The sequence below is a fragment of the Prionailurus bengalensis genome, chromosome B1 (assembly GCF_016509475.1).
Source record: "Prionailurus bengalensis isolate Pbe53 chromosome B1, Fcat_Pben_1.1_paternal_pri, whole genome shotgun sequence".
Classification (NCBI taxonomy): Eukaryota; Metazoa; Chordata; class Mammalia; order Carnivora; family Felidae; genus Prionailurus; species Prionailurus bengalensis.
Genome location: NC_057344.1, coordinates 160,239,244 through 160,527,601, shown reverse-complemented (window position 1 = coordinate 160,527,601; position 288,358 = coordinate 160,239,244). Strand labels below are relative to the sequence as shown.

The following is a 288,358-nucleotide window of genomic DNA, read 5'->3' as shown; positions in this document are numbered from 1 at the left end:
ATGCTCACTAATCCTAAACTATTATATTATAAATTCTGCTTATTCCCAACCAGTTTCCTGCCCTCCCAGACCTGTTTAAGTCATCCAACCTGGGCCTAAAACCCTAGAAATATCCTCCTCTGACTACTAAGATTCTGTCAGGGTACTGTTCCCTCTCTCTGTAGTATTCTAATAAATTTAGCTTTGCTTGACCAACAAGTTTTTCTGGTGGTCTTTTGGGAGGTTAATGATTGACAGCAATAATCTATATCACAGGACTATCATGAACAGTGAATGAAAACAAGTATCTGAAAGCATGTCTAAACAATAATGCACTTTCCTGTGCGTGGCACACAGACTCTAAGATGGCCCTAATTATCACTTCCCTCTTCTTCCCTTTTCTGGAAACAAGAAGATCTAATATGACCCGAGAAACTTGGAACAGAAAGGCAATGAACTGACATTTACTGAACACTCAATATGTGTCAGGCACTTCTGAGATTTCACTTTGTCCTCACATGAGTCCTGCCAAAATGGCATTATTATTCTGATTGTCCAGACTAAGTGAGGCAGGCTGAGAGAGTTTAAAGGATTTGCTAGAGGTCTGACTCTAAATGGCAAAGCCAGGATTCCACCCATGTCTGTCTGACTCAGCTTGTACTTTCCCTCCTGTTATGGCTTTACTTCCCAGACTTGTATTGTTTTTACTGCAATTATAGAAGGTGAGGCTAAGATTTCAGAGCAGGAGACTGTTCAGCTCCTTTACAGAACCCCACAGGGGAAAATAACATTCTAGAGCAGCACTGATGAAATAGAAATATAATGCAAACCACCTATGTAATTAAAAGTTTTCTAGTAGCTGCCACCGAAAATACTAGAAAGAAAGAATTGAAATTAATTCTTTATTCATTTAAAAATAATTACAGATTCACAGGAAGTTCCAAAAATAGTACAGAGGGGTCCTGTGTTCTCTTTCTTCTACTCTCCTCTAATGAGAACATCTTAGATAATTATAAAAATCAAAACAAGGAAATTGACATTGGTACAATCTACAGACCTTAGTCTGTAGAAATCTTAGTCAGAGTTCATCAGATTTACATGCAGACAGAAGTGTTCCATCTCCATAAAGATCTCCTTTGTGGTATCCCTTTATACTCAGCAAGCCACCATCCCATATCCCATTCTTTTTTTTTTTTTTTAATATTTACTTATTTATTTTTGAAAGAGAGAGCACAAGTGGGAGAGAGGCAGAGAGCCACAGGGAGACACAGAATCCAAAGCAGGCTCTAGGCTTTGCGCTGTCAGCACAGAGCCCGACATGGGGCTTGAACCTCTGAACCGTGAGATCATGACCTGAGCGGAATTCAGATGCTTAACTGACTGAGCCACCCAGGTGCCCCCCCGACATCCCATTCTTAACACTTGGCCACATCTAATCTATTCTCCATGTCTGTAATTTTGTTACTTTGAGATGTTACATAGATGGAATCATGCAGCATAGTAGTTTCCCAGGGCTGCTAAAACAAATGGCTGCAAACTGAGCTGTTTAAAACAAGAGAAACTTATTCTCTCACAGTTCTGGAGGCTAGAGGTCCAAAATCAAGGTGTCAGCAGGGCCATGCTGGCTCAGAAAGGCCTCTAAGGAAAGATCCAGTCCAGATCTCTTTTAGCCTCGCGGTCGGTCGCCAGCTTCTTTGGCTTGCGGCCACATCACTCCAATCTCTGCCTCAGTCTTCACATTACTTTCCCCTCTGTCTGTGTTCTCCTCTGTGTGTCTTATATAAGGATTTATGTCAATGACTTTAGGACACACCTAGGTAATCTAGGATAATCTCCTCATTTCAAGATCCTCAATTTAATTACATCTGCAAAGGCCCTGAGAAAGGAGTATGCCTGCCATGGGTGGCTGGAGCTCAGTGAGTGAGGGCTAGAAAAGGAGGAGATGTAGTAGGAAATGTTAGAGGAGGATAGTAGGAGAAAATGCAAAAATTAGAATGCCAGTTAATAATAACTTAGCTGCCATACACACGCGCGCACACACACACACACACACACACACACTTTGGAGTCAAAGTATGGGGTGTATATTATTAGTATTGTTTTGTGAATATGGACTCAATGTCAGGAGAGATTAAATGATTTGACATCTATTCTAAGCCATGGAAAATCCAAGTAAACTGTCCTTTGTCCTAAACCTAGCATATATGTTTCTAACAGCCACATTCAATGTCTCAATCCTCCCTGGACAGTGTTAGGTAAACAGTGCCAACTTTTCCCCCTTCGTTTTCCTCCTTTCTAGATTATATGCAGACTAGTTTCTTATGGCAACACATTCTTTCTTCTGAGTACACTACAGGAACTTACATTTTATCTTCATCCAGATCAATATACTTGATGTTGCTAAGGTTTGATTGTGTGACGGTCACAATTATTATTAGATTGTAGTGCTGATTTTGTTTTTGTTTGTTTGTTTTTCTGAGTGAATTCATCACTACTTATTTAAGACATTGTTGGTAGAAAGCCAAGCCCATACTTGAAAGAGTGTCAGTCCTAAATTGATGTCATGTACTTCACTTTCAGTTGTGTTTTGCTCCAACCCCAGCTGGTTTACTATTCTGGTTTACCTGATTTTTTTTTTTTAACATTTATTCATTTTTGAGAGACAGAGAGAGACAGAGCATGAGTGAGGGAGGGCAGAAAGAGAGGGAGACACAGAATCCAAAGCAGGCTCTAGGCTCCAAGCTGTCAGCACAGAGCCCGACATGGGTCTTGAACCCATGAACCGTGAGATCATGACCTGAGCCGAAGTTGGACACTTAACTCACTGAGCCAGCCAGGCACCACTGGTTTACCTCACTTTCTTTCCCACAACTCTGCTCCTGCCTCTTCATCTTTCAGCAGAGACCCAGACTCTCCTCCTCCTGGAATGATACATTAAGAATGACCTTAAGGTAACCAATCTCTAGACTTTGGACTAGAGGCAGTCCACGGACTGCTTAGTTTCCTATAAGACACACTCTACTGCATTGTTGAAGCTTTGCCTAGCTGGAAGCAATTTCTCTTCCAAACTTGAAAAGCTCTTACTGTCTGTTCTTTTACTAAAGCAGGGTTTTATTTCCCCAGCTAAACTGTAAGCTGGTGAAGGTCAAAACCTAGTTTATATTTCTTTACCTGCCTCCCACCCTGCAACCCCATCCATGTGCCCTAAACAGAGGGAGGTGCTTGGTAAATACCTGTGAAATAAAATAACTTTAGGGATAAGAAGTGACTTTTTTTTTCATTTGACAGAGAGAGCATGCATGCATGAGCCAGGGAGAGGGGCAGAGGGAAAGAGAGAATCTTAAGTAGGATCCGCTCTCAGTGCAGAGGCCAATGCAGAGCTCTGTCCCATCACCATGAGATGATGACCTGAGCTGAAATCAAGAGTTGGATGCTTAACTGATGGAGCCACCCAGGCACCCCAAGAAGTGACTTTTTAGTATAAATTGGTGAGACTCTATTAGGAGAAAAATCATCATTCTCAGATGTAACATATTGTGAAAGAATTTCAAACACTTTCCAAAATAACTCAAACATCCAGACAAAGAAAAAACTCATGTCTATTCTCTACGGCTATGTTTTTATTTTTACTATTCTTATTTTTTTTAATTTTGTAATGTTCATTTAATTTTGAGAGAGAGACAGAGACAGAGTGTGGGTGGGGGAGGGGCAGAGCGAGGGAGACACAGAATCCAAAGCAGGCTCCAGGCTCTGAGCTGTCAGTACAGAGCCTGACGCGGGTTTCGAACTCACAAACCATGAGATCGTGACCTGAGCTGAAGTAGGACGCTTCACTGACTGATCCACTCAGGAGCCCCTACTACTATTATTTTTTAAAGATTTATTTATTTTTGAGAGAGAGAGAGAGCACAAGTGGGGAAGGGGCAAGGAGAGAGTGGGGACAGAAGGTCTGAAGCAAGCTCTACGCTGACAGCTGCGAGCCCAATGCAGGGCTCAAACTCACAGCCATGAGATCATGACCTGAGCTGAAGTCAGAGGTTCAACCAACTGAGTCACCCAGGAACCCCTCTACAGCCATATTTGTTAAAAGTCAGGCTTATTAAAATTATGTAAAATTTTCCCTTTTAAAAGTTGTTCATTTCTGTGAATTTTGGGAGGTTTATACTGTAGTGTAGCCATCACAGTAGCCAAGATATAGATCACTGACATTACCTCCAAAATTCCCTTATACCTGTTTATAGTCAATCCCCTTCCCTAACCACTGGCCCCCGGCAAACACTGATCTGATTTGTGTCTCTATTGACTCGCCTTTCCCAGAATGGCAATGGAACCATAAGGTAAGTGGCCTTTTGTATCTGGCTTCTTTCACTTAGCATAATGCTCTTGACATTCATCTATGCAGCTGCCTCATAGCTAGTTCCTTTTTATTGCTATTGGATGGGTCCAGAATATGCCTCTCACTGTGGCATAAAAATTTTTAGAAGGCATTTGAGTTCCTGAAACCTCTCACCTTCCTAAAAGCAGAGCCTCTCAAGAGTAGTTTTAAAAAACTTCAATTGTCATAACCCCTTCCCTGGGATCAACTAGGAACATAGACTCTTATCACTTATCCCAGAAGATGAGAGGTCTCCATACCGTATCACACATTGTCACAAAACAATCATATCTCTCGTCTCTTCTGAGGCCCATTTATCTTTCTAAAAACTCATTTGGTTTTCCCTTAAGTGCCCTTTCTTCCCCCACCTGCCCTTATTAAGAAGTCATTACTTTTCCCCTAAGTGTCCTTCTCCTCCTCCCCTGCCCCTATTAGGATGGTATATAAGCCCCAGATTCTCACAGCCCCTTTGTGTTATATTTTACTGTGTACCCTTTTACATACCTTAACGAAAAGGATGATTGAATTTTATCTTTTGCTAATCTGTCTTTGGCAGTCTAATTCACAGGGCCCTGATCACTTAAAGTAAGAGAGTACAGGGAAAATTTTTAGTTCCCTGACACTATTATTCCATTGTATGGGTGTATTAAAATTTGTTTATCCACTAACCAATTGGACTTATTTGGGTTGTTCCTAGTTTTTGGACACTTTCCTACAGGGTCTTTGCATGGCAAATATTTTCAATTCCCTTGAGTTAAGACTGTTAAAAAACAAAAATTGAACCAAGTAAATTTGAAAATCCAATTGACTTTATTAATCAGTTCATGAAGTGGGCAGCCTCCCCTCTAGCAGGTAGAGCGGAACTCTGAGGAGTTGTACAAAATGGAATGTTTTATAAGGGGGGGGAGGGGCAAGGAAGTTATTAGCAAAGGGGAGAAAAGATGGTTTCAGACAAAGTCACCTTTCCTTAATGGGAAGGGCAGGGATATTATCATGCAGATTACCTCATCTTTTTGGGGGGGGGGTGGTGGGGGATGAAGAGGGCCCATGTGACAAATTACCTCATTGATGCTGATCAGAAAATTCCTAACTGATCAGTTAAGACTACATTTATGGAGGAGGTGGAAACTTGGCTTAAGTGACACCATTTTGGACCCGTGGTTCTTTTTAATAAGAACAACAGGATGCCTGAATTAAATGCTGTGTGTCTCTGTAAGAAACTACACAGACCAATTCCAACATTTCCATCAGTAATATATGAGAGTTCCAGTTGCTTAGTGTTCTTTTTTTTTTTAATAAAGTTTCAAAATTTTATTTCTAAGAGACAGAACAAACAGAGGAGGGGAAGAGAAAGAGGGGGAACAGAGGATCCAAAGCAGGCCCCGTGCTGACCGCAGACAGCCCAATGTGGGGTTCAAACACATGAACCCTGAGACCATGACCTGAGCTGAAGTTGGGTGCTTAACCAACTGAGCCACCCAAGTGCCCTGCTGAGCATTTTTTTTTTTTAAACGTTTATTTATTTTTGAGACAGAGAGAGACAGAGCATGAGCGGGGGAGGGGCAGAGAAAGAGGGAGACACAGAATCCGAAGCAGGCTCCAGGCTCTGAGCCATCAGCCCAGAGCCCGACGCGGGGCTCGAACTCACGGACCGTGAGATCGTGACCTGAGCTGAAGTTGGACGCTCAACCAACTGAGACACCCAGGCGCCCCTGAGCATTCTTTTCAATACTTCATATTGCCACCTCTTTTATTTTTAGCCATTCTAGTAAGTTAAATGATTATTTGAAGACAAATAAGGAAAAGGTGAGGTTTTACTCATCTAAGAAACATTTACTGACAAAACCAGTGTCTGGTTTTAACTTTGGGTGGGTTGATATACTTTGTCAGATGTTTGATTTTCTTGACTATGGAAGGAATATTATCATATTGAGAACACACAAACAGTTTCTTATCTCCAGGCTCTCTCGGTCAGGTGAGAAAGACACGAGAAAGAAAATATGTATGAGTATACTTTGGGAGCACAGACTGGGAGCTTTTTGCTTCTCTATGGAAGAAAGGAAAAGACTGACAGAAGTTGTCTTTTAAGTTAAGTCCCATTTCCCCTAAATTGATGTTGAGTTTTGTAGGTTAAAATGTTGATGCTGGGTCTTTAGTATTTTAAACGCAATAGAGGACAATTAGGCTTTCCCTAGCCAAAAAGTAATTAATCTTAATATGAAAATAGGCTTGGGTGCCTGGCTGGTTCAGTCAGTATATAGCATGTGACTCTTGATCTCAGAGTTGTGAGTTGGAGCCCCACGTTGGGTATAGAGATTGCTTAAATAAACAAATACATCTTTAAAAAATACATATATGAAGATAGGCTTAAAAGTTAGGGACATATAGGGATGCTTGGGTGGCTTAGTCTGTTAAGCGTCTGACTTCAGCTCAGGTCATGATCTCATGGTTTGTGGGTTCGAGCCCCATGTCAAGCTCTGTGCTGCCACCTCAGAGCCTGGAGCCTGCTTCAGATTCTGTGTCTTCCTCTCTCTCTCTCTGCCCCTCCTCCCCCCTCTCTCTCAAAAACAAAATAAACATAAAAAAAAAAAAGTTAGGGAACTATAGATCTGAAAAGACTTCTTACCTTAGATATACCTTGTCTGTGCAACCATTGAACAAAGTGGCTTATCAGGTCCAGAGGAGTAAGATGTTTTTGGGAAGGGGGCCACTGGGGCCAGGGAAAAATAGAGGGAAGACTGGAGATTTTGAGAAATGTGGAAAGAGCATCTGTCTGGCTGGAAATCTGAGCCCCTGAATCCTAGTTCCAGCCATACCCTAACTTGAGTGCAAACCTGCATAAGCCAAATGCTTTGCAAGTCTATCTTTCATCTATAAAATAAGCACTTGGACGCCTAAGATCTTTTTCAATTGTGAGATTTTGTGGTCTGCATATTATATGGGGGGAGAATTCTGGGAGGAAGGACAATGACAAAGGCCAAAGTAAATGGGCACCTGGGTGGCTCAGTTGGCTAAGCATCTGACTTCAGCTTAGGTCACGATCTCACGGTTCATGAGTTCCAGCCTTGCATTGGGCTCTCTGCTGTCAGCACAGAGCCTGCTTCGGATCCTCTGTCCCCCTCACCCTCTGCTCCTCCCCCACTTATGCTTGCTCTCTTTCTCTCTCTCTCTCCCTCAAAAATAAATAAACATAAAAAAAAAAAAAGGCCAAAGTAAAGAGAATGCAGGGGAGGGGCAGGGCAATACAGATGCAGCTCTCCATGGAGGGGGTGTGGCTTACATTTAAACACTGGCAAATAGAGGGGCACCAGAGGCTCAACAGACTGTTAGGGGCACCAAGGAAAATCCAACTAGAGATTGGTGTGTGAAACTAAGGCTATGCTAGGAATACAATATGCAGAAGGGCAGAAGGGAGATTTCCAACAGGAAGGTAGACCACAGGAACCAGGGGTCCAGGAGCATTGTTTTATTCATTCAACAAATAGTTATTGAAAAGGGGCTATTTTAGGGGAGATTCAAAGAGGCAGGCTAGCATGTAGCATGAGGGAAGTCTGTAATAGGTACTGAACTGAGGGTACTGATATGAGTACAAGATGTCTCCACTTTGAGAAACTGCAAAAACCAAGGTACTATCCCCTAACCATTCATTTCACAAACTCTTACCATGTTATAGGCACAGAAAATACCAATTTCATTGTCATTGTCCTTCTAGTGAGGAAAGAAAATAAATAAGATAAATAAAATACATAGCATGTTAGTTAGTGATAACTGCTAATAAAAAGGACAACAGGGATGCCTGGGTGGCTCAGTCAGGTAAGCACCCAATTCTTGATTTGGCTAAGGTCATGATCTCAGGGTGTGTTTGAGCCCTGAATTTGGGATTCTCTCTCTTTCCCTCTCTCTCCCTGCCCCTCCATGGCTCTCTCTCTCTCTCTCTCTCAAAATAAATAAAATTTAAAAAGAAAGGACAACATGATTAGATGCAAAAGGGAGGAGGTTGTAATTCTGAAATCGTGGCATCTGAATCAAGGAGAGGTGGGAATGAGCAGCATGGATAGAGGGTACTGGACAGTCTTTCAGAAGAGGAACAGCAAACAGAACAGGTAACCAAAAGGGGGAGAGTAGCCAGGGTTCAAGGAGGCCAGTGAGGCTGAAAGGAAGAGGAACAAGGGAAGAGTTGTTCAAAGTGTGGTTGGGGCTCCAGGAGAGGGTAGGATGGAACCCAGCTCATTCTGGAGTTTCCTTGTTCACCTCCCTTCCTTCTCTTAGCACTTAGGGGACATCTCTGTGTCTCAAGCTGCAGATACTATAGTGGATAAGACCCTGTGCTCAATTGTCAGAACCAGAAAAATAGGTCAGGGTCCAAATGGAAGCAAGGATAGATGATCCTGCATTTAGTAGAACTAGACCAGGCCTTAAATCCCTGTCTTCAGACAATGCCAATCTTTTTTTTTTTTTTAAGATTTTATTTATTTTTTTAATGTTTTTTAACTTTATTTTGAATGAGAGTGAGAGAGTGCATGTGTGAGCGGGGGAGAGGGGCAGAGGGAGAGGGAGAGAGAGAATTCCAATGACATGGGACTCTATCTCACAAACCATGAGATCATGACCTGAGCGGAAATCAAGAGTTGGATGCCTAACCCACTGAGCCACTCAGGCGCCCCTTTTAAGATTTTATTTTTAAGTAATCTCCACACCCAATGTGGGGCTCAAACTTACAACCCTGAGATCAAGAGTTGAATGCTCTACTGACTGAGCCAGCCAGGGGTTCCACAGACAACACGTGTCTTGAGGCCAGTTATGTTTCAAGGCTACTGGTATGTCTCCACAGGGGCAAAAGAGAGCCATAGAGAAGAAACTAGGGATGTCACGTATATTGAACTTAAAAATATATAATTGTGGGCACCTGGATGGTGCAGTCGGTTAAGTGCCTGACTCTTGATCTTGGCTTAGGTTATGATCTCACAGTTTGTGAATTTGAGCCCTGAACTGGGCTCTGTGTTGACAGCTTGGAGGCTGCTTGGGATTCTGTCTCTCCCTCTCTCTGTCTCTCCCTATTCCTGTACTGCACGTGCTCTCTCTCTCCCCAAAATAAATACACTTTAAAAAATTAAAAATATATGTATATAACTGTACTAGGAAAAACTACACATGATTTGAAATTTCAAACAGAATAAAAAGTATCCTAGATTTCCAAGCTGCTGACAATTTTAGACATCACTAGTCCAACCTCTTCATTTTACAGGCAAAATTCAAGAGAAGTGATTTCTCAAAGCAACAGAGGGAAGGAGAAACAATTCTCTAGCCTACCTGCCCTATGCTTGCTGTTCTTTCTCCCTCCCCCCTCCTTCTTTCTTTCTTTTCCCTCTCTCTTTCTTTCTTCCCCCCTTTTCCTTCCTTCTTTCCTTCCTTTCTCTTTCTGTTCTTTTTCTTTTTTTTTTTCCTTTGTAAACTTGCTGAAACAAGGACTCAAAAAATTGGCTTAAGACTCAAAGTTGTTCCTTTCCACGAAAATCTTCAGTAAAAGGTAAAAGATTTGTATGAATTGAAGAGAAACCAGAGTATCCAGTGCACTTTCCATCCCAATTTTTTTTTACCTTCACTAAAAGTTTCAGAATAAGGTTATAGAGAAAGCAAAGCACTATTTTTTAAGTTGTCTTTTAAGTTCACTGTGAACTAAATGAGGAATAGAAATTGTGCTTACTCACAGAGCACAAACTTCAGAACCAGAGTTCAATTCCTGAAGGATCAGTTGGGGAGGAGATTCCTGGAGGGGTGAGCAGTGACAGGTACCACTAAAAATGCAAAGAGAGTGGCGGGAAAGGCCTGAAACATTGGTCCTTGACACACAAATGTCTTCCCTTTGGCTGGTGACAGGAAGAGTGGAAGTGAAATCTTTTAACATCAGAATGGAGATGTTGTATCCCAATTTTTATTCACAAACTTGAGTCATGTAATATGTAAAACAGGTATTTGAATTTCAGTGTAACATTAATGTGGGTTCAGTCAAACTAAGCTCTTTTCTAGAGAAAAAAATGAAACACAGTTGGGAATAAAAAGCACGTAGAAGCACAAACACATTTTACCAAAATTTTGAAATAAATCTCCAGAGGAAATGTTATTAAAAACATATGATAACATTTTAGTTTAGTAAAAAATTGACGAATTAAATACGTAGGAAAGACCCCATATTCTCAAAATAAGAAAACCAGAACTCATTCATGTGTCAAAGTCTTTATCTTGCAGAAGATCTTAAATTTTGGATGCAGCAAAGTAAAATACAGCCTCTTGAGAAACAATTAAGAATTCAAGTTCATAGCACCAGCTCTCCCAAAGGAAATTTTCTATTGATTTGTAACTTGGCCTTGAATTTGACCTGTGGCCTTCATGTCATGATAATTTGGGTCACTCTGAATATGCCATCTCTTGAACAAGGGCCTCTGCTAATTTTAAATGAATGCAGCTGCCAATTTGCCATTCTTCTTTTTGCATCACAATATGTGGGAATAACTTCGCAATTAATAAAACATCTCCAGCAAGCAGTCAGACTGAGGAAATGAAGGACATTTATCAAGTAAATTTAAAAAGAGATGTCTCATTTTTGCCTTTTTGGACTTAAAAAAAAGGGAAAGAAAACAGTTTATGCCTTTGAGGGCTTTGATAGAGGCCAGAATTGTTCCCTGGGTTATAGCATCTAAAAAAGCCGTGCAGCTCAAACCAGATTTTAGTTAAAAAGAAAAAAAGAAATTAAAAAAAAAAAGTAGAGATAAGTTTGTAGCAGACCTAACTTCTTTCTTCCTTTCCTTTCCTCCCTCCCTTCCTTCTCCCTTCCCTCTTTTCTTTCCCTCCCTCCCTTCCTCTCTCTTTCCTTTCTGCATTTCTTTCCTCTCTTTGGTTCAATGAGAATGAATACTTCCCAAGTTTGAATCACAGGAAGTGCTTGCATTTGATATGAAGTAACCAAACCTTTAGTGGTTAAGCCCCTAAGGCCTTTATTCCATCTTGCATCTAAAGCTGCACTAATTAATAATGTACTGTCCTGGGGCACCTGGTGAGCTTAGTCCTAGGAGCATGAGACTCCTGATCTCTGGGTTGTGAGTTCAAGCCCCAGGTTGGGTGTGAAGATTCCTTAAATAAATACAAAACTTAAAAATAAAAAAATACTGTGCTAGTATAGGGAGACAAGGGTCCTACTGAGGTGTAGACCAGGAAAGTGAGGAGTATGGAAGTTGTGTCATAAGAGAAGCAAGTGAAGGAACTTGAAAAAGAAGGGGAGCTGGAACAGGAGTTAGGCAAGGCTCAAGTGATGGGTTTTTGAGCTGGCTGTTTGCACTGTGTAGAATGTTCCTTCCCCTACTTTCCACCTATTGAAATTCTCCCAATAATGTAAGGCCAGATTGGATCATCATCTACTTTGAGAAGTTTCTAGATCCTCTTAGCTAGGGACCATCTCCCTACTTTGAACCCCCATAGCATTTGCTGCTACTTCTTTTTTAATAGTAATGGTAGTCCAACATGTCCAGATCAGGTTAGTCAGGGCCTTGAATGCTACACGGAGAGGTGTAAGGAAGCCTTTAAATTTCTGAGGATGGGCATGATCCAAGGTATCAAAGGCAGACTAAGAAGGCGTTTCTGGTGTAAACAGAAGGCAAGGGGTACATGAGACTACATTCTCTCTTTTTTTTAAAGCATATTATCATGCTCCAGGTATTATGCATGGTTACCCCACTTTATAAACATGGAAGCCAGGTTACTCTCCGACACATGGTCGCCAGGCAGCCTCCTTGTCCTGGGCACCTGCTTTACCCTCTGTAATCTGAGGATAATTGCTCCACTAAAATCGTGTTTTGAAGGCTCAGGAATGACCTGCTTCGTGCCACGTCTATGGACTTGTCCCCTCAGTTCTGAGTCCGTGATCTTCCCGAGACATTTGTTTTTTCACAATTCACGAACGAATTGCTTTTCCTCGCTTATAGTTTAAATTTGGGATGCACTTTTACCGAGTGAGTATAACGAAGCTTAATTAGTTAAGGGTGGCTATGGGTGGAGATTTCAAGAGATTCTAAAGGGTATTTCCGAGCCCTTTAGACTTGAAAGGCGGGTGACAATAGTTCTAAAGAGAACGGTCAAAGCCTGCAGATTTTTTCTTTTAACAGCTCTATTCTCATCCAGGCGCGGCAAGGCTGGGGGGCTACTTCTCTGTTGTTTGTTTACAAAAGAAATCAAGAAAGGGAGCGGGGCTCGCCTCTTTTTTGACCTAAGGACAAGAGTGAGGGGTCGGGAGGATTAGGTGCGGCTCCCCCTAGGCGCGCCCACAGCCCAGCCACGGCCCAGGGCAACCCCCTTCGCCAAGGGGCGGGGCGCGCCGGGCGGCCACGCGCGCGGGCGGCGGGGTGGGCGTGTCCCGCGGGCGCGCGCGGGCGGTGGAGGGGGCGTGTCTCGCGGGCGGCGGCGGCGGCGGCGCGGGCTGGGTGCGCGGCGCAGCCTCCTGTGCTGGAATGTGCGGCTCCCGCGAGCTCGCGGTGCAGCAGAAGAGCAAGCGCCGCCGAGGCCCCGGGCCACAGACCCCGGCGGCGGCGGCGGCGGCAGCGCCTGGGACGGCGTGGCGAGAGCCGGCGGCTTGAGCACTCTCTGTAGTCCCTCTCTTGGGCCTTGCGGGCCTCGACGTCCCCAGCGCCCAACTTTTCCATCCTCCCACTCCCCTCCCCCCGAAACTCCAGCAACAAAGAAAAGTAGTCGGAGAAGGAGCGGCGACTCCGGGTCGCCGGCCCCTCCTCCCCTAGGACGGCCGGTAAGCGCGGCGGAGGGCTGGGGGCTCAGTCGCAGTGGGGGAGGGCCGGCCGGGCGGCGGCGGCGGCGGCGGCGGCGGCGGCGGCAGCGGCAGGGGGAGGGCGCGGAAGGACGCGGAGCGAGGCGCTGTCCAGGGCTGATTTGCAGATACTGCGGCTCCGGCGGCGGCCGCCGCGCCGGGCGGGGGCGGGCGGCCGAGCGGGATCGGGTTACACCGGCGCGGCCTCGGGGCTGGGCCGGGGGCGTCCATGGGGAGCGGCGCGGAGCCAGAACCCCCTCCCCAATCGAGGCCAGGCCGCCGCCTCCGCGCGGGCCCGGGCGCCCCTCGAGTCGAGTCCTGAGGCCAAGGAGCGGAGCTGCTTGAGGCCCTGGTCCTGAAACTTCCTCCCCGTCCTCCTGCTCCCAGGTCCCGCCGCAGCCCCTCGTCGGCCCGCGGCCCTCCCGTCCCCCTCCCTCTCTGGCCTCTCCCTTTCGCCGGAAGGCGCCGTTGAGTGCGGCCGGGCGGGTTGAGTCAGCCCCGCGGCCCGGGCGGTTCCGCCAATGGGGCTGGACAGCGATTTCTGCTCTCGGGCCGCCCCGCCGCCGCGGCCCTCCGCACCCGGCCACCTAGGCGCGCGAGCTGGCGGGGTTGGGGCGCGCGTCCCGCGGGGCGCTGTGGCGGAGTGAGTTCGCAAACTTCCGGGGCGCGGGGGAGGCGGCCAGCGCGCGTGGGGCCCCCCTCCGGCGCTTGGGGCCCGACGCCTCCGGAGGGCGCCCGCGGAGCCTCCCGGGCCCTCGGCGGAGGGCGAGTCCAGGGGCCGTGAGAGGAGCCGGGACGCCGGCAACGCGGTAACTTTCTTCCCTCTACCCAAGACTCGGGGCCCGCAGGCCGGGGAGGGGACAATCCCGAATGGGGAAGATTTGGTCTGGCCCAGCGGCGCCCCGAGTTTGACCACCTTGCCTTTCTTAGTGTTGGGGAGCTCAGGAAAAGCTTCAGGACGAGTGTTGGGGCAACTCCCGCGAGTTGGTGTGTAAATGTGTGCAGTGAGCGGGCCCAGCCGAGAGGAAGCGAGAGCGCCCGAGTTTGCAAAGAGCTGCTTTGTGTTTGGTATTTTGAGAAAATGGCCGAATGCCTATTTCAGTCAGGAATGCCGCCGCCGAGGCAGGCGCTGGTGGCAGCCACACATAGGAATTCGTGCAACACGTTGGGTTTTCGGGCTGTGCTTAGACGGCCTTCCTGACGAACGTTAAAATTCCTTTAGGGGTGGTAGTTAGGGTTCAGGGGGGTATTAGAAAACTCGATTTTGGGTAAATTGCCAAGTAGCCTAGGCTGTTAAGCCCTGGGGCAGCTTTTGCCCTCAGTTTGCTTTCTGTGATGGCATTTGATTCCAACTTTTGGTACGTTGGTTTGTGTTTATGCACCTGGATGAAACGGATTACTTTTTGTATTGGGGTTTGGTTTTATTTTTTGAGTGCTTGTCACTTTACTTTTTTTAATTTGCAAGGCAGCACTCAATTTGAGAATACCACGTTTTAGATTGGAAAGTAATGTGGTTAAGGCGATTTTAAAAGCCCAACATGTTTTCAAGAAGGTGATCTTGTAATGGCTTCCACTAAGCAAGTAGGCCAAGTCAAGCACAATGCGAGAAAGTCGCTGATTGTCCGGTTGAGTTGTACGATTATTAGCGGGGCCTTAAGTTTCTTTATTTTCATTTGTGAAGTTTTGAATACAGGGAGCTTCCTTTTTTCATAGGAGAAAAGGTCTGTAGTTGTTTTTGTTTTTGTTTTTGTTGTTTTTCCCTTTTAAACAGATCTAGTCATTAAAAATAAACTAAGTGTTACTTTTTTACAGTAGTTTATTCTTCTGGAGTTAGTTAAGTTCATCTGAAAGTCAATTCAGTTGACCAATTACTATAGGCTTCTACTTTCCAGACACGTTTGTACTTAATAAATGCATAGTATGGCTTTTTGATTTCTCCCTTTTCTGATTTAGACAAGTAAACCGTTGAAGGGGAAATTGGGAGGACAGCAATTAACTATTCATGTATTAAATTTAAATATAATTTTAGTTAATGTTAAAGATGAAGTTATTTTTTTTCACCAGAAAAATGAAAAGCACTTGAGGGAAGGCATGCCACTGGGTAGGCCAAGTTGATGGATGAGTTATGTCAAACAATTGATAGAATTTTTTGCAGGGATAAGAGAAATTTTTTTGATGACTGCAATAAAATTTGGAATTACAAAAATATTTTAAAGCCTTAATTTTAGCAATTAATGAACCTCATTGAATTTAAAGGTTATATTTGAGAAAATTTTTTTAAGACATGAATGATGTCTTGGATGTTGTGTTTAAACTGGTACTTTGTGGTTTTTGTTTTATTTTGAATTCAGAATACAGTCATGGCCACCCAGGTAATGGGGCAGTCTTCTGGAGGAGGAGGGCTGTTCACCAGCAGTGGCAACATTGGCATGGCTTTGCCTAACGACATGTATGACTTGCATGACCTCTCCAAAGCTGAACTGGCTGCGCCTCAGCTTATCATGTTGGCAAATGTGGCCTTAACTGGGGAAGTAAATGGCAGCTGCTGTGATTACCTGGTTGGTGAAGAAAGACAGATGGCAGAATTGATGCCTGTTGGAGATAACAATTTTTCAGATAGTGATGGAGAAGGACTTGAGGAGTCTGCTGAAATAAAAGGTGAACCCAGTGGACTGGAAAACATGGAACTGGAAAGTTTGGAACTGAGTGTTGTAGAACCACAGCCTGTGTTTGAGGTATCAGCTGCCCCAGAAATTTATAGCTCAAATAAAGATCTTCCTCCTGAAACATCAGGAGCAGAGGACAAATGCAAGAACTTGAAGAGCAAACCCTTTCGCTGTAAACCATGCCAGTATGAAGCAGAATCTGAAGAACAGTTTGTGCATCACATCAGAGTTCATAGTGCCAAGAAATTTTTTGTGGAAGAAAGTGCAGAGAAGCAAGCAAAAGCCAGAGAATCTGGGTCTTCTACCACAGAAGAGGGAGATTTCTCCAAGGGCCCCATTCGCTGTGACCGCTGTGGCTACAATACCAATCGATATGATCACTATACTGCTCACCTGAAACACCACACCAGAGCTGGGGATAATGAGCGAGTTTACAAGTGCATCATTTGCACATACACCACAGTAAGCGAATATCACTGGAGGAAACACTTGAGAAACCATTTTCCAAGGAAAGTATACACATGTGGAAAATGCAACTATTTTTCAGACAGAAAAAATAATTATGTTCAACATGTTCGAACTCATACAGGTAAGAGTACCTTTGTAGTCCATAAGTTCAACTCACTTCTGATAGTCAATTCAGTAAATAGTTAAAAGTAGTACTGCAGAAGGGGGGTCTGTTTTCAAGTCCTGGTTCAGTTATTTGCTATCTTTTTGACCTTGGATAAGTCACTTAACCTTTTTGTGCTTCAGTTACTCTCTCCATGGGGGTAACTATATGGGACTGGAAGACAAGTGAAGAAACACTTATTTGAAAGAATGGGCAAGATAACTATTATCAGTGTTACTGCTAAAATTCGTATTCTAACAACTTGGGATTGATCATTTAGCTAAATTAGACTACTATTTTTTTAGAAGATGTGTTTAGTTGATAGTGAATACATCTAAGATGCAGTATAGTTTCCCGAAGGAATTGAGGACTTAGACAAAAAGGAAAACTCAATGATTAACCCTTGCATAGATCCGTTTAACAGAAACAAGCTTTTTATTTGTTTATTTTTTTAATATTTATTTTTGAGAGAGACAGAGACAGCATGAGCTAGGGAGAGGCAGAGAGAGAGGGAGACACAGAATCCAAAGCAGGCTCCAGGTTCTGAGCTGTTAGCATAGAGCCCAACGTGGGGCCCAACACAGGGCTCAAACCCACAAACTGCGAAATCATGACCTAGGTTGAAGTAGGACGCTTAACCGACTGAGCCAGCCAGGTGCCCTAGCCTTCAGCTTTTTTAAAAAATTTGTTTTGTGGTATTCAGTTCCTACATAGAACAACTTAACTTGTCCCCAAAACATAGGAATGTGAGAAGTTAGTTTTTGAAAGATTGGTGGGATTACCACACTTGAATTCATTAGAAGAAAGCAAACACACATGTGGAAAATGCAGCTATTTTTCAGACAAAAAATAATACTATTCAGCATGTTTGAACTCATACAGGTAAGAGGACCTTTCTAGTTTGTAAGTGTACTCTATCAAAAAAAAATGGAACAATCTTAAAAATACGAAAATTTTCAAATATCCCAAAGAGAATATGAACTTATACCCATTATTATCTGTATTCAACAGTTACCAGTATTTTATCACAGTTGGCAGTTTTTTTTTTAATATCAGCTTTATTGAGATATAGTTCACTACAATGGAATTATCTGTTTAAAGTTACAATTCATTGGTTTTAGTATATTCACAAAAGCTGTGTAACTATCACCACAGTTTTTAGGACATCTTCACCCCAAAAAGAAACCCTATTAGTGGTTGCTCCCCATTTCTCCCCAACACCCCTTAATCATTCACTTTTGAATTGATTTCTAAATCTGTGTAAAGGGTCTTTCTCTCTCTCTCTCTCTCTCTCTCTCTCTCTTTTTTTTTTTAAAGTAAGTTGTAGGCCCAGTGTGGATCCTGAAATCAAGAATTGCATGCCTCCCCAAGTGAGCCAGCTAGGCGCCCTAAGGGGTGTGTCTCTCTCTCTTTTTTAAAAAAATATTTTAGAGAGAGAGGATGTGTGAGTGGGGGGGGGGGGAGAGAGGCAGAAAGAAAGAGAAGAATCTTAGGCAGATTCCATGCTGAGCCCAACGTGAGCTATGTCCCATGACCCTGGGATCATAACCTAAGCTGAAATCAAGAGTAGGTTGCCGAACTGACTGAGGCACCCAGGCTCTCTGAAGTCTCGTTTTTTCAACGTTTATTTATTTTTGGGACAGAGAGAGACAGAGCATGAACGGGGGAGGGGCAGAGAGAGAGGGAGACACAGAATCCGAAACAGGCTCCAGGCTCTGAGCCATCAGCCCAGAGCCTGATGCGGGGCTCGAACTCCCGGACCGCGAGATCGTGACCTGGCTGAAGTCGGACGCTTAACCAACTGCGCCACCCAGGCGCCCCTGAAGTCTCATTTTTTAAGAAAATGTTTGTAAATTATTGGGACTTAATTTTCTCATGTTACATTTTTTGCTAAGAATTGGTACCTTTGAGGACTGATTAGTGGTCTGAACAAAATGGATGGGATAATCTAATATGGTACTCTGGATCACAAATGAAAAGGGGTTGGTGGGATGCTGTTTGCATCAGGTCCCTTTTGCAAGAGTTATCACTCTGCAGGACTGAATCCCACAGGTAGAGCAGGGCACACAGTAGGGAGAAGGAATCGATAGTGCTTTACTGAAGTGGTAGACTTAAAACTTGCAGGTGAAATTCTATTACAAGAAGGATGTCTGCAGCAAGATTTCTAAGCCCCAGGAGATAGCTACTGAATTTAAAGCTTTAAAATCTAGTCAAATAAGAGAATTTGTAGATCTTTTGGAATTTGTTGTAACCTTTGACTATCTCCATACTTTGAAACCATTTTAATTTCAGAATTGAAAAAGTTCAAACATTATAAAATAACGTGGCATAGGAAATGAAAATTACTTGGAACTTCTACCCCATTAAGTACTTAATAGTTTGAATTAAACAGACTAGCCTCATCTACAATGTCTTAAATTCCAGCTAGCATATATACTTCAGCCATAAGTACTTGATATTCATTTAATAATATTTTGAGAACCTTAGGGCTTAATTTAGATTGGCTGTGATCTGTAGAGCTTTCAGGTAGTAACCATGGCATGACTTTAATCTGTATACTTTGATGAACTGTTTTAATTGAGGTATAACTGATGATGAACTTTTACAAATATGTGCACTCCTGATCGCCATATCAGCACCCCAGTGCTTTTGTCTTGATACACTGGGATTTTTTTTGGTCAGTTGTATTTTGCTAATTCATATATTTCCTAAAAAGCTAAAAATGTACGGGGCGCCTGGGTGGCGCAGTCGGTTAAGCGTCCGACTTCAGCCAGGTCACGATCTCGCGGTCCGGGAGTTCGAGCCCCGCGTCAGGCTCTGGGCTGATGGCTCAGAGCCTGGAGCCTGTTTCCGATTCTGTCTCCCCCTCTCTCTCTGCTCCTCTCCCGTTCATGCTCTGTCTCTCTCTGTCCCAAAAATAAAAAAAAAATTAAAAAAAAATAATAAAAAACGTTGAAAAAAATTTAAAAAAAAACTAAAAATGTTTTCAACAATAAATTTAAATTTAAATTTGTCAATTTAAGAATATTTTTAGAACCAAAAAGAAAATGGAGAAAACTGGAAAAGTGTTTCAGTATTTTGTGTGTATTTCCAATTTTTTTGTAAAGTGTTTTAAAAAAATTTTTTTTTTTAACATTTATTTATTGTTGAGAGACAGAGAGAGACAGAGCATGAGCAGGGGAGGGGAAGAGACTGGAGGAGATACAAAATCTGAAGCAGGCTCCAGGCTCTGAGCTGTCAGCACAGAGCCCTATGCTGGGCTTGAACTCACAAACCATGAGATCATGACCTGAGCCCAAGTTGGACGCTTAACCCTACTGAACCACCCAGGTGCCCCCATGTAAAGTGTTTTTTTTAAACAACTCTTTGCCATTTCTTAATTTTTTTGTGTAGTGTTTTATTTTAATCTAATTGCAGTCTAGGTGACTAATTTTTTTTTTAATGTTTATTTATTTTGAGAGCGAGTGCGTGCATGTGTGTGTGTCAGTGGCAGAGAGAATCCCAAGCAGGCTCTGTGCTGGCAGAGGTCATGACCTAAGCTGAAATCAAGAATCGGAGGCTTAACCAACCGAGTGGCCTAGCTGCTCCTTTTTTAAGGGTATATTTTGTATACTGAAGTGTACCACCCACACCTTTTTTTCCACATTAATTTAAGGTTGATTATTTTCACAGAAGGCTAACATTGGTTGTATGTATCTCTCATTTCACATTTTAGTGTTAAACTTGTGTGGTCTCAATGCTTTTTGAAAAGATTCTTTTCTCCTTAATGTCACCTTATTTGTGATTTTTTTAAAAGCATTTTAAAACAGTTTGGTAGTGTATACATTGGAGGATAATATTTTGATTAAAGTCTGAGTATCTGGTGTTAAATGCATGGTTCTGAAGATTTGTATGTATTTATGGAAAAATAAATTCATTTAGTGCTGAAGAGTTAAAAAACGATAGAATCACTTCTCACTTAAGTAGTCTAGTTTTCAGATTCACTTAATAGGTTTCTTCTGTTCTTTATTGAGTGCCCAGTATTAGGTACTTATGCTAATCTTCAGAACAGTCTATTGAGGAATACAAGATAAGTTATAATAGTCCATGTTTACTGAGAGGTAACTGTGAAGTAATGTGCCCAAGGTTAGATACAACTAAGAATCAAAGTTTGATTCTCTTTTTATGGTTAATTATCATGGTGGTGGGCTGAGGATTATTTTTATTTGGGTCTTCAATCAGAAGATTTTTAATTTTGTGTGTTTGATATTTAACCAGTTCACAAATTTTACTTTAAAAGATGACATTTTAACCTTTATTTGTGACTGAAAAATCACTAAGTTTTCTAGAGTAGTTATGTGTATTTTGTAGAATTGAGCAGATAGAAGCAATCTATTCTGTTATAAGGAATTTAAAATAAATTATTCTTAATTGATCCTTTATGTTAATCTATAATGGTATTTAATTTTTCTTCCATTAACTTTTTTTGGTAATAGCTTGATGGAGATACATTTTACATTACCATACAGCTAACTATGGATTGGCCCATTCTGGATGGTTCACATAAATAGAATCATACAGTTAGTATATGGTCCTTTCACTTAGCATAATGTTTTCAAGGTCCATCCATGTTGTATACACAGTACTTGTTTTCCTTCTTTGCCAAATAATATTCTCTTGGAGGGATATACAACATTTAGTTTATCCATTCATCAGTTAGAATATTTGGATTGTTGGGGCACCTGGGTGGCTCAGTCAGTTAAGTGTACAACTTAGGCTCAGGTCATGATATCATGGCTTGTGGTATCACATCGGGCTCTGTACTGACAGCTCAGAGACTGGAGCCTGTATCGGATTCTGTGTCTCCCTCTCTCTCTGCCCCTCCCCCACCCATGCAGTGTCTCTCTGTCTCAAAAATAAACATAAAAAAAAATTAAAAAAAAAAAGAATATTTGGATTGTTTGTTTTTTTGCTTTTGTGAATAATTCTATGAGCATTCATTTGCAAGTTTTTGTGGACATAAGTTTTTATTTCTCTTGGGTATGTACAGTTAACCCTTGAACAATGCAGGGATTAGGGGCACCAACCCCGACGTAGTCAAAAATCTGCATATACCTTTTGACTCCCCCAAAACTTAACCACTAGTAGCCTACTGTTGACCAGACTCCTTGCCAATAACATAAACAGTCGATTAACACGTATTTTGTGTATGTGTTACATACTGTATTATAATAAGCTAGAGAAAACATGTTAAGAAAATCCATGAGGAGGAGAAAATAAATTTACACTACTGTACTGTATTTATTGGGGAAAAAAAAGCACATATAAGCGGACCTGCACAATTCAAGCCCATGTTGTTCAAGGGTCATCTGTGTATACCTGGTAGTGGAGTTGCTAGGCCATATGGTTTTGAGGAGCTGCCAAACTGTTTTCCAAAGTGGCTGCACTATTTTACAATCTCACCAGCAGTGTATGAGTATTCCAATTTTTCCATATCCTAACCAATACTTGATAACATCTGTCATTTTGATTATAGCCATCCTGGTGGGTATGAAATCTTCCATCTCATTGTGGTTTTGATTTGCATTTCTGTCATTGGTAAAGATAGTGTGCATCTTTTCATATACTTGTCATTTATGTATCTTTACAGGAATACGCTCAACATTTTTTTAAAGGTTTTTTTTGGTTTTTTTTGTTTTTTTTTAGTTTATTTATTTTGAGAGAGAGTGTGAACAGGGGAGGGGCAGAGAAGGGATCAAAGGATCTGAAGTGGGCTCTGTGCTGACAGCAGAGAGACTGATGTGGGGCTCAAACTCAGGAACTGTGAGATGTCTGAAGTCGGACACTTACTGAGCCACTCAGGCGCCCTTCAGTTTCTTCATGTGTGTAACGGGGAGTACCTACATCATAAGGTTGTTGCAGAGAGAAAAAGTGTTTAGAATATGCCTGGTACATAGTAAGTGCTCAACAAAGGTTACTTTCATTATCTTTTTTCACGGAGCTGGTTTAAGAAAGAAAATAAAGAGACTTATAAATACAAGGTATTAAGTGTCATGATCGAAGCATGCATTGGGATTATGGAGCCCAGTGCAGAGCCTGCTTAGGATTCATCCCCACCCCCCTCAATAAATAAACTTTAAAAAAAAAAAAGCTCAGTACTGTATGTATATTGTCTATATTGTTAGAATTGTATTTGCCTTATTTACCGTATTTAACCCTAATTATTATATTCTTGCAGGAGAACGCCCATATAAATGTGAACTTTGTCCTTACTCAAGTTCTCAGAAGACTCATCTAACTAGACATATGCGTACTCATTCAGGTTGGTGAGAAATGGGAACTCTTCTATGATTTTTAGTAAACAATTTGTCATGATAAGGAAGTTCTAGACCTGGAACTGGGTCATTATTTATGATTGATTTATTTTTAAAAGCAGTTTATGATTTCTTTTTAATAATTAGAATTAGAGTGAAAAATTGGTGTTGTATTCATATGGAGCTGTATTTATTTTTTTTTTATTTATTTAAAAAAAAATTTTTTTTTTCAACGTTTATTTATTTTTGGGACAGAGAGAGACAGAGCATGAACGGGGGAGGGGCAGAGAGAGAGGGAGACACAGAATCGGAAACAGGCTCCAGGCTCTGAGCCATCAGCCCAGAGTCCGATGCGGGGCTCGAACTCACGGACCGCGAGATCATGACCTGGCTGAAGTCGGATGCTTAACCGACTGCGCCACCCAGGCGCCCCTGGAGCTGTATTTAAATGTAGATTCTTAATAAGGAATCCATAGGTGGAACTCTTGAAACTGGATGTAAATGCACGCATGCACCTTTTCTGGGCAGAGGGTCCTTAATATTCACCAGATCTTCAACTTAATATGACTAATAAAACTTGAACTACTAGCATAGACTAAGGCTATGATACAACCCCTACCTTCTAACCCTCTCCCACCCCAACACAATATAACACCAAATTTCACAGTGTGTGGTTTTCAGGTTACAAGGATTCCTTCTTAACTTCAGTCCTGAACTGTGGGTTTGTCCTCTTTTGAGAGCTGATAGGGCTTCTGTGGGCTGATTTACAAAAGCCAAACTTTAAAGAATAATGGATAATCCAGGATCTCAATTAATTAATTTATAATAGATAAAATGCAGGACTAAAATAGATAATCCAGGTTCTCAGTTTATTAATCTGTAATAGATAAAATGCAGGACTATAAATGCAGTAGATTCGTCCACTCTGGTGACTGAGATAATCATGATCACCAACCAGAATTGGTCTCCATTATCAAGATAGGTAGATGGCAAAATTAAAAAGTAAATGTTAGCTTAGGTAGTCTTGAATGGTTAATTCATTTTGGCTACAGTTGATCCTTGGTGAACTACCACATCTGATCAGAATACCCTACTTCCAAATTTAGAATATATACCCCTGTGGGGAAACTATGCTAAAATCTTCCTGTTAACAAAAGTATACATAGGCCCATCTCCCTTTAATAATTAATTGCCTTAAATTTGTGCTGTCTGGATAGCCACCAGCCTTATGTGGTTGTTGAGCTTGTGAAATGTAGCTAGTTTGAATTGAAATGTATACAATACATAGATGAATTCAAACTGAATAAAAGCATGTAAAATATCTATTTTGGGGTGCCTGTCTGGCTCAGTTAGAAGAGCGTGTGACTCTTGATCTTGGAGTCTTGAGTTTGAGCCCCATGTTGGGTTTAGAGATTACTTAAATAAATAAAACTTTAAAAAATTTTAAATACTGATTACATGTTGACATGACATTGGTTATATTGGGTTAATTTTATCTGTTTTTTACTTTTGTAATGTGACTACTATAAAATTTAAAATTACATATATTGCTTGCATTTTATTTCTCTTGGATATCACTATTTTAAGTCAGTGAGTAACACTTGATTACAGATTCTGACTTGAGCAGCTGCAAAGGGGTCACATAATATACGTGCTAGCTTTTCTTCATCCTACAGGTTTGTCATGTTAATATACTTTGAATGTTCCTTTTAAATCTCCTAAGCTATTAGTTGAGTCACTTAACCAGAAACCTGATTTTATTGCTTTGGGGTACGCCCTGGTTTCATTTTCTAAGGGTAGGTTTGGATGCTCTCTCAGGCTTTGTTGAGGGTAGGCATCATGTTCTTTTGATAGGTGTGATCTAGCCTTTAAATAAAACATTTAAGAATTTTGTATGAGTTAACTCATTTTAGTCTTTTTTAAAAAAACATTTATTTTGAGAGAGACAGCAAGTAGGGGAGGGGCAGAGAGAGGGAGAGAGAATCCCAAGATCGATGCAAGGCTTGATCTCATAAACGGTGAGAGAGAAATCGAGTCAGACACTGAGCCACCTAGCACCCCTCATTTTAGTCTTTATAACTGTACTATCCTGTATAAGTTCTATTACTGTCCCTGTTTTACCAATGGGGAAACTAAACTAACGCTTTGAGGGAATATGGCCATTTTTCCTGTAGAATGACCCCCTTTCTGGATTTGTCTTATTTGCTTTCTCATGGTGTCATATAGTTTTTTCTTTGACCCTGTGCCTTGTATTAATTGTACACTGGAAATTAAATCTGAATGCTTGAATTCTACTTAATGTGTCTCATTTGAAGTCCTATCTGGTTGACCCATTATTAGTGTTGCTGGGTCACTGGATTACAATGATGACAAACTTGTATCTTTTTCATTGAGTCAATAATACTTGTGTCACTGTCTCAGTGTCTGGTGTTTTACACTAGTCAGTAACTTTTGTGTGAGTAATTTTTGTGTTTGTTAGCTGTTGTCTTTTGAATCTCTTCACTATGTTAAAAAAGATGATACTCCTTAGTCGCTGTTATAGTACAGCAAGTATTTTAAAAGTCTCTTAATGAGTCGTAGCTACTATTTTTTTTAATGTTTAAGAGAGAGAGGGAGAGAGAATGCCTTGTGGTTGGCACATAGCCCCATGAGGGCTAGATCCCATGAACTTGTGAGATCACGACCTGAGCTGAAATCAAGTCATGTGCTTACCTGATAAATCCACCCAGGTGTCCCACTACTATTATTATTTTTTAAGATTTTATTTTTCTAAGTAATCTTTACATCCAATGTGGGGCTCAAACTCACAACCCCGAGTTCGAGAGCCGCATGCTCTGCTGGCTGAGGTAGCCAGGCATCCCAGTAGTAGCTATTATTTATTATATGCATGCCAGGCACTGAAAAATTAATCTTAGTACTCCTAAAATACTTAATCCCAGTTTATGGTTTAGGACACAGGTGTAAGATAAATGCTTTATCTAAGGTTGTCATTCCTTTAAATCAGAAGAAGAGCTAAGATTTCGCCTTAAACTGCCTACCCTCCGTTTTCAGTTATCAGCAGTGTTAGAAATTATGGCTCAGAAAATGGCTCAAGAAGCTATAGCATAATGAAATTGAAACCACAGTGTATAGAGAGAGCAGATATTGTCTTTTATTGGATGCCAATGGTTTGAGACTCAAATAGGAAATAGTTTGTTTGTGTATGAGTGTGCAGTTATTTCCAGCAGATCCTATATTTTAATGCTTTTAATAGAAGTTGCCAGTAGCGCTTGTAAGTAAAGTAAGGCTATGTTAGATCAAATTGGGTTGGTAGTTTTTTCTTTTTAATGGATTGCATGGAGTGAATATCTTGGGTGCCTCATCTGTGGCCTGGAGTCTGAACTTTAAGGTCCCCATGGGCATGTTTGTTCCTTGTTCATGTGAGTGTATTTTAGGGAAGAAAACTGTGCTCAGTCTCTTATTTTTGGAAGAGATTAGGCTCTATGGAGTTGGTACATTTTAGCTTCATCTATAGGGTTTGTCTTTTTAGGGCAAAGTAAGAAAGGATCAAAATGTTGATTAGGTGAAAAATTGTTATACTAAATTAATCTAACCTTATCTGGTGTTATTCTCCATTTTATTGGTGTTTCTCCCCAATGGTATTAAAGTGTCATTCACTTGGCTAGTCTTAATTACACTGACATTATATGTTCTCCCTTTCTTATTCTCAGAAATGGTACCATTTCATCCTGGATGAGATACTTCATTCTGGATGAAATACATCTAGTTTGTTTTGTATATGCTGTTACAATATTTGGCTAGTACCCCGTCTTGCTAGCATAGGAGTTCATCTTGAATATTTTTCCATAATGAGTATAATAGATGTTTGTTAAAGGAGATTAACAATTTACCAAGTTCCACTTCCATGTATTACTCTTTTTAAGGTGGAAAAATATTTTATTCAGCAATAAATTTATTTTCCTTTCACCAAGTATTTGATAATTATTATGGAGGCAGTATTTTAATAGCTGGACTTATTTGAAAGATATTGTGGTTTGACAGTCTTCATGAATTCTAGAATAAGCTTTTTCCCTGTTTGCTATTTTATTTTTCCCCTCATTAAAAAAAATATTTATTTAAATTCAAGTTAGTTAACATACAGTGTAGTACTGGTTTCAGAAGTAGAACTCAGTGATTCATCACTTACATACAACACCCAGTGCTTATCCCAAGTGCCCTCCTTGATGCCCATCACCTATCTAGCCCATCATCCCCCACCCACCTCCCCACCAGCAATCCTCAGTTTGTTGTCTGTATTTAAGAGTCTTAGGGTTTGCCTCCCTCTCTGCTTTTTATCTTATTTTTCTTTCCCTTCCCCTGTGTTCTTCTGTTGTATTTCTTAAATTCCACATATGAGTGAAATCATATGATATTTGTCTTTTTTCTCATTTTAACATGTCATGTCAAATTCAACTTACTATGCAGTTTGGGGTTTTGTTGTCAGTAAACATTTTTTATTGAAATATAGTTGATATATAATGTTATGTTAATTTCAGGTGTATAGAATAAATTTTTAAACAGTATTATATTGAGGTTCAATTTACACATGTGAAAATGCATACATGTATCTGAAGTGTACAGGTCAGTGACTTCACATGGTTTCTCCTGTTTGACTGCCACCTGGAGGAAGAACTGAAACATTTCTACACCCTCAGAAAAGTTTTCCCCTTACCCTTTCCAGTCAGTACTCCCTCATAGTCTATCTACCCCCAACTGATACTCTGACTTCTATCAAAAAGATTACTGTAATATTTTTCTATAAAATGTTTTTGACATTCATCCCATGCTGCTTTATCAGAACTTTGTTTTTATTGCTGGGTAGTAATCAATTGTGTACCTCAGTACTCTCTAATTAAAAGTCCCTTGTGGGGTGCCTGGGTGAGGTTAAGCATCTGACTTCGGCTCAGGTCATGAACTAGTGGTTTGTGGGTTCAAGCCCTACATTGGGCTCTGTGCTGACAGCTCAGAGCCTGGAGCCTGCTTCAGATTCTGTGTCTCCCTCTCTCTCTGTTCCTTTCCCGCTCTTACTCTGTCTCTGTCAAAAATAAATAAAGGTTATAAAGTATAAAGGTCCCTTGCTATTCTTTCCAGATTCTTGATAAAAACGTGTAAAGCATATAAAAAAACTTTCCCCTTTTGAATTTGCTGTATACCTTTAAGTTAATTTGGGAAGAATAAAATAGGCATCTGATACATATATAAAGATGAAAAACAGATAAATATTATTAGAATTGGAAAGGAATTAAGTTAAAATCATTGATACAAGGCAAAAATTTTTATTTACCTAGGTACTAATAAACTATAAAGTTTTGATGACTAAATCTTCTAATACAAGCAAGATTTAATGTCAAGAAAATAAAACTGAGGGGAAGGAATGGAGCAAGTAAACTTTGCCATCAAAATTTAAACAGATTTTTATGAACTCCCTTTCTCTGACCATTTCATATGTAGAGGCTAGCACTTTGATGCTTGCTATGTAAATACCCTTATTAGTTAGGAGTTATACAATGGCGATATTTCTATTAGCACAAATGTTTTCATAAAAAGATAAACTTCATTCATCAGCTATTAGAAGTAGGGTTTAAATGGAAAAGAAGATAGAGGTGTCTGGGTGACTCAGTTAAGCGTCTGACTCTTGATTTTGGCTCAGGTCAATCTCCTGGTCGTGAGATTGAACCTCAAGTTGGGCTCTGCACTCACAGCGCAGGGCCTGCTTGGGATTCTCTCTCTCTCTCTCTCTCTCTCTCTCTCTCTCTCTCTCTCTCTTTTTCTTTTTTTCACTCTCTCACTCTCCCTCTCTTTCTCTCTCAAAATAAATAAATAAACTTAAAAAAATGGAAAGGTAGGATAAACACATGAATCTTGCCTTTTGTTTATCCATACTAAATTACCAGTTCTGAAAGCGATGATTTATAGGTAATGTATTTGGACTGCTTGACTCTTTGCTCCAGACTAAGTGCTTTATATAGATTAAATTATTTATAGCTCACAGCACTTAAAGTATTTTACAGATAAGGACATTGAACCTTACAGTTTTCAGTACATTGCTTAATATCTCAGTGAGTTGGAAAAGAGCCCATATTTATTTGATCTCCCAGATAGTCTCATTCTAGAAAAAGTTCTTTTTTTTTTAATAGTTTATATATTTATTTTGAGAGAGTATGAGTGGGGAAGGGGCAGAGAGAGAGGGAGAAAGAGAATCCCAAGCAGGCTCCACACTGTCAATGCGGTGCCCAGTGTGGGGCATCATCCCATGAACTGTGAGATCATGACCTGAGAAGAAGTCAAAAGTGGACTCTTAACCAACTGAATGACCCAGGTGCCCTTCTAGAAGAAATCCTTAACCATTATGTCACCTGTCTTTCCCTATTCTGTGTCTATATATGTTAAGCAAATGTTTATCTCCACTGAGGTCATTTATGGAGAGGACAAGAAAGGGCCAAGTAATGCAGCATGTTGTAGAAACCTCTATTTATGAATCTCTTAGTGGACTAATGTGGAAAATGAGTTGTCCAATTAGCTATATAGCCAATCTGATATACCTGGATAAGTTTTTGTTTTTGTGATTATTTTTATCATCAGACATTTTTTTAATCATGTAAAGCTTACCATGGTTTTACTTAATGTCTGAGAAATTTGCTTTATGAAAAAATTAGATTTGCTATGAATTTGATAATGTTTGAGAGATGAATTTTCATAAATGTCAATTTCCATTTTTCTACTATGCATTCCATTGGACCAGTGGGGTATGGATACCATTTGGTAATATTTACTAGAGTGTGATCTAGATGGGTATGTATTCAGGTAGAATGTGTTAATCTTACACCTTTAATTTGGGGGTGGGGGTGGTTTTGGTTTTGTATGTACCTGTGATCTGTGATCATGACTTTCTTCAATTATTTTACATACCATATCTATTTGTATGCCCTTTCTCATTTATGTAGTTTCTTTGCTCGTTTGTTAGAAGAAGGTAGGGAAAAATTAAGAAAAGGTTTCTGGCTTTACTATATTTTTGCTTTAAAATAACACTTCTGGCTGGAAGAATTTGCTGAGTGAAACTTTACTTTTGCAGGGATGGACAAAAGAGTTAAATTTAAAGAAAAGGCCTTTTGCTCCCTGAGGCCAAAACTTTTGTTTTACAACTTCTACATGGAAGATCTGGGAATATAGCCTGGAGTGTAAGATCTTTCTTCTGAAGTCTCAAGATTTATCTTCAGAATGGATGGGAATTTTATATTCTGCTCCATTATACATTTGTTTTAACTGAACATAAAACATTTAAAATTATCTTTTCTCTTTGAGTGCCCTTGTCCCAAAATTCACATCCAGAACCCAACTAACTTGCCAATAATTGTTGTGTACTTCTTGATGAATTGCTGTTCTCGTATAGTGTTTGAGAGCTCTAGCTTCATGAACTTTTTAGAAGATGATGCTTAAATGAGATCATTGTTCCTGCATTTGGTGTGAGAATTAATGTCAAGGGGTAGAGAAAAGATCTACAAATAAATATGGTAAATGTAAAGTGCATGATACAGTCTTTTCAATGAATAGTTTTTGTGTGTGTTTTTTAAACATATATCCAATTCCCTATATTTTAATAAAAACTTGAATTCATTTCTTAATCTCTGTCCTCTCTAACATCTCTTGTTTACCTTTAGGTGAGAAGCCATTTAAATGTGATCAGTGCAGTTATGTGGCCTCTAATCAACATGAAGTAACCCGCCATGCAAGACAGGTTCATAATGGGCCTAAACCTCTTAACTGTCCACATTGTGACTACAAAACAGCAGATAGAAGTAACTTCAAAAAACATGTAGAGCTACATGTGAATCCACGGCAGTTCAATTGTCCTGTATGCGACTATGCAGCTTCTAAGAAGTGTAATCTGCAGTATCATTTCAAATCTAAGCATCCTACTTGTCCTAATAAAACAATGGATGTCTCAAAAGTGAAACTAAAGAAAACCAAAAAGCGAGAGGCTGACTTGCCTGATAACAACATTACCAATGAAAAAACAGAAATAGAACAGACAAAAATAAAGGGGGATGTGGCTGGAAAGAAGAATGAAAAGTCTGTAAAAGTGGAGAAAAAAGATAATGTTTCAAAAGAGAAAAAGTCTTGTAGTAATGCTTCAATCCAAGTGACTACCAGAACTCGCAAATCAGCAATGGAAACTAAAGAAATGGATGTGCACACAGGAAATAATTCAGAAGCAACCTGTAAAACCAAGAAAGGCAAAAGGAAGATGGAAGCTGAAGCCCATCCCTTACAAGATCCTGTTAACGAGGAGGAACCTGTGACAAAAAAGAAAAAGAAGGCAGAAAGCAAATCCAAAAATAATCAGGAAGTGCCAAAAGGTGACAACAAAGTAGAGGAGAATAAAAAGCAAAATACCTGCATGAAAAAAAGTACAAAGAAGAAAACTCTGAAAAATAAGTCAAGTAAAAAAAGCAGCAAGCCTGCTCAGAAGGAGGTTGCTCAGAAAGGGCCTGCTCAGACGGAGCCTTCTCCCAGGGGGCCTGCGCAGACGGAGCCTTCTCCCAGGGGGCCTGCACAGACAGAGCCTTCTCCCAGGGGGTCTGCTCAGACAGAGCCTTCTCCCAGGGGGCCTGTGCAGATGGAGCCTTCTCCCAGGGGGCCTGCTCAGACGGAGCCTTCTCCCAGGGGGCCTGCTCAGACGGAGCCTTCTCCCAGGGGGCCTGCACAGACAGAGCCTTCTCCCAGGGGGCCTGCTCAGACGGAGCCTTCTCCAAGGGGGCCTGGGCAGACGGAGCCATCTCCTGTCCCAGAGCCTGCTCAGACGGATATGGGTCAGAGAGAGCTGCCTCCTGCCACAGAGCCTGCTCCGACAGAGTCCCCTCCTTCTGTGGGGTCTGCTCAGATGGAGGTAGTTCAGACGGAGCCTCCTCCCACAGAGCCTCCTCTTCACATGGAACCAATTCCCAAAAAGTCTCCTCGAAAAGATAATAAAAAGGAAAAGTCCCACACACAGAGTGAAATGGCACAGAAGGAGCAAGTCCTTATTGAAGTTGGCTTAGTGCCTGTTAAAGATAGCCAGCTTCTAAAGGAAAGTGTGGGTGCGAGAGATCTCTTACCACCATCAACACCACTGCCAAAGGAAAACTTAACAGAAGAGGAGTCAAAAGACCAAAAATTATTCACCGAAGACGAAGGAAATAAAGAAGCCCCTCTTCAAAAAGAAGTAAAAGAGGCAGATAAAAGTCTAGCTGGTGTTGCTGCTATTATCAATGAATCTGCTAATATTTCATCCTCTGAACAAAACTTGAATATGCCAGAGGGTGAAACTTTAGATGGTAAGTGTCAGGCTGGCGCAATGCTTTGTGAAATGGAAATGGACACTGATGAGAACAAAACAGAGAATCCCCCTGGCAAAGACTCAGCAGTTGAAGAACAAATGTCACCACTGCTGCTTCCCCTAGCAATAGAAAACCATGAAGCAGTGTCCAAAACTACTGCGACATCACCTCCTGTCACCACGGCAGTAAATGAGTCTCAGGAAATGGATGAAGACGAAGGCATCCATAGTCATGATGGAAGTGATCTAAGTGACAACATGTCAGAGGGTAGTGATGATTCTGGATTGAATGGGGCCCGGCCAGTTCCACAAGAAACCAGCAGGAAAAATGCTAAGGAGACCTTGGCAGGCAAAGTGGCTGAGGGAGATTTTGTTTGTATCTTCTGTGATCGTTCTTTTCGAAAGGAAAAAGATTATAGCAAGCACCTCAATCGCCATTTGGTTAATGTATACTTCCTTGAAAAAGCAGCTAAAGGGCAGGAGTAATTAAACGTAGGATAAGGCTTCAGTTCTTAGTTTATAAGATCTATTACATTTAATATTCATTTATAGTTATAGACAACGTTTTATTTTTTAAATTGCTTTAATTAGTGTCCAATGTTGATTTTTAAGTGGCACTCTTTTCCTTAGGACTCTGTACACCTATTGATGGGTAAATTTTAGCATATCCAAGGAAGTTAGTGTACTAAACCAGCAGACTCCTAAATCTGTTAGTTTATACATTTAATTGAAATGAGAAGGCCAAGGTGGTATTGTAGCATTCCGTTGCTTTGTCTGGCTGTAATTTGTCACTTTTCTCGCCATGTCTGTCTTCTTGTTTCACTTTAGTGTTTTCTTAGTTCCTGGTTTAGCGCTATAAAAATTGGCATACGTAAATAGCAAATTACTTGAAAAATTTGCCTGCTTTATATAAAGTTAGCACTTTAAAATTTTTTTAGAGATGAGAAGAGACAGTTAAATTGAAGAAAAATTCTCCCAACAGTGGACATTGTATCAGTCCAGGTATTTACTTCCTGAATTTTGATCAATATTTCTTATTTGTGTGTGTTAATTGTCATAAAAACAATGATTTTGGTGTGTGTGGTTTTTTGGGTTTTTTGTTTTTGTTTTTGGTTTGTTTTTTTTTTTTTTTGGTGCTTTAATGGCTTAAGATGTTGCACATTGTTGTTTTTTTTTAACCTATGCAGTTCAATTTTTTTCTAGAAATAGCATTTGTGTTGAACAGTAACACTTTATACATATATATGCATGTTTATTTTGTCCTCTTTGGAGGGATGCTTTTAGTCTTGTTTGCAAAAGGGCAGTTTTCCTTTTCCTTTGCTGCAATTGTCTTTTTTGCAGAATATGTGTGCAAATTTGTGAGCAAATGAAACATGCAGGTTCAATCCATTGATTTTGAATTTCACATCTTATATCTATGCCAGAATCTGTATTTCACATAAGTTATTTATTTTAAATGGATGTAGTGAATTCACAGCTCTCATTTTGACCTGTACAAGAAACAAACCACTAGGCTCTATATTGAACAGATTTTTATCTCAGAAACCAACCATAAGTGAAAATTTTTGGCTTGTTTTAGTATAGCTACTTCCTAAATGTTCAGTGTTAAGTCATATCTTTGAGGAAAACCTTTTTACATAGATGGTTGGTGTCCATATGGCTACTTGGCTGAATAAAGAACTGAAAGTGATATTTGGAAACTGCAAACCTGGAATTAGGAGACATAATTACTCTTTCAAGTTATACAGAATATCAGTTGTGAGAGTCCAAAGCCATAGCAATTACACAGGAAACCTAGGTGGAGAGAAGTAGTATGAGTGCTGGGAGACCAGCTGCTACTTACTTCCTATGAATACAGTGCAAAAGGCAGGTGAAACTTAAGTACAGTCCAGATTTTAAAAATCACACTTTCTCAGGGATCTCCACAAACTAGTGGGTGTCCTGGCTGTCTCTGACAGCCTCTTTCTACAGGTGAGGCCTCAAATGAATTGCAGCTATCCTGGTGTTCCCATGGGGGCACTTTGTATGAAGAAAGAGTGTACTCCCAAACTTTTTTGGTAGGTTCTTTGGCCAGTTGCCAAAGAATATGAAAGAATCCAACATTGGATTTTTCTTGCTGATAGCAATTATTCATTACAGTAAAAGTGTGATCCCAATAGGGAATCTTGAACAGTGCTGATCCTCCCATGTTCTGTTCTGAAATAACCACTTTCTATGTCATTTATTTTCTTTTATCTGATGATCTCTTTGAGGCAGGTTTCAGAGTTTGGCAATGCAACATGAAAGATTAGGAAAAGCATTGATGAAGTGTGGGTGGAAAACTTGTTAAAAATCTGAGAGTGAAGTTTGAGTTAAAAGACATTTGAACTCGGAATTGACTGGGAGGCCAAAGATTTAAAGAAGAGAAGATTCTCTCAAGACATGAGGAGTAAGTTGTGTGTTAATGGTGTGTGTTTTGTGTGCATGAATGGGAATTTGTAAATGATGTTGAATTCTAGGTGAATTCATGGCTCCGACAATCATTGTCAACAGAAGATCAAGCTGCAAATATTTATGTTTTAAAACTTAAATTATAAAGCTAGTTAAATCTTTCTAACAACTAGTTTTAATGTTCATGGGTACATTTTATGTAAGTTACCTTTTACATTATATATGAAAAGACTCATGTTAAGTACAGATTGGAGATTGGGAATCAGTTTGGGGAAAGTTTTGTGGATTCTTTCATGCTACAAAAGAAAACAATTAGACTTCTAGGGAATTGGACAAATTTTCTTACCTAGTTTTTAAGACTAGAATGGTAAAAACAAAAATATGAAGGAAATTAAAACCCCTTATTATTAAATTGATCTGTGAAAACATTGTTACTGGAAATTGAGTGGGACTTGAGGCCTTTCTTCCAGAAAACAAGGACTTGATTGTCAGGCCTATATTAGGTTCTGAACTTTAATGCCATGTATTTGTACTTGTTAAAAATTGTTTCAATGAAAAATATATTAGTAATATGAACTTCTGGTCTAGTTGGGAGTTCTTCCATTTGAAAAATGTGATATTTGCATGGAACTGTTTGAATCTTTGTTTTCTCAGTTTCCCCTCCACTGGATAGAATTGAAACTAGAATTTTCCCTTTTGTTAAAGGAATAAAAAGTGAACATGTTATTTGTAAATTGATGTTTAGTAACTATAGAGATAAACTTGAAATGCTAGAATACATTATAAGCCTAATCCTAGGTAGTCTTATGAAAATGTATCTCTTTTATCTATCTTTTGAACCTATATTCACATTGGTCTTCAAGATATCTTAAGTTATATTTTTTCCTCTTTTCAGAGCTGCTTCTTTGGGGCTACTTTTTTAAATTGAGGTGTAATTCATAAGGGGCTACCTTTCTGATAAGGTTTCTTATAACTATGGTTGGATGTTTTGCTCTAGTCTTCCAAGAAGGGCCATTTTATTTTTTAGAGTTGCTTCTACGGTCATGTGGTCTTTAACTTTGGGGACTATTTTGAATATAAGTGCTAATGCAGGTAAATTTAAACCCAAGTAGACCTCATCACATGTCACCCCATGAATGTTGACAATGGAAGGAATACCTTGCCTGTAGTATAATATCAGTTCTGGACTGAAAAGCTGGGGAAGAAACTTAATTTTCTTTTTTGCATAAATCAGAAAAACAGCTAGTGTGCAGTTTCCTTGTTGACCTCAGCAGATGAACTGAGCTGATAGTGTTAATTCAGATTGAAGAAATTATCTGAATCTTGGTTTGTGTAGACTTACAATCTACATGCAATATTAACTAAATCAGATAGCTTTTACATTTTCACGTGTGTGCATAGGCTCTCCCCACCCTTTTCAACATCCACTAGTTAATTGATCGTTTTAAACTGGCATTGAAACATTACAACAATGTTTTGTTGCACCAATTTTATAAACTTTTACAGTGCAATACGTGTTATTTTTCCGAGACAAACCAAAGGTTAATTTCTCAAGGTTCTTGCTGCCTGCTTTAGCAGCATTTGATGGGAGGATCTTTTATATACATTTATGATAGATGAAAAATAAACCAGATTGCAAATCTTTTTTTTTTTTTTTTTTAAATGCTTAAACCATGTACCAAGTTTTTGGTCCAAATTGTGTAGGATAAGTTAAACTTAAATTGCATTCTATTAACCAATATGAGTGTATTTCTGTAAGCATAGTTATGTTGAAATAAAGTTTTAAAAAGCATCTTATGCCTTTGTTTATTATTGGTACATCAAGTATTGAAGAACCAAATTTGTTTTGCTGTAATTGCAAGTATATTAATTCCAAAACTATTACGTCTGATAGCCCGTGGTAGGTAGAAAGGTCATGGCAGTCTGTTTGGGGTAACAATCCAGTGGGTAGTAGTCCAAAGCATATCTTTCCTAAATGGTGCTTTCTCAGAGATGGTCATCAGGAAGTAACAACCTAAAGACAATTCATAGTAGGTTTTACATAGTAATTACTTCCCAACCCTTAACAGTTTTATCCTTTCTCAGTAGTAGCAGGCCTGGTGTTAGTATATTTTGACTCATAATTAAAAAGATGCATTGAAGGGAAAATAAGTTGAATTACACTGAGTGTTGACAGCCAGGGTACCATTTTAAGAATTTTACTGTGTTTAGCGGAGCCCTGAGAAGAAAATGAAACTCAAGGGAAAGTGATAAGCCATGTTCTTAATAAGAGTCTGCTTTTTTTGTTAATGGAAAAACATGTGCTTTTAATGTGTTTTTGTTGAGGTGGAAAAAAAGGGGGAGAGGGTGATGGAGAAAACTGTGCAGAACATCAAAACAACTGGATTGCATTCTGTCCTGATACGGCAAGTGACCCGGAATGTATTGAGTCCTAAAGAATGGGACGTTTCATACTGATGAGAGATTCACCTTCTGACTTCTTTTGCAAGACTCCTATCAGCAAAAAAGCAAAATGAATTTGCAAGGTTTATTTTATTGGCATGGTAGAATCAAGAACAAGGAGCATGAAAGTTTGCCCGACCCAAGGATATGTGGGGAATTTATCTTTGAATATAAATGCTATTGATGTCTGACTTGGTTTGTTATCTTTAATGAGTGAAAGAGTGGTTACAAGTGTCTTTCTCCAGTCCCTTTCTACCTCTTTTCCAGAGGCTTACCCTTGTTAGGATGTCTACATATGTGCTACATTTACACTTAACCAGTTGGCCATCTTTTTTTCTCCCCAAGTTCTCAGGGCTTGACTCATTTGTAGGTAGTTACAGTGTAGAAGTATGAGCTTCCAGCCAGGGTACTTCACAGCACTCTCCTCAGCTCCATAAAGGCAGATTGGTGAAGGTGCTAAGAACAATGTGCTAGTGTTTGGTAATAAGGGAAAGTTTCAGTGTTAAGAAATTGCCTTTTCAAAGGATTTTGATGCTCACTGTATCAAGTACTCTGTCAGCCTTTGAGATAGAGCTGGGTTCACAATGGGCCTCTCTTCCTAAGCACTATTAATGGGCAAACCATTTTAACTTTACTGACCTTATTTCTTCATCTATAAAAGGGGATATATGGAATTACTATCCAAAGAGTGGCTTTGAGTGTTAAATGCTTATGAAGCGTTTACGCTGGTGCTTTTATTAGGGCCTCTTTTAGCTACATGAAAAGCCAAGTAAGTATCCTTAAATATATAAAGTCCTTCCTCTATTTGGGCATGATTAAGTTGTACAGGTCACCTGCTTGTCTTGCAAAACTGAGCTTTTTTTAAAAAAAAATTTTTTTTTCAACGTTTATTTATTTTTGGGACAGAGAGAGACAGAGCATGAACAGGCAAGGGGCAGAGAGAGAGGGAGACACAGAATCGGAAACAGGCTCCAGGCTCTGAGCCATCAGCCCAGAGCCTGACGCGGGGCTCGAACTCACAGACCTGCGAGATCGTGACCTGGCTGAAGTCGGACGCTTAACCGACTGCGCCACCCAGGCGCCCCGCAAAACTGAGCTTTTAATGTTAAAGTAGTACGTGGGCTTTTGTATTAAACTATATTGTAATATCTTAAGAGTCAGAATGCTTTTATTTTTTTTCCAAATGCTTTTATATTCATTGCTTTATTTAAGCGGCTAAAATAGGTCCTGGTCCTTAGTAGGATAAATGGTTGCCCAGGCCGAGAATTGTGTGTGGTGAGTGTTTTTCCTTGATTTCAGCTAATTGATATACGATGGTAGTTTTACTGTAATTTTAAAATTCTGATAATGCAGAAATCTCTTCATTTATAGGCAAAGGTATTTTTCTGGATGCAAAGAGAGTCAATCCAAGTAGCAGGAAATAGCAAATCTTGAGAAAGAGTTTTTATTAAGAAACTTGATTTTAAGAAAGGTTCAAACTTACAGAGAAGTTGCCAAAAATGTTACCTTGAAATTTTGTGTACCTTTCATGTGGATTCACTCACATTTGCTTTCTGTATATTATGTATGTATGATTTGCTGAACCACCAGAAATTAAGTGGCATACCCCCTTTATCTCTGAAAATTCATTTTGTGTCTCCTAGGGATAGGGCATTCTCTTGCACAACCACATTATATAGTTATCAAATTTAAAACTTTTAAGATTGGTATAGTATTTATATTACAATCTATATTCAAATTGTGCCAAATGTCTTAACTAGTAACCTTTAACAACCCCCCTGTTCCTATCACCCATTGCATTTGTTGTCTCATTTCTTCAGTTTCCTCTTAATTTGGAACAGTCCTCTAGCCTGTTCTTCACAACAGTAAGAGTTTGAAAAGTTCATGCCAGCTGTTTAAAAAATGTTAATTTACATTATTCTAGTTGTTTCCTCATGCCTCAATTCAGGTTATGCATTTTGGAAGGAATACTAAATACTGGTGCCTTGTACCAGAAGGCACACATCATGTCGTTTAACCCATTATTGGTGTTCACTCTTAGTTAAGGTGTTGTCCACCAGATTTCTCCATTGTAAAGTTATTTTTTCCCTTTATAATATTCTGTGGGAGGATATATTGAAACTATCTGAACTTTCAACAAACCCAATGATTTTAGCATATAATTAATATTTTTTTACAGTTTATTTTTGAGAGAGAGCATGAGCGGTGGAGGGGCAAAGAGAGAGGGAAAGAGAATCCCAAACAGGCCCCACCTCACAAACCATGAGATCATAACCTGAGCCAATATCAAGAGTGGAACGCTTAACCAGCTGAGAACTGAACCACCCAGGTGCCCCTAGCGTATAATTATTTTTGCTTGAATCAATTATACCTCCTGTTTGCTGGTACAGGGTCTGTCAAGAGGGGCTTTTTCTTCCCATAGACTCCAGTTCTTGTTTCATGCATTTTACCTCAATTCAGCCAGTGGGGGGGTTGCCCTTTCTGACTCCTTTAATAAGGCTAAGTTACATTCTGTTAATACCTTGAGGATTCTTATTTATGACCAAATACTTTGAAACATACCAGATTTCTCTCTGCATAAGTCCTAACAGTATTGTAAAATTATGAAAGCTTGCTGGGATGTCTTAAGGGATAAACTGCAGGTGGAAATTTACCTGTGGTCAAGATTCTGTCACCAGAAGGGGCAATTTCAGAGAATCATGTCCTAATTCTACACTGATTTTTGAAATGCTACATACACCTTTTATTTCTTCATGTGTGTGCCCTAATTGCTTTTTTAAAATCACATAATGCAGGGGACCCTGGGTGGCTCAGTTGGTTAAGCACCTAACTTCAGCTTATGTCGTGATCTCACAGTTCGTGAGTTCAAGCCCTGCATTGCACTCTCTGCTGTCAGCACAGAGCCCACTTCAGATCCTCTGTCCCCTTCTTTTTCTGCCCCTTCCCTGCTTGCACTCTCTATGGCTCTCTCAAAAGAAACAAATAAAAAAAAAAAAAAATCACATAATGCAGGGGCGCCTGGGTGGTTCAGTCAGTTAAATGTCTGACTCTTAATTTCAGCTCAGGTCATGATCTCACGGTTCATGGGATCAAGCCCCACGTTGGGCTTTGTGCTGACAGCACAGCCTGCTTGGGATTCTCTCTCCCTCTCCTCTCCCCTACTTGTGCGCTCGCTCTCTCTCTCTCTCTCTCTCTCTCAAACATTGAAAATAAATTCTGAAGCACAGAAAGATAAAATTTCTTTAAAAACCACAATACGTATGTAAATTCTCAAAATTCAAATAAGTGAATCCATCTTGAATAGCTCTCTTCTTATAAACGCTTACTCTTTCTAGAGTGAACTGTCAATGGTTTACTGTTAACTTTTTACCTCTATCTGTATACATATTAAAATGTTTTGTTTCTATGCTTTGACATAAATTGAATTGTTGATTTTGCAATTTGCAGAATTTGGAGATCTTTGTCAGTAGTTAAGCATCTTCCTCATTAACTATTGCATAATGTTCCAAAGGGTGGATGTGTCAGGTTTTTATCACTTTAATGCCTATTCTCTGGCCTCCTTATTGCCAAAATTGGTTTACAATATGGAGGTATTCTGAGAGTGGAAACCATATAAAGTGAGGTTCAGAGAACTCATAATTTCTTACAGTCTTAAAAATTACATTGGTTTATGCTTGTGTTCTTTAAAAAAATTTTCTTTAACATTTATTCATTTTTGAGAGACAGTGAGTTAGTTGGGGGGAGGGGCAGAGAGCGGGAGACACAGAATCTGAAGCAGGCTCCAGGCTCTGAGCTGTCAGCACAGAGCCTGACTTGGGACTTGAACTCACCGCAAGATCATGCCCTGAGCTGGTGGTATGCTTAACCAACTGAGCCACCCAGGTGCCCCTATGCTTGTGTTCTTAAGATAGAACTTCTTTCACGTTTTCTAATACCAATCAAGTCTTGCACTTTTTATGTTAAAGGTTTTTTGTTTGTTTTTTTTTTACACAGAGGATGTATATATTTGGAATGTTTATTTTCGTGTTGCTTAAAATAACAGAATGATGAATAACATGTCCAATATTTAATGTTCAGCATAGATGTGGGTAAGTAATAGTACCTCACACTCAGCTAACATGACTGGGATGAATGAATTATCCACATAATGATATAGTAAGGTATTACAATAATTTAAAGAGGTCCCTATTTGAGCATAGATCTAACTAGCTAGGTCATGTCTACTACACCAGTGTGGGGAGAATCTTACTGGCTTGAAACAAAGATTTTTCTGATGAGTTGCTGTTGTGCCCTGTGCACAGAAATATGAAATTCCATTAAAGGAAGCTGTTGTTAGAAATAAAATGGCTGATTTTGTGTAAAAGTAGATATGACCCATGATCCATGTGAGACAACCTTGGAGACACTCATGCCGTTGGGAAACTGCGCAGGCTGGAGATCCTGCATTAGCATCTAGGAGTAGAAGTACTTGTAAGTACCAAGCAGTATTCTAAGCACATCACATTAACTGAATCCCCTCATCATCACTGAGAAGTAGGTGGTTAATTCCCACATTGCATCCTACAGACAAGTGAATTGCTTGATGTCACAGTAGGAAGTGGCAGGTCTGTGCCACATTGCCTTTATTAAATGAAGAATATTATGTGGGGAAAATGGATGTTATAAAAGGAGAAATTAGGAATGGGGATCAAAAGGATTTCCATCTAATCTGAATGTCCTCAATTATAATGTTCTATTAACATGATAAAAAGGGCACTTTATTTTGAAGTATGCTTCATGCCCAGTGTGGAGCCCAGTGTGAGGCCTGGACTCAGAGCCCTGAGATCAAGACCAGAGCTGAGATCAAGAGTCGGATGCTCAACTGACAGAGCCACCCAGGTGCCCCAAAAGGACACTCTTTAAATAGGCTTTCCTCTATCATAACTTCTAACCAGTTTATATTCACTAAAGACCATATGAGAAGCTTACCAGCAGTAGTCAGATTAATTTCACCTTTTCGAAATCAGGATAAAACCATTTTGCCCTGATCCTACTTAAGCCTAGTTCTGAGAGCAGAAGCTGGCATTTTTGCTATGTTTTTATATTTAAGCTGGCATTTTTAGATAAGCCACTGTATTCATTATGTGCATAGCTATTTGAAAGTATAAGAATGTCATAATTTAACGTGGAAAGAGCTGGATTTATTTGAAAATGCCCTTGGTTCTTGGGCTCTGTGAGCCTGCTGTATTATAGGCCCTGATTCTTTGTCCCATCTGATCCATTGATTAAAACCACAATTTGAAGACTTGGCAGGAGGTGCATGTCTCCTAGTCTCCCAGAATTGATTGGGAGTGGTGGAGACAGTCATAGGCTATCCACCCTACACAACAGGGAGGAAGGAGAGTGAGTGACAGATGTCCCTGACATGGGTTTCTATGTTTTCACTTAGTCTTTTAAATAAAAAAAAAAAAAAAAAAAAAAAAGCTTCTCTTTCTGCTGTCCTCCCACGTCTCATTTCTTGTTGAACAGTCACAGAAATAATACTGATAGCAGTAGTAGTAATAGGCATTTCTCTCCTCGTCTTCTGCCTTTTTGGTGTTTTTCAGTGTGAGCACGCACATACGTAAATGCACGCAAAGACTGCTGAATTCTGCACAAACACTGGCTGGAGTACTGTCTGTGATCAGCAGTTGGCTTACTGGCAAGCAGGCCCAGGTCAGTCCACCCCATGCAGCTTAAGACAGGGGGTGCTATTTCAGGGCCTTTGTTTCAAGTCCATGAACTCCAGAGGAAAGGACCCTTGAGATCCCCTGGGCTGTGCTCACACACATGGGAAATGTGCTCCGTAGCAGAGCCTGAAAAGCTGTAGATGATCTGTCTTGAGACCTTTGCAGATCCCCAATCCTGCCAGAAAATTTGATCACTTTGAGTAAATATCAATTAAGTGTCCTCTTCAGACTGTTTACAATTCTGTAAATACACAATACAGCTTTAAGAATCTTGGGGCGCCTGGGTGGCTCAGTTGTTGAGCATCAGACTCTTGGATTCTGCCCAGGTCATGATCTCACAGTTTGTGAGTTTGAGCCCTGCATTGGGCTGATGGTGTGGGGCCAGCTTGGAATTCTCTCTCCTCTCTCTTAAAGAATCTTTAATGGTACAACTTCTTACCTAATTTTTTTTTTAATGTTTATTTTTGAGAGAGAGAGAACAAACGTGAGCAGGGGATGGGCAGAGACACACACGCACATAGAATCCAAAGCAGCTCCAGGCTCCCAGCTGTCAGCACAGAGCCTGATGTGGGGCTTGACCCATGAACCCAGAGATCACGACCCGAGCCAAAGTCGGATGCTTAACAACTGAGCCACATAAGCACCCCTCTTACCTAATTTTTTCACTTTGATGATCATTTTCACATTAACTGGTGGGATAGCTCAAACTGTTTCTTTTGGGTGACAACCATTTTTAACCTGTGCTGCTTTTTGTTGAACGTAATCCCATTGTACTTCCTTCCACCACCCTCCAAGGCTGAGACGTGTAGTGGGGTCTGCCTCCTTTTCCCCTTGGAGAACACTGGATATTTAGAAGAGAGGTGCCTTTTTTGTTTGTTTTTTGCACATCTGGTTAGAGTTTTCAAGTTGAGAGGTTTTACGGTTTGATGGGATTGAAGCCCAAATTCTGCCCTGGCAATTACTCTACCTCAAGAGTTCCTGGGTAGGGTGGGGGGCTCTAGTGGGATAGAAATTAAACTAATACTTTTATCAAATTTCTAGATACCCTAGTATACATTTCTAGTAAAACATTGATTCAAAGACTGTTTTAGGAGCAAGTGGGACCACCTATATGATTCCTTGTGCTTCCCATTCCCTGCTCCAGTCTAAGCCAGGGCCCAGTGTGTTCCCCCAGGACTGTAAAGGGGAGGGGCAGAGATGGAGAAATGCTGGTAGGTGGCCAGGGGTAAAAAAGAGGTTCCAACCCCATGTCACTCCACCCCTCACCCTGGTTGTGGAGCCAGGAAAAGAAGCTAGGGTCTCAGGACCCTCAGCTTGGATTCTGCCTGAAACCTCTTTTTTCCTTCCTGGGGAGCAGCAGGATACTGTTTTGAGATCTAAAGGTCCTTCACTTCTGTATTCTCATTGCCTTTCCCACCACAGAGACTTTGTAAATAGCTGACTTCCTGAGATAGCTTTCTGGTATGGTAAGTGCTCCATGGGGGTGGAGATAGGCTAGATTTGAATCTGAATGGATTTTTTTTTTCACTTTAAATTTATGAAAGTAACACATGCACAGTTAAAAACACTATTGCTAAAAGATTTATGATGAAATCTACATTCCATAGCCTTTTCCTCTCTCCTTTCCTCAGTCACATAGCTGCTATATGTATCTGACTCCTGAAGTAAATTTAAATTAGTATGAAATTTCTTATTTTGCAGATTTACAGTGGATTCTCTTCATCAGGTCGTTAGATAGCATGTCACACTGCATTTTCCTCAAGGTGGTCAACATGATGAATATTTGTGGTGAATAAAAATTGAGGCGCCTGGGTGGCTCAGTTGGTTAATTGTCCGACTTCGGCTCAGGTCACGATCTCACAGCTGGTGGGTTCGAACCCCACATCGGGCTCTGTGCTGACAGCTCAGAGCCTGGAGCCTGCTTCAGATTCTGTGTCTCCCTCTCTCTCTGCTCCTCCCCGCCCCCCCTGCTCTTTTTCTCTCTCTCTCTCTCTCAAAAATAAGTAAACATTAAAAAAAAATGGCCACAGCCTTTTTTTTTTTTTTAAGCTTTATTTTGAGAGAGACTGTGAGTGGGGGAGGAGCAGAGAGAGGGAGAGAGAGAGAATCCCAAGCAGGCTCCATGCTGTCAGTGCACAGCTTGGCTGGGGGGCTCCATCCCAAGACTGTGAGATGAGTACCTGAGTCAAAATCAAAGATTTGGATACTTAACCGACTGAGCCACCCAGGCGTCCTAGGCCACAGATTCTTTGTAGCCCTTCTGATCAGCTTGACTCTGTGCTGCCATTGTGACTTGCTTTCACCAATAGAATTGCAGCAGAGTGACATTGTGTAACTTATGAGCTTCAGCCTCTGGAGGCCTTGCAGCTTCTTTTGTGCTTTCTAAACATGGTCACTTTGTGAACAAGCTTGAACCAGCCTACTTGAGGATGAGACGCTAGGTAGAGAGAGTGACCACTGGAAAAAGGCCCAGATTTCCCAGCTGTTACAATCATCTCAGCTGAAGCTGCAGATGTAGAGTGAGTTCTGCAAGCACAGGTTCGTATGGAGCAGAAAAACCACTGAGCTGAGCCTAGATGACACTGCCAAACTAAGGAATGGGAGCAAATAAATGCTTGTGTAAGTCACTGAATTTTGGGTTGTCACTTAGTTTGTTACCCAGCAATAGATATGGATACAAACCTAATAATGCCCTCAATCTAGTTAATAAAAAAGCACTTCCAATGAACAAATGTTCATTGTACCTGGAAGTGACTTAACCCATGCCTAATGGGAGAGTGAATGGGTAGATGGGTCTATTAGGCATTGTTTTCCTTTGTTAAACAGTCTCATCCAAGTTCCCATGCTGAAAATGTTCACATTTCTCATAATTAACTTTATATAATAGCTTTATTTGTCCAGTGAAAAAGAGATTTTTCTTCAGCTAGTGTTCCACTAAAAGACATCTTTTACCTGGCATTTTAGAGACAAGTAGTCCCCATTTCTCTAATTGTCCTTCCTGTTAAGTATTTAACCATGGAATTTAAAGTCAAAGACAAGAAAAAAGGTTTTTTAGGCCAGATGTTAAGTGCTGAGAAAAACAAGAGAATAGAAAGTTTTTAGTTGGGCAACCAGGATCCCAATATAGTGAAAGTAAGATGTAAAAATGAACAGGAAATAGGATGAGTGCTATACAAGTAGAAAAGGCAAGTCCATTTAAACAAGTTCAGGACCAAATCAATTTGGTTTTTGAAGCTGATTTGTGAATACAGAACACCAGTTCTTCTAATTCTATGTTCCTAGTAGAGTCAGAAGTAAAAATCAGTTTCTTTTCTGTGATAGTTTAGTGGTATAATTCTTTGAATGTTTGCATTCCAGATTTCCTGTGTATTTAATGTACTATTTTCTTAATCAGAACTGTAGGTCAGGATCTCCATTCATGCTGTGATCTGTCCGTGGTACTTGGCAAAGCTCACTAGCAATGTGAAAAGATTCCCAGCCAGCCATGAAAGCACAGTTGATTTAAAGCTATCCGAGATGGTAAGAGAGCATGGAGCATGGAAATCACACTGGGACACTTGAGGTTGTTCAGCATTGCTGAAGTAAGACAGCAAGAGTATAGCACATCTCTCTCTCTCTCAATCTCTCTCTCACTCTCACTCTCTCTCACTCACTCACTCACTCACTCACTACCCTAGCCCTGAGAAATAGTTTTTTCTCACAGAACTGTGTATAGCTGGATTCAAAGGATGTTCAAAAGAATTACGTGGCAGTTACAGAGTTTCCACGGAAATTGTTATTACCTTTGGAGGTCTTCAAAGTGGGTTACCTTTCTTTTCTGAGATAACATGTTTCCCACCTGAGGTTGAAAATTCTCTCCTTTAGACTTGTGATGGGTTCCCATATAAAGAGGAAGTATTGTGTAGTGGTTAGAAACCTGGGTGCTATCAGATGGGACTGCTCTGTTTCCTGATTATGGTGGTTGTTACACAAACCTATATGTATATTGAAATCCATACAACTACAATGAACGGGAAAAAAGTAAGTTTTACTGTAAAATTAAACACACCCACAGGGGTGCTGGACATAGACTGCTTGGATTTGTTTGAATCACAGCTCCATCATTCATTAGTTGTGTGACCCTGAGAAGTTACTTATGCCTTAGTTTCCTCATCTGTAAATGTGGGTAAGAATAGTGCCTCCTACATGGGGTTGTTGGAAGGATTCAACAAATGTATCTAAAGCACTTAAAACAGTGCCTGACTTATTATTTTTTATTTTTTTTGTCTTAGTATGAGCAGGGGAGGGCAGAGGGGGAGAGAGAGAGAGAGAGAGAGGGAGAGAGAGGGAGAGAGAGAATATCAATCTTAGGCAGGCTCCACACTTAGCATGGAACCTGATACGGGGCTCAAACCCATGGCCCTGGGATCATGACCTGAGCTGAAATCAAGAGTCACACACTCGGGGCGCCTGGGTGGCGCAGTCGGTTAAGCGTCTGACTTCAGCCAGGTCACGATCTCACGGTCGGTGAGTTCGAGCCCCGCGTTGGGCTCTGGGCTGATGGCTCAGAGCCTGGAGCCTGTTTCCAATTCTGTGTCTCCCTCTCTCTCTGCCCCTCCCCTGTTCATGCTCTGTCTCTCTCTGTCCCAAAAATAAATAAACGTTGAAAAAAAAAAATTAAAAAAAAAAAAAGAGTCGCACACTCAATTGACTGAGCCACTCAGGTGCTCTAGTGCCTGGCTTATTGTATGTGCTATATAAGGGAGAGCTACTATTATTATTATAATGTAAAGGAATAAAAAGATAATATGGGCTCTCATATGACCACTATGAATAGTTTGAAATACAACTGCTATGAGGTGGTGCCCTTATGCAGTAAAAGGAGGAAACCCTAGAAGAATGCAAATGCTATTAAGCAAATTGAAGTCTTCTCTGTTGTTATATTCCAGGGGAGGCAAAAACCAACCAATCAAACAAGAAAATCCCCTCATTCTCCTAATTCATTCAGTTATGCCTGCTATTTTCCAGGGACTTACTGAAAAATTAGAAGGGATCTTGGCAATCTTTCACTTCCCAAATCACCTGATGATATATTCTCTAGCATATGTGGTTCTTTTATTTCTGTGGCCCATTTTTGGCAGATTTACCAAAGCTACTGGCTAGAGGTACTGATAATGTTTGCAATTAAGCATCATAGCTGTTGCATTTACCAATGAGAATATTAAGACCAAAGAAATTCTTCCTCCAGGTTGATTACCTAGAAGATAAATTCTGAGAATTATTTGGGAGGGAAATGGAAGCTTATGAAAAACAGGAACCTGGGGATCTAAGACATGGGTATTTTAAGGATGCTTTAGACAGACTTAGGAATATTCAGATCATGAAAGTCTTAATACTAAATGAAAGAATAACAATCCTCTTTGACATGAAGGAAAAAATGAGGCATCATTCCCATATGATGTTAAAATATTAATTTTGAGCTGCCCCCTCCCACTACAGGATATGAATGGGGCAGATGACACGACACAGAGACATTAAGAGCAGGCGGAGGTGCTATCTATTCGATTCACATGAGTGTGAGGTCTTGTTTTTAATGTTTAAGCATTACTCTTTGACAGTTGAGAAAACAATCCCCCTGGGAGGAGGAAAGCAGCCAAGAAAAAATGGAACAGTCTGAGAAAGAATGGAAATGATTCTATTGCTCCACCAGACAGAGCCAAGTGGGAGGGAAGCCAGGATAAATGATCAGAGGCTGTCTACGAAACAGCTCGCCTCAGCTTGAGCACTGGGTGCCTACTCAGTGAAGCAATCACAGCTCTGCCACGGCTGGCACAGCTGGAGTTCCAAGTTAGTCATCTGCAGGAAACTGGCCTTGATCTCCATTTTGTAAGAAGTGTCTGTATGCTCAAGAAACACAAGTGTACACGATTGCATCTGTGCTCCACTTCTCCTTGGTTGTCATGGGAAGTGAGTGTTGCAAGTAACATAAACAAATTTAGACTCTGGGGAACTACACAGTAAAGTTCTAATTGCCATTTATGGTGATTAAAAATATGAAATGTGTTAAACTATGTTTCAGTAACTTTGAAGAAAATGCTGTTTCAAGGAGGGGAAAAGGAGAGATAAGGTATAACTTAAAAAAAAAAAACTTTGAGTTTAATGTTACAAAGAAGTCAAAAACTTTTTTTTTTTAATGTTTATTATTTTTGAGAGAGAGAGCATGAGCAGGGGAGGGGCAGAGAGAGAGGGAGACACAGAATGTGAAGCAGGCTCCAGGCTCTGAGCTGTCAGCACAGAGCCCCATGCGGGGCTTGAACCCACGAACTGTGGGATCATGACCTGAGCTGAAGTCGGGCTCTCAACTGAACCACCCAGGTGCCCCAGAAGTCAAAAACTTTTTGATGGCACATCTTTTACTTCTTTTAGGTGTCATGAATACAAAAGAGGTGACATGTTAAACACCACAAAGCTGCAGAGCTTGTAAATGATCTAGCATGAACTTGCTCAATTCTTTTCTAGCCACTCAAAACAATCACTGTTCTGTGGAAAAGTGAGCAGGCTGTCCTGACATTTTGCCATTAATTCTCCTCTTTACTTATTCCTGCATGTTGCCATAGTGTAAATGATTAATGATTCAATCAAAGTCTCCATACTCAGATTACTGGATTAACAAGTATCAGTAAACTGACTAAAGCTCAGAAAGCAACAGTGACAGAACTTTAAGTAAAATCTACTGCGGAGCAGTTGAATATACCAGCAATGATCCTGGGCTGCATTAGGTGGCAGAATATGGAGTGAATTAACACAGATCCTAGCAGAAGTCCTCAACTGTCTAGGCATGTGGCATCCTGTTTGTGGTATTGGAACCACTCTTTCCTGGCTTTCCTGCCTGTTTTCGCTGAGAATTATGAAGGGACTGAGAAAAATCCAATGTTTTCCTCTCGTTCTATGGGTGAGAAAATGAAGACCTGAAGAGGTTAACTAATATAACCAGGGAAACTAAACTTGCTTAGTTATTTTTGCTGTTTGAAACTTCTAGCAAGGTACACTGAACATCTGCTTCAGTCAAGCTTTATGCAGCAAAAGCATAGGATTTTAGAGGTAAAGGAGATCTGAGAGTATAAATTATGAACATTTAAAAACTGAATCTCTGTTAATCAAGAGGCCAAAAACCTAGAGACAACAAGGAGGAATGTTTTGCTTTCTAAAATACATATTCAGAAGTTATCAGAGTAATGACAGCATCAGTTCCTAGGTTCTCTATTTCTACACAAATGCCAAATTTTTAGCTTGTAAAATTAATGACATTTCATTTCTCCAAAACAAAAATGAGAAATTGGTTTTCTCAACTGGGAAGCTACCGCCCTCTAGAGGGTGGGCTTGGAAACGTGAGGGGTACTTTCGTTTGTCTCTGACTAACGGGTCAGGGGGAGAGGTTACTGGCATTTATTTATCTGGGGATGAGGGACGCTGGCATTCTGAAATGCAGTCTTACACATTAAAGAACTCTGTTCCCCAAGATGCCAATAGTAGTTACTTTGAAACGTGATGAAAGTGAGATCTATGGTTTTTACAAGTTGAATGTTAAAATGCTAACCATTTATTGTAAGCGGTTTTAGTGAGATGGGGGTTAGGGGATGCTTGTTGACAGAGAACATGGGTATGTCTACTAATTTTATGCTAAACCTTAGCCTACAGGAAGTTCATGGATCGGACTGCATTTCAGGTCAGCCTTTCCCATTAGCATTTCTCTTAACATTGGGATCTGGTACTTGACTTGCCAATTGTTCACTGTACACGGCTATAGCGCTACTTATCGAACTAGGAATAATAAAAGGTAGATTTCTGACTGATGTAATGTTATACAATGTATATAGGCAGATGTTGATAAAATGGTTAAAAGTGCTCTGATAATCACAGAAGAGACTTTGAGTGCCAGAAGGATGTAATCTGAATCTTAAAAGTAAGATTCTCAGATAGGATTATGTAAAGGTGAATGTTTGTTTCTCCAGTGTTTATTCTCCCTTAATAATAATCCAAAATAGTCTCCATCTCCTCCTACATCTCCCAGCTTTCATGTGGGTAGGTAATGACCATATAACTTGATCAATAGACAGTATGAAATGTGTGCAACTTCTAACCTTTCCCCTTTCCTCGAAATAGGGAAATTGTGCTCTTCACTCACTTTTCCTCTTTCCACTTGCTGGGAAGGGATGACAACCTGAGCAACCATCTTAGACCTAGGAATGAAGCCATGGAGCCTTCCACCAGCTGCATACCTGGATGACTATGTGGATCAGAGACACCCATTCATTCCTGTCTTATTTGAGCCCATTTATTTTGGAGAAATCCTCTTTTTGCCATTTTTTCATATGCCAACTGCTTTGTTGCTCTCTCAACTAGACTCCAAGTAAGAAATGACATCTGGTCTTCTTTTTTTTTTTTTAAGTTTATTTTTTTAGTAATCTCTACACCCATGTGGGGTGCTAACTTATGACCCTGAGATCAAGAGTTGCATGCTCCTCTGACTGAGTCAGCCAGGCGCCCTGACATGTGGTCTTAATAAATAGTGAGAGAAACTTGAATGTAGCTGAACTCCTTTTGAGGTATATTTGGATGACAAATACATACATATACACACCCTACAAAAAAAACAACTTGTATTTACAAACTCAATACAGTACAAACAGGCACAGTCCTTGGTGGCTTAAAGGGAGCAAAGAAAGCTTTATTATAGTTATGTTTAATACAATTTAACATATGTAGTTATGTCCAGTATAGTTAATATTTTCAGTGTGAACAGGGTCAACTTCATATTTCTATCTGTTTTTCTTCTTCTGCAGATTGTACACAAGGGAAGGAGGCTTCTTGGTTTTATAGGCCACACTTCTCTTGATGCGCTCGCCTTTGATGTTAACGATATATGGCAAGAGAGGGGGCCGGACCGTCAGAACTGTTCCTTGAGGTGTATAGCCTCGGAGACGCAGTCTGTCCTTAAACTGAGGTGTTACTGCAACCCAACCTATGCAGGCATGTGATAGAACACAAAATGGTGTTAGCAACCATCTTATTAAAAATGTCAACCCCAAGCTCAAAATGGAGCACCAAAGGAGGCTACTGGTCTCTTTCACTTTATTTTTTAAGAAAGCATACAATGCATTTATGAAAAGGTACAAATTTATTTTCAGAGTAGGCTGCATTTAATGAATAAATTAGTATATTTCTTTTCTTCTTTTTTTTTAATGTTTGTTTAAGAGAGAGACACAGCGTGAGTGGAGGAGGGGCAGAGAGAAAGGGAGACACAGAATCCGAAGCAGGCTCCAGGCTCTGAGCTGTCAGTAGAGAGCCCGATGCGGGGCCTGAACCCAGGAGCCGTGAGATCATGACCTGAGTCGAAGATCATGACCTGAGTCGAAGTCAGATGTATAACCGACGGAGCCACTGGTGCCTCTAAATTAGTATATTTCTTAAAATCCTCAGTTTATGTCAGATAAATGCACATTTCTATAAAAATACCAGTAAGGCCACTTAATTCACCTTTTAAGTGTATTTATTTATTTTGAGACAGAGAGCATGAGCAAGGCAGAGAGAGAGAGAGAGAGGGAGAGGGAGAGAGACAATCCCCAGCAGGCTCTGTGCTATCAGTGCAGAGTTCCATGTGGGGATGGATCTTACAAACTGTGAGATCATGACCTGAGCCGGAATCAAGAGTTGGGTGCTTAACTGACTGAGCCACCGAGGTGCCCCTATTCACCTTTTAAAAAGTGCTTGGTGTACAATTACCTGCAGAAGAAAACTTGATGTCAGCCACTGCTTCAGATTCCCCAAGTCCTTCATTTAATGTAATGTCTTCACCAACAAGAGGAGGAAATCCTGCCATTCTTTCTTCTCCACCCATTGGAACCTGCCATTGAAATAAAATGAAGATGTTTGGAAGCTCAAATTAAACTGCCCATAACTCTAATATTAAGTAAAGCACTGATACACTAGTTATGTAGAGGGATCAATAATAATCTCAGCTATTGAAAACCCCAAATCACTTCTAGTTCAAATGAAAAGCATGGGAACCCTGTGACGAGATAAAGCCTACAGATCCCAGGACGTAAGAGCTGCATGTGAGTATGTGTCCAGTGGTAACCTCCTAATAGCAGAATCTTATTTTACTAGTTTACACTGTTTTTATAGCCCTCCATAAAGCTTCACAGAGTAACACTGGGCACTTAAAGTAACATCCTTCAAAATACCTTAGGTCTCATAGGCCTGGCTGGCCTCAAAGATTAATCCCTGCCTCATTACAAGTGAAGGGTACATGTGCAATGGGTAAGGTTTAGCTTCTGTTCATAGATGTGTCCATGAATGGGAAGTAACTGGATAATAACTTATTTATTAATAAATCTTTCTCTGTTTAACACCAGGGACACAAAGATAGATGTTACAATATGGTCCCTGTGCCCAAGGAGATCAGAAGGTGCAAATAACATGTAAACAAATTACAAGGTAAGAAATGTCATGGGAAGCATCTATCAAGTACTACAATTGAGGAGGAAGAAGTAATGAATGTTTTAGTCAAGGAAAACCTTGACGAAGCAGCAATATCTGAGGAGTATCTTGAGATAAAGTTGAAGTTACTCAGTGGAAAAGTATTCCGGGTTAGCATCATGTACACAAACAAGACAAAGGATGATGAATTCAGGGAATTGTAGTTGAACTGTCTAGGGTATGTTAAGTCTGGTGTATATGTGTGTGTCAGTGATGAAGCTGTTGGTTTAGACTTCTCAGTAATGTGGAACTACCAAGGAATTATAAGTAGGAAAAAGAACAGAGATAAGAATAAAAAAGAATACTGTGATCTGCTTTGTATTTTGGAAAGATCTCTGTAGTGCAGGGTTTGTTAACCTTGGCACTACTGACATTTTGGGCTGAATAATGCTTTGATGGGGGCTAGAGGGGAAGGCTGTGAGGCTGCAGAATTGTAGAATTGTAAATGTCCCCTGGGGGCAAAAGTCAATCCTGCATGAGAAGCCACTGCTTTAGTGGCTGTAGAGGTATATTTGGGGTGGGGGTGGGAGGAGGGCAATAAAAGCTGGAAGCTAAGAAAATACTTCAGGATCTCAAAAACAGCCTAATGAAAGATTATAGCTTGAACTGGGAGGCTGTATTCAGTGATAATGAGAAGGGAGGGCTGACTTGGATTTGGGAGGTAAGTAAGAGGCAAGAATGAGTCTCAGAGCACCCCCCAGAACGTTTCCCTTACTGGGAGAGAAGACTGGGATAGTTGCTTTGGAAAGCATCAGTGATGTCCACTCTGAAAACTATACAGATGCACAGGGGCAGAGAACGACAATTCATTTTCAGGAGAGCCATGTTATACAAACTACGAAGTTTCCTTCCCTGGAAATCTCAAGCTGTATTTGAACTCATGTATTATTGTTTTACCTAAAAAGGAAGCAAATTTAACCAGAGAACTAAAGTCTTTTAAATGCAGAAACACCAACAGATCTATATTGCTGATTGCCTTTATATATTCACCCATCCTACAGGTCTCTGGAATATTAACTTTAGGGCAGTTATGTCAATGGAGTTTTTTGGTTTTTTAAAAAATTTTTAATGTTTATTATTATTTTTTTAACGTTTATTTATTTTTGAGACAGAGACAGAGCATGAACGGGGGAGGGTCAGAGAGAGGGGGACACAGAATCTGAAGCAGGCTCCAGGCTCTGAGCTGTCAGCACAGAGCCCGAAGCGGGGCTCGAACTCACGGACCGTGAGATCATGACCTGAGCCAAAGTCGGCCACTTAACCGACTGAGCCACCCAGGCGCCCCTGTTTGTTTATTTTTGAGAGAGAGAAAGAGAGTGTGAGCAGGGGAGGGGCAGAGAGAGAGGGAGACACAATCCAAAGTAGGCTCCATATTCTGAGCTGTCAGGACGGAGCCTGACACAGGGCTCAAACTCACCACCCCTGAGATCATGACCTGAGCCTAAGTCAGACGCTTAACTGACACCACCCAGGTGCCCCTGTCAATGGAGTTTTAATTTCAGTCTGGCTTTCTTAGGAAATACAGATAGAAAGAAACATTTACTTCTCAAGTCAGGTTTATTTTTATCCTCTTTGGAAAGCAGTGTATATTGTGGGTTCTGGCTTACATTTAGTTGCATAAGCACTAATCAATACTAAACCACCTTTGCTGGATGCACCTGGTATTTGTGTAGATGTGTTTCATCATCATCACAAACACTCACGTAGCAGTTACAACAGTGCCCTGGAACTTAGTTCTCGCCACAACCTTGTGATGTAGGTACAACACAGTGTTACACAGCTTTGTCAAGTGGTGGAACAGAGCGAGCATTTAAACCCAGTCTGGCTCCAATAATCTAAATATTATACATTATACATTACCAATGTCTGTGTCAGGTCTTATTATTAAAGAGCTGAAAACAGTTCCCACTCAGTACTTGGTGAACTTTGTAAGAACAATTTCAATGATACAGGAAGGGACAAACGGGGACTGCAGAGGATGGACATGAGGAGCAGGAGCAAGCTTGACAGTAAAAAGAAGGAATAAATAAGTAGGACACTGAGGGATACGGAATTTCTTGTTTTTGTTTTTGTAATTCTTTTTAATGTTTATTTTTGAGAGAGCGTGTGTGTGCAGTGCATGAGTAGGGGAGGGGAAGAGAGAGGGAGACGTAGGATCCGAAGTAGGCTCTGTGCTGACAGCAGAGAGCCTGATGTGTGGCTTAAACTCATAAACTGTGAGATCATGACCTGAGCTGAAGTCAGACGCTTAACTGACTGAGCCAGCCAGGCATCCCAAGTTTTGTTTTCTTTCTTTCTTTCTTTTTTTTTTTTTTAAAGATGAGAGAAACTGGATGCGCCTGGGTGGGTCAGCTGGTTGAGTGTCCGACTCTTGATTTTGGCTCAGGTCATGATCTCATGGTTTGTGGGACTGGGCCCCACACTGGGCTCTGTACTGACAGTTCAGAGCCTGCTTGGTATTCTCTCTCCCCCTCTCTCTGCCCCTCTCTGGCTTGTGCTGTGTCTCTCAAAACAAATAAACTTTAAAAATAAGATGAAAAAAAAAGGTGAGAGAAACTGTAACATACTTACAGGTGGAAGGAAGGAGCTGGTAGGGCAGGAGTAAAGAGGCAGCATAATCTCTAAGTAACTGGGATTAAGAACCTGGGAGGAGAGCTTTTCCACCCAGACCAGGACTTCTCAACCATGCAACTACTGACATTTTGGATCAGAGAATTTTGTTTTGAGCATCTGTTGTGTGCATTGCAGGATGTCCAGCATTATCCTTGGCCTCCACCCACTAGACGCAAGTAGCACCCCCCAGTTGTGAGAACATCTGTAACTTCTCTTCCCTCAGCATTATCCAATAAACTTTCTGTGATGATGTGACTGCTGGGCAGTTGAAAAGTGGCTAGTGCAACTGAAGAACTAAATTTTAAAGTTTATTTACTTTTAATTAATTAATTTAAATTTAAATGGCACTTGTGGCTATTGTATTGGTCAGTGAAGTTTAGAGAAAACACAAGTCTGTAGCTATTCTAGGATCAGTCCAAACAACATCCTTTTCTTCTACAACCCATTTTACTTGCTAGTCAAAATCCTCAACCAGAACAGGTGAGGAGACAGCTAGCTGATTGTATAACAAAGATGGTTATGTCCAAGAAAGGCTTTGTTAGCAGGGCTGTGGGACTGTCACAGTGGAGGTTAACCTAACCGTGCAATCTTCAAAGTGTGTTGCCTCACCTTGAGTAGTGTATGACCGGCATGTTTCTTATACATAGTATCTGCCTTGTCCAAGGAAGTAATGTGCACAGGAAGGAGGCTGGAGGCCACAACTGTAAACCAAGCTGACTGATTTCCCTTAAGAAAGGAAGAAAAGAAGTTATTTTACAGAATGAAAAACTTGCAAAACCAGCACATTACAATGTACAATCAATAAAAAAAAAAAAATCAAGCTCCTTTTATAAGTAAATGGATATGTAAATAAAGTATAAGTAATCTATAAGGAAACATAAGTAAATATAAGTAAATGTTCTAATTGTCCCAGTGTAAAGCTAGGTTTAAAATATTAATGTTCTATGGGTTTTAATGAAACACAAAACCCAAGAAATATGCTATAGCAATAACTTGCAAGTTGCATTTAGTGTTGTTGGATACATCCACATTTCATTTCCCTTTTTCCTCACTTTGGGAAAATACGGAACAGTTCTATAAATACTCTATAATCCCCAGAATAATGCTAAGTAAATGAATACCAAACAAAAAAGTACATACATAAATGTATACATTTCATGGGATATAAAGGAGTGTGATGGGTGCAGGGCTGGCTCAGTTGGTGAAACATGTGACTCTTGATCAGGGCATTGTGAGTTTGAGCCCCACATTTGGTATTAATATTACTTAAAAAGAAAATCTTTATTTTTTTAAAAAGAAAATCTTTAAAGCAAAACAAAAAAAGAAATGTGGGATTTATTTAATGCACATTAACCCTACACCTAAGGTTGGACCTATGATTTCCATGTGAAACAATACCACAGGATAGGTACAGTAACTTTTCTCCATGCCAAGTTGTCTGGGGCATTTAATATCCTAATGAAGATCTAGTTTGAGACCTACTAGTTGTTTTTCCTCCCCATTTCTTTTTCCCAAGTTTTCATTATGGACATTTTCAAACAAACAAAAAGCATACCAACCTCCTCAACAGTCATGATCTAGTTATCAACATTTGCCAGTCTTGTTCACATATTTGTATCCTTAAACTGGTCATTTTTTTGTAAAATTTTTTTTAATGTTTATTTTTGAGATAGAAAGTGCGAGCAGGTGAGAGGCAGAGAAAGAGGGACAGAAAGAGGGAGGGAGAGAATCCAAAGCAGGCTCCGCACTGTCAGCACAAAAAGACCCATGTGGGGCCTGAACCCACAAATCTCGAGATCACAACCTGAGCTGAAGCTGGATGCTCAACTGACTGAGCCACCCAGGGGCCCCAGTAGGTCATTTTTTTAATGGTGCAGACTTTTCTTACCTGCAGAAAATCAATGCGGCCTATGGCACCCAAAAATAGAACCATTCCTGGTTTAAGCACAAAAGTTCTTGGAACAATGGAATGTGTTGGCAAAACAATATTTACTTCTTTTTCTGTTAGAAGGTTTAAAACCTGTAAAGCAAAGGGTAGATTTTTTAGAGAATTATTACTTTTTAAAAAACGTTTATTTATTTTTGAGAGTGCAGACAGGAGAGGGGCAAAGAAGCGGGGCAGAGGATCTGAAGCAGGTTCTGTGCTGATGGCAGCGAGTCCAATGTGGGGCTTGAATTCCTGAATTGGGAGATCATGACCTGAGCCAAAGCTGGAGGCTCATCCAACTGATGTACCCACATGCCCCAAGCATTACTTTTATTGAAGATATGATATATTTTGATTTACCTCTTAGGTAAAAAAATATTTCGGACTTCACAATAAACCAAAACATGTCAGAATTTGCTGCATATAAAATTGCTATATTCATTCTGTCTAAATCAATTTATGGATGGCTCTACTCTTGCTTCACAACTTAATATTGAGTAATGGCAAAACAACTTTATGGGAGTATGAGACTTTCTATGTGAGCAGCATCCCTCAAATGTCAAAACTGATGTGAACTGAAAACAACTGATGAATCAGTTCCAAGATGGCATATATATGCTCTCCATCAAGGCTTCTGGGGGGCAGGGGGTTAGCTAAAGGTAAGGCAAAATACTACTTATATCCCAGTGGCAAGTATGCATGCATTAAATGCAAAATGGTCACCTCATTCTAGGAGCAGGTAAAGAGTTCTGAAGAACCTTTTTCTGCGTTCTAGTCATTTTATTTCCCCCAAATGCTCAGCAAAAAATGAGAAAAAGTTATGAATCCTCTGGCTGCTGCTTCTTCTTTTTAAAATGAATCCTCTGGCTTCTAAGGATGAAGAGTTCCTAAAGAGACTAGAGAAAATGGAAAAGGAAAGCCAAGAAGAACAAGATTTTGGTAAGATTTAAAGAATCAAAATCTGATTAAAAAAGAGCAATATTATGGGGCATCTGGCTGACTCAGTCAATGGAGTCTGTGACTCTTGATCTCAGGGTTGTGAGTTTGAGCCCCATGTTGGGGGCAGCGATTACTTAAAAAAATTTTTTTGACGAGAAATATTAGAGAAGGTAAAAAAAAAAATGGATAAAAAACTTTTGTGAACTTGTTTAAGAAAAATAAGGAAATAAAGAATATGTGAAACCTAGAGAGCCTCACAAGAAAATACATAACAAGGGGCTGCAAGTACTTTTCCTCAGCATTTCTGTTTGAAAAAAGCACACTAAAAGCCACCTGCAGTAAAGAAACCTTTTAACACTTTTTAGCAGAGCCTTTAATACTTTTATTTCAAAACAGAATACCTTGAATCAGTTTGGGAAACACTAGTTTAAGGCATCTAATAAATGTATCAATAAACTGACACAGAAGCAGACTACCAGAGACCTTTTAGTTCTAAAAATTTGAGGGTCTCATTCTGCTGGCTAGAATATTCAGCAAATTCTTGCTTTTCTATTTGACAAGAGGGTATATATGATGGAAATAACTGCTATCCCTGAAGAATACATTGGTGAAGTGAAAGTGCTGGAACATTACCAGTAAGCAATCCAGTTGCTCTGAAGTTCTAGATTGTGAAGAGACAGGTGACAAGCAATTACTATGGGAGTGCAAAAATGTTAAAAAATCTATATGATTCTGTGACATGGGACACGAAATAAGAGTATCATTCTGATAACAAAACTGTTAAGTGATCCACAAAAGGCAAAGAAGGAAAAGAAGCTAAGACACCAACGTTGTTTCACAGGCATATAGACATAATTAGGCGATTCAGGAACTTGGGTCAGTGACCAGATTCAAAGGAAACTGATTAATAGATCTGTTGTAAGGCTATATCCTGGATGCATACCAGTCAATCCAGGACTTGGATGATTATCAAAACTGCAAATGAATAAAAAGTTGTGAGATTTAATGAGTGTGTGGAATATAGGCTAACTTTAATGAGATAAAACAAAGTTGCCCAGGAAATCCTGCAATTGGATTAAAAAGATGTATTAAGGGCAGGCACCTGGGTGGTTCAGTCAGTTGAGTGTCTGGTTGAGTGTCCGACTTCAGCTCAGGTCATGATCTTGCAGTTCATGAGTTCAAGCCCCACATTAGGCTCACTCACCCACATTAGGCTGTCAGTGCAGAGCCTGCTTAAGGTCCTCTGTCGTTCTCTCTGCCCCTCCCCCACCTGCATGCTCTCAAAAATAAAACATTAAAAAAAAGATGTAATAAGGGCAAGAGAGACGATAAGCCTATTCTCTCGGAGAAGAGCTGCAAGAAACAGACAAATTATCTGGATTACGTCAGTGCAGTAAATGTTCAATGTTTTGTTGGATGAACTAATGAAGGTGAACAGTAGAGTGAGGAAGAGACAGGACATTACACATTAAAGTAGTTCAAAGTCTAGCAAGGGTAACAGGCTTTTAGTCCATACAGGTCCATTTGAAGAACAATAGGTACAAGTTACAGGGAGACTGTTCAGCTCAACCCAAAGAGTAGGTCAAGGCCAAATGGGGTTACCTTGGGAGATGAGGGGACACTGCTTCAGCTGGTGGTGAGTCACTCCTTACTTTAGTGTGAGCTGGATGGACAGTTTTAGAGGGAATTCAAGCATAGAATAGGTGGCTAGACTGCAGTGATATTTACGCTTTCTTCCAACCTCAAGATCTAGGATTTTATAAATGTCTCCCTAATAACTAAGGTAACAACAACAATAACACAAATATGTTGGCAGTGAAGCCTACCAAATGGAATACACATCTTGATGGCAGACAGATCACCCTGAACTGCTTCTAGGAAGGAACGAGAAGTGAGTCTGAAGTGAAAGAATACATCCTTTCCTGTGTTCTGACAATTAAGACAATACTTGTGCAATTGAAAGTATTTCTAAAAGACAACAAATACATACACAATTTTCTTTTGTAATTCCAGGGGTGTCATGAAACCAGTGGGCATCTTTCACATCTTGTGGGGTCAATTCTATTCGTTTGGTGGATTTATCTGCAACCATAACAGGTTCATTTCCCATGTCAAAGGCAAGGGAATCAGCATCAAACTGAAAGGCAGCTTCATCCTTCTGTTCTTCTGAATATAGGAATGTTCTTCCAACTCTTCCTAAAACAAGTTATAGTTAAGCTATTAGTCACTCCTTTGAAGGTTTTGACTCCAGACAGATAATTCTTATTCTTCTTACTTGCCTCAAACAAGTTACTTAGACTAAATACGGTGTACAGAAGCAAGACTACAATGATACCCTTGCCCTCTTTTCAAAGGCAGTGGGAGTCAGACTCTTGCAATGGTCAAGTATGTGGCTAGCTGTGTACACCAGGTGGGGGGATGGGTGGAAAGTGCTGCAAATCAACATATTTAAAAGAAAAAAAAATTTTTTTAACGTTTTATTTATTTTTTTTTTTTAAATTTTTTTTTTTCAACGTTTATTTATTTTTGGGACAGAGAGAGACAGAGCATGAACGGGGGAGGGGCAGAGAGAGAGGGAGACACAGAATCGGAAACAGGCTCCAGGCTCTGAGCCATCAGCCCAGAGCCCGACACGGGGCTCGAACTCACGGACCCTGCGAGATGGTGACCTGGCTGAAGTCGGACGCTTAACCGACTGCGCCACCCTGGCGCCCCTTAACGTTTTATTTTTGAGACAGAGACAGAGTATGAACAGGAGAGGGTCAGAGAGAGAGGGAGACACAGAATCTGAAACAGGCTCCAGGCTCTGAGCTGTCAGCACAGAGCCTGATGCGGGGCTCGAACTTACGGACTGTGAGATCATGACCTGAGTTGAAGTCGGACGCTCAACCGATTGAGCCACCCAGGAGCCCCAAATCAAAATACTTTTAGTAAAGGAAGGACAATCTATTTTTTTGTTTATTTTTGAGAGAGACAGAGCATGAGAGGGGGAGGGGCAGACAGAGAGGGAGACACAGAATCTGAAGCAGGCTCCAGGCTCTAGGCTCTGAGCTGTCAGCACACAGCCTGAAGTGGGGCTCGAACTCACAAACTGTGAGATCATGACCTGAGCCGAAATTGGTCCCTTAACCGATTGAGCCACCCAGGGGCCCCAAGGAGGGACAATCTAATTTAAAGCTGCTGCATGCAGTCAACAACCTGTGCTGGTGGTCTGCAAGGAGAGGGTGCTGTTTCTTAATGAAAATGCTTCTACTGCTGACAGTGGTTGGTGGGCAGTTACTGCAAGTTTCCTTCCCTGGATTTCTCCAAGTATCAGCACAGTGAACTCTGGGTTTCCAAATAGTAGCTTTGCCTCTAAAGGGGCCTCTTTGTTCCAGAACTGGGAAAGTAGTCTCTTCCCAGTAGCCACAAAAACTGGCTAGCCCCATACAGCGGTATTCCATGTTGCTCCACAAAAATTTTTAGCATAGCCCCGACAAGAGTTTTCTTTTCTTTTTTCTAATTTTTTTTTTAACGTTTATTTATTTTTGAGACAGAGAGAGACAGAGCATGAACGGGGATGGTCAGAGAGAGGGAGACACAGAATCTGAAACAGGCTCCAGGCTCTGAGCTGTCAGCACAGAGCCCGACGCAGGGCTCGAACTCACAGACCGCGAGATCATGACCTGAGCCGAAGTTGGACGCTTAACCGACCGAGCCACCCAGGCGCCCCCGGCAAGAGTTTTCTAAAGAAGATGCTTACCTACTACATAACCGTGCTTTTTCAAAAGATTAAGTTGATGTTGCTCTTGCTGACTAAGATCTTCTTCAGCTTTAGTTGCATCTTTTTTAAGCCTTTTTTGCCTTTCAAACATCCTGTAAGGTGTTGGGTTGCAAATAGGAAACTTCAAAAGGTTTAATGTAGTACCTGAAATACCAAAGAATAAATACGTTGTTATAAACATTATAAAAGAAGAGAGAATAAGGGGAGAAAAACCTACATTTTTGAGGAGCTACCTTGTCTTGGGTACAGTGATTTACTTCACGGAACCTTTGTGACAACCCTCTACAAAATAATTCTTACTTTTACAGATGAGGAAATAGGCTCAGAGATTGGCTCAAAGGCTCAACCTGGATTTGAATCTCAAATCTGCAGACCTGCTTTTTTTCCCCTTCTTTTCATTTTCACTGTACTATCATCAAATATAAGAGCACTTCTGTGTATAATTTAACTAAAGTCCTGGACAGAGAAATATGGCCCATCAAAGCTAAACACTGGTTTCAAAGGAACAATGAGGCAGTTTTGCCAACTGTTAAATACAAACAGGGTCACAAAAGGACCTGTTTTGCAATTACAGAAGTTTCTTTTTTCCTTTTTAATTTTTTTAAATGTTTATTTATTTTTGAGACAGAGACAGAGCATGAACGGGGGGAGGGTCAGAGAGAGAGAGGGAGACACAGAATGGGAAGCAGGCTCCAGGCTCTGAGCTGTCAGCACAGAGCCCGACGCGGGGCTCGAACTCACCGACCGTGAGATCATGACCTGAGCCGAAGTCGGATGCTTAACCGACTGAGCCACCCAGGCACCCCTACAGAAGTTTCTTAAAACCACAAACTTGAGGGGTGCCTGGCTGGCTCAGTCAGTGGAGCCTGCGACTCTTGATCTCAGGGTTGTGAGTTCAAGTCCCACACTGGTAAAGATTACTTAAAAACCGAAACCACAAAGTTGACTTTTTCTCTCAGAGTCACATCATATAGCATTAGTGAATTATTCAAATGTTAAATGTGTATAGTATACTGATCTTATGAATAAACTTAAGATATGGAGAATAAGATTGAGAGGGTGGAGTGAGCTTTAGAAAGTAAAAGAAGGAAAAAAAAAGTAAACGAAGGACTTTCCAGAGAAACATACAAATAAGTAAAGCTACCGGAGAAACTTCCAAGAGAGCAGGAACTCTTGCTTTGTTCTCCGGTTCATCTACAGTGCCTAGCCCAGTGACTGGAACATAGAAGTGCTCCATGAGAAAATTACTCTAACATATAATTTTCCAAGCACTAGGCTGACACAAAAGAGAGGTGTGACCAAAGTAGGGAGAGAATTTTTAAAGGGAAGACTCCAGACAGCCCTTGGTGGACATTAAGGAAGGATATACTAGGTGGCCGCGATAAGACTCTCAGCATCTCACAAAAGGAAGGGGACGGGCCTCCTAAGGCTCACCAGGCCAAGAAGAGATGGTGGCTCTGTCGATAGCTTCAGCGCCCTTGGCGATGCAGTAATCAGATTCTAGGAGCGTGTTGAAGAGAGTGGACTTCCCAGCGTTGGTGGCGCCAACCAGGTAGACGTCGCCGCGGTAACGCCAGGAACGCTGAAGCACTGAGATCAATTCTTCGATTCCGTAGCCAGTCTTGGCGCTAATTAGCCTCACGTCCTTGAGCACCGTACGGACCCTGGCAGAAGGCTTCGAATTCTCCTTCTCGTCTCGCGGCCCGTCCTCCCCAGCGTGCTGTAGCCCTCGGTGGCTAGACAGCTGAAGGAGCCCTGCGCGGGTACAGTCGTTCCACAGTCGCTCCCGGAGCCGCTGCAGGTAGCCGGGCGCGTCCTGGGGCAGCAGGTCCACCTTGTTCCCCAGCACGATCAGTTGCTTGGGGCCCACCAGCGCGGGCAGCTCCGGCAGCAGGGGGTCAGGCAGATCCAGAAGGTCCACCATGTAAAGCACCAGGGAGGGCCCCGGCCGTCGCAGCGCTGCGCTCACCAGCTCTAAATACTGCTCGCGGTTCATCTGTACGCGCAGAGCGCGCCGGTGGTGCACTAGGAGCCAGCAACGCTGGCACACGGTCCGCGCCAGCCCGCCGTCGGTCTGCGCCGCTGCGCTGAGGAACTTCTCGCTGGGGAGGTAGCCGGGCACGCCGGGATCCTGGCAGTGCAGCTCCGCTCCGCAGCCCGAGCAGTTCAGGCCGCTGGGTGGCACCGTCGGGTCCGGGCGTCCCACGACCGGGTGTTGTCGACTCCTGTCCCGTAGCTTTTGCCGCCGCCGCTCTTCCCGCCGCTGCTGTTTCTGTAGCTCCTCCTCCTCTTGCCGCTGTTGCAGCTCTCGCAGCTGCTCTTCGAGGGTCGGTGCGGGCTCGGGCTCCGAGACGTACTCGGGGAACAAAAAATGCTCCTCCACGTCAGTTCTTCCTTCGTAATCCCTAGTTGCCGTTGAGCCACGAGAAAGCCTACGTCCCAGGTTTGATGGGTGCTGGGAGGAAGAGGCAGCCACACATCTCTCGAGAAGCTGCTCCTGAGTGCCATGGCGCGCTACCGTGGGAGCAGATCCCCGTAAGAAGGGCAACAGCCGCCTGCAAGCCAGGCGAGCAGGCAGCATGGGGAACACCGCCACGGGTAAGGGCGAGGGTGGAGTCACGCGCGCGCAGGCGCACTGAGGTCCGAGGTGCGTGTTAAATTCGAGACGTAAACCCTGGACTAGCTGAGGGCTGTTGTTTGTCCGACATATTTCGTCTCTTCCTTTCGTTTCTATTCCTGTGGGTTCTCGAGATGAAGGATCTGAGGCCTGGAAACCAATTCAAAGCTGCGGCAAAAGCACCGGCGACCTAAACTGAGCTGGGTGGGCAGGAGGCTAGCGAGGGTTTTACTATCGGGCTTATTCTATGCGCCACCGCTGGCGCAACCTTTTAATTAATCACGTTTTTAAAAACTTGTTTTTTGGTCCTTAAAACTGCAAAGAAAAATCGAATGCCGCATACTTATGGTCCCAATTAAAGCCTTTTATCAATACATCTTTTTGTTTCTTTTTTTCCAGGTGTCATCGTGCAAGGATATAGAAAAATAAACTTTAATTGGCATGCGCCGACTGTGAGAGCCTTTCTCGCAAACAGCCAGAGGAGACGATGGCCCACGGTTTGCGCGTGCGCAATTCTAATCCTTAACTAGGCTCGGCCTACCACTTGCGCAGGCGCAGATCTTACGTTGGCTTCTTTGTGGGTGGCTTCTGGCCTGAAAAGGAGAGCATTCTGGGAACGCCGGAGACGGAAATTACTTCGCCTCACGCTCGGGCGCCGGCGGCCGCAGCTCGTTTTTTTCGGATTTCTAGAGTTAGGAACTTGGAAACCCTTTGCCAATATGTATGACGCGGACGAGGGTAGGTATCTACTCGGAACACTCCGAGGCGACCCATCTAAGGAGGGAAAAGTGGGGAGCTGAATTAATTGAGAATTTGCGGCCTCTTCCCAATCGCCGCTTAAGTATTCCCGGTCATGCCCCCCAAAATTCCCCCAGGCCGGGTACAAAGCTGGGATTATGAAAGAGGGTGCAGGGAACGTAGCATTAATGTCCCTGGTCAGGTGAGTCTTGTTTTCTCCGCTTTCTGCTCCTGGGTAAGTCTGATACGCCGCTTTTCCATATTGAAATGGCGCGCAGAACAGTTAAGACAAATTCCGTTGTTTGTACTTTGAAGCAAAGGACTCCGTTTTTGATTTCCCCCAGGGCCACAGTGGATTTATTGAATAGTTGAATTTTTGAGTGTCAGCCTGTGCCAAGTATTGTGCTAGGTCAGGAAATACAGCAGGGTCAAAGAATATAAGCGTGTATGGAGGGTCGGGGAGGTGAGGAGGGGTTGGTCTCTTTTGGAATTCCTTCGTGCTGTCAAATGACTAAGTATATTGTCCTAAAAGATCTTTAAATTTTTTCTTCCCACAGGATGGTAGTTTTCAGGTGTTATGTATTTTACTGAGTGGGATCAGTATGTATTTTTTCTTTTCACATGTAGAATTCTTAGTCAAATCTAGTGTATTTTCATTATGTATTTTTAGTATTGTTATGATTTTAATGTTTGTTTATATTTGAGAGGGGGAGAGAGCACAAGCGCGGGAGGGGCAGAGAGAGGGAGACACAGAATCCCAAGCTAGTTCCAGGCTCTGAGTTGTCAGCACAGAGCCCCACGTGGTGCTGGAATCCACGGACTGGGAGACCATGACCTGCTCGGAGTCCTACGACTAACTGAGCCAGCCACCCAGGTGCCCCTCATTATGTATTTTTAAAGTTCAGTCTTCCATTATTCACAGCTTCTATTTCAGACTTCACTTTTTTTCTGACTCCCAGTCCTGTGGCCACCTCTCATGTTTCTCTTTATTTCCGCAGCCACTTCATGGAGAAAAAGGAGAATAAACTCTACTGTTTAAACTTCTCTGTCTCAGATCTTGAGTCTACAAATTTATAAATATCTTTATTAGATTTCTTAGATTAGAAATTAGATTTTTTCTAGCTCAGAAAAAAATTTGAAGTTTTTTTAGTTTGACATTTTGAGTGCATAATGTATTCTCATCACTCACAAGGTAGAACATATAAAATTATTAAAGGGTAAGGTCTTAACTCTTGTCCACTATCTAATGTGAGTCCCTTCCACAGTAGGTAATCTCTGTTCTTAGATTCTCTCTTCAGAGGGCTTTATGCACACTAAAGCAAATATAAATGGGATTCTGTTGTCTACCCTTTTACAAACAAAAGGTAACACTCATACTTTTCTGCATTTTTTGAGATATATATTTCAATAAATACATATATTTTATATATATGTTTTGTATATATGGGATATTCTCATGAGCACCCTCAGATTTTTTCACACCTTCCTGGTTTGTGTGGGTATACCGTAAGTAGTGTTTTATTGATGGTTATTTGGGTCATATCCGGTCTTTTTCTGGTTCAAGTAGTGCTGTTGTGAATTATCTTGCACTCGTCATTTTGTCCAATGCAAGTATGTCGTTCGGAGAAATTCCTAGATACAGAATTGTCAGCTTGAATAATACACATGTTTAACATTTTGTTAGCTGGTGCCAAGTAACCACTATAGTGATTGTACTAGTTTATATTCTCATTAGCAATGTATAATAATCTTGTGGAAAGAGAGTTAAAGGTATTTCATTTATCAAGTCTGCTCCAGCATTGAGTCTACATCCCATTTCTGCTTGTGCCCTTTGATGTCTTTATTAGATAATGCCTTCATCAGTTTTTAGACACTCCTTTTCACCTGGCTTCTTTTTCTATATGAAATACTAGATCTCTTGATCTCAAGAAAACGTTTGTTTTTCTGTTTGTCCTTAAACTCTTTGTTTACTTCTAATATTTTACCTTTCTCCTTTCATTCACAGCTAGTCATCTTAAAAAAAAAAAAGTTTCCAATTCCCATTTTTCAAATTCTCAACCTGTTATAATCTAATGGTGCTCAAGCCACTACATTAAAACAACTCTTAGTTAGAATGTCAGTGACTTCTCAAGTGATAAATCAGAGGGATTTATTTTTTAAACATTATCCAAACCCAGGGTGCCTGGGTGGTTCAGTTGGTGGAGTGTCCAACTCTTGATTTTGGCTCAGGTCATGATCCCACGGTTGTGGAATTGAGCCTTGCATCGGGCTCTATGCTGAGCGTGAAGCCTGCCTAGGATTTCTGTCTCTCTCAAAAATAAAAATAAAGGGGGCGCCTGGGTGGCTCAGTCGGTTAAGCGTCCGACTTCGGCTCAGGTCATGATCTCATGGTCGGTGAGTTCGAGCCCCGCGTCGGGCTCTATGCTGACAGCTCAGAGCCTGGAGCCCGTTTCAGATTCTGTGTCTCCCTCTCTCTCTGCCCCGTCTCTCTCTGTCTCAAAAATAAATAAACGTTAAAAAATAAAATAAAAATAAAAACATTTTAAACCTTAAACTCTGTTGTGGTATTTAACATTGTTGACATCCTCCTGGAAACTCACTCCTTCCTTCTGCCACATAACTCTCTATTCTTCCTACCTATCTGACTTTCCTTCTCATTCTCTTATACTATTCATATTCTCTCTGGAGGATTTCATCTATTTTCCATGGCTTCAGTTACCATTTATTTGTGGATGACTTTGAATTTATATTTCCAGTCCATATGTTTTGGATATCTAATGCCAGTGGACAAATTCACTTGAATGTGCCCCAGGCTCCTCAAATTTGTCACTGCCCAAACATCTATTTTCTTTATCTGTCTTCCTAATCTGCTTTGTCCTGTGTTCTCCATTTCCGTGAGTGGTATTACCCTCTTCTGTTGTTGAAGCCAGAAGCCTGGGCATCATTCTGGATTCCTCTCTTCTGTCTCTATTATCTAATGAGCCACCAAGCCCTGAGAGTTCTGCCTCCTAAATATGTCAAATCTGGCCATTTCTCTGTTCACTCTGCCACAATGTCTAGTTCAGGCCACCACCATCTCTTGCCTAGATTACTTCTCCAGATTCTCAAATGGTTTTGGTGCTCCAGTTTTCTTGCCTTTCCAATTCACTCTCCATACTGTGGCCATAGTGATCTTTCAGAAATGAAATCTGATCTAGCCACACCTTTGTTAAAATGGTAGAATGGTTCTATTGGTAAAAAACAGTCTCTTTTACCACTCCAACTTCACACTCCATCCTTCAGCTACATTGGCCTTTCATTCCTTGAATATCTTTCATTTTGGAGTCTTTCACGAAAATTGTTTTCTGTTTGAAATATTACTATCTCTATGCCTCCTGTCTCACCCCTTTGCTTTTGCCTGGTTTACTCCTGTTTATTCTTATGTGAGATTGCTGCTCAGCTCAGCTTTTGGGAAGTCTACCCTAACCTCAGGTCTTGGTTAGGACTGTCCATATCACTTTTTTCTTCCTGTTAATTGAGTTCATCTTGTTTGTATCCCCCACAGTAGGTGATAATCTGAGGATACAGCTGAAGATTTACTATATCTCTGGGATACAGTAAATACATTCAGTAAATATTTGATGAGCAGGTGAATGAGTAAATGAGTCTCATTCATGGATTCATTTCTTTTCACATGACTCTAATAGGGGTATTCCTTAATTTCCCCCCTTCAGTCTTCTCTACATAAGCTTTCCATATTCTACCGGAATAATTATCACATGTTTGTAATATTAATACAATTATCACCTTATTATTATCACTTATTAATAATTATCACCTATTTGTAATTTAGAACTCTTATTTGAGCTTTATATTTATATCCAGTTGTTTACTACAAGTATTTAAAGGGATAAATGATCTACAAGTATACCTAAAGCTGACCTCCTTATTTCTCCCCCTTTCCCACCTTTTTATTTGCTTCTCTGTGGCTGTGATGTTAGCCTCTAATCTTTCATCAAAGCTGGGTATCTCTGAGCTATTTTAGATACCTTTGTCTTACCCCTCCCACCATGTGTAGGGGTCAGTCCAGTCCATTGAAGAAGCGTTTATTACATAATTTATTTTGAATATATGTGTTAATTTTATTTTATTTTTTAATTAAAAAAATTTTTAATGTATTTATTTTTGAGACAGAGACAGAGCATGAGCAGGGGAGGGGCAGAGAGAGAAGGATACACAGAATCCGAAGCAGGCTCCAGGCTCTGAGCTGTCAGCACAGAGCCTGATGCAGGGCTTGAACTCATGGACTGTGAGATCATGACCTGAGCTGAAATCAGACACTGAACCAACTGAGCCACCCAGGTGCCCCATGTATGTTAATTTTAAAATAGAAAATTCTTAAGTTTTGCAGACTGCATATATGTCAGAATATAAAAATACAGCATTTTTTTTTTTTTTGAGAGTGGGTGGTGGAGGGGCAGAGGGAGGGAGAGTGAGAGAGAGAGAGCCTAAGCAGGCTGTATGCCCAGTGAGGGGGGGGGGGGTGTGGAGGGGTTGATCTGAGTACCATGAGATCATGACCTGAACTGAAATCAAGAGTCACACTTAACCAGACTGAGCCACCCAGGCGTCCCTCACATACGAATTAAAAAAAATTTTTTTTTAATGTTTTATTTGTTTTTGAAGGAGAGAGAGACAGAGTGTGAGTTGGGGAGGGGCAGAGAGAAAGACACACAGAATCCATCCAAAGCAGGCTCCAGGCTCTGAGCTGTCAGCACAGAACCTGACACAGGCCTCGAACTCAAACTGCAAGATCATGAGCTGAGCTGAAGTTGAACGCTCAACTGACTGAGCCATCCAGGCACCCCCATTTACCTTCTTACATGAGAAGATGAGCTTAATATCAGAGGACCAGTGCACTCTGATTTTTCAAATGTCCTATTGTTCATATTACTATTGCTGCATAACCTAAAATTTGGCTGCTTGAAAACTAATTTAGTGTGTTCATGGATTCAGTGGGTCAGGAATTTGGACAGAGCATAGTAGGAATGACATGTTTGCTCCATGATGTCAGTGGTTCAGTGCAAAGACTTAAAGGCTGAGTGTTGACAGTTGTGGGCTGTATGATCTAGAGTGTTTATTCACGTTTCTAGAAGGACTCAAGGACCAGGATTGCTGACCTAACCATCTATAAGTGTTCTCTCTGTATGGTTTGGGCTTCCTCACATTAAACAAGCCTTAGAGTAGTAGAGCTTAATTAACGGACACTCAAAGCTCCAGAAGCATGTGTTTCAGCAAACAGGGTGGAGCTGTGTTGCCTTTTCTTACATAGCTTTAAAAAAAATTTTTTTTTTTTTTCAACGTTTATTTATTTTTGGGACAGAGAGAGACAGAGCATGAACGGGGGTGGGGCAGAGAGAGAGGGAGACACAGAATCGGAAACAGGCTCCAGGCTCTGAGCCATCAGCCCAGAGCCTGACGCGGGGCTCGAGCTCACGGACTGCGAGATCGTGACCTGGCTGAAGTCGGACGCTTAACCGACTGCGCCACCCAGGCGCCCCTGTAGTGTGGTTTTAGTTGCATTATCTTAGTTTTGGCACTGTCAGAAATCCCTCAGATTTAAGGGGAGTAAACATAGACCCTGTATCTTGATAGGCATATCAAGATGACATTATAAAAGAGCATGTGAAATGGAAGATACAGTTGTGGCCATCTTCAGAAAATACAGTCTGTCACACCTTTACATGTATGAAATGCTGTTGTAATAGACCATTGTACCTTAAGGTATTGCCCAGCTATTGGAACACTTCTCTGGCTTTACTCCCCTACCCTAATCTGTCCCTCCAGTCTCTGAGGAGCTTATTTTTTTTTAATGTTTATTTATTTTGAGAGAGTACCCAAGTGCATGTGAGCAGGGGTGGGGGGTGGGCAGAGAGAGAGGGAAGGAGAATCCCAAGCAGGCTCTGTGCTGTCAGCACTGAGCCCAACTTGGGGATGATCTCATGACCACGAGATCATGCCCTGAGTGGAAATCAAGAGTCAGACGCCTTAACCGACTGAGTCACCCAGGTGCCCTTCTGAGGAGCTTATTGACTAGAGGACTACATGCTTGCTCCTAGTTATTATTACAGTTAGCTATTCATGAGAATTACATGGACTTTCTGGAGAAGATGGAATATTAAACAAATTCACACAACTTACACTGAACCTTTGTAATTGTAGCCTCTGTATATTGGGAGAATACCTATGTGACATAGACCTTTGTATACGTAGATGTATACCTATGTATATTATACGTTAGTAATAACTCGATTAATTGAGATTTTTGAAGAAGGGTAAAAGGATTGTTTTTTATTTAGCAGAGAGTAAATGTGTTTCTGCTACTTCAAACCATAGGAGTGAGATATGCACATGCATACAATATTTTTGGTTTTTGCAGATATGCAATATGATGAGGATGATGATGAAATCACCCCAGACTTGTGGCAAGAAGCATGCTGGATTGTAATCAGGTAACTTTTTAGACTAAACTAAGCCTTAAGAGGCACAATAAACTGTAAAAGGATTTCTTGCTTATTCTGTTCTTGAAAATTAGATGTTTTATATGTATATGCTCCATGAGAGCTGGTTTCTCTATTTATGTATTTAACTTGAACCTTTAAAGTATTTTAAGACTTAAAAAGTTACATGAAGAATTTATGTATACATTTCGCTTAGATTCTCTAGATGTTAACTTTATACAGTTGTTTTGTGTTTTTTTCCCTCTCTCTACATATTTTTTCCCTGAGACATTTGAGAGTCTGTTGCAGACCTAAACATATTCTTTTACGTACTTATAATATAAGTTCTGAAAATCAGGAAATTGATAGTAATACAATAATTTAATCTACAAATCTTATCCAAATTTTGCTGGTTGTCTCACTAATGTTGTTTATAGCAAAATAAATTTTTTTCTGATCCTGGATCCAACCTAGGATTACATATTATGTTTAGCTTTCATGACTTGTTTTTTTGTCTCTTATAATTTAGAACTGTCCATAAGTCTTTCTCTCTCTCTCTTTTTTTTTTTTTTTTAACTTTGGCATTTTGGAATGCCAGTTACTTTTTAGAATGTCCCTCAGTTTGGGTTTGTCTGATGTTTCCTTATAACTAGATTCAGATGATGACATTTGGCAGCAGTGATGTTCTCTTTGCAGTCCATCAGGAGGCATGAGATGCCTATTTTTTCCATTTCTGGTGTTAATTTGATTCCTTAGTTTTCTTATTATTTTAAATGGATAAAGAGTTATGTTAGGTTGTATTTTAACCCAAATTTCCATCGAATTCTAAATGCAATTAAGATGTAATAAAACTCAGAAGCCTTAACAATAGGTAAGAAAAGTAACTTTTCATTTTTTAATGTTTATTCTTTTGTTTATTTATTGAATTTTATTTATTTATTTTGAAAGAGAGTGAGTGAGAGGCAGAAAGAGAGGGAGAGAATCCCAAGCAGGCTCTGCACTGCCAGTGCAGAGCCAATGTGGGGCTTTGAACTATAAACCATGAGATCATGACCTGAGCCAAAACCAAGAGTCAGACATTTAACAGACTGAGCTACCCAGATGCCCCTAGTGTTTGTTTATTTTGGAGAGAGAGACAGGAGAGAGAGAATGAATCAGAGGATCTGAAGTAGCCTCTTTGCTGATAGCAGAAAGCCTGATGCAGGGCTCCAACTCACAACATGACCTGAGCTGAAGTCAGATGCTTAACCAACTGAGCCACCCAGGCACCCCAAGAAAAGTAACTTTTTTTTTTTCTTTTAATATTTATTTTTGAGAGAGAGAGAGAGAGACAGAGTCAGGATGTGAGTGGAGGAGGGGCAGAGAGAGAGGGAGGCACAGAATCTGAAGCAGGCTCCAGGCTCTGAGCTGTCAGCATAGAGTCTGATGCGGGGCTTGAACTCATGAACTGTGAGATCATGACCTGAGCCAAAGTCAGACGCTTAACCAACTGAACCACCCAGGTGCCCTGAACCTTGTTTTATTAAAAATGTATTGAGATTTGGGGATATAAGTGTATATTTTTACAATTAAACATGGCTAGAAAAACTTTGTTTTGAGATATTGGTATCTTCTGTGATATTTGAGTATTAAAACACCAAGAGGCATCTTGCTAAGAAAAAATAACTAGGTAGATACTCTGTGAGTGTGCACAGGGAGAGGGAGAGAATCTTAAGCAGGCTGCTTGTCCAGTGTGGAGCTGGACATAGGGCTTGATCTCACAACTGTGAGATCATGACCTGGGCTGAAATCAAGGGTCAGACACTTAATATTAAGTCACCCAGGTGCCATTTAAAGACATTTATAATTAGGGTCTCCTTATAGTTCTTATTTTTTTTTTTTTTAAATTTCTTTTTTTAACCTTTATTTATTTTTGAGACAGAGAGAGACAGAGCATGAATGGGGGAGGGTCAGAGAGAGGGAGACACAGAATCCGAAACAGGCTCCAGGCTCTGAGCTGTCAGCACAGAGCCCGACGCGGGGCTCGAACTCATGGACCGCGAGATCACGACCTGAGCCGAAGTCGGATGCTTAACCGACTGAGCCACCCAGGCGCCCCTCCTTATAGTTCTTATATTATGGTTTAATTATTTTACCCATAAGTCTTGTTTTCCTAAACTTAATAAGTTCTACAAAGAAAGTGTTCCTAGTCTCATCCCTATTTTGGATACCTCATAGTATCTGGTATAATGATGGACATAAGGTGGTTGGTATTTAATGATTATTTGTTGGATTTAATTATAATGAAAATGAGGAAGTATGCTAGAAAACGTCACTGAGTTATAACTGGTTTTAAACCCAAATATTTTCCCAGTTCCTATTTTGATGAGAAAGGCTTGGTCAGACAGCAGCTGGATTCTTTTGATGAGTTTATTCAGATGTCTGTTCAAAGAATTGTGGAAGATGCCCCACCTATAGACCTACAAGCTGAAGCTCAGCATGCTAGTGGAGAAGTTGAAGAACCGGTAAGATGGTTATTCTAATAAAGTAACATATGTAAAAGAAAAGTATTGATTTGAAATTTCAGTCCTTCTGTCAGCTGGCCTAAAGGTTTAAAAAAAATGGTAGGTGTTTTTAGCAGGGTACTTACAGCATTTTTAAGACGCTCTTGATTTATTCTTCCTAATGGAGAGATGCATTTTGCAAGTAGTCCAAAACTAATCTTTATTCAGATAGTAGAGATTTAATAACTGGGGAGAGGGAACTTAGAAATATAATGAATTACCAAGAGAAACAAGCCACAAATAGTTAAGCCCCCCTTTTTTCTTTTACAGTAAGGAATCATAAAATGTATTTGAAGGACTTTTCCCCTTTTTATTATTATTTTTTAAAGTTTATTTATTTTGAGAGAGTGTGAGAGCACACGAGTGGGGGAGGGGCAGAGAGAGAGAGGGGTAGAGAGAATTCCAAGCATGCTCCGGCTGTCAGCGCTGAGCCTGACTCAGTTCTCGATTTCAGGAACTGTGAGATCATGACCTGAGCCAAAATCAAGAGGCAGACGCTTAATCATCTGTGCCACCTGGCACCCCTCTTTATTTTTTTTTGTAAGAAACACATTATTATAATTATATAAGAGATTATAAAGGGAAATGACCCAAACATACCAGCTGTTTTAGTTTTTCTAAGTTTCCTAGAGTCTTTGTTTACACATATGTGTGTTTTTAGCATTGTTAAAATCATAGGAAGAGTCTGATTTTATAATCTGGTTTTACATGAGTGATTGTGAAGAAGTATGTAGTCCAAAATAATGGCTGTTCCTAGTTTTTGAGAAGAGAGGTAGCATTGTGGGCTTTGAGAACAATGGGGAAATTGAAAAACAAAGTGAGTCAGGGAGAGCCCCAGTTCAGTCCTTCTTTTATATCTAACCAGTTCAGTCTTTCTTTTCTGTAGCTAACTAAGCTTCTTTTTTTTTTTTATGTTTTTTATTTTATTTTTGAGAGAGTGAGACAAAGCACTAGCAGGAGAGGGGCAGAGAGAGAGGGAGACACAGGATCTGAAGCAGGATTCAGTCTCCGAGCTGTCTGAACAGAGCCTGATGCAGGGCTTGAACTCATGGACTGTGAGATCATGACCTGTGTTGAAGTCAGACGTTCAACTGACTGAGCCACCCAGGAACCCCTCTGTAGTTAAGCTTCTGAGGGTTGATCTGTTCTTCTCATTCTAACTGGAGACACTGCATACATAGACTTGCTGTTAAGAACAAAAATAATTGACACTTTTGGCACTGTACTGGAAAAATGGGTATACTTTTTTTTTTTAATACGGCATTTTCTCTTCTTGGCATTTGCAAAACGAGAGATAACAATAAACATAACAGATTCAGAGTGCCAGTACCATTGAGGTCTATTGGAGGAGGAGATTTCTTTTTTTTTTTTTTTTTTTTTTTTAAACATTTATTTATTTTTGAGAGACAGAGAGAGATAGAGCACAAGCAGGGGAGGAGCAGAGAGAGAGGGAGACACAGAATCTGAAGTAGGCTCCAGGCTCTGAGCTGTCAGCACAGAGCCCAATGTGGGGCTCAAACTCACAGACCGTGAGATCATAACCTGAGCTGAAGTCAGCTGCTTAACCAACTGCACCACCTAGGCACCCCTGGAGGAGGAGATTTCTGAAGGGTATCAGAACTCAGTGGAAATTAAGTTGAAATTAAGCTGAAATTAAGCTGACTGTGACGGCAGGGTAGGACTTGTCTTAGTAGAGAAAAAAGATACTTAGGGGCTTCAGCAAGAAAATAAACTTGGTGTTATTTGGCTTTGGGATAGAATGACCACAGCAATCAGTATATGATTTGTCTGAGTATCTTTTTTGATCTATTTTGTTTTAGTGGCTTGATCTGTTTTTGATAGGTGTTAGTAGAAGATAAAATAGAACGAGATTGTCAGGCTTTGGATGTCATTGGAAATTATTGAAAGATTGTCACACTATTTGCATAAAGCATTATTTTAGAAAGGTTACTTTGGAAATGGTGTTTAGTGGTAGTGGGAAGAGGCTGAAGATAGGTAGAAATCTTTGAATAGCGTAGGTTTAAGATAATAATGTTCTAGATTAGGATAATGGTAGAAATAAGGAGCAGAGGGGAGGGTTCTCTCTGGTTCATGATCACCACCAGTTCTCTTTGCCCTTTACTCCAGTTTGGGAATCTTGGGTGTTAATAATTTACCGTTAATGGTCTGCTTAGTCCCACTGTCTACCTTTCTGAGATTTGGTTTGGAGAGAAATCCACACTATTGGTGTATCTCTGGAAAGTTCTTATGGATCTTGTTTTATTGGGGGAGCAAATAGATATTAATTGGAAAGTTTTTTTTTTTTTCCCACAGGTTGGAAGTTATCAGTCCCCCCCCCCCCCCGCTTTTTTAAAAAAATATTTGCTTATTTATTTTTGAGAGAGAGAGAGTGTGTGCAAGCAGGGGAGGGGCAGAGAGAGAGGAAGAGAGAATGTGAAGCAGGCTGCACACTGTCAGCGTAGAGCCTGATGTAGGGCTCGAACTCGTGAACCATGAAATCATGACTTGAGCTGAAGTCAGACCCTTAACCAACTAAGCCACCGAGGTGCCTGGAAGTTGTCAGTCCTTTTTATAGAGTAAGTAGGGGGACACCTGGATGGCTCAGTCGGTTAAGCATCTAACTCTTGATTTTTTCTCAGGTCATGACCTCACGGTTTGTGGGTTTGAGCTCCGCCTTGGGCTCTGCTCCAACATTGCGGAGCCTGCTTGGGATTCTCTCTCTCCCTGTTTCTCTGCCTCTCCCCTGCTCATGCTCTCTCAAAATAAATAAAGAATAATTAGAATTTTTTGTATATTTAATTGAAGTTAGGCTTGTGTGTGTGTGTGTGTGTGTGTGTGTGTGTGTGCGCTTTCGATTACATTAGCGTGGTCCTAATTGTCTGAGTATCTTTTTGTTTTTTGTTTTTTGTTAACTTTGTACTTCTGACCTTAACCAGGGAGAGTGCACATGAAACTACATAGATCATTAACACAAATCCTTCAACTGTTTGATGTAAACACAGAGCACACGAGATATGTGCATAGTCTTTATTTACTTGGGATATTTTAAGTCGCTTTGTCTTTTGCCTTAAGAAAGCAATTAAGTATAAAACTTGACATCTATGGAATGTGGATGTTGGCTTTGGAGAGTCCTCATATCAGTAAAGTGGGTTAATTTCAGCAGTTCCTAGAGCTGTTTCTACTCAAAATGTTAGTGTTGATTAAATTGGAATCATTAAAACTTTAATGGACAAAAATTACCCTTCTTCATGTTTTTTGGTTTCATTTTAGCCAAGATATTTGCTGAAGTTTGAACAAATTTACCTCTCCAAGCCTACCCATTGGGAAAGAGATGGTGCTCCTTCACCAATGATGCCAAACGAGGCCAGATTAAGAAATCTCACGTAAGAATTTTTCCAGTAGCTGATATTGAAATACCATTCAGAAAATGTAATTTTAACCAGCTGAGAGATTTAGTAAACATCTTACTGTTACTTGTGATCTACTTTTGTTTTTAAAGGTATTCTGCTCCCCTTTATGTTGACATAACCAAAACTGTCATTAAAGAAGGTGAAGAACAACTTCAAACTCAGCATCAGAAAACTTTTATAGGAAAAATTCCAATTATGTTGCGTTCAACTTACTGCCTGTTGAATGGCTTAACAGATCGTGATCTTTGTGAGTTAAATGAATGCCCCTTGGATCCAGGTGGATATTTCATTATTAATGGGTCAGAAAAGGTATAGTAAGCATTATTTAAAGAAAGTTATAAAATCATAATAAAGATTTAAATTATGAAAGTTGAAATTAAAAAGTAAGCTTGTATACAGAATAACCTGGAAGTTTAAGATGCAGATTTTTTATTCTTCTTTCTACTTCAAGGACCTGTGGGTTTTATGGTGTAACTTTTTTATTGTCCACAAAGGTTCTGATTGCTCAAGAAAAAATGGCAACAAACACAGTCTATGTGTTTGCCAAAAAGGATTCTAAATATGCCTACACAGGAGAGTGTAGATCATGTCTGGAGAATTCTTCCCGACCCACCAGTACTATTTGGGTTAGCATGCTGGCGAGAGGAGGACAGGTATGGACTGGAATATGATATTGTTTGGGTTTACTTCTTTTTGTCTAGTCTTACAATTTTTTTTAAGTTTGTTTATTTTGAGAGAGAGCATGAAGAGAAGAGGGGCAGAGAGAGAGAGAGAGAGAGAGAGAGAATACCAAGCAGCTTCCATGCTGTCAGCACAGAGCCTGATACAGGACTTGATCTCATGAACTGTGAGATCATGACCTGAGTCGAGATCAAGAGTTGGATGCTTAACCAACTGAGCAACCCAGGCACCCCCTGTTTAGAGTTACAGTTTATCAGGCTGCATTCTTAGAGCTTTTCTGGACTATATTGTCAGTGTTATGTGGTAGGTATTGTATTATTTACTTATTGCTGTGTAGCACGTTCCTCCAATAGCAACATTTATCATCTCACAGATATGTAAGTAGAACCAAATGGCATTTGGAGATATGAGGGCTGAGGGTACAGGAAAAAGGGCAAGATGAAGATTTGGATATCATTTATTTTAAAGTTTATTGAGAGAGAGGGAGGCAGGGAGGGAAGGGGGAGGGGCAGAGAGAGAGAGGGAGAGCAAGAATCCCAAGTGGGCTCCGTGCTGTCAGCAGTGAGCCCAACTCTTGGCTCAAATCCATGAACCGAGAGACCATGACCTGAGCCAAAACCAAGAGTCGGATGCTTAACTGACTGAGCCACCCAGATGCTCCTGGAAATCGTTTGTGAATTGTTACTGAACAGCCATAAGATGGGAGTTAAGGAAGGAGGCCTAAAGTAGGAGGAGAGAGATGACAGAAATTGTTATTAGAAGGACCATGATAATGTAGGGTTATGAGGCGAAGAGAAGAGAGAGCTTAATATTGAAGAAAAAAATATAAAATGGAGAGGTCAGTTGATGGTATGTCATTGTAGGTTAGTAATTTTTTGTATGTGTGTAGAATTAAAGAGAAATTGGAAAAAAGAAACTTGTGTGAAAGAAGCTATTTGTTAATTTTGAAATATTCAAGTGAGATACAGATCAGCTCTGAATTTTTCATTCTCTGCTGTGTTTTTCCCCCATGTTTGTCTCTCTGTGTTTTTTTTTCCCCTTTAGCCCTCATATCTTTCTTTCAGAGAATTTTGTGTGTGTTTTTTTAGTTTGTTTTTGTTTTTGCTTGTTTTCTATGGGGGGAGAGGGTGTGGGATCAGTGTTCATATTCTTTTGTATCCTGATGTAATTTCCAAATACAGTATTGGGTAATTCTGAGAGAATTTTGCCAGGCAGATAGTAGAGGATGGAAGTTCTCTCAGTTCTAAATGATCAACCTGTTCATAAAATTAGTAAACCTGTTCCAGTGGTCTTGGAAAGCATCCATGGGATGTTCCTTAGAGTATGAGATGTATGCGTCTTTTGAAATATATACAATGAACATGTATATGAGTGGTTCTCATGGTGTTTTTATATGGCTGTGATCTCTTTGTATGATACTCTAATGATTTTTATTTTTTCAGGGTGCAAAAAAGAGTGCTATTGGTCAGCGCATTGTGGCAACGCTACCGTACATCAAGCAGGAAGTTCCCATCATTATTGTGTTCAGAGCATTAGGTTTTGTGTCTGACAGAGATATTTTAGAGCATATTATTTATGATTTTGAAGATCCAGAGATGATGGAAATGGTAATGTGAAAGCAAAATGTCTTTGTAGTGTTTTCTAAGAGGTTTGAAGTTACTGACTGTTGCTAATCTTAAAACAGTAGAAAGCTGCTCTGAAGAGTAATTTAGCTGTCAGAAATCCCGTGCCATTTACTATTTAGCAAAAGCCTTCAGCCTGTCTTTCTTGACAATTCTGTGTAAAATAGTCATAAGAACTAGAGGCAGCCAACTAGAGGCAGCCAAAAGTTCACTGACAGCAGCAAGAGGAAACCATAGTAAGGAACATCAAAAAGCATACCAGCTTGGTGCAATTTAAAGAAGGAAAGTGAATAGTTGATACAACTTCTTTTTTAAAACTTTTTATTTTGAAATAATTTCAGATTTGTAGAAAAATTACAACTCTTATATATTCTTCATCCAGATTCACTAGTTTACCTTTGCTACATTGTGACCTTTGCTACATTTGTTTTAGCATTCTCTATCTATATAAACACATTATTTTTTTTCTGGACCATTTGAGAGTAAGTTTTGGGCATCATTTCCCTTTACTCCGAAATACTTCAGTGTGTATTTCCTAAGAACCAGGACATTAATTACATATTCATAATACATTTACCAAAATCAGAACCTTTAACTTAGGTACAGTACTGTTAAGCCATAGATCTTATTCAGGTTTTTGCCACTTGTCCTGATAATGTCCTTAATGCCTTTTTCCCCCCTGGTTCAGAATCCAGCCCAGGATGGTGCATTGCATGTCATTTTTAAGTGTCTTTAACTCTCTTTAAATCTTTCCTTGTCTTTTTCTTCAGTGTTCCATAATATTGAAATTTTGGGGGAGGAGAATAGGCCAGTTATTTTGTAGAATTTCCCTCCATTTGGGCTTCTCTGGTATTTCCTCATGATTAGATTCAATTTATGCTTTTTGGCAGGAAAAATAATAGAAGTAATATTGTGTGCTTCCCAGGGGATTGCATCAGGAGTTTTGTGATGGAATTTTGTCCTGTTATTTGTAAACTCTACAGTGGTGTCTTAGGTTCCTCTACTGTAAAGTTACTAAATTTGTTGGAAGATTCTTTGAGTCTAGATAAAGAACCATTTCCTTGTCATTGTTTTTCATTGATGATTCTTGTTTCAGTAGTAGTCGATATACTTAAAGTTGTCCTGAATTGTCCGGAGTCTTTAAGACTATAGAGAAAAAAGGTTAAATGGAGGCTACATAAGTGTTGGTCACATAGTGAGATGGTGGAGTGAGTACATATTAGTTTTTAGAACATCGATGCAGTTTCATGAGAAAAATGGATTCTGGCTAGATTTTACTTTAAGCTTTTATCAGTAGTCATATTAGTATAAAGTATAAAAGAAAAATACATGATTTTTTGCAAAAGGCATCCCAAGTGATTCAGACTGTATTCAAACTAGAATTTTCTTAGTAAAGTGAAACAGCTGATTGAGATATATATATATAATTTTTTTTTTTTTTTGAAAATTACTCTTTGTTCCTTTAGCTCTTTTGAAGCTTAGGCCAGTTTTTACAGTCTGTGAGTCTAGCATTTACTGTGCAAAAGTGCTTTAATTCTTTATTCTGAAAATGATTGTTACTCCTTTTCCAAATCCAGATTGACCTTTTTTTTTTTTTTAGTGTTTATTTTTGAAGGAAAGAGAGACAGAGCATGAGTGGGGGAGGGGCAGAGAGAGAGAGACAGACAGACAGACAGACAGAATCCAAAGCAGGCTCCAGGCTCCAAGCTGTCAGCACAGAGCCTGATTTGGGGCTCGAACCCAGGAACTGTGAGATCATGACCCCAGCTGAAGTTGGTCACTTAACCGACTCAGCCACCCAGGCACCCCAAATCCAGATTAACCTTAACAATTTCAGAACAAGAATGACAATTTAAAAAGATCACTTTCATTTACCATATGCTGACTGCTTTATGTTACCTTTTTCTGATCTTTGGTTCCATGATTGGAATTTGGATGTTTAAACTTGAGGATCAGTGTTAAATAGACATAGGAAGTCAAAGGCAGGAAAGGCATTTCAGTATATGTGATAGGATTAAAGAGTATTTACAGTGGCCAGAGTTACTCAGTGTTACCCTTCATTCCTCATGCTCATTATTGTGTAAAATTGGAATTTTAGAATGTTAGAACTAGAGTGAAACCTAGAGATTATTTTATCTAGCCACTTTGTAGATGAGCAAACTGATCACATGGCTGCTCAGAGGCCACGGTTTACTTAATCGCAGGTATGAAATGTAGGTCTTTATAAAATATTCTCCTTTACAAAAAAAAAAAACCTGAGTGGTTTTATTTATAGGTTAATAACCTCTTAAACCAAGGCTGAAAATAGCCTGGCACTTTTATGCATTTGTAATTTAGTAAATTTTAATTTTGACTATTAAAAGTTCTCTAATTTGGTATAAGGTGTTTAGAAGGAATTTTTGTTTTGCCATTTGTTAAAATGTAAAAACCAAAAACACAGTACTCTTTTTATAATGGAATTATTTATATTTTTTAAGGAAGTAGAGTTGCTTGTGTTGATGAGATTTTGTCAAGAGATCTCGAGATCTTAAAAGTGTATTCAACTTACAAGATTTTGTGATTCCTTGGTTTTTCAAAAAATATTTGCATATTCTGTTAGTACATAGGGATATTTAACATGTTACAAAGTAAAGTTATAGTTGACTTAAGGTGAAAATGACTCTTACTTGAATTGTCTGATAGGTGAAACCTTCTCTCGATGAAGCTTTTGTCATCCAAGAACAGAATGTTGCACTGAATTTCATTGGCTCAAGAGGGGCAAAGCCTGGTGTCACCAAAGAGAAAAGAATTAAATATGCAAAAGAAGTCTTACAAAAAGAAATGCTCCCTCATGTCGGTGTCAGTGATTTTTGTGAGACCAAAAAAGCTTATTTCTTGGGGTACGTTAAATACCGTTTTAAGTTTTTTGCCAAGATAGTTTTTCTTGAAGTTAAAAATATCAAAGGGGTGCCTAGGTGGCTGAAAGAGCATTAAAAAAATGCCAGAATGGTGTTTTTAAATTTTTTAAAAAGCCAAAAGCCATATGTTTTCTTTTTCACTTCTTTTTTTTAAAGGTACATGGTTCATCGGTTGCTTTTAGCAGCTTTGGGTAGAAGAGAATTAGATGACAGGGATCACTATGGAAACAAAAGATTGGATCTTGCTGGACCACTACTTGCATTCTTATTCAGAGGGTAAGGATTGAGAATGATAACAGTTACAAATAGAGAGATTTCACTTTAGATTTGTCATTGCGCTAGTGGAAGTCCTAAACTGTCTTGGCATCTATATTGGGTATATATGAAGTTGGCTACATTCTGTTTGCTACTTGCCCAGATTTTGTTCTACTTCGTGTCTGTGAATTTCAGGTTTGTAAGGGCAGGTTATTACTTGTATACATTTTCTTTATTTCTCTGGTAGCTTTATAAGTCATTTGCTAAGTACTGATGATATTGGAATTTTTATTAGTCCTGCTTTTGCATTTTATAAAAACCCAAAAGCTGGAGGGAAATCTGTCAAAATATTAGCAGCCGTTGTCTCACAGTATTGATGTAATATGATTTTTATTTTATTCTTCCTATGTTTTTGTATTTTCTATACTTCCTGTAATGAACATATAACACTTTTATATTCAGAAAAGTTATTTTTAAAAGCAAAATCTGTAAACAATACAAAAAAGATAATATTAGCACTATTTCTTTCTTCATGTTCTATTATTTAGTGTGTTGTAGAATAGTGATTTGTCAGCCTACTGTTTCACCCTACTAAGGAGTCTCTGACATTTTTCTCTAGTTGCTCACCTCATGTGTGTTTATGTACTGTGAGTACATTAGTGCTTTTTACATAAAAAGTAGTAACGCTTCCCTCTCCCTACCCGAACTACTCTTCACCCCCTGTGGGCAAAATTGTCCATATTGAGAATGCATGTTGTTGACCTTTACATATTTAAAATACCATTTTATTTGGCAGTATGTTTAAGAATTTGCTTAAAGAGGTGCGGATCTATGCACAGAAGTTTATTGATCGAGGAAAGGATTTTAACTTGGAGTTGGCAATTAAAACAAGGATTATATCTGATGGCCTAAAATATTCGTTAGCTACTGGAAACTGGGGTGACCAAAAGAAAGCTCATCAAGCCAGAGCTGGAGTATCTCAGGTAAGGACATCGACTGTAACTACAGGTTTGATAGGAAAATGTTGTGAGACTAATAGATCCCTTCATTCATTAAATGTAAATTATTTTACTTTTTTTTTTTCTTAGATGTAAAAGCACTGGGGGGTATTGAATTATGAAAATGAAATTTTCCTTAAATTAGCTGTTAGCATTACTTAAGAGATTAAAGTTTTGGCTTGCAGCAAGGTAGTTAATAAGTTAGTGTACCTGCTAAGACATAAGATGGTCCATGTTAGTGAAATTTTTATATCTTAAAACCTCCATATTAGAAGTTAACTAAAGTACAAAGTACAGTACAGTGTTGACCTGTGAACAGTGGGGGGGTTAGGGACAGTAACTCTTGTGGGACTAATATCCTAGTGGTTGGAGGTGATCATATATAAAACATTTATGTGGATATGTTAGAACTGTATATCACATATATGCCATCCCTGCTATGAGGGGCACTTAAGTTATGGGATGAATGATATTATCTAGGGAAGGGATGGAGAAAGGAGGGATAGGGAGAGTTCGAGAGTCAGTTGATTATAGGTTAAAATGTGACTTTGCCTCATTCTAGTATTTGCTAAAAATGCGGTAGCATGAGTAACAGAAATGCCCAAACTACAAAGATTTGATATTGTTTTCTAGGTGTTAAACCGCCTGACATTTGCATCTACTCTTTCTCACCTGCGTCGTTTAAATTCTCCTATTGGTAGAGATGGCAAGCTAGCAAAACCAAGACAATTGCATAATACATTGTGGGGAATGGTGTGTCCTGCTGAGACCCCAGAGGTAATACATTAGAATTTGTGTTCAGGACAAAAAGTCTACCGATAATTATGTAGGGTATGTAATTACTTTTAGAAGTAAGTAATTTGTTGTGCGGTTTTAGAATTAATGTTTTATTTATGATTTTGTTCTTAGAGTAAATCCTGAAATCAAATTGAAGGAAAAGTGTTTATGGAAAGGAATTTTGATAGGTATGTTAAATCCATATGAATAATACTTTGTTTATTCGTAGGGCCATGCTGTAGGACTTGTGAAGAATTTAGCCCTGATGGCTTATATTTCAGTTGGATCTCAGCCTTCTCCAATTCTTGAATTTTTAGAAGAATGGAGTATGGAAAATTTAGAAGAAATATCTCCTGCAGCTATTGCTGAGTGTGTATAGACATGATTTCTTCTTTGAAACTATTGTTAATCTTTGGTTATTGCTTAGTGTAGAGTTACTAACTGCAAAATGCTTTTGGTTTCACATTTTAGTGCAACCAAGATTTTTGTTAATGGCTGCTGGGTTGGAATACATAAAGATCCTGAACAACTTATGAACACCCTGAGGAAGTTGCGGCGACAGATGGACATCATTGTGTCTGAAGTGAGCCTTTAATTAAGAGTAGATGATTCTACAGGATTTCTAAACAAGGCATAAGACTAGTGACAATTTTCTTTACATTGGCATTTCTTTAACTGCTTTCTCTTGAATTATAGAGTACATTGTCAGAAGTCTAGGTGATGCTTTTTTAAAGTTTATTTTGAGAGAGAGAGACAGACAGTGTGAGTGGTAGAGGGGCAGAGAGAGAGAGAGAGAATCCCAAACAGGTCCCACCCTGTCAGCACAGAGCCTGACGTGGGGCTCAAACCCACGGACTGTGAAACCATGACCCAAGCTGAAATCAAGAGTCGTATGCTTAACTGACTGAGCCACCCAGGTACCGCATAACTATGTTCTTTATTGAGAATTTCCCCCCAATTTTTGTTTTTTGGAGAAGGGCAGGTGGGGAGGGGCGGAGACAGGGAGTGAGAGAATCTTAAGCAGTGTGGAGCCCAATGAGAGGCTTGAGATCATGACCTGAGTCAAAATCGAGAGTTGCATGTTCTACTGACTGAGCCAGAAAGTGCCCTGCCTAAAATATCTTTTATAATTTCTGGGAATAGGGGCGCCTGGGTGGCTCAGTCGGTTAAGCATCCAACTTCTGCCCAGGTCATGGTCTCATGGTTCATGAGTTCGAGCCCTACATTGGATATGCTGCTGTGAGCATAGAGCCTGCCTTGGATCCTTTGTCCCCCTCTTTCTGTCCCTCCCCCACTGCACACTGTCTCTCAAAAATAAGTAGACATTTAAAAAAATAAAGTATGTTTTCTGGGAATATATTTTCTAGTGCTGCCCAGTAGAAATATCATGTGAGCTACCCATGGATATAGTAGCCATGTTAAAAAATTAGAAAATGAAAATAATTTTAATAATATATTTTATTTGACCTGTTCTATCCAAAGTACTATAATTTCAACATCTAATTAGTAGTTATGAGAAATTTTGTATCCTTTATTTTTATGTGGTACTTTTTTTTATTGAAGGGTAGTTGATGTACAGTATTGCATTAGTTTCAGGTGTATAACATATTGATTTGACAGTTCTATACATTATGCTGTGCTCACCAGAAATGTAGCTACCATCTGTCATGTATAATAGCAATACATGTTATTATAATGCTATTGACTATGTTCTCTGCACTGTACCACTTATTATCTGTTCATTCTATAACTGGAAGCTTGTACTTCCCCTTTACCCTTTTTGCCCATCCTCCCAACTCCTTCCTGTCTGGTAACTACTAGTTTGTTTTCTGTGTTTATGGGTCTGTTTCTGTTTTGTTTATGTGGTACTCTTTGAAATCCACTGTGTAATTTATACACATTGTACACTGCAGCGTCTCTCAGTTCAGAATGGCCATATTTCAAGTGCTTAATAATGACATGTGGCTAATGTCTGCTGTATTGGACAGGTAAATTATAAGCCATTTGTCTGATTAGGTCAGTGTCAGAAGGTGGGCTTGTTTCCGAGAAAGTATGATAGATGCAAAATGATAATGGCTGGTTACTGAAAGGTTGCAGAGTGAAGTCTATGTAATTATCAGAGACAAAATAAATTGCTGTCTCTAGTGTTTGTGATGACACAAATATATTTTCTTCATTTTGCTTTATCTTGCATGACAGTATTGCCAGATATTCAGCTTTATAATTACCAAGGTTAAATAATTATTCTTTATAAAATTTTAAATTATACTTAGGTTTTTAGTATATCGAACAATGATAAACTAAGATTTGTCCATTTTTTTAAAAGGTTTATTTATTTTGAGAGAGCATGCACATGCATGCAAGCAGGTGAGGAGTAGAGAGAGGGGGAGAGAGGATCCCAAGCAGGCTTAGTGCTGAACAGCGCAGAGCCCGATGTGGGGCTGGAACTCAGGAATCATGAGATCATGACTTGAGCCAAAATTAGGAGTTGGATGCTTAACCGATTGAGCCACCCAGCTGCTGCAAGATTTGTCCATTTAAAAAAAAAAAAAAAAAAGATTTGCCCATTTTATTTGATAATTGTTTGCTCCAGAAATTTACTAGGAACTTTATTATATTTTTAGCTAAGTCTTAATGATACAGAGAAAAAGTTCATGAGACTGTTTTGTCTTTTTACATATAGGTTTCTATGATCAGAGATATTCGAGAGCGGGAGATTCGGATCTATACCGATGCAGGACGTATTTGTAGGCCACTTCTGATTGTAGAAAAACAAAAACTACTTCTAAAGAAGAGACATATTGATCAATTGAAAGAGAGAGAATATAACAACTACAGGTAAGAACATGCATGAGGAAAAAATTGAGATATAATTCGTATGCCATATAGTTCAGTAGTTTTTAGTATATTCCTGATTGTGCAGCTATCACCACTAATTCCAGAATATTTCGTTGCCCCAAAAAGGCACTTTGTACAGTCACGTTTGTTTTTCTTAATTTTTATTATCAAGTAAAGAACTTGTAGCCTTTTGTTAAAGCATTAAAGTCTTTGTGACATGTTGAAGTCTGATAAGAAATATGGCATGTAATATGAATAATATGACAGCAAATAAATTTAATAAAAAGATGAATCTGCTTTAAAATTTATTTTTAAAAATATTTGAATGTATATTTTTTATTGTAAAAAAAGTCAAACAATGTGTATAATAAAAATACATAAAAGCCCCTAATCCATACTCTTCTCTTAAAAAGTAACCCATACCCGTACACCCATGTATTAGAACAAACCAAGACAAACTAATAGTAATATAGGATCATACTTTGTGTGTGTTGTTTATAGTAACTTGCTTTTTTTCACTATTAACAGTAATATACCTATTTTGGAACTCTTTCTGTATCCGTACATGTAGATAAAAGAATACCCTTTTTTTGTTTGTTTGTTTATATTTTAGAGCAGGGCAGTAGCGGGGGGGGGGGGGGGCGGGGTGCGAGGAACAGAGGATCTGAAGCTGGCTCTGTGCTGGTAGTAGAGAGCCCACTGTGGGGCTCCAACTCAAACTGTGAGATCATGACTTGGGCCAAAGTTGGATGCTTAAGTAACTGAGCCACCACCTAGGTGCCCTGATATAGGAATACTCTTTATTAAGCAGGAAGCTTAGTTAAAATACTTCAGTAGATAAGGAAATAAAGTGAATACTTCTTTTTCTTTTAAAGTTTATTTTATTTTTATTTTTTTAGAGAGAGTGCGAGCAGGGTAGAGGGGCAAAGGGAGAGAGAGAATGAATCCTAAGCAGGCTCCACACTTAGCACAGAGCCAGATGCAGGGTTTGATCCCATGACTCTGGGATCATGACCTGAGGTGAAATTGAGTTGGACACTCAACCGACTGAGCCAACCAGGCACTCCAAAGTGAATTCCTCTTTTTTAGTTGGCAGGATCTTGTGGCCAGTGGGGTAGTAGAATATATTGATACTCTGGAAGAAGAAACAGTGATGCTTGCAATGACTCCAGATGATTTACAGGAGAAAGAAGTAGCTTATTGTTCTACATATACACACTGCGAGATTCATCCATCGATGATTCTTGGTGTCTGTGCATCTATTATTCCCTTTCCTGATCATAACCAGGTTGGTAGCAGTTTTTTTAACTTCTGGTTTTTTGAGGTATTGGGGGAAGAAGAATACAACTTAGAGATTAATCTGTAGTTTTTCATAAAGAAAAGTGTTTTGATGAAAAGGCTGTGAACTCATGGAATCAGCATTTAATATGCTTTTTTTTTGTTTGTTTCACTGTTAGGTATAATTATTCCAAATGGTTATGACTTCTCTTTCAGAAAAAAAACATGACCTTTACCAGCCATATTTCTGATTTGTGTAGTACCCTGTAGAATCTGTTGCTTTAGAAGCATTAAATTTTCATTGATTCTGCTTTTCATTTCTACCTTTAGTCCCCTAGAAACACATACCAGTCTGCTATGGGTAAGCAGGCTATGGGAGTTTATATCACCAACTTCCATGTTCGTATGGATACACTGGCCCATGTTCTGTATTATCCTCAAAAACCACTTGTGACTACACGGTCTATGGAATATCTACGATTTAGAGAGCTGCCAGCAGGTATGTTCAGTTTTGTTTTTCAGTTCTATTAAAATTTTTTTTCTCAAAAAAAATTTTTTTAATGTTTATTTTTGAGAGAGAATGAGAGAAAGTGCATGAGGGGGAGGGTCAGGGGCAGAGGCGGGGGGTCAGTCACAGAATCTGAAGCAAGCTCCAGGCTCCGAGAGGTCAGCACAGAGCCTGACGTGGGCTGGAACTTACAAGTCGTATGAGATCATGACCTGAGCCGAAGTAGGATGTGTAACCTACTGAGCCACCTAGGCGCCACTATTCTTTACCTTTTAAGATCCCTGTCATGCTTAAGTACTTTGAGTGCTTGGGAGGGTGAATAAAATAACTTATGACACAACCTCTTTTATCTCAAAATTTATAATGTGGTGGGAAACTTGAACACAAGTAATAAAAGATAGATATGTGGAAAGTGTTATGATGAGGTACAGAATCCTTTGAAAGCACAGAGTGAAGGAAATGATTGATACCTGTTGGAAATCTGGAGCCAGTTTCATGGGGGAGGTGGCATTTTAGACTAGCGTATGGTTTGACAAAAGGGTATTTGAGAGGTGGGTTGAGGAAGGGCTTAGATGCATGAATGTATGAGATACAGCACAGTTAGTAGTCATGGCACTTTAGTATAACTGAAGTGTAAATGTATGGGAGTGAACTTTGGTCTCAGTGTAGAGAGCAGGTTGAATTTTGAGAATGAAGACCCATCCAGCCTTTTGGAACAAGGAGGTAATACAATTTGGGATTTATTTTGAGGGTTGGGGGTGGTGTGCCTGGGTGGCTCAGTTAAGCATCTGATTCTTGATCTCAGCTCAGGTCTTGATCTCAGGGTTGTGAGTTCAGACCCCGCATTGGCTCCACCGTGGGCATGGAGCTTACTTAAAAGGAAAAAAAAAATTTAGGAATGTCATTCTGGCAGTTGATACAGATTACAATTAGATATGGTATTGGAAGAAGATAATTTAGAGGTTTTTGCAGTGGTCTGAGAATTGGTAAGGTCCTTAAGAAATGAAGAAGAGTAGGAGATGAATGCCTCATGGAATACCCTTGATGGGACTTGGAAATATTATTGGACATATTGTTGGTGTTCGTGGCTTGGGTGATAAAGAAGAGAGGAGTACTATTAATAAGATTGGAAGCCCATTAGAAGGAAGATGTTTTAGAGGTAAGATAGGAAGTTCAGTTTTCAGCATGTTGATTTTGAGTTGCTATAACGTGTAAGAAAAGATTTTCCAACAGTGAGTCGCAAATATGATTTGAAAGAAACTCAGATCTGGAGCTGTGAAGTTTTTTATGTATTAGTGGTAATTATGATGAAATTGCTAAAGGGAAATTCAGAGTGAAAATAAAGTCAGAGACAGCTTTAGGCACCAGGAAAAGAATCAGAAGAGATTTGAGATGTAGCTGCTGCTAAGGAGAATCAGGAGTTAGCAGGAGATTTTTTGTTTTGAAGTTTATTAATTTATTTTGAGAGAATGTGAACAGGGTAGGGGCAGAGAGAGAAGGAGAGAGAGAATCCCAAGTAGGCTCTGGTCTGTGAGCATGGAGCCTGACATGGGGCTCGATCCTATAAACTGTGAGATGATGACCTGAGCTGAAATCAAGAGTTGAGCTACCAGGTGCCGCTGCAAGAGGAACGTCCTAAGGAGACTGGACAGCTGGCAAAATGGTGCAGAGAAGTCTAAAGGGCAGAAGAGTGTTGAATATTAAAGGAGACAGCATAATTCTTTGGCATAATTGTTTTCTTACCTTATTAGTAACAGGGTTTTGGCTTTAACTGTAGGTAACGTTATTTAGTGGAGTTTGCTTTGCAAGTAGTGGCCTTAAATTATTAACTGTGCTAGGGGTTTAGCATTTTGATAGCAAATTCTTACAGGTAAGAAAGATTTATTTTCAAAGTCTTCCACAAGGGGTTACTCTTGTCTAGGAAAACAATCCGTTAGGTTGTCTGCAAGTATGCTCGTATCTTTGGGGTATGATTGTAGTGTTGTGCTTTCTTCAACATTTACATGATGATTTCTTTATGGCTAGAGAAGAAAAATAGGTAAAGGATTGGAGTTGAAATGTTCTTTTGGTATTGGTATGAAGTGGTAAAGGCATGGGACTACAAGCCTTTCATTTTTTTTTTTGTTTTCTTTTAATGTTTATTTTTGAGAGAGAGAGAGACAGAGTATGAGCGGGGGAGAGGCAGAGAGAGAAACACAGAGTCCAAAGCAGGCTCCAGGCTCTGAGCTGTCAACACAGAGCCTGATGCAGGGCTTGAGCTCATGAAACACGAGAGCATGACCTAAGCTGAAGTCAGATGGCTAACCGACTGAGCCACCCAGGTGCCCCGGGACTACATGCCTTTCAATTCTGTTATTGCTTCATGCCTTAATCACATCTATTCTAAAAGCTAAATTTCGCCTGATCTCTCAAACTTGCCCATATAGATAAAGGCTGTAGGATGGAGGGAGCTGCCTCTTGGGCTGTAGTTGATACAGTGTATGTGGGTGATCCGGGGATTGTTACAGAGGCAGAAAGTCTCACAAGGACCAAGACAGTTGAGAATCATAGACTATATCACCTGGAAAAAGAAAGGGGCATAGGTGGTGCTCACCAAAATGTGAGGACATGCTGAGGAAGTCTTGCCTATTTCATGTTTCACAGATGTCATATATGTCCTACTACTGGCTTCCTCTGTAGTAGGATCATATCACATCTCCCAAGATCCTGAGATTTCTGCAAATTCTCCAGTTTTCAAACCCTCCTCTGCCTTCAGGAACCTGCATCTTTATGTATTTTCCTTACATTATGCTTCTTGATTATGTTTGAGACTTTGAATTCTTCCAGTTCTCCCAAAGAATCCACACAAAAGGATGGTGACCATGTGGGTGCTACTAAAGATTTCATAGGGGAATCATGTAGATTTCAGGAGGATTATTTGACTTTTCTGAAGACCTTGCCTGCTAATGGGGTTTTATCCACTGTCAACTTCCTTGACACTGCCCTTTCCTTGGAGAATTTCATACTCCTTTCGTCCCAAGCAGAACATTTTAGCTTTTTCTGCTCCAAATTTATTTTTTTATTTTTATTTATATATTTTTAAATGTTTATTATTTTTGAGAGAGAGAGACAAGACAGAGCATGCGCAGGGGAGGGGCAGAGAGAGGGAGACACAGAATCCGAAGCAGGCTCCAGGCTCTGAGCTGTCAGCACAGAGCCTGACATGGGGCTCACACTCACGAACCTCAAACTCACGAACCGTGAGATCAGGACCTTAGCCGGCCAAAATCAACAGATACTTAACTGACTGAGCCCCCCAGGCACTCCTGCTCCAAATTTAAATACACAAACCCGTCAAGGTTCTCAGAAGAACAAATACCTTCTTATTAGAATGATTCTTCTTCCTTAGAGAGCAAAGTTATATTTAGCACAAAGTGTTTAGTGTTAACTTTTAAAAAAATGTTATTTTTAATTTAATTTTTTTGTTTAAGTGTTTATTTATTTTTGAGAGAGTGGGAGACACAGAATCCAAAGCAGGCTCTAAGCTCTGAGCTGTCAGCACAGAGCCCAATTTGGGGCTCGAACTCACAAACTATGAGATCATGATCTGAGCCGAAGTTGGACACCCAAGTGACTCAGCCACCCAGATGCCCCTAAAATTTACTTATTTTTGAGAGAGTGCAAGACAGAACACGAGTGGGGGGGTGGGGGCAGAGAGAGAGGGAGATTGAGAATCACAAGCAGGCTCTTCACCACCAGTACAAAGCCCAACATGGGGCTGGATCTCACAAACCGTGAAATTGTGTGACCTGAGCCAAAATCAACTTAGATGCTTAAGCAACTGAGCCACCTGGCGGCTCCAGTGTTAATCTTTTAAACAGGGCTTTATCTTAAAAAAAAATTTTTTTTTTAGTGTTTTATTTATCTTTGAGACAGAGACAGAGCATGAGCAGGGGAGGGGCAGAGAGAGAGAGAGGGAGACACAGAATCCGAAGCAGGCTCCAGGCTCTGAGCTGTTAGCACAGAGCCCAACGCGGGGCTCGAACTCACAAAATGCAAGATCATGACCTTAGCCGACGTCAGATGCTTAACCAACTGAGCCACCCAGGTGCCCCAGGGCTTTATGTTTTAAACAGGGCTTGCAACCTCAGATTCCTACAGCATTAGGCAGGATTGGTAAGTAAGTTAAAGGTTTGCCTGTCCACTGGGGTTAGCCCGTAGCTTCAGCTGTGGCTGTGATGTATATAAGTGGACCCAGTGGTGCCCGATCTGATATTTCAAAAAACGTTTGAAATCTAAGCTTTTGAATTTACTTTTCTTTTTTTTTTTTTTTTTAAATTTTTTTTTTCAACGTTTATTTATTTTTGGGACAGAGAGAGACAGAGCATGAACGGGGGAGGAGCAGAGAGAGAGGGAGACACAGAATCGGAAACAGGCTCCAGGCTCCGAGCCATCAGCCCAGAGCCTGACGCGGGGCTCGAACTCCGAGACCGCGAGATCGTGACCTGGCTGAAGTCGGACGCTTAACCGACTGCGCCACCCAGGCGCCCCTTGAATTTACTTTTCAAAGCGTTAGGAATGGATTCAAGTTAAAAACAAAACTCCGGAATCTGCTACCTTGGGCGAGGCGTGTTTAAGATAGCCAGCAGAAAGCTTTCTGTGGCATAGAAGCCAGAGCTTTTAAGGGGCAAATGTTGTTATTAGGGAGGAGGGCCTGCCCTTTGCATGCATCTCTCTCTCTAAATCTGTGTGTGCCTTCGGTTGGGAATTACTGGGAATGAGAGACTTGGAGGAGAGGAGTGTGTCTTCAGTGTCCCAGACCCAGACCAGTAGCACCGCCACCTCTTACGCTGCATCCTCCTTGTTAAAACCGCACCCCTGGCTGTATGCATAAAGGAGTAAATGAATGGTGTGCCTTCTCATGAGGGGTGGGTTGCGTTTTGAAAGTTGAATTTATCTTTAGGGAAGCAAATATAAACATTTGATTCAGAATTCAGATAACCAGAACATTCAGTTATCCAGATTTAGTTGCTTTGTATTCTGTAGTCATAGTCTTTTACTCCACATTTGAAATATTTAAATCAAGATATGTTAACTATAGCTTTAGAGTTGAATGTATTTTAATTTTTGGAAAATCTGGTTCACATATATGTGCATTATATTCATTGAAACTCCGCCCACATTCAGCAGTCATTTCTTAGATTTCAGTCCTACTAGTTCATAGGGTGTTTTAAACTTTTGTCTTTTTAAGTACTTGTTATTTTCTTTACAGTCTCAACAAAAGTAGTTTGGGCAGCAGCAACTAAGAATAAGATTGTAGTGTGGAAGGTGGCCCCACGTTTTTGTTAGTATAGGAAAAGCAGAATGGTACTAGGTTCAAACTGCAAATCAGGAGACAAGGAGCTGGGACTTGAGTCTGTTGTTTACTAACTTTGGGAGCATGGATAAGTCATTTAAATAGTTCTTTCTGATAATGATGAGAATAGTAGTACCTCATTTATGGCACAGGGTTGCTGTGAAAATTGTGAAACTTGGTTTAGGGAAGCACTTTGTAAATTAAATAAATTTAATGTTTATTTTTGAGAGCGAGTGTAAGTGGAGGAGGGGCAGAGAGAGGGAGACATAGAATCTGAAGCAGGCTCTAGGCTCTGGGCTGTCAGCACAGAGCCTGACACAGGGCTTGAACCCACGAATGGAGAGATCATGACCTTAGCTGAAGTTTCACACTTAACCGACTGAGCTACTCAGGCTTTCCAGGGATGCACTTTATAAATATGAGGTGACTTGTATGTGTAATCACCAATTATAAGATGGGTACATTGAGAATGACTACCTCTTTTTTTTTTTTTAATTTTTTAATGTTTATTTATTTTTGAGAGAGAGTGCAAGCAGGGGAGGAGCAGAGAGAGAGAGGGAGACACAGAATCTGAAGCAGGCTCCAGGCTCTGAGCTATCAGCACAGAGCCTGATGCGGGGCTCGAACCCACAAACCGTGAGATCATGACCTGAGCCGAAGACAGACGCTTAACTGAATGAGACACCCAGGCGCCCATGACTACCCCTTTTTTAAAGTTTGTTTATTTTGAAAGAGCATGAGCAGGGGAGGGGCACAGAGAGGATTCTAAGGAGTGCTGTCAGCATGGAGCCCAATGTGGGGCTTGAAGCCATGAACTGTGAGAGCATTATTTGAGCCGAAATCAAGAGTCCGATGCCTGACTGAGCCACCCAGATGCCCCAGGTTTTGCTTATTTTATTCATTAAGCCTTCAGAGTAGTTGCCTCATTTATTGCTATCCCAGGGGAAGTAGACTTTGACAGGTACTGCAGTGAAAAACATTTGTGGCAAATATGGTTACATAAAATTGCTTTAAAAGAAAGGGTCAGTGACTAGCCTCATCGCTTCCTTTGGTCCCATATCAAACTTGAGTTGGCAGAGGCAAGTCTGGTTTCAAAATGGTGGTAAAACCCCTGCCTGATTGCCTCCAGCCCCACTCTAGCCATCGCTACCAGGGGGAGGAAGGGCATGATCCACAGGAACCAGAGCAGTTGAGAAAACTGTTTATTGGTGGGTTGAGCTTTGATACTACATATGATTGTTTAAGAGAACATTTTGAAAAATAAAGATTATATGGTTTTGAGGGACTCTGAAACAAAACGTTCCAGGGGTTTTGGTTTTGTGACTTATTTGTTGAAGAGGTGGATGCAGCAATGTGTGCTTGACCACACAAGGTTGATGGGTGTGTAGTGGAATCAAAGAGAGCTGTTTTTACAGAGGATTCTGTAAAGCTTGGTGTATTAAAGAAGATACAGAAGAATAACATGAGAGACTACTTTGAAAAGTAAGATTGGCAAGATTGAAACCACAGAAGTTATGGAAGACGGGCGGAGTGGAAAAAAGGATTTGCTTTTGTAATTTTTGATGATCATGATACAGTTGATAAAATTGTTGTTCAGAAATACTACACTACTAATGGGCATAATTGTGAAGTGGTAAAGGCCCTTTCTAAACTAGAAATACAGTCTGCTAGATTGCAGAGAGGTTGTCGTGGAGGTGGATCTGGCAACTTTTTAGGTGGTGGGGGAAACTTTGGAGCTAGTGGTGACTTTGGCCATGGTGGAAACTTTGGTGGAAGAAGAGGTTCTGGTGGTGGAGATGATGGCAGCAGAGTTAGTTATAAAAGAGGTGAGGGTGACAGCTACGACGGTGGTCCTGGTTATAGTCGTGGAGGAGGTTCTGGTGTTGGTGGACCAGGATATGGAAACCAAGGAGGTGGATGTTGTGGTGGTGGTGGTGTTGATGGTTACGATGAAAGAGGAAATTTCAGAGGTGGTAAATGTGGTGGTGGGAACTATAATGGTTTTAGAAATAGCAGTGGGCCACAGAAGTAAAATTATGGACCCACGAAACGGGGCAGTTTCAGTGGAATAAGCTTGGGCAGTCCCTGTGGTGGTGATTATGGATCTAGTGGTGGAAGTAAATGATGTGGTAGCAGATAGTTATAAAAAAAAAAAAAAAAAAAACAACTCAGAAGAAAAGGGCTACAGTTCGTAGCAGGAGAGAGAGCAAGGAGTTACCAGGAAAGCTACAGGTTACTTTGAGATATTTGTCCCAAATGCATTAGAGGAACTGTAAAAATCTGCCACAGAAGGATCAATGATCCAGAGTGAGAAAAGTTACTACAGTTTAAATGGGAAACTTTTCTTATTTAGGACTGTCCTAGCCACAGTTTGCAAAAAGTGTAGCTATTGCTTAATGCAGGGTAGTGTCAATTAGATGTACATTCCCACCCCGACTCCCTCTATTTTTAAAGATTTTATTTTTAATCTCTACACCCATTGTGGGGCTCGAACTCATGACCCTGAGATCAAGAGTCGCATGCTCTACTGATTGAGCCAGCCAGGCATCCCTGGATGTACATTTCTGAGATCTTTTATCCGTTGTAGCTTTGTCTTTTTTGTTGTTGTTGTTTTCTTTTTTTCTTTACGTCTGGTGTATTGCCCTATAAATTGTGGTAGTGGTACCAGGAATAAAAAATTAAGGAATTTTTAACTTTTAAAAAAAAAATAAAAGGAACAATTTTTCTTGGTTTCCTATATGATACTTAAATGTATGCTTTTACATGCACTACAGGTATCAACTCCATTGTGGCCATTGCATCTTACACTGGATATAATCAAGAAGACTCTGTTATCATGAATCGTTCAGCTGTAGACAGAGGCTTTTTCAGGTCAGCTATTTACAACAGTTGTCAAAACATTAATATTTTAATCAAAAAAAGTTTTTTAAAAACAAGTTTGGCTTATGTATCCAAACTTTTTGGTGGTTTTGAAGATCAGGCTAGAAGAGATTTTGATCTGACTTGACAGCAGAGAAATTTTTCTGTTAAGGTATTTAATCTTTTGCCTCAATTCACGATGCTTTGTGGATATTTGGCAGACACATACTGTTGTGTGGATGCCTATGTAGAGTATAGTGTGAAATCATTGCCTGACTCCAGAAAACAGGAGGCCTGGTTGATGGTCATGAGTGACTTAATATGTTGAGACCCCCACCTCCCACACTCTTTTTTGGTAAGCAAAGACATCTTTGCATTTAGATAATACAGAAACATCTAAAGAAATAAAAATAAACCTGTAATCTTAGGATCCATAAATAACTATTAAAATTATAGTGTTTTTTTTTTCAATCTTTTTTTTTATCATGCTTCAGTTATTTTATTGGCAAATAATCTCAAATGCATGGCATATGAAGATTGGTTGAAAACTGGGAATTTAGAAGATGGATTTTTTTCTGTTTAGTTTTAGAGGATAGCACTAGGATCAGAGGGTAGACGGTAGACATGATAGCCGAATATCATAAACTTCTGACTAGAAATATTGGAGCAGATCCTGTGTGACCATCTCTGAGGGACATTATGGAAGGGATTCTTATTTCAGATAGGAGGTTGGATTTAGTGACCTTTCTCACATATAATCCAGCCATGTTAAGATTATGGGTCAAATGCTACATGTGTGTCCCATGTAACAGCAGTTAGGACTTAACTTTGACCCTTAATACAGTTAACTCTTGTCCTAGATTCATGGTTTAAATTGTCTCCCAAATAACAATTAAGTAAAAATTATTGGTATGTTCTAAGTCCTTTTATAAAAGGAAAGTAGAAATTACCTTTATAACCATGTGTTTTAGGTCTGTTTTCTATCGATCATATAAAGAACAGGAATCTAAAAAAGGATTTGATCAAGAAGAAGTTTTTGAGAAGCCAACCCGTGAAACATGCCAAGGTAAGTGATACTGATGTTTAAATTACGGAATTTTATTTATTTATTTTTAAAATTTTATTGTTTTTTTAATGTTTTTTTTATTTTTGAGAGAGGGAGAGACAGTGGGAGTGGGGGAAGGAACAGAGAGAGGGAGACACAGAATCTGAAGCAGGCTTCAGGGTCTGAGCTGTCAGCACAAAGCCCAGTGTGGGGCTTGAACTCACAAACTGTGAGATGATGACCTGAGCCAAAGTTGGACACTTAACTGACTGAGCCACCCAGGCGCCTCTAAATTATGGAATATAAAGTTAGTTAACTTTGCCATTGCTTTCCTGAATAATTTTTCTTCTCCCTCCCCCCAACCTCCCACCACATGAGAATATGTTTTCATGTTATTCTTAGAACTCTTATATAAGAAAATATGTGTGTTTGCTAAAAGTCTTTGCATGTAAGAGCTGGCTTGTTATAGTTCTTCCATCCTGGTAGATCCTGCAATGAAGAGGGTATTTAGGAGATTAGAGAGGTCATATAATTTCATATAATATGCTACAGCCCCATTCTTAACTTGTACTGTGAACTGTCCGTCAGTTTATGTGTTTGCATGGGAACTCCCTCTCCTCTCCACATTGTAGTGTGACTACATTTGTGTAATCACAATATTTGTGTACATTTAACAGACAAATGAGAGGACACCTAGTACTTTTTTTTGTTTCTTCTAGAAAACTCAAACTTATTTTCTAGTTATTTTCACAGATACTTAAAAACTGTGTATGCAGTGGAATGGATGGGATGTCCCAGGGAAATGGGGCATCTCTGCCACGGTTTTGACTTCTAATGGTATTGTGTGAAGTAAAATGTGTTATATTTTTTAAATCATCTATTCCATTCCTGTGGGTGGTTCTGTGTAGTAATGAATTGATGTCCATCGAAGTTAAGATTTCCACAAGATGAAATTAAAAGTTTCTGTGGGAGGATGTGTGTTAGAGGCATAGTCTTTTCTCCTTGATATTCCTTTTCATGTAAAAAAGAGATCAGAACATGGCAACACCCTTATCCAAAGTCACCCAGCAAATAGTCTGATTTTCCAGTGCTCAGTCCAGTACTTTTTTAAAAAAAATTCATGGTGTTAAAGATTCCTGTGAACTTCCCTCTGACTTGGAAATGATTTATGTATTTGGTTTTTAATCTTTTAGAGGGATTATGTGACATTGTAAATACTTTTCTATATAGTACCATTTCAGAAAATTCCTTGTCTGTTTCTTCATAGGTATGAGGCATGCCATTTATGACAAGCTGGATGATGATGGTTTGATAGCTCCTGGAGTCCGTGTGTCAGGAGATGATGTTATTATAGGCAAAACAGTCACCTTGCCTGAAAATGAAGATGAATTGGAGGGCACTAATCGACGCTATACCAAGAGAGATTGTAGCACATTTCTTAGAACTAGTGAGACGGGAATTGTGGATCAGGTTATGGTAACTCTCAATCAGGAAGGATATAAGTTTTGTAAAATAAGAGTGAGTATAGCTTTGTCATATTTGTATGTTTGTGAAGAGCTGTGTATAAAAAGTGAACCAGTTTGAACTAACCTCTTTTTGTATGAATTCAGGTCCGCTCTGTTAGAATTCCACAGATTGGAGACAAATTTGCTAGTCGACATGGTCAAAAGGGTACTTGTGGTATTCAGTATAGACAAGAGGTGGGTGTCTTTTATCTCCCTCACCCCCACCCAAAGTTCTGTTTAACATTTTATTAAAACTTGCTTTAATTTAAAAGTACAAAGGTGATAAAGGCTTGACTTTTTAGTGTTGAATAAGTATATGAAGATACCATGTTGAGCACAATTGTGGACGTAGAAAACTTCAAGGGTGGGGGCCAGTTCTAGTTTTGTAGCTAAGAGAGTTAAGTTTGTCTCCTTTTAAAAATCCCTTTATAGGATATGCCTTTCACCTGTGAAGGTATCACGCCTGATATCATCATAAATCCCCATGCCATCCCCTCTCGTATGACTATTGGTCACTTGATTGAATGTCTTCAAGGGAAGGTAAGAGATTTTCTTTAAAAATATATACTCCTAACTAATGTTTCTTCCAAAATGATGATATGTGATTTCTGTCATATTTGAGTTTGGGGTTCTTTGTTGGAAAAAGCTAGTATGATACTTATTTTCCTGCTTTTAAATTGGTTATGATTTTTCCCCCCTGGCAAAAATTTGTGAAGTTTTGGTTATGTCAGAATTTTTGTAAAATTTACTACATCCAACCTCTACATACATACATGGTTATCCTTTAGACTGGTTCTATTCTATAGTTGAAGAGTTAATTCATTGGTGGTTAGTTCAGTATGCACTTAATAATTTTATAGCTATATTACTAGCTATAAAGTTTTCTAATTTTAAGTATCTTGTTAAGGTGGAATGGCTAACCCTAACCCTAACATGCGTGACTTGGTTTTAGGGCATTAAAATGTCATTTTCTTGGAGCCATAGGTGGGAGTCTCATTCTTTTTGTGTCTGGTCTCAGGGATAGCTTCCTTTTTTTTTTTTTTAATGTTTGTTTATTTTTGAGACAGACAGAGACCGAATGTGAGTGGGCTAGTGGCAGAGAGAGAGGGAGACACAGAAGCAGAAGCAGGCTCCAGGCTGTGAGCTGTCAGCACAGAGCCCTACGCGGGGCTCGAACTCACAAGCTGTGATATCATGACCTGAGCCGAAGTCGGACGCTCAACTGACTGAGCCACCCAGGCACCCCTGTAGCTTCCTTTTTGAAGGCTTATAATGGAATTAGTTTAATCTTTTTGGTAGATTTGTTTGTTATAAATACTATTTCATGTAAGATATTAATAAAATGAAACTTATAGTATTACAGCTTTATATAACATAGATTTTTAAGTTCAAAATCTTACCTGTATAGAAAGGATTTAAATTGAATATATTTTTATTAATGAAAGTCTCCTTCTAAGAGGAGACTAAAGGATGCAGCCTTTTTTTTTTTTTTTTTTAATTTTTTTTTTTTTCAACGTTTATTTATTTTTGGGACAGAGAGAGACAGAGCATGAACGGGGGAGGGGCAGAGAGAGAGGGAGACACAGAATCAGAAACAGGCTCCAGGCTCTGAGACATCAGCCCAGAGCCCGACGCGGGGCTCGAACTCACGGACCGCGAGATTGTGACCTGGCTGAAGTCGGACGCTTAACTGACTGTGCCACCCAGGCGCCCCAGGATGCAGCCTTTTAAATACTTTTTTTTTTTTAAAGGTATCAGCTAACAAAGGTGAAATTGGTGATGCCACTCCATTTAATGATGCTGTTAATGTGCAGAAGATTTCTAATCTATTATCTGATTATGGCTACCATCTCAGAGGAAATGAGGTACGTTTGCTCTTTAGTAGTTATGTCTGTTCTGTTTTGTATGTGTGTACTTTCATTCTTAAAAAAGATCAACCCTTTTATTGAAGTATGACACATACTTTATATACACAAATCATTAATGTGCAGCTTGATTATTTTACACAAAGTGAACACACCTTGTGTGACTGGCACCCAGATCTCGAAAATTACCAGTACCCTTTTAGTCCTAGATACCCCCTCATGTCTCCTTCCAGTTTCTACTACCTTCCCACCCAACCCCAAGGTAAACATTCTCTTGACTTTTTATTAGTTTTGTCTTTTGATTTTTGTATAAATGAAATCATACAGTATGTGCATGTATATTTAGTATTTTAAGTCTGTACTCCAAAATTTGTTTCAGGTCCTGTACAATGGGTTCACTGGTCGAAAAATCACATCACAAATTTTTATTGGTCCTACATATTACCAGCGTTTGAAGCATATGGTGGATGATAAGATTCATTCTCGTGCCAGGGGACCTATTCAGATCCTTAATAGACAGCCCATGGAGGGTAGATCTCGGTAAGAGAGCTGCATCACCATCATTGTTATTATTTATTTATTAAAAAAAAAATGTTTATTTTTAAGAGTGGGGTTGGGGGGAGAGACACAGAGAGGGGGGTTGGGACAGAGAGAGACACTGTGAACCCCAAGCAGGCCTTGTATGAGGGGCTTGAACTGGTGAATGGTGAGATCGTGACCTGATCCAAAATCAAGAGTCAGATGCTTAACCAACTGAGCCACCCAGGCTCTCCCATCGTTATTATTTTTAAAAAAATTATTTTGAGAGAGACAGAGTGCAAGTTGGGGAGGGGCAGAGAGAGGGAGAATCTCAAGCAGGCTCCGCACTGTCAGGGCAGAGCCCGCACTGTCAACGCAGAGCCAGATGCAGGGCTTGAGTATTAATTAGCCTTTTTAAATGAAAACTGTCACTTAAAAAATAGACACAATGGTATAATGAAACCCCCATGTGCCTGTCTCTCCACTTCCATAATTAACAGTGGGACTTGTTACGTTCATCTCTCCATTCCTACCAACTCCTGATTATTTTTAAGCAAAGTCCAGATACCAATTTTTTCTGTAAATGTAGTTTAGCATAGATTTACAAAAGAGTGGTTCTCAAATTTCTTGGTTCCAGGACCTCAAAGAACTTTTAAGTTGTATTTATTGATGTTAATCATGTTAGAAGTTAAAACTAAGACCTAGAATATTTATTAAAAAATAACACTAATAAGCCCACTACATATTAACAGATAACATTTAAAAATTTTTTAATTTTTTAAGTATTTGAGAGAAAGAGCCATTCACATTTGCACATGTGCATGTAGGGGAAGGGCAGAGAGAGGCAGAGAGAATCCTAAGCAGGTTTCTTTTTTTTTTTTTTTTTTTCAACGTTTATTTATTTTTGGGACAGAGAGAGACAGAGCATGAATGGGGGAGGGGCAGAGAGAGAGGGAGACACAGAATCGGAAACAGGCTCCAGGCTCTGAGCCATCAGCCCAGAGCCTGACGCGGGGCTCGAACTCACGGACCGCGAGATCGTGACCTGAGCGGATATCAAGGGTCAGATGCTCAACCAATTCAGCCGCCCAGGTGCCCCCAACAAATAACGTTTTTAATGGAAAATATATTTTCCAAATAAATTTAGTAATGAGTGACATTGGTTTACCTTTCTGCAAATCTTTTTAATGAGCTGATTTGCTAGAAGACAGCAGGATTCTTCTGTCTGCTTCTGCATTCAGTCCACTGCAGTATTTTATTTTTTATATTTAAGTATACAAGGAAAATCCTACTTCCCATAGATACGTGGTTGGAAAAGGGAGGAATATTTTAATAACATTTTCAGGTGACTTTGGATATTATGTTTTGATGCTACACCAAAATGAAAAGTTGTAGTTTCTTAAAGGCTAGTTGTAATGTAGAAGCCAACTCAGTGAATCTTTTGTATTCATTATATTAAAATCCACTGGCTTGTCTTGCACTTTGAGTGTATCTTTCACACATGTGTAATTTTGTAGCACCATAATCGGCTGTTTGGAAAATACTGGCTCATGTTGACATATTTATCCAAAAATAGTTCACATTTGTAGTGGCTTCACCAGTGTTATCAGAAGTCTTTTATTGGGACACTATTAAAGCCATAATGTTGAATAGAGGTTTTCTAAAATTCTAATTTTTGACTGAAAGATCAAAAGCTTAATCATTTTCAACAGATATTTAAAATTATTTTCCTTTAAGGGAAAGGCATATTACTTTGTTCATTTTCCTAAAAATGTCTGCCAAATAGTTGGTGTTCTCAGTGTTGAATTAATATAATTGCTGTCAGCTCTTTTTTCAAGATATACTCCCTTGGGAAAAGTGATTAGTTCAGAATCGGGCAAGTATTTTTCTTCAAGCATCCTCAGTATAGAAGTGCTTTAGAACTTACCATTAGGTCATAGAATATTAAAAATGTGTACTCTCAAGAGTCAAGGTTTAGTAAAACTCTTTAGTTTCATTAATGACATTCTTAAGTAAAACTGGCTTTTCCCTCCTCCCTTCACAGTGGAGAGCATGACTACTGCTAGTACGTTTGGTTCCACTGCCTGGACTTGTGTTCAGCAGTTTTACTCTGTTTCTTTTGCAGCCATCTCAGTGCAAATGTCAACACAGTGAAAGAAGTAAATATGCTGTATTATAAAAATAGTTTTCACCCTCACTGGGTCCACAGGCCACACCCAGACAACTTCTACTTGAAAAGATTAGAACACTAACCTAATTGCAGTATTTAGTTGACTCTTGAACAACACAGGTTTGAACTGTGCAGGCCTACTTATGCACGGATTTTGATGCAGTACTATAAATACTTTAACATTTTTTTCTTCTAGGTTTATTATAAGAATACATATGTAAAATATGTGCTAATTGTTATTCGTAAGTCTTCCAGTCCGCAGTAGGTTATTAGTAAAGTTTTTGGAGAATCAAAAGTTCTATTTGACTATGATTTTTGACTATGGGGGGAATCAGTGCCCCATACTCAGGTGTTGTTCAAGGGTCACCTCTACCTCAATATTCAGTGTCCAATGTTCAAATTTTCCTGATTGAATAATTTTTAAAAAGGTTTGTTAATTTTAATCAGGAGAGAAGTCCGTGCTTTGCAGTTGATTGATCTAAAAAAAAATTTTTTTTAATGCTTACTTTTGAGAGAGAGAGAGACACAGAATCCTAAGCAGGCTTCAGTGTCCACGCTGTCAGCCCAGAGCCCGATGTGGGACTCGAACCCACAAACTGTGGGATCATTGACCTGAGCCAAAGTCGGTCACTTAACTGACTGAGCCACCCACGTGCCCCTAAAGCTTTTTTTAAGTCTATAGATTGCCTTCCAGCTTTTTTTCCTTGCAGTTTATTTGTTGAAGTAATTGAATTATTTGTCCTGGAGTGTTTTCTCACACGCTGGATTTTGCTGATTCCATTCTTGGGCTGTATATTCCTGTTTTTCTTGTAAACTGCTAATTAGATCTTGAGCTTTGATGATATGAAGGGTTGCATTCTTGTGCAGTAATACTGTATGGGTGGTATTGTAGATTTCTAGTATCTGGTTGTCTCTTAGTGATTTTAGCAGTTATTAATGATTGAAGCCCTTAATTTTATTTTGTCACTTAATAGTTGGAATAGTTCTGTAGAGAGAAATCTTGTTTCAACTGGTTACCTGGTGACATAGTTCCTAAAGGCATGATAAATGCTTCATTCTTTATCAGTTTTCAAAATAATGAGTTGTCTTTCATCCTCCAAAGTTGACCAATAAATTGTTTTTTTGGTAATATTAGAAAATCATTGGTTTTATGTATTTTGTACATTAGGAGTGTTAGGGAAACTGTCACCATCCACTTTTTGGCCATTTGAACAATGTATTTCATTTTACTTCCATATTGGGGAATCCTGTGATCATTCACCTCTTCTTTCCATTAGCTTTGCCCACATACATTTATCATTTCAGGCTTGATTGCCTGGGAGACTCATTCATGGAGAAACGGATTTGGAAAGTCAAGGTGGTGTTAGTAATAGAAAATAAGTACAAAATAATCTGTTGTTTGTTCCTTAACAGTGATGGTGGCCTGCGTTTTGGAGAAATGGAACGAGATTGTCAGATTGCCCATGGAGCAGCCCAGTTTTTAAGGGAAAGATTGTTTGAGGCATCAGATCCTTATCAGGTTCATGTTTGCAATCTTTGTGGAATAATGGCAATTGCTAACACGAGGACCCATACATATGAATGTCGGGGCTGTCGCAATAAAACTCAGGTGTGTAGACCTTACGGGCAGTTGATACTTTGTCTAGGATATAACCATGTTGGTCTAATCATCCAGGCAGGTTCAGTGTGGTGGAACAGATTGACATTTTCACAATTTTGATTAATACTTCCATAAGTTTTAAGTGAGAAAAAGAGAAAAACCAGTATATCATCTTTTGGAAATGACTTGTACAAGGAATTTTAAACATTTTAAATTGAGTTTTTTAAAAAAAAAAACCTTTTGAGAAGGGCGAATATAAATATGTCTGACAGAAAGGCTGAAATACGAAAGCTGCTCAGGAGAAAACCATGAAAAAGCCAAGGCAGCAGGAGGAATGCTACCAGCCTACTCCCTTATTTATCATCTACACTACCAAGTCCTTACAATTTTTTCTGGGGTAGGTAAATGGGGTCACTTCAAATATAGTTTTGCTAATTACCTTGTTTTCTCTCCCCCAGATTTCTTTGGTGCGAATGCCTTATGCGTGCAAACTGCTGTTTCAGGAACTTATGTCTATGAGTATTGCGCCTCGAATGATGAGCGTCTAGCTGTTTTAAAGAAGCCTCAAGATGCTTGTAAAATACTTGTTTTTACAATATGGCTTAAAACAAAAAAACCCAATGTACTGCATTGTGAGAGAAAGCATTTTATTGATTTTAATTACATGCATGCTTTTCTTCTGTAAATAGACAATAAATTTTTGTAGATAGTCTTGATGTGTTACCTTTATTTTGGATTTTCCTCTATGTAAAACCAGTGAATATAACTAAGCGTTAGTGGGTTGGATGAAAAGAAACTGGTTATTAGGCAAGCACTGGTTATTACAGCAAGTATCCAGGACTGCTGTTAGTGATGCAGACTAATATATTCTGCAGGTTTATAGGTCAGCACCTTCACCTATTCGAAAAAAGAAAAAGATGAAAATTAGAAAGTCAACCACATCCATATCTGTAACTAATTTTCAGGTACTTTAGTGTTTTCCATATATGTGAGGATAAAGGATATATAAGTAACTATAAATGATATGCTGGCGTGCTCTCTGGAATTCGGGCTGTGATTTTTGTTGTACCGGTCTATGCATTAGAGATGGGCCTTATTACAGAAGTGGAAGAGTTCGTTTCACATATGAGCAAGTCGAGAGCTAGAGAGGCTTTCATTCAAAATTTCAGTGGAGGATTAGTGGCAGAGCTATCACCTCGCTTTACACATCTTGGCCAAAGAGAATTCTGGCCAAACACATGCTCGCTTGATACTTCCTCCTTCCATACCACAGGTGAGTGATCTGCACGGTGGGACAGATGCTGATAAATTTGTTATTTTTGGTTTAAGAGAAAGCCAGTTTGGACATCAGTCCACTAGAACTATAGAAATGTAAAGTAGCACCACTCTGACGCCACCAGGATATTGATGGGGAAGTGGATAGAGGCAGCTAGAGCTGGGTACTTGTCAGTATACTTCCTCTTCTGGCTTTTTCTTATAAAATCTCAAAGTGAAGAACCAGAGTTGCCCACAATCGTTTACTTTTAAATGGAAGTTTAACGTAATAGTCACAACACCAAGGAAAAAATGCCACGTGGATAGAAAGTTATGGGAAATAGAAGTGATTCCCTTCAAATTTGAGTTTTAACTCTTACATGTAAGATAAGGTGAAGCACCTAAGTCCTAACAGTAGTGTTCCGTAGGCATCCAGATGTTTTACAGCCACGTGCTCTACATTTTGGTAGCATGCTTTTGTGGATAACGAACATACAAATTTCAGTAAGAGCTATGTCTGATGTTTTCATTCTTGGTTCTGTTATTAAAAGCATTAGCCCTTTTTAAAGGGCCTTGGTTCTCTTTTTAAACAAAAGCATGAGTTCTTTTTAAATGGTTGTAAGATTTGTTACTTACCTTTTCTCACTGGTATTTCATGTAAGGCATCAACCACTGTAATTTTTGCCGATGCTGAAGCCTGTCCTTGGGAATTGGATGCATGGCACTCATATTCTCCAGCATCTTCCTTACTGAGAGGAGATACCTGTGAAGGAGAAAGGATGTTTAGTTCCTCTGTGGCAGTCCTCTCTTTTCCCAGTGGCTTCAGCTCATTCTTTCTTAAGATGAATAGTAAAGAGACTGCTAGAAATAGCACCAATACTGTGCTGGGGGACCCAGCTGCTCTTTGTGTTCTGCTAGGAGGATTCACGCTCTGAGGGCACACTATGGACAACTTCTGATCACCCTACAGAGGTAAAGAGCTGTCCAACAGGTACACATACTAGTTTGAGAAAGACCTTGACAGAGTATATAAGTTCTATCTAGCAGTATCACACGTCAAGTAAAGTTAATAATTGATTAATGCTCGGGCCATTTAGTTTCCTGTGAGGATTTTGCTTTGAATTTCTTTCTTTCTTCTTTTTTTTTTAAAGTAAGCTCTAGCCCACCGTGGGGCTTGAATTCACAACCCGGAGATCAAGAGTCACATACTCTACTGACTCAGCCAGTCAGGCGCCCCTGCTTTGAATTCTTAAGAGAAAAAATTAGTTCTCATTTATTTGTTGGTTATTTCCAAAACATTCAAATAACCTCAACTCTTTTTTTTTTTTTTTCTAGTTACCTCTGAAAGAGGAATAGCAGGCTCCTAGTAGGGCCATTGCAAAGACGGTGGCAGGGCAAATTCAGCCCAGGCAGGACATCTGGCACCCTTACCAGGTTTGCAGTGTCTAATCCTAAGAATGAAATCCTTGCCAGTTCTTTGTACTCACCAGCACCCAGCCAGTGACTTCATGCTTTTCTGGGCCACCCCGCGTCTGAATAGCCAGGTTGTCCCGGTCACCAGGCAAGAGTTCTGTCCTTTGAACTCCATAGTTACCCCTTTTTACCTGCAAAAACAAAAGGAAATACTGTTGAGCTTTCTGCATTGATTTATCAGCTTGGAACAACAGACTTTCTAACTGGATTAAACCCAGCAATTTCCATATTACCCTTTCCTTAATACTTAGATATAGATCTTCTTTTATTTCCTCCTGTAAGTTTCCCTCTAAGTTTATATATTTTATTTTTTTTAATTTTTTTTAACATTTATTCATTTTTGAGACACAGAGACAGAGCATGAATGGGGGAAGGTCAGAGAGAGAGAGGGAGACACAGAATCTGAAACAGGCTCCAGGCTCTGAGCTGTCAGCACAGAGCCCGACGCGGGGCTCGAACTCACGGACCGCGAGATCATGACCTGAGCTGAAGTCGGACGCCCAACCGACTGAGCCACCCAGGCGCCCCTATATTTTATTTTTTAATGTTTATTTTTGGGGACAGACAGAGCGTGAGCAGGGGACGGGCAGAGAGAGAGGGAGACATAGAATCTGAAGCAGGCTCCAGACTCTGAGCTGTCAAGACCAGAGCCCGATGTAGGGCTAGAATTTGGGAACAGTGAGATCATGACCTGAGCCAAGATGGCCATTTGAGCCATTTGGTGCCCCTTTGTATTTTAAATTATTTTTCTGCATGCTTGGGGGAATACACACCGTCATACTTTCCTGCCACTGGCTACCATCATTCACTCATGCCCTCGTAAATTCTGTTTTTCTTTGCTGAGTTTTTTCTTGCTTGCCACACCATGTTTGACAAACTGTGTCACCAAGTGCTAGGTCTGATTCTTGGGACCTTATACAAGAGCCCAGGTCCTGCAACCACTACAGAAATGGAAAATCAGTCGAGTCCAAAGCCAATATCATTCCTTTTGTTCTGAGGGCCAAGGGTTCGTCAAATGGTTTACTAAAGACCTGACAAAAGCTGCCTACCCCCGTGTGTGTCATGGTGAGAACAGGGATGGGTTAAGAAGACACGCACCTTGGTTTGAGGGCAATAATGAACACTGTCCTAATTTTCCCCCTCCTGAACTGTGTTCATTATATAAACTCTGGAAAATACATAAAAATATATGGAAAAGTAAAATTTACTTATAACCCTTCTGTGCATATAGATTTAGCATAAATTTGGAGAAGTGGAATTGCTTGAGTCACAGAATACAAATATTTTAAGGTGTATGATGATGGGTTTAAAAAATCACACAGATACATGAAGTAATGTTTGTTTATTCCATCCCAGGCCACCTTTAAGAGCTAGCTTGATGTTACTACCTCTAATTAGAAAAAAGGATCTACAATTTCACAGGTAGCTTTCATTTTTTTCTTTTATAATTAAGCAAATTCTAAGCCAAAATAGACCACCTTACAGTACGAACCCTCCACATTAGTGCCGCTGTTCTCCTGCGTGATCCCACGCTTACCACGTGCTGTCACCCTGGTCTCGATTTCAAGCCTACTCTTTTTCTGTGGTGTGACACCAGGGCCAGGGCTCTGAAAACCACGAGGGACCTAGGCCAACTCCTACTCTAAAAAGTATCTAGCATTACTGATTCGGAATGCCTGGATTTTGCTTGTTTGCTTTTACCCCCCTTGGATTTCCCCATATTGCGACTCTTACAGAAAACCAGGTATCTTAGTGTTTTTCGCATATAAGCGCTAGAAAGACAAAACAGATGAACAGGCATCTTTTTTCCTTCCGTTTCTCAAGTAGCTGGCAAAACAGTTCATGCTAGTGCAGATTTTTTTGTTTTTGTGCAGATTTTGAAATATTTAAAAATGTCTTTAATAATGATGTAAGTATCAATTTGATTTAATGGCCAAAGTAATAGATCTCTGGTCTTTACTGAATTTTAGGATTCTTTAAGAGCTTTGTGTGTGACCAGAGCAAAAAAACACTACTGCCTGAATTACTGAATCTCCACAATTAACCTGTTGGTCCTCAAAGTATGTCACTCTTAGGGAGAGCGTTCTGTGAGGAAACCTGGTTCACTATGTACAGAGAAATTGTTCTTAAGTATTGGATTAGAAAATGAATGTTTAACGGAACTCATATTTTAATATATTGTAAAAAGGTACACACCACATAGAAAACCTGTAGAAATGTCAAGAATTACTACATAGTGAATTTTTTATATGGCATACTCCCCTGCTCCCTTATGTAAGGGGAGTTCACTGATAAATGTGTTCTCTAATTTGGGGGGGAAAAAGTATGCAGGCTGAAAAAAGTGGCTTCTAAAACAATTCTACAGATGTGCAATAGGCTGGAAGTGCTTCAGAGTTTGACCCTTAGAAATCTAGGCAGAAAAAACTGGCTAGCAGTCACTGCTCACCATAAAGGGTCAGCTAGGAGAGAATCAGGAAGACCCAGGAAGTCCTTTCAGCGCTCTCTGCTTGGATTTTAGCTGTAACAACATCTTCCTGAATCCTATTGCATATAAGCAATTAATAAAAAAGTGCCAATGACTTTGGAAGTAGGGTGGATTAGTCGGATTCTTAGAGGTTAATACATTTTGAAGCTTCACTGAATTTCAGGGAACCATTAAAGGACATTTATGCAGTACGGAACATATTTGCTGTGCCTTTTTGGTGAAGTTTCTGAAGAGGTTTATGATGAAATAAATACATGTCTGTTGAAACTTTCAGATCTCCAGCCACTGTAACCCATTGAAGACAAAATGTCTAGGAAAAAAATATTTGTAATATGTGAGAAAGTTGGTCATTATCTCTCATGTACAAAAAGCCACAGACTAATAACAACCCAACAGAAAAATGGGTAAAGGAGTCGGTGGGGGGTGGGGGGGCGCCTGGGTGGCTCAGTTGATTAAGTGATGGACTTCGGCTCAGGTCATGATCTCACGGTTTGTGAGTCTGACTCGCACATCAGGCTCTGTGCTAACAGCATAGAGCATGCTTTGGATCCTCTATCCCCCACTCCCCTGACCCTCCCCCGCTCACGCTCACTCTCTCAAAAATAAAAAACGGGTAAAGGATATTTGAACAGGCAATTCATATAAAACACAAACATGAAAATATTCTCTTCAAAGTATGTAAAGACCTTATATATAAAATATATAAAGACCAAAAAACAATGCAATTAAAACTGGGCAGAAGACATGACCAGACATTTCTCTAAAAAAGACATCCAGATGGACAACAGACACATGAAAATGTGCTCAACATCACTCATAAGGGAAATGCAAATCAAAACCACAATGATAACATTTTACACCTGTCAGAATGGCTAAAATCAAAACAGCAAGAAACAATAAGTGTTGATGAGGATGTGGAGAAAAAGGAATACACATGCACTGTTGGTGGGAACACAAATTGGTGCAGCCACTATGGAAAACAGTATGGAAATTCCTCAAAAAGTTAAAAATAGAACTACCCTATGATCCAGTAATTGCACTGATTATTAACCCAAAAAATACAGAATGCTAATTCAAAAGGATACACGCACCTTTATGTTTACAGCAGCAATATGTGCAACAGCCAAATTATAGAAGCAGCCCAAGTGTCCATTATTAAATGGTTAAAGATGATGGGGTATATATACACAATGGAGTATTATTATTCAGCCATACAAAGAATGCAATCTTGCCATTTGCAACAACAAAGCTAAAGAGTATAATGCTAAGTGAAATAAGTCAGAGAAAGACAAACACCATACAGTTTCACTCATATGTGGAATTTAAGAAACCAAAGGGGGAAAAAAAGACAAATCAACAAACAGACTCTCAACTACAGGGAACAGTTACCAGAGGGGAGGTGGAGGAGGAGATGGTTGAAATAGGTGATGGGGATTAAGGAGTGCATTTGTGAGGAACACTAGGTGACGTGTGGAATTGCTGAATCACTATATTGTGCACCTGAAACTAATAGAACACTGTTAACTATACGGTAATGAAAATAAAACAAATATTTTAAAAAGTTGTAGAACCACAAAAATATTTAAATAATACAATGTGAAAGGGACATCTGGGTGGTTCAGTTGGTTCAGTGTCCAATTCTTGATTTTGGCTCAGGTCATGATCCCAGGGAGTGTCCAGCTCCACACTGAGCATGGAGCCTGTTTGGGATTCTCTCTCTCTCTCTCTCTCTCTCTCTGTCCCTTTCCCCAGCTTGCACTCTCTCTCAAAACAAAAAACAAAGCCCAAAAAACTACAGTGTGGGAAAAAAAAACATATTCTCAATGTAGTCAAGGAAATCAAAGCAATAAGGAAAGGAATTCTTTTACCCATCATTAACAAAAATTAAAAAGTGGGTGCCCGGGTGGCTCGGTTGGGTGAGCGTCCAACTCTTGATTTCAGCTCAGATCATGTCCCACAGTCGTGGGATTGAGCCCCATGTTGGGCTGCGTACCAAGCATGGAGCCTGCTTGGGATTCTCTCCCCCTCTCCCCCTCTTGCACTCTTTCTCTCTAAAATAGAAAATAATAATAAAAAAAAGTAGGGCAATATTCAGTGCTGGTAAGGATGCAGGAAAATGGCACCCATCCCTACTGGGGGAGTGTGAACTACTACAATCTATTTAGAAAGTAATCTGACATTGTCTATTACTAGCATTAAATCTTTTGACATACTTAGGCATGTATCTTTTGGGGGGACTCTATCCTATTGGGGCGGGGGGAAGGACTTACATATAGGATATATATAGACTCATGTTTAAAGTTGAATTATTTAACGTGGTCAAAAATTGGAAACCACAGAAACAATACGGGAATGATATAGTAATTATGGAGATCCATACTTGGAATATCTTGTAGTTGCTGAGAAGCAGACCTAGAGGGATGCCCACAAAGTATTTATTGAGAAAAGCAAATTTCAGAGTAATATGCTCACTATATTCCTACCTCACTCCATATACTGAGGATATGTGGGTGTATGTATGGGCACAAGTGAGAGTATAGAAAGATAAAACCAGGGCAGTTCACACTGGTTATTTTAGGGAGTGGAAGGAAAAAGGGAGATTTTGAACTCTCTTTTTACATCTTTGGAGAGCTTCTCCTTATTACCATTATCACTTATTATTTAAAAAATTTTTTTAATGTTTATTATTGAGAGAGAGAGACAGAGAGAGAGAGAACATGTGCGAGGCAGAGGAGAGGCAAAGAGAGGGAGACAGAGGATCCAAAGCGAGCTCCACACTGACAGCAGAGAATGAACTGTGAGACCATGCATGACCTGAGCCGAAGTCAATTAACTGACTGAGCCACCTAGGCGCCCCCTTACTATTTTTAATTAAAAAAAATATTCTAGGTTTTGCAAGCCCAAATCTGGAGAAATCTCAAGGCAGGAAAAGAAATGAATAGAGAGCCTCAGTCTCAGAAACTCCCAGTGTTTGGAAGGAATTCTAGATGATTTATCTTCTCTGTAAGCACCATCTCTCTGACTTACCTGGGTTAAGGCTATTTCAGCCTGAAATATGGCTATTTCAGTTCATTTCCCCATTTCAAAATATTGCTCCTGGAATGTTTGTAGGCTGGAGGTTTGTGAAAAAGTATGGGGCTTGTTAATATCATATGATAACTACAGGGCAGAAAAGTACAGACTGTTCACTGGGCTGTGGCAGCCACAAGAGGTACTACTTGAGTGTCTGGAGAGCAGCAGGCTTGTTCTGTCAGCTCTGCTCTTGCTGAGAATTCTTGAGCAAGAAAGACATGCTACCTTCTTTGAACTTCAGCTTAACAACTGAGATTCTAATATTCGTTTATAATAAAAAATCACTTCTATGCTTAAATTGAATTTGAACGTGACCTTTTTTGCTTGTATTCTTAACAGTCTGGTTACAGGGAGAGTGGGGAAAAAACGGCCTATTTAATTTTTTGGGTCGGTGACATGGCCCATAGAAGTATATTCTGCGTTGGGATCTGGAATATACAAAAGAAAAGTTGTATGAAATGATACCCCTACTAAATGTGATCGATGTGCCTTAAGATATTTTCTGTTCTTCTTTTTATTTTTAAAGAATCTGGGGCACCTGGGTGTCTTGGCCGAGTGTCTGACTTTGGCTCAGGTCATGATCTCACAGTTCGTGAGTTCGAGCCGTGTATCGGGCTCTGTGCTGACATCTCAGAGTCTGGAGCCTGCTTCAGATTCTGTGTCTTCCTCTCTCTCTGCCCATCCCTTTCTTGTGCTCTCTCTCTCTCAAAAAAAATAAATACACATTAAGAAAAGAAAAGAAAAGAAAAGAAAAGAAAAGAAAAGAAAAGAAAAGAAAAGAAAAGAAAAAAGAAAAGAAAAAAGAGAGCAAGCAAGCAAGCAACCACGCTGAGAGAAAAAAGTTAAAAAAGAATCTGCCGGTTGTGATCCCTAACATTGAACTGAACACTCACTGATGGGTCACGGCCTAAAAAAACATTGCTTTAGGTCATGCATGTGGCAAATTACATTAAGAAGGTACAGAAAATTCAGCAGAGCCTGGCAGCTGGGTTTTTGCTCGTTTCTGGCAAGTCTCCTCTGCCCCCCACCTCCAGCCACAAATCCTCAGGGAAGCCCGTGGGCTCTGCTCCATATTATCCCAAAAGCTTAAAGGAAAAGATTCCAAGGCAGATTTATTCCCCTGGTATGTATGTATGTTAGCTGGGGTGGGGCAGAGCAAGGACTGAGGAAATCATTCTCTGCCAAGATTTGTCAATAAGGACATAGACTCCAGACACTTGGGTCACCCTGGCTTCTTGTTGTATAATCCCTAGAGAACTGCAACAGAGCTTTTTATGGATACTCTTTGGAAAAGTTGTTCCTCCGCTTCTCCACCCTCTGAACAAAGCCTCCGAGGAGCAGCAGCAGCCTTGTCAGGAGGCGCACATTCACTGGCTGCATTTTTGCTCTTCATTGCTCGCTCCTTGCTCCCCTTCCAAAAAGAAATTTATGGAGGTATAATTTTATTATTCTCTTCAACAGAAGTTTCAGCTGTAAAAGTTAGTTGTAATGTAGCTGGTGGTGTCTCTGCCCACCCCCACTCCCACGCACTTTTTGGAATCACCCTTCCCTCCCAACGGGATGGTTCCCTTGTTGGGGGGAGGGGGGGTGATGCACCCCTCTGGCCACCTGGGGGAGCCAGAGGGCAGCAGGTGACGCGACCTGAGTCCTTCAATGGGATTTACAATGCAGCAGGGAGAGGGGGAGCCCTTTCTTTTGTCTGGAGTCTTCAAGCTGTGATAATAACATGAGCTTGGAGCTGCCAGTGACAATGCACCCTAAGGTGTGGAGGAAGCTTCTTGAGGTAAAAGAAAAAAAATGAGACCAATACACTGAGAGCGAAGAGTCCTGACCACTTGCGTACCTGGATCTAGCTGTCCCAGAGGCTGGAATCACCACTCCTCACCCTCCCTTTTTCTTGCCCAAAGTAGTTTGAAGTGAGTTTCTACAACTTGCAACATAAAGAGTTCTGACCACAGGAGCCACAATCCGCCTGGAATTCTAGAAGTTGATTCTCTGGTCAGATACCAGCAAACAAAATAATCAAGAGAGACCACCTTAAAGCTTGCTGGCGAAAAAAACCAGCCAAAAAGGAGTATCTGGTTATACCTTTTTACTTAAACTAGATTTCCTTTTTGTTGGCACAAGTTTGATGATATTTACTCCATAGTGCTGTCGTGAGGCTTAACCGAGGCAAAATGCACAAAAAGGGACATAACGAAAAATAATGTACAGTACAACTGTGAAGTATTATTTGATCTGGCAAATGAGTATTTTCTTTTGCCTTCTACAGACTTGCTGAGAATATGCTGTCCTTCAAATGTGAAGACAGTTACACAAGATAATGCCACTTGAAGAGATATATTTCCAGGAACAGTAGCTACCATCAACTGAATTCTAGCTATGTATCTGATAACAAGCCAAGTAATTTTACCTGCATTACTCTATGCAACCTTTACAGAAATTATATGCTGCCTTCACCAGACAGGAGGAAACTGAGGTTTAAAGCACTCATTCTCATTCTAGGCGATTTTTCCCCCAGGAGACATTTCCCACAACTTCGGGGAGGGTGCTATTGGCATTTGGTAGATAGGGGGTCAGGGATGATGCACAGGGCAGTCCCCACAACAAAGAATCATCTGGTTCAAAATGTTAATACTGCTCAGGCTAAGAAAGCCCAGGCTTAGAACTCCAACAACCTGGTTAAGAGACTCACATCCTTACCCACTATGCTATACTGTCTCCGATGGGAACACACACACTCATGCTCACACTCACACATGCACACACTCAGAGGGTGGGTTAGTGTGTTCAGCATTATAGTCTTCTAGTTCCTAAGGCTCCCTTCTCAGTCAATGATCACAAAAGCAGAGACTATTTTTGAGGTCAGTAAAATTGTTCAACAGAGCCAGGCGAGGTGTCTGCAAGACGGCCACAAGGCTTCACCACATTTGAGGAGCTGCAGGGAATAGAAGAGGCCAAAGGTTTTAGATTACTGCCATCATTGCACAGTGAGAGGGGAGACTGTCAGTCGAGGATGTCTTCCTGAAATCTGTGTCACTGACCTTGTTCCAGATGAGGACAGGGGTTGGGATTCCGATGACCTCACAGCTCAAGTACACCTGGGCGCCAGTGATATTCCAGATGTCCTTGGGAGGTGTCACAATGGAAGGACCTACAAGAGAGGACACAAAGCGAAACCCGTCTTTTTAAACAGTCTTTAACATCAGTCAGCATGCTAGCCAGTAAGTCCTTGATTATGTTTATGAGGCTGTCCCTTCTGTGCATTATCTAGACAAATTTCAAAGATCAGACTGGTTTCCCCCTGCGACCAGCATGATTTTAAGCTCTGCTCTGGAAATGCATACATCTAAATAACAAAAATCATTAGGATGAATGATTGTAAATTTATTATTTACAAAATTTTCTACTCCCTCAAATCATGTTTAATGGTTTAAATTTACCAGTTGTTGATGAATGGATAAAGAAATTGTGGTTTATATACACAATGGAGTACTACGTGCCAATGAGAAAGAATGAAAATGGCCTTTTGTAGCAACGTGGATGGAACTGGAGAGTGTGATGCTAAGTGAAATAAGCCATACAGAGAAAGACAGATACCATATGGTTTCACTCTTATGTGGATCCTGAGAAACTTAACAGAAACCCGTGGGGGAGGGGAAGGAAAAAAAAAAGAGGTTAGAGTGGGAGAGAGCCAAAGCATAAGAGACTCTTAAAAACTGAGAACTGAGGGTTGATGGGGGGTGGGAGGGTGGGGAGGGTAGGTGATGGGCATTGAAGAGGGCATCTTTTGGGATGAGCACTGGGTGTTGTATGGAAACCAATTTGACAATAGATTTTGTATATTTAAAAAAAATAAACACTTTATACTAAAAGATAAAAAAAATAAATTTACCAGTTGTTTTGCATTATCTGGGATATTCCAAAATAATGAAGTTCAGTTCCAAAATGTTTAATGTTTTTCCTTTTTGTTTATCAGAATTTCTATATTTTTTTTGGTGGAGAGGGCAATACCCAACCACTCCTTAGGTAATGAAAGATAAAAATCTAAGAAGATATTTGAAAAGGTGCTGAGCACCCAGAAAAGATGGCAGTCCCTGTTTTAAGAAGCTTAGGGTCTAAGATTGACAAATCAAAGTGATCAGGCAGGAATGGATGACTTTCATCTAAGACAAAAATGTAGAGTGCTGTGTGCCCTGGAGACTGCAAAGGTACTTCTGAACAGAAGCGGCCTGGGTATCCAGGGAGAAGGTAGAAAGGTCTTTCTTCTCAGTTGGGGGTTGCAGTGGATAAAACAGCAGCAGTGACAGGTCTCTTGTGTGTGACCAGGACACCCAAGGAGATAGCTCTTTCCCAGAGTTCTAAGTGTCTAGCTCCTGGGCAAGGGGGCATTGGCAAGTGGGGGGACCTGTCAAGGCACTGCCTAAAAGCCTCAACAGGTATGAGACCGACCACACAGGGAGAGCCTAAGTGATATCTCCCCTTCCCCACCTCCGCCAATTCTGAAACACATCTCTAGGGCTTCTGTATCAGATCTATCCCCTCCGGTAATTACACAGGACCACCAACAATGGTATATACATCCTTTTTGTTCCTAAAGACATCCTTGGGCCAGCAAAAACTATGGCCCATGGGCCAAGCCTGGCCTGCCACTTGATTTTGCACAGGTCCTAAGAGGTCTTTGTGTTTTTAAATGGTTGGTGGGGGGAAAAATTTGTGAAAATTAAAAGAGCTTCACATGTCAGTGTCTATAAATTAAGATTTATTGGAACACAGTCATGCCTAGAGTCTGGCAATTGTGGCCAGGGTTGTATGGCCTAAAACATTGACAATCTGGGCCTTTATGGAAGAAGTGCTGATACCTGCTCCAATCAGCCAAGCAATACCTAAGTAAGATGCCACAGGAAAGTCTCAGGACTCCAATCCTTTACACATCACCTGGACCTGATGCAAGTAACCCCACCTGCTGGTCCAGCTCTGAAATGCAACACTTTTGAAACCAACAGAGAGAGCTGGGCTCGCTTACTGCTCCTTGGGGAGTGGGGGGCAGCTCCCCAGCATCTGCTGTAGAAGAGGCTCGCACACCTGCTTCTTAGTGGGTTGTACTTAATTAATATTTCACTTCTGCTAATTAAGAATGCCAGGCTGTGGGCACAGGGACCTTCAGAGAGATTAGGGTCAGTCCACAGAACAGAGAGGCAGAGCTGGGAGCCTGCCCTCCCTGCCACCTCGGCCCCCTCCCAGGTATGACAGCACACTTCTCAAGAACCAAAGCCGGCCTGTCCTCAATGCTCACTGCCGGTTCTTGAATGAATGAGTTAATCGTCCCCTCTGAATTTCAGCTCTCCACTTCCTTGGGTCCTCCAGCCAAATAAAATGTCTAACTATAGGGTCATCTTGCATCAGTGTCCTGGGAAAGGGACAACTTCCCCTCTAGGCCTGGAAAATTTTCTGGCATAATCAGCATTCAAAGGACACGAAGTCTCCCCTTTTGCAACAGGCTATTTCCAGCACGCTAATAATTTCTTGAAACAGAAAGGAAATGACTCCAGCACAGAAGATTTTTCCCACTCATCTCAAGTATTAGATGCTGATTTTTTTCTAATCCCTTGGGGTATTTTTATTTTTTCCCCTTTGTAAGAATGTGCAAAACAATCAAAGTTTTGAAAGCTCTAAATATATTTTGTGCTTCCTCTCCTCTAAATCTTAGGTCTGAAGAGGAAGCATCTATCGTGGCCTGGGGTCTTGGCTTTTCTGTTGCAAATGTGGATGTGGGGAGCATGGCAGTGTGTGTTTATGTATGTTTCTGGCTCTGTCTCCAATGCTTCCTAGTCTGACTGAACCAACACGGGACCCCGCAAAGGGCTGGGCTGGGCCTGACCCCATCTCAGGCTTCCTCCAGGGGCTTGGAGACCAGAGAACCGGATCTGGCTGGAATGTGAACTACTTTCGCTCACCTCTCTGAGGACTTCCATGTGGCTCTGTCCTCCTTCCCACACACAGACTTGTCAGGATGACCTCAAAGCTCAGGGGATCCCAAGAGATTGTTCTGAAAAGAATACTCCAGTGTTCAGCATTGTGGAGGGGCTTGGGAACAAAGCTGCCTCTCATGTATTAAAACCACACAAGGAACAGAAGACGTTTTTTATTGTGAGGTCTCAGAGCCTCAGCCTTGCAACAAACCACTTATCTTAACTTGCATCCATCTCCTTAAAGTCACAATGAGTAGCAGGGTCCTCCGTCTTTGTCAGGGGGGGCACACTCTGGAATGCCCGTGGAAGAATTCCAGCCTGATTTTCTGTCACAGACCTTGAAGACATGCTCTGAAGTCTTCCTATGGCATAATTTTAAAACTAAGATACTCTTAGTTTTCATATAGTCCAATTTATTACATTTTCTTTTATGATTAGTACTTTATGTGCCATGTTAAAAAGAAATTTTTTCCCAGCCCAAAGTCACAAAGATCTCTCCTGTTTTCCCATTTTCTTCTACAAGCTTTATGATTTTACCTTTCACATTTAGGTCTGTGGTCTATCCTGAATTATTTTTTGTGGATGTTATAACATAGAGGTCAAAGTTCACACCCCCTTACCCTGCAAGGACATCAACTGCTTTGGCATTATTTCTTGAAAAGCCCATCTTGGGGCGCCTGGGTGGCTCAGTCGGTTGGACGTCTGACTTCGGCTCAGGTCATGATCTCGCGGTCCGTGAGTTTGAGCCCCGCGTCGGGCTCTGTGCTGACAGCTCAGAGCCTGGAGCCTGTTTCGGATTCTGTGTCTCCCTCTCTCTCTGCCCCTCCCCTGCTCATGCTCTGTCTCTCTGTGTCTCAAAAATAAATAAATGTTAAAAAAAAAAAAAAAAAGAAAGGGCCATCCTTTTCTTAGTGAATCGTAATGATAAATTCATTCATTGTATATGTGTGGACTACTTCTGGATTCTTTATTCTGTTCCTTTGGTCTATGTGTCTATCCATGCACCAATGACTATGGTATAATTTAGAAAAGTGTTCAAACTATAATACTGAATAGAGGGCAGATCGATTATACCCATCCATCTCTAATCTTCTCCTTATTCCAAAAAGAATAAGGAATTCCACTTCAGGAAGAGCAAGAATTCTTTCCAAATATCTGAAGCCAGGAATACTTTGAATCAGAGCCATTGCTACACAGTTCAAGATTAGGACAAATCATGCTGTGGGTTCCTCTTTCTCTCTCCCAACCCTAAAATACATATTAGGAATGAGGTGAATGGGCTGAGTCAATATTCGGACGGTTCGAAGAACATAAATGATCTCATCAATTCTGCTACCAGGCTATCTCAAGAATCCTACCTATCCTGTATGTATAGAATCCACAAATTCTGTATTACTCACTGAATCTGGCTGAGTTGATGGAGCAGAGGAGCAGAGGGGCCATTAGGACCAGTTTGCTGCAACACATTTACAAAAACCCTTGGCTATTTCATATGTCCTTGAACAAATGACAGATTCAATAACACAATGAAAACTTTAATAAACAATATTTAACCTGGAAAGTGGTGACCTATAGAATGGCCTTTAGAGTTTGATATGTAGTGTCTTGCAAAGCAAAGTCAGATCAATGAACAATTAGACTAATACTCAAGATATCAACCAACCTCCTGGAGTAGGTGGAGGCAGGCTGGCTTCAATCTGACTTCCCGAGTTGGAAGAAGCCATGGTTTCAGATTCTTCCTGTTTACTCTGTTTGGTGCTGATACCCACTGGGTCACCTACTTACTAAACTCCTGGTTCTTTGCCACTCACTGGTCTGGAAATTCCCTCAGAGTATGAAGAGAGAGTGGACAAACTCGTGATGAAGGCAGAATACAGCAGCATTATAGAAAAATGAGTGATGATGATACATTGTGAAAAACAGTAAGAAAGAGACTTAACGGTGACCCATAGGGACACCAAGTGGACAGGTTTTGTACGGAAGTGAAGGGATGGTGAAAACATTTTGGGCTAATACGATGGCAGATCCAACAACACTTTACTCCCCTCCTCCGAACTAAAGAATCATCATTCCATATATTCTACCGATAAGCAATTTCACTGCCAACAATCCTCTTGAATTGCAGGTCTATCATGCAATTCAATTCCTGAAGGTTCTGTTCTACCTCAGGAGAAAGCTCAGTGAAATGACTCTACCAAAGAGCTTCTCTTTCCACTCTGCCTTTTTTCCAAGAGTCCAAAGAAGATCCAGAATTTATTTCTGTTTTTCAGGGTAAAGGAAGTTTTAGTTCACTCTGAGCTTGTTTTCAGGCTTTTGAGCTTTCTGCTCAAAATCAGTTCTCAAGGCTGGGCCAAGGGTAACAACATTACTGTGTAAATCATGCTCAGTGTTTGGATTCCATTTAAAGCAAGTTGCAGAATATTTAAATGTATAGGGACCAACACCAGAATAGGCTCAATTATTTATTTATCCTTGCCTTTGTTCCAGTAAGCACTTCAGGCTGCTCAAACATCTGTCTAGCAAACATCCTGTACCTAGAATTATTGAATGCCCCCACCTGTCTCCTCCCCTTCCCCGCCCTGGCCAACCCCAGGCAGCAGCCAAGCCGCCCAAAGGGCTGCCCAGTGGCTGGCATGAGGAGTCCACCCCAAGGCTTTCTTACCTCAGAGACACATATCTGTCTCAGATGACTGGGCCCAAACCAGGCTACTCCATTTTCCGTTCTTACCTCTCACATCTCAATTATCATCCAAGCTCTCTTTTTTTAAATGTTTATTTATTTTTGAGAGAGAGGGAGATACAGCGTTGAGTGGGAGAGAGGCAGAGAGAAAGGGAGACACAGAATCCAAAGCAGGCTCCAGGCTCTGAGCTGTGAGCACAGAGCCCGACTCTTGCCTAGTAACCTTATGTGGTCTCTTCTCTTTAATCACTCCTTGAAGGGAAAGAGGGAGGAAGTGGAGGAGGAGAAGAAGAGAGAGAAAATGAAGAAAGACAGATCCTAAATGAAATTATAACCAGGAAGAAGAAAGTACTGAGTTTGGAAAAGAACTAAAATTCAGTTTAATGAATCAGTATCACCTTAAAAGTACCTAGAAGGAGTCAGAAGTCTCCCACACAATTTCCACCTAGATTTACATCCTCCTCCTCAGCTTCTTTTAATTTCTAGACAAATTACCCACAAATTATCAGATTATTTTAGGAATACTCAATTATAACCTAGAAAGAGCTGAGTTCTGAGAAATCATGAAAAATACAAAAAAGGAAGAATGGTGGATGGATGGATTTAAATTTGGAATATTTCATTTGAGTCAGAGGAGGCTAAGAATGGCAGTTCTTACCAAACACACAAATGTCCTAAGGAGAAGATCCTGAAACAGAATTTTTAATTTGATCAACAACGCATTTGAGCTGATTTTACATGAAGATGCAGTAGAGAGAAGAGAGTTAAAATTTCTTATCCTATAAAAAGCATGAGGATAATGTAAAAAGTCTGTGAACAATTTCCTAGTCTCTTACAGAGCACAAAACACTCCTCCAACACGACCTGAGATGTCCTTACCATGTTCCTATTAAAAAGACACACACACACACACACACACAAAACAAAGCAATCTTGGGGACAGAACACTTGGCTCTGGAGCTCTCATGCCCTGTGAACCAGTTCAGTGTTCTCCTCCCCTACCTTAATGCAATGTATGTGACTCATAACAAGGTTCATTCTCCCAGTGATGAATAAAATAGAGCTTATAAAGGTATCAGATATTACTTAGCCAGTTTTTTAATCTGAAAGAGCTACATAGAAGATGTTAGGAGAAGTCATGTGTTGAAGCTGAATATATTCCACTGAGTCTGGAAAACAGTCAAAAGTTAAATTCCCCCCAAAGTCAGTTTCTGTCTTCTTTTGTTGATATCACATTCAACCACACATTTTGTTTTTGTTTTTTGCTTCATTGCTTTCTTCATTTCCCTCATCTCTTTTGTTTTCACCCTACAAACATGTTCTTTCTTACTTCTACCCAAACTCAATCTCTGCTCTTAGCAATCATGTTCATCCACCATTACATGCTCATTACCACTTCCAGAAATTATATTTGTGATGATGCGCTAGCCTACTTGGGATGCCCTCCCTATCCTTTATTTGAAGCTCCAAGGCTAAAGTGTGACCCACCTCCCTTTGGCATTTTTGTATGGGTATAGTTCCCACTTATTTTTTCTCTGAAATCTTGTTGGGTTCACAGTGCCTCACAGCTTGGTGCATCATTGTTCTCTAATGCTTTCCCCAGCAGGGCTAATTGAAGATGCCAGTGCCCTGATGGAGTCAGAACTGAGCCAGAAACTCCAGAATCAGGTGTTCTTTGTGTTCACTGGAAGGAGGGACAGCTCGGATTATATGCAGTGGGTAAAGGGCAGCAGTAAATTTAGAACATAATGTGATCAGTCATATGGAATTGAGTAGATGGCCATGGTCTTGAAAACATACCAGTGTACACACTGCCAACACAACCTAACCAAACTGATGCCAGAACCACCTATTATTTACCAGCTTGCAGATTATTTATCAAGATTTTCTTTAATCCTCTACTTGACTTTCTCTTGCCCTAAGCCATGTTTCTTGGCTACTGCCCACTCATTAACCTGTTTGTATATGATCAGGGGATGCAAATTAATTTGTGTATATTAGTCACGCAAATCCAAACAAGGAGAGTAGGTCTGCTGTGAGGGAAAGGATCTGCAATCATCCTCATATGAAAAACAGGGTCTCTGTATCATGTTGGGCTATATGATTATAGCTCTCACTGAGTACTTATCAACATGGCTAAGACAGCTGAGTATAAAGACTTCTCTAAATTATGGTAGATTTGCAAACCACACTCATCTGGACTCTTAAGGATGCTGAGTCTTGGAATAGTTCATACACAGTATGTGCACTTATACCAAAAAAGGAGGGTTTAAGAAAGAACTGTGATACCACATATGGAGATAGAGTTCAGACACCTTGGCAAAATTCCCCAGATGGGATTATGATAACACTCAAAGGGAAAAGCACCAAACAAAAGTACAAACTGGGAAAAGAATAGTAGGAAGGCCCTATGGCCAAGAGGGGGAAGGGGATGAAACACGTGAAAACTTCCTGATATTAAATAAGGGGAAGCAGTAGCTTTATGGCTAATTAAAGAGCAGAGTCATCTGCCAAGGCAAGTCATTTTGGGAACTTCCAGAGGTGGCATGATGTAGCAGCTGAAGCTTGATATGGGAATCTAGCACACAATCTCAAAGGCATCAGAGGAGGACAGCAAGGGCAGGAGGAAAAAGGACTAAATTGCAAACAGCATGAAACAGGTTTAATTTCAGGGTTTTAGTTTAAGGCAAAGTCATCTGGTTATGGTAGCTACTGTTAGTCATTTACTCTTTAGTCTGAATGAAGACCCAATAGTTTATGCTGATGGGGCCCTGTCAAACACTGCCGGGGGCAAAAGTGTAGAAGAATTGCTTCCTTTCCTCCAAACACGATCTATTGGGATACAATGGGGGAAGGTTAACAGTTTAGACTAAGAACAAAATGCTGGAGAGGTAACAGACTTATACAGTGAGTTTGGAGCACAGACCCTGGATGAGCAATTCTACCACTTCTGAGTAATGTGACACTGCACAAGTTACTTAACTTCTCTCAGTTTGTTCATCTGTGAAATGGGGTAATAATATAGAAATCATGAGAGTATCAGAGAGAGCAATCAAGATACAGTAATCAGCACGGTACCTGGGGCATGGGGTAAACAGTACTAACTCTTGTTTTTGTTTCAAAGTAAATTCCTTATGACTGGAGTTGATAAAAATTGTTTATTCAGAGAATGGAGACAACACACTACTTGGACTTGGGGTGGTTAGGGAAAGGAGATGGCGTCTGAGTAGGCCCTGAAGTTCAGAAATAGGCCTTCTGACAAGGAAGTGTTCACCTTTAGGGACTTGCCTGAGCAGAGGTGTGGAGGCAGGAAAACAGTTGCCTGTGGGCAGAACAGCGAGCACACCAGTCTGGCTCCCTGAGAGCATTGCATAAAAGGAGAGGATTGGAGATCAGGGGTGGGGCACAGTGGAAGGTGCAGGAGGTGGGGCTTTATGGCCGAATGTGCCTCCTGAATGCTGGGCAGGCATGATGCAGGTAGCATTTCAGGACATGATTCTGAAGGCCTTTGCAGCAGGAGTAGGGGGCTAAGTCAAGGCTGTAGCAATGAGAACAGATAGGACAGTGGCAGACTGGAGAGAGTATTCAGGAAAACAAATGCCATCCAGTAACCGCCTGGATGTGGGAAGTGGGCGCTGAGTCCAAAGTTGTGGGGCTGGGTAAGAGGAGGCTGCTACATCATGAACAGGAGCAGGATGCCTGAGGAAGGCACTGGATTGGAGAAGGTGCAAAAAATGGATTTGTGTTTAAATTTGCTGAATGTGAGGTACCATCTGGGCACTGAGGTCTGAACCCTATAGGAAAGAGAGGAACAGATACAGACTGCGGGGACCAGTGGTGCCAAGGCAAATATTGTCTAGCTTACATTTTAGCCCTGGGAAGGTTAGCGGGGGGCCCCTCGTATAGAAGGAAGGCAGCTTTGGCTCTCCGGCCCAGGGGCAGCTTCTCTGAGGGATCTCAGCTCACTGACCACCTGACCATTCCCACCCTGGCCAAGGCAGAGCAGGAGACAGCTAAGGTGCTGCTTAGCCAGCCGTGAGCCATTCATTTGTAGGGGCAGTCGTCCGAAAGCAGACTGTCCAATGACAGAACCCTGGTGATGGTGTACTCCAGTCCTGTGAGTTACATTTCCTGACTCCTAGTTACCTCTGGGCTTTAATGAGACACCCCATTTTGACTCCAATATTTGACGCTGAGAATCTTCCTAGAGTGTATTAGTCTATTTTTTCTATTAAAAATAAGTTTTTTAAGTTTATTTATTTTGAGAGAGAGAGAAAGTATGGGCACAAGTGGGGGAGGGGCAGAGACAGAGAATCCGGAGCAGGCTCTGAGCTGTCAGCACAGAGCCCGACTCAGGGCTCAAACCCACAAACCATGAGATCATGACCTGAGCTGAAGCCAAAAGTCAGATGCTTGACCGACTGACCCATCCTCGTCTACTTTTTTTAAAAACTGTAGTAGATATCATAGTATTCACATCTCATGACTGTGAATCTTGCGGCATCTCAAAATTTTTACCGTTAAGTCTGACCATGGAACATAAGCAGAAAGCTTCTTCTTACAATCTGTTGCTTACAAACCAATCTCTTATTTTGACAATATTTTCTTGTTCTTTTCCCCTAACTTGGGTCTAGCATGAGAAGTGGGGTACAGACCAAGAGTCTGACCCCAAGGAGTGACTGCCACCCACAGGTGATTCTGGCACATGTGGTCTGGGGTCACCTTTGAATGAACCCCGCGTTAGGCAAAGTAAATCCATGAAAGGTTCAGATGTGTAAGGTGGAGTGATCCCTGTGGCAGCCACGTGGTAGATGAGCTCACCTGGGTCTGTGTCAGCAACAATGCCAAGGGAGGAGTTCATTTATTCAGCAGGGCTCGCATGGAAGTTGAAATACCTAAACTCCCACCACACTACCAGAATGACTGATGTCCATACAAATTAAATTAGCAGGCTAGATTTTTATTTGGTTTGAGTATATGGAAGAACTGACTTTATATGGGATGCCATTATGAAGGGAAACTCCCTAGTCATGTGGGTGTATCTTTTTATTTTTATTTTTTTTTAACGTTTATTTATTTTTGAGACAGAGAGAGACAGAGCATGAACGGGGGAGGGGCAGAGAGAGAGGGAGACACAGAACCGGAAGCAGGCTCCAGGCTCTGAGCCATCAGCCCAGAGCCCGACGCGGGGCTCGAACTCACGGACCGCGAGATCGTGACCTGAGCAGAAGTCAGACACTCCCAGGTGCCCCCATGTGGGTGTATCTTAACGTACCCTTGGAAATATTTTTTTTTTTTTTCTACATTTCATGGGCCTGTCCTGTCTGGACTATGACTCATCTTAAATCCAACATAGAAAAATTTTGGTTACTTGTTCCTATTCCATAAGCACAGAATTGGGTGGGGAAGTTTCCACAGAAGGGCACTTCTTGCCCCTTGATTCTGGGATTCCTAGAAACCTAGACAGTTCCCCCAAGATGTTTCATCTTTGAGTCCCTGCCCACTCCCCTTTCTCTTCATATGTACTCAGTGCCTGGCATGGTCAGGCATCAGGAAATGTTTCCTGAACCAAGTTGTAAGGGAAAATCTTTCAGAGCCTGGAGGTCACCCACCCTCAAAGCTTCGTCTCTGTCAACAGACCCTGTTTGTTAACAAGGGCTACAGTCTGGTCTGTCCCAAAGACACAGATGCTCTTGAACCCAGACATTAGAGAAGCCCTCAGAGGTTTACACTGTAAAAACCCCAGCAAATCCCTCAGGCCAGGCTGAAAACTCCAGAAGCAGCCTGTGGGAATGGTCAGGCCAGCACAGGGTCAGTCTTTCAGACTAGAGGTTATCAGAAAGTGTAGACTTGGTCAGTCTCCAGAGGTGACACAGGTTGGAAAAGATCTCACAGAGGGGCGTCTACACAAATAAGCAGCAGCCAGACACACAGAGCCAATGGGGTGAGTTCCAGCTGCCCGGAAACCGGCTTCTAAGAAGGATTCCATCTTGCAGCATCTTACCCGGTGGTTGCCAACCCTGGCTGCACACTGCATGCCCCTGGGAACAGTTCATGCCCACGCCTGGGCCTCACTCCCAGAGTTGCTCGTTGGTCTGGGTGTGGGGTCTGGCACTGGTATTTAAAAAAAAACTCTGGGCAGAACCACTCCATTACAACACAGCTTCAGAGGGTGAGACACTCAGATGATAAGGGAGACAGGAAGGCGGGAAGTAGGAGAGGAGGCGGGGAGGACAGATTTGAGGATGAAATGCTTCCAAGCCTCTTCAAGGAGAGGCCAAGGACCCCAGGGAGTTGCAAGTGTTCAAGGAGAAGAGGGAAATCTCTGGGGAGCCGGCTCTGGTGAAGGGCACAGAAACCGGATAGTAGTGACACTGTATTGTTGCTATTACTATTGCTCCAGCCATATGGGTGGGGGTGGGGTGATGCGCAGTGTCTGAAGCTTTAAGCTGTGAGTTGTCCTGAGTCTTAGCAGTTCTCTGTCATTTTCCTAAAATAAAGCAGTTGGTCCTCAGCCCTGCCCTGCACCTCTGCTGCCTCCTAATTAATTCCTACCCTTCCCCGGCAATGCGCAGGCAGGGGGACTCTGTGCCCCAAGTCTGTGCGTCCTACTTAAAAAATCCCAGTAAATCAGGGCCTTTTCTCTTTGCTCATTTCGGGGCAGACTGCCTCTGTTAAGACACATTCACCTTGGTTTGCAGGGGCCAGGAACAGGGTACAGGGACCTGTGAGAAAATGGCCCCTTCAGGCTGCTGAGGAACAGAGCACAGGGCGTGCTGGGCCTGCGTCTGGCATTTTTACTTGGTGAGGTTTTTGCCCTTCGGGCCCCAGCCTGCTTCTCACTTAGAACTCATGGTTACAGTTGCCTCCTTGGCCGACAACCCCAGACGTTAATCAGCCGCCCACAAAAAGAGCTCCCCCTGTTCTTTCTCAGTGTTATTCCCTTTCACTGTGCCCTCTGGTTATTTTCTGTACTCCTCTGTGATGTCCAGAGACTTGAAAGCTCTCAGCTATTTATCCCAAGCCTCAGCCTTTGTTTATATCTGCTTTGCTGAGTGTTCTCAGATTTCCTCCCAGCTTCCTCATAGGATTTAGCCTTTCTTCTCCCAAGTTCTACATTTTCTAGTGCTGTCCCTAAGGCTTAAACTAGAACAGAAACCCCTCTCCTACCCTGTGGGCTAATTCTGATGTGTCCTGGGTACTTGTTAGGTGTGCCACTGTGTACTTGCTTTATAAATCACTGTGAACAGACTGGGTGTTCCAGCACAAGGACAAGACATTCTGAGTGTGGACAGGAAATTCACATCATAGAAGGTGCTAGATGTGGATTGCAGTGGACTATCTGGATGAGCTAGATTGTTCAATGAGGCTCAGAAGTGCCAAACAACACTACTCTGAAAATCAGAGAAATGGGTGTATCTTGCTTATCTTGTGGTAGGAGGACCTATATGGTAGGAGCTGGAGAACTTTGAATAAGGATATTGTATTTTTCATTAGTGAAGCAAATCATGCTTGAGCTTATTGGGTGGAGGACAATCTGGAGCCCATCTGGGTGGCTATGAGCTAAGACATACAGGAAGCAGGTAAAAGCAAAGCTATGCCAGTGCACAGAGGAATAATTGCTCCAGAAGAAGAGATTCACGGGACATGAGAATGCTCTTTGCTGCTCTTACCAGTTGTTATAGGATCAGACATCTTTACTTTAGCACTTTTAGGTAGGGATTATTTTTCTGTAATTAGTGGTGCCATGTTTTGTTTTGTTTTTCATGTTTTATTTTCCCTAAGTTCATTCTTTTTATGATGCAGGAAAAAACAAGGGGAGTTTTCATGGTTTCAATAGTAGGGTGAGTTTTTAAAGTGAGGAGACTGGGAACAACCACATGCAAAGTATCCTAAGGGGAGATGAGCACTGGGGGGAAAGCCTCACCCCCAGAACCATCCTTTTCCTCCCCAGGTGTTCCTTCTAGAGCCACCATCAGCTCCAGCCACGGAGATCTTACTCTTTTGTTTAAGTGAAGGAAAATAATTTCCTCACTGAGCAGCTGGGATCGCAGATCTGGCACCTCTTCAGAGCAACCATACATAAAAGTAGGAAAACTCATTCTTTATAAACTTGGGGAAGAAAATGTCCTCGATCTTCCTGAAATTGACGTAAAAGTTGTAGTTTATGCCCCCTCAGTCCTTGCCTTTTGGATCCATTCTTGGGAAATGTCTCCAGCAAAATGTGTGACCTCTTCAGGAAGCTGGAGTCTTCAAAGATGATGCCTGTTCACAAGGGGGTTCATGCTTGTTCTGCTTGGGAACAACGGGGAGGGGACAGAAAAGTAATCCAGGCTCATCGAGTCCATGGGAAAAGATTATGGTTTTTGAGCCTGTCAGTCAGTGAAACCGATGCTTGAAGAGAAGAAAACTCAAAGTAGACTCAAATAAATAAGAACAAGACCCCTAGGAGAAGTATGATGCTGGCTGAACATGCAACTTGTCTCGATATTTCCACCCACATATCCACCCATGTGAGCTTGGCCTGTGAAAACTGAGGGCCATGATCCCTGGATTGGAGAGAGATTAAATCCACTCAGTTCCAATTTTTTTTCTTTTTTTTTTTTAATGAGCAAGCAGCATTTTAACCTACACACAAATAATAACAAGTCCACAAATATTTTGTAGTGTCAGTACTACATAGCTTTCCCAATGTCATCTAACACACTCAGAAGATGTTTAAAAGAACAGATCTTTCTGGAATACACTGATCATCAGAAGTTAAGATTAGGCTGGCAAGAGGTTTAATTTCTAATAATTAGGTAATATCAAAAGAAAATGTCATCTAATCATCAACTTCAATATCCATCCCTGTAATTAGAACACTAACTTCTATTGCTTAGTTGAATTTATTCAATAAGGGAAAATCCCTATGGAAAATGGCATGAAAGGTGAGAACAATCCACAATGATATTAACTAAATCAAATTTCAGCACTGCATGGCACTAAGCAGGTAAAAACATGGAGTGGATTAATTAATTCAGGCCCTCCACGCACTAAATTTTGTGCTGGTGACGTGAGGGATAGAAAGATGGGTTGGGTTGAACTCCTGCCTGATAGGGGTTTACAATACAGAAAGTGTAGACAAGTAGGCAAGTAGATAAGCAATTACAATATGCTTGTATTGTAATTTATAGCATAGGACTGGTGTAACTGGTCCTATGATCTAGATGTAAATATAAAAGGTATTGTAACTGAATAGGTCAGAACTGAATTCATGGAAGAGGCAAGGGGCTTTCAAAAGTTAAAGGTGGTGGGTGGGGTGGGTGAGGAGATGGCAGGCAAAGGGATTAGCATGCTCAAAGAAATGAAACGTCACTCGGAGGAAAAATAATAATTGATAATGGTATCGGGCTTTATACCACACAAAGTGCTTTTCTATCTATTAACTTCATTTTGATTTTCCCAACAATCTTGTGAGCTAAGTGAGTCATTTCACAGATACAAAAGTTGAGATTCAGTAAAGTTAAGTGGCTTGTGCAAAGTTGCCCAGATTGAGAGTAGTGTGGCCAGGATGTGAATCCAGTTTTTCTGAGTCCAAACCCAGTGGTTTCCCTAGGCTTTTTCCATAATCCACCATGACCGACATGTTCCATCTTGCTTTCTTTTGTTGTGTGTGCATGGTGGGTGTCAAATGTTTGGAGAGAAGGAAAAGAAACCTTGAGAGGTAAAGGCCAGACTAGATTGCAGAGGTTTTCAATGTCAACCAAGGAGATTAGTTATGTCTACAAGTTATCATGACGAAAAGGCAAACAACAGAATACAAACATTAATATATTTTGGAGAAAAGGTCACACAATTGCTAGAATCCTAAAGAGAGGCAATGGCTCACCATTCACACTCTGGCCTGAAATGCTTCAGAGGTGTTATCTGACTGGTTCTGGGTAGTGGACTTACAACCCCAGATAGGTGACAATTATCCTCCTTATGCTGAATGCTGGGCAGATATTAACCCTACCGTGACTATATGATTGGAGTCCTACCCATATCTTGGAGTAAGAGAGTCTGGAAACTCTAGCCATTTTGACTGTATTTTAATGGTTTCAATAAATGTTTAATGTGACAATCAGTATTAGAAAATATACTTCATGTTTTGTCTTACAAATCATTAAGAAGATGCCATATTCTTAGAAAGTACCTTATATATGCAGAAATCCTATGACAACTTTAAAAGTCAATGTTAACACTTAGTAAACATTCCTGAGCAGAGATAAGCAATCCCTGTCTTAGTGAAAATGTTGTCTCTCTGGGATATGTTTTAGATTTACATCTTCATCTTGAGAAAAACTTTTTAACTGCCAGAAGGGGGATAAGGGCCCTAAATGAATACATTTACTAAACTATAAAATCCAGAATAAATCAGATCTGGCCCTGAGTATCTTCCCAGCCTCATTTCTTGCCATATCCCTCTGGAACTCTGAGCTCCAGCCATAAAGAACTTCTTGTGTTCCTCAAATGTCCTGCTCTCTGCTAATCTTTGCACGTCATTCCTTTTTCTGGAACAATCTTCCCTCCCCCAGCCCCTCATTTCCCACTCTTCCCTACGTTTGCTTGGTTAACTCCTAGATATCCTTTGGGTCTCAGATTTTTTTTAAATAATTTTTTTATGTTTAAGAAAGAGAAAGAGAGAGAGAGAGAGAATGAATCCCAAGCAGGCTCTGTGCTGACAGCACAGAGCTTGATCCCATGAACCATGAGATCATGGCCTGAGTCAAAAATCGAGAGTCAGATGCTTAACTGACTCCCACCCAGGCACCACTCAGCTATCTTTCTATTTAACAAATTTTCCTTGACCCTTCCTTTCTCATCTCCCTCAACTCCTCTTCACCCCTCACCCCCTGATTTAGAATGAGGCCTCCTTTCTGGTTCTTACATGGCTCTCTATATTTACCCTTATCCTATCATTTTCATAAGGCATTTTAATTATGTCTGCATAGCCCATCAGATTGTGGGCTCAGTGCTGGTAAGGACCTGCCAATTTACTCTATTTCTTTTCTGTGCCTCACTGTCTAGCACTGAGTAGATGATCAATACACTGCTGAGTAGTTGAGTGAAACAATGCCTCTGCCAAATTACACACCAAGTGTAGTATTTTCATGTGAAGGTTTAAATAGCATGAGTTTAGGGAAAATGGCTTTCTTTGTGCTGTTGAATATTAAAAATATTTGGGGGGGGTTGGCTAGTCAGGTATAACTACTCCTATTCCAGAGTTTGTACAGGGCATGCTTTAGCATTTGAGAAAGGTTAAAATGCAGAGATTTTGTTAAGCGTGGACTACTTAAAAGTTGGTCCTTAACTGTTCATAGGTACAAACAGGTCAATGTTTAGGTATGCCTTTCTTTTGTTCCTGACTGAGCTACCTAACAGAGCAATCAAATGGCCCAAATTGCTGATTCTGTATTTTTACCCTTACACTAACATAGATCATATGTTAAAAATCTATAAAAAAGTAGCAACCTCATTTAAAAGCTTAGATAAAACCCAGAAGTCAGAAGATAAAGGCTGACTCCATAGCAAAATGCTGCCTTATTAGTCAATTTACAAGATTTAAAAATCAGGGGTCACTGGTAAGACTTTTGATGAGAAACTAGAGTGGAAATGGGATAAATACTTCAAAGTGCAAAAGTGCAATTCCAGGTTGACCAATATTGTTCCATTGGAAAAGACGGATTAAAAAAAAAAAAAAAAACAACCAGCAAAGCATAAGCCCCAGTTATCCAAGGATGTTTAAGATATTTATATCAGGTTTGAAGTGAAAAGGTCAACTTAAGAATCTGTTTCCAAACATGGAAGAATTGGTGATTCCACACGAAGAGGAAAAATTCCAGTTGAGAGACACGCCCTTCCCTTTCTAGTGGGATAGGAGTACTAACATTCATCTCTTATAATAAATAAATCCTTTTCTATTAATACTTTCATCCTCTTAAATTATCATATAGGCAGTGGACTGTAGACTTATAAGAGCCCAGATCCATCTTGTCTAGATCCTTATTTATTTAAACGTTTATTTTTGAGAGACAGAGCAAGAGCAGAGGAGGGGCACAGAGGGGGGGGGGGGGGGAGGGAGGGAGACACAGAATCCGAAGCTGGCTCCAGGCTCTGAGCTGTCAGCACAGAGCTCAACACAGGGCTCGAACCCACGAACTCCGAGATCATGACCTGAACCGAAGTCGTACGCCTAACAGACTGAGCCACCCAGACGCCCCTGCCCAGATCCTCATTTTACAGGTAAGGTTGGGGGTGGTGGTGTTAGACATTTGCCTAAACTCATTACTGGAAGCTGGCAGCAACAAAACTAGAACTATAGCTTCTTGCACTTTATTATTCACTGAGAAAAACCAGGATCTGTTCTCCATCAGCTGGCCACCATTAAACAGTGTGAAGCTGAGAGATCAGAAAGGTGGTGAGCAAAGCCATTAAGCATCCACAGCTACATTTCTTAGGCAGATGGGCAGCACAGTTTGGTTGTGGGAATACTTCTAATTTGCATGAGTAGAACATGGAAAAATAAGATAAGCTGGCTTCAGGAAAGTAACCCCCCCAATTCCCCTGAGCCGTGAGTTTGGAAAACCGCAGGCTGCTCTGGAATTTGGGAACATCACAAATGGTACTACTGGGTAGAACTCCCCATGTGGCCGCAGCTCACGCATGGAGGATCGTCAAGGTCCCAGGTGCTGGCTCACCCCCGAGCTATGACTGAGACAGAAAAACAAAGAAAAAAAATCCTCCCTGAGTGCACACATAAACAAAAGCTATCTTCCTGTGTCCTCTGCCAAGAGAGCTGGAGCCAAAGACAGGAGTTCGAAACTGATTCATCCCTCAAGACAAATAAACTCGGTCAATGGAGGTTAGGAAGGCAATTTAGGCAACTTTTATTTTAAGTAAACAAAAGTTAAGTTTTGGAAAGGGGCTTTGGAAAAAACACAGAGACCACCCCAGAATCTAACTCCCAGTGAAAACAGAAAAGAGCTCACTCTTAAGCGCTGATAATGCCAACAGACGGACATGTACAAAGGGGCAATTCCAGAGGCAAAGCCCTTGTCTTAGTTCACAGAACTGTGGAGTCTGGGTTCTGAGCCAGCTCCTTGCCAAGCTGAAGAAACATCTTTAGAGCAGCAGAGGGCCTGAAGGCACTGCACTGTTCAGTTTCAGCAACAGCAAACAAAAGCCTGATTGGAATTAAGTACTTCTTCCTTCCAGGAGTGCCGAGCTCCTGGGCTGGCCCAGATCATCCACCTTTGTTCCCTGGTCAAAGCCACTGCCCTTACCTGTATCACTTCTCTAGTCTGGCTAGTCGGTTGTTCCCCTGGTTCTTTCCGCCCCACACCCACCCCACGTCAACCACAGATGTGAGTTTGTGTCCAATTCTGTCTCTCTGTCTTACAGCATCACTAGAATATCCAGTCCAGGCCCTATTTATCCTTCCTACTGCATGGGTCTTCCCATCTCCGTATCAAATCCTCCCTCCCTTTCTAGGCAGAGCCTAATTCTGCTCCCCTTGACTATGGGCTGGACTTGTAGTAAATACAATGCAGTAGAAGTGACAAAGTGTGACTCCTAAGACTAGGTCATTAAAGGCATAGCAGCTTCCATCATGCTTTTTCTTGGGAGAAGCCAGCTGACATGTTGTTAGGATGCTCAAGCGGTGCAGTGGAGAGGTCCATGTGATAAGGAACCAAGTCCTCGTAACTACAGTCATGAGAATGAGCCAATGTGGAAACACATCCTTCCAACCCTAATCTTCAGATGACTGCAGTGCTCACCTGACCTCTTGACTACAACCTCATGAGAGATCCCAAGCCAGAACTACCTGGATAAAGCCAGTCCCAAATCTGTGACCCACAGAAAATGTGTGAGATAATAAATATTCATTGTTGTTTTAGGCTGCTAAGTTTTGGACCGATTTATTATGTAGCAATTACAAACTAATACAATATCTTTGAACTTTATCATCAACTAGAGTTGTTCCTTAATTAATCATAATCCTTTTTGGAGAATGTGTTTGTTTTGTTTTTGTCATAAAGTCCTCTCACCATGGGCTAGGGGAAAAAAATCCCACCTACAGAGTCCTCATGGATGGACATTTATTGATTTGGGGCCACTACTGCTCAATCCCAAAGATATGACCACAGCGACTATGATATCTATTTCCAAGGACTATTTTTTTTTTTTTTTTGAGAGAGAGGGAGGGAGGGTGGAAGGGAGAGGGCGCACAAGTGGGGAAGGGGAAGAGAGGAGAGACAGAATCCCAAATAGACTCCATACCATTAGCACAAAGCCTGATGTGGATGGGGCTTGAGGTAGATAAATTTATCTATCTATCTATCTATCTATCTATCTATCTATCTATCTATCTATTTATAGCGAGCAGGAGGGGCAGAGGGAGAAAGGGAGAATCCCAAGCAGCCTATGCATGGTCAATGCAGAGCCTGATGTGGGGCTCAAACTCATGAACTGTGAGATCATGACCTGTGCCAAAACCAAGAGTTGGACACTGAACCGACTGAGCCACCCAAGTGCCCCTCCAAGGACTATTTTTTTTTTCAATATATGAAGTTTATTGTCAAATTGGTTTCCATACAACACCCAGTGCTCATCCCAAAAGGTGCCCTCCTCAATACCCATCACCCACCCTCCCCTCCCTCCCACCCCCCATCAACCCTCAGTTTGTTCTCAGTTTTTAAGGTCTCTTATGCTTTGGCTCCCTTCCACTCTAACCTCTTTTTTTTTTCCTTCCCCTCCCCCATGGGTTTCTGTTAAGTTTCTCAGGATCCACATAAGAGTGAAACCATATGGTATCTGTCTTTCTCTGTATGGCTTATTTCACTTAGCATCACACTCTCCATCCATGTTGCTACATGGGTCATATTTCATTCTTTCTCATTGCCATGTAGTACTCCATTGTGTATATAAACCACAATTTCTTTATCCATTCATCAGTTGATGGACATTTAGGCTCTTTACATAATTTGGCTATTGTTGAGAGTGCTGCTATAAACATTGGGGTACAAGTGCCCCTATGCATCAGTACTCCTGTATCCCCAAGGACTATTTTTAACATGTTATTTGTGCCTGCTATCTTAGAATCTTTTATCTTACTTCATCACTACATAATAAAGAATCAGAACTTCTATCACCCCAGGATCTCTAAAACATAAGCCTTAACTGTGAGCATTTGTAACCTTAAACAGCCCATAGAAGATATAAGGGACTTCCCCTCCCCCCCCCCGCCTTAAGAGTCTTGTATTTACACTTTAATAGTGAGTGAAATTAACCTGCTACATACTACAACACGGACGAACCTTGAGGACATTATACTAAGTGAAATCAGCCAGTCACAGTACAAATACTGCATGATTTTGCATACGTGAGGAGTCATACTCACAGAAGCAGAAAGAATGGCAGTTGCCAGGGGCAAGAGGGAAGGGAAAATGCGGAGTATAGAGTTTCAGTCATGCAACACGAAAGTTCTAAAGATTTGCCGTGAAACAATGTGCTTAGAGTTAATACTATTGTACTATACGCTTAAAATACACTTAAAAATTTGTTAACAGAGTAGATTTCATGTTTTCTACCAAAATAAAAATTTAAAAAAAGGGATCATGAGATTAAAATGACCTTATTCCAAGGTTCATCGCAGTGCTTCCTTTTCTGCAATATTCTAGAACTTCTCTAGTGTATGTCATTCTGTCTTAAAACCTCAAAATTTAAAAAAAGTTTTGCTTGGGGCACCTGGGTGGCTCAGTCAGTTAAGCATACGACTCTTGATTTTGGCTCAGGTCTTGATCTCCTGGTCATGAGATCAAACCCACATCAGGCTTGGTGCAGAGCATGGAGTCTGCTTGGGATTCTTTCTCTCCCTTTCTCTCTAACACTCACCTGCCCTGGCTCTCTCTTTCTCAAAATAAATAAATAAAACTTTAAAATATTTTTGCTTGTTTTTACATTAAAAGACACACATGTTGCTCTCTTCTTCTTGGAGGACTGGCAGGGTAGAGAAGGAGGTAGGAGGTCATACAAACCAAAAGGGATAGAACATTACAATTCCAACAGGTTTGGGAATTACTGATCTGGAGATGTGTTGTGGTTTCAAAATAAGTGGGCTTAAAAAAATATCTGAGCATTTGAAAAGCTAAAGTCCAGTCAAAGGACTGATGTCACCAGTTCACTATCTCATTCTCTCTATGCCAAAGAGCTGTAGACATAATATACCCAAGAGGACAGGGAAAACCAGAAGCCAGATAACAAGAAGCTAATGCACAGATAAGAAGAACCAGCTTGGTAATACATCAGTAATGGCAGAGAAAAATAAAGACTGAAATACTTCCTATTCATTAATACATGATTGGGGTACAACATGAAGAACAGATAGGTTCTTTCACATCATTTTCCATAGGAAGAAGAAAATATCAAAAGAGAGGAAATGGCACAAGTAGGGTTGCATTTTCACAAAGTAAATACAAAATCATCATCGCCATGCAGTAAACTGGGAATGGGATTAGTGGAAGGCGTGAAGGGAAGTGAAAGGAAACTTCACGTCCTTCAAGGACAAGGAGAAAGGGACAAATCTGATAATCTCTTAGATATCTGATAATGCTCTAAGAGTTGACTGACAGCCAGGGTGTGCTTTCTCTTCATTCACTCCTCACCTTGCTACTTCTTTTTACATTAAAAACTAATTCTGTGAAGCTTTTCAAGTGCCACTCTTGAGTGCAGAACCCTTCTGAAGGGCACGAGAAAAAAGCCATGGAAGGAAGCCTCTTGGGCCGAGACTAGAGAAACGTTCTGAGCCCCTTGCCCAGACACTGGGGAGGGTCAAGGGTGGGTGACTGAATGATGGGCTGGATCCCCCACGGGGCCCACCTCTAGGTGTGCTCCCAGGAGTTGGGAGGAAGGAGATCGTTACACCCTCCCGTTGTACTGTTTCAAGACAGAACATTACCATCCAGACACACTGACTTGCCAGGAAAGAAACTCAAATTGGTGTGGAAACCCAAATACCCATTTGCATCTCTTGGGCCATTTCAGGCTGGAGGGAGCAGAAGAGAAGAATACATATAGGAAAGAAGGAGAGAGAAACTGGGCTGGAACCACAGGTCAGGATAGCGGAAACTTTGAACTGCTGAGACTTCTCTCTCTCTACTTGTGCATGGCTGGCTCCTCCAATAAAAGACAAATGGAAGTGTTAAGCAGTTAGTTAGGCCTGAGGGATGAAGTTAAAGCAGGTGCTGGCCACACCCTCGGTGCCACCCCTAAGGGTTATCAGCTACACCTTGAGAGCCACCTCTACAGGCTAACAGAATAGCAAAGGCCTCGCCATAGAGCTGCCTCAGAAGACACAAGGGGACTGCCAAGTGCATGTGTTGCATGCACACAAAGGGTGCAACTTGCCATTAAGTACCTTTAAGGTCACAACAAAAGTTCATTAGAGGGGTGCCTGGGGGGCTCAGTCGATTGAGCACGCTTGACTTCAGCTCAGGTCATGATCCCAGGGTTGTGGGATTGAACCCCACGTTGGGCTCCTGTGCTGAGTGTAGAGCCTGCTTGAGAGTCTCAGTACCTCTTTCTCTCTCTCCCTTCCCCGCCCCTCATTCATGCTCTCTTAAAAAAAAAAAAAAAAAAAAAAAGGGTGTTTGCCCCTCACTACCACTTTGCTCTGGCAGTGGCCTGCTTTCATTCTAGAAAATATACTATACTTATCTACTCGATAAACTCTATCTCCCCATTCTGGTCTCGGGTCTCCAATTCTTTGGTGTATCCGGGACAAGAACCAAGTGACCCCATAAGAGAAGTTTCTCCATCAGGAGACCTTCAGCACCAGAGCTCTCTTTACATTTCCTACAGGAATCTTAGGTGAGTCTCTCTTTCTTTCAGAAGTCCTCCCAGAGCGAGACATTTTTCCCCTGAAAATGTTGATTAGACTCCTGTTATAACATCTTAACAAGAAATTAAGTTTATAAAGAGCCTAGTTTAAATGAAAATGAAAACCAAAGAAATACTCCTTTCACATTTGACAGAGGCTTTATCTTTGTTTCCTCTATCCTGCCCTCCTCCCCATCCCCCCACCCCAAAATGTCTGATTGTCTTACTATATTAACCCAGATTCTGTTTATCTATGCATTTCCATTATGGCTAACATCAAAAAAGCACATTTCCTGCTGAAAAATCACATTTAACAAATCCCTTTGGGGACAGAAAAAAGTGCAAACCATTTAAAAAGATTAGTTTGTGGGAAGATGAAGTCAGTCCCAAATCACTCCTCTGCATTATGCTCTAGTTAAATGAGGTGGGTGCCCCAGGACACATTTATAATGATGGAAAGTTCTCAATCTCTTACTGCAGGCCTAAACCTCTCTGAGACCATAACTGTTCTCAAATCAAAACATGCAAACGTTAAAACCAAAAGCTTAAATAAGAACACCTTTGTTTTCTCTTATGGATGCCTGAGACAACTCAGCCCAGCTGATGATTTGGGGGGAGGGTTGAGAAGCAATGAACACTGGTGGGGAGCCTCAGTGCATTTTTCTATTTGATTAAGATTGGTTAATCCTGAAAAACAAATGTGATCAATCTTGTGGACCAAGAACAAATGGTAGAACACACACATTTCAATGTATTAAATAATTTATTGAAATACAACTGCTAATCAAAGAGGCCAATTTATCTGCAGATGGGCTCTCCCGGCATGTGTTCACCTTATAGGACATCCTATTTCTTCTGCTCTGAACACACCTGGCTCACCAGGTTAGCAAAGTCCCTCAGGCTCAGGTGCATATGGTGGTGGCAAAGTCAGGTGGAAGGAAGTTTGTGCATCAGTTCAGGCTGCAGCACAAGGATGTTATAGCCAAGAGTGATGCTCATCAATGCACGACTCTAGGTCCTATGAAAGACAAGTATTCAGGGCTGTGGAACACCACTGGAATTTACAAAGAACGCTCCTCCTGCTGCTACGGCCTTTGGAAAGCCTCTTTTAGTCAAACACTACATTCCATGCTGTCACTGAGCACACACACACGTCTCATCACATCAGGAGAGTTCTGCGTGTGCAGGGAGAAGAGGGTCAGGTGGTAGGAGGCCCATTTGGGACTCTTCTAGCATCTCCTTCCTCTGTCTGTGTTGACTAATGTTTGTTTCTGGACACTGTAAATGTCTGGCACTGACCACTCAGGCTTAGACTAAGCAACCTCAGATTGCTAACACCGGGGAGAGTTCCAGCATACAGGGTAAGACAGCCTCACTTTGTTTTCCCTGTCTGGCCACTGAGTGGGTGGGGGGCCCTTAGGCCCCCAGCCCACAGACCCACTGCTCAACACAGCAGAGGGGATTGGTCTTGGTTAGTATTCTAAGAGGTCAGCCACAAGGGAACCAGACTGGCATTGCGGCATACTTAGCATGACAGATATCAGGGTAATCAGGAAGGCTGGTCCACAAGGGCTTTCAAAACTTAGGGCTTGTTTATTAGGAGGGCTTGTCTTGAATAGCTGTTCTTGGTAGATTAGGAACGCTGGCTGGGGGAAGGGAGGTGGTTGTAAGAATGTTCCAGGAGTGCCCAAGATTACCAGGGTCTCCGGATCATGAGAATCAGACTAGGACGGGCTACAGACTAGGTAGCCCTGTAAATTTCCATGACTATGCAGTAACTGGCCAGGCTCTAAGCCCAGATAGAACACCACAGTCATCACCACTACCTCCAACTTGCCCCACCATCTGTGGAGAACTTTCTAAAGTGTGTTATCATAGTTGACCCTCGGTACAGTCCTGTGGAATGGACTGGAACCACGGTGACCGCTGTTGCACAGAGGGGAGTAAGTTGCCTGAGGCCAGAGCTCACACAGCCACTATTCTGGTTTGAGTACACAGGTCTCTAAATTGCCTCACCTGCTCTCCTCTTTGGAAATTTCATCTCTAACCCAGAACAAAACCATTTTATTGTTTGACTCTCCCTTTCGTCCTCCTGCCTGCCTCCGAAGGTGTTACAAGGTAAAAGGGAGTTGTAACTGGCACCTGGGTTCTGCTTCTCATTCAGGCAGGTATGAAAGTACCTCAGGCTTCACTCACTTATCTCTCACTATGTGGAATGCTCTTATCTCAGGGGCTTATGTCACTCTTGCCACAACTCTTCATTCTTTCTCTTTTATCTCTTGAAGTTCTGTCATAATACCCCTTTGTTTTCTGGCCTATTCATAATATTCTAATAACTGAGGCCTCTTTTTATTTTTTATTAAAAAAAATTTAATGTTTACTTCTTTTTTAGAGAGTACGAGCAGAGGAGGGAGAGAGAGGGAGACAGAATCTGAAGCAGGCTGAGCCTTCTTTTTAAAAAACACCTTTCCAGACAGCTTCCTTCTCTCAAGCCTTTCAATTAAAAGAAAAAAGATACAGCTCCCCCCCACCCCCCAAAAAAAAATTGCCAGCACCCAAGTACTGTCATGCTTCAGGAACTTAAATTGTTTACTTCATTTGGTATAATCTGTGTTAAAACAATATAGCATTATCTACTTTGAGTGTACTAGAAGCCCTCAGGGTAGAGTTGTGTTTTGTGAGAGATATTAAATCTAGTTGGAACTCAACAAGAAGCAGCGTCATGTGGGGCAATCCGTGCCTACTGGACCCCTGACTGATCACATTTCAAAGCCTAGTGCTTTGCTAAAGGGCATCTGACTTTAAGAATAAGCAATCCTATTACTCAGAGCCTTCTCTGCACACCATAGCTTTGAAGGAATTTGAGAGTTTGCAAATTCAAAGTTGAAAATTAAAAACCCACAAATAAGACTTGAATCCATTTATTCATGGTAAGATGAATATAGCTTTGAAAAGTCTACCCTCATTAGGATCATGAGGGAGGCTGCTTAACTAGCTTCTTCTTGCCCATGACAAGAGAACCATTTTCCTAAAACAAACTCTGTCTTCAATAGACTCAGGAGATACCACAGAATAATATTCACTTAAGTACATTTCTTTTTCAATGACGTTTCATTGTTTTCTTAATCACTGTGATTTCTATTTTGCCAGAGTTAGAGTACCTCTTCCTCTACTCCCAAAATGCATTAAAATAAATCCGAGGCCCTGCAGGAGTGATCAAAGCTTTCCTGTTCACGGAGGAATGTCCATTCCTACAAGCTTGGGGAGGTTTCCTAACTAATGAACTAGAACACTGTCAGATGTCTGGTTGCCAAGTAATATATTAAAGTGCTTTTCTAATGAGATTTCTGTAAGGTAACTATAAAACCGTAAAAAGCACACTAAGCTTCAGTGAAGCAAAAACAAACAAACAAAAACCCAACCCGACAATAAATGCCTTTAAGGAAAGAAGAGTTCAACATGGCAACTAAAAAGCTAAAGAGAATTTGGCAAGTAGAAAAATAAAGCTCAATAATTTTCAATCTGAGAAAAAGGGTGGGCATAAAGCAAAGCAGTGTAGTGTTAGGTCATAAAGGAGCCAACTGAGTATCTCTTTTCTTCTTCTTCTTCTTTTTAAGTGAGCTCTATGCCCAGTGTGGGGCTTGAACTCATGACCCCAAGATCAAGAGTCACATGCTCTAGGGGTGCCTGGGTGGCTCAGTCAGTTAAGTGTCTGACCTCAGCTCAGGTCATGATCTCACGGTTCAAGCCCCACGTCAGGCTCTGCACTGACAGCTCAGAGCTTGGAGCCTGCTTGGGATTCTTTGTCTCCCTCTCTCTCTGCCCCTTCCCTGCTTGTATTTTCTCTCTCTTCTTCAAAAATAAACATTTAAAAAATAAATATAAATAAAAACAAACACTAAAAGTCACATGCTCTACTGGCTGAGCCTGTCAGTCACCCCCAAACTGATACTATATATACTACATTTTAGTATCTTAATATCTACATCTTTAAATATCTCCCTTTCTTTATCTATTTGACAAGATCTATTTACACAGATCTCTGATAAACATAGCTACAAATGTCCCCTATCGTTAAAAGAAGAAACATTTTTCCATTGTTAGAACTTGTGCCTCAGAATTTAGAAATAGTCTACAAAAATCTTGAATGCCAAGGATCTCTTTGTGAGAGGCAATATAGTGAGGAATTCTCACCTGAAATACAAACAACAGTAATGGTACCAAGACTACTATGGACCACCCTGAAACAGTTTGGGGAAGCTCTTTCCTTGGCTCCCCTTGCCACTCTCCCTTATTTAACCATGGAGCCCACCATGACATCAATGAGGCTAAGAGGCTAGAGGCCAGCCCTCTTGGTGTGCATTCATGTAAGCCTGTGATTCCAGTGTGTTCTACACTAATCCTTACAGTCCTACATTCCTGGGTCCCATTTAAGAGGTTAAGAGTAGAACAGACCCATCAAAGAATGGTGTGGGGTCTGAAAACCAATACAGAAGGTGATGTGGGTGGCTAGTTTAAAGAGAAGACTAGAGTGGGGAAGTCCCTGGTTAAACATCTTCTAACATCTGAAGGAACGCCATGTCAGGAGATGAGAAGTCTTGATTTTAGTTACCCCAGAAGGAAACACTAAGATCAAAGTCATGTTACATATTTAAGGTCAAGGTAACAATAAAGTGTCAGCAGTTAAAGATGTCCAACAATAAACATGCTTTAAATGTAGTCATGTGGATATGAGTGATGGGCTGAGAGTTATCAGGGATAAAGTCTTCATTTTATTCACAATTTCAACCAAATCCAATCAAATGATGGATTGATTCCAAAGGAATTTTTTAAATTACTTAATGGTATCATTTCTTTTAAACAGCTAACCTTATTAATGCTGGGAAATGATTTATTGAAGATTAATAGAAGTACTTTTCAAAATCTGGTGCTCTGCATTTAATATGGGAAGAAACCAGAATAAGGCATGTACTCATGGATATTAACCATTTGCTTCAGTGGGAACGTAGAACACAATAAACCAGTCTTCCCTATGCAGAAGTTCTTCCAGGTAATCACATAAACAAAGCCAAATAAGTGACAGAACAGTGACCCTGGCACTCCAAACCCAACACAAACACTGGAGTGTAGCTTTCAGTGGATTGCTGTTCTGAAGCTTTAATCTTCAGGAAGGTAATAGAAAATGGAATGCAAAGAGAAAGGAACCGCTCTCTAGTTCACCTCTGGATTCAGACAGACCTAGGTGACGTTGCATAAGATATTTAACATTTTGAGTCTCAGGCTTCTCATCTATAAGATGGGGCTGTAACAGTACCTAGGTCTTTTAGGATTATTGTGATTATTATGCACAGGACCTGCCGTGCTGTCTGGCACACAGTGAGCACTCAATGATCACGGTTATTTGCAATTTCAAAATAATTATTTTAAAATGTAATAGGAATTGTTTTCCATGTTAAAAGGAGGCTGGACTAAATAGTTCTTTTATACTTCCTTATATGTACCATATTATCATCCTATTCCACATGACTTTCCCCTCCTCAACTCACTCCTACCACACACCTCCCCACCAATGGCCATAATAAAACACCAGCAAGACTTATTCATTGACTGCTCACTGTGGGCAGACAGGTAACTACTTTAAACCTCTCAACAACCCTGTGAGGTGGGGGCTGTCTCCCATTTTACAGAAGAGAAAACTGAGGCAAAGAAAGGTTGAATAGTTTGCCCTAAGTCACAAGGCTTATAAGTAGGTGTACTGGGATTCCAAACTGGGTAATTTGGTTCTAGAACCCAGGTTCCCAACCATTATCCATATGGCCTTATACATGACCCAAAAGTCTGCCTCAACAAATCAATGAACAAATGCACAAACTACTTGTTGCGGTGGATGAAAAAGTGGTAAAAGATCCAGTGTTGGCTTTAATCTCCTTTTCTCCATCTTCAACAGTTCCTCTAGATCTAAATTCTGGAGCTTCATTCGTGATTATCAATTTCTTTCCCTCTTCCCACAAAACACTCTTACCCTTGATGGGTCAGGTGGATATAAATATATTTATGTGCATATAAACATGCACTTCCCATTTATCTGTGAGTTTGAGGCTTAAAAAAAAAGGCTCTGCCACATTCCCTTGATCTCTGCCTGTAATACCGGTACAGGGGTATGTGGAAGGCTGGCTAATCCTGAGCTTACCAAGCTGTGAACACAGTCAGGCATTTCAGAAATGCACTCGGATGATGACTAGGAGGTTCCTCTAATAATGGAAAGTTCCCAACAGAACTGTTAGGGCTCAGGAGGACCAGCTCCAACACCCATCCCTGCCAGCCTGGGAGGTGCCACCTGGGCAGATCTGACTCCTGGCCGCAGGGTCGCTAAGTTCCCTGGCTCAACTCCATGCTTCCTGCTGCAGTTGCTCATTTCTTCTTGTCCCACATGTTCTCCAGCCTTGATGAATAATGTCTTCTATGTAGGGTGGGGAAAATGACCCTGCTGTCATATGAGTGGGAAACCTTCATCCCTTCCGTCTATAAGGAAACACATAGCTCCTCAGCTCAACTCAGAGTAATTCCTCTTTGCTGTCTTCTTGCTGAATACCATCACTTCCTCAAGCAAGGTATATATGGTCTTGTAATTTCCTTTTTTCTTAAAATACAAATTGCAAGTGATTCACTGCATTCTGTGTTGCTAAAATTCATATCCCGGTGTAGTTCATTAGTAAAAGCCCTTTTGCTCCCTCTCTTCCCCCCTCCCCCACTGCAACACTGTTTGATGAGATGCAAATAGAACTATTTCGGTTTTCCAGCTGAGCAGCCATGAAAGAGAGAGAGAGAGAGAGAGAGAGAGAGAGCGAGAGCGAGCAGCTCCTTGCTTATCTCTGTGTTACACATTAACACGGTTCTCCCTTGCAGAGGTTCAAGGTAAGCACACTCTAAAAAGTCAAATAATTGACAAAATAATTACCCTGGCACTCCAAGGTCAATGCAAAGGCTGGGCTGTGGTCTTCAGCTTAATACTGTACTAAAGATTCAGTCTTCAGGAACGTGATAGAAAGTGAAATGCAAAGGGAAAAGAATTTCCCAATTTCTCCATGAAGATGTGATTGAAAAATATAATAGAACTCCAGGGAAAGCAAGCTGGCAGGCCAAGTTCTACCCAGAACCTTCCCAGGCAGGCACCTCTTGTCCGGCAGTCTCTCCCCCACTGGCATCTAACAGTGCTTTCCTCTATCACTCTTGTGCTGTTGGTCTCATCAATAATAGTAAAAATTGCCACCAGCCTTCCCGCTACCATTAATCTGCCCCACCACCATTTACTGAGATTACATGCCAGGCATAGCGCAGTCTCTTCTTCTTTCCGGTAGTTCTTGTAAAAATCCAATGAGGGGTTATGCTTTTTAGCCCAATTTTACTGATGAGAAATCAGAGGCTCTGAGAGGTTCAATGACTTGTACAGAGTCATAGAGCTTATCAGTAGCAGGGCCAAGATTTCAGGGTAGGCTTAACTCTGCAACATTCATCCTAACCATGACTCCTAGTTTTCTGAGTATTGACATGGCCCTTTCCCTCCCAACAGAGCCTATCGTAGGTTTTGGTGGACACTTGCATGAATGAATGAATGGACTACATAAATGAACAAATCAACAAACAAGTGAATGTACCTTCCGAAGACCAGCTTTTTTTTTTTTTAATGTTTATTTAGTTTTGAGAGAGAGAGAGAGAGAGCGAGCGAGCACAAGTGGGGAAGGGGCAGAGAGTGAAGCAGACATGGAATCTGAAGCAGGCTCCAGGCCCTGAGTTGTCAACGCAGAACCTGACATGGGGATTGAACTCACTAATGGTGAGATCATGACCTGAACCAAAGTTGGATGCTCAACTGACTGAGCCACCCAGGTGCCCCTGAAGAATAGGTTTTTTAAAGAAAGTACTCACTTTCAGAAAAGCAAGAAATGTCTGAAACTGAGTATGGCAATACTTAGGATTTCAAAATGAAATAATTTCTTCACCCACTTAAAATTCAAAGGAGAGGCTCTGAGAACTGCATTCTACCTACACTGGTCCTGAGTGCTCCTGGCTGTAGGGATAATGGCTAAAATAACTGAAGCTGACATATTCAAAAGAATCTTGATTTCAGATACATGAAGGGTTTTACTAAAGTTAACATCAATGCCTTTTCTTCCAATATTGAATGTCCCCCCTCCCCATTTAGAGGGAGTTTGCTGAATGACATTATTTTTCTTACTTTTTATTTAGAATCAAGCAGAGAAAATGCCATTCTTATTTATTTTTTGAGAGAGGAAGAGAGAAAGAGAGAGTGCGCATGCACGCACAGGGGAGGGGCAGAGAGAGAAACCCAAGCATCCTCCACATACTGTCAGCATGGAGCCCGACTAGGGGCTCAAATTCATGAACCATGAGATCATGACCCTCACTGAAATCAAGAGTTGGCTGTTTAACTGACTGAGCTACCCAGGCACCCCGCCTCCCCCCCTCCCCCCAATGCCATTCATACCCACACCTTCTTCCCCCAACACACACTATCCAGGAAATGTGAGGAGACAAACCAAAGAGGTGATGAGGAGAAAGTGCTCAAAGACATTAGCTGGATCAGCACTACCATCGGAAGTGCTTTGCATCCCAAGAACTGTGCTGTTTTCCTTTCCCCTGCCAGCGAGACAACTACGTTGGCTCTCTCTTCTTCAGTCTCTCCTCCCTGCCCTGGACCAGCATCCCCAGAATTCCCTGGGTGGGCTGAAGATGCTGAGAGGTGCCATGTGGTCCACTTCACCTTTCCTCCCCCAGAAGTCAACACCCATTTCCCCTACAGAGCTTCCCCCTTTTGTCAGCATAGGAAGTGAGGATCCCAACTAGGGAACTTAAAGTGTGCCTTGAGTGGATGCCTTTTGGAGCATTCCCGGACTCAGGGTGGGAACCAGGGAAACCGGCCTCAATATCCAGTTTATTTTTAATCTTGCTTGATAATCACTTTGGAACTGCCCCCTCTTCATAGATCCCATCCCTCTTCTCTTTTGGCCAGCACTCAGCTATTGGTTCTAAGTAGGAAAGCCTGTCAGGGTATTAAAAATGGCTTCAGAATTATGAAAAGAGGAAGCTGATGTTTAGATTTATTCCCTTCTACCCACCCCCACTCACACCATAAACTGCATAGTTTCCCTCCAGAAAGGAAAACATTCTTAAACCCTCTGTCTAAATGTTTATCAGAAGTTGTCTGGACATGCAGAGTCTCTGAAGTCACATTCTTTATTAGTCACATCCTTCTTGGTGTGACCCTCATATCAGGCCAGGAGGAATGCTTGGACCTTGTGCAGAAACCATTTGGTGCTGGAAGCATCTACTACCACTCAGGGATTTTCACTTACCCCAAACATGAGCAGAAGCTGAGCAAAGAACTTGAGCTTCCTGATGGCAGGAGGACTTCAGATATAAACAGATATGAAAAAAAAAATCCTCTTGGTTCCTAATGCTGTGAGGCTTTGACTTCAAAATAAAGCCTCAGTATGGAGCTTGAACCTAGAACCCTACTTCCAGGTGCTCAGCCCAAAATGAGTGGTCAGAGTTTTACCCTTGCTCTGAAACACTCCTACTTTGGTGCAGGATGGCAAATACCAATGTCCATAAATTAGTTTATAGTTCTTTTTTTTCTTTCTTCTAAAGTTAGTTAGCTAGTTTGTTTATTTATTTATTTTGAGAGAGAGACAGGGGGGTTCCAGGGCGGCTCAGTCCATTAAGCACCCGGCTTCAGCTCAGATCATGACCTCAGTGTTGGTGAGTTGAAGGCCCCCATGTGGCTTTGAGCTGACAGCTCAGAGCCTGGAGCCTGCTTCAGATTCTGTGTCTCCCTCTCTCTCTGCCCCTCCCCAGCTAGTGCTCAGTCTTTTAAATAAATAAATAAACATTAAAAAAAAAAAAAAAAACACCTTTATTTTGAGAGAGAGCGAGCGTGGGAGGGGCAGAGAATGAGCAAGGGAGGGGCAGAGAGAGGGAAAGACAGAGAATCCTAAGCAGGCTCCACACTTTCAGTGCAGAGCCCGATGTGGGACTCGGACTCACAAACTGTGATATCATAACATGACCTGAAACCAAGAGTTGGACACCTAACCAACTGAGCCACCCAGGTGCCGTTAGTTTATATGTCAAAAGTTATGTAAATAGTATGTATCTAAAAGACCTTGTATCAATAGGTAAAAGGCACTGTTGTAGAACCAATTAGGTGATGCTGGTGTGTGTCTGAGAGAAAGGTATGACTAGCACAACAGAGAGTGCACTCATCTGGCAAGGAGGATAAGGGGGTTTTGGTACCAGTTCTCACCAGAGGCAGGTTATACATTCTACTTGGTCCTTGGCTCTTTATCATCTCTAAGATGGGAAGGTTGAAGCAATCCTCTAGGAGGTCCTACTGAGGCCCAGAATCATACACACACACACACACACACACACACACACCCCATACATGTATATATATGTATATGTCATGATATCATGTATACACACACACACATATATACACACGTGTATGTGTGTGTGTGTATATATATCTACATATCTATCTATATACATACGTATTTATATATCTGTATATACGCATTCATAAATACACACACACACACTTTTTTTTTTTTTTGAGGGTGGAGGGACAGAGGGAGAAAGGGAGAGAATCCTAAGCAGGCTCCATGCTCAGTGCAGAGCCTGACGCAGGACCCAATCCCATGACTGTGAGATCATGACCTGAGCAGAAACCAAGAGTCAATCAACTGAACCACCCAGGTGCCCCAAGGCCTAGAATCATTTCTGATTCTTTGTTTCTAATATCTGAAGTGGATAAAACAAGTGTAAGCTCCAGCCCAAAGGATATCAGCCACAATAAAAAAGACCTTTCTGACAGTAAACCTGAGGATTTGCAAAGGATACTCTGAAATTTTCCCTTCTAGACCAGTGTGGGTGGCAAACTGTGATCTGAGGGAACTCTTCTAATACTGGTGTCTTTGGCACAGTCCTGTTTGAAATATTCTAGACTGGGATGATATAGGGAAGAGGCAGGGGATGGTTAATGGTAAATGGAAATATCACTTGATAATCATTCTAGATATGAGTCTATACTTTAAATCTATTAAATTTTTTTGTAACTAAAAGAAGGGAGAAAAACACCTCACAATTTGAGTGACTTTTGTTATGTTACATGCGGAATACCAATGCTGTAATGGTACATTTTTTTTTTTAAGTTTATTTATTTACTTTGAGAGAGAGAGTGCAAGTGCACTGGAGGGGGAGGGGGAGGGGGGGAGAGACAGACAGACAGAATCCCAAGCCAACTCCACATTGTCAGCGCAGAGCCTCATGCAGGGCTTGAATCCACAAACCATGACCTGAGCAGAAATCAAGAGTCAGACGCTTAACCAACTGAGTCCCTGAGGTGCCCCATGGCACAGAATTTATAGAAGATATTTTGTTGGTATTTAAAAAATATATTAAAGTACATAGTAATATCAATATAGGATAAAAATTCTCAACAAAGTGGCTATACAATGTACTTCAACATAATAAGGCCTATGTATGACAAGCCTGCAACTGAGAATGTGCTCAACAGTGAAAAGCTACAAGTTTTTCCTTGAAGACCAGGAACAAGACAAGACCATCCAGTCTCACGACTTTTACTCAACATAGTATTGGAAGTTATAGCCAGAACAATTAGGCAAGAAAAAGAAATAAAAGGCACCCAAATTAGAAAGGAAGGAGTAAAACTATCATTATTTACAGATGACATGATATTATATATAGAAAACCCTAATGACTCAGTCAAAAAATGGTAGAACCAATCAACATATTTAGTAAATCTGCAGGACACAAAACCAATATATAAAGATATGTTTCTATACACTAAGAACCATTAGAGAAATTAAGAAAACAATCCCATTTACAACTGCACCAAAAAGAATAAGATACCCAGGAATAAATTTTTAACAAGTAGGTAAAAGACCTGTATAAGAAAAACTGTAAGACACTGATGAAAGAAACTGAAGAAGACACAAAGAAATGGAAATATATTCCATGCTCATGGATTGGGAGAATTAAAAACTTTTAAATGTCCATACTACCCAAAGCAATCTATAGATTCAATGCAATCCCCACTGCAATGGCATTTTTCACAGAAATAAAACCCCTAAAATTTGTATGGAAACACAAAAGACCCCAAATAGCCAAAGCAATCTTGAGAAAGAACAAAGCTAGAAGTAACATGCTCCTTGATTTCAAACTATATTACAAAGCTATAGTGATTAAAACACCTTGGGGGTGCCTGGCTCAGTAGGTTAAGTGTCCGACTCTCGATTTTGGCTCAGGTCATGATCTCATGGTTTGTGACACTGAGCCCTGGGTCAGGCTCTATGCTGACACTGCAGAGCTTGCTTGAGATTCTTTCCCTCCCTCTCTCCCTGCCCCTCCCTGCTCATGTGTGCTCTCCCTCTCAAAATGAACAAATATTGAACAAAAACCCACTATGGTATTGGCATAAAAACACACACAGATCAATGGAACAGAATGCGGGGCCTAGAAATAAATCCATGCATATATTTATGACAAAGGTACCAAGAATACACAATGGAGAAAGGACAATCTCTCCAATAAATGGTGCTGGGAAAATCAGACCACTATTTTACAGTACCCAGAAAATTCAACTTCAAATGGATTAAGGACTCAAATGTAAGACCTGAAACCACAAAATTCCTAGAAGAAAACATAGTTGATAAGCTCCTTGACATTGGTCTTGGCAATAATTTTTTGGATTCAATACCAAAAGCAAAGGCAATGAAAGCAAAAATAAACAAATGACACTACATCAAACTAAAAAGCTTTTGTACAGAAATCATCAACAAAATGAAAAGGCAATGTACCAAATGGGAGAAAATATTTGCAAATCATATATCTGATAAGAGGTTAGTATTCAAAATATATAAAGAACTCTTACAACAGCAAAGAAACAACTAAAAATGGGCAGAGGATCTGAATAGACATTTGTGCAAAAATGACACACAGCTGTCCAAAAGGTACATGAAAAGGTACTTAACATTATTAATCATCAGGGAAATGCAAATCAAAATTACAATGAGATCTCACATCCGATAAGTCAGAATGGCTATTATCAAAAAGACAAGAAATAAGTGTTGGCAAAGATAATGAGAAAAGGGAACTCTTGTGCACTATTTGAATTTAAATTGGTGCAGCCACTATGGAAAACAGTATGGAATTTCCTCAAAAAATTAAAACTGGAACTACCATATGATGCAGCAATTCCACTTCTGGGTATTTATCTGAAGGAAACTAAAATGCTAACTTGAAAAGATAAATGCATCCCCATGTTTACTGCAGCATTATATACAATAGTCAAGACATGGAAGCAACCTTACTGCCCACTGATGGATGAATGGATAAAGAATAGGTAGAATAAAGAAAGAATATGTGGTTTATAAAGAGCAATGGAATATTACTCAGAAATAAAAAAGAAGGAAATCTTGCCATTTGTGACAACATAGATGGACCTTGAGGACATTATGCAAAGTGAAATAAGTCAAAGAAAGGCAAATATTTTATATGTGAATGTAAAACACACAAGACAATGAAACAGCGAACAGACTGCTGATTGCCAGAGCTGGGGGTGGGTAGTGGGTCCAATGGGTGAAGAAGGTCAAAAGGTACAAACTTCCAGTTAGAAAATAAATAAATCATAGGGATGTAATGTACAGCATAGTGACTACAGTTAATAATACTGTGTTGTATACTGGAAAACTGCTAAGGGAGTAGGTCTTATTAACAGTTCTCATCACAAGCAGCACCTAGGTGGTTCAGGTGGTTAAGCATCGACTCTTGGTTTCAGCTCAGGTCATGATCTCATGGTTTGTGGGTTCGAGCCCCATAACAGGGTCTGCGCTGACAGCACGGATCCTGCTTAGGATTCTCTCTTTCTCCCTCTCTCTCTGCCCCTCCCCTGCTCACACATACTCTTTCTCTCAAAATAAATACATAAGCTTAAAAAAATTAAAGAAAAAATTTCTTATCACAAGAAAAAAACATTGTGACTAGGTGTGGTGATGGTGGTTAAGCAGACTTATTGTAAGAATTGTTTCACAATATATACAAACAACAAGTCATGTTGCACACCTAAAACTAATTTTATAATGTCAATTAAAAAAACCTTTAATAACAAAAGATTACAAGTCTTATTGTGTAATATTATTAAACTATTATAAAACCTATCGGGGTTGGAAGGAATCTTAGAGTCATCTAGTCCAACTCCCAAAACCTGATATAAAAGTCTTCTCTCCAATAGCTTATGGTTTTCTGCCTGAATATTTCCAGAGACCCTCAACTTAAGGTTCCCAAATCCACTGCTGAATCACTGTTGTGGCAAAGTTCTTCTTCCGATGAACTAAAATCAGCCTTCTTGCAACTTCCACCACTGTTTACAGCTCCACCCTCCAAAACATCATGGAGTAAGTTAAACTGATTTAGCATATGATGTTAGAAAACAAGAAAGTACATGTTCATTGTAACAGTTCAAACATTATAAAAGTATAATGTATAAAGAGGGAGTAAACTACTTTAATCTCCCAAAAATGCTGAATGTCCAATAACATGTATTAACAGTTTATACAACCATATATTTTTCATTTTTTAAAAATTCCCTATCTATTACCCAATAAATTGCCTTTTGTTATTAAACAATATAACCTATAGTGCTCTTGTTAGGTCAATACAATACACATAAACCAAATTCATTCAACAGCTGCAAAATGTTCCATAACATGGGTAAACTTTTTCAAGAATATTCAGGATGTTTCCATTTTTTTCTACATAAAAAACAAACTAGGATGCAATAAATATTCTTATACATGTCCTTATGCATTAGTGCTTTTATGTCTGTAGGATAAGTTCCAGGAAATGTGCTTTCTGGGTCAAAGGGTATGAGAATGTTTCATTTTAATAGACGCTCCTAGATTACTTTCAAAAAGGTTAGAAATTCTTGGATGTGTGCTCATTTCCTCACACATTTCCCAGCAGTGGGAGTTAGGAATTCACAGAAATTAGGCCAAGCTGAAGGGGAAACACTGTATGCTGTGGCCATTCTAACTGCATTTTCAGAACTACTTTCAGGCCAAGCAACTCTTCACATGTTTATTGGCCATTTGCAGTTGCTTCTCCTTTTAATTCACTACCTATAACTTTTGCTTATTTGTCTACTGGAGTACTTGTTTATTAACTTACATGAGCTCTTGTTATCATATATTTTGCAAATAATCTCTCCAGGTCATCTTTTTTTTGTTTGTTTGTTTTATTTTTAAGGCCATTTATTTATGGTATCAGTTGCCATATAGCATGTAATATAAGCTCTTTGTGAGCAGTGACAGTGGCTGTTTAGGACACCGCCATATCTTCAGTACCAAGAACAGTACCTGGCACATAGTATGTTCTCAGTAAAAACAATGAATGAATAAAATAGAAGCCAGAATTTTTATGTAGCCAAGTCAGTCAATCTTTTCCTGTATGGTTTCTGAGCTATCAGAATAACTCTATTAGTGTTATTTTTTTGCAATTAATCCATCTTGAGTTTGTTTTGAACATGGTATGAAGCAGAGTAAATTGTCTGACCCTCAACTTTGTCTACTACTTTGTATAAAAAGTACTACATAAAATGCAAATTTGGGGCATTTGACTAGGTCAGTTGGTAAAGCATGCAACTCTCGATCTTGGGGTCCTGAGTTTGAGCTCCACACTGGGCACAGGGATTGCCTAAAAAGTAAACTATTTAAAAATGCAAATTCCCTTTATTGTTTTAAAATTTATTTATTTTGAGAGAAAGAATGTGAGTGGGGGAGGGGGCAGAGATAGAGGGAGAGGGAGAGAATCCCAAGCAGGCTCTGCACTGTTAGCACAGAGTCCAGAAAGGGGCTTCATCTCCACTATGACCCAAGCCGAAATCAAGAGTCAGACACTTAACTAAGTCACCCAGGTGCCCCCCACCAAAATGGAAGCTCCTTTTAGATTTTAAGGTATGCTATACATTAAAATATAAATATACCCTACCATCCATTTTATGCGCCATTAAAATAAATTAACCAAAAAATAAGGACGGAGAGTACTGACTGGGTGTCAGCCAATCACAGTGTCGCATTCCCCTTGACAGTTACGGGTTCAGACATGGGTGTATGACCCAATTCTGGCTGATGAGACCTACAGATAAATCTACTGGAGCACTCCCTAGAAAAGTTTTCTCTCATAATAATGATGTGGAATGCAGGAGAAGACAGGACCCTTTTCTTTGTCTCTGGTTGTCGTTGAGTTGCCTTGCAATCACAAGGAGATAAATCCCTCCCCACTTCTACCTGGCCTCTTTCCTTCATTTCTGTTGTCTCTTTCCCGTCCAGTTTTGATCCTTCTTCTAGAAGTTCCTCCTTAGTGCAGAACGCTGTCTTGGAAGGGAGCCCTGGCTGGCCAGTTTTGAGAACTCTACTCCAGCTCCTAGACCCTTCCATGGTCTCTTACACTCACCCACTAATGGACTTAGTACACCACTTTCCAGTGAGTACCCCCTGGGTATGTTGGGATTTGCCAGTAATCAGATCTGTCATCACCTTGTTACTTCCCTTTGCTTTCTACCACAAAGCTGTTGACATCATACAGACCTTGAAGCATAGGTGGTTTAACACACTTGTATTTTGGGATTCTTTTTAGGGGATAGCTTGTCACCTTTTGTGTGGTAAATGTCCATGGGGTTTGGGTTTTGGTATCTAGTGCCTTTATTTTATTTTTTTAATCTATTTATTTAAGAGAGAGCACATTAGTGAGTGGGGGAGGGGCAGAGAGGAGAGGGAGAGAATCCCAAGCAGGCTCTGCACTGTCAGCACAGAGTCTGACACAGGGCTTGAAGCCACGAACAGTGAGATCATGACCTGAGCCAAAATCAAGAGTTGGCCACCCGACTGACTGAGCCACCCAGATGCCCCTCTAGTGCCTTCAATACTAAAAAATTGTGGTAAAACACACATAAAATTTACCATCTTAACTATTTTTAAGTATATAGTTCAGTATTGTCAAGTATATTCACATTGTTGTGCGTTTCCATAACTTTCTTCCTCTTCGAAACTAACACTACTCATTAAACAATTCACCATTCTTCCCTTTCCCAACCTCTGGAAACCATTCTTGTATGAGGTTCTGAAGGGGTTCTATTTTTATGAGGAGACTGAATTTGGGGTACCAACAAAGTCTGCCACCACAGCGCCATTACTAAACTATAACTCCGGGAGACTGGAGTCTATTCTATGCCCACAGCACCAGCACAGCACCCAACACACAGAAAACACTCACATTATTTAACCAGTGAATGAATCACTCTGAATTCCTGCACCTTCTGGCAGGGTGATAGGATGCATTCTTGTACTCATTAAAGTGATTGATGGTTAACATAAAAGTTGCCATCGTTACCTGGACTAATACCTTTCCAGGTCAATATGCAACATGAGCTTCTGGAAAGAACACTGCCAGCTCTTGATTACCTGACTAATGAGGGGCAGGAGAGGAACAGACTATCTCAAATTGATGCTGATTTTAGAGTACTTTATATGTATTTTTTTATGTATGAATTTGTTGTGGCAGATATCCTTACTAATTATGCTTGGTTCAGGCTAACATTGTAACATTAGTAGTCCCTGGGCACTATTTGTGGGTAGTGATTTGAAGGGAAGGAGGTGGTCCAGGTGTACATGGGGCAATTTATTAAAAAGTAAACATCTGACACAGATGTACACAAAATGGTTAACTAAGTGGGCATATTTGAGAGTTGTTGCTATAACAATTGGTGAAACCAAAAGGAATAAGAGGTTGTGTTCATATCAAGCTTTACCATTACAAAGGGCTTTCAAACCCATGACCTCACTTTTTCTCACAACATTAACCCTTTAATACAGGCCCTGCTAGTGCCACTTTACAGGTGAGGAAATGGAGCAGCCCGAGAGACTAAGTAATATGATTGTAACCACACAATGTATAGTCTGGACTGTCTTCTAAGCTTAGTGTTTTTTTGTTTTGTTTTGTTTTTTTTATAACACTATCGTTACACCTGAAGAGCGTGGGCACACAAACTACTCACATCCTATGTTGGAAGAAGGCAGGGTATAAATTATACATATATAAAAACAATGACGTTCTGGACTAGTTTGGACAAGAATAACCCTAGTTTTCTCCCTGCAATCCCTAAAACCACTCCTAGCACTCAGTTTCTGCCTCCATCTTCAATCACCACATCTCTAGGTACCCTTACAGAAAAAGACAGAAAAAGAGGGAAGAACAAGGGTAAAAGTACCATGGCATTACATTTTGGGGCTGTTCCAGAAGCATCAGCACTACTACTAACGATGAAGGCAACAACCAGATTGTGAGCCCCTACTGTGCACCAGGCACTGTGTTTGAAGCCTCAAATCACCAACCCTGCTGGGTAGGCAGTACCATTCAGTTTACAGACAGCTTTTCTGAACCTTGGTTTTGTCAAGTCACTTGCCCAAATCATGCATTTAGCAGGGATTTGAACCTTTTGCTCTCCTAAACAAACACCTCTGCAATATGATTTAAATAAGCATAAAAATAGGGGTGCCTGGGTAGTTGAGTATCCAACTCTTGATTTTAGCTCAGGTCGTGATCCCAGTGTTGTGGGATCAAATCCTGTGTTGGGCATGGAGCCTGCTTAAATTCTCCCTCCCTCCCTCTCCCCACTCCCCGCCCCCCTGCCCCTAGCACATGCTCTCTAATAAAAAATAAAAAAATAAAACATTTAAAAATATAAATAAATAAGCATAAAATCACAACAATTAGGAATTCACCACACCTAGCCTGAAGATGAACTGAAGGTTATCTTTAGACAATTTATGAAAATCCAAGTATGCTTGTTTTCTAACATATTGACACTAAAAAATGACTTTTCTTGTTTACCTTCAATTTATTTATCCCTTTCTACATAATAAAAGCAAATTAGGGAGGGATCCTCAAATCTCTTAGCCCCCCCCCCCTGTAAAGGAAACCATCAAAGAGTGAAATGTCATTTCTTTCAGAATGGTCTTGTGAAGATCTTCAGTACTCTTTTTTTTTTTTTAAATGTTTTATTTGCTTTTAAGAGAGAAAGAGACAGAGGGAGAGCAGGGGAGGAGCAGAGAGGGAGGGAGACACAGAATCTAAAGCAGGCTCCAGGCTCTGAGCTGTCGGCACAGAGCCCGATGCAGATATTGAACCCATGAACTGCGAGATCATGACCTGAGCCAAAGTCGGATGCTTAACCAACTGAGCCACCCTGGTGCCCCAGTACCTTTGCAATAGAACTTCTTCCCATGGAATTTTGGGAATGACCTATTTTGCTACAAAGCTGGTCTCTTTTTTTTTTTTTTTTCCAGACATGATCTATTTTAACATCTGGTTTTCAAAAATGACTGATCACTGTTCAATGAAGTCTGATGGGGTCCGTGAACTCCAAAACACTAAACTTCCAGTCATTCTTTAAATTTGCCTTCACAACGGTTTCTGGAAAGAGAAACTGCTGCCTAGCTCTGGCAGACACTGGAGGTGGACCCTGCCCCACTCTACCCTCTCTGTTCGCAGTCTTTTGCGCTGCTAGGGGTAGCCAAGTGACCTATTTATGGCCAATGAGCTTGGGCAGACATTTGCTGAGAGGAGAGCTTCTGGGAAACTTTGGCTCACCTGATAAAATGGGACATACAACTGGCACCGCTCTTCTCCCTGCTCCTTCTAACCACCCTGAATTAAGACTCAATGGCCAGAGGCATAGTAGCCTTCTTGAAACTATTAAACATGAAGACAAAAGCAAACACAAGGTAAAGGATAATGGAGCAGAAAGAACCTGGGTCCTTCAGTGGCACTGCTGAGCAGTTGAACCCATACCAGAAGCGGTCTACATCTGGACTCCAAGCAAAGAAACCCCATTTTGGGTGAGCCTTGTAGACAGGTCTGTTACCTGCAGCTGGACACATTCCTTACTGATAGACTAGCTGTTGTCCTTTTTGGTGATCAATCTTCTCTTCCTCTTCCCTAAATCCAGACATCCGTTTCTTTTTCTTTTCTTTTTCTTACTGTTTTGTTTATTTTTGAGAGAGAAAGAGTAAACAGGGCAGGGGCAGTGAGAGAGGGAGACACAAAATCTAAAGCAGGCTCCAGGCTCCCAGGTGTCAGCACAGAGCCTGACGTGGGGCTCGAACCCATGAGCCGTGAGATCATGACCTGAGCCGAAGTCAGACACTTAACCCACTGAACCACCCAGCATCCCTTTCTATGCTGAAGGAACTCATACAGAATGGCACCTTCTAATCAGGCACAGACTTACATAACCTAAAAGTATTTACAAACTAAAAAAAAATAATATAAAGTACATACAAACTAAATTACAGGACTAAGAAAACTGCTGAGGAATATTCCTTCACCTCTTTGTCTAAGAACTTCTTGAATCTGAGATACATGTCATACTTCCATGAGAAACTTACTGTTTCCTGCTTTCTTTGGCAGTGTTTTTTAAAAAAATTTTTTTTTTCAACGTTTATTTATTTTTTGGGACAGAGAGAGACAGAGCATGAACAGGGGAGGGGCAGAGAGAGAGGGAGACACAGAATCGGAAACAGGCTCCAGGCTCTGAGCCATCAGCCCAGAGCCCGACGCGGGGCTCGAACTCCCGGACCGCGAGATCGTGACCTGGCTGAAGTCGGACGCTTAACCGACTGCGCCACCCAGGCGCCCCTCTTTGGCAGTGTTTTAAGGTTTGGCTTTCCAGCTGTTATGATACACGCTGTTGGTTTCAAGGACTTTTCAGTGGGTCACATTCTCATTCCATAGAGATGAAACACACACACACACACACACACACACACACACACACACGCAAGCGCACGCGCACACACCCACATGCCAAAAAAAAAAAAAAAAAAGTCTCCCAGGACTCAATTTTATTCAAATTGACTGAAAACTTAATTTGTTCTTCACAAAGTTCTGCTTTTTAGTGATACAGGTTTTATTTTTAGAAACTACATGTGAGCCACGTCTGGGTGGCTCATTTGGTTAAGCATCCAACTCTTGATCTCAGCTCAGGTCATGATCTCACGATCGGTCATGGGACCAACCTGCATTGGGCTCTGCGTGGACAGTGCAGAGCCTGCTTGGGATTCTCAATCTCCCCCTCTCTCTCTGCCCCTCCTCCACTTGCATACGCACTCTCTCAAAATAAATAAACTTTAAAAAGTGTTTATAAAAAGATTATATACAAAGTGTATATGTAAAAATTCTTATAAATTGTGCTATTCTATGTTGACTTAGGGTATTGTTACTATTCCTAACTCCTGGTAAAATATGGAAAAAATTCTGCTGGAACAATGATGTGCAGCCACTCCACTTTATAAGTATATCCTCAGCACTCTTGAGATACTACTGGATTAGCAGGAATAACTGCCTTACAGAGGACTATTGTCCCTCACTGAAGTGAGGGAGATTAAGGATCTGAGGAAAAGGAAACAAGGCCTTGGCAATCTCTAAGGACCTAAGGAAAACTGCAAGGATATGTGCAGTAAAATGTTGAAAGCAGATTCTTTTCCATTTTTTTTTTAAGTTTATTTATTTATTTTGAGAGCGAGTGAGTGCATGCTCGAGTAGGGGAGGAGCAGAGAGAGAGGGAGAGAATCCCAAGCAGGCTCTGTGATGACCACGCAGGGCTCAAACTCACAAACAGTGAGATCATGACCCAACCTGAAGTCAGATGCTTGACAAAGCCACCTAGGTGCCCCTCTTTTCCAGTTTTAATAAGTGGAACAGGCCACAGGCTGTTCCCAAGAGGTGGAGAGTAACAGTACATCTCACACAACCTGATGAAACAGGTGGTCAAGCCACAGGCTCAGTATTATGCACAGAACTCCTATTTAATGAGACACTGAGAATCAACTGTGTTTGATTGTAGTCAAATAGAGTTGTAAAGGCTATTATTTTTCTTCTATGAAAAAACACTAAAGACAAAACCTCCAATTTCACTAAGTGTTTATTGTTTGTATCTCATGCAGGTGGCTACAATAGGCATTTTCAAGCTACTCTAGCAGAGATACACGATTTTAACGAATCCCAGCTCAATGATGCACAAAGGCATATTCTCTCCAGCCACTATTATTTTGAAATGTATGATTGACCAAACTGGACTTTAACAAAAGAAAGGCATTACAGCAAACTCCTGATGGAGGAGATCTAGTTGTTCTCTATCTATTCCCAATGCCTGGCAAGCTTGGATGCAAACTAGATGAATGGCAGGGCTCCTGGGTGTTGGCCAGTCACTACGCATTTCATAAATAGGGACTGGGGTGAGGGTACTACTCTCAATGGTCTCTATGCCATTGGAGAGAGACAGTCACAGTAAAATCCAAGTCTGAAGATAATTCAGCAGTAATTTTGACTGCATATTGAAATGCTTTGCTTTTGGCCTCTTGTTTTTTGGAGAAAATGTGTCCAATTTAGAAGAGGCTAATTTTTAAAATGTAATCATCAATGTCAATATACACTGAAAATTTTTTATTTAAAAAATTTTTTTAACATTTATTTTTTTTTTTGAGAGAAAGAGACACAAGGCATGAGTGGGAGAGGGAGACACAGAATCAGAAGCAGGTTCCAGGCTCTGAGCTATCAGCACAGAGCCTGACACCGGGCTCGAACTCATAAACAGTGAAACCATGACCTGAGCTGAAGTCGGACACTCAACCAACTGAGCCACCCCTCAAAAATTCTTATAAATTGTGTAAAAACCCCTCAAAAATTTTTTAAATGTTCATACCTTTGAATCATAATTCCAATGTGATGTCTACTCTAAAAATGTAATGAAGAAACAAGACCTTTATGTCCAAACATGAGAATTTAAAGGTTATTTTTGACAGAGGAAAACTGAAATGAATTATGATTCATTCTAATGATCATATAGCATTATAAATGACATTTATAACATACTTTAAACACATGGAGGATAGTTATAAATGAAAAACAAGATGTAAAAAAACATGGATAACACTATTTAAATAATTATATATGTCTAGAAAAACACTAGAGAGAAGTACAGTAAAATATGGAATGGGTACAATAAAAAGATTAATAATGATGGTCTTTATTTCAATGAGTTCTATAAGTTTCCATGATGTTTGTTTTTCCTGAGTAACAAAAAAGATCTTAATTGAAAACAAAATTAAATTAGCTCACATTCCCAGAACACACATAAACTTCACAACAGCTGAAATTAATTAACAAGGATAAGTAAAGTCTAGAATTTAAAACCTACTGTAGTTTGTCCAAAAAGCTAGACATCTGACAATGGATCACTAACAGCAAAACAGTATCCTCGTGGTCTCAATGGGTCATTTGCATCTATTTAAAATTTTGCTTTTATACATTTGCCAGGGAACTAGGTAGAACAGAATTTACTAATTTGGTATTTCTCAGTATTTTACCAAGGTAAAATAATCTTTAAGATTCTTTTGGATCAATATTCTATCCTTAACTCAATTCTGAGCAAACAAACATAAAATTCATTTGTCTCCCACTCCAGAATGTCACTTTGGGCAAAGTCATAACTAAGTCATTTATATACTCCACATCTAGCCATAGTTACATTATTTATAAGCTCATGAAGTCTGTAATTAAATTATAATGTATTTGTAGGCTACAAATGTGAATGTACCTTTGTGCATTTTTTCCATTCCAGTAGAAATTGCATTGAAAATATACACTTCTAATTATTAAAAAAAAAAAAAGAGAGAAAGAGAAATGAGGGGTAGGTGTATGTTCTTTGCTCCTATGCATTTTTATTGACCTTTTATTTTAATTTAGTCTAACTGCCTCTTCTGCCTTGCTACACTTCACACACCACCAGACAGACCACAGCTTTGTAGGCTCCTTTGGAAAGGGGCATTATCTTTCTCATCACTGCAAATTTCCTTATCATGGCACTTAGCACACAGCATTTACAAAAAGGTACTTGACATGACTCATAGGGAATCATTACAATATTCTACTTCTAATGACAGTGATGATCCAGGTAACCTTTGCTTCCTGAGTTAAGTGATGGGTGAACCCAGATGAGCCAGGACACAGCCTAATTGCTGAGTGTACATCTAGAGAGGGAGGAGAGGGCTGGTTTGGGGTAAAGTGAAGAATCGTGCCTGCAAGCCTGGCTCTGTGTGAGGGAAAGGTCATGCAGGAGGCTCTAGCTGGGGGGAGGGCTGGAGAGAGGAATGGGAGGGACTTTCCTGCTGTCCCTATAAAAACATAGTAAAATCTATACTTCTTACTAACACCTGTAGAATGGGAATCCTGCTTGCAGATGCACGAAGGGCAAAAACAGAAGCCTGTCATGGGTACAGTTGACAACAGGGATAGCATATGTATTTGTTAAATTGGATGCAGAGTCCAACAATTATCTACTAAGTACCTGCTCTGTGCCCAGAATGGTTATATGCCTTGGGACACACCAAGGAAGAGTGACCCATAGTGTGCTCTGCCTTCAGAAACCTGACAGTTCCCTAATGCTTGTCACTGATCTATTTCCAACAGTTGATCCTTATTATTCATGGATTCCGTATTTGTGAAGCCACCTACTCACTAAAATTTGTAACCCCCAAATCATTCTTGTATGTGCAGACTGGCGAAAAACAAAACAAAACAAAATCTGAGGTCCCAAACTGCTTTGTTTCTACTTTCATACTGTAAAAAAGTATCCCCTTCACAGACTTTTTTTTTTTTTTAATATATTTTTGTGTTTTATGTTGGTGACCTCGCTGTTTAAAATAGTGCCTGAGTTGATCAGTTGGTTGAGTATCTGACTCTTGGTTTCAGCTCAGGTCATGATCTCATGGTTTGTGAGTTAGAGCCCCGCACTGGGCTCTCTGCTGATGGCATGGAGCCTGCTTGGGATTCTGTCTCTCTCTCTGTCTACCACTCCCTGTCTCAAAAATAAACAAACATTTAAAATGGTCCCCAGGTATAGTGTTAAAGTGCTGTCTAGTGTTCTAAGCAAAAAAGGGTTATGTGTCTTACAGAGAAAAATGTGTGTTAGATAAGCTTCATTCAGGCAGGAGTTATAGGTTGTTGGCCGTGAGTTCAATGTGAACAAATCAATATATATTGAGGTGTCTATAAGCAGAAACATAAAGCAAAGCTATGTACTGATTGGTTAACAAAAATGTGATCAGGAACTTAACTGTGTTGCCCCTAAGAGCAATGGTTCAGTACTTAGTACACTAATTCAGCATTTGTAGGACTTTGTAAGAACTACCATTAATAATGAGAATGAACTGAATTTGTGACTTCCTCTATTGCTATTTAACGGAAGGGGAAAGCAGACGAGAAGTAAGCTTTATTAAGGGCCAACTGTGGGCCAAACACTGTGCTAAACATTAACTCATGTAACTCTCATAACCAATTTGTGAGGTAGGTAATATCTTCATTTTACAGATGAGAATACTGATGATCAGAGAGGTTAAGTAAATTTCCCAAGGTCACACAGCCAGTGGTAGAACAGTATTCCCTAATAATGCCTGGGAGATGATTGGGGGAGATGATAAAATTGAAAAATTGGGGCGCCTGGGTGGCGCAGTCGGTTAAGCGTCCGACTTCAGCCAGGTCACGATCTCGCGGTCCGGGAGTTCGAGCCCCGCGTCGGGCTCTGGGCTGATGGCTCAGAGCCTGGAGCCTGTTTCTGATTCTGTGTCTCCCTCTCTCTCTGCCCCTCCCCCATTCATGCTCTGTCTCTCTCTGTCGCAAAAATAAATAAACGTTGAAAAAAAAATTAAAAAAAAAAAGAAAAATTGAACTGAATATTTGTTTTCAGTCTCAGTTTTTGTAATAGTAGGACATAAGTATAAGGGGCAATTTTGGAAGATGACAACGAGGAAGAGTTCAGCCAAGTGACAAAAGATTCTCCTCTAGGTTGGGGGACCTAGAAGCTGGACAGTCACCTCTCCCTGTTAGAGATTCTGAGGGGGGTGAGAGAGGGATGGGCTTCCCCCAGTGTAAAGGTTCTCCTTCCCCACAGGGCACATTATAATCTACTTTTATTCTTTCATTTACACAATAAGTATGTACTGAATACCTACTATCTTATCCCAAGGACTGTTTAGACACTAGAGATTTAACAGTGAACAAACAGATAAAAAGCACCAGGCTCGTGGAACTTATGTTCCAGTGACAATTTTTTCTTTCTTTTTTTTTTTTTTTATTTTGAGAGAGGGAGGAGGGGCAGGAAAAGAGGGAGAGAGAAGCCCAAGGAGGTCCTGAACTGTCAGCATGGAGCCCGACGTAGGGCTTGAACTCACAAACTGTGAGATCATGACCTGAGCTGAAATCAAGAGTCTGACGCTTAACCAACTGGGCCACGCGGGCATCCCTAGTGACAGAATTAAAAGATTGAGTCGTGTGGCTTTAGATTACTATTTTTCTTAAAGTACTGTGGTACTCCAATTTTTATTAATACCAACAAATACTGATAGTTGTAGAAATATTTCCATTCTGTCTGACTCAGATAACAGCACTGAAATGGCCAAGGAGATAAGCAGCAGCCAAACCACCATGCTGCTTGCATTATCCTGAGTGTTCATGCTTTCTAGGGCTTCCATTTCCCACAGTGAACTAGATATTCTGAAAAGTTGTCCTGCTGTGAAACATTACATGCTGGATAAGTGCAGGAAAAATTGGCTCATCATTATTATAATTATCCTAATGAAATGGTGCACACCCAGTCACTTGAAGTCTTTTTAGAACAATGCTTCTGAACCTGGCCTGGACATTAAATCATCTGGGAGCTTTTAAAAGGCCTGCTGCCCAGGTTACACGCAAACCAATTAAATAAGAATCTTGGAGTAGAAGTCAGGCATCAGAATTTTATAAAACTCCCCAGGAGATTCTGATGTCCTGCCAAGGTCAAGAATCACCGCTTTAGAATGGGATCGAGCACACGATGTACATGGAGAGTTGGTGGTCCCAGTGTTTTGTCAACTTTACTCACAATTGCTGAAGCTGGTAGATCTGAAAAGTTATCCAGCGTCTTAAATTTCCTCTCCATACCCTCATCTTCTGCTCTCCACCCTATGCTGGGAGGTGGATGGCATCACTTTTCAGGTAGATGCAAAGAACCAACCTAAGTGGGTACCTTCCTGAGTCTAAGTATTCCCGTTTATAGTTAAGTGTTTTGATTTTTTTTAAACTAGTTCCTGCTGAGGTACATGTAAAAGCCAAAGAAGAGACACATGAATTGCAAGCAAAGAAGAGACACAAATTCCACAAGTCTCCAAAGTCAAGGATAATACCCAATATGTACCTAATAAATATTAATCATACTCTCCCTATGCCAATCTCAGTGATTTTGGTTCATATTCTTTTTTGTAGCCAATTATCTCCGGGTTTTTTGGTTTTTATATGAACCAAACAATAAAACACAAAAACATTTTTGATGTATGCAGGGAAGAAACAGACCAATCATTACTTAAGTGTCCTCTGAATCTAAAATGTCCTCTATACTTGAAAGGTGCTCTTAGGAAAAAAAAAAAAAAAAGGGTGTGACATGAAAGATGGAAATACTCCATGTTGTAAAGCAAAGTGAACCCTCTGGCCAGCACCCTGGGTGGTTACTTGCATTTGACTCTGGGGTCTCAGAGATGGAGCACGGCTCTCTGCCCTGGAATCCTTGAAGAACAATAACAAGAGCTAGATGAAAGTTTCCAGGGATTTGGTTCTAAGAACATTACCCTGACATTTTGCTTGCAGAGTTCTAAACACAGGTTTCAGATCTAACTTGGAGATACACAGGGCGGTATTACATTTGGATTGGTCAAGTAAGACATAATGCATCACAGTCAAGGTGCTTATAAACTAACTCGTACCAGGGCTTATAATGCTAGGAACAACAAAAACTGAAATGAAACAGCATTTAATGAGACTTTTCTATGTGCCAGGTACCGAAGCTTTTTGTGTATTACCTCACTTAAGCTCCCAACAACCCTAAGTGGCAGACATTATTATTACACCAGTTTTGCAAGTAAGAAAACTATGAATCAAGGAGGTTTGGGTCACACAAGTAGTTAAGTGGCAAAGGGGGATTTGACTCATGTGGTCTGATTCCCAAGTTCACATCCTTAACCATTCTACTGTATTTCCTCACTTGTATCAAATTTTGGCTGCTGGGTGACCAGAAATCATAAGAGTTGAAGACAACTGGTAGGGTCAGGCCTGGGATCGGCCTTGGAGACCTATCAAGCCCATGGTTATGGGGTTATGGCTGTCTCCCCTTCCTCCTGGACTGGGCCGGAGAGGGGCTCTACTGGGTTTGGAATAAGTGAGGATCCTAAAGTACCTGAAAAAACTTCAACCCAAAGCAGCATCAAGAAAAGAAGGGACAACCGTCTCCTGGATAACACCGACCTTTCAGAGGTAGCATGCCAACGTTTGGCTTATTTGCTATCTATGGGAGAATGCCACATGTGGTTCCTAAGTCTGGGGATGGAATTGGGGAGGCACACTGAGCAGTGTTCACCATGTATCAAGTTGCTGGCCAAGCTCTGTAACTAACAAAGGGCTGGGACTGGAGAGAAAACCTCATTTCTTTGTGCTCAGGCAGGAGAAAGGGGCAGCATGCAATGATAGGCCAGGGAGGGAGGTGGGGGAAGAGAGGGGGGAGGGGGAGGAGAGAGAGAGAAGAGGGAGAGGAAGAGGGAGAGAGGGAGAGAGAGAAAAGAAAGATGCCTCCAAGGAGGCAGGAGTGAGGGAGGGGCTGCTCACTTTCCCATATCACAACCAGGTCCAAAAGGCCTGCCCCTGCCCCAACAGTTCTCTTCTAGTGAACCAAAGCCTTGGTGGGGCACAAAGAGCTGAGCTGCATCAGCCTCTCCCGCCTGCTCCGCAGCGCTGATCTGAGGCACACCTGTGCACAGTGGGGCCTCTGGCTCCGAAGCTCTGGCCCATCAAAACTTGGCAGCTTCTTGCTCTCCGCCCCAGCCTGCCCTCTCCAGCTGGGCTGGGCATCTCTAATAAGCAGCCTTTCTGCATGGATCGCCTCGCCTCACCTCACCTCCTGTAACTCAGAGCGGCGCTGCTGCCTAAGCATTTCAAGCTCAGTCACATGCTCTACGGCTTCCTGGGGGGGGAAATTCCTTCGGAAGCCAGGGTTGCCGCGTAATTGCTGCAGCTGCTGCTGAAATCCACTTTCGGATTTCTGTTCCCGGAGCAGAAAGTTCTGAAAGCGCCCGTGGAGAAGGAGCAGGCTTTGCATCCCTGCAGGCTCAGGCTACCCAGACAAATTCCTAAAGCCTCATTTCTGTGTGGTCTCTTTCAAAACCTTCTGAATGTTCCCGGAGATCTATTTCTTGATAAATTTTTTCTCCCTTGCTTGGGGTCAGGCCAGAAGAGAGAACAGATGTCAGATCTAAAGCTTTCCCAATTCAACCACTTGACCACTGGCCAGCTAATCTGCCATGATGTAAATGAAATGTCTTTGAGCCTTTCTTGCTGGGGGGGTGGGGTGGGGTGGGGAGACAAGCCTCCAAAAAAGCTGGAGACGTCCCTGTTTCAAGAAAAACAACATGAAAGAACAGGGTGATTGAAGTCAGCTGCATTTCTGCCTGTTAGAATATTTAAGTGCTCTCTTTTTTCCTCTCAAAAAGTCAAAATGGATTATGCCGGAGTTCTCAAACCCCCACAAGGATTTTCCTTCTCTTGCACGTGATCACCTGACAAAATATATGCTTCAGTCTGTAAGGGGAGTAATCCCACAACGAATCCCAGCTCAGATGTGCAGTAAATATTATTATCCCAGCTGAGAAAACTGATGCCAGAGTGGTGCCAGGGTGGGTGTGTGCAGGGCTCAGTCAGCACTCAGAACTAAAATTTCAGGTGAAGGGGAACACTGGAGTGTGTTGACAGTTATCTTAACTGTCTTTTCTCCTTCCTCACCTTACTCGGACTTACCAGAAAGCCTGGCAGATGATCAAACACCATAGAAACAAACGTTATGCTCCCAGAGGTCCTGCTTGGGAAAATATTCATGCTAGCTGCTCCCAGCACACCAGCCCTTCAAAAGCCTCTTGGCTGCAATTGAAGAGACTTTCCAATCTGGCCCTGGAAGGACTGCCACTAGACTGAGCTATCTGTACGCAGCGCCCCTTCGATACATTCTTTTAAGAAATATCATTCTGCGCTGCATGTAATAGGACATTTATTATAAGGTGAACCACAAAAAGCCAAGTAAACTAAGACATTAACTTTGTTATCATAAAGAATTTCTATTTTATGCTAAAAGAAAGAGCTCTTTTAGAGCTATTTATACAGGGATGTATCATATATCCCCGATCAATTCATCAAAAAGAAACTGTAAGATAAATGTATTAAGGTATTCTACAATGCACTATGTAGAGTTCTTGCTCCCAAAGAATTTACAGTCTAGTTAATAAGGACTCTTTACATTTGGTGCTGCACACTTTATAGTGATTTCATATCTGTTTTATACTCTGACATTCACAATAATCCTGTGAAGGAGTACACCAAACTGTGCCTTCATTTATTAAATGCATTACCCTGAAGTTTTGAAGGTGTTGCTTTTTCATAGTAAACTCTATTTTGAACATGTTGGCTTGTCCTTGGCCCTCTTGGTGTAAGTAAGTAACATCATACCACAGGAATGGGGCACTGTCTACACTGGGTTACTAGGTTTGTTTTATCTGGTCTGAACCTACCTACCTACTTTCCTTCCTTCCTTTCTCTCTTTTTTTTTTTTTCCCCGAGAGAGGGCATAAGTAAGCAAGGGGCAGAGAGAGAAACAGAGAAGCAGTGCTCGAGCTCACAAACAATGAGATCATGACCTGAACTGAAGTCAGATGCTTAATGGACTGTGCCACCCAGGCGCCCTGGTCTGAACCTTTCTTTTCAGACACAAAAATGCTCTGCAACCTCAACGTGCTTTTGGACGCAGTCCATTTCTGGTTGGTTCCTCTCTCTGGTAACCCACTGCTTGGTGGAGGCATTGAGAGAGGTGGGGCTATTGCTCAATCCAGCTTTTTCTTTTTTGATTTTGGGGGCTTCAAGCCCAGTGCTGAGCCCAATGTGGGGGTTGAACTCACCACCCTGAGATCAAGGCCTGAGCTGAAGGATGCTTAACAGACTGAGCTGTCCAGGCACCCCTCCAGCTGTTTCTAATAACCTCACCTAGCTTTCTTTTGTAGAACGGTAAAGTCGATTCAACAAATTAGCTTTTTCTAAGGCACCAGATCATTTTGCCACTAATCCAACTTGAGAAAAAAAGAGTTCAATTATTTAACTCATCAATTTTAAGTAAAAATAAATAAATAAACATTTTCCCCCTCCCCCACATGTTATCAACCCTGGCTTTCTTCTACAGACCTCTTCACTTTCTTGTGTAGGCTTTGTGGGGGTAGTGGGGTGCTGGTCTTAACGGACCTGAAAAACCCACCCAGAACAGCCTTGAGAAAGCTTTCCTTAGCTATTTCTAGTCCCTCCCACCCACCCTCCTAAAGAGTAAAGGTCTCCCTGCGAAATCTTTAAAATTGCCTAATATAAGCTAACATTCATTTACACACACGTCTTCTTCCATCTCAAATCTAACAGTGCTGCCCTGGATCTAAATTACAAAAAAAGGTTACATTCATATGGTCCCTAGCTTAAAGTTCTTTTGACGATAGTTCAGGGTTCCTTTTTAGTAAAGCTGCCAAAAACAAGATGTTGTCTTACAATTAAAAACACAGATGAGGTGAGATCATTTGTGGGGTAGCTTGAGGTAAAGGAAGCACTATAATCTTATCCACTGTGGGCAGGAATTTAGAGTGAAGGAAGGCTGGCCAGCCTTGGACTCCATCCAGGAGAGTTTTGTCGCTAAACTACCCAAAGAGAGCCTTATAAGGCAGTCTCTTGTAGAAGGCAAGTCTGCAGTAAACCGGAGAGCAGGCTCGTGGGGAAGGATGGAAATCCTATTTAGCGGTGTCAAATGCCTGATCAGCTCAATCATTCCATCTCACAGGCCCAGGGTATAAAAGATTTTTAAAGTTATAACAACCTCTTCTACATGTTTCATCTCCTCACTGAGGTGATCTCTCAGCTCCCCAAAGAGAATCTTTGAAACTGAATTCTCCAGACTCCCATGTGAGCATGTTATGGTATTCAACAGTTTTTACCAGTAAGTTCTTCCTACTGTGTATTCTAAATGTGCCTCATGGCTACTTAATTCCAGGCCTTTTAATTCCATCTCCTGAGGAACTGTAGAACAGTAGGTCAGGCACCTTCCACTTAATAACTAATTCCCAACCATGAAGAAACATTAACTTGTTCTTTGGATTATTTTCCTCCAAAAGAATCTTAAGTCCTTTAAGACCCCTTTGGCAAGGCTGCCTATTTTCTTTTCTAAAGCTTCTTCAGGTTTTCAAATCCTTACTAAAATGCAATGATTAAAACTAGGTAAACTAAAAATGAACCAGTGATTCACTTAACTTTCTAGAAGTTTCTGTGCTTAAGAAGGGCAAATGAGGCCAGAAAAAATTTTAAAGCATTTCTGTTGGTCTGGGGTGGACTTTTTGGGAGGTGACATTTTCTGTTTCTGATCTGAAAGCAGACGGAGGAATGGGAATTGTGGGCGAGAGAGGAAGAGCTTCCTGAAATGAGCAAGTGGGTTATAATTTGGGAGCAGGGCTAGCTAATGAGCAGAGGATGTGTGGGTACTTTGTAAGGAGTCATTTATAAGAAAAAAGCGCAGTACAATGGGCTTGTCTCTGCCAAGCAACACACAGCTTGCCATGGCAGGTTAAGAGCCCGGATTTGACAATGCTTCTAAGATCTGAGAAACGTAAGGTCTTGTGAAGAAGTCTAGGCAGCTTTTGCTGGGATTATTGTAACAGCCTCCTAATGGCAGTCTCTGACTGCAGTCTTGCCCCTCTTCCAATCCCATTCTAAAAGTGGCCAACACAGATTTTTAAAAAGCATAAATCCAATGTTATCACCGAATAGGTCCCTCAGCTCTGGTGATCACCTCTAAACTTCAATGCATCTAAACTTCTCCATCCTTGGGGTCAAGTGTTCAGCAGTCACCTCTGCTCTCCTGTTCTGTGAGGCAGCCCTATGGAACCATGTGCTATTCCTTCTGCTGCTAATGCTCTTCTTTCCATTCTAAGTCCGTTCCAACCCCCATGCTAGCTCTTCTCCAGCCAATTCCTTTACATCCCCATCTCAGGACCTTACTCTTCCAGGAAGTCATTCCTGGCCCTTTTTCTACAAGTTTGGGTTAAGGATCCCCCTCATCTGGGCTCTGTGGCCATCTTTATGGTATAACTGTTTACAAAGCATTGCATGGACTTCTGTTTCCCCCATCCCTGGAGATAAACCAGACCATTAGTAATCTCATTTAAGTTTCAAATCCCTATTCCAACTTTCAGTAAAGTTCTACAATTCTGGTACCAGTGGCAATGTGTTTTTTTCATGCCACCAAGCAATTCTTTGATAGCAGCTGTGCATCCTACTGTTCAACTCTTTTCTGACACTATCTACCTAGAGATAGTGTTAGGTCACACAGCTCGGTCCCACAAGACTGCACTCCCACTTCAGATGCCTATCCCAAGTCCAGTTGGTCACCTGTGCTTCTGACTGGCCATAAACTGGGTTCCAACGACTCCCTCTCCTTGGTTCAATGGATTGCTAGAATGCTCACAGAATTCAGAGAAACACTTTACTTACAAAATTACCAGTTTATTATAAAAGGATGTAACTCAGGAACAGCCAGACAGGAGAGATATATAGGGCAAGGTATGGGGACAGGGGTATAGAGTTCCCATGCCCTCTCCAGGAGGGCCATTCTTCCAGCATTTCCACATGTACACCAGCACGGAAGTTCTCTGAACCCATCCTTTTGGGTATTTGTGGAGGCTTTGTTACATAAGCATGCCTTAATGATTCGATGACAATCATTGGTGATCTCCAGCCCCTCTTCCCTTCCAGGGGGTGAAGAGTAGGCCTGAAAGTTCCAACCCTTTAGTCATGTGGTTGGTTCAAGTGGCAACCAGCCCCCAACCACAGTCCCAAAGTAACTCATTAACATACAAAAGACACCCCACCACTTTCCATACCTCGGAAATTCCAAGGGTTTTAGGAGCTTTGCTGCAGAAACGGGCAGGAAGATCACATATATATTTATTATTATAAATCACAATATCACAAGTTCATAACTCATTGAAGGACAGTAACAGAACATGGAGATTTGAATGATAGGTTATCAAAATAAAATGAGCCTAAAATGAGCTTCTCAAAGAACAAATGTTTAAAGTCCATCAAATAAAACTAACGTTAAGAGTTCAGGGTAAGAGAGGAAGAGGGGTCAAACGTCAGATGTATTCCCGGGCCTAGACTTCAGAAAGGCAGAATATACAAGAAGAAAAGAGAACAGACAAGCAGGAGAGTCCACAGCCTGCATTTCCAAACAGGAAGGCCCTTTCTTACGTGCATTTCTTTGTTTAATCAACAAATACTTATAAAGCGTCCAATAGCCAGCTACTGTGTTTATAAATAATTATAAGACAGCGTCCCTCTTTTAGGATGCTCCTATGAGGAAAACAGACATCCAAAGAGCCCTTTGGTGGGGGTGGGGGGGGCACCTGGGTAGCTCAGTTGGTTAAGTGTCCAACTTCGGCTCGGGTCATGATCTCATGGCTCATGAGTTTGAGCCCCATATTGGGCTCTGCTGACAGCTCAGACAGAGCCTGATGCCTGCTTTGGATTCTGTATCTCCCTCTTTCTCTCTGCCCTTCCCCTGCTTGTGCTCTCTATCTCTCAAAAATGAATAAACATTAAAAAAAAAAAAAATTAAAAAAAAAAAAGAGTCTCTTTGGTTTGTTCCCCTCCGCCTTTTTTCCCTTCCCATATATTCATCTATTTCACAACACTGAACCTTAACAACAACTCTGAGATAGGTATGATTATAATCCTTATATTAAGGGTGAGGAAACCCAGGCCCAAAGAGGTCAAATAATTTGCTTAAGGATCAGTAAGTGACAGTTACAATTCACACCCAGCGAGTTTGGTTCTAGAGCTCAGTGTCTTAACTATTCTGCTAGAATGCCTCTTGCTTATATACACACAGCATGTGTGCAATAAATATTGTTGAAAAAGGACTGGAAGCCTACAGAGAACTGAAGGACATCATTAAGGGGGTAGAGGGTAGGTGGAGCCAGGGGAGTCAAGGAGCTTCCTGGAGAAAGGGACAGGCCCTGATCTTGAAGGCCTAATGTTCAAAGGGCGGAAAGACAAGTGAGGGCAAGGGGGTGACTGTGAACAACAGCAAATAGCAACACTTACTGCGGCTGGACCATGACTGGGTTGGAGGGAAGAGGCCAAAAGAATACAGTTATGGTAAAGAGCCTCATTCGTCCTGATAAGTGGTTTGAATTTAGTTCTAGAAATGCTAAACACAGAGACTCTTAAAGAATTCTGGGGCACCTGGGTGGCTCAGTCATTAAGCATCTGACTTCAGCTCAGGTCATGATCTGATGGTTCATGAGTTCGTGTCCCACATTGGGTGAGTCCGCTTCTCTCTCTCTCTCTCTCTCTCTCTCTCTCTCTCTCTCTCTCTCTGCCTCTTGCTCACTTGCGCCCTCTCTCTCAAAAAATATAACAAAAAAACAATGAATTCTGATTCCACAATTAAAAACTGTGAGGGAGAAGAAGAGGAGAGGGGACCCAAAGGGACCAATGTGGTTGAAACGGAATTGCCAAGAAGCTCAGATTTAAAGGACCAGGAACAAAAGGTGTTAATCAAGAATTGGAATAAAGGAGCACCATGTTCTCTTCCAACCATGAGATTTTAATACATATATCTCAGCACCTCTATATTAACTTTTTATTTTTTTTTAAGTTTATTTATTTTGAGAGAGGGAGAGAAAGAGAGAGAGCACATGCACAAGTCGGGGAGAGGCAGAGAAAGAGACAGAGAGAGAGGGAGAGAGAATCCCAAGCAGGCTCCACACTGTCAGTGCAGAGCCTGTCATGGGGCTCGAACTCACGAACCTCAAGATCATGACCTGAGCTGAAATCAAGAGTCGGACGCTTAGCCAACTGAGCCACCCAGGTGCTCCTATATTAACCCTTTATTAAACTGCATTGTCACATCCCCTCTTCCAGTTACTCATGACTTCAGGGACTTCAATAATGACACTAAATGCATGATGGTAGTTCCAACCTTTGAGATTATCTTTCAGACATACTTTCAAAAAGGTGGCTTTGCCTCTTATCACAGGTACAGAAAACAAGCAGACTAAGTAAGATCTTTTCCCCAGACAGTGGGTAAGTGGTAATCTCAGAAAAGAAGAGGATGATTGGGAGTGTCTCCAGCCCCCCAAGGAAGGCACACAGGGAGGGGAGACTGCAACCTGTGTGGATACATTAATTAGCAGGACCAGATCTGTTCTGTGCATCCCCAGCTGTAGAACATCTAGCACAGTGCTGACACCAGCTATCTGCTCAATAAATGTTGGTTAGTGAGATCAGCAGGAATGTCCCCTTCCTCTCAACACTTGAGGAAGCATAACTTGAAATTCCTCTCAGGGTAGAAATGGCTGGAGGAACCTAGAAAACACATTTCCTATTCTTTGCAAAGCCCCAGTACTAAATGGCACAGAAATAAATGGCACTCTGTCAGATTTGCCTCTGTAGCTGTCAAAACACATCCACATCAGGAGAAATATATTAGGAGATATGGTTTTAGTCCCATTTGTCTCTGCTGTAGACAAGCACACTGGTAGACCTCACATTCTTTTCTGCTTTCTCTGACATTCTCCTACAAATGGTCCCAGGCACCACACCCCCATCTCTAGATTCAGACTGGGAAGAAAAGGCTAATTTTGTCAAGGTTTCCAGTTTTGGACGCTATTTCACTTAACATCTTCCTAAACAAAAAGAAAAACCAGGTCCACATCTTCAAGGGATTTGCAGTCTGGAAAGATGCTGGGGAACGGGGTGTACATGGTAATGAGGTGATAGGATTAGTTCTCTACAACTATCACTCTCAAGATTTTATAATCCCACTGTGCGTTTAGAGACACAAATATCAAGAGAGAAAAAGGGATAAAACTAGCTACGGGCTAGAACTGACAACAATGCTTAAACAATCCCCAAGCTAACCTTTGGCTGTGATAAGCAAGTCCCAATGATCTGGAAAGACTGTGGGGAAAAATTCCCCTTAGAATGTTTATAAGAAAATCTCAGTATTTGGAAGGAGTTTTTAAACGATGCACATTTCTCTTTTCAAGATATGACTGATAAATGAGATCCAAAAAAACAAATGACTGTTTCTGTTGGAAAAGTATATGAATTATTTTGGGTTGTGATTTTCCAAGTTCAAGGTGATGATGGTAATATAAATAGTCCACAGTAAGTCACATGATTTAAAGCTTTCAATAGTGAACTCTGAAATGAGTGACATACGACCTATTAGAGTATGGGCTTCTGGGAAAAACTCTAAAAAAAGAACTATTTGGAAAGTGTGGAGAAAGTCTGAGCTGTGCTTAAAGAAGCAACTGCTTCTGTCATTTCAGGAGAACTGCCTCCCTCCCTTTGCTGTGTTGGCTGGGGCTAGGAGAGGGACTGCCAAGGTTGGATCTCTCTAACATTTCCCTATGGAAAATGTTATTTCAGACAGAGTTAAAAATCTCCGAGGTTTTTTTCCCCTTACAAGTCCGGGCTCTTATTTATTTTCCCCTTTCATTTATGGCAAGTTTGGATCTGTCTGGAATAAAATAAATGATCAAACATAACCTCAAAGGCATTCCTGCCGAACAGTGCATCCTGGGGACGAATTACACACAAAAAAGGGACAAGAAAGAAAAACAAAATGGTCATAAGGTTCACAGTATAAACTACGTCATAAAAACATTCTTCAAAGACTTTGCACTTTTTGCCCACAAATAATTAGCTAGTTAGATTATTGTTTGAGAATCTTTAATTTCCAGTAAGTGAATTACTTTCTCTAACATTAAGAGACCATGAAATCCAATTTTTAAAATTCTTACAATCTAGCCAGTTAAACGTGGGACAAATAACTTCTCTGACAGTCCTTTACTTTGTATTTCAGCGTCAAACTCTTCCCCCTTCACTCTTGATTTCACTTCTATATCCACACAAGCCAAGAAAGAAGGACGAGAAAATGACATCTCTGGGTTTCCAAAAGAATGGGGGCAGCTTTTGCTTATCGACTTGCCAGCTGTCAGTATGAGCTGGGTCGCGGGAGTCTTGTGGTGCCAGAAAAACTTTTCTATATATACACTCGCCCCGCAAAACCTCACTTCTTGGCGCACGCAACAAGCTTCCAAAATAAAACCCCGAGAGAGAGAGAGAGAGAGAGAGAGAGAGAGAGAGAGAGAGAGAAGAGGGGGCGTTGCCTATGCCTCCTAGCCTGTCAGAGGCGCCCAAATCCTCCCCTCGGATCCGTCTCCCGGATGCCCAGGGAAGTATCCCGGGGCACAACGGCCGAGTACGCCCCGCCGGGTCTGACCCGCGAGGGGGCGCGCGGCCGATGGGGCAGAGTTGGAAGGGAAAGCGTTCGTGCCCACCTTGCTCGCAGGTGCCCTTGCTGACCTGGGTGATAGCCTTCTCCCCGCGGCTCTCGGCCCTCAGGCTGGCGGCGCGCAGCTGGCACCCGCTGGAGTAGGTGATGCCGTCGCTACCGCACACCGGGTAGCGGCTCTTGCACACGCACACGCCGCTCACCCCCGGGCCGCCGGCTGCTGCCCCGGCTTTACCCTTCCGCCTCTTGCGGCTCTTCACGCACTCCATGCCCGGCGCGCAGTGCCCCCTGCCGGCGCCGCCGCCCCCGCACGGCTCGCCCTCGCCGCGGGCGCACACCGGGCAGCAGCCACAGGCGTCGCGGGTCTCGCCCAGAGGGCAGCCCCGCGGGGGCAGGGGCGGGCAGGCGGCCGGCTCGCAGGGGCCGCAGACGTCCGAAGAGGAGGAAGAGGAGAGGGGCAGGAGCAGGAGCAGCAGCCCGGCCGCGCTGAGGAGCAGGGCGCGCAGCGGCGGCCACTCCATGGCTGGGCGCGGAGGCGGCGGGAGCGCGAGTAAGCCTGATCCCGCAGGCTGACGTTTTAAACCCCGCGCCCCGCCCGGCCGGGCCGCGAGAGCCACACCCCAGGGCGGCGAGAGCGCGGCCGCCCCGCCCGTGCCGCGCCTCCCGGGACCGCCGGGCTCCAGCGCGCCCCTGCCGGCGGGGTGGGGCAGGGCATCCGCGCGGGCCCGGGAGGCTGGGTCTCCAGTGCTTCCCGCCCCTTAGCCCAGTGCACCGCTCCCCAGTCCCTCGAGGTCGCCGGCAAGGACGGCGGCTCCCTCAGCTTCTGGTTCCTCGCCCAGACAGTTATACTTCTTAACGACAACAACTTTGCGATTACCCTGTGTTTAATCTATTAAATTCTCCGTGGGCCTGGGAGACCTGAGTCCTAAATTCCTCTGAAGTTTGGAAAGCTTTTTAAAGAACAAAACGCCACAGGGTGAGGGGGCACCTGGATGGGTCAGGAGGTTGTACATCTGGCTGGGTTTTGGCTCAGGTCATGATCTGCTGGTTCTTGGGAACCAGCCCTGCATTGAGCATGGAGCCTGCCTGGGATTCTCTCTCCCTCTCTTTCTATCTCTCTCTCTCTCTGCTCCTCCCCCACACCGACTCAAAATAAATAAACATTAAAACAAACAAACAAACAAAAAACTCCACATGGGGATTTGTGTCCCTGTTGGCCACAGGCCCGGTGTGGCCTTGGGTGCCAGGCTAAGAGGACAAATCATTGCCAACCACTCCTCTTTTGGGAACCTCATTAATTGACTCCTCCTCCAGTGCTTTTCTATGCCAAATCAAGTTTCAAGTGTGAGTACTGAATCCAGGAGAGAGCTGCTTCACCGTTTCATTGTCGTAGGTTCCTACTAAATTGTGTTGGAGCTCCGTCAAACTTCTCCAGACAACAGGACACAGCTGGGTGTGCCACTGAGGCACCTGAAGAAATGGTAAACCCATGAAGTTTTTGATATTAAACACCTGACATTTCCTCCTCAGCCTTTCTGTAAAATGCTCTGCAAACTTAACCTTAAAGCCTCTTTTTCCAAGAGTATGCCCTTCAAATCCCTCCTATCCATTTAAATTCTTTACATTTTTATTGAACATACAACATTGCAATGTGCATGATTCTGCATGTCCTTTTAGTTCTCTTTTTTCTTAGCATAAATTCAAGGATTTGTAGGATTGCTAACTCAAAGTGTGTGATTCATGATGCCACCAGCAATATATGGCTGTCATTCTCACCAGCCTTACTAGCATTATTGTAAACTTTTTTGGAAATTAAATAATCATAAAATTTACTTGGGGAATAAAAAAACAAGCACCTTTCAATCCAGAAAACCTAGCACTGCTTTTTGGCCTCTCCTTAGAAATATTCTGGAAAAGTGGCACTTTTTTTTTTTTTAAGGTCATATGTTGACATGACCATTGTTTTTTTTTTTTTCTTTTTTTTTTCTTTCTTTTTTTTTTGAGAGGGAGAGAGAGAGAGAGAGAGAGAGAGACAGCGTAAGCAGGGGAGTAGCAAAGAGAGAGGGAGACACAGAATCCGAAGCGGGCTTTAGGCTCTGAGCTGTCAGCACAGGGCCCAACTTGGGGCTTGAACTCATGGACAGCGAGATCATGACCTGAGCCAAAGCTGGATGCTTAACCGACTGAGCCACTCAGGCACCCTGACATGACCGTTGTTTATAAAAGGATGAAAAGTCTTTGGAGCAGAGTTTTCCTAAATATTCTTGCCTTTTTCCCACTATAAGAGATATAGTTTACATGACCCAGTGTAAGTCCCAAATTGAAACAAATGTGGAGCTCTGATATTTCCTGTTATGTTGCAACATTACGAACTCACTGGTAAAGGTCCACTAAGTTGATGATGACCCACTATAACTATCTATCATAGATTTAGGTTGCCTAGAAGCGGACCCTGAGAACAAGGATTCCAGTGCATATAGTTTACCTGAGAGGCCACATGAGGAACACCAGTTGCATGGGGTTTGGGGATGGAGGTGTTGGGAGTGGGCAGAAAGGGAAGACAGACAATAAAGGTGCTTATTAAGTTAGCTCCCAGGTAGGCTATGCAGCCAGATGAAGCCTTCAGGCTCTACAAGTTTGTGGGTGGGTGGGAGGGCACAGGGGTATTCACAGCCACTGTATGCTGTGGTGTTTTGAAATCCTGCATTGGAGCCAGCAGTAAGGATGCAAGCATATGGGAACCCTCACTGTCCAGCAAGCAGAAGAGTGAACAGCATTCTTGTCACTGAAGAGGGCACCTGGGTTGTGTGATAGTGCCTATGTGGAGTACCTGAAAATAGGAACAGATGTGGTTATTCAGAGGAAGGAGAAAAGGCAGGAAAATAGAGCCTTTACAAAGAAATTTGACAACTTCTTGCTTCCAAGAAAGAAGATACTGTCACCTATTCAGCTTCAGTTCTAGTGAGATGAAAAGCCTAGGTATGGAGAAAGGATTATATCATTTGCAAATAGAGAGAATTTTATACTTCTTCCTGTTTAATCTTGATGCCCTTTATGATTTTTTTTCTTGCCCAATTGCTCTGGTTAGAACCTCCAGTATAATGTGGAGTCAAAGTGGTGAGAATGAGCATCCTTGTCTTGCTCCTGACCTTAACCTTAGAGGGAAAGCTTTCAGTCTTTCACCATTAAGTACAATGTTACCTGGGAGTTTTTCACAGATGGTCTTATCAGGTTGAGGAAATTCTTTTCCATTCCCATTTTGTTGAGTGCTTTTATCATCAAGAATTAGAATTTTGAATTTTGTCAAATGCCTTTTTTTTTTTTTTGCATCTGTTGAGATGATCAATCAAGATGTATTTTCTTCTCTTGATATGGCATATTACATTAATTGATTTTTTGAATGTTAAACCAAACTTGCATTCCTGGGATAAATCCCCCTTAGTCATGATGTATAATCCTTTTTTATATGCTTCTGGATTTGGTTTGCTAGTATTTTGTTGCAGATTTTGGCACTTATATTCACTATTAGACTGTAGTTTTCTTTGTTGTCTTTGGTTTTGGTATCAGGGTGATAGTGGCCTCAGAATGAGTTAGGAAGTATTCTCGCATCCTCCGTTTTTGTTTTTGTTTTTTTTCCAAGAGTTTCTGAAGAATTTATTTTAATTTTTCTTTAAATGTTTAGATTTCACCAGTGAAGTCATCTGGGAGCAGGCTTTTCTTCATGGACAGTGTTTTGTTATTAATTCAATCTCTTTACTTGTTACAAGTTATTAGTTTGTTAGAGCTGCAATAAATATAAATAAATAAAATAGGATAGATGAGGCAGCTTACACAACAGAAATGTATTTTCTTACAGTTCTGGAGTATGGAAGTCCAAAATCAAGGTGCTGGGAGGGTTGGTTTCCTCTGAGGGCTATAAGGGCAAGATCCTCTCCCTACTTCTGACAAGGTGCCACCCACAAAAGAGTAAGCACCCCCTGCCTCACTAAACAAGACTGTTACTTTAACTAAATAAAAACTTGAAAAAGAAGAAAAAAGATTGCTACTTTAACAATTATTTCTATTACTCGTGTCTGCCCTTCCTACAGATAAGATTTATTGAGATAATCATAGAATTGTTCCATCCAGAGTGAACTCCTGCTTCCTTAGACCTTCCCCAAAATTACCCAAGTCCAAAACCTGTAATAGGTTCTTTTTAACACCTTCTTACTGAGACATCACCCAGTTCCATATGGAGTCCATTCTGTCTTGCTACAATGAGGAATAAAGCCAACTTATTACTTATTTGACTACAGGTGCATTCTTGGTGGCCTTTGGATAAAGGGCCATGAGAGATTTGCCCTCCAACTCCTTCTCTTCTATTCTCCTTCAGTTCAGCATTCCCCCACCCCAACCCATAGCACATTCCAAATCCCTTTGCCACTGGGTTCATGTATCTGGCAAGCACCCTGCTTGGTAGGGCATCTCCAAGACTTCTCAGTCCAGCAAACTTCAATGACATCTGTGGGAAACTCATGGTTCCACGTAGCCTGCCCTGCTGTGTCCCCCTGGGCCCTGCCTCCTCAGCAGATATCTAACTGGAAAATGGAATGTTTGTTTCCCTTTATTGAAAACACCACAGACATGTTGGCTTTACCCCCTCACTTGGCTTCTTTGGGTGGTAGGGGGCAGGCATGGGAAGGGAGGGGAACCCTCCTACATCCTCCACTAGGCTCTCATTCATTCCGAACATGCTTATAGAGAGCAGGGGTTTGTGAGCCAGGTTGGGTTGATTATGGCCATTTAGCACTGAGGAACATTCTGCACCAGTTCTTGGTGGCTCTTTTCTCAAATGTGGGGACACATAGCATCTGTAGTTTTAGGTTGTGGATCCTAGCTCCATTTCCAGGCACAGGAAAAATTGTTCTATTTAACAGTCCGTTACAATAGTTCTTCATCATCTTTAACATCATTTAATTTTCTCCTCCTCTCTCTCTCCCCCTTCATCACCATCAGTAAGTAGATTGTCAGATGGTGGGATGGGGTGTGGATGATTATCCCAGCCCAGATAAACAGCACATGAGAAGGATGAAGCCAGTGGAAATCATTTTGTCACATTCCAACAACTGAAAGAAGTCCAGCATAGCTGAAACAAGGTGTGCATGGAGAGAAATGCAGGAAAATGGGGAGAAAAGGCTCTGGAAAGAGGGCAGATATGAGATGACTGAGGGTTTTGCACATCATGCCCAAGACTTTGAACTGGAGCTTATAGATGGCAGTGAGTTGTTGAAGGAGGCAAGGGAGAGGCAAGATCAGGTTTGCAGTGTAGGAAGGTTAATACAGAAGAGAGGAATGAATTCCAATAGGGACAGACTTGAAGAAGGAGCGAAATTTCCACAAAGTAGGGGCTACCTTTAGCCTTTGTAATGTCCTTAAATAAATTAGAAAAAAAAGCTCCCCTACTGGGCAGATACAGTACAGAGGGTGCATGACTTGGCAAGCAGACTGTGCCTTTGTGCCAAGAGGAAGTCACCTCTTCCTTCTGGGAGGAGGACCTAGCCTGCACCAAAATACATAGCCTAGCAGGTGAAGGGAAGGCTGAATTCCAGCCTTGCTCGCCTCTTGTGTCCACACTGCACAGCCTTACATCGAAGCCCAACCTGGTGCCAACATTGTGTCTGACACAGAATTTGCATTCAGTTAACACTTTGAAAAAGTAAATGAGAGAGAGAAGTAAATGAGAGAGAGAAGACAGTTGGGTAATGACTACTGCCCACGACAACCACCATACGGGCAGGAATCAATGAGGGCTTGAAGTGAGGCATGGTGATGGGAAGGAAGGGAATGGACTGTATCATTTGTTGTCCATCTTGGACACTTTTGTGAGCAAAAGGGAGCACTGTTCATAATTATGCTGCAACAACTGACCTAAATCAGATCGACCTGGACAACGGGGACATGTGGTCACCCTAGATAGAGGGGACGGGGTGGACGAGTGGTCTTTAAGATGTAGAACATTCAGGTTTTGGAAAGTGACCATGACAGGAAGTCAAGAGGACCCTCAAAATTTCTTGCATGGAAAACTTGGTGGAAGCTGGTGCTGAGGCAGGTTTGTATTGATGGAAGATAATGATCTTGATTTTGGACATGCTGATTTTTTTTAAGAGTAGAATTTTTAAAGTTTATTTATTTATTTTGAGAGAGAGAGAGAGCACAGGAGGAGCAGAAAGAGAGGAAGAGATTCTCAAGCAGATGCAGGGCTCAAACTCACGAACCATGAGATCATGAGCTGAGCTGAAACCAAGAGTTGGATACTTAACCAACTGAGCCACCCCTGGATGTGCTGATTCTTTATAAAACCAGGTCTACTCTTTTTCTTTTTAATTTTTCACCTTAAAAAAATTTTTTTTAATGTTTTTATTTATTTTTGAGACAGAGAGAGACACAGCATGAGCAGGGGAGGAGCATAGAGAGAGGGAGACACAGAATCCGAAACAGGCTTCAGGCTCTGAGCTGTCAGCACAGAGCCTGACATGGGTCTCAAACTCACGGACTGTGAGATCATGACCTGAACTGAAGTCGATGCCCAACTGACTGAGCCACCCAGGTGCCCCAAAACCAGGTCTATTCTTCATGGACCGTTCTAGAAAGGGAAGTGGGGGGGAAGCCTCCCTAGTGATCATATCACATTGTCATAGAGACATTGCAAGAAATTTGACTTAGAGCCAGCCCTTGATGTTGGTTCTCTCTGTATATGTGAAGTCCCTCAATGATAAAATCTCATTGTTTAATAAAGTACAGAAACCACTTTCTTATCAGCATTCTATATCTGATCTCTTAAAAGAGCTACAGCTATGCAGGGAAATAGCTAATGATATAATTGAAAAGGCATTAAAAGCCTATAAAATTCAATATTAGAGACACAGAACTTGAAGGACTCTCTAGAGGTCATTTAAAGCTAGGTGATGTCGGAGCATGCCATTAACCCTGACCGTAAGTCATCAGGGGCACAGAGACACCTGAAGGACTTTTAGAGATCATCAAGGAAGATGGTCTCTCTCATATTATGCTGTTATGACAGCCTTTCAGAAGGTCACTACGTAATAAGCTAAGTTCCAAATACACACAGTTGCAAAGAAAATGTAGGTTTATGCTCTAATCCTCACTATACCAGTTATATCGCTGAAGCTGTTAAATCCCTAGGAGCTTCATTTTCTGGCTTAAAATCCATTATTTTACACTTTAACTTTGAATTAACACAGACTTTTACATTTGCATCCCCCTATAAAATAAATTAGAGAAGCATTGCTTCTTGTGACAACAAGTAGAAAGAAATCTCCTTGGGTTATTCCATAATTAGACTCCATCCTTTTTTGTTATGGGGGAAATGATATGATCATTTGGCGGTAAATGATGCAGTGCCCCCATATTAATCTTCCAGTTGCCTGATTCCATAATTCACCTTGGCAAAGTAGAAAAATAAAAAAAAATAAAGAATGTCTCCTCATTGTTGTAAGAGGCCTGGGAGAATATCAAATCAGGATGAATAAAATGTTTTCAGGGAATAAGTGGTCCAGTCAGAAACTTAACTTCGAGGAAAACTTTGTGCTTAGGAGGGGGCCCTATGGGTGCCTGAAAGTTTGTGGGGAAGTGCTTGATCCCTTCCCTTCTGAACAGATCATCAGCTAGGATGTTAAGATGTGGAGTTTAACAGATTTTCTTTCACTGATGCTGCTTTATTCTTTTTTTAAAAGCTTGTTAAGGGAGTAGGATAACAACATTCTTTTCACTTTTTTAAAAGCTGATAACCAAATGACATGATAGTTACTTTATCTACTCCTACAATGCAGCTAGCTGGCTGATGTGTCAGCCTCTTGGGTGGATAACAAGCTAATTCCAGTATTGTCACCATCTATAGCTATCAAGTTTCAGATCCAAATCCCTAAAGCCAGGGCACCTCCCTCATTACTGCCTTCTCATAGCATTCATGTTTTATAAAAATGCTTGCTTTTTAAGAGAAGTGTTGATGTGCCAGAACAGTGGGAAAACTGGAAAAATTTGAGTCCCTCTTCTTGTGATTCTTGTTGAGTGGAATTCTTTTGGGTCTATGCCTTATTGAGAAGTAACATTTTTAGGTTTTCTCCAAGGTTGAGAGGTGAAATTTTTGTTCTCATGTCACTTAATCTTGGGTTCTGGAAGCCCATGAGATGTCCTGGTGGTTGGCTTGACAGTCAAGGCCTTCAGGGGCAGGGGAGTTCCCCCAGCGATTTTCTTACTGCAGCAGAAATGATTTGAGGATGAGATATTTAAGAGAGGGGAGAGGGGAATACAACTCCAAGAGAAAGGAACTAGTGTCTCCTTGGCCTTGGGTGAAATCTCCCATGTTGTGTGTGTGATCCCAGGTCTCAGGCATTCATGGGACAGTCTAGCTCATAGCTGGGGAGTCTCCTGGAGGCTTGAACAGCCCCCAGGATGGGAAGTAGACCCAACTGAGGTATCCTGTTACTACACAATGGGAATATTAGAAGGGGCTTTGACAATGACAATGTGACAATGATGCCTGTCTGGGAAACCTTCCACCTTTTTAGCCATGGCATTGTGGTGATGGATGTTTGTAAGTCCGAGAAATTGGCTTAATGTGGGAAAGCGACACCTTCCAGCTTCATGTGCCTCTCAGAAGACAGCCCAATAAATCTTTTTGGGTTATGTTCTTAATGTAATTCTATACCACAAGCATTTGCAAGCTCACTGGGGACCCAATTAAAGCTATTCTTTGATATAACTGCATCAAACCAATTAGAATATATAACATTTTTAATCTGGGCCTCCTGAGGCAGCTCTGGTCAATCGAAGGTTTATATCTAAATAAATGCTGTTGATTAACCCCCCCCCCCCCAGGTGATAATAAAAATGCCAGACTTCTCACAACATTTTTAATATTTTAAAACGCATCCTCCAGCACATTGCTTGACCCTTGCCCTTTGACCTCGCTGATCTGCCAAACCACAAGACTTCCAGTTCCCTGAATGTGCCATCCTCTCTAGACTTCTCACGTGTTACTTCTTTCTGGAATTCTCTAGAGAAGCTGAGCATTTATCACATTCCCAAGATGCTATACTCTCTCCCTCTGGGACTGAACTCCTCCTCCTTTGCCCAGTACCCTTCTGATGGTGGTGCTTTTGAACCCTAGCCAAGCCCGGACTCCCGCGGTCTGGAGCCAGGTCTGTTTGACTCCCACCTGCGGGTGTAGACCTCTGTGTCATGAGCTGCAGGAGGCTCAGCTCCTTCTTGCCGGGCCTTCCTGGGGTAGCTGCGTGTCAGGACTACTTTCACTCAACCGAATTGTATTCTTCCTGCACATGCCCAATCCAGCTATAGATGCTCCCCCACGGCATATGTAGCTGGATTTGCCCTCAAGAGCTTCCTTCCTTTCAGTAAGGGCATCACATCCAGGCCTCCAGCCTTTCCCGGTCCATCCACCCTGTCCTGTTTTGCCTTTGCCAAGCCCTTTCTTTCTCCCTAGGGGCTTTCTGGATAGGAGGAAATGACTGGGTTCTTTTGGAATTTGGCTGCCATAGTCTCTTCCTCTCTTCTTTTTGGGTCTGTTTTTAAAGCATTTAGCGCTGGAGAGGGGAGGGGGAAGCAAAACCCCTTCTCAAAGGGCTAAGGCACTCATACTTCAGGTCTCAGTTAATACATCGCTTTCTGTGGGAAGAGCCTTCTCTAACCCTCAGGTCTGGCGGTGGGGTCCCTCCTGGGCACATTTTCCATTTTAGTTCTACTGCCCTGGATCTAACCACAGGACTGTGCAATCTCAAGGTTAATAAGTGGCTTTAAAAACTGATTTACTATTGCTGTATCTTTAGCTCTCAGCCCAAAAGATGCGTGCATGCATGCATGCATGAATGAATGAATGAATGATTTTTCTGTACATCTCCCACTGGTTAGTCCTCTGTCATCTAAGACATCTCAGCTCAGGGCACCTGGGTGGCTCAGTTGGTTAAGTGTCTGGCTCTTGACTTTGGCTCAGGTCATGATATCATGGTTGGTGGGTTCAAGCCCCACTTCAGGCTCTGCACTGGCAGCTTGGAGCCTGCTTGGGATTCTCTCTCTCCTTCTCTCTTTGCCCCTTTCCCACTTGTATGTTCTTTCTGTCTCTCTCTCTCAAAAAATAAATAAACTTTAAAAAAAGACATCTCAGCACAAAATATATAATTTTTTTGGGATCGCTTTCTTCTCCTATTCCAATTTCCAGCACTTTCTAGCTCTATGAATTTAAGTAAAGTAACTTAACCTCTCTGTGCCTCAGTTTCTCATCTGTAACACAAGGGTGAAAATCACAAGGTTGTAGGGACATTAAATGAGCTAATACACATAGAGCACTTGGAACAGTGCTTAGGACTTACTTAACCCTCAATAAATTATTTTTCAATTATTTTCTGTGTATTCCTCAGTGTTTTCACAGGATTACTAAACCAGTGAGTTTATCAAAGTTGATGAATAGACTAAAATAGATCATTGTCAGACCTTCCCCTCTCACTAGGTTGGGGGGAACTGCATAAACACAGCTTTATTTTCCTTTTTCTTTACTCCTCTGATTCCTCTCATATTTTTTGGTGGGACTCAGGGTGTGAGGGGGTGGGTGGATAGATCTTTTGGTGTCCCTGAGGGGCTAAATGACTTTGCGGGCCACACTTAGGGTATTAGAGATATCTAGTGTTTGCCTTAAGTCTGAAAATCTTTCAGTCGTTTTACAACCCCCTCCCCCACCTGTTTTAAACAACCCAATGTGAACACTGATGAAGTTAAAATGGTGAGTGGGACAAAATGGAAACTGGTTTATATAGTGCTGGTCTGTCTAGCCAAACTGGCAAGACTTACAAGCTGGATCTCTGAGCCATCTGCTGATGGGACGGTCTATGGGAGAACAGTGCTTAGTTTTGAAAAGAATAGCATCCCCTGCATCTGTGGAGTTCTTCAGTTACATGGTTGCTGCTTTAGGACCTGCAAAGGTTTGGGGATTTTCATTCCACATTCTTTTAAGATAAGCAATAAGGCAGAGGTTCCAAGGCATCAAAGGGTGTTCCATTGCTCTTTCACTCTCTATCTCAAAGAATAGTAAATGACATTTTAATATTCCCCACTCTGGTTTCAGCCCCCTGCTGGTGAGATGTATTTTTTCAAAAGGCTAAGCAGTTCTAGTGCTTCACTTTCAAGGGCAAAGTGGACACAGAACGTTCTGCTCACAAACAGGAGCTGATTCAAAGGGCTTGAGGTGGGACCCTTTTTATTATCTCCCATGTAGCTGAAATGTTAATATCCAACCTGAATTTAATCACCCCATTTAAAGTAGGTTCACAGTTAAGTCTGCCTCTCTCTTAACCTATGGTAGTAACATTGAATGGCAAACCCACACGACTTTTCTGGAGACAGGTGTCTCCCAGGAACCTCAGAAGCATTACAGGTTTTTGGGGCACCTGGGTGACTCAGTTGGTTAAGCGCCCCACTCTTGGTGTTGGTTCAAGTCATGATCTCACTATTTGTGAGCTCAAGTCCCACGTTGGGCTCCTTGGTGTTAGCATGGAGTCTGTTTGGGATTCTCTCTTTCCCTCTCTCTCTGCCCCTCTCCTGCTCATGCTCTCTCTTCCCCCCCTCTCAAAATAAATAAATAAAAAGAAAATAAGCTTAAAAAGAAAAGCATTACACATTTCACCTGCTACAGTATTTGTCTTTTTGGAAAAGGTGCTTGCAGATCTTGGTGTAACTTGCATGATATTTTAAAGATTCTCAGTTCCATCTTTTCTTTTAGACAGAGGATCTATTATTAATTTCATGGTGAGTGTCAAGGGGATCTTAGGAATTTGATCAAGCAGAGTCTGAATAAGAAAAATCGATAGATGCTTTGGAAATGTCCTGTCATTCTGGGCTTAATAACAGAGAGGGTGGTGGTGTTAATTTTCTATTGCTGCTTAACAAATTAACACAGGTTTAGCACCTTGCAGGATTGACTGGGCTGAAATGAGAGTGTGGGATGGATTGGGTTCTTATCTTGAGGGTCTGGGGGAAGACTCCACTTCCAAGACCATTTTCATTGTTGGCAAAATTTAGTTTCTGTAGTTGTAGGGCTGAAGTCCTTCTTTTTTTGCTGGCTATTGTCTGGACAGCTCTCTGGTACTTGTATGTGGCCCCCTCCATCTTCAGAGCAGCAATAGAATTACCGAATCTTTCTAGAACTTCAAATCTCTCTGACTTCCTCTTCTGCCACCAGCCAAAGAGGACTGTCTGCCTTTAGACGGTTCATGTGATTAGACTAGGCTCACCTGAATAATCTCCCTTCTGATTAACTGCTAGTCAGTTGAGCAGTAATAATTTAATTCTACCTGCAAAATCTCTTTTGCCATGTAATGTAACATAATCATGGGCTTGATATCTCATCATATTTAAGGCCCTGGAGATTAGAGGGGGAAATCTTGGGTGGTCAGTTGAGAATTCCGCCTACCAAAATTGGCAAATACTGTTTTCTGGAATGAACTCTTCACTGAAGCCAAGCTCTGTGACTTCCCTTCCTTGCTTTTGGGTGCCTGTGAACCTTGCAGTTGGTTACCTATGCCCTATATCTTATCAGTGGAATTTTTCCTGGTTTTCAAAGAGGGTGCCAATCTCCCAGGCCTCTGATACGTGGGGCTCATCTGTTGGCTTGGACTTCGAGGTTTGGTGTTTCAAGCACCCATCTTTGTTTGGACCACACAGGGAAAGATATGAGAAGCAGAGAGCAGTCAAAGTACCTCGGCTAGCCTCCAAACTCATGTGTTTTAGTGTTATAAGTAAATAAGAAACTGCTGCTGTATTCACAGACCAACAATTATCTCATTAAATAACTCCTTAGACCTTGATTTAGCCATTATGAAAGATGTTTTGGTAAAGAACATCTGGTGGTGTTTTCAATTAAATATTATACCACTAAAGTTTGATTAAAAACTGATTTAAAATTTTAATAGCCCCTTCTTTAGACGATGGCTAAATGCAAAGAAGAAAAATATCACTTATTTAAATTGTTTTTTTCCTCCTTTGTTGCTCTATTTTACCCAGATTCCCATTAATGACTGTTTAAAACCCACACAATTCTGGATGCGGTAAATCTAGATGCATAAATAAGATTACCATACCAATACTGCTGTTCTCACTCTTTTACTATTGATACCTCATTTTATTTTTATGCTTTAATTAAATTGAGTATATTTTATGTTTCAGTTTGCTTTAAAACAACTGCAGTGCATATAATTGACACTATTTCATCCTTGTTAGAAAGTGCTGAGTTGAATTAAACACCCCAGCTCCATTTCCTTTTACGTTTAATCTGTGGAAAAACTAAAACAGAAATAATATGAACTGTATTTCTTGTTCAAGTTTCCCTGATAGGTGAAAATAACTAAGCATCTAGTAATTATTAATAAAGACTGAAATGAAATCTTTACTGTTGGCATAACTCTTATCTATATAAAAATAGATATTTAGTGGTATAAGGTAATTTTACTTAGTAATTTTTCCCAAATGGTATGTAACAAATAATAAACACATTATTGCTATTCCGTGTACTCTTTATAAAGTGTAAATCTTCAAGCATGTATTTTAATATATTTTTACTGAAGCTATCATGGTTAGCCTAAGTATTTTTGGTGGGGAGATGATCTTATTCTGTGTTTTAACAGAGCAGGGTTTGGCAAACTTTTCTGGCAAAGGGTCACATAGGAAATACTTAAAACTTTTTAGGCTATCCAATCTCAAAACTGTACAACTCTGTTATTGTAGCATGAAAACAGCCATAGATGTTACATAGATATGTAAACAAGTGAATGTGGCTGTGTACCAATAAAACTTTATTTTAAAAAACAGGTGGTGTGCTGGGTTTGACCCATGGGCCATAGTTTGTTGACCCACTACTAGATGAAGGAAAACAACAAAGCACTGGCTAATGTTCACAGCTGAGAAAAATCAATAGGTTAATTCAGGATCCTCCTGATCAGGATACTTTTGTTATCATAGGTATTTTTTGTTTGTCTTGCAATCATTTGTCTTAATTTAATCTGTAAATTTCCATGTTGGAATTTCCTACCACATTTTATATTTTATTTATTTTTAATTTGTTTTTAACTTTTTAAATTAATTAATTTATTGAGAGACAGAGAGAGAGCAGGAGCAGGGAAGGGGCAGAGAGAGGAGGAGACACAGAATCCGAAGCAGGCTTCAGGCTCTGAGCTGTCAGCACAGAGCCCGATGCGGGGCTTGAACCCACCAACCGTGAGATCGTGACCTGAGCTGAAGTTGGACACTTAACCAGCTGAGCCACCCAGGTGCCTCCCCCTTATATTTTAAAGTAGGGAAGCTAGGCTCATCAACATTTCCACAATCGAAATTTAGTCAACAAATAACTATCCTGATTACAATGTGCCATATTCTCTTCTCTAATGGTTCAGACTATAACGACATGTTTATCTTACCTACAAACTTGGTCAAGCCAGACTTCATACCATTGCATTATACATTTAGTTCCAGTTTTGGGTGGGAAGGGGGACAAGTACAGGAAAAAGCCAGGAAGAATTTCTTTAATGGAATTTGGGAACTGGATACTATTATTTTGCTAATAAAAAACAGGAAATGTATTTCTCCTTGTTTTTTGTGTATGGTGATGGCTTTTCTCTCATATGTAAATGTGGCTGAACAATGTGAAAGATGCTTGGCTCACATTCATGTGATATTCCCATACTGTCTTTGCTACCCACTGCTTTCTGTAGGCACAGCATTCTTATTCAAGAGCAGTTACTGACTTCTGTGTCAGTTGCTTTGTGACAGAATAGCTGCCTCCTGGTCTGGAGTTGCTGACACAAATGTTACTTATTAAGGGCATAGCGCCTCAATGAAGAGTCAGAGTCTGGATGATGTTACCTCTCAGAGAAGAGTATATCCGGCTGCCAAGCAACTTTCCCACATGACGGCTGAGGGGGTCTATGTAGAAGCAAAGCAACCCTCTTTAAAGCAGTAATATTTTGTTGCGTAGGCAGCACTGCCTTATATATTTAAACCATATAGTGTTAAATATCACTGTGCAGCAGGTTGTTGGGGGTGGGGGGACATTAATAATGGTGGGACATTATACCCACCATTCCATTGAGGGCCCATTATGTTCTAGGAATTTTAAACATGTTTTCTCCATCCTTACAATAATCATATGAGGTAAGAATTACTAGCCGCATTTTACTTGTATGTATGGAAAGGGAGACTCAAGACATTTTAAGTGACTTGCAGAAGATGTGTGAAGATGGTAAAGGATGGGATTGGGATTCATACTCAGTCCACTTTGGAACCAAAGCCCTTGTCTTTCTCTTATGATACGTGTTTTGTTTCAAATGGTTCTCAGTGACCATGCCCCACCTCAGAGCAATTAAGTCACCACCTCTAGAGTGAGGGTCTGGACATGGATATTTTTCAAAAGCACCCCAGGTGACCTTAATACACAGCCAAAGTTGATGCCCATTGGTCTCAGGGGTAAATCTAGAGATAGCTTGCATTGGGTAAAGACTGGGCTTGTCTTTGTTGTTAGATAGGCAAAGTGTAACCTTATCAGCCTTACGACTTTTCTCTATGTCATTTTGTACATTCCACAGTACCCTCCAACAACCTTCTTCAGGAACCTGTGTCCTCTGCATGAACACACTCCTAGCAGTCTCTTGTACCCGGCATGGATGTCACGCTTTACTTCTGTAAATTTACATTTTACTATCTGATTCTTACCTTTGTCTTTGAAAGAAGCCTGGAGTGAGTCCCTAATAGAGGTCACAACAAGGCAGATCCTGAGTTTGGGGAAAGGAGTGGCTAACTGAGAATGGCAGAATCTGAGAGAGGGCTAAAATCTGAGTTGATTTCTGACTTAAGGTTGTAACATCTGTAGACTGATCATGGAGATTGGGCTAGTTGGGGGTGAAGCTTTCTGGCAGGGAGGGAATAGCTTCAGGCAAGATCTGGAAGCAGGGGATACAGGGTGACCTAACATCAAGTTTGAATGTCTAATCAGAGTTAGGCATCTTCTTGAAGACTGACCCACATGCATAGGGTAGCAAATGGATTGTACACACACTTGTGTACATACATGTGTAGTGGGAGGTAATTCTACAAGGTGGCAAGTCCCCTCTGAGACAAGTTTCAGTGTCTTCTTCACCCATAGATCCCTTAGAGACCAAGCATTTTTCAGTCCCTTGTAGAGGGCAGTCTATGACCCCTCCCCTATGACCGAGGACAGATGCCCGAACTAAAGGCACAAGTCCATTTGCTGGCTAGAGAACCAATCAGATGTTCTCTCTTGGGAATCTGAACCAAAAATCACAGAAATTCCATAGCAGGGGGTGTGAAAGATCATGCATTTCATGAGTGCTACCTGCCTCCTGCTATTTTAGGATGGTGGTGATGTACAAGTCAAAGTCCTGCTCTCACTGAGGGTGTGTTAAAGTGGGGAAAAGAATAGCAAATAAAAAATTTTGGGTGGCAGTTGTATTAGTTCAGGCTTCTATAACAAAGTACCATAAGCTGGGTGCTTGATAAACAACAGAAATTTATTCCTCACAGTTCTAGAGGCTGGAAGTCCAAGATCAGGGCACCAGCAGGATCGGGTTCTGGGGAGGTCCTGCTTCCTGGTTTGCAGACAGCCAGCTTTTTGTTATATTCTCACATGGCAGAAAGAGGGCTAGGTAGCCCTTTGGCCTCTTCTTAAGGGCACTAATCCCATTCATGAAGGTTCCACCTAATTATGACCTAATCATGACCTAATTACCTCCCAAAGCCCTCACCTCCAAATAACATCACATTGGGGGGATCAGATTTCAACATATGCATTTTGGAGACCAATATTCTATCTGTTGCAGTGACAAAGGCAATGGAATGATAAAACAGTTATCTGATAGAGAATTGGGAGAGACAGCAGCAAATGGGGGTCAGGGAAGGACTTTCCAAGAAGGTGGCCGAGGCTAGGGGCCATGGAAGCCATGGCAAACAGGAAAACAGTTGGCGAGGGAGGGGTCTGTGATGGACCTAGAGATGGGAGGGGCTACACAGTCCCTGAGACATCTGATTCCTGGTGGATTTCTAGCTCCTTTGAGCCCCAGAGCTATTTCTTCCCTCATGTCCTTACAATACCACCTCTACACACACACACATACCCTCTTCAGCCAGCTTGAGTGGGTCACTCATTTTACAAGCCAAAAAGCTTCAGCTAAAATCAGGGATAAAGCCAGGATGATTCTGAATGGCAGTCTGCAGTTTCAGACTTTGTTCCATCTCAGAAAGGGCTTTTCAGCAGTGCAGACGTGTGTCTTCACGCTCTGGGGTCAGGGAAAACATTCTTTTTCTGAGGATGGAAAGCTACTGATTGTACCGAAGCATGCATTCCTCTGCCAACTTCTGGAACAAGAAAAACAGCCACCACCACCCTGACTGCCAGCAATCTGGCCAGCCACCACCTGTTCTCAATGCCTGTGCATTGTGTTTAGCTTAGCTCGGCAGCTCCAACAGCACCTGGGATGCAAAAACATCCTGAATCTCTCCAAACACCGCAGCAGGGCTGTTTAAACAGCACGATATTCAGGAAATAATCATTATCTCCATACCTCCTGCATCCAGTGGGGGGGATTATTGGATGAGCTTCAGAGGGCAGCTCCACCAAGTGCCAAGTCCTGCCGGCCCTGGTCTCCCATACATGTGGGTACACTGCCAGTGGGGCGATGGAGCTGGGCTGCTCCCCAGGATGTTGGAGAGGAATCTCGGCTTGATTCTCTCACTCCGGGTGGGGTCCTCTCTGGAAATCAAGTGAATTGTCTGTATCAGCACAAAAAATGGGTGCAGATTTGTAAGGGGAAAGGGAAGAGATTGCTGCCATTGAATATATTTTCCACAGGGGACATTGGCCAATTATAGGGGGAAAAGGTGGACATAGGCAGAATAGACTCATCTCTCTTCACTCACCTGGGAAAAAGAGAGGGTACACTGTTAGCCATCACTGGGGGTTGTCTTCTTTTCATTTCCCCTTTCCTTCCCACATCTGGCAGTAGTCAAAGCTAATTACTTCAAAGGTAAAGTGATTGTTACTGTTTGGGCCGGATGAGGTGCTCATCAGGGAAATAGGGCAGTAGTCAATAACCATGTGAGACTTTAAAAATATTCTTCAAGGGAGCCTGGGTTGAACGTCCAACTTCTGCTCAGGTCATGATCTCAGGGTTCCTGAGTTCCAGCCCTGCATCCGGCTCTCTACCGCCCGGAACCTGCTTCCCATCCTCTGTTTCCCTCTCTCTTTGCCCCTCCCTACTCATGCGCTCTCTCTCTCTCTCTCTCTCTCTCTCTCTCTCTCTCAAAAATGAATATACTTTTAAAATCTTAAAAACAAAATAAAAATACTCTTCATTTTACAAGTACCCATTCTAACTCTCTGGTGTACCCTGATGTGCGTGCTTATTCTTTTGTGGTTTTTAAACTTTACTTAAAAAGTCAAACCTATTATTCAAGTGAATTTTGCAGGGCTGGATTAAGAAGCAGGTCAACTGAGCTACCTCCTAGGGAGGCAGCTATACAGGATACTGGAGTACAAGAAATATGGTTCTTTTTAGCTCGGGTTTCAACCTGCCATAATTTGCAAAAGCATTAAAATGCATATTGTTCCTAATCCTAATGAAGTATAAAGGGCCTCATGTGGAAGCAAAAACAAAAAAAAAGCACTCTCTGATGGGGTGGCCAATTCTGTCTGAATGTTTTTATGATTCCAGCATGCGTGAAGTTCAGTCAGCCCCAACCAACCCTAGCCAGCCAGCCGACAGCGGCCTGAAGTTGGCAGCTGCAATCAGCTGAAATTCTGAAATCCAACAATGCGTTACTTAGTCCTGCTTACTGAGAACAAGTGATTTATTTTATCATATAAATTTTAAGCCCTTTAATGTCTCCTAAAATGTATCTGGTTTGCCTACATCTAGATTTACATCCTAAATAAGAGACATTACGTTAAAGTCAGAAAAGGGAATGTTACGTTAACAAGAAAGACAAAGCAAAACAGTATAAAAGCCCATTGAAAAAGCTACGTAAGCTGCTTCTATTCCCAGTGAGTTTGAGGGGCTGGGCATGTGCGCATAGTGCTTTGTAGTTAGGAATAATGAAAAAATCAGTGAAATGAAAACCAATTGCAAGTAAGTTCAAATTATGTTGATGATTAAGTGTATATAATTGTATCTTGTTCTGAACATAAAAGGGTATCTAATTTTTACCAACAGAAGTCAAGTTCTTTCTACTCTCACCTAATACATAAAGAATTGGTCACGGGCCACCTGGGTGCCTTAGTTGGTTAAGTCTCTAAGTCTTGATTTCAGCTCAGGTCATGATCTCATGGTTTGTGGGTTCAAGCCCCACATCAAGCTCCACACTGAGAGCACAGAGCCTGCTTGGGACTCTCTCTCTCCCTCTCTCTCTCTGCCCCTCCCCTGCTCATGCTCTCTCTCTTTCTCAAAGTAAATAAATAAAAATTAAAAAAACAAAAAAGAATTGGTCCGAACTATTAGCCAGCCAGGAGAATCTATGTCTACTCTACTTTTAAAGTTATTAAAATGCTCTCTCTTTCATGAAATGATGTGGTAGCAGATTTAAAAAATAATCCTCTTGGGGGGCAAAATATAAAGTTATTAGCTCTGTGTTAATCTCCAGGATTTAATAAAAATTATAAAATTCTAAAATCCAAGCACCACTGTTTTAAGATACATTAAAAAAATTTTTTAAACATTTGTTCACCTTTGAGAGAGAGACAGAGCACAAGCAGGGGAGGGGAAGAGAGAGAGAGAGAGAGGGAGACACAGAATCCGAAGTAGGTTCCATGCTCTGAGCTGTCAGCACAGAGCCCGAGTTGGGGTTTGAACCTGTGAACTGTGAGATCATGACCTGAGCCAAAGTTGGCCGCTTTAATGGCTGAGCCACCCAGGTGCCCCTTAAAATACATTTTAAAGACACTCTATGTTTTATTGACAAAGGGAAATGTGGCTTTTTTTTTTTTCTGATTACAAAGTTATACACATTCATTAAAAATTTTAGAAATTACAGGGGCGCCTGGGTGGCGCAGTCGGTTAAGCGTCCGACTTCAGCCAGGTCACGATCTCATGGTCTGGGAGTTCGAGCCCCGCGTCAGGCTCTGGGCTGATGGCTCAGAGCCTGGAGCCTGTTTCTGATTCTGTGTCTCCCTCTCTCTCTGCCCCTCCCCCGTTCATGCTCTGTCTCTCTCTGTCCCAAAAATAAATAAACGTTGAAAAAAAATTAAAAGAAAAAAATTTAGAAATTACAGGTTTGATGGAACCAGTGACATTAAAAAGTATTAATATGTAAGTAATCACAGTTTTTCCCATGCCCCTTTGCTAAGGAGGCTAGGATCTAGTGTTTGCTGTGCTAGTTGAGAAACTGTGAGTCTGCAGAGCTGGAAGGAAGAGAGACAAGTCTGACTTGTAGAGGAAAGAGCGCTGAGCTATTGGAAGAACAGAACAGATCTCTGGGCAAGTGATCAGTGTGGAAGGGAGAGGAGGAAGGATGGAGTTTTGCATGGAGCTGCTAAGGAGAAATAGAAAAAAAAAAAAGACCTTAAGAGGCTTTCCCTAGCATCATGCCATCTAATACCCTTTCTTTTTTCTTCAGGAGAATTCTATAAAGATTTACTTTTCAGCATCTTCTTTTGGATTCTTTTGTGTGCAAACTGTATTGAGACTGACCACAAAATACAGTATCTGGTTTTATTTGAGTCACAAGAGAAAAAACAAAGAAGAAAATATTAAAAATTCATATTCCTATCTTCAGAATCTATTGTTTTTAAATTATGGTAAAGATAGTATTTCACATTTATTATCTTTTATTCTTCCAAGGAGAGCAAGCACATCAGAAAATATGTCATGTTCTTTTGAAGCAGGTGAAAACTTGCTAGCCATCGGCTTCTCTTGATAATGGCACTCTAGTGTCATCATTAGCTTTGTCTCTGCTATGAATTCTTTCTGGTAACAGCCTTCTGGCTGTTGGAACGTGTGACCAATGTTTTAGGTGCAATCTCAGAGGCCTTGAGATACTAAAACCTTCCTTTCTTTCTGTGACAGAGAATTCTCTTCCACATGGAGAATTGTTGATCAACCATCTTCTGCTTAATGATTGTGTGGAGCTTCGAGTGCCTAATAATATACGGATTCTCTTCTGCAACCCTCTATATACTCTTTCACCAAAACAAATAAATGGTTAAAATTATGGAGTATAAAATGCTACACAATTTTGAAACATCCAAAGCTAAAACAGGGGCAGAGACTAGCTCAAGGATGCCTTTTCAAAAGGGTTGGAAGAGGGGTGCCTGGGTGGCTCAGTTGGTTGAGTGTTGACCTTTGGCTCAGGTCATGATCTTGCAGTTCGTGAGTTCGAGCCCCGCATTGGATTCTGTGCTGACAGCTCAAAGCCTGGAGCCTGCTTCAGATTTTATGTCTCTCTCTCAGCTCCTCCCCTGTTCACAGTCTGTCTCTCTCTCTCTTTCAAAAATAAATAAACATCAAAAGGGTTGGAAGAAACCTTCCCTAGGGAAACTTACATCCTTCTTCAATCTGGACCTAAGATGCCTTTTAGTTTCTGAATGTGCATGCCTGAATATGTTTCCTAGATGTTCATTCAGATAGTTAATCCTCCCTCCAATTTCTTCCATCTCTTCTCCCTATACCCGACCCAAATAAGTTTAAAATTCTTGCTGATTGACATAAAAAACATTTTATGACTAAAAATGCCCATATCAATATTGTAGAGTCATTCAAAAAGTTCTTAATAGAAATCTCCTTTTTAAAGGAGTACTAGAGAACCAAATGTCAGAGTCCCTTGTTCTGGGAATCTTTAGTTTCTTACTTTTTGTTCTGTGGTGATCATGGCACTCCCTGCCTTGCCCTTTTTCCTCTTGCCCATTTCTGGACAGTTGCTCTTGGATTTCCAGGGATTTCTTGGCACTTCTGAAAATCTTGTATTTGTTTCCTCCCGTATGTCCATGGTGTCTGATATCTGTTATGTTTTCATCTCCATTGCATGTTAGCTCAACAAACATGTGATAAGTGGCTTCTATTTGCCAGGTGTGTCTCTTGAGACTGGAGATCGATGCAATGGTCACTGAGATCGTGGGCCCCACCTTTGAAGGTGGGAGAGGGAAAAACCCCACATTGATTCTTTTTTTTTAAAGGTTTTAAAAATGTTTATTTATTTTTGAGAGAGAGAGAGAGAGGGAGGGAGAACATGAACAGGGAAGGGCTTTTCAAAAGGTTTTTAAAAAATGTTTATTTATTATTTTTGAAGAAGAGAGAGGGAGAGAGAGAATCCAAAGCAGGCTCCCAGCTGTTAGCACAGAGCCTGACTTGGGGCTTGAACTCACAAACTGTGAGATCATGACCTGAGCCAAAATCAAGAGTCAGACACTTAACCGACTGAGCCACCCAGGTGTCCCTCACCTCCAAACATTGATTCTTTATGCACAATCCCACCAAACTGTCAACACCCCACACCATTATTTAGATATGATGGTAGGTGGGCGATCTGCCTGACTCTGAAAATCTGTCTATGTTCTTTCCACGAGGCCACACCACTCTGACTTAGCTGGAAGGCTGAGGAACAAATCCATCACAACTGGGTGAAAAAATAACCACATTTGAGTATCCACGGTGTGACTGCATTTTAGAAATATGGCTTAAGGGACATAAATTTTAGTCATTGAGCCAGTCTTTCACTTTCTACGTGGAGAGAGAATTGAGATTTTTTTTTTTTCCAAGAGAAAGTGAGCCCAAGGCGGGGGGAAGGGCAGAGAGGGAAACAGAGGATCTGAAGGGGGCTCTGTGCTGACAGCAGAGATGTGGGGCTTGAACTCATGAACTGTGAGATCATGTGAGATCATGACCTGAGCAAAGTCAGATGCTTAACCAACTGAGCCACCCAGGCATCCCAAGATGTGCTTTTAATTGGGGGAGCCAGGTGCACATTTAGAGTCTGAGAGTGAGAAGGTGGAAGAAAGTATTATGACAAGGGTAGAGGTAGAAAGTTACTATTTGAAGATACAGTAGGAGGCAAAATGGACAAGACCAATTGAAAGTTGAGGACAAGACCTCAGAAGGGAGGTGGTATAGCGTTTATCCTGAAATGAGTTTGAAGGAGGATGGCAGATAATGAGGTAAGCACATCCAAAGATTGAGAGGAGAGAGTTCAGAGGAGTTATCCCTGGGCAGGTTTCCTCAGAGGCCAGTGAGTTCTGTGATAGTTACATTGGATAATCTCAGATGAGTTTGGCTATCCTAAAATGCAAGAAGTACATTGTTTTAGTTAATATTAGAGATCTGGGTGAAACAGATACACATGAAGTAGGGGGGATGGGAGTGCGAATATGTTCTGTACCACCTCTATAGCAGTCACTTAAAACAAGCCATAAAAGAAAGTTAGTGAATATGGCAGCTCTGGGCAATATTAGGATCCATACAGAGTAGGAGAACTTCAGTCAGCAAAGACTTTCCTGGAAGGAGATGATAAAGAGGCCATGACTACATGTGCAGCCTGTCTCAATTGAGTAGGGGTAACGACTCTGTTCTAACGGAGAGGAAGGAGAAACATGATTAAGTCATTCATTAGAGAGCAAGAGCCGACAACAATGATAAAATATTGGTATACCTAGGGGGATTTTTTTTTGTGCTGCTCTAACTGCAGTATTCTATACTTCTAAAAAGAAGGTTAAGTCAACTAATTTGTCTTGCCGACTATATAAAGCATTACAAACCTTTTTAATGACACTCAATTATATTGAAAGGTATGTTTCTCTTCAAATCCTCCTTGTGCCTGCCCGCTGGTCCTGTTTCCTTCATTAGGCACCTGGGAGAAAGCAATGATGTGAGCTATAGGGCTGGAAAGGCAAGAAAAACTTCTTCTGGGACTCACTGAGCAGGTTCCCAAATGTCCTCTGGAATTTTGCTACTTCTGTCTTCAGAACCTTTCACTGGGACTAATTTCTCTTATAAACTGGACTGGTGTTTTCCTCGAGCTGATCCTGGGTTAAATTGGAACTCGGGGGTGTCTTTCTGGAATTCCTTTCTCTGACTCTCTTGCTGTCCCCAATGTCTTTCCCCATCTGGGTGTTTCATATTCTCATAAAGCCTTTTGCTTGGTGCCTGTCGTCTGAGAAGACATCTCTGCTAAGGTGGAGATAATATGCAATCCTCTTAGTGGTGCTTGAATTTTTATGAGGGCCACTTAGAGACCCTAATTCAATAGAACTCTCATGAAACAGATTTGCAATGGTGAGATTTTAGGTATAGGCTGCTGGGGAAGGGTCCTGGGTTAGGGGAAACTTTTAGGAGCCCTTGAATTCTATCCCATATTTCCAGCTCACTGGCCTCCAGTGTCTTGGGGTTTTATGTAGCATGAAGCTAATGCTCAGACAGACTGTTCTCTCCCTCTGTTGACCAACAATGACCAGCCAACTACCTTCTGAGCATTTTTGGTAGCCAAGTTAGTCAGAAGAGCCTAATGCTTTTTAAGCATCAGAAAGTGATAGATACAAACATCTACTGCTGCATTTGAGCGGCAAGGATGAAGTTTAGTCTGGCTTAGGGAGAGATGATGTTACCTGGTATCTGTGCTGGTTTCTATTTGGTCCCATTCACAGGCCAGGAGAAAGTAGGGTAGATCATGCCACCAGAGATTTAAGTTGTTAAATGGTGGCTGGGCCTGGGAATATGGGGTGATTTTTAAGAACTCAGTTCTGCAAAAGATTTTAAAGAATAGCAGGGCACCTCCATCTTAGTCAAATGCAGGCAATCAATCTGCTCTTTGCATGCAATAAACTGGGACCTTAGAAGTGAAGATCAAATAATCCAGGATGGAAAATTGGCTGGAGAAGGTCCAGCCTGACCTGGATGTAGACATTTCTCCTGCTTTGTCTTGTCTCTTGCTACAAATCATCCTGCAAGGAATAGGCAACAGCAACTTCAATTCCCACACATTTGAAGGATGGTGACTCCCGCATTAAACATGGTGAAACTCACAGCCAACAATCAATATGTATTTTCAGGCAAAGAACCATCATTCATTTCTGTTATCGGACAATCTCAGGCAGAAATCATATCTTTTGTGACTTGAATGTACAGCATTTTCAACTGCTTTATTTCTGTGAATGAGAATAGGGCTTTGCTCTGACTGGCATTTCGCTGCTGAAGCTTTCTGAATTGCCACTTGCATTGGGGTATCCAGGACAAGTGTGAGTTTGGTGGGGGGAAGAGAAGGGGAAGAAAAAGTTGTATGCAGAAAAGAGGTGTTTTTGTTAAGCTTAAAGCAGCTTAATTTGTTATCATTGACACTGAGTATAATGTTGATTTAACTTTTGCTTTGGGATATTGATTTTACAGTGAAAAGCCAGATGCCAGCCATTGTCTAACAATGACCAGCACAGTCAGAATTTCAGACCCAGCATGATGTAGAGGAAGAATGGAAGTCAGAAGATAAAGGATCTTGTCCTGGCTCTTTGAAGAATTAGCTGGGTGACTCTAGCCAAGTCACTTTGCCTCTGTGGACTTAGACTTTGCATCTATCAGGTGACAGATGTCGACAGATGTGCAATACTTGACCTACGTCCCTTCTAGCTCTAAAAGTTTTTGACTCTATGATTGGGGTTGTGCTTTGCTCTTCATCAACATCATAAATGCACAAAACGAGGCAGGTTTCTAAAAAAACATAAAAGCAGGGGTGCCTGGGTGGCTCAGTCTGTTAAGCGTCTGACTTCAGCTCAAGTCATGACCTCACGGTTAGTGGGTTTGAGCCACACATCGGGCTCCGCGCTGGCAGTGCAGGGCCTGCTTGGGATTCTCTCTCTCTGTCCCTCGCTCATGCACGTGTTGTCTCTCTCTCTCTCAAATTAAATAAATAAACTTAAAAAAATATAAATTAACCTCTAATTAAAAAAATAAAAATAGGGGCGCCTGGGTGGCGCAGTCGGTTAAGCGTCCGACTTCAGCCAGGTCACGATCTCGCGGTCCGGGAGTTCGAGCCCCGCGTCGGGCTCTGGGCTGATGGCTCAGAGCCTGGAGCCTGTTTCCGATTCTGTGTTTCCCTCTCTCTCTGCCCCTCCCCCAAAATAAATAAACGTTGAGAAAAAAAAAAATTAAAAAAAAAATAAAAAACATAAACAAAAACATACTTTAATGCACATATTGAAGTGTCTACTTCTCTCCAATCTTTATTTTCAAAATCAGCTATTAAATTGGGAATATGATAGAGCCATTTTTAAGAAGCTAACCAGTTTCCTGAGCACTAATCACCAAGATTCACATAGCACTCTAAAGTTTACAGATGGTTCCATATACACCATCTCATTTGCTTCTTCCTTAATCTGTAATTCTTAGTCTTCTTGTAGTACCACTCAGAGAAGGGAGGTGAAAATACTGTACCTCACATTAAAAATCTTTAAACATGGTTTGTCTAAAGAACGGGTTATTAATTCAACAATATCCATTGAGCCTCTGTTATGTGTCAGACCCTGTGCTAGAGATGGGGCTATAAGGAGAGGCATGGTCCCACTCTTATGGAGTTAACAGCATAGTGGCAAGAGTGAGTAAACACACGATCAGATAGTTAAGAGAGTGTAAATAGTTCATTACTTCATTGAAACTGAGTTGCCTGAGTGGGCCTAGAACGGGGTACTAAAACCTCTCCACTGAATGAATCCAGTGCTCTCTGGAAACCACTGCATACTGTCCCTTCACAGCGGGTGTTTGGTGGCCTCTGAGACATGAGTTGATGGTCTCAGGTAAGTTTTCAGGGGTGCATGAGCCCCGCACATAGGAAGCCCTATGGATTTTGGTTTTTGAGATGTTCTTTGTCTCAAAAACTCATTTGCCTATTTCACAGAGTGAAAGCGAATATTGTTTATGGGGCGGCTGGGGGTCAAGTCTATGACAACTATTGGTTTTCCCAGCAATCTCATCATCATTGCCATGAGCTCTGGGTTTTTTTTTTTTGGGTGAGGGGGAAGCCCTTGAAAAACTAGTTAGATGTAAAATGCAACCAACACATTTCTTGATAGCACTGAATGGTAACTTGGTGGGAATAACTTTACATGCACCAAAACCCATGGCTTTACTTAAAAAAAAAATTTTTTTTACCTAATCTTTATTTATTTTTGAAAGAGAGACAGAGCGTGAGCAGGGAAGTAGCAGAGAGAGAGGGAGACACAGAATCCGAAGCAGGCTCCAGGCCCTTAGCTGTCAGCACAATCCCAACGCAGGGCCTGAACCCAGTAACCGTGAGAAGAAGAGTAACCTGAGCAGAAGGCAGATGCTTAACCCACTGAGCCACCCAGGTACCCACCCATGGCTTTACTTTTAAGAGATGGATTTACTCTGTGATGCATCATGACCAAATCTTCAAAAAAGTAGGTGAGGCACAGTTACTTTATGGCGCAGATATACTCCTTGGTGTTACCTTTACATTGAGGCTCATCTTTGGATATCCAGAGCCTAGCATACAGTAGGCACTGATTGTTTGCTGAAACAAAATATAACTAAATGCATTGCTTTTTAGTGCTTTTCTTTTACTCTTTTTTTGTTTTATTATTTACCAAAGTAGTTTACATTTGAGCTAAACATTTTACAATATAAAATGCTTTAAAATAAATGTCCGCTCATCCCACTCCACAGAAGTAATCATTTGATCCTTGCAGACCTTTTTAATTTCATGTATTCATCCCTACCACCTCCAATATAGTATAAAAATATCACTTGAAACTGTTTATTTTTACTTATCAATAGAAATCTGACTTTCTTTTCCTGTCACTATATTGATCTACCTCATTCATTCTAATGGCATCACAGTATCCCATGATACAGGTGCAACATGATTTATTGGTCCATTCCTCTATCAAATGACACTAGGCTGCTTCCAACTCTTTGCTCGAAAATAATACTTCAATGAACTTCATGAATGTGTGTGTGTGTGTGTGTGTGTGTGTGTGTGTGTATTTCCAAAATTGTGAGAGCATTTCTGAAGACTTTATTTCTGCAAGTAGAATTTCTAGGACAAGAGTTACGCACATGAAAAAATTTTTTATAGATGCTGACAAGTTGCCTACCAAAAGATGTATTAATTTATACTCTGTGCCCATTAAAATGTTTTTAGTGTCAGGGAATAGAAAAGCCAACCCAAAGTGGATAGTGCAAACTTAATGTATCTTGTACCAAAAGGTCCAGAGGGGTGATCGTTTAAGCCATTGTTGGATACAGGCTCAGAAATGATATCTGGCTCCACCTTCACTCTCCTGGCCTCTCAGTTCTACTTGTTCTGGGGCTCCATCTCAGACAGGTTTCCTGTCATGGGATTAAACCATGTGGAATTCTAGGTGTCATCACTTCAGGTTATTGTCCAGTGAGAAATACCACATGTGTATATCCCAGAAGATTTAGTCAACATCTCATTGGCTTTGAGGGCTCATGTTCTTACCTTTGAGTCACATAGGTCATATGCCCAGGGCGAGGAAGGCTTTCACTGGCCAACCCAGGAACTGGGTGTGGAATTACCTGCACCAGAAATTCATGGTCTGAGAGTGGGACAGGGTGGCTCACCAATTAGAGTTGGTAGCTATTTCTGGGTCAATGGATAGAATGTGAAATCAATAATGGTGTGTGGAATACTATTACGGAGACAGATTCTTTCATGTGGATTTAGGAGCTTAGATTGTGTTCCATCTTGAGAGTTGGCCTTTAGAAGAGTTGGCATATAGGATCAATTAAGTGGTATGATTTAAATGACATTCTTTGTTCTGCTGGTTGGGACTGTAATTAGGTACTACTGAAATATTTTTAAGAGCTATCCTTACTTAAGATTGGATTTATAACTGAAAAAGAAACACAGTCCCTTTAAAAGAAGTAGCAGATATATTAAAGAACAAAAGCATCTTAGTGGTTTTGTTAAGGTTGCTATGGAAATCACTGAATGCAAATTTTATTTTAAGTCCTTTGGAGTTAGTAGTCTGTAGAGAGATGTTTGGAGCAGGTTTTTGTTGTTGTTGTTGTTGTTGTTGTTTGTTTGTTTTGTTTTTATGAGAAAGAGGGAGGGAGAGAGAGAGATATCTTAAAGTTGGGGTGAAAAGAGTTTAAAGGTTTCTAATCTGGAAGAGGCCTGTAAGGATCATTTCTGCCAGTGGTTCTCAAATTTGAGTAAGAATCACCTGAAAGTTTACTAAAAGATTTCTGGGCTGCATCCCAGAGATTCTGATTCAGTAGGTCTTGATGAGGCTCATACATTTGCATTTCTACTAAATTCCCAAATGTTGCTGGGCTGCTGGGGTGGGGTGTGGGTTGTAGTGGTGGAGGAGCACCACACCTGGAGAAACACTGATCTAGTGAACTTCCCTTCCTCTCAGTTTATAGATGGGGAAATTGAAACTTAGAGAGATGAGGGGCTGGGTCAAGGTGACTCTGAGAGTGAGCAGAGGACTGAAGTCAGAGTCAATTCTTCTGCTTCCCTTCCTTTCCCTTCCCTTTCCTCTGTAAGGAAGCTGTCCCCAGACTGGATATTGCAAAGACCATAAAACAGAGTTAGGAAAGAACCCAAACCTCCTGACTTCCAGGTGGCACTTTATCCTTATGTCTCAAGCTTTCCTCTTCTAGAGAAAGCCCAGGAGATGGTGAACTTTACCTTTCAGTAGACAGATGATTCAGAAAGTGTTTTCCCTTAAAATAGAGAACAAGGAGAGCCTGCATTGTTAGGTAGAATAAGTCTTGAGCCCAGAGAGAGGGAAGCTCAATAGTACTCAAAAGGGCTCTCTGGCTTGAGTAAAAAGATGCCTATAGCTGATATTGGGAGGGGGGGAGGGGAAAGTTTCCCTACCCTCTTAAGTTCTTTATCTGAGGGTCTGTGAATTAAACTAACAAGAGACAGATTGACAAGAGAAAAGAGCACAACATTTTACCAAATTTTATGAGCACAGAAGTTCACAGAAAAGAAATGAAACTCAAAGAAGTGGTTAGACAACCCTCTTGGCAGCTTCTCTCCCAAGGTGTAATCTGAAACTGGCCCCCATAGAGATGGAAGAAAGCAACAGACCACTCCAGCTTGGTAGGTGGTAGGTTTTAACAAGCAAAGGCTGCTCTTGGGTGGCAGTAAGATGGATAGATCCCCACACCCGCCCACCAAATCTTAAAAGTTATAAAGAGACTGTAAGTGGTTTAGTCATGTATTCTAAAGCAGGTGTTCTCAACACATCACTATCCCAAGGTTGTGTCCTTGGAGCAGCCTCTGGGAGTGGGAAATGCAAGCAGAACCTACATTCCAGGGATAGGGGAGAGGATGAGGAGCTTCCAAGTGCTTGGGTCCAGCTCATGGGTCACCTGGCAGTCACATCTTTTCAATGACCTTCCCCAACAGGTTTCAAGGCATGACGAATTGTGGGGAAGTGGCTAGGAAATATATGGAGGAACTGATGGAACATAAAAATTATTTTAGTAAGATATGTTGATGCAAACTCGTCTCAGTGCGATAAGAATACCCTTCTTAAACATCGTATGTCAACTACACTTCCATAAAAAATAAAGAGAATGCTCTTTTCTTCCTGGTTGGGGTTGGGAGGGGGCGAAGGAAGGGGGTGGTAGATAAGATCACAAGGAGAAATTTTTTCCCTCCTTTTAAGCAGGTAGAGGGAGGGCAGAAAACTATTCTTACATCTTTTGGCTCTCAACTGCCTTTAGCTCAAAATAATCCTGTGCCAAAGTGGCATATTTTGGGGTGGCACATTTTGGACCCTCTCACAGGATAGAGGATCCAGAGACTTGCCAACATGAGGGCTGAAGAAACTCAGATGTGTGATAGAGCAGTGTCAGAGGGTGAAAGAGTCAGAGTGACAGTCCAGGCTGAGGGTAGCTCTGCTTAGATTAAGCATTTATTGAAAGGACTAGTAAGATTGGATTTCAAGTGATTTTATTTATTTTTATTGAAAAGACTTCCCTTAATTGTTGTTATATTTAGTGACTGGTATTTAATGATGTTGCTTAACAAAGAATTCTACTTCAGCTTTTAGAAAATATCTATGTTAACTGTGTCTGTGTAAAAAACAGTTTTTGTTTGTTTGTTTTTTAACCAGTAGATAATTGCTAGAGGACCATTGTCTACCTTATCTCAATTATGGGCAACATAGCCAGGAAGAGATAAACAGCTTTGGGAGTATTGGACTTCCAAACACAAATCTACAAAGTGACAGCAAATGTCATGATCCTCCTGCCTTAAAATATCTTTCCAATCTGGCACCCCATTGCTCAGGTTAAACATTAGCAGCTTCCCGAATTATCTTGCAAAATGTACACACATTGTCATTTGCATGTCACTCTGAAGGAGTGAGTTTATCAGATCGCTTCTCTCATGATGGCAGGGTCTAGGACAACATAGGAACGGGAAGCAAAGCAGAGGATGATAGAAAGGAGCAGAGAGGGGGTGGCAGAGGGGGTGGCGGGGGGGGGGGCTTGCTGACTTAACCGTGTGAATATATTAAGTGGATACAATTCTCTTCTCAGGATTTCTATGTTAATTTTCCTCTCCAATTTTGGAAAGAAAGGGATTGTAGTCAGCACTTGGCCAGGTGGGAGGAATATTTTGGGTGCCGGGTAGATTCCAAAAGTCACTGAAACGTGACTGCAATTTTTCACCCATCTCTGTTCTTTCCTTAAAAGGGCCCACTCTTTCCCTGACCTTCTGGTACACTTCAGGTCATCAGCAATATACTTGGTACTTGGTGGGTCTTTTTTTTTTTTTTAAGTTTATTTATTTTGAGAGGGAGAGAGAGGGGGAGACAGGGAGCACACAGGCAGGGGAGGGGCAGAAAGAAGGAAAGACAGAACCCCAAGCAGGCTCTGCACCATCAGCACAGAGCCTGATGTGGGGCTCGGACTCACAAACTGAGATCACGACCTGAGCTAAGATAAAGAGTCCGAAGCTTAACCCACAGCACCACCCAGGTGCCCCTTGGAAGGTCTTCTGAAACGCCCTTCTGCCACTGCATGAGCCAAGGGTGGGTTACTAAACCTCTCAGAACTTTGGTTTCCTCAGTTGTAAAAGGGCACTGAAACATATACAATATACAATACATACCATATATAATATCGTATATATAGTATGCTATATGTACACTATACTATATATATACTATATACAATATACTGTACACCACACACACACACACACACACACACACACACACTATACAATAGTGCACATAAAGAGGGCCAACGTATGTAAAATATCCAGTATAATCAAATCCAGGCCATTGCAGTTTGGGTTTTTGGAAGCAGATGCTGAGATGGCATTTTATGCGCAAGGCATTTATGAGGGGTCAGCTCCTGTGCATGACAAGAGGAAGAAGCAGGACCAGGCAGAAGCTGAGAGGCAACGCAAGCCCCACAAAGCCTCAGCCAACCCATGAGCGCTGCAGGGAGTACTGCCCATATAAGGTGCCCTACAAGGGGCAATGATGGCAGGCCTTTCATATCCCTGCCTCACTCAGCCACCAGATGTGGCTGACGTGGGAGGGCACACTCTCATGTGAGGGAGCTCCTCCAGCAGAGGCAGGCCCTGCCCTGACATCTGGAGGCTGTCTGCTGGCCATATTCCTGCAGTGAAGCAGCAAGCATGTTCCTGACAGCTGGTTATCTTCAAGTCTTCCACATAGGCATTCAACAAACATGTCTCCTCCCTGCCACCAGAACCATCCTTTTTTTTTTTTTTAAACCTTTTCTCCACTTTCTTTCCATTCCCCATCTGTCTGCTTCTCTTGTACCTGCTTCCTCAGATCCCACCCTCCCCAGCAGTCCTGAGAGCTTGTGGCTACCTAGTAGGGGACCTAGAAATGGTACATACTTCAGCGGCCCTCCTGTATGGCTCCATTTAAACAGGAAGTATCGTAAACATTGTTTTATCTCATTCATATAATTTACCAGTTGCTCATGACTCCTCATTTACTTTGGTAGAGATTAAGAAAACAGTCAGGCTTTATTCTGCAGTATAGAACGACCCAGATGCTGGCAAGTGCACTGTCAGCCTGTGGCCCGCCAGCTGGTACTAACAATAGGGGAGAAGGGATTAGATGCCTCGCTAACAGATTTCCAAGAATGCTATGGACAGCCAAAAAAGCCATTTGGGCCTGTTCCTTGTTCCTCTGTTACCTTTCTAAGAGATAAAGAGCCTGACAGATCATGAATGGGGATATGAATTTGGCAACATTGGGGAGGAGGTTAATGTCAAGGGCTCTAGGAAACCAATGTATAAATTAGAGAATAGGAGACCATTTAGATTCCTAAATGGCTATGACATTTAGAAGCTGCTCTTACAGAAATTTGAAGGTGTGCAGGCAGTGGGAAACCAGACCACAGGCAGAAGATTGGAAGCAGCTGTGAGGGCCCCAGATGAGTCTGGGATGGTCTTCCTAATATGACTGATCCTGGCATCATTCCCTGGAGATGTCAGCATCCTTAAGTGTTCCAGTCCACATGTCTCTGAGCTTCTGGGATGATGCAAAAATGGCAGACAGAGCGAGAGCATGTATATTGCTTGGCCACATTGTAGAGCATGCCTCTGATTCTGTGTTCTGGCAGTTGATTGGCTCTTTGTGAAATCTCCCGCATCTGGACTGGAAAAGACCAGCAGCTCCCTCCCGGGTCTGCAACTCTGAAATTCACTTGACAATGGCCTCTTGTGGGCTAGCTTCCTTCAGGGGCCCCATGAAATCCTAGGGAAGTGGGAACTCCCTTTCAAGATTCAGCCATTTAAGAAAAAAAAACTTATTTTGACGAAAAGTTAAACTTATTCATTAACTGAAACTTTATGCCTGTTGATTAATAATGATCCATTCCCCGCCTCCCCCCCCCCACCCCTTTAGCTCCTGGCAACCACCATTCCAGTCTTGGATTTTATGACTCTGACAATTTTGGGGACTTCATATAAATGGAATCATGCAGTACTTGTCTTTCTGTATCTGGCTTATGTCACTTAGCATAATATCCTTAAGGTCCATCCATATTGTCACATATTGTAAAATTTCCTTCTTTTTTTTTAATGTTTATTTTTGAGAGAGAGAGAGAGAGAGAGAGAGAGAGGGAGAAAACATGGGTGAGGGGCAGAGAGAGAGGGAGCAGAGGATCTGAAGCAGGCTCTGTGCTGATAGCACAGAGCTTGATGTGGGGCTCGAACTCAGGAACCACGAGATTATGACCTGAGCCAAAGTCAGATGCTTAACTGACTGAGCCACCCAAGTGTCCCAAATTTCCTTCTTTTTTAAGGTCAAGCCTCAGCCATTCTGCAGAAGAAGCCAATAGTAGGAGCCCAAACTAGTTCCACATTCAGGGATTTCAGGCTGGAGTCCTGAACATCTTTGTGCAGGGTTCCACAGTCCTCAGACTGGACTCTTCCAGCTGCACTACCTTTCATTTGCCAGGATATTGGCACCCAGAGACATTGAGCGACTTTCCCCGGTTTTACCAATTGTGAACAGTGGGTCCTGAGTCCTGGCCCCATCTGGCTCCATAGACTCTAGGTACATAGTGATCCTTGTTCCAATTTTTCTCAAATCAGAGAAGACATGGGGACGTGGACATTTAATCCCATGGAGACTCACGCCAGGCTCACTGAATAAGCAGGGCTTCAGAGGATGCTACTCATCCTTACTTGAAAGTGGTCAGACATCTCGCTGCTGCCTCTAGACTGCGCTGGCTTGAGCCACCTGTGGCTGCTGAGCCCTGGAAATGTGGCTAGTCCCCACTGAGATGAGCAGTAAGTGTGAGTGTCAAAAGCTTAGTATGAAAGAAGGTAAACCACTACACTCATAATTTTTATATGGATTATATTCTGAAATGATATTTTGCATATGTTGGGTAAAATAATTATATTTAAAAACCATAATTTATATTATTAAAATTAATTTGACCCACTGCTTCTTAATTTTTAAAATTGTTGCTACTAGAACATTAAAAATACCCACGTGGTTCATGTTACATTTCTATTGGATTACTCTAGAGTCACCTGCATCCCTAAATGCCTTTACTCTATTTTCAGCTTCTGCTTCTTCATTTGATAGCACTGTTATGGTGGGGACTGGGCAGGTCATCTGCTTTGGACCTTGACATTTAACAAGTAGTTCACAGCATGAGTGTTATTTCATACTCAGGTAAGCGTGGTCATAATCTAGTGCTCCTAGGGGAGTCAGCAGCTTAATGTCAGTGAAGAAGGTTCCTAGGGTCATGCTTCATTCATTCAACAAACATTTATTGATGACAGACTATTATACCAGGTTCTGACACTGTGTCTGAGAACCGGAAAGAAATAGTCATGATCTCGAAGAACTTACAGTCTGATAGGGGCACTGGACATTTTGATGGTTCATTTTATTTGTCAACTTGATTGGACCACTGGGGTGTCCAGATATTTAGTTTAACATTATTCTGGGTGTGTCTGTGAGGGTACTTTTGGATGAGATCAGCATTTGAATTGGAAGACTGAGTAAAGCAGATTGCCCTTCCCAATGTGGGTGGCCTCATCCAATCCACCGAAGGCCTGAAGGGAACAAAGAGGCTGCATAAGACAGGAGTTCAGGGTTGCCTGGGTGGCTCAGTTAAGTGTCCAACTTTTCATTTCACCTCAGCTCATGATCTCATGGATCCTAAGATCCTGCTTGGGATTTCTCTTCTCCCTCTCTCTCTGCCCCCTCTCCCTCTCAAAAATAAATAAACTTAAAAAAGAAAAGAGAGGAGTTCAGTGACTTGACCTCTTAAAGTGGACATTGGCCTTTACCTGCCTTCAGACGTGTACTGGAACTTACGTCATTAGCTTTCCTGGGTCTCCAGCTTGCCAGCTGCAGATTTTGGGATTTTTCAGCATCCATATGCAATGAGCCAATTCCTTATAATAACTCTCTCTCTCTGGCTATGGAGATACCTATGTATCTATCTATCTTGACAGTTCTATTTCCCTGGAGAACCCTAATACAGACATTAAACAAATGATTTACATACTGAATACTTTATAGAACTGCTTGGGGGTATGGCATGTGGTATGTTAATATGGAAATACCTAGGGGCTAACTCTATTCTAACATCTCAGGGTTATTCTAGATTCTGGCCTTTCCCCAAAGAGTCATGGACCACTGGATCATCTACCACAATTTGGTCATCTCTTTTGTTCACGGTAAGAAATGACCTAGCCAGGTCTATACCCCTAAGTCTGGTCCAAAATGAGAAAAGGCTCTCCCTATCCCTTGACTAGTCTTGATTCCAGGGAGGGGAGGCCAGAAAAATGAGATACCTATTTTTCAGTTCCCCTCATTTCCTTTTTAATACTTAAAATTCTTTTGATAAGATGAATTAAGGAAAACAAACACCTTGAACACCTCTGCCACTTGGTGTTCTGCGTGTTTCATGTAGTTTTGACAATGGAACTAAAAATGTCACCATTCTTTACATACCTCAATACCTTGCTTGTAGTTTTAGGAATAGTCTTGCATTCACAGTGGACAGTTTGGGATGGTGGGAGGGTGGGTGCTACACTGTGGGGGGGCAGCACGTAGGTTTTGGATGTGGTGGAATATAGTCGGATTAGTGTGGATGTCAATCCTGGCTGTTTACTGTCTATGTGACCCTGGGCAAGTCATTCAAATTTGCCTGATCCAAGCTTCCTTACCTGTAAAATGGGGCTCCTACAACAACTTGGGTGGGTTGCCAGGAAGATTAAAGATAAAGCCTGGAAAGTACCTAACACCACTCTAGCATATAGCAGATGCCCAATTAACTATCTCTAGTGACTTTCATAGGAAGACCCCTGTGTTCTTCTTGTTTCTTGGTCCTATGTTGGTCAGGTTCACAGAGCAAGAGAGTCTGAGCAACAGAGTTAAACCATTTTCTGGTTATCTATGACAGCATAACACACTACCCCAAACTTGGTGTAAAACAATAGCCATTTTGTGCACATGGATCACATGGGTCAGAGATTTGGACAGTGCACACAAGACTGACTTGTCTGTGCTCCACCTTGTCTGGGGCCTCAGTGGGAAAACTTGAATGCCTGCGGGCTAGGATCCTAGAGGCTATTTCACAGGCATCTGGTTAGGTGTGAAGTGGTGTCTTATTGTGGTTTTGATTAGCAATTCCCTGAAGGTTAATGATGCTGAAGGTCTTTTAATGTTCTTCTTGGCCATTTGTATATTTTTTTTGGAGAAATGTCTGGGTAAATTCTTTGCCCATTTTCAAATTGGGTTGTCTTTTATATCATTGACTTATACGCATTCTTTATGTATTATAGACACACTTTTTGGATATTTGATTTGCAAATTTTATTTTTCCTATTCTGCAGGGGGTCTTTACACTTTTGTGGGAGTGGCCCTTGAAGTACAAGTCTTAAAATTAAGTCCAGTTTATCTGTTTTTACTTTTGTTGCTTGTGCTTTGATGTCATATTTAAGAAGTCTGATTTACTCCTATATTTTCTTTTATGAGTTTTATAATTTTTGCTGTGATGTTTAAGTGTATAAGCCATATTGGGTTAATTTTTGCATTTAGTGTGACTAAAAGGTCCAACTTTATTCTTTATATTTGGATATTCAGTTTTCCCAGCACCATTTGTTGAAAAGGCTATTTCCCCCCATTAAATTTCTTGGAAATCTGGTCAAAAGTCAATTGACCATAAATGTTAAGGTCTATTTCTTATTCTCAGTTTTATTCTATTTATCTCTATGTCAATCCTTATGCCAGTGCCACACTTATACCATGATTACTGTAGCTTTGCACTAAGTGTTGAAATGAGGAAATGTGAGTCTTCCAACTTCGTTGTTTTCAGTATATGATGTTTTGGCACCAAAAACACATCCTATCATCAAAGCTGAAATTCTGGGTAAAACAGTGAAATAGGCAATTTTGGGCTGACTGCCTCCCTTTTTGTGTTCCTTTTTAAAAAAAAAATTCCTGTGAGTATTCAGACCCTCCACATGCTTTTCTTCCATCTCTTTCTTCATCAAAAGCTTCTCTCTGGGGGAAGAATACAATAAACTTTTCCTTATGCAGGTATAAGTGACTAAAGCTTAAAGTTATTAGCGTTCTCAGGAGAATTTGCTTTTCAAAAAAGGGGAACAAAAATGTCTTAAACCTGAAGAATTATTCTCTAATTGGTAACATTTTCTTTATAAGCAGGTAGAGAAAAGTGCTTGTTATCAGGCAGAGAAGTTCTCACATTGCATCTGAAATGACATTATGGATGTGCTGGTATGCTTCTATGCTCAAGACTGGCTTTACCTAAAGTTTATTGATTTTCTCTCCCCCAATTGTGAGTTTTATTCCCATCACTTACTTGCTCGTTGACTTTGGAAAATTAACCTCTATGAACTTCAGTTTTCTCTTAAGTAATATGGGGAAAATCATCCTTGCTGCAAAAATGTCTAGCATTTGGTCTGTTTTGCTACCCAAAATAAGACTGACACACATGTCAAGTTGACCACCCCCCAAAACAAATGCCCTTGTCATTCTCTCTTCAGGGAGAGGTAAGCTTTTTATTAAAATGATTTAATGTCTTTCTTACAACATCCCTAGTGGTGGTATGGGAGAACCATTTAGGAAAGACAGATTTTATTAAAAACAGTATCTGGGAAGGGGTAGCTCGGTTGAGTGTCTGACTGCTGATTTCGGTTCAGCTCATGATCCCACAATCATGGGATTGAGCCCTGTGTTCCGTGTGGAGCCTGCTTGAGATTCTCTCTTTCCCTCCCCACCTCCCCCTCTGCCCTTCTCCCTTGCTGGTGCGTTCTCTCTAAAAAATAAAATTAAACAACAACAACAACAACAACAACAACAACAGTATCTGGAAAAATGGAATGGAGAATCTTAAATTCTTCCCTCAACACCAACAGCTTCTGAATGTGTGACATTTTGCTCAGTCACCTCTGATAGGGAACAAGAGTTTGCACTTGATCACATTAGCGATAACATGTAGCTTTCCTCAGGGCATTCCTTTGAGGCCATCACTATTGCCATGTCAGTGATGAAGAAACTGAGCTCACAAAAGCTAACAGACTTAAGACCCAAATACTCTTTCCATGCACTCCATGGATCTATAAGGATGAGAATGACCTTGGACTCTAAGACTGCCACCCACACCATTCCAGACCCCAGAGACTGATCTGCTCTTTGTTGTATACACTTCATTGGAGATTTTATTTTGCCAGACCAGTGTTTCTGTTTCTAGCAGCTTCTTTGTTGTTTTATTATTTTTTTTAATTTAATTCCAGTTGGTTAACATACAGTGTTATATTAGTTTTAGGTGTAGGGTATTTCCTTGTTGTTTTAAGATGGAAAATACAAGACGGGTGACCGCAAAACATAAAACACCTGCATATTTTTTTGAGTTGCTGTGTGACCCAGGTGAGTGTCAGTCGCTAAGCCTGAAAACAGATAACAGATCCTGATAACAGATCCTGGTGCTACTATAGAGCAGCTATGCATTTAAGTGCCGGGCCACCACCTGGGCCAGAGCATTCCTGGACCTGCCCGGTAGATGGCAGCATTGTGCAGCCGATGCATTCTCTCCCCGCGAGAGCCCCACTTTTCCCCTCCCCCCATTCCCGGTGCTTGGCTTCGAGGCGTAGGTAGCAGCGCCTCTCTGACTCCCCCGTTGTCTTGTGCTGCACCATCTACAGATGGTCTGCGCCTGGCAGGTCACAACAGGTCCGAATCCACAGCACGCGGCTTACTTAGACTTGGGTATTTTAGTGGCTCCGGGCACAACCGTTGCTCTGGTTAATTAGCCCAGATCGTTATTCCCCAACCCCCCCCCATCTAGGAGAAACATAAGGAAGGCTGATAAATGTCCCCATCTATATGGTTTCCTCCCCCAATCCTTTTGGGTTGTGAGCTTTATCCTTACAGGCCACCGAGTCTTCGACCACCCCTCCACCCCTGCCGACGCTCTCGGCGCTGGGTCGCTGCTTCTCTTCCAAGTTCTTCCGCCAACAGAGGCTCCGTGTACCCATGCGATGCCAATAATGGCCACTAGAGGACACCATAGTCACGCGGTGCGCAGGATCCCGGCTGGGAAGGTGGCGGGCTAGTCCCGTGCTGTCCTAGACTTGACCTTGGAACCCGCAACTGCTGGTGGAGGAGGCATTCCCTCTTCCTGACTGTGTGGAATCCTTCAGGGAGTGCTCTGAATCCCATACCCTCAGAAATGTCATTCTACCCATCCTCCTCCTCCTCGTTTGTTTCTCAACCTTTCAGAATCGATTGGCTCTTTCCCATCAGCTTTTAAACATCTTCAAGTAAACCTTACCTTGGAGGAAAAAAAAATCTCTATGACACTAAGTTCCTCTGTGCGGCCCACCTCTATCTTTCAGGGTATCTTTCAGCTTCTTTCAGAAGCTCATCCTTATCTTATTTGATCTCCCTAGATTTGGCATCCTCTCCCTTCCTCCAAACTCTATCCCACCTTGGCTAGATCTTGGTTTTAAGACTTCCACTGCCCTGGCTGTTCCTTTCTATTCTTCAGGAATTTTCTTCCTTTGCCAACTCTTTCAATGTCCCTGGTCCCAGCATTATGTCTTTGGTCCCTTCTCACTTTCCTCTACCTATGTGAGAACCCGTTTATGTGCACAGACACAAAACTCACCACCACTTTCTCCACTACCACCATTTATTGCTCAGTAATCCTGATGACGACCACATTTTCATCTCCAGCCAAAATTTATCTTTTGAGCTACAGACCCATTTCTTCATTTTGCCAGACTGACAGCGGCTGTTTGGAAATATGCTTAGAAAGCCATCTCTGTGCTATTACACTGAGGATAGTGGGAAAGGATGTCTCCTGTATAGCAATGCTTTGAATAACAATGCTTCACCTCCACACAGCTGGTACTTCTCTTTCACAGCTTGTCTGAGATTGAAAAATGTCCTTACCTAGTGCTTAACTAAAGACACAGTCAGTTAATCTAACCAAACCATCTCCTTGCACCTCCTGTTCAGGGAACCTGGCCACATGATCTGAATCTCTGTCTTAGCCCTGGCTTGTTGGACTGGGACAGGACACCTGACCCAAAGCTACAAAAATAGGAGTGGCTATGTGATGATCAGAGCCTTCTTTTGAGATTTTTGGGACCAGAACACTGAAAGGAATCATCTAGTTAGAATATGGAGAGCTGAGCTGAAAAGTCACATAAATGGGGGTAGGGGACATGTGAAGGATGAGCAAACTGAGGCAGCCAGCTGAGTAGAAGCAGGAAGAAAGAGATGAGGGTTAGAGTCCCACAATGTCTCCATTTCAATTTTTTGATAACCTAGCAGTCTTTTCTGCCTTTGGCTTCTGAAGGTTTTTCTTTTGTTTAAAAAATTTTTTTTAAGTTTAATTATTTGGAGAGACAGAGAAAGAAAACAATCAGGGGAGGGGCAGAGAGAGGTGGAGAGAAAGAATCCCAAGTAGACTCCATGCTGTCAGCACAGAGCCCGATATGGGGCTCGAAATCAAGGTGAGATCATGACCTGAGCTAAAACCAAGAGTCTGACGCTTAACCTACTGAGCCACCCAGGCATCCACTGAAGGTTCTTCTATATTCTTTCAGTAGACTCTTCACCTTGAGCCGGCCCAGAATTATAGCTAATTCATGAAGAGGTAGAGGGCAGAAAAGCAAAGAAAGAAAAGACGGGCAGCAGAAGGGACTAGCAGGATTGAGCAGGCACCCCACTGGACTGACAGAAGTTGCGGAGATTAGTGACTGGCAGTGGTGATGGAGGAAGCAGACTCATGGCCCCCATGTGGAATTTACCACTTCTGTTCCCGAGAATCTCCACATCCCACTACCACTGGATCTCAGCGAGTTGGTCAGCAATGGCTCCAAAAGTCTGTTTTCTGAAAGTGCCACAAGACTCGTGGAATGGGTAATACCAAAAGACATAGCAGCAGGAACATTTATTGCCTATTGTGTGTTTTGGGGGGGGAATAGAGGTGAATGAGATAATGGTCCCTGCCTTCCAGGAGCTGAAAATCCTTCAGAGAATGCAAACATCTAAATATAACAGGTTAAAAACGCTAAAGTAGAATTATGTACAAAATGCTACAAGAATTTAAGAATGGAATCATTAGTTTTGCCTTTGATGGGGGTGGGAAGGAGATAGGGAGAACTTGAAATGGGAGGTGACTTTGACCTGGACCTTGAATGATAAGTAAGTGTTTGTCAGAGTAGAGGGGTTTGCATTCTGGGGACAGAGAGCTAAGGCTCAGAGATAGAGGAACACATCATATATAGGAAGACCTGTGGTATTACACTAGGTGAAGTGGGGGCGTTGGGGTGGTGGTAGAGGCAGCAGAAGATAGGAAAAGGCAGGTGAGGGCCAAAATGTGAAGGGCCTTGAATGTCATGATTAAGAGCTTGGACTTCATCCTGAGGAAACTGTGGACCCAAAAAAGTTTTTAATCAGGGAGTTGTGTAATCAGAGCTGCCTTTGGAAGGTCAACTGGAGGCTGTATAGAGGATGTCTGGAGAGAGGAGAGGAAGTCAATCACAGTATGGCTGGATCTCAGCTGTATTGGACACCCTCTAGCAATATTTTGGGGCTAAGATAGTATGTGGGTAGGTCATAAATTGTAATTGACTTGAGCACTATAATCAAAGAAAGTTGATGGATCCAGGCATGCTACTATCAACACAGAAGGTCAGTGGTTTTATTGCTGTGCCGTGGGGTACTATATTCATTCATTTAGGCATACATTCATTCATTCAGCAAATATTCATTGAATATCACTCCAGACCAAGTACAGCACTAGCTATCATTCTGAGAAAGTAGGTATGGCTGTTGCTGTCATAGAATCTTTTGTTGAATGAGGGAGACAGCTACTAATCAGATAATTTAATGACTGGAATTTCCACTTGGAAGTGCATGAATTTCCACTTGGAAGGAAAAGACTATGGTCTCCTCCCAGACATTAGCCTCTCTTGTATTTAATGCTGTGTCCATTCTCTTGCTGGACAAGAGAGAAATCCACACTGAAAGCCTGCGACAATTTGGCTTTAGTACCAGTGGGGTGAGATGGGCAGCCTTTGTCAAGAAACATATTCCATGACAAAAAAACATTGTTGCCTTATGATGGGTGTCTCTGCCTTACATTTGCAAAACTAAAAGAAACTGCTCATGTGATTGTTTCCAGAACAAAAACGTGTCCCAAGATGACTTGTTAGACATAGAAGTGGCTGGCAACTTTTAACTTGCAGATTTTCTTGCTAACAAAAAATTTTAAATTCTGTCTCATCAGGGATACTGCTGCATATTCATGAAAAGAAATTGACTGGAAAGAGCTATACCACAGTATTAATCGTGCTTACCTCTGGGTGGTGGGATTCCAATGAACTGTTTTCTTTTTAATATATTTTGTTATATTTTCCAGATTTTTGACAATGAATATGTATTACTTTCACAATTAGAGTCATAGATTCTGCCAATACATTTATTAAAAAAAGACAAAAACAAACATAGTCATTTGAATGGATACCAGATGAGGACATCTGTGTGACTTTTTACCCCTGTCCTAGATCCATCCCAGTTATTCCAAAAGACAATCCCATTTTTTGCAGGGATCCTGCTGTCCCCTAGTACCACTGAGAGGTCAGTGGGTCTGTTATATAAAAGTTGTGTATGGCAACAAAGAGGGAGGTTATGAATTAGCCTTTGTGTTGGGCTCTACCTCTGAGTTCTGAGCCCCTTAACCACCCCTCTACATATTCTGCCATTGGGAGGTATGTACGGGGTCCCCAAGACTACTGTCAGGTTTGACAATTTGCTTGCAGGACTCACAGAATTAAGAAAAGCTGTTATACTCACAGGTACAGTTTATTACAATGTAAGGAGACAGATTTTTTTTTAATGATTATTTACTTTTGAGAGAGTGTGCACACATAGGGGAGGGGCAGAGAGAGAGGGGGACAGAGGATCTGAAGTGGGATCCATGATGACAGCAGAGAGCCCTATGTGGGGCTTGAACTCACGAACTGTGCTATAATGACCTCAATTGAAGTTGGCTGCCCAACTGACTGAGCCACCCAGATGCCCCAGGATACAGATTAAAACCAACAAAGGAAAAAGGTGTATAGGGTGGAGTCCAGGAGAAACTAGGCACAAGCTTCCAGCTGTCCTTATCCAGTGGTGTGGCATGGCAACCACTCAATTCCCCCAGCAATGATGCATGACAACACACATGAAGTATTGCTAACTTGAGCCTTGGTGTCCAGGGTTTGAGGGGTCAGTCATGTAGGCATGGAGTGCTCAGGTAACTGACCTTAGCTACTCAGTCTCCAGCATCCCCAGAATAGGGCCCAGGGCTCCAGGCAAACAAAAAGGGGTATTTACCATATATCACATTGTTAACATTAGCTATCTGTCATGGCCCCGGCCCCAGGTATACAAAGATTCTTTTCACACATAGGATAATCCAAGGGCTTACAGGTTACCTCTTAGTAGCTGGTTAAGGGCAAGTCCTTTCTTTGAAATGTTTAGAATTTGAGTAGCCCAATCTTTTACTGCACAGGACACCAGGCTCTACAAGCTTGGGCCTAGCTCTCTTTTGTCTAGATCTCTTGGGTACTTAGAGTTTTCCTCTTTTTCACCCCTTTCTAGATTATGGGGCCTGAGCCAGGTGGGCAAAGGCCTATTTTATTTTCCTCATGGCTTTAAACACTGTTCTCTGAGGACCTGGTGGAGGCAGAATTCTTTGTAGGACCTTGGGCTAGGTTGACATTCTCATGGTCAATATTTTATATCTCTGAAACTGTGTCCCTGCTCCTATCTTCCCACAGGTCTCTGTGAGACCCCTGCAAATGGGCTGCATTGGCTATGTGTCTGCTTGGATTAGGATTTGGACAATTGATAGCCTGTATTGGTGCCACAGCTCTACCCACATAGCCCTGTACCCCTCCCAACCTGGGTCCAGCTCCTTTCTCCTCATGTGCCTTGTGATGAATGCCACTGCCTTGCAAGGTAACTTACTCCCTGATGGGTGCAAATCTATAACATATATGAAAGTGTAAGAGGTCTGTGGTTGATCATAAGCTTTAATGCAAGAACTGAGAGGTAGTCATTTAGAAAGTATTGGGCAGTATAGCATTATGGGAAGAATGACAGTTTTGCAGTCAAACAGGACTGAATTTAAATCTTGCTTAGCCATTTCCTAGTTCTATGAACTTGAGCAAGTTATTTGCTTCCTGAATTTTAGTTTCTTTTCATCTATAAAATGGGAATAGTAACATTGTGGTTCTGATTAAAAATAAAGGATGCTAAGTGGCTAGCCCAGTATCTGGCATATGGAAGGCTACAATGAATAGTAGCTACTACTAATATAATTTGGCTATGTTAACAGAGTGTCTCTAGATCAATGAAAGTAGTTGACACACTGCTCAGTTTCACCTGGGGACACATGTTCAATTTGGGGCACTCCACTCTAAGATCTGTGTGTTGTGTGTATGTGTGTGTGTTCATGTGAGTGTGCATGATTGATTGAACATTTATAGTCTTTCTAAAGATGGTGGTCAGGAAGGCAAAGAGTCTGGAAAACATCATCTGAAGGAGATGGGGATATTTATCTTGGAAAAGAGAAAGCCTAGCTTGCGCTGCCTTTAAATATTTGCTGGTTACCCTTTGAAGCAGAAGTAGTCACATGTGCTGTAGATCCAAAGGATCTGTCCAATGGGTAAACTCTAGGAAGGCCAGACTCTGCAAGAAACAGTGTTAGCTCTCTAATAATTAGAGCTGCCCAATAGCAGAGTAGACCGCCTCTGTGTTGTCCCGGCCCTGGAATTATGCATTGGCAGATGTATGATTTGTGTATACACAGAGATTTCAACTTTGGACAGGAGCCTGGTTGAGAATGAACGCCAAGGCCCCATGTCTTCAGTGGCTGTCTTGCTCATTTTTCTTGTTAAGATCCTGCAGGAGGCACCACTCATAAAAGGCCCCTTGATATTAAATACCATTATAATTTTCAAGGAGCGGCGAATACTCATGGAATGTGAAAAGTGAAGTCTTCCTACCTTACACCTACTTGTCTCCCTAGAATGGAATTTCAACTTGGTTTAGGAGAGAGTGTCCCAGCAAGTGTTTCTTTTCAGAATGATTAAAGTCTCTGGGCCTATCTGGACTCATTCATTTTAACTATTCCATTTCCCAAGAATATCATCTCATTACTTTTTCAATGACCCAATATTTTCTGTACAAGTGAATGAGTCCAGAAAGTCATTTCAGCCATTGATTATTTTTGGTGACCTTCTGATCTGTTCTGAATCCCTTTTCTTTTAATTTCCATTTATGTCCTCCTGTCTTGTCATCTGTTCCGAGCTGAAAATAGTAACTTGGCTTGACCTTATTATCTACCATTTAAGATTTTATAGTCTTTGGTTAAATCTCATCTTAATAAGTACTGCTAGGCTGTAGAGTGTAGATTTTTTTTTTTTTAAGGCTGTTCTTTGCAGCTCATATCTGTTTTCACAGGACCAACTTTATTGTCCTTCTCTAAGTATGCCAAAATTTCACCTCATCTTTTTGGTAAGAGTTGGCTTCAAAGTCAGCCTTAAGAAGATATACTCATTTGGGGTGCCTAGGTGGCTAAGTTGGTTAAATGTCTGACTTTGGCTCAAGTCATGATCTTGTGGTTTGTGAGTTTGAGCCCCACATCAAACTGGAACCTGCTTTGCATTCTATGTCTCACCCTTGCTCTCTGCCCATCCCACGCTTGTGCTCTCTCTTTCCCTTAAAAATAAACCTTAAAAAAGAAGATATACGTATTTGTTAGAAACAAAGAACACTCCTATTTAGCCTTGAACTATCTTGCAATTCTGTTTGTGAAAAAAATGCTACTTATATGAGACTTAAAATGCCACTGCGCAGGGCAGCCTACTAAGTGGTATTAGTTAGGTCTTAATGTGGCTGAATTGTTTAGCTGCTTTGGTAGGAGTAAATTTTGATGTGGGAAAAGAGACAGCGCACTGGGATAACTCTGGGTACATATTTGGCCAAGCAGTATTCTTTTCGGAAACGTTTATGGAATGCCTGTATATGAATTGGCAGTAGGATATGGAAGCACACACCAAAAAGACACACTAGTTGACTTTAGGGACCCCCTTGTGCAGGGATGTGGGCTGTACATTAAGACACATAAGAAAACATAAAGAAGTTTCAGAGCTTAGAAGGCAAACTTCAGGTTTTGAGAAGAATAGGATCTGGGCGGCTAAAGTCGTTTTTATACTCAGAAGTGGGGAAACGAAGACAAAGTGGTAGAAAAGAGTAATTTTATTCCATCTCTCTCAGATGATTTTTTTCATCGAGGAATAACAGTTTCTAGAGAATTTTAATTACCTTTCTATTATGTCCTGTCTGATTGGGCATTACTCAAAACCCATGTAATCGTTTGAGGTTTGGGCAGGACTTCTGATGTCCTTAGGGCCTTTGTTGGCAAATCCAATTTACGAGGAGGCAGCAAATCAGCAGGAAAGGAAAAGACTCCTCTTTCTTCATGGCTAAAGCCCTCCTCCTTCTCTCTGTCACCAAGTCTTTTTCATGTTCCCATGCCCAGTCCACATTCCACCTGCCCTAGCACACCTTCTCTGAACTTCCAGCTGGACGTGAGCTCTGCTCAGCTGCAGTGTGTTCAGCCATCACTCTCCAGAGCTCTGCTGTTGTGCTTGGCACCCACAGGCTGGCATTGCAAGCTGGCCTTTTCTGTTTATGGCAGAGGTTGGCCATGGTCATGTCATCATCATCACTCTCAAGTAGTGGGAGAAAAACTACTGGGTAAAGGTGCTAAGGTTATCATACAGGACAACATTCAGACTGGCCCTCCTTCAAGGGCTTACAATCCAGTACAGTTTCTCTGCAAATGAATTTGGCTGGTATTAACTGAGATCTATGAATTCTATGAGAACTTTAAAAAGTTGTGTTTTTCTTTCAATAATAATAAAGTATTTTTATCATATATGAGGATTGAAATTATATTTTGCATGATAATTTGCTATGATATATATTTTAAAGAATAAGAATGAAGTTTCTTAAGACTATTATTTATTTATTTAAAATGTTTTTAATGTTTATTTTTGAGAGAGAGAGAGAGAGAGAGACAGAGCATGAGTGGGGGAGGGGCAGAGAGCGAGGGAGACACAGAACCCAAAGCAGGCTCCAGGCTCTGAGCTGTCAGCACAGAGCCTGATGCAGGGCTCAAATTCACAGACTGTGAGATCATGAACTGAGCCGAAGTCTGATGCTTAACTGACTGAGCCACCCAGGTGCCCCAAGACTCTATTATTTAAATTGAGGTTTTGTAGATAACATCTTGGGTCAAGAGACTATTATTTCTCCAAAAGAAGTCCTTATATTACTCAAGTTTGAAGGACATTGGTTTAGTTGATTTCATTCATTCATTCATTCATTCATTCATTCAACATTTATTGTATGACTATGTGTTATGTGCCAGGCACTGTGTCAGGCACATAAGCAAGTAGTTGGGACATACTCTAGGCTCCAGAATCCTAAGTGCTGTTACTGACTTATCAAGTAGCACCTTCCACATGGGTCAAGCCAACAGTTTTGCTATGCTTTGCTTTCTCCATCAATAAAACAAAAGTAAGAGTATCTTATCTATTTCTGTCCTCTCAGAGGCACAGAAAAACATCCTGGGATTAAAAAAAAAAACAAAAAATTACTTGTATCCAAATTTGGTGTCTCCAAGTCAGCTGCGAGAGCTAAATCCACATTTCTTCCTACCTCCTGCTAGTCTCAGTGGGAGGGATCTGGGACCCATGGAAGGTCTCAACCAGCTCTAGCAAAAATGGGTTCTACACTGCAGAGCAGATTTTTCACAAGAGCTATTTTCAGATTGTTTATGCTGTCATCGACCTCCAATTTCACATTTCACAAACTCCCAGGGGGCCGAGGAGTTACTCCCTTGGAATCTTCTCTGCCTAGCAGGAACTCAAGGGCAGCATGCTGATGGGTCTGGTGTTTAAAGAACAATCTGTCACAAAGCTAAGGGGCTTATTACTCATTCTAACACTGAACACTAAATAAACAGCAGACTAGATGGAGACATAACCTGGGACCTTTTTACACAGAGCTAATATGAATAGCCATTAAAGTAGCACATTTGCAAACTCACACCCACTGAATCAGTTCTTGTTAAAAATGCCCAACTATCAGCATTCAGTTGCAACACAGTCAGCAAGAACTACAGCATGATGCTTGAACATGTCAGGGTAAATCTCTAACAGGGCCACTACCCTGCTAGTCCACTACTACTAGAACAGTAGTGGGATGAGCTTTGCTGTAAAGGTAATAAATGCCTTTAAAAAAAATTTTTTTTTCAACGTTTATTTTATTTTTGGGACAGAGAGAGACAGAGCATGAACGGGGGAGGGGCAGAGAGAGAGGGAGACACAGAATCGGAAACAGGCTCCAGGCTCTGAGCCATCAGCCCAGAGCCTGACGCGGGGCTCGAACTCACGGACCGTGAGATCGTGACCTGGCTGAAGTCGGACGCTTAACCGACTGCGCCACCCAGGTGCCCCAATAAATGCCTTTTTAAGTATTCTAACCGACAGAGGTAGATATAGGATCATTCAATCCAGTCGTGCAAGTTGTTCTGATCCTGAGAGTCATAACCGGCAGTTTCCAAAGCTTCCACGCCTGGAGCCAGATCTCCATGAGCAACTAAAAGACATCATTTGTGGACACAGTAGGAGGCACTGTGTGGTCCTATCAGTGGCTACTCTCTCTGTGTGGAGCAAGAACTGCCAGGGACTTTAGGGGGTTATGGGGGACACGAACCTTTATTTAGTCAGCCAATATTTACTGAGTGTCTACTTTGTGCCAGACACCACACTATATGCCAGAGATATAGAGGTGGGTAAGACGCAGTCCCTACCTTACACATGCTTCTAGTCCAGGTGGAGGTACTGACAAGCGAAAGAGGCAATTTTAATGCAAAGCAGTCAGAGTGATACAGGTTGCTTGACCCAGTCTTGGAGGGTCTGAAAAGGCTTGTGGGAGCATGGGTGTTCAAACTGAGATCCTGTTTGAAGGAGGATCTTCAACAGGAAGTTAACAGGTCAGGATGTGTAGGAGTTAACAGGTCAACTTGAGGAGATGGTAAAGTGTACAAGTCCCAAGGTGTGGACAGCATGTCAGTGTGGAAACCCATTTTAGATTGGCTGGTCAGAGAGTATGAGGTGGTAGAATAAGAAATGAGACAGCAGAAGTAAAATTCTTGATCACATTGCCTCCTAATTATTTTTCCCTGCATTCCTTCCCCCAAAAAAGAAATGGCAGGTACATCTGTCTGTGTGTATATGTGTACATGTGCGTGCATGTGTGCGTGTGCTCAATAAAAGAAACAAAACAAAACCTCAAGTAACCTTTTCAATTGAAATGTTTAGGGGCGCCTGGGTGGTGCAGTCGGTTAAGCGTCCGACTTCAGCCAGGTCACGATCTCACAGTCTGTGAGTTCGAGCCCCGCGTCAGGCTCTGGGCTGATGGCTCGGAGCCTGGAGCCTGTTTCCGATTCTGTGTCTCCCTCTCTCTCTGCCCTTCCCCTGTTCATGCTCTGTCTCTCTCTGTCCCAAAAATAAATAAAAAAAAGTTGAAAAAAAATTAAAAAAAAAAAAAAGAAATGTTTAGTTTGCTTGGTTAGAGGCTATTTAGAAGTGAGGTGATGGTCTCTCTGCTTGCTCCAAGTCAGGCTGTGGAAAACATCACACGTGAGGCTAGTTATCATAGGATCTGTGACCTGGCATTTGCCAAGCTTCCAAATTCTCAACTGAAAATTCACTTTTTAAGGAAGAAAATTACTAGGGACTGTCTGTATAGAAACAAGGAACTGTGCTGGAGGGATGCTAGGAGCAAGCCTCCTGTGTGGATGCAAGAACGATGGGAGGGATAGTGACAGTACAGATGGGCCTGAGGTCCCCCTGGGACCTGAGGCAGAGTATGGGTATGAATGTGGGTTTGGGGGTCTCTTGGCAAAGAAATGATTAGTGGGGAGGCTTCACTGTACAGATACTATAAATAAAAAAATGACATTCTATTTTCCTTTTCTCTGATTAGAAAAGATACATGTTCAGTATAGATGATTTAGAAAAATGTAAAGGAAACTAAAGGTTACCTGCAACTTTCATCCAGAGGCAACCATGGTTAACAGGAAATGCAATTATGTTTGGTCACACTTATGTGTAGATAGGTTTTACAAACAAAATTGGGAACCATATATGTTACTGTTTTTTGACTTGCTTTTTCACCTAGACTGTATCAGGAGCATTCCACATACATCAGCAGGTTCTTTGATGACATGATATGTAGTGGATATATGGTACTCTGTTATAAATATATAATTTATATTATAATCTATATTATATATATTATAATCTATGTGGTCAATTAATGATTTTTTTGGACTTTCAGGCTATTTGAAAGTTTTTACTCTTATTTATTACCTTGTGATGAATATCCTTTTTATTAATCTTTCTGTGCATTTCTCATCCTTTTTTTAAGACATAGTACTAGGATTAGAGTTACTGGATCAAAGACTGTCATTTTCAAAAAAAATTTTTTAGTGTTTATTTATTTTTGAGAGAAAGAGAGAGAGAGAGAGAGAGAGAGAGAGAGAGAGCGAGCAGGTGTGTGTGTGTGGGGGCAGACAGAGGGGGAAACAGAATATGAAACAAGCTCCAGGCTCCAAGCTGTCAACACAGAGCCCGATGTGGGGCTCGAACTCACGAACTGGGAGATCATAACCTGAGCTGAAGATGGATGCTTAACCAACTGAGCCACACAGGCGCCCCAAACAATGTCATTTTTAAAAACGTTTATTACTTAAGTTATTTTCCAGAAAGTTTATACCACATGGCATATTCAGCCAGGTGTAAGAGAATGCCAATGTCCTTGCATCCTCAGGAACACTGCATATTATTTAAAAAATTTTTAAATGTTTATTTATTTTTGAGAGAGAGAAAGAGAGAGACAGAGCGTGAGCAGGGGAGGGGCAGAGAGAGGGAGACACAGAATCTGAAGCAGGCTCCAGGCTCTGAGCTGCCAGCACAGAGCCGAATGTGGGGCTTAAACCCATGAACTGTGAGATCATGACCTGAGCCGAAGTTCGATGCTCAACTGACTGAACCACCCAGGTGCTCCAAAACTGTATATTATTAAAGTCTGTTTGACCAGTTTGTTTCTGTTAGAGATAACATGCAGGACACCTGGGTGGCTCAGTCCATTAAGTGTCTGACTTCAGCTCAGGTCATGATCTCACGGTTCGTGAGTTCAAGTCCTACGTAGGACTCTGTGCTGACAGCTCAGAGCCTGCAGCCTGCTTCGGATTCTGTGTCTCCCTCTCTCTCTGCCCCACCCCCACTCTCACTGTGTGTCTCTCTCTCTTCAAAGTAAATAAACATTTAAAAAAATTAAAAAAAAAGAAATAACATGCAATGATGGGTCTGTGCACTGGGTATTAGGATCTAGGACTTGAGGTCTAAAGATTCTAGACCCTACTTTTTACAGCACACTCTAAATTAAGTGCTAGATATGAAAGTGCTTTGTTAACTCGACGAGTCATACAAGTATAAAGATGTCACTGTGGTTGTCATGCCCAGCGGAGTTGGGTTGAGCTAGGATTCTGCTGAGACACAGTCTGGTGTAGTAGAAAGAGTGCTGACTTTGTACAAGTCCTTGCTCCAGTATTTACTAGGTGTGTAACTATCTAAGTCGGCTTAAAATGCTATTAAAGACTACGTAGCTTAAACAATAGACATTTATATCTTATAATTCTAGAGGCTGGGCGATCCAAGATCAAGGTATTAGACTGATTTAGTTCCTAGTGAGAGCTCTCTTCTTGTTCTGTAGGGGGCTGCCTTCTTGCTGTGTCCTCACAGCCTCATGTGGCTAAGAGAGATCATCTCTCTCCTATCTCTTCTGGTAAAGGTACCAATTCCCTTCATGAGGGCTCCACCCTCATACTAATTCCCTTCTAAAGACCTCACCTCCTACTATTATCACACTGGGGGTAAAGGGCTTCAACATATGAATTTTGGGAGGACACAAACATTTAATCCACAGTGGTAACCTTGGGCGATTTATTTAACAACCAGAGGCTCAGTTTCTTCATTTTTCAACTGGGAGAATAATGCACAGAGGGGTGTTGTAAAACTCACATTACATAATGTGTGTGCATGGAACAGGTACTCCATCAAAGAGAGTTATTAGCCAGAATTACCAAAAGGTAATCACTTTCTGGATGTTACTCAGAGGGATGATCTATTTAGAATCTAGAGTCCACCTCTGCACAAAGTATTTAAAAATTATTGAGAAATGCACACACACACACTTCATTGATATTAGAACAATAGAGGGAAAAGGGATTTCAGCTTTTGTTGACAGGTGTTCTGTTTTGGGTTCCTGGACCCAATTCCAGTGTGTGTGTGTATGGGGGGAGGGGTGGGAAGGGGGAGGGAAGCCTCCCACCGAACACCAAGAAATTCTCAGACACCCTCCTGGTTTCCTTAATTCTGACACTATCTACCTGGAGATAGCATCAGATTCCACAGGTTAAAGGGTCAGTCATGTACGACTGGCTCTCCCCCTTCTCCCCCTCCCCACGGGGAGACAGGGGTAGGTGTCAGATGACAGACTAGGCACAGGTTGTTACCATTACTTCTGACTGACTGGCTATAAATTTGAGGTTACCATGACCTCCTCTTTGTGTTTGATTAATTTGGTACAGTGGCCCACAGAACTTAGAGAAAGATTTTACTTACTTGATGATTGCTTTTTTTTTTTTTAATTTTTTGATGTTTATTTTATTTCTGAGAGAGAGAGAGACAGAGTGCGAGTAGGGGAGGGCCAGAGACAGGGGGAGACACAGAGTCTGAAGCAGGCTCCAGGCTCCAAGCCTTCAGCACAGAGCCCGATGTGGGGCTCGAACTCATGAACCGTGAGATCATGACCTGAGCTGAAGTTGGATGCTTAACTGACTGAGCCACCCAGGCGCCCCTAGATGGTTGTTTCACTATAACAAGAACTGCTAGATTGGGGCACCTGGGTGGCTCAGTCAGTTGAGCTTGAGCGTCCGAATTTGGCTGACATCATGATCTCACAGTTTGTGGGTTTGAGCCCCGCTTTGGATCCTCTGTGCCCCACTCTGTCTGCCCCTCCCCCCACCCACATGCACTCTCTCTCTCTCTCTCTCTCAAAAATAAAAAAATAAACATAAAAAAAAAATAAAAGGAACTGCCAGAAGGAAGAGATGCAAAGGGCAAGGCATGGGGAAGAGGCCTGGAGCTTCCATGCCCTCTCCAGGGCGTCACTCTTCTGGAATCTCCATGCTTTCACCAACTTGGAAGCTCTCCCAAACCGCATCCTTTTGGATTTTTATGGAGGCTTCATTACACAGGCATGATTGATTAACTCATTGGCCACTGGAGACTGAGCCAAACTCTAGTACCTCTCCTCTCCCTGGGGGTCAGGAGGGTGGGCCTAAAGATACCAATCCTGTAATCACAAGGTTGGTTCCTCTGCCAACCAGGCCCCATCCTTAGGTGACCTAGGGGAAATCCTAAAGTCACCGCATTAACAAAAGAAACCTTGATCATTCTTAGCACTTAAGAAATTCCTAGGGTTTTAGAAGGTCTGTGTGAGAAACAGGAGGAAGACCAAATATGTATTTCTTATTATAAGTCACAATATCACAAGGACCCTGGGGGCATGGCAAAGGTCCAGTGGTTGATTATCATTGTCATTTCTCCAGCGACTCCTGTTTTTGCTTTATTATTAAAGGCAGAAAAGAAACCCAGAACTCTGAGGGTTCAATCCCCATCCTTGACGGACACTGCCCACAGGCACACAAACCCACATGATTTCAATTTCTACATTTGTTTTTGTATTCATTTTAAGTGACCATTATTGAAAAGTTCCTTCCTAGAACTTCATTTGGGCCATACCTCTGACTTAATTCAAAGCTCTTTGTATTGGCTCTCGCCTTCACCCCCCTCCCCTTTTCCCTGTCTACTCATCCTGTTTCTCCTTCCTTTCCAGATTCCTCACCTGCAGCTGACTCCAGAAGCATTTTTCTTCTTTAAGTCTCTGCTCCGCAGGCCACCCTCTTCCCCTCATCATTTCTCATTTCTCACCGCGAAAATCTCTCCTTTCTCTCTTTATGGCTTCCTGAGACCTGAAAAGAGGTAATTTAAATTTGGCAATTATGACGACAATGAAACACCTTTTGTGAAAAGTAGAGTTTAAAATTCAGGAGTTTGCTGGTCTGGAAACATAACTCTCTGTGTCTTCCTTCTGTGGATACCCCTGCAGGGGTGCTTCTAAGGTCACCTCTGACCTCTTTGCTGAACCAGAATGAGCTAAGAACCAGCTATCACGTGCAGGTGGGTGACTTCTCCACTTGGAGGGGTGAGGGTGCAGTGAACCAGAGATACTAGGTTCAGGTTCAGCCTAGCATCTTCTACCTAAAATGAGCTTCCTAACCTTCTTCCCCCCCTTCCCGAGGAATCTTTGCCCTCCCACACTCTGTACTCTGCCCCTGGGCTGTTCCATGCTCCAGTCACATGGTGGCATTAGGTAGCTGGAATCATGGAGTGGGGAGGTTGGGGGTACAATTTCTTCTCTGCCAGTGACTAGATGAGTCACCTCCTGTGGGCTGTTCATGGCAACCTTTTCCTCCATCCTTGGAGCAGGGCCTCCTGAAGATTTCTCCCCCTCTGTTATGAAGTGCCTTGAGCACTCCAAAAGTGAGCAGCAAATGTATTAGTGCATATTAACATCCTCCTTTCCTGGCACGCATCTAGGCTACCACTTAAACAACTGGGCTCCAAACCTGCTAAAATCAGGTTTCAGGAGGAGGACATGGGAAGTATGGAATGTGCAGCCTGTCTCCAGACAGGTGCCATCTGCTCTCATCAGAGAGATCTAGCAGCTCTGGCTTGGGAGGGAGGGGCCTCCAGGTGTTTAGAAGGAAGCCTGCTCCTGCATTAAACTTCCAGAGACTTTGCTCTTTTGTTTTGTTTAGTTGTGTTTTTGTCTGGCAGGCTGAAAGAGAGCCTGTCTTACTTTCCAAGAGAACAATTGTTCCAATGTTGTAAGAAATTAAGTCCCTGGGAAAAAAATCTTGTTTGAGAGGGCTTATAATGGCTCCTTGACCACATGCTGGGCTGCCCAATTTATAAAAGAGAAATATTACAGAAGTTGGGAGCCAAAGTTGGTGTGCACAGCCATTGCTTAAAAAGGAATGGACGTTTCTTGGGGACAGATCCTCCCCCCAGGCCCCCCAGCATTTATTTAGTCTGGAGAGAATCTGTCAGCCAGGCTCCCACTCCTACACCCCAGGAAGAGCTAGGCCCATTCATTGTACTCTGCATTCAGAAATGATAATAATTCCTCTGAGCCTAATGGGGCCCAGGAGAATGGGACTGGAACTGCTTTTTATGTGTCTGTGTGGGGTTTTCCATTTTGCAGGTGTTTTCTATTGCCAGCCTGTGGAGTTGCCCACTGAGTCAAAAATACATTACTGTGAAGATAGGCCTTTTGGAGGTATCTTGTATCACATTTTTTATTTCCCTCCCAATAACAAGAGCATTTAGCCCCAGATTTAAAATGATCCTTTCCTATATTTTATATTAAAGACTTGGCCTGCAAGATTAATCTAAGGACTAAAGCATGACTTTAGGTCTCCTGGATATCTTCCTCCTCTTTGGGGGTCCCCCATCCTGCCTGTCCCCTACACCCTTTACCAAGCTGCTGTTCTGCATCCTATCAAAGTGCTTCGTTTGTGTATCATGTCCTGTCAGCTGATTCCTGTTAAAATGTTAGCCAATATTAGGATACTCTGGGGGGGGGGGAGGGGGGGTATTTGCATTTTAATAGGTAGCTTGAATATGGAAAAGCTTCAGACTGAAGCAGCACATCCTCACTGGGGAAAAGGCAGGCCATCTTGGATGGGCTGAGGGTGTGTGAGATTGGAAACAGTATCAAATCCTACTGTGTATGTTCTAAGATGCATTGGTGTGGCCTCTGAGCAGAGGTCAAAGACTGAATGAAAGGTGCTCCTTTATGTTCCCAACCCTAGGAGAAAATAGGGGCTGCTGTGGGAGCACAGTCAGCAGTGACCATGCTACAGTGTGGTCAGATTTAGCATATAAAAGTACAAGATGCCCAGCATAAGTTTGCATGTCCAATAAACAATGAACACTTTTTAGCATGAATATGTCCCATGTGATATTTGGGACATACTAATACAAAAAAATTCTTGTTTATCTGAATTCATATTTAACTGGGTGTATTGTTGTTAAAAAATAATTTCTTTCTTTGTTAAAAAATGTTTATATATTTGTTGTGAGAGAGAGTGAGCACGTGTGTATGTGTGTGTGCACATGCACAGGAGAGGGGCAGAGAGACAGGGAGAAAGAAAGTCCCAAGCAGGCTCTGTGCTTTCAGTGCAGAGCCCAATGTGGGGCTCCATCTCACAAACTGGGAGATCAGGACCTGAGCAGAAATCAATCTTAACCGACTGAGCCACCCCGGAAAATAATTTCTAAAGAGATAAAATCATAACCCCTATGCAAACATAAACATGTATCAAAGGTTAAACTCCTTGATTAATGAGAGAATAAGTAAGATGTTACAGTTGGTTCAAAAGAGAATTCAGCACACATATAGACACATACATATGTACAATCAGGAAATGCTGAAATCAATTAGCTAATAGAGGCAAAACTAGCCATATTCATAGGGCAATAATCAATTGCATTCCAGTGGGAAAAATTAATTTGCATTTCTCTGGACAAGAGTCATGGGCATTACTCTCAGTTTTCTACAATTTGCAATAGTTATAAAATAGGTCAAAGATAATGAAGGCACAGATAACTAGGACGGGTGTGTTAGAATATCCAGTAATAATTTTTGCCAATTTTTTAAAAGTTTATTTATTTATTTTGAGAGAGAAAGATAGAGAGCATGTGCATGAGTGAAACGGGCTAAGACAGAGGGAGAAAGAGAATCCCAAGCAGGCTCCACACTTTCAGCACACAGCCCAACATGAGGCTCAATTTCAAGAACTGTGAGATCATGACCTGAGCTGAAACCAACGGTTGGACCCTTAACCAACTGAGCCACCCATGCACCCCCAGTTTTGCCTGTTTTAAAGTCTTTTATAAGCTCTCCTAACAATGTCATGGTATTTCCTGTCTCAGGGCCTTGGCAAGTGATGGTTCCCCCACCTCCTTAGTAATCTTGTATTTGTTATTGATATCCCAAAAATCTTTACCTCTGGGAATCCCTCTCTGACCCTCAGTCTGGATTAGATTCATGCTCTACAGCATAGGAACATGTTTCTTTCATTAGAGCATTTATGTCACTTTGTAATTCATGCTTTTTACTGAGGTCTGTAATTTCTTGCAGGATCTAGCCTCTGTTCTCATTAGCTTCCTCTTTAATAATTATACTCTGTTCATACTTTTCTCCTGTCTGTTACTTGACCATAACAAGTTCTTCCCTGCCACAGAGACTTTGCACCTGCTGTTCTCTGTGCCTGGATTTTTTTTCTCTTGGCTTTTGCATGGCATGTTTCTTTTTCATGTCTCAGGTCTCAGTTGAGTACCAGGAAGGCCTATCCTGATCATCTTATCTTAAGATGCTCCCTTCCCCACCCTTACTTTTTATCCCAGTGGAACCTTAGTGCAGATCAGAATCCCCTCATGGGCTTGTTAAAACATAGATTTCTGGGGTCCACGCCCAGAGTTTTTGATTCAGGCATTAGGGAGAGGCATTAGGATCTGTGTTTTAACATGTTCTTGGGTGATGCTGATGATGCTGGCTTGGGCACCACTCCTGGACAAACAATGCTCTGATTATTTTCTTTCAAAACATAACATTATTCCCCTCATCTTTTAATGATTTGCTTTCTGTCTCCTACACAACTGATAGCTCCATATGTGGAGAGACATTGATGACCCTATTCTCTGCTTTATCCACAGTACTGAGGGCAGTGCCTGGTTTTATAAAAGATAATAAATATTTTTTGAATGGATGAACAATTTTCTCTCTTTTGCTCCTGTTCTGTACTATTATAAAGGGTTTGTTCACCAAAGCACTGCTGAATTCAGGTGCTGACACTAAGCCAAAGGGATTGGCTTTCATCACTAAGTTTGTGGAGGAGTGGTCTTGATAAACCACACCAATATCTGATCAGTGTCTGTTGGGACCTGTGCTGTCCCATGAGTGTAACCTCCTCTCTAAGGCCAATGTCATGAACCTGCCGTTTGTTAGATGACATCAGGGCTTTGGGTACTGTTGGCAGGGTCCAGGCTGACCTGGGTTTTATGAAGACTAGTGCTATGATGACCAGTTAGAAGACATGGGCAGGTAAAGGTGGGGAGGGCCTTGTGCACTGGCTTCCTGTGTGCCTTCCCATGAGGCAGCTTGTGGAGAGTAACAGAGAGAGTTGGGAGCAAGGCCATCCCTCCTCTAAGTTTGGCAGTAGGTGATGCTCTTACATCTTTAGTCTTTGTATCTTCTTAAATGTCTTTGGGTCCTTTGCCCTTCTAGTCCTAACTTCTGGGCCTCCTGATGCCAATATTCTATTCCACCTTCTACTGTCTTCTGTATCATTCCTCTAGGCTTTCATCTCACCAAGTTACGTGGTAAACAAATGCATAAACGTGAGAGAGACAATATGACATAGTGCTTACTCCTTGAAAGTATGTGCTTTGAAGTCAGCCACAGATTCTAATCTTATTCATGCTAGATACAGTGTGTCCTTGAGAAAGTCACTTAAGCATTCTGTACTTCAGATTATGGGGATAACAATGGCATTAAATCATAGAGTTGTTGCAGGTATAAAAGAGATGATGCTTGTAAAGAGTTTAGTCTCTGTTCCTTGCAGCTACCAGGATAATGGTGTAATACTCCTTTATGGAAATAGTTTTCCATTTTAGTAATGGACTTTGGGAGACACATGCTTTGACTGCAAGAGTCTTTGCAGGTCAGATATTTGGGGGCCTTCGGATGACAAGACATGAGCAGATGCTCATTCTGTGTGTGGGTTAAAGGAACCCTCTGCAGATCTCTCTGGGAGACAGAGCACTAGGTGACTTGGCCATTGGCTCTGGTCCTAAGGAAGAAGCCCTGGAAATTGAGGATAAGACAATAATAGCAATGTTGTATTCTGGAGCATTGCTTTAAATAATCCTTCTCCTTAATAGCTTTGCCCCTGGCGTGTGACAGGTGTTTACATTATTAAGTAAAAGCGTTTAAACAGCGACCTCCTTGGTATAAGGGTGAAGGAGATTAAAATCCAAGCAGTGCTCCAGCCATTTAAATCAATGAGACTTGTCAGATCTGTAACACATGAGCTACTTAGAGGGCGCAGGCACCTATTGTTTTTGAGGTTCGACTAATATCTCAATATGCTCATTCCTTCAAAGTCTGGCCAGGCCCTGGGTTGCTCATTAAAAGCTGGTTTGGCCACAGCCTCTCTGCCTTTGGAACTGGCATTATTTAATAGTTGCCTATATGTGCACCAAGTAGTTAAGCTATTAGGGAAGATCAGAGCTTGGGTTGATTTCTGCTTAGTAAAATGACCTTTCAAGGAATCCCAATGCACAAGTCCCTTAACTCATCAGAGCAAAGACCATGAATGCTAGCTCCTCCTCCAGTAGGGGGTGCTAAACCAGGTTGCTGGGTTTCACCCAGAGTCTCCCTTTCTTGAGTTGTGTTTCAGAGTTTTGCCATAGCACTGGCAACCTCATGTCCACCAGCAGTATTGAAGAACCGAGTTTTTGAGACCTAAGTTTTATTTGTTTTTGTTTTTAAACTTCATGTTATCGCCATGCCCTGGATTTTGTTTTTCTAAATTAGACTTTATTTCAGTTTCTAAGAAACGTGTACACGTGTGTGTATGACAGGAAGAACATGGTCCAGCCCAGTTCATGGCCACGGGTTTCACCTGATTTTGGCAGACACTAGGTCAATGCAAACAGAGTCAAGTATGGCCCTGGGGCCCCAAATGGGCTGCACAGATGCTATGTCATAAACACATGAACAGGAGTGACTGACCATGCACATGGGGAATGCCTGGGGCCAGCCCAACCTTGGGTCCCTGCCTGTGCCACCCCACAGTGGGCACACAGGTGTTGGCACATGTGCAAACTGGTGGGCCCTGGCAGACACATGCCATCTGTCCATTGAGGGTTGGGGTGATCCCACTAGATGACTCACAACTGAGGCTCGCCACAAAAGGAACTACATGCAGGAAGGGTTACATGGCAGAGTTTACTTTCCTTCTGCTTATGGCCTCATGGGTCAGCCTATCCCTGACCCCTGAGGGACTGCTCAAGCCTCAGCTTCAGTTGTGCAGGTCCAGCAGAAGGTGAGGAATTTCCTTTCTGGGCGGTCTGAAGGGCTTTTTCCCAGGTGATTGACTTGAGGAATGTTCTCTGCTTCAGAGGAAAGCCCTCCTTCTACTCAGAGCAATGATGTAAGGCCATGGCCTCTAGTCTTTACGGAACTTCTTTGTCAAAAGGCGACATCAAGGGCTTCACAGTGGAAACGAGATATGTGCAGATAATACCGGGCCACACGCAGTGTCAGGACCAGCAGTGTGGGCATTGCTGGGAGCTTATTAGAAATGCAGCCTGCTCAAATGCTTTGCGTGCTCTCTTTCTCTTTCAAAAATAAACATAAACAAATCTAAAAAAAAAAAAAAAAAGAAATGCAGCATTTCAGGACCCCAGACCCACTGAAACAGAATCTGCATTTTAACAAGCTCCTTGTGTGTATGCCAAAGCCTGAGAAGCACTGATACACACAAAAAGGGCCATTTCTTTTTGTCCACACCACCCTTTGTCCACACATCTCCCTCCACCACAGGAAACAACTCCATGAAGCCTGGCTCAGGGAAGAAAGTCTTGTGACATCCCTGTGCTCTGGAGCTGAGAAGTCAACATGACCTCTGAGGGGTTTTTCCTGGATTATGGCAGAATGACTGGGACCTTCTGCTCAAGGCGAGGGGATAATGAGACCATGTCATGGGTTAGGGACCATCGCACAGATTAATTTGCCTCTTTCCATAATCATGGTCAGTACTTCTGGTATCACCTTACCAATGGTGTGTAGGCCTCCAGGGGACCCGGAGCAAGACCATCACTGAGGCAGCAGCCTCCTAGGAAAATGCCCTAGTGAAGCACAGGGAAGTCTCCCAGACAATGCAGCACTTATTCGGGTCAATCAGTTCTGTCAAAAGTCCATTCACTGAAAACAATAGCTCGTGGGTTTATGACTGCCTGGTCAGTTCAGTTGCCACAGCAGTTCAGACAACACCGGTGAATGCAGCCTTGGGTGTTAAAAGAATTCAGGTTATTTAAGAGGCGGTAGAAACCCCTATATCCTCCACTTGCTAGCTCTGACTGGAGGCAAGTGATTTAACTTCCCCTACTTTAGTTTCTCGATTTTAATTTTTTTTAATGTTTATTTTATTTTTGAGAGAGAGTGTGTGAGTGAGTGGGGGAGGGGCAGAGAGAGGGAGACAGAATCTTAAGCAGGCTCCAGGCTCTGAGCTGTCAGCACAGAGCCCTATGCAGGGCTCAAACCCATGAACCGTGAGATCATGACTTGAGCTGAAGTCAGATGCTTAATGGACTGAGCCACCCAGGTGCCCCAGTTTCTTGATTTTTAAATTGATTATCAGAATGGTACTGGTCTTGGGGCGCCTGGGTGGCTCAGTCGGTTAAGCGTCTGACTTCAGCTCAGGTCACGGTCTCGCGGTCTGTGAGTTCGAGCCCTGCGTCGGGCTCTGGGCTGATGGCTCAGAGCCTGGAGCCTGCTTCCGGTTCTGTGTCTCCCTCTCTCTCTGCCCCACCCCCGTTCATGCTCTGTCTCTCTCTGTCTCAAAAATAAATAAACGTTAAAAAAAAAATTAAAAAAAAAAAAGAATGGTACTGGTCTTATAGGTGTGTTGTATATAGTAAGCTCAGTATTTACTCTGTAAGACTCTATTACTCAGACTTAAAGTCACATTCACAGGAGGTGAATTATATTTAGAAGTGGAAGGAATCTTGAAATCACCTTATGGAAAGGGGATGAGAAAGGAAAAACCACGAAGAAGAGAAAAAGCCTCTTTTCATTTTGCCAGAGCCCCAGGTTCCTGCTCTAGGTCTGTCACTATGATCCCGAATGAGTATAACTTCCTAGGACGTGTGAAGAACTCTGGACGAAATATGAGTGAGGAGTAGGCATATGATAGTACAAGTCAGCTGGAAGCCATGGAGTTAGTTAACAGAGGAGAGAGATAAACATATTTATTTTGGCAAAATATCAGAAGATCTGAGGTTTCAATAGTGTTGGAAAATAATATGATGGTTGATTCTTGATGATCAGTGTTCCTGGGAAGGAGAACCACACAGCCAAAAACCATGTTGTGGATTATAAACACCATGTTATGGTTTTTAAAGGTGACTCAATCAGATGTACCCACGTGCTCCCATGCACTGCCTGTCTCCTGCTTGACCTCTACCTTTACATCCCATGGCTGGTAGGGTACCACTGGGCAGACGGGGATTTTCAGCAGCTACCAATAAGCTTGCAAAGTACATGTACTTTCTAAGGAATATTCATTTTTGCAGCTAGATTCCTGGGGCTTAAATAGAGCAGTACTTTCTAGTGACAAATGATTTCAGAGTGGGAGATCTTATGACCTTGTAAATATGGCATCATACATTTGAATATTTTATTCTGGAAGCTAACTGCTGAAAGCAGAAGTTAAATTTTTTTTTTTTTTTTTTTTATCTCCCTCTGTTTTATCTCTGGGAGAGGCTAAAAATCCAGAGAGGGGTTTTCATTTGGCAGACTTGAGCTTCCCTTTCTCATTGCTCTCCCTTTGATCTTCTATTCTCTGTGTTCAGGATCCCCTTTGTGCCTACCTGAACCATGTGAAACAAATCATCTTAATTACTTCAGGCCTGGCTTCTTCCTCCAGTTCTCATTTTTTTTTTTTTTTTTTAATTCCTGCAATGGTTACCAAATAAATCTGTGTTGGGCTCCAGCCCTTGGAAAAAGCACGGAGGGACCCGCAGCAGTGAGAGGAATTTCAAAGTTAGTTAAAAGGCACAGGAGGAGTGAGGGAATTGAATGAACCTCTCTGGTTTTCAGCCCGTAGATGTAGTGCTGACTGTACTCCAAGTCCGTGTTCATTGCAGGGCACAGCCCTCGCACCTTTGCTTGTAGAAGAGAGAATAATTAATGCTGTGTCTCCTTGGCTTGGTACCCAGAGCTCTGCTTCTGTCAGCTGTACTCAAATACTGTAGGAACACATACCCTGTGAGAAAGCCCAGGCGGGCAGAAAAAGGGGAAAGAGATGGTGGCATGCTCTCATCTGCTGGGGCTCCCTGGCTTAGCCAGTAGGAGGCCCCAAGCCAGGCAGGGGTAGCAGGAAGGTAGGCAACTCCAGGGGCCTGTCATTGAGTTGGAGACCAGTTGTGTGGGGCTGCATTTTAAGTGGGCCGTTCTGAATGAAGAACCTCTAGCAGAGAGGTGCTGAGGCAGGCCAAGCTGTTGATCCTGTATGCTGGGGGGTCCAAGGGGAGGTAATTAGGAGCAATGAGCTGAAACTGCGGAAAAGGAAATGTAAGCTGTGCAGCATAAAAACCTTCCTGACAGTGATGTCTATTAGCCGATAGCATTGTCTCCTAAGGGAAGTTGAGAAGACCCATTACTGGAGGCATTTAAGGGGGCCCTGGTGATACCGGGGGGTGGAGGGGAGTGGGCTGCTGGGAATTGCATTGCTCCTTCTCAGAGCTGGGGCTCTACCAGAGCTGGCCTAAGGCTAACTGCTTGGACCTCCCCACCCCTTCAGTCCTGTTGGAAGAGCCACTTAATACAAGCCCTTTCAGCAGGATCATTTCACCTTGGAGTGATTTTTGCCTCTGCAAAATGAAGGTGCTGTGTATGCATGTGTATAAATACATGCGGTACACCCCACAGCCCCTCAGGTGTGGGAGGGACTGCTGGGTTAAATCAGAGAAATTTTGAAACAAAATTTTCACTGGTTAGGTGATGGTTTGTCAAATATTTTTTGGGGGGGGGCTTGTTTGAAGTGGATAGATTTATTCTTCTAGCACACTTAATTTTTAAAACATGGTGATGAGACAGCTCTGCGTCCACCAAGTAGAAGGTGTCACTCCTCTACCCCTCTCTCTGATGGCCCCAGTTTCCTGGAGGACTTTGGAGGTCGCCCAAGTGACCAGGAAGTGGCTTCTCCTGAGATAACCATAACCGTTGTCTTTCTTGGTTCTAGTCACAAAACACAGCAGTCTGTTAAGTACCCTAGGTAGACAAAATGATCAGACTTGCCCCTTGCCCCCAGTGATTTACATTCTCTTCCATTATACCCTTCCTTCCCCTTCCTTAGAGGGGCTTCTGGAAGCTCCAGGCCAGGCAGTTATTTAGAATGCAAAGCTGGACTAAGTAAATAGCTGGAACTGGTAGTTGCTTTGGGTACTGGCTCACCGTTGATTTTCCTAGGCCAACAGTCCCATACTCTGTGAATAGCTTTACATGATACTGCTCATATTCACCGTCTCTGTCTTACATTAGATGATTTGAGGGCTCATTCCGGGATAATAGCCATTGTGTGACCTCCCTGTGTTTATACTTGTTCCTTCAAACTTTCCTTCCACCATAGCCTGGTCCATCTCTGGAAACTACCTTCTCATCATGATATTTTTGCAAAACTTTTCAATGGCTCCCCAGGGATTTCAAGGCAGAGTACTGGGGCTAGAATAAACATCCTTTGCTATCTATAAAATTAGTTGGTCCTGGTAATATTTTGAGAAATTCAGACCTATTCATTTCAGGAATTGACTAGGGTTGACATTAAAAGCTGGTTATTTCTTTTTCATGATTCTTTTAAAATATATCTAAACATTGCCATTGACAATCAAGTTATATTCTGAATCCTTTACCTTTTGAAGTGCAGCCTCTTCTAAAAGATGAGTGGTTGTAGTACAACAGTGGTTCTCAGCCCAGGTTGAATGTCAGAATCATTTGGGAACTGTTGCAAATTATGGATGCCTGGGTCAGAATCTTTAGAAGTGGGGTCTGGGTCTCTAATTTTCTAAATATCTCCCCAAGTGATTTAAACATGCAGTCATTGTTGGGAATTATATTAAATTACCTGTTAGACTCCTATAATTTCAGATATTTTTGGTTTCCTAATTATTGAACTCTTCCAGGCCAGCTGACTACTTCCTACTGGCATGAAATTGGATCCTTTTAGCTAAGGTCAGGATAATAGATCCAAATTGACACTAATCTTTTGTGGCCACTATAACTCCAAACAAGATTTTCATTTTCTCTTATTCCAACCCTCCCCCATCTCCCAATTTATCCATGCTACATATGTTTATTGAGCACTGACTATATGCCAGGGGCCATATTCTAGACACTGGGGAAAGATACAATGGTGTCTTCTCCAGGGAAAACAAGGAGCTTGATCTCACAGAACTCATATTCTAGAATCAGGTCCAGATCAATATGAATCTCCTCTTTGTCTTGTATGATTCTTTTTGCTAAGCTTTCATCCATATTCTTCTGGCTACTCATTCTTGTTTCATCCCAGGGCATCAATTAAATTCCACTTTTATACTTGGTTACCTTTCATCTACAGAAAAACACTAAATCAGACAAGAGACAATAATGGTGAAGTACAGCATCTAAAGGGTATTATGGTGTTTTCATAGCAGGTAGGATCAATATTCTTTTATAACTACAAAGGTTAAGGAATCTAACCATTTGGATGCATATTTTTTGCTCTCTGTATTTAAAACTCATTCTTACTTTCTACTGGTAATGAACATCTGTTGTTGCTATCAGCATTCATTTATTCTCTTGTTAAATGTTAGGTGACATTTATTCTCTATTCCTACATTGTGTGTATGAAAGTTTTCAGAATAACAATCTTAACTCCTCTACCCCCTAGCTGCTCTCCCTTCGCCCCAACTGGGGAAGAGTGACTTATTCGATAGGTGAGTTTTGGTGCAGTGGCTGAGCCCTATTTCCTCTTCTGATGTTACCTATCAGTATGCAGAGAACATCCTGGGCTTCTTCATGCCATAAATCTGATAGGGACAGGCCCCTGTGGGAGCCTACATGTCCGTGATGGGGCCAATTCATCTAGTTCAGGAATTAGCAAGCCCTCTTGGTTAATAGACCTAAACTCATATAATAAAGGTAACCTTTTTGTGCCTGTCTGGCTCCTGGGTTTTTCAGCTGGTTCCAATGGTGGGGCATTGAGCCTCCTCAAACAGTAAGCGTACATTTCCCCTGTAAAGATCTACCTTGTCCAACTCATTTTGGATTAAGTGAAACTGATTCCACGCATGACACCACAGTTACTTTTACTGGCTATGATAATTAGCTTAAGGATGAGTGTATGACTCCCAATCAATTCCAATGAGCCACAGTGATGTCTTCCACACTGAGGCACTCTTGATCTTATCTGCTGGACCTAAAGAGGGTGTAAGGGTTAGAACCAGTGTAGCCATTCTGTTCCAACATGAAGCTCAGAGATGGAGAAAAACAGTCCTGATGACATTTGTTGAGCTCAGGATTCAGCCATGGCTGAAGCTAAATATCCCTTTAGACTTTTCATCCTAAGTGAAACAATAAATTCCCTTTTTGCTTAAGCTAGTTCAGACTCAGTTTTATGCTACTTGCAATGGTAAATGAGCCACACTTTGTTTTATTTTCACATTGTTAGTTCTGATTGATTTTAGAAGCTCACAGATCAACTCTATAACTCACTTTAGATCCAGGAGCTAGAGATGACTTTAGAAAGTATTAATTTACTACAGGGAGAGTAGTTAGGTTATAAAGTCACAGTATTAATTATTTTAGGCACTTTTCATTACTTATTTCCTTTGTCTATTTATTTTTTGGAAACATAATTTGACGTGGTACTTGATTCTAGTAAGTCTTTAATCAAAAACTTTCAACATGCAAACAGCTTATATTTTCCTTCTGATTAACTGGAGAAGAACGAATCTTGTTCTTAAAGTTATAATTATCAAATAAATATCTTCAAGGAAACAGACTCTTTTGGGCAAGTTACTTTAGTTACTTGTCAAGATAAAAGACTAGAAATTTTTTTGCTGGGAATTCTAGTGGAGGTAAAATATAACCAGAAGGGGGCTGAGATTTGGATGAGCAATAAGAAGGGAGAAAAGCCTTCTGGTAATTGGGAAGGAAGTTAGCAGAGGAAGAGTGAACCATATTCATAGCTGCTGAGGTGCAGATGTACACAAAAACTTGTGTTCTCCCTTCCATTTTGTAGAATTTGTACAACACCAAAAACCAAATAATCCAATTAAAAATGGCAGAAGATATGAATAGACATTTTTCTAAAGAAGACATACAGATGGCTAACAGATATGATGCTCAACATCACTTATCATCAGGGAAATGCAAATCAAAACCACAGTGAGATATCACCTCACACCTATCAGAATTGCTAAAATAAAAAACACAAGAAACAACAAGTGTTGGTGAGGATGTGGATAAAGGGGAACACTCATGCACTATTGATGGGAATGCAAACTGGTGCAGCCACTGTGGAAAACAGTATAGATATTCCTCAAAAAGTTAAAAATAGAATTACCATATAGTCCAGTAATCATACTATTGGAATACAAAGACACTAATTTGAAGGGATATGTGCACCCCTATGTTCATTGCAGCATTATTTATAATAGCCAAACTATGGAAGCAGCTTGTGTCATTGATAGAGGGAATGGATAAGGAAGAAGTGACATATATAAATAATATGGAATATTACTGAGTCATAAAAAGATGGATCTGGATGGTATAATGCTAAGTGAAATAAGTCTGTAAGACAAAGAAAAATATCACATGATTTCACTCATATGTGGAATTTAAGAAACAAAACAAGCAAATTAAACAAAGAGACAAACCAAAAAATTAGACTCTTAACTATAGAGAACTGGTGGTTGCAAGAGGGGAAGTGGATAGGGGGATGGGTGAAATAGGTGAAGGGGATAAGAATAGATCTACTGTGATGAGTAATGAGTAATTTATAGAATTATTGAATCATTATATTATATATCTGAAAGTAATATAACACTGTTAATTATGCTTGAACTAAAAAAGAAGAAAAAAATGGTCTGATGTCTGGACACCTTTTCTCTCTTCCACCTGTATATGCTCCTAGTGGTTAGTAGAGATTTCAGCTCAAAACATCTTGGGTCCCACACTCACTGAATGAAATAAACTTGCTGTTGATTGTTTTGTGAAAGAAAAATAAACTTCTATGGTATTTGGCCAGTATACATTTACAGATATATTTGACACAGTGCGAAATTGATGATACTCAAAGTATGGATGCCAGACAAAGAGCATCAGCATCATTGGGGCTTGTTAGAAATGTATATTCTGGGACACCTGGGTGCCTCAGTCAGTCAAGCATCTGACTCTTGATCTCAGCAGATTGAGCCCTGCATCAGGCTCTGTGCTGACAGTGTGGAGCCTGCTTGGGATTCTCTCTCTGTCCCTCCCTTGCTTGTGCTCTCTCAAAATAAATAAATAAACTTAAAAAAAAAAAAAAGAAATGCAAATTCCCTAGACCTACTGAATCAGAAACTCAGATCCAGAAATCTGTTTTCACAAGCTCTCCAGGTGATTCTAATGCATATTTAAGTTTGAAGGCCATTGCCTTCTTTATCAACTTCACTGCCACTCTGATCAGCAGACATGAGTTGTTTTTCTCGTCAACGTTGCCTTTTCTTGTTCAAACCCTCAAAGTATCCCTCAAAGTTTCTTAAATTGCTGGCTTTAATTAGGAATGGTGGCAAAAAGTTAAGAATAATGTTAGAAAACCTGGTGCAGTTGTGAAGATGTTTGGTGAGTTTGAATTTCCTTTGAATTTTGAGAAACATCTTTGCTTAGAAACAACTTTCATACATTCTGAATATTTTCATTACAAAAGATTTTTTTAGATTTTTTTAAAGTTCATTTGAGATAGTGGGGGAGGGACAGAGAGAGGGGGAGAGAGAGAGAATCCCCAGCAGGCTCAGCACTGTCAGCATGGAACCCTATGTGGGGCTTGAACTCAGGAACTGTGAGATCATAACCTGAGTTGAGGTCGGATGCTTCACCTATGGAGACACCCACGCGCCCCTGAATATTTTTATTTTTAGAAGAGTATATATCTTCAAACAGGGGTCACAAGCTAAATGCCTATCAGGTAATCTTATCAAAGGAAGAAGTCTGAGTACAGGGCAGCAGCCAGTATTCAGCTACAGCTGATTGTTGAGAATGTGGGCCCAGTGTTTTCAGGTCTAAATATTTTTAAAGACAACTGGAATATTGGATTTCCATGTCAAACCTTCTGGCTTATACATGTTAGCTTACATTTAAAAAAAAAAAAAAGAAAGAAAAAAGAAAAAAGCCCAAACCCCAAAACCTTTGTGTGGTCAAACATGCCTAAGTGTTGGATGTGGCCCCTAGGCTACCAGTTTTATAACCTTTGTCTGGAGGAACCAGGGAACCGGTCAGGCTGGCTGATCTTGTCTTAGTCATTAGGAGGCAAAATAACTTTTACATAAATGATGAGCTTCAGGGGAGGGAGGAATAAGAGCTCTACAAAGTAGTTGCCAAGGTAACATCTTGCTGATCAGAAAGGGAAGGCAATTGGGTTTTATGTAGACGCAGTGGGAGAATGAAACATAATCTTTCTCTGTATTCTTTCTGTTTAAGATCAGTGAGCAAATGGATGTGGATGCAATGCGGCTGCCTGAGATTAGCAGGAAGCAATTCTTTTCCCATTTGGAGAGACCCCAGTGAGACCTGATCACCAACCAGCAACATATGGAAGTCACACCATTAAATCTTCCAATTTGCTAGCAGCAAATCAATGGAATCTGATAGCTGCTGCCCTAAGCTAGCATCCTGGGAACTGTGGACAAGCTATTTGATACCTGAACTTCAGTGAAGGAAAGTTAAAGCTTTTTCTTAAAGCAGGGGGGGGAAGAGATTATATTAAGCAATGAGAGAAGAGAATTGAAGTTTTATGAGAGTTGGTTGTTTTAAATTTATATTTACTTAAATGTGTTGGCAAACTGTTGGTAATTAGTATTTTGTTGTATATTTTAACAAATTAATAAGAAATTATTTTATACTTTATTTCCTTGAATTGAAGTTTAACTTTTTTTTTTTAAATTATGAAAATAAGACATTTAGGGCCTGTCAAACATAGGCATTCTCTTCTCTCTGGGCAAGATCATACTTTGGTATATTTTCAGCACAATGAGATGGAAATTTTAGAACACCAAGAGACAGATACTTGCCTGGAGTTTTATTTTGCCTTTAATCCTTATCAAATAACCAGATATTACCTGTACTGTCTTGGCATGCTGCCTGAAGGTGGGCTTCTTTGATTGTGTAAAGAGTTCTGGGCCATGGGGGTGAACTTGCTTACTTTGTGACAGGGAGAAATAATAGGATATTGTGTGACAGTCAAGCCTCTTTTTCACGTAGCCAATTTTGGACCTTTTTTTGGGAGAGATCCAACTCATGCATTTTTTGTAACTACATAAACTCTTGGACATTTGGAGTTCTCCAAATATTGGTTGTAACTTTTTGTAATTTTGTAACTTTTTGTAATATTGGTTGTAATTTTTTGTAACTACATAGACTCTTGGACATTTGGAGTTCTCCAAATATTGGTTGTCATCTATGGTATATTGTTTTTGTTATGATGATATTGCCATCAATATCCTAGCAAGTCATTTTTGTTTACACCTAATATAGTATTTTTGAAGGATAAATTCTTGCATAAGAAAATGAAGGGTCAAAGTATATATGTATTTAAGATTTCAATGGTTATTACCTAATTGCCCTATACTGAGATTATAATAATTTATACTTCCATCCATAGTTTATGAACCTAGTTTCCTTGATACTTCTGTCATGTAAGGGTTATAAAAATAAATATTCTAAGTATTCACAGTCTTAGCCTAAGGCACCTTGGGAGAATCTAGACAGCAGCTATGCACAGCTATTTGCCCAGTGAAAACTACATGGATCTCAGGCATATAGGATAACCTACAAAGAGGCAACTTGCACATGCAAATCTGTAAAGGAAGACAAAGTCTGAAGACCATCTGGAGACAATTTATTGAGTGCTCAGCACAATGTCATGGGCACAGGTGATGATTCGAGGTGCCTGGGTAAATGTGTGGTGGTGGTGGGGGGGAGTCAGGGCTAGGTCTGAGGTGGGATTAGTAAGAGTAATGTATATGTGGGCAACTCAAGGCTAGAGCTCTCATGGTAGGGTTTCTTTACATTTGTACTCAAGGACATCCATTTTGCCTCACTGCTTCTTGCTGGTGCATGGAGGACGTTTAGTTTCCTGCAGATCCCTTTTGCTGCCAATGCCTTTCCAGGCTAGTGGAGTGCTTGCACTCAGCTTTCCCTCACTTAGAGCCCCAGGCTGGCCTAAACCCTCTGTTAAAGCTAAATAGTAAAGCCACAATCCGGGTTACCCAATTTTCCCCTTTGGTATTTATAAAAAGCAACACTTAAAAACCTTGAAATTTACCTAACCAACAACAAAAGCCATTGCTTTGTTAATTCCTTCCCGGAGATGGTTCTTTCTTCTCAAATAGGCCAATTTTCAGACTGGAAATCACCCCAAATCCTCAAATAGCCTGATGTTTTTCATGTGTGATTCCAGCAAATTGCTGTTTGCCTGATGCCTTGGTGGGGACTCACTTAAGAGCTAGATTTGTTACTGTATTTACTGACATTTTAACATGACGTTTTCAGCTGCTTAAATAATTATAATATTTATCAGAAAAAAGAAATCAAAGTAATAAAAGGTACCTCAAATTATTCATATCTCAACATTACAAGTCTTAATTTCCCGCCTGAAGCATGGTGAATGACTCATTTTTAAAGTCATCTCTAGCTACTGGGAGTCTATGGTGATGTATATAGATGGTGTGTAGATTGGAAAAATCAATGAATATCACATATTGTCAAGACAGGCAGTGTAATTATAGAATAATGAGGTCAGTAAAAACATCAGACTTCAGACATCCACATTGTAATAGAAAATGAGGACTAGCAAGAGGGAAGTATCTTGCTTAAAATCTTGCAGGAGCATCTCCCCCACATGTAAGATCTGCTCATACCCACCCATTGCTCTTTTTGCCCTCACAGAAGGCCTGACTAGGCCAGGAGATAGCTTCGCAGGAGCAGAGGACCATGAACTGGGCTTTGGGGGATGGGCTCTCTGGTTTTACCCTGGCTATACGCACTGAGAGAGGCCTGGGACAGCTATTGTTATTCTTGGTGGCCTAGCACTAGGTTAGCCAACCTGCAGATAGAGTGGGAAGCCCCTATAAATTGAATAAACAGAGAATGCTTACTTGATAAAAAATTACTTATTTCTTCTGATAGAAAGGGCTATTATTAGAGTCACTCCTTAAGGGCTCATTAGTGTAAAAATCCATTCTAATAGTTTAACTATTCCTTTTAACTGGGAAGGATAGTGCACAAATAGGAAAATAAACATGTAAGTGTTATATCCTCCCTTCCTCTGGATCTGGTCTCATAAACCCACGTGCATTTTTATGCCTCTAAGTCTTTGCTTATATTATTCTCCTGACTTGGAGAGATCTTCTCAGACTGGATAAATTTTATGATTTTCCAAGAGTCAGATCAAATATCATTTCTTTCTATGATTTTCTTGATCCTTCCTCCCAAGTAGAACAACACCACATATACGCCTGCACAATTTGTTTGTAATCAACATAAACCTCCTCATTCTATACAGAGTTTGAGAAATCTTACCAACATACCTACAGAAGGATAAAGGAGGATTTGGGATCAAGGGGAAATAAGGGCAGCAAAACAAATGCCTACCACCTGCTCTCGTATGGTTGGTAGAGGAGGACTACACATTTGCTCCTAAGCTTCCAGCAGCTACAGCAAAAATGGAGACACAATGAATTATAAGACTCTGTTGTATCCATAAGACAAAAACAAATGAGCTGTTCTGAGGAGGCTCTTCCTGAATCTGAGATGTGAGAAAAATTCCATAGGGACCTTGGAAAATGAACACAGGGATGTCGGGGAGGAGTCTCTCAACATTCCTACATTGGATACTTATTTAATTTCATTCAGCAGTTTTTAAAATGTTGCTCGATCTAGGCAGATGAGGAGACACCAACGTATAGCTGGGTAAAAGCAGTTCTACTGAGGTATGAAAACAAGGCCATGGATTGTGTTTAGTTTTTTATAGATTTTTTAAAAAATTGAATTATGTTTCTGTGTACATGAAGGTAAAATTTAGGATATCTAAAGTAATAGATGGGCTGTTTGTCTTTTAGGTAAACCTCCATAAATTATTTATTGTAAGTTTATTTGATAAGGATTATATGACTGTGAATTCAAGGTTGCATTTTTTTTTTCCCTAGCAAGAACCAAGGATGCAGATAACCTGAAGCCAATTGAGGACAGATCTGTATGGTTTGTCAATCAATCTGCCAGAATGTACCTGTATTATAGCACTTATCACTTTGTTTTATAGACATCTGTGTCCCTGGAATAACTGCATACTCTCCAAGGGCAGGAACTATTTCTTTTTTGTCTTTGCATCCCTAGCCCCTAGCATAAAGCCTGAAACATAGCATTCGTATAATAGATTTTGTTGAATTGAATAAATCTCAAAGCTTCCCATTATCATCCAGTGCTAATTGATAAAGAAAGAGCCCTGAGGAGACAAAGGAGGGAAACATAGGATAGCTAAGCTCTGAGGAAGGGAAAAGGCAAAGAGACAGGGAAGGGTGGGAACTTGGAGTGCAGTTTGAGAAAGCAAGTCTAGGTGAGAGGTTCCAGTGAAGAGTGGTGAGTGGGGCATCAGCTGATTAAATGAGGGGGACCAGAAGGGATTCTGAAAGAGCAGTTGGGGTGGGAGGTAGTAAATGTTTATTGTTTCATTACATTTTGAGATAATTTGTTATATAATAGCAATAGGTAACTAATACAAGGGCAGATCCATCATTTCCACTACGGGCAGCAACTGTGTACTGGTAAACTGTGGATAGAACCATACTCACCCCTTTGCTCCTCCAGCTATAGGGGCCATGGCAACTTCCTGCAGTTGCTGACCTCTAGATAATGCCTCCTTTCCCTTAGCCAGCATTTGCAACACCTTTGTCACAATTTTCCTATATTAAATCTCTTCTCTCTTAAATATCTGAATGGGGGCTGATACATCCACATAACTATTTTTCCTGAGAAAGACATAAAGGGGAGCATCACATTATTCTAAATGCAGTCATGTTTTTTTAGATGTTAAAAAATGTGATGCAACTTTTGGTTTCTTTTTTTAAAAAGCAAATAGAGGTCTGCTTCTCTGCAGGTCCTGGTTTCTGGGAAGGTCAACTTCAAAAAGTAGAGTCATCTGTACCTCGTTCCTGGGTGTAGCTGGTATATATCCCTGCCCTACAGGAAGCAAAGGCAATGCATGAGGGATTGTGAAGGACACACAGTGGCTTCTTCATTTTCATGTGAGAGTCCATGGAAGTGAATCGCTGTATGCTCCCTGTAACTAGGATAAAATAACATGGTGCGTGTATGAGGGCAAACTCTTAACTCAGCAGGTGAACAACCATATCGACTCCATTTCCCTTGGAGACAGTCAAACTAGAAAGAAACCTGCATATCAGGCCAGAGAAGCCCTTGATGATGCTCAAAAGAGAGGTGGCAAACTCATAACTACACAGCAAAAACCAAGTCAGAGAAAGCAAAAGCTGTAGCTTGAGAACAAAGGGAGAAAAAAGGCTAGTCAAAGAAGCCATATCTAGCCACCCACAGAACACCCAGTGAAGAAAATGAGCTACACTTCTGCCAGTGGAAGGCTTGAGGGGAGGAGACATTCAGGAAAACCACAGGTGCAGAAAATTAGATAGTTTATCTGAAATAGGAAAAATACACTGAAGTGTGCTTTTGATATATGGCTGAAAGTGAGGACAAAGGCAAAACACCAACATATACTTAGCATTGGAAGAATGCCTTTTATCCAAAGATCTTAAAGCAGTTTGAGTCTATTAAATGACTTGTGAGACAGTTAAATTGTTACTTTTGTTTTTATGTTACACTTTATTCTAAAATTTGCTAATTATTTTACAACCCAAGTACGTTGGTTGTACCCCAAACGCTCAGATACATTCGGTGCGGCCATTCCTGTTGGACACATGTGGAAACTGACTCTCAAAGAAGTTGGGTAATGTACTGAGGATCAGGGGAGGGCAGAAGATCAGAAATGAATGTTTAAAGACTGAATAAGGAATGGGGAACTCAGTGGAGACAACTCAGTTGTTTTCTTATTTTTTTTTAAAGTTTATTTATTGAGAGAGAGAGAGAGACAGACAGAGACAGAGACAGAGACAGAGAGAATGTGAGTGGGGGAGGGGCAGAGAGAGAGAGAGAGAAAGAGAATCCCAAACAGGCTCTGTGCTGTCAGCATGGAGCCTGACATGGGGCTCCATTTTATGAACCATGAGATCATGATCTGAGCTGAAACCAAGACTTGGATGCTTGACTGAGCCACCCAGGTACCCCAACTCAGCTTTTTCAATGGCTAGTTCTTCAGGGCATCTGTGTTGGGCAGAATAATGGTCCCCCAAATGTTCATGTTCTAACCCCTGGAAACTGTGAATAAGTTACCATATGTGGCAAGAGAGACTTTGCAGATGATTAAGGATCTTGAGATGGCAAGATTACCCTTATTATCTGGATGGGGCCAATATAATCATAAAGGTCTTTGTAAAGGAAAGAGAAAGGCTGAAGAGTCAAAGAAGAAGATGTGATAATGGAAGCAGAGAGTGGAATGATGGGAGGCCATAAGCCAAGGACTGTGGGCAGCCTATGGAAGCTAGAAAGAGCGAGAAGCACTTTCTCCCTTTGAGTCTCCTGACAGCCCACTTTGGACTTCTTTCAGAACTGTAAGATAATACCTTTGTGTTGTTTTAAGCCTTTAAGTTTGTGGTCATTTGTTACAGCAGCAATGGGAGACTAATACGGTGTCTTTAAGAAATGGAGATCTGGATGATTCCCTGACACTACAGATCTGAAATTTCATTTTCTGAGTTATGAATAACACAAAGAAGTTTTTTTGGGGCAGGAATTTCTTGGATATTTATTCACAACAATAACAGATTTAATGATTTGAAGGAAAAGAATAATGGCAGTAATCACAGTAATAGTAATGGGTAATAGTTCCTGAGGCTTAATATGTGCCACATTCTGGATCAGGCTCTTAATGTGTCTTCTCTTTTGCTTCTTATAACAGCTCTAGGAGCTAACAATTATCCTCATTTTACAGTGGAGGAAGCTGAGTCTCTGAAAGCCATGCAGTTAGGGAGAGAGCTGACATTACACACCAGTTTATCTGACTCCTAACCACTACTTGAAATGGCCGTTTTAGAGACATCCTGATTTATCAAAGGGAAAGAGTGAGTCCCATGTGGAGGCAGGTTATGACAGAAGGTTGACGACAGGCTTCTTTCAGGCATTGAGGAAGTGTGATGACTCTGCCTCAACCAAGGGGGAGGTTAGGGACTCCTCTTTTCCCTCTGCCGTTCTAGCCAACCACGTTACAACATACCCATCATCAGAGGGTGAAACTTTTCCCCCACTTTTTTCTAGCCAAGAGTGATACCCTCTGTTGAAATCAAGCAAGCACACTGCATAACGAATGTCTTTCCCACTAGAAGCAACTACAAGCAGGCAGAAGCTCTGGGGCTTCAGGTTACGTGAGTGGTAGGGGGGCTTCAGTGAGTGGGATCTGGAGGATTTGAGATGAGACAACCACAGTCTTTTTAAAATGTTTATTTATTTTGAGAGAGACAGAGAGAGAGAGAGAAGAGGAGAGGAGAGGTTTAGAGCACGAGCAGGGGAGGGGCAGAGACAGAGAGGGAGAAAGAGAACCCTGAGCAGGCTCCATGCTGTCAGCATAGAGCGTGACATGGGGCTTGAACCCACAAAACAGTGAGACCACGACCTGAGCCAAAACCAAGAGCCGGACACCCAACTGACAGAGCCACCCAGGCACCCTGACAGGACCACAGTCTTAATGAGATGTTGCTGGAACTAGCATAACCAAGTTTGGTATCAGTTAGAACTGAAATAATTCAAAATGTTATAGGCACTATTGTAAAACAGACATTTATAATAATCCCCGATTCATAAGGTAGTTGTGTGAATTGACTTAATAAATGTAAAGTGCTCTGAACAGTGCTATAAAAAAGTGTAACTGTTACTTTGCTGCACCCAGCACTGCAACTACTCCTGCTGCTATGATTATCACCATTGCATTCATTACTACTCCGCCGATGCCCCCACTACTGCTGTTACCACCACCACCACTGCTACCGTCACTACTACAGTATCACTCCTACTGTTGCTGTTACTATCACCACCACTGCTACCATTACTATTAAATCATTGCTCTTACTACTGCTTTATTACTGCAATTACCACTGCCATGATTACTACTATACCACTGCTACTGCCACCACTATGATTACTACTCTTCTGTTGCTATGATTATTACTATCACAGTTACTCTTACTACTATTACTATTGACTACCTCTGATACCATCACTATTATTTCGAATACTCCCATTATTGCTATTACTACTACTGTTACTACAACAATTATAATCACTACCACTACCTTTATAATAAATATGCAACATGGACATATGTACCTTCAAAAAGGCATGGCTAGAGCAAATCTTCAAGTCATTCGGGGTTTTCCTGGCAATACTTCCTCATCTGGTTCTTTTCTTTGGGTTATTGCCATCCTTTGGTTACTGTCAGGCTTGGACAAAGTGGCTGTCATTGCCCTGAGCTCTCTGAGGTAGCAACTCTGCTTGCTTCACTAATCCTTGTCAGTGACAAATACTCCTCAAATCCATTCCCAATGGCCCTCTGAAGTGGACAAACAACTCCACAGCCATGAAATATCATGTTTTATATAGAAGGCACTGTGTCAAATGTCATCAGTAGCTCAGCCATGGGGCTGCTGATCTCAGACTAATTCAGATAGTTTGGGGATAGTAATAAGAACTAACATTTATCTAGTGCTTTTCAAGTGCTTATCAAGTGCTTTTCGAGGCACTAAACACAGATTGACTTATTTAACCATCCACTAATCTTTATGAGGTGGTTCCTATTATTAACCACATTTTACAAATGAGAACTCTGAGGCTTAGAGAAATTAAGACACTTGTTCAAGATAACACAGTAAGTGGGAGAGTTGGGATTTGAACTCAGGCAGTCTGATTCCATGGAAGATGCTGCTAGCCACCACAAACCAACACACTGGCTTCACTGTACACAACATTCTAGTCAAAGGAGATCAAGGCCTAGTGAAGACAGCTGTTCATAGTAGTTGCTTAATAAATGCTAGACCAGCAAATAAATGAATTAACAATGAGTGGAAGAATGAGAATAACCTAACCTGTTTGTGTGAGTAAAGAGAGGAGGCAGCATTTTGAGTGTTCTAAACCAAAGGGACAACTCAGCTATTGGTAAAACAGATTGGCAAGAGAGTTACGGAGGTCAAGAAGAAACTGATGAGGAGGGGCATAAACATACCTGCTTTCCTGGAGATCTACTGAATTTGTCACTAGGTTTTCAAACTGTGAGGATTTTCCTGGGCTTCCTGGGTCTACTGGTGGCTGGGCTAGAGGAAGCTTGAGTGGTGGGAGGCAGGAGGACTTCTGGACGCTTGACTGGTCCTTGGACCTGCATGGAATGATGCATGATGTGGTTCCATCCCCCACAACAAATCAGCACCTTTCTCTGATGTGGAGAATGATTTGTTTGCTTTTCTTATGTATAAAAATTGTAGGCCATAGAATTTTAATGCTGAAAAACTCCTTAAAGCTCAACCCCATTCATTTTACTGATTAGGAAAGTGAGTTACAAGGGGTCATGTAACTTGACAAGGCCACAAAACTAGCGAGGGGCAAATTGCCCTGATTTTCCAGGCGCTAACCACACCTTTAATTATGGTTTGTTAGTCTGCCCCAATCTGGTGACAGTCCCTTTTGTCAACTTAAATGCCTTGGTGTTTCAGAAAAAGGGTTGGCTTGAACCAGGGCCACAGGCATACTTTGCCTTTCATAATACTGGATACAACAAATATCTAATTAGCTAATTAATCTACACTGCATTCCCTCGATACAAGGTCATACAACTTTCATCTTTAAGATGGACAAACTAAGGTAGCTTGCATTTTCCTTCATTTAATATTTAAAACCTCTTTATAAGAGGAAGTGGCCCCAAAGAATTCTATTTGCACTTATATTAATATCATTTAATTAAAAACATTTTTCAGCATTATAACAAATAGAACTACCTTAGCTATAATATATGCTCTTTTAGCAGTGAAATTTTGCCTCTTTACATAGTTAATAAATGTGAGCATCATAAGATTGTAATAAATTATTTAGAGGGTATTTACTTTTAATTATTATTTTCTCAATAAATTCTAAAATTCAATTCCAAAGAAACTAAGATGACTTAGTTACATACAAATGTTTCACACTGGACTCATTTTGGCTTTCTGGAAGTGACTATGTTACTTTACTAAAAATTTCTTTTGCTTTTAATAAGGGAGAAAGCACTGTGTCATTTAATCGCTCACTCTGTCCTGCCTAGCATGTTAACTTCTTCGTAATTATACTTTACCATAGTTCCTCCTCCTGAACAGAAAATATCAAATCTTCTCTCCAAATCTTCACTGTAATTATTACTCCTATCTGACATAAAACAGTGATTAAAGTAACTCATGTCTGGAGCCAATTTGATATATGACAATAAAAATTTGTCAAATTCCAATGTGATCTGGGTGATTTAGGTATATAACTCATCTATTACTTATTTTTCCTACTTTGATAATTCAGCACTACTTGTCTTGGGGTTTTCCTTAGCTCGAAGGGGAAAAAAAATGCCATTTTGTTCTTACTGTCACCAAACATTTTTAAGTGACCATTCTGTACAAGTCATATAAGATTCTATAGTATTATAATCCAGGTAAGCAATCTACTTCTAATAGCTTTGAATTGTGGATGGGCACACACATTTTTGTTGTGGCTTACACAACATTTTTGTGATGGCTTACAATTTAACCTGATCCCAAGACTTTGTCTATTCCCTTTCTCTTATATTTCTCTCTTCCATTATTCTACTATTTGATTCTTGTGGGATTGATAGGAATTAGCACAGAAAATGGAACTCAAGTGTCTGGTTTGAGGCCCCTTTCTTTCTTCATGGAGTTCATAGCAGAGAAAAAGGTAGCTCCAGGATTCCTTTTCTTTGTGACCTCAATAAGGGGCCACTATTATTTTTCCATTTCATAGATGGAGATATGAAGACAGTATCAGCTTGGGGACATGCTTCAGGTTGCACAGTGAATCAAGGCTGCAGTCAAGAGGAGCAAAACATAGGAATGAAAGTTGATTAAATAAATAACCTCATTGCCTCATACACAGCTTTAGCTGAAAATGCTAATAAAACTCAAGGAGGGTTTAAGTAAAGTTGTGCATGACAGAGCATTAGTAGGAATTTAAGGACATTTAGGAGTTGCTTCCAAGCTTGTGAAGCCATGATTATGGAGGAAGTTGCAATTCTTTCCTACAAAATGTCTCTTGGTACTGTTTTCAGACAGTTGGTCTAAGCCAGCATGGCAATTCTTATTTTGTTATGTTTCCCAAAACCCCTTTTGGTGTTTTATCTACTGGAGCGTTCATTTGAGACAAACAGCTTATGTACTCTTTCTGGCCAAGCAGAAACTAGAATGAATGAGAACATTGCCTAAGAAAATCTGTCCTCCTGATTTCCCACATGAAACCGGCTGGAGAGTCACTGTTCCCGTGACAGGGCCTTCTGCAGGCTCCACCAATACTTGTCAACTGCCTGGCCTGTCATGGGGATGGTGGCAGCTGTTGCTTCCACTTCTTCAAAATAAAAACTGAGAATAAGTGTATTTAAAAAGTGTGTCCCTCCTAGTTCATCTTCCCAGCTGTTTTCCTTGTGGAATGAGATTAGTGGTGTAAGTGAGATATTTTCTGAACTTCACTGAAATCCAGACTTGCCTAGTCAGTGGCTTCACCTATTTATTTTTATTTACCTATATTTTTATTTATACATTTTTCTTATTTTTTTGAACATTTACTGTATGCTAAGGACTATGCAAAAAGCTTTATATTTTTTCTTAGTCAATTCAGGTTGCTATAACAAGATAGACTGGGTGGCTTAAATAGAAGTTTATTTTTCATGGTTCTGGAAGCTGGGAGGTTCAAGATCAGGGTGTCAGCAGAGTCTGTGTCTGGTGAGGATCCTCTTCCTGTATCCTCACATGACAGAGAGAGCGAGTTCTAGTCTCTTTCTCTTCTTATAAGTGTCCTCATAACTTTAAAAGGTAATATCATCATGGGGGTTCCACTGTCATGACCTCATCTAAACTTAATTACCTCCCAAAGGCCCCAGATCCTAATGTCACCAAACTGGGAATTAGGATTTCAACATTTGGATTCTTTTGAGACACAAACATGCAGTCCATAACACATGTACTATTTTATCTCAAACATCCCTACAAAGTGGGTGTTATTACCCACAGATGACAATACTAGATTTAAGCGACTTGCAGAGGTCACTCAGCTGGGTGGCATACTCAGGTCTGGCTGATTCCAGGTCCTATGTTCCTAGTCAGGATGCTCCATGCCCCCAGCAGGGGACTTTACTTAATAGTCTATAGTCTTGTAGAGTTGAACCTCTTCAGTGGTCTTTGCAGATGCACCTTGAAAATGAGTTCTTAAAGGGCCATTGGCACTTACAGTTTTTGTATACTTCCTAGAGACTGGTGGTAATGACGTAGGCTTTCTGTCGTAACAAAAGAATAAGGTCTCACACATATGGTGGCAATACTAAAAGTGCAAGAGAAAGTGTTCATTTTCCATATGCCTCTTCACATCAGAGATATGAATAATAAGATATAAAATAGGAACCTTAAATAATAATGAGTTTTTTGGAAAGAATATTTTTTTCTTTTAGGATGTCTCCAATTCTGGGCCTCAGGCTCACATTTAAGGAAATTTCACAATGATGGGTATCAGTTGATGCTTTCGGTTATAAGAAACTGAAAACAACTCTGACTCTAAAGCAAATAAGGGCAGTGGTGGTTGGGAGGTCATGTTTGGAAAATGAACAAGAATGAGAGAGTCAAGAAACAAGAGAATCTGGTCATGCCTCTGTGTGGTCAAACTGCTGCTGTGAGTACATTTAACCAACCCTTTATCTTTGCTTCATTTGCTCAAAATTCAAGTGAGTGAAAGCATCTGACAGGCTGGGCCTTGATTGTGTGCCAGCACTGCCTACTAAGGAATGGGGAGAGAAAGGATTGAGTCTCTGTAGCTTCCTCTGTGGAAGCCTGTGGGAACCCTCTAAGCCTATGCTCAAGGAGGTAGATATTCCTTAAAGCCAGGAAAGGGGTAGGTTGGATGCTAGACTGCCATTAAAAAAACCCCACAAAAAACATTAAGAAGTCAAAGAAGACAAATGACTACAATGGAAAAAAAAAAATCCGATGGCCAGTCCAGTGTATTTTTTCAGTACTGTTTTTTAAAAATATCAATTAGTATTCCTCACAGTGTTCTGAATCTATAGCCCTCCCTTTTGTTCTTTCTTAAACACACACTTTTTAGGTTAGCAATTGCCTTAATATTGCCAACATTTTATACTGAGCCTATACAGTCACTGCTAACGCGTATAGTGAGAATTGGATTCAGAAGATTGATGTCCTCTTCAGGCTGCAGACCATCTGATTACTGGATCTCCTCTGGGCAATGAAGCTGCCTCCTTTTTCTCCTCTCTCGACCGTCAAGCTTGCACCACAGTAATAATATTTAATAAGAACAGCAGTAAAACTATGTCATTGCCTCTCTGATGGTCAGAGTGAACGCAGCTCCAAATAAAACAGGAGTGATTGTCATACAGATAATACAGTTGTTTTAGTTCTTTCACCTTGAGAAAGGATGAGGTAGCCTGAATGTTGATTGATGCTTGTCTCTCACAGCCTACTGGAATAATACATTGGGTGTTTGGGTGAAATTGTGAGGTGCACTTGATCATGTATTAAACATTCGTGAGCTATTTGCTGCTGCACATTCTGAGTGGATCTTGAAAAACAACCCTGAACTAGTAAGTTCAGGATAAAGGAAATAAAGCCTTTGTATTTTTTCCTGTTCTACCTGAATCAGGTGACTCTTTCTGAGGCTATCTAACCACTTTGCCACATTTTCACATGTCATCCCAGAATAAATAATGTAGAATATATTATACAGGGGAACCTCATTTAAAAGAAACTTCTATGCATAGAAATCTGGATTTATGAAACAGAAAAATTGTGGTGAGGTTATTTACATTAGCAAATAACTTTCTTTTTGGTTTTACAAAAGGATTCACATTAGGATTCTTTAAATATCAAAATCCCATACTAGATTAAGATTGTGACTGAAACCCTCTCTCAGAAATACGTCTATTAGGAAAACAAGCCATGTTTTATGTCATCTAATTTTATAACTGAAGAACTGGGAATAACACAGGAAAAAAGCCATAGAAACTTTTTGTAGCTCTAGAGAGAATCCAGGATACCTGATTTTCATTTCCTTACTCTTCTAGAAAGAGAATAGCTTCCATGGAAATAAAAACTGGGACCTTTTTTTTCCAAAAGGCTGGAAGATTCTTGCATTAAGTCATGACATTATCATAAGGTCATTCTACTATTAATGGTGACATTTTCAAACTATGTTGGGAATAACTCATTGATGGTTTGGATTTTCTGGTTTGGAAAAAAGAATTTTAGAAAGTATGATTTCTAAAAATAAAATACATGCCAAGGAAATACTGTCTTAAGATACCATAGTTTGTTATTCAGGGAAAGACATTTCACTGTAATCTTTCTGAACCTTAGTTCCCTTACCAACAAGATAAAATTTTTAAAAATTGAGATATATCTGACATATAACATTACATTAGTTTTCGGTGCACTACATAATGATTTGATATTTGTATATATTGTGAAGTGATCACCACAATAAATCTACTTAACATCCAAAATGAAGGTTTTGAACTAGATAATATGAGGTTTTTTATAGCCTCCAAATTTGCTACTTAGTTCTTTATAAGAGTAACATAAATCCTGATTCCAAGATTCTATCCCCTTTCCTTTGCTTAATTCATATTCTACGTTAAATCACTGATCTATTCTACACTTCATCTTCTAATCTTATAAACATACTTAGTTGGTGTTTTTAAAGTCTGTGTCCAGATTTACAGCTCATTAGAGGTCTGAAGAACTGCAAAAGAATGTTAGGTGTACCCAGATACTGTTCTTCTATTTTAATGAGGAAAAAAATCTTAGATTCTTACACAGCAAAGGTGCAAAAAAAAAAAAAAAAAATTAAGGGAGGAAATCTGAAAGAGCCAATGGGCAGAAATTCCCCTCTGGTAAGGATCTTGCAGCTGTGGTGGTTCATCATTATCATGAATAAGCCCTGAGTCTGGTGTGTTAAAGTAAGATCACCTGGTTATGTGGGACAATGAAACATGGACATGGAAGCAACAGCCCTCAGAGAATTGCTGCTTGTCAAAGCCAATTGATGGTCAGTTCTGAATCCTGAAGATCAATTTCAGTCAAGCAATGATCAATACAGGATTTTCCACACAGCCTTGAGCAATGACTCCTGATGCTAACCACCTAGACTTTGGCCAAACTTCACAGGTTAAGGGCACAGTCCTCCACAAGACCGCAGCCACCACTCAGTCTCAGGGCTTCCCAAGCCATGCTGATTTCTGACCAATTGGCTACAAATTTGGGATACTTTGCTAGAATGACTCAGAACTCAGGAAAGTGGCACACTTACAATTAAAATCATAACATGGCAAATGAAGAGACTCAAAAGCATGAGGTGTCCTTTCCTGGTAGAGTTAAGATGCATCAATCTCAGCTCCTCGATGTGTAACATAAAGATACTGTCTCTGTAGTTTCTACTGGGGCTTCATTAAATATGCATGAAAGACACTTCTATTACTCTGGAAAATCCAAGGATTTAGAGGCTGCCTTCCAGGAACTCAGGACAAAGGCCATCCAAATTTTTGTCGTTAGAACACCTTGCTTTTGTCTGTCATGTAGTCTTTGTAAGGAGTACAAGTTGCTAATTCTATCTCGGACAGGGGCTTGAGGAATGGGTGAGGTCATTAATTGGGTTAGACACCGAGTAGCAGACTGGTTCACAGCACTAGGCTGTTTGCCGTTGCTGCGACCTCAGAGTTCAGCAGAAGTCGATTAGGAGCCCCAGGAACCCCGCTCACAGACCCTGCCTCCTGACCTCCTGCAGGGCTAAACATAGGGCCGCACGTGCGCAGTTCATTGCCCCACGGCGCCTCAGGCGGTCCCGCCCTTGCTCTTCCGGTGGGCCAGAGCACAATGCCCAAACCTAAACGAGTCCCTGTGGTGAACCCTGGCAGCACTGACTGCGACAGGGGTGCGAGGTGCGCGGCCGAGTGGGGAGGTGTCCGTCAGGACTGGGATTTACCTGAAAAGTGGCATGAACCACAATCCACACCAATTCATCTAGAGGAAGTGGCCTCTGGCAACTGGGTGTTTCTCATCCCAGGACGCACGGATAGCCTCGCACAACTCCTGAGATCTCGCGAGATCGACCTGCCTCTGGAGAGAGTAGGCGGTAGTGTCCTGGGACTGCTTGCTCTCGACCTCCTAGACTACCCCGACGGTAATGGTATCGTAACCCAACCAATTTCTGCCTCAGTATCTGGACTCAGCCTTCTGCCCCTTTCCGCACCTAGTTTTAGCCACGAGGTGAACGCCCCAAAGGCTTCAGCCATGTCCTGCTTCCCTTCCTGGGACACCTCGCTAGACGAGGCTTGGGAGCATCCCCCATGGTGTTTGCAAGGGAACATTTCCTTAATCAAGGGGCTTGGGCGAAGAGGCCAGCTGCCCTACTGCAGAGTCCTGGGACTGTGCTGAGTCAGAGCAATGTTCTGAGGCTGTGCTTCGTGGAAAGGCCCCATGGGCAACTTCTGGGCCCCTGGCTGCTGCCAGGCCCTGCCAGGAGGGATAACGGACCCCTAGGGTGATGGAGTGGTGTGTTTTGGTTGCTGCGGCCTGGTACCCTGGCAGACTTCAGATTGGCACCACAGGAGCCCGTGCTCAGATTTCTCTGTTAAACTGCTTGGCTTTATCCTGGTTCCACCAGTTGCTGGCTGATGATCATGGGCAAGTTGCTTAACTTTTTGAAGCTTCAGTTTCTTTGTCAGTAAGGTGATAGTTTACCATGATGAACTGTTAATGCCTATAAGGTGTTGAGCATAGTACCGAGCTCGGAGAAACTCAGGGTTTGTCATTTTTGGACTTTTGAATTACCATTGGATATTACTAAATGTTTACTTGTTAAAGGTGGTGTATTTTAAATATCTCCTTTAGGTGGTATAGTTTAAATTTCTCCAGGTCAGTGGTTTTATCCGTTTAGAAGTTGATGCCTTTGTTAAAAGAAAATCTTTAACAAAATCCTAATCTATAAAGCAGATAAATTCTATGCAGAGCTGGGCTCTTCTAGTTGAAGAGAGTCTTGCTCATCTAGCCACCCTCTTATTTCCAGGATATTGAGCTGTGTTGATGAAGTCGTTTGGAAACTGGTCTAGACCACTTCTAGTCTCCCTCCCTGCCAGTGTCCTCCCAGCCAGCTTCTGTAATAGGGTGAACAGAAGTACTTCTGTACAGTGTCAAAGTCAGGCTCTAATTTTCTTATTTCAGTTTCTCCATAAGCAAAATGGAGAGAATAATGCTGGCTTTGTTGTGACAGTGAATTTTATGTTGTCTGTAAACTATTTTGAGTCTTTATAGATCAGTTTTAAGGACAAAGGTCCTTGCTATCTCTAATTTCTAGTTCACTTAAAAAATCTGGTGTTCTGAACATACTAGTTAAAAATGGGTCAAACCCTTATTCTGTGTAATCTTAAGATAAGGTGGCAGCAATGACTTAATCATCAGGGAAAAAATGTGCTCTACTTAATTGAGAAGAGAGAGTTTTGATTTAGAGTTATTCAGAGAGACTGTACAGAAACAGCAGAGAGAAGGATATGTGTGGCAGCTTCTATACAAAGCTGTTTATGGACCTGGGTTATAACTGGGTCATTCTGGTCCTTCTTGTAATTTAATGTCCTTTGCTGAGGCCTGGGACAGATCCTTACTAGGGTTCCCTGTCCCAGTATGACTAGTTTCATAGCCAGGCCTAATATAATCATTCTGCACTGCAGTAATGGGAGGTGAGAAGGCATGGCTGTTAACAGCATGGGCTCTGCTGTTAGTCTGGAGTTTGGTCCTGTTTCCATCACATTACCAGAGAAAAGTCTGTAATTTATTTGAGCATTGCAAGAATGGAAGTAATAACACCAATTTCAAAGGTTTGCTGTAAAGATTACATGAGATAATATATAGAAAGCACAATTCCTGATACATGGTAAATGATAGCTATTTTAAACATCAGTATTTTTTATTACTTTTAAGCCTTTTTTTGTTGAGGTATAAGTGACATAATCTTAGTTTTACATATACAATGTAATAACTGTATATATTACAAAATGATCACCAAAGTAAGTACAGTTAACATCCATTGTCATGCATAGTTACAAATTTTTTTTTTCTTACAATGAGAATTTTCAGGATCCACTATCCATATTTCATTTCAGATCCATATTTCAAATATGCAGTTTAGTATTATTAACTATAGTCACCATGCTGTATATTACTATTCCCATGGCCACTCATTTTATAACTGGAAATTTGTGCTTTTTAACCCTCTCCCACTTATTCCCCTCACCCCACTCCAGGCAATCATAATCTATTCTCTATATTCATGAACTTGGTTCCACATATAAGTGAGATCATCCCTTTTTCTGTTTGACTTATTTTGCTTAGCATAATACCCTCCAAGTCCATCCATGTTGTCTCAAATGGCAAGATTTCATTCTTTTTAATGGCTGAATAGTATTCCATGTGTATGTGTATTATATATATGTGTATGTGTATTATATATATATAATATAGTATATATACCACACACACACACACACACACACACACACCGTATCCTTCATTTATTCATCCATAGATAGACATTTAGATTGTTTCCATGTCTTGGCTATGGTAAATAATGCTGCAGTGAATGTGGGGGATCTTTATGAGTTTGTGTTTTCGTTTTCTTTGGATAAATACTGAGAAGTGGAATTGCTGGATCATGTGGTAGTTCTATTTGTAATTTTTTGAGGAACCTTCATACTGCTTTCCATAGTGGCTGCATAAATTTACATTCCTACCAACAGTGCACAAAGGTTCCCTTTTCTCCTCATCCTTACCAACACTTGTTATTTCTTGTCTTTTTGATAATAGGCATTCTGACTGGTAGGAAGTGATATCTCATTATGGTTTTGATTTGCATCTCCCCCATGATTAGTGATATTGAGCATCTTTTCATGTGCGTGCTATCTGTATGAATTTTGAAAATAGCTACTCAGATGCTCTGGCCATTTTTTAAAATCAAATTTTTTTTTTTGATATTGAGTTGTATGAATTCTTTATATATATTTTGGGTACTAACCCATTATTAGATATATGATATGTGAATATTTTCTCTAATTTGGTACGTTGCCTTTTCATTTTGTTGATGGTTTTCTTTGCTGTGCAAAAGCTTTTTAGTTTGATGTAGTCCTACCAGTTTATTTTTGTGTTTGTTGCCATTACTTTTGCTATCAGATCCAAAAAAATCATCACTAAGACTGATGTCAGGGGGCTTACTGTCTATGTTTTCTTGTAGGAGTTTTATTGTTTCAAGTCTTACATTCCAGTCTCTAAGCCATTTTGAGTTGATTTTTGTGTATAGTGTGAAATAGTGGTCCAGTTGTATTCTATTGCATGTGGCTGTCCAGTTTTCCCAATACCATTTAATGAAGACATTGTCCTTTCCCATTATATATTCTTGGCTCCTTTATTGTAAATTAATTGGCCATATATGTGTGAGTTTATTTTTGGGCTGTTTTCTGTTCCATTGATCTGTGTGTCTGTTTTTATGCCAACACCATCCTGTTACGATTACTATAGCTTTGGAATATAGTTTGAAATCAAGAAATGTGATACTGATTATTATTAATTTTAATTTTGTTATTATAGGTTATAAATATCTGCCCATCTATATCTTTGACCCTGATCTAAAATTCTAAGTCCTAAAATCATCAACAAGCTAAAACTTGGGAGGTAATGCCTTTTTTGCAATTGGAAAGTCTGAAGTGAGGAGACATTTTGACTTACTCAAAGGTATTCTAGGAGTCCTTATTATTTAAGTCTTCATTATCTGGGCTCTTGCACTTATGAGCTTTCATGTGGGTAACAGAGCTCCTTATGCTCCTCCCAAAATGAAATGACCACTTGCAGTATTAATCCCCCATTTCAATATCTTTGGGAAGGATTAGCTTTTATCTCTGCTCATCTTATCAACATTTTAAAAAACTGGTCTCTTGCTGATTGCCTCATGTTGTTAACTTCAGACAATACAATACAATAAAATGACAAGGAAAACTAGTTGCAGAGTAAAATTGCAAATCATATAAAGGATGTGGGATTTCTTGAAGGTGACTAAATTAATATTGGAGAACTGCTGAATCAGTCATTAATTCAACAAATATTTATTGGGCACCTTCCCTGTAGCAGTACTAGGTAGGTATTGGAGACTAGGCCTGAATAAGACAGATGAAAATCCTAGCCCTCATGGACCTGACACCAAATTTACACAGAACCAATGACAAATGGATCTGGCAGAGTTGAATCAGTCAAAAATCAGAAGAGAAAATCAACAAAGAAGATGACATGATAGACACTTTTGGTAATTTTAAAACATGTCCACAAATTCTTTGATACTTCTCCCATAAAAGGTAGATCTTTATGCCTCTTCTCTTGAAATAGACTGGCTTTAGAGATTTACTTCAAAGGAATAGAACATGGCAGAACAGTGATACTGTGTGACTTTCCAGCTTAGGTTGTAAAAAGTGATGTGGCTTCAGCCTTCTCTCTCAGGGGCCCTGAGGTGCCATGTGTAAAATCCAGTCACCTGAAGCCACTATGTTGGATAGACCATGTGTTGAGACCAGGGAGAGAGAGAGAGAAAGAAGCCTGAGGAGTCTGTGCTGTTTTGGCTTCCAGCTGAGTCTTCCCAGGCCAGGTGCCAAACATATGAATGACAGGCTGGCAGATGATCCTAGCCCCCAGTCTTTGCTCCAGTGGATGACAAGTGGAGTAGTGACAAGCTGTCCCCATTGTGCCCTGCTCAGATTGCTTATTAAGGAGTCCGCCATTTAAGTTTCGTTACTGAGCTGCTTCTGCACTAATATAGTAGCTAGGTAGAGAAGAGAGCATTTTCACAGAATATGGTATTTAGCAGAGGGAGAATGTATTAAGGTAGGTGTTGTTATTTTAAGCCACTAAATTTTGGGGGTAATCTGTTACATAGCTGTAATAACTAGAAGAATGCCTCAAAAGAAACTGATATGAATATCAAAGGAAAATAGAGACCCATGAGAAAACTGAAGGAACCTTTGCATATTTTTTGCAAAAATAACCACCCTCTTTATGATCATTCTGTAGAAGTCAAATGGGAATTTATCAGTCTTAAATTGGGTTGTCATTTAGTTCTTTCGGGGGGAACATAAATGAAAAAACTCCTCCACATCATGATTTAATATTTAAAGATATTTACAACCTACATTCTGTTAAATATAAGGTATAATACACATATTCTCTTAATACATACTTTCATTTTTCTAAATAAAGTCCTTTCAGGCCCTCCCTGCCCACTATGACTTATTTCTCAAATTTGTTCTCTACATTAAGTAGAGTCATGTTAAAGCAGTCTTTTCTCACCTTTTTTTCTCAGGACATCCTACAGCAGTAACAACAAAGGGAGTGGGACTAATGAGGCATTAGATTTATTATGATTGTTACACAGTGGTTTTCCTTCAGTGTTCTCTCAGAAAGTATGGAGCATTTTCTTATATCAACCTGAGACTTAAACCGTGAATCAGTTAAAAGGAGGAAGAGGACATGTAGAGGCATTGTTGTATGTAGTTGTCCTAGAGATGTGATGGTCTTATCAGAGGGTGCTATAAACCTAAACCAATCCTTTCTGAAGGTTCCTGAAACAAAGGGTCTCTGATTGGACTGTCCTTCAATTGGTTACAAAGGCCTTGCCTTACATCAGACTGTAACAACATAATTCACGGTTCATTAGGAAAAGCTTTCACCTTGAAAACCAAGATGCGTGAGTATCTCCAAGAGGGTGCCACACAGAGAATAAGGGGTTAACCATTTAAGTTTTGGTACTGAGCTGCTTAGAGTTTTTGTTTTGCAGTTGGGATCTCTTAGGATGAGCCTGGAATTTTTGTATTGATTGCCTTCTGAACTAATGTAGTTGGGTAGGAGAGAGAATTTTTGCAGAATGTAGAATTTAGCAAAGGGAGAATGTATTATACTGGCTGTGTTTCCTTGCCTCTGGGCATGGTTTGCTCCTTGAAGGTTAGAGCCAAGGGGATTCTTTATCTTCCAACATTTTCATTTAGGGCAATCAAACACCACAATTTGCAGTCTTCAGCTTTAGGGAATCTCAGACTTCAATAAAGAGGATGGTATTTTATTATCTCCTCAGGTTGTTTTCAGAACTTTGAAAAAAATCACACAAACACTTCTGACTGGATGACTATAACAGGGCAGAACAAACCACTCGAGTCTAGTTTCACTTAGGAAAGCAATTTTCATTGTTCAAGACACTTGTAGTAAGGGTACTACTACAAGTAAGATTTTGGATTTCTTAGAAACCTCTTAAGTAGCCAGCACTTCCATTTTATTGAGTGCACAGAGAGGGGAAGGGGCAAGTCAAAGAATTGTTCATAGTATACAAATGGAGGGCTCCATAACTTTGTTTTTCAAGCTGGTATTGGCCAGGAAAAACCTGATCTACCCACTATGAAATTTTTTTCCCTTCAAAAATAAATCTACCTCTGAAATCTTGGGTGAATGTAGGGAGATCTACTGTTGTGCCTAAATGTGGAGTCAAAGGTGTTGGTCCTAGCTGCAGCTCTCTGAATGCTACATGACTGTACTTGAGCCATTCAACCTGTTGAGTCTTAGTTTCCACATCTCTAAAGTAGGGGCAAGTAATAACTTCTTTGCTGCTAGGATCAGAAGTTTCCATGAGGTAGCTTGTGTAGTGGCCTCAGACAGTACCTGGCATATAGGAGATGCTCCATGAGTATTAATTAGCAGCCTACATACTCCTTTGAGACTCACCTTTCTTATCTTTATCATCACTTCAGGAGGCTGTGAGGATCAGATGTGTGTGAAAGGGAAACTGGTGCAAGAGACAAATATAAGGCATGTAACTGTTCATTTCTATCTAGAAAGTAGGAAGGGTGTTAGTAAAGACCATGGAAAGAGTGCCCTAAATGAGCCGTCTTTGAGATGATCTATACAATAGGCACGAGCTAGATCTCTGGAAGAGTCAGTCATCAGGCTATTAGGACTTGGGCTTAAGGGCTTATGTTCTCACCACAAACGTGGGTCTTACTTTTTACCTTTAGAGTAGAAGGGAACAGTACTGTCATTCTACAGAAGTAGGCTTATCATTCTTGGGCCTGTAGCAGGTTGGTAGTCTTCATGTGTACACTGGGCAGAATTTGGGCTCTTGTGCCCAGTTTACCTGGTGCAGTCCAGCCTCATTCAGTGAGCCCCAAGATGGCCAATGCATCTTTGCCCAGAGGCTGATAATAGCAGTGAGGGTGAGATGCAGAGCAGGGAATGCTCCAGGAGACTCAGGTGGGAAAATGCCAAGTCATAAACCAGGAGCAACTGAAATGCTTCTTCATGTGACAATATGGCTTGGCTTTGCTTTCTTGCTTTCTTTCTTTCTTTCTTTCTTTCTTTCTTTCTTTCTTTCTTTCAAGTTTATTTATTTTGAGAGAGAGAGAGAGAGCATGCACATGCATGAGCAGGGGAGGGGCAGAGCGAAAGGGAGAGAGACAATCCCAAGCAAGCCCTGCACTGTCAGTACTCATGAACTGTGAGATCATGACCTGAGCTGAAACCAAGAGTCTGACGCTTAACTGACTGAGCCACCCAGGTGCCCCTGACATTTTAGCTTTTCTAGACAGTACCTACTCCTACTTGTTACATGCTTAAGTGATTGGTTGATGTGGGTTGAGTACTGTGTGGTAGTGGAGGGACAGCTAAAGAGGAGGAAGTTTAAGGTCAACCAGTAGGGGGAAGAAAGAATTTAAGTTATTAAAGTTAGATTTGTGCCCAGTCTTGGAGGCAATTACTTATTACATCTAAGAAATAGACAATGAAACTTTGTCTTAGCTTTGGGTCCTCTGTCTGACTCCTCTCTCTGTCTCTTTGTCTTTGATTCTGTCTCAGTCTATGTTTCTCCCTCCCTGTCTCATTGCCTGTGTCCCATCTCTCTGCTGCCTTTCTCTTTCTCTTTTGTCTCTCATTCTCTCTCTTTTCTTTCTCTCTTTTTTGGGAAGGAAGCTTTCTTTCTTGCTCCTTTTGATTAGACCCAGAAGATAAGTGAATAACAGCAATCCACCTCCATTGCCTAAATAAGAGTCATTGGATCCCAACACTATCTCATCATGCTGGCAGAGAATACAACAGGATATTCATAGTGTTCTCATTTACAGTGGCCTTAGGCAGTCTTCACAGAAACTAGTCCAGGAAAAATGCAGGGCAGGATTATTATCTTCATGTTTTAAATAGGTAGAGAACTTGGAAACTTGCCCAAGGTCACCTGGGCTGTGGGCCCAAGGCAGAGTTGGTCCTGGAGCATAGACTTCCACCAGAAGGACCTCACTCTTCACCACAGGGATGGATTCTGTTCAGGACCAAGATGTTCCAACCTAGGTCTATCTGGTCTGATCTGAAATGTAAGAGTTGAGTCTGCGTTTAGGGTCAGTACTGATGGTGCTGTGTATTCTACCTTTCAGCCATTTTTATTTAGTTGTAAAGTTAACAATAAAGAACACAAAGGGGAAAAGAAGGCTGGGGTGGGGGAAGAGATAAAATCACAAAACGGAAAAATGGAACTTGCAACTTGAGGGGATGTATGGAAAGGTCTGTTTAATTTCATGCAAGCTGGAATCAAATTTCCTGGTTTCAAATCCCAGCTCAGATCACTAACTGTGTGATCTTGGGCAAGTTACTTAGTCCTTCTGAGCTTCCATTTCCTCATTTGTAAAATAAGGATAGTTATGTTATTTACATATTAGAGTCACTTGTAAATATAAAATGAGACAGATATCAAAATATTTCCTACAGTGGCATAAGCACTCAATGAAGGATTTTGAAAACAAGCCCCCATTTTTTTGGTTTTGTTTGAACATAGCTGGGACTGGGGCTACCCCTATAGGCTGCCTCCTGAGTCACTATATTTATTGAGTGCTTATATCAGCTAGGCACAATTCCAAGTGCTGCAGAAACAAAAGTAAACTAAACCTATTTTCTGGTCACAGAGAAATTATTGCCTATTGGGTGAGATACGCCATCACGTTCCTGGACAGTTTCAGGACAGGGTGACTGATGTGTGTTGAGATGAGGTAAACAGGGTAGTATAGGAATCCAGAATGAGGCATCTAGTTGAAGTTCCCTAAATCTGGACCCTGGTGCTACTCCTTTGATTTGCAAACCCCAGGCATACTCTGGACAAGATTTCCATCTCAGCGGGTTTAGCAGAAAGGAATCACTGATGAAAATGGGAAGGTCTCAAAAGTATGGGTCACCCTGTGGGTCAAAAGCCTTGCCTGTGGGACAGACACTGCCACTAGAGTATACGGGATTTCCTGGAATATAGAACATTAATAAAAATGGAGAGTAATCCTTTTGAGCCATTTTGTTTGATCTTTTGTGACTGCCTCTCCACAGTACTCACTGCAGATGGAGATGTTTTAGCAGCGGGGAGAGCAGGCAGTGCTTACACCTTTGAAGGGCCTCCCATCAGCACGGTTAGCAGTGGCAGGCATATTCACATTTTGTGAGTGGCTACAAAACGTATTTTCAACAGGCCAGCATCTCTCAGCTTTATCTCCTTATGGGTCTTTTCGCACAATAGCATTTATAGAAAAAAACAGCAGGGTCTAGAAAAAATAAAATAAAATCACGGCCTGCTCTCCAAAGACAGAGAGGATACTGGAGTGGAACTGCAGTTCTAGTTAGTCGTGGGCGACCTCAACAGTTATGATGGCTGCTACCCATCCAGTAGGAAGCAGAAGGTTTTGCTATTTGGGATGGCAATGACAGGTGTTTGGGATACAGAATGCCCTCTCTCTGCATCTTGTCATAGTCTGCAATATAGCACAGTGCTTCCATTCATATGCTTTCTCTTTCTTGGGAACAAGAAGATTTTCCCCCAGATTAGACCACCAGTTTTAAAAGGAATTGTTGGCATTGAGACATAATGATGATTTGAATACCCTTGTGTGATAAGAGGAGGCTTCGGAAGGAAATTCCTTGCTGCTGCTGATTTCTTTTTCACCGTTATTGATCGTCATGTTCAACATGGCCTCAAAGTATCCTTCTTAGGCAGGAAAGCAGGGTGGTTAAAAACACAGACTCTAAATGCTCTTGCTCAACCACTTAATGTGTGACTCTGTGCCAGGCATATTACCTCTCTGGGTTTCCTCATCTGTAAAATGGGCATAATGTACTCCTTGCCCTAAAGGGATATTGTAAGGATAAGTTAATTATTGAAAACTGTTCCTGGCCCACAGTGAGTTCTATGTAATGATTTGCTATTGTTATTACTATGAATACACAACCAAATTTTTCATGCTAGATATCGCTTGTGGTGAAACTAGACAGATTTCATGCAGCAGCCAGCATGTTAGTACCAGCTCTGGAGTCAGTCAGATGGCTCTGAGCCCTGGTTTAGTAGTTACTAGGTGTGTGACCTTGGCCAAATTACTAACCTCTCTGTGCTTCAGTTTTCTTATATATAAAATGGTAACTCCCTCAGAGCATTGGCCTGAGGATTAAATGAGATAATAGATGAAAGGTGAGTCACTTAAGGTCTCAGTACCTCAGTTCTCTCAAATGTGAAGTAAGAATTATCACGGAACCTGCCTTGTGGGGCTGTTGGAAGGATTAAATGAGGATTAGACATGGGTAAAGTGCTTAGAACAGTGCCAGGAATGTAGTAAGCACATGATACACTTGAGCCATTATTTTTATTAAATGACTTCTTCCCTCCATTACGTCATTATAATATCACTACTACCATTTATTTAATGTGCATTGTATTTAAGACTCTAATATAGTGACCCACATATTCTGACTTGTCTCACTGTGTATTTCCTTGGCAACTGGCAGTTTCATCCCCCCTCCCATTTTGGCCTGTTTATCCACTCTGACTTTTTATTGACTCAATTACTGCTTCCCTGAGTACCATTCACACACACCAAGTTAATGGCATGTTATTTGCTGAGTGAGCCTTTTTCCCCATCTTGCTTCAGTCTGTGAACAGTCTCTTGAGCTCCCTTCTCACATAAAGAGCTCAGGTGTAATGTTATTAAAGTTCCCAATGGACTCCTGGTGTACCTTGGTTTTGTGACTATAACTGCTTTTAAGCAATTTCAGAATGTTATTAGCCTGAGGCCTTTGCTCAGGTAGGAAGAGTTAGCATTAATTAATTAATGCTCCCAATCTTGGGCTATTTGGAATCTTTCTCTGTTTTACCTTCCATGGTAGTTGTCAGAACATATAAACTCTGACTTGTATAATTAATTCCTCAACCTCCTCAAATCCTTTCTGGAAGCAGCAGAATATAAAAAGTGAATAATAATAGCTTAAATCTTCTCTGCATCATTCATTTATTCATTCACTATTTGAAGCGTTTTTTGAGCTTCTACAGAACTGTGTTTATTCCCTGCCCCTGCCTGGCACCCCCACCCCACCATCAATACTGCAAGGAACTTGATTCTACTGCTTTGTCAATTTTTTCAGCCAGAAAAATGTTCTGCCATGTGCCTTTTGTTCTTTTTCTGAGGCGGCTACAAAGTTATAATTTACTGGCATGTAGAGAAAAGTGGATTTTTTTCACTGCAACTCTATTTCTCCCCTCCTTTGGGATTCTTGGGAAAACCTGATTAAAATGTCAGCCAGAAGAATGGCTGGTGATTCTTTAAAAGGACTGATTAAACCAGGATGACCCACAGTACTAACAGGAGAAGAAAACCCTGTGGGGATCTGAGCATATAACTTTTTAGTTATTTGGGTATAGCAAAAAAAGTCAGAAAGAAACAAGAAGCTTTGATAGGAAGGGTGATGATATTAAAATTATTATTATTAACAATGCTAATAATAAATGCCACTTGATAATTTCTGACCTAGGCCCCATCCTAAACCTTCGTCTATATTATTTCCAGCGTCTGTACCCTTGGAGGTGGGTAGGATTGTCCCATTTTCTATATGAATGTAAGTAATGTGCCATGCAGTCATATAGCCAGGACCTGTATGGTCATACTTACATGAGTATAAAGGGTTTTAGTGGGAGGAGACTGTCACTTCCAGGATGGCACTATACCACACTGGAAGACTTCATTCCTTCTGCCTGGGATTTAAGCACTAACTCTTGCCGTGTTTTTCTGGGACCTGGCCCTTTTGCCCTGATCTCATACCTGCTTTCAAAATTTTTTTGCTAGGTGTTTTCTGTTTTAAATTCTCACATTGGAGAAAAGCTGATCATAAATATATGCATAGAATGGTTCTCTGTAGAAAGGGAAGAATTTGTTGGCTTAGTTGCAGTATTTTAATTTTGTGTTTTCTGAGAATTGGTTCTATGTGTTGAATAATCCTAAGGAGGAACATAACGTGGGACCAAAACCTATGGCCTGTTTATAGGTTAATTAGATGATGGAAATTAAGGGGTGCACTTGTGATAAGCACAGGATATGATGTATGGAACTGTTGAATTACTGTATTGTATTATGCAGTAGAATTATACCTGAAACTAATAGAACACTCTATGTATGTATTGTAACTAACTGGAATTAAGATAAAAACTTAAAAAACAAAATTCCATGGCTTGTTTGATCTCTCCCGAGTTTCTTTGTGGCTCCCATTGCCCTATATGGCCACATAGTGGTAGACCAATAGGGACAGGGTGATTGACTTTGGCCAGGCCTATCTAGAGACTGACCTCTATCTTTTCTGTTTTGTTCTCATACCATTCAAGACCTATTCCAGGTTAAAGCACATGGAATCTGGCCTCCTCCAGTGCTAAATATGCTATTGTTTCTGTGGCACGAAGCACCATATTATGTTACCTTTAAATTTATTTTATAATGATATTCTTGTCCATCCAGTGAATTGTGAATTCTTTGTGGGTACAAACAGATCTCTCTTTACTGTGCCTGCCTTTCCTCATTCTCCCTGCCCCCTCAGTCTTCACCTCTTACTGATCACAATGCTAGGCATATAGAAGTCACTCAGAATCTACCCTTGAGTCACTATTAAAGCATTTTTAAGGTGTTAATTTTGATAATAAAACATATGTTCTATACAATGAACTTATCCATTATCAGGAGGGAGTGGGTTGGGGAACATAAAAGAGAAAATGTCAGGAAGAGGAACAGTGACCCTGTAGACCACTGTTCAGCTCAGTGTTGGGGAACACCCTTTAAAAATCCTCTGAGAATAGAAAACATACGGAAATATGTCACATTTCTCTGCACTATTAATGAAGCAGCAGAAAAATAAATCAAGCAATCAACCCCATTTACAATTGCACCAAATATAATAAGATACTTAGGAATCAACCTAACCAAAGAGGTAAAAGATCTGTACTCTGAAAACTATAAAACACTGATGAAAGAAATTGAAGACAACACAAAGAAATGGAAAAGCATTCCATGCTCATGGATTAGAAGAACAAATGTCTTTAACACATTGTTAAAATGTGTATATTACCTAAAGCAATATACACATTTAATGCAATCCCTTTCAAAATACCAACAGCATTTTTTTTCACAGAGCTAGAACAAACAATCCTAAAATGTGCATGGAATCACAAAAGACTCCGAACAGCCAAAGCAATCTTGAAAAAGAAAAGCGAAGCTGAAGGCATCACAATTCCAGACTTAAAGATATATTGCAAAGTTGTAGTGAATAAGACAGTATGGTACTGCACAAAAATGACCAGTAGATCATTAGAACTTAATAGATCAGTAGAACTGAATAGAAAACCCAGAAATGAACCAATAATTATATGGTCAATTAATCTTTGACAAAGCAGGAGAGAAGATCCAATGGAAAAAAAAGAGCGACTTCAACAAATGGTGTTGGGAAAACTTGGCAGCAACATGCAAAAGAATGAAACTGGACCAGTTTCTTACACTGTACACAAAAATAAATTAAAAATGGATGAAACACCTACATGTGAGATAAGAAACCATAAAAATCCAGAGCAGAACACAGGCAGTAACCTCTTTGACATTGGCCCATAGCAGCTTCTTACTAGATATATCTCTGGAGGCAAGGGAAACAAAAGCAAAAATGAATTCCTGGGACTTTATCAAGATCAAAAGATTCTGCACATCAAAGGAAACAACCAACAAAACTAAACGGCCACCTTCAGAATGGGAAAAGATATTTGCAAATGACATATCTGATAAAGGGTTAGTATCCAAAATATGTAGAGAACTTATAAAAGTCAATACCCCAAAAACAAATATTCCAGTTAAAAATGGGCAGAAGACATGAATAGACATTTTTCCAAAGAAGACATACAGATGGGCCACAGACACATTAAAAGATGCTCAACATCACTAATCATCAGGGAAATACAAATCCAAACTACAATGAGATACCACCTCACACCTTTCAGAAGGGCTAAAGTTAGTAACATAGGAAATAATAGGTGCTGGTGAGGATGTGGAGAAAGGGGAACCCTCTTACACTTTTGGTGGGAATGCAAACTGGTGCAGCTACTCTGGAAAACAGTATGGAGTTTCTGCAAAAAGTTAAAAATGGAACTACCCTACAACCCAGCAATTGCACTACTAGGTATTTACCCAAAGGATACAAAAATACTTACTTGAAGGGATACATGTACCCCAGTGTTTATAGCAGCATTATCAACAATTTCCAAATTATGGGAAGAGTCCAAATGTCCATCGACTGATGAATGGATAAAGAAGAGGTGGTATATAAAAATGGAATATTACTCATGATCAAAAAGAATGACATCTTCTCATTTGCAACAACATGGATGGAGCAAGAGACTATCATGCGAAGTGAAATAACTAAGTCAGAGGAAGACAAAAACATGATTTCACTCGTGGAATTTAAGACCAAGAACAGATGAACATAGTGGGGAACAAAAAGAGAGGAAAACCAAGAAACAAACTCTTAACTATAGAGAACAAACTGATGGTTAGCAGAAGGGAGGTGAATGGGGGATGGGCTAAATGCGTGATGGGGATTAAGGAGGGTGCTTGTTGTGATGAGTACCGGGCATTAGGTTTAAGTGTTGAATCACTAAATTCTACACTCTACACCTGTAACTAGTATTTCACTGTATGTTAGCTAACTGGAATTTAAAAAATTGAAAAAAAAATTGTCTGAGATATCCCTGCATTGGCAGGGAATGTGATGAACAAATGGTAATCATTGGCTTCTGTTCTTAGTTGTGGTATACTTGTGGGCTCCTTTCCAGAAATAGACTAAATATTTGCAACAGTGAGAAGAGTGTGCATTGCCTGAAAAATCCCAAGCTCAAGACTCCTTCTTTGTTTAGGAAGAATAGATTTCTATAAAAGTGGAGGGATAAGCCTGCCCCTTTCTTTCTTGAATAAAATAATATGTTGTAAGTGGATATCCTCATAAGTCCCCAATCTCTGTGTTGAGGAAAGTTGTAAACAGGGATGGAACACCTTCTTGGCTCTGAAGAGGTTCCAGGTTGGTTCTAGAATTTTCATGTCCAGGAGCAGAGGACCACTCTTGTTGCTATGATCTAGTTGCTTGTAAGATCCCTGGACTGTTCACACAACTGAAGAATCCCTTCTTCTAGCAGAGGGAAGAGATAATGCCGAAATAACTGGGTCTTACTTTAGCCCACATTTAATCGAGTCTGAAGCAGGGTCTCTGCCTCTTGGGTACTGCAATTTTCTCATCACTAAAAAAAAAATATAATCAAAGTATTTTTTTCCCTGGAGGGTGGTGGCATAACTCATTTGCGTGGACCCTAGAATATTCATTTTCTTCTTTTTTTGTGCTTCCACATATGCTTTCAACCTTCTTATCATATATAAATCAAGAGACTCTATAGAAGAAATCTCAACTATCAGTCATTCTGTTCCTCTTTTTAATCCTTCCATGTTTTTGTTTTAAAATCTATCCCAAAGGGAAGAATTGAACTAATTTTAAACAGACTTTTTAATGCAAAAATATACACAAGGGAGCAAAGGGCAAGAATTTAAATTACGTGCGATGATGAATTTTTTCCAGATAATACAGTTATTTGATAACACTAGCTTGTCCTGAAATTTCTCATTTGCAATTAGATGTATGCTGCTTTTTTTGTATTCAGGAGAAAATGTTACCAAATAGACTCATGGGGTTTAAAAGATTAAAAATGAAACAAAACAAAACAAACTCAAACTGCTGGTACTCAGTTCAATAGATATAGGAGACTGGGAATATGATTCTCGTTTCTTAAGCATTTGCTGACCTCCTGAGGTCCAGTTTTAGGAGTCTGAGCAATTTATTTTAGCATTTTTGTGGTGTTTCACAGAGCTATGGTATGTCAAGGTTGGCAGGAGCTTGGATTAATATCTAGTCCAAATACCCAGTGCTTGAATCTTTCCTTCAATATCTTTACAAAAAGTCAATGGGGAGTTCATTTTCTTATAAGATATTTCATTTCGTTAACGGACGATTCTATAGGAATTTTTTTTATGTTGAACAAAAGTCAATTAAAATATATTTATTGAGTGTGTACCATGTTCCATATACTGTTTAAATTCTGAAGATACAGCAGTGAACAAAACAGACAGAAATCCCTATGCTCTTGAGCTTGCTTTCTACAGGAGGGAGATGGTGAATAAGGCAAGTAAAATGAAGAGCATGACAGGAGATAATTAAGAAAGGAAGAAAGAGAGTGTCAGGAGTGGGAACTTGCAATTTTAACTAGAGTTGGAAGGAAAGCCTTCACTGACAAGTGACTTTCAAGTGGAGTCCTGAATGAGACATATGAATGTCTGGAGGATAAACATTTTAGGTAATGGAAACAGTAAATGCAAAGGCCCTTGGCAGGCATGTACATAGTGTGTTCGTGGAGCACTGGTGAGGCCAGTGTGGTTGGAAAGGGGGTTACCAAGGAGAGAGCAGTGGGATATGAGATTAGAAAGTGAATGGGAGCGAAATCATGAGGACCATTGTAAGGACACTGGATTTTTCTCTGTAAAAGGTGGGGAGTCACTGGAGGGTATTCAGGTAGGGAGTAATGGGATCTGATCTGTGTTTTAAAAGATTTGCTCTGCAAATAAACTATACAGAGAAAAATGTGGCCTTAAGGAGAGTAATTAGAGGCTGTTACTATACTTCAGACCAGAGATGCTGGTATATTGGATGAGAAGAGGTGTCCAAAGTGGTTAGGTTCTGTATATATTTTGCTCTTGGTGCTTTTCAAATTTCACTTGCTGATCCTAGCATTATCATCTGGGGCTTATTTATCACATGTATTTCTCCTTCATTTATTTGGACTAAAAAATAGGATAAATCTTCCCTTTGATTCCCCTCCTCACTCTTTGTAGGCAGCAACCCTAATACATGTGATGTGTATCTTTCTATTTGTATGAATTCTTATAAAACAGGCATTATTCTTTTATCATAGGTTTTTAATTTAAATAGATGGCATTGTGCTACAGGTCATATTTTGTTTCTTCCTGTATTTTAAAGATTTATTTGTGCTGCTGAATGTACCAAGAGTCTGCTGCTTCTGGATGAAGCAACTTCTTCAAATGAGACCACTGAACTATGAAAAGACTATGCTAGCATCTGTTTCCCCTGAGTTTTTTCCTCTCCAGTCCAAACCTACCCACTTCTTCCAAGTGTCCCCAGATAACATGGCTTTGAGCCTTTTCCTGGCCTGGCCACTCTCCTCTGAGCCTTCCATCGTCTATCTCTGCTTACAGACCTGGACTTCTGAGAGCAGTACCTATGCCTGGAAACCCCTTGCCATTTGTCAGACATGGAAACAAGGTTTAGTGGCTGAGAAATGTCTGGAGGGACTCTGGGGGCTAGAAAACAGAAGCCAAAGGACAAAGTGGGCTCCATCTTTCAAATGTGCCCAGAGTAGGCCTTTCCCTTAGTATTCATGGGCACTATATAGTAGTGGTTAAGAACTTGGGCTCTTGGATCATATAAATGTCGGTTTGCTTTCTTCTTCTCCTCCCTACTGGTTGGGTGACTTTGGATTAGTCACTTAGTCTTTCTGAGCTGCATTTTCCCCATCTTTAAAATGGTGATAATCCCAGGATTAATTTCATAGGGTTGTTGTTAGTATTAGATATAATTCTGTATGTGAACCTTTTGTCATTGAGCCTGACTCAGAGTGGACCTTTGGTAAATACTGGGGTAGTTTTAAAATATAAATTTATATAAACTCAGATTATTACAGAAAATGAAGTATGGGGTGTTTACTTGCATTACAAAAGATGCGAAAGGATTCTTAAAAAAATTTTTTTTTAACGGTTATTTATTTTTGAGAGACAGAGACAGAGCACGAGCAGGGAGGGGCAGAGAGAGAGGGAGACACAGAATCCAAAGCAGGATGCAGGCTCTGAGCTGGCAGTGCAGAGCCCAATGAGGGGCTTGAACCCACACACTATGAGATCATGACCTGAGCCCAAGTTGGATGCCTAGCCAACTGAGCCACCCAGGAGCAGAGGATTCTTTTTAATAACCGTTTCTCCACTGTACTTACAGTTTGCTTTAAGTGAACAAAATTTGGCTTACATGTTGCTTTTCAGCAGTACATACTATATAAAGTGTGCGATGGCAGGGAAGGAGATGCAGCCATGACAGTAAGAACTCTGTTAAAAGCCCTATGCAGACATGATGACATTGTTGTTTTTTTTTTCTCTCTCTCCTCTGTTTCTTTCTCTTTCTGTCTTTCCTTTCTCTCTCAGACTCTGTGTGCCTGTAGTCTCAGTAGTGGGCTATACTTTTAAAAAAAACTTGAGGATAACACTATACTTTCAGAAGTAATTACCCTATTTTTCTGGTGAAAACCTACAATAATGAAAATATAGATGTGCTGGATTTGAAGAGACTGGAAGAGTTTAGTGTCACTGAAATCACAGGACTGGAAGGGAATCCAGAGGTCACCAAACACTCTCTTTTCTTTCTACAGATGAGGACACTGAGACTCACAGAGGTGGGGTGACTTGGCTAAGGTCACCCAGCTTATAAATGGCACAGCATGGGCTCAGATTCCCTGTCCAGTGTTCTTTACTCTTATGGTTCCTATTAAGAGTTGGGTTTTAGTCACCTATTTTTGGATTATTTATTTTGTGTTAAAAACTCAATAGACTTTGTACCTTCCCATAGTAATCTATCCCAGTAAGAAAAATTTTCTTTAAGCACAGTCCAACTGCCTTTTGGAGCAATTTAAATACCCAAAGTCAGAACTTTGGTGGTTCCGTTACATTCTGGATATGGTTAAGAGAAAGAATACACAATTTAGGTTGCACACGTTTAATTTGCTTTTTCCTCCTTCTGTCCCCAGCTTGAACTTTTTAAAGGCTCTACCTTCTTTCCTCCCTGCTTGTATTTAATCTCTCCCCCACTGGAATGTGAGGATCATGCATGATATCATCTTTATCTGTTTCATTTCCTGTTGTATGAAGAGGGCCTGGCACAAATTAAGGGCTAAGTGGATGTTTGCTGAGGAACTAGTGAATTTATGTAGTACCTATGATGTGCCAGGCACTCTTCTTGGCACACTGGGCACATAGCCACCCTTAGTCCTCAGAGTAGGGAACAGTCTGAGAGAGAAAATAGATCTGTCTGTGATGGAGAAGCAAGGCTTAAATTCACACTATCTGTCCTTAGCAAACTCAGAGGAAATTTTTTTAATCTTTTGACTAAAGAGCAAGCAACTTTTCTCCCTAACCTTCAAGTCATAATGCCACAACATACCATGCCTCAACATGCCACACTGGGACTGTGTATACATGTGCACATACTCACATATTTGTGGGTTAGTATGTTGTGATGTAAGCAGCACCTAAATTCTTCTGTCTCCCTAATATGTATTTCTCATGGTCTTGCTTGGTGTCTAAAATCTTCATGATCAAAATGACTTTCTGGGTTAAGGAATATCTATAATAGACCCATTTTAAATGATAAATATTTTACCTAGAGACACCAAACATTAACCATTAGCAACATCAATACCTTTACATGAATTAGCTTTTCAGCTTAGTCACAGAAAACAGCAGAGAATATGGGAAATGAGCATCAAAACAGTTACGAACTGTTTTGATAAGGGGACTGAGAATGTTGTAGAACAGTGCTACTCATAGTGTGGTTTGGGGATTGACACTGGTCCACCATGAGATAAAGTACAGGTTATGAAGCACTCTTTTAATTTAAGCTGTTTTTTTTTCTTTTGTGATCAAGAATTTCTCATTGAAGGAAGCAGCATGTTAATTTATATTCTAGTGCAAACCCTTTATTTCAACGCTGTCTGCTAACAAACTGCAATGGACAGCTACTTTGAGTAGCATTGATCTAGAAGGCAGGCCAGTGTCTGGTTAGGTTGCCTTACTGAGGCATAGTGAGAGGATCCTTGGGCTTATGGGAGCAACATGAGGATTCTGTTCCCTGGAGTTGGGCAGCAAAGACAGAGATCAGTTTGGCTTACTTTATGTTTTTGTCTAAAGATTAGGTTGAGTTAAGATTGTTTTCATTCATTCTTTCTTTTTTTTTAATTTGCTTCAGCATCTTGGCAAATGTATGCTATAGGAGACACTCAACACATTTAGTTGAACATCATTGTGGTGCAACAGAAAGAATAAAGAGGCAAATAGAGTTCATATTCATAGTACTCTATTTATTAGCTGGTTGAACTTGGGCAAATTTCTTAACTTTCCTATTCTCTCATTTATAAAAATTGGAAGCCACCATGTAAGTGTCATAATAATGATTAAGTGTAGTAACATCCCTAAAAGCAGAGTTCTGGGTCCACAGATGCATTTTTGAATAAATGGATTGAGTGATATTTCCCATGTATTCTCTCATTTACTCCTCTTAACAATACTGTAAGGCAGGAGCTATTATAAACCCATTTTGCAGATGACGAAACAGAGGCTTAAAAAACAAAGCCTGAGAAAAGTTAAATAGTTTGCCTGAAGTTGGAGCTGAAGCCAAGATGACTCATAGAGCAAAAGAACTGCTGTAAAGCAGCACCCACGATTTCCCTAAATATAACTTTGTTATGTTTGATACCAATGACTTGGCTGTGTGGGAAGTGGCTTGATAAAGGAACAGGAACTGAATCCTTAAGCCTCCAATTTATTGTTTCCACTTTACAGACTACAAAACTGACTTGGGTGAGGAAATTCTACCAAAAACT

At 41.1% G+C, this 288,358-nt stretch overlaps 4 protein-coding genes, 1 non-coding gene and 1 pseudogene across 7 annotated transcripts; 3 read left to right on the top strand and 3 right to left on the bottom strand.

Moving 5' to 3' along the window:
- Positions 1-9,803: 9,803 nt before the first annotated feature.
- LOC122479180 lies at positions 9,804-9,919 on the bottom strand. The gene has a single exon (XR_006296248.1). It is a non-coding gene; the product is annotated as a U5 spliceosomal RNA (small nuclear RNA).
- A 2,859-nt stretch (positions 9,920-12,778) lies between these two features.
- Positions 12,779-36,309, top strand: REST (RE1 silencing transcription factor). 2 transcript variants are annotated; one of them, XM_043604226.1, is made up of 4 exons: positions 12,779-13,145; positions 15,515-16,418; positions 22,657-22,740; positions 30,430-36,309. In XM_043604226.1, exons 2-4 carry the CDS (start codon positions 15,524-15,526, stop codon positions 32,571-32,573), a joined length of 3,123 nt encoding a protein of 1,040 aa, XP_043460161.1. In that variant the 5' UTR covers positions 12,779-13,145; positions 15,515-15,523; the 3' UTR covers positions 32,574-36,309. The 2 variants fall into 2 exon arrangements, with proteins under 2 accessions (XP_043460161.1, XP_043460170.1); XM_043604235.1 differs by lacking the exon at positions 12,779-13,145 and adding an exon at positions 13,829-13,972.
- A 15,044-nt stretch (positions 36,310-51,353) lies between these two features.
- NOA1 (nitric oxide associated 1) lies at positions 51,354-65,008 on the bottom strand. The gene is made up of 7 exons (XM_043604196.1): positions 63,862-65,008; positions 62,407-62,571; positions 60,655-60,860; positions 57,687-57,818; positions 56,408-56,524; positions 52,430-52,550; positions 51,354-51,668 (listed from the first exon to the last, which is right to left on the bottom strand). The coding sequence occupies exons 1-7, from the start codon at positions 65,006-65,008 to the stop codon at positions 51,466-51,468; spliced, it is 2,091 nt and encodes a 696-aa protein (XP_043460131.1). The 3' UTR covers positions 51,354-51,465.
- On the top strand, positions 64,914-107,677 carry POLR2B (RNA polymerase II subunit B). 2 transcript variants are annotated; one of them, XM_043604184.1, is made up of 26 exons: positions 64,914-65,025; positions 65,444-65,782; positions 72,201-72,273; positions 74,615-74,765; positions 78,075-78,187; positions 78,304-78,523; positions 78,709-78,867; positions 80,338-80,502; positions 83,200-83,396; positions 83,571-83,690; positions 84,466-84,652; positions 85,301-85,444; positions 85,674-85,813; positions 85,916-86,027; positions 88,128-88,282; positions 89,372-89,570; positions 89,891-90,059; positions 98,178-98,274; positions 99,234-99,328; positions 100,575-100,825; positions 100,918-101,007; positions 101,245-101,352; positions 102,564-102,677; positions 103,057-103,217; positions 106,780-106,975; positions 107,425-107,677. In XM_043604184.1, exons 2-26 carry the CDS (start codon positions 65,764-65,766, stop codon positions 107,512-107,514), a joined length of 3,525 nt encoding a protein of 1,174 aa, XP_043460119.1. In that variant the 5' UTR covers positions 64,914-65,025; positions 65,444-65,763; the 3' UTR covers positions 107,515-107,677. The 2 variants fall into 2 exon arrangements, with proteins under 2 accessions (XP_043460119.1, XP_043460109.1); XM_043604174.1 differs by lacking the exon at positions 64,914-65,025 and adding an exon at positions 65,133-65,248.
- On the top strand, positions 96,215-98,171 carry LOC122497282 (annotated as a pseudogene).
- On the bottom strand, positions 107,593-181,045 carry IGFBP7 (insulin like growth factor binding protein 7). Its single transcript, XM_043604216.1, has 5 exons — positions 180,461-181,045; positions 118,295-118,404; positions 109,708-109,824; positions 108,857-108,983; positions 107,593-107,863 (listed from the first exon to the last, which is right to left on the bottom strand). Exons 1-5 carry the CDS (start codon positions 180,933-180,935, stop codon positions 107,844-107,846), a joined length of 849 nt encoding a protein of 282 aa, XP_043460151.1. The 5' UTR covers positions 180,936-181,045; the 3' UTR covers positions 107,593-107,843.
- Between the last annotated feature and the right edge of the window lie 107,313 nt (positions 181,046-288,358).

What these genes read in the sequence shown, in the direction of transcription:
- REST (XM_043604226.1), top strand. Translation starts at nt 15,524, where the DNA reads ATGGCCACCCAGGTAATGGGGCAGTCTTCTGGAGGAGGAGGGCTGTTC. An exon ending in ACATGTTCGAACTCATACAG is followed by an intron (nt 16,419 to 22,656) that starts GTAAGAGTACCT and finishes ATATTCTTGCAG; the next exon opens with GAGAACGCCCATATAAATGT. An exon ending in ACATATGCGTACTCATTCAG is followed by an intron (nt 22,741 to 30,429) that starts GTTGGTGAGAAA and finishes GTTTACCTTTAG; the next exon opens with GTGAGAAGCCATTTAAATGT.
- NOA1 (XM_043604196.1), bottom strand. Translation starts at nt 65,008, where the DNA reads ATGCTGCCTGCTCGCCTGGCTTGCAGGCGGCTGTTGCCCTTCTTACGG. An exon ending in AAAGCACGGTTATGTAGTAG is followed by an intron (nt 60,861 to 62,406) that starts GTAAGCATCTTC and finishes AACTTGTTTTAG; the next exon opens with GAAGAGTTGGAAGAACATTC. An exon ending in CCGGTCATACACTACTCAAG is followed by an intron (nt 52,551 to 56,407) that starts GTGAGGCAACAC and finishes TTTCAATGGCAG; the next exon opens with GTTCCAATGGGTGGAGAAGA.
- POLR2B (XM_043604184.1), top strand. An exon ending in GTGGAGAAGTTGAAGAACCG is followed by an intron (nt 74,766 to 78,074) that starts GTAAGATGGTTA and finishes GTTTCATTTTAG; the next exon opens with CCAAGATATTTGCTGAAGTT. An exon ending in ATCCAGAGATGATGGAAATG is followed by an intron (nt 80,503 to 83,199) that starts GTAATGTGAAAG and finishes ATTGTCTGATAG; the next exon opens with GTGAAACCTTCTCTCGATGA.
- IGFBP7 (XM_043604216.1), bottom strand. Translation starts at nt 180,935, where the DNA reads ATGGAGTGGCCGCCGCTGCGCGCCCTGCTCCTCAGCGCGGCCGGGCTG. An exon ending in CAAGGGCACCTGCGAGCAAG is followed by an intron (nt 118,405 to 180,460) that starts GTGGGCACGAAC and finishes CCTCTCTTGTAG; the next exon opens with GTCCTTCCATTGTGACACCT. An exon ending in TGAAATACCAGTGAGAAAAG is followed by an intron (nt 107,864 to 108,856) that starts GTAAGTAACAAA and finishes TTTTTCGAATAG; the next exon opens with GTGAAGGTGCTGACCTATAA.